Raw genomic sequence first — 288,358 nt, 5'->3', positions numbered from 1 at the left:
CCTCTTCATGCCCAGAGGGACGGGTAGTCCTTTAAGCCACCGGTCCCCATAGGTTTCCCCTTTTTGCCTCTCCTGACTGCTGAAGGATGACTTTTTGTTTTGTCAGACAAGGTATGATTTGTGAATCGGTCAAGAAGTTGCTGCAGAGGAGGAGCATGGGAGCTTTGGCAGGAAGCTTTGTGGCTTAATATAGGACTTCTTCATGAAGTACAGATGGATAGAATGCAACCATCATAGAGTCAATACTGTTTCAGATGTATTAAATGAAGACAAACACTGCATGCTAGTTCCAAGTAGTCATGTTGAACAAGTCAGGTTGGACAGGAAGTCCCACCCCCATCACAAGCAGCTACATCTATATAACTCACATGGCAACACTAGGTTAGATTAACATTACACAAACATCTTCCCTTATTTATTTTTTTTTGTATGCTGCAGATATAACATAACTAACAATGTCCTCCATTACTTTGTTTATTTTGAAACTATAAATCAAGTCTGTCAGGTGGCCGCGAATGACGGCCACTACGAGTAAAAACAGGACGTTGAGTCGGAGATGAATTTCGTTGGGCAGGAGTCTGTATAACTCTAGTGGGTGATAATGATGGACTGCCATCCGGAATGTCTGCATGTTCCATTTTCTCCATATTCAGGTATAACAATCTGTGGCCTTTCAAATTCCTGATTCACCATTGGCGCAACCGGCTCCATAATCAAGCCAGGAATGGAATGCCCAACATTCTCATGTAGTATTGTCCCTTCAGCTACTCGCAAATCCACACGATTGCGTCTGTACAAATTACCTTCCACATCCACAAGATATGAGCGTGGTGCAACCTTGCGCACACAGGTACCAAGTCTCCAACGGCCTGTGCGATCTCCAGGAAGGGCCTTCATGCGAATTGGCTCACCAATAGCAAGTTCAGGCAACTCCTTAGAAGATTTATCATACCCCAGCTTAGAAATCTGCTTCCTCTGCTATAGCAATTTAGGCACACCTTGGACTACACACGGATAGAGCAAAGTGCTGGCAACTGGTAAAGATGTCTTAAGTCTCCTTGACATCAGACGCTGTGCAGGACTAGTCCCAATGCCCTCGGTGGGTGTATTTCTCCAATGTAATATGGCCTTCCATTGGTCTGTATTATCACTGCTAGCTTTTATGCACAAATTATTTACTATCTTAACTGCAGACTCCGCTTTACCATTCGATTTTGGATAACGTGGGGATGAAGTAACATGCTCAAACTCCCATTCAGAGGCAAATCGTCTAAATTGTTCACATGCAAACTGCGGTCCATTGTCCGAGATCACTCTTTCAGGCTGGCCATAACGTGCAAATTGTGCCTTGCAGTGCTTTATTGTAGTCTCAGATGATAAGTCTGGGAGAAGCTCAATTTCCCAAAAATCAGAATAATGGTCCACTATTAACAGAAAGTCTTTGCCAGCATAAGTAAATAAATCCATGCTGACAATCTGCCATGGATGCACTGGTATCTCATGTGACATCATAGGTTCTTTCTGTTGTGCATGAGCATATTCATTGCATGCCGAGCAGTTACCAACATAGTTCTTAATCTCACTTTGCATGTTAGGCCAGTACAATGTATCTCTTGCTTGTCTGTAGCATGCATCACCTCCAAGATGGCTGGAATGTATGCGTGCCAGCATCTCGGATCTCAAAGATTTTGGTATGATGACTCTTGGCCCCTTGTACAAAATGCCATTCTGTACGCTGATCTCATCTCTAAATGACCAATAGTCCCTCACTATGATTGGTGTCTCTTCTTTTGAGTCCGGCCATCCAGCCAGTACAATAGACTTCAAAATCTGCAGGCTCTCATCAGTCATGGTGTGCTGCTGAACCTGCTGCAGTCGCTGATCAGTGACATTCAGATAATCTGCCTGGTTAATCTGTGCAAAGTCAGTCATTACCGGATGCATGGTGCACACTGTGTGATAACTCTGAGCTGCTCCAGAACCCCCATCCATAGCTATTGCTCTACTTAAGGGGGGTACTCACGGGAGAGATGTGTGCTGAGCGATCTTAACACAGACCGCTCAGCACACATCTCTCACCCCGCTCAGCACAGCGCGATGTGCTGAGCGAGGGGGAAAGCCGACGGGGGGCCGCTCACTTCACACAACGGTGAAGTGAGCGACTCGCTAGATTGAGCCTGCATGCAGGCTCAATCTAGCATCGGCGATAGCGATGTGCGGGGCCGCGCATCGCTATCGCTGGAGGGCAAACACACGGCAGATCCGTGCTTAAAATCTAAGCAATCTAGCAAGATTGCTTAGATTTTAAGCACGGATCTCTCCGTGTGTACCCCCCTTAAGAGTGTCACTGATATACATCTCAGGGCCTGGCTTGTAGGTGACACAGAGATTGTAATGCTGTAATGTTAACATCATACTCTGAAGTCTTTTAGGTGCACACAGAAGAGGCTTTTTAAAGATGGCAATTAGCGGTTTATGATCAGTCTCCACTGTGATCACGTCCCGGCCGTATAGAAAATAATGAAAACGGGAACAAGCAAAGACAATGCTCAAGCACTCCTTTTCAATTTGTGCATAATTCTGCTCAGTTGGAGTCAATGCTCTTGAAGCAAATGCAACTGGTTGTCCTTCTTGCATCAAGCAACATCCCAGTCCGGTTTTACTCAAATCACTTTGTACAGTGACTGGCTTGGTAACATCATAATACTTCAGCACAGGTGTAACTGTGACCAAATGCTTTATTTCCTCCACAGCCTTATCATGCTTTGGAAGCCAGTGCCATATCGAATCTCTGTCCAGAATTCTCCGCACTGGTTCACATACCTCTGAGAGGCGAGGCATAAATTTGGCCAAATATGTCACAAACCCAATCAAACGTTGCACGGACTTTACATCAGTGGGCTTTGGCATTTCCAAGATAGCTCTAACTTTTTCAGGGTCAACTTTCAAACCTTCAGAGGACAGGATATGACCATGAAAATGAACCTCTTTCAACTTAAATTGCAGTTTCTTCACACTAAGTCTTAATTTCACTGTCTGCAACGATCCAATAGCGCTAGCAACTTGCGGTCATGATCAGCCTCTGCTTCCTTTACTGTCTCGCCACAGCCAACCACAAGAATATCATCTGCTATCGGCTCAATGCCGCTAAATCCAATCAGCAATTCGTGTTGTTTTTGCTGGTAAACCTCAGTGTTACGTTCTTGATGCTCAGAACTAGAAAGATGTTGCGAAGTGAGTCCAGAGCACCAGGAGGTGACGCTGAAATAGGGAGGGAACGGGAATAGTCCCTAGCACCCTACCTCCGTTGTTTTACCCGTGTGGTCAGTTCACGCCTGAGTGACTATGGTTTCTTGGGCCCACGGCAGCCGCGTTTGAAGGGCGGATTAGGTCTGCCCAACTCCGATGCCCCCAGGTCTTAAAGTGAGACAAAGCGTGAACCGAGACAGGATAATAACAAGGGGACCTCTAACTAAAGCAAACAGAAGCTAGGGGCTGCTAACTACCCTAAAACTAAATATATGTGCGGCACGCCGCCAAAGGAAAAGAACAACAAAAGATATCACTGTCCACTCCCCCACACGGCACCGCCGAGTTCCGGGGAGGACAGTGAAAAGCGGAAACCTCCGCAAAAACCACCAATACAAAAAGTACCAAAAGGACTAAGCGGCCTAGGCCGCAACACGCGGCAGAAGCCGCTACTCACGAAACCGGGAGAGAACCCCAACAAACGAGAACCCCCAGATGACTGCAACAGGTTCACTTGAACAGGAAGGATTCCCAGGACCGGCTTCAGAACTCCAGGACTCAGGAGCACAGGGAGCAGGATCGACCAGATACAGCTGACCAGGAACAGACGTTACAAGGCAGGAACATCATACAGGAAGCTATCACCGGCGTCTGTACCAGGTAGTGAGGGAGAATATAACAGGGAGCCCTCCAATAGCTGCAGCGAAGCTTAATTAGTAATGTCGTGCAGCTGCCCTGCTGCACGACCAGAGCTAACAGGTGTATTGATTGATAGGAAGCAACGGGTGAACGCGGTTCGTCTGTGGCATCCCCGTTGCTAAGGGTCCGGCGGCTACGCACGCACGGCGTCCCAGCGTTGCCAGGGACCCGGCGGCTCAGCGCGCACGGCGTCCTGACGTTGCCAGGGACCCGGCGGCTCAGCGTGCATGGCGTCCTGGCATTGCTAGGCGCCGGGCGGGCAGGAAGGGAGGTGCGGCGGCCGTGAGCGTCGCTCGGAAGCAGACCGAGTGGCACCGTGGACCGCGGCACCTAACAGTACCCCCCCTTGAGGAGGGGTTAAAGAACCCCTAAAGCCGGGTTTTTGAGGAAATTCCTGAAAGAATAATCTCTTAAATTTAGGGGCATGTAGATCCTTATCCAGGACCCAAGACCTTTCTTCCGGGCCATAGCCTTTCCAGTGAACCAAAAAATAAAGCCGGCCCCGAGAAACTTTGGAATCTAAAACCTTCTCCACCAAGAACTCTTGTTGCCCTTGAACATCCACCGGAGGCCTACCCTGGGAAGTCTTCCGAGGGAATCTCTTGGAAGAAAAATACTGCTTCAGAAGGGAACAGTGAAAAGTATTGCCAATTTTGAGTGATTTAGGCAAGCGTAGCCGAAAAGCAACTGGGTTGACCTTCTTAATGATAAGGAATGGTCCAATAAATTTGGGTCCCAATCTAGCCGAGGGTTGTTGGAGCTTGATGTTGCGGGTTGACAACCACACCTTATCTCCCACCTTAAAAGTGCATGGGCGTCGGAACCTATCAGAATTTTTTTTTTCTCGGAAGGCAGCCTTCTTAAGGGCATGGTGCACCTTTTTCCAAATCATTCTGAGACGGGAAGTTAAGGTCAACGAGGAGACTGGAAAATGAGGGTAAAAAGAATTGGCTCTAGGATGAAAGCCCAAGACCGAAAAGAATGGGGACTCCTTGGTGGAAGAATGACAAGAGTTATTATAGGCAAACTCGGCCAAAGGAAGAAATTCAGACCAATCATTCTGAAGTTTGGCTGAATATAGCCGTAAATACTGTTTTAACGACTGATTAACACGTTCAGTTTGTCCGTTAGACTGTGGATGGTACCCAGATGTTAAAGAGAGTTTCATATTTAATGAGGCACAAAAATGTTTCCAGAAACGGGCGATGAATTGCGGTCCCCGATCAGAGACAATATCCCTGGGTTAAACCATGGAGCCTGAACACATGGCGGAGAAATAAAACTGTACATACACAAGGAGAGAAAGAAAGCTCTGGTGTGGGCGCACTCTTGAAAGAAAGAATCGAAGAAATTCTTCGAATATGAGTTGAAAAAATGTAAAAACAATGTTTATTGAAAAATTGATTAAAAGCTATTGATATCCCACTATGATCCAAGCGTTTCTTTGTGTTAGTTAATGAATGATTTGATTATTATATTATATTATTCTTTATTGGAAACAAACAATAAAGGTATAAGACAAAAGGAAAAGAAAGGAAATGTTCTGGTCTCGGTAATCACATAAAATAAATTAGAAAGGTTACAGACACTTGATAGTCTAGCAACCGTTTCTCCTGACCAGCACAGAAATTCTGTGTTACTGACAACAGAGAGATCCAATATTATGTCTTTGAAAGACCAATAAGATGGTCAATGTCGGACAAATTACTGATCACCAGGTATACCATAGGTCACAAATTAAGATTTAGAGACATATATGAGACATTTTTTGAGCATACTGCAGACATAGCCATGCTTGGTAGGAAGGAAAAGGGTAAAAAAATGTTGAAGAGGAAAAATGAACAATGGGAAGGGACGGGGGAGGAGGTAAAGGAAGTGAAAAAGTGGTGATCCTGCTGTTGGTGTCCACCCTTCTGTTGAAGGGGAATAGTGTCTTTCTCTACAACACCAGGTATTCCCAAAAAGTCTCCTTTGAGGTACTGACCCGGCCCAACGCTGCTTAGCTTCCAAGATCGGACGAGATCGGGCATTAACAGCGTGGTATGATAGTAGAGAGGCTATCTACCAATGAGAGTGCACCTATGTAAGAAAGGTGAGAAAGAATGTGGGAAAGAGGAGGAGTGCAAAAATTGTGTGGATCTGCTTTCCACGTTAGGCGGGGGGACTCATCTGCCCATTGGCCAGCGATACACCCTGGATCGCGGATGAGAGTCCACAGAAAAAGGGCTGGGTCAGTGAAGAATGTCAGGGAGGAGTGGGAGAATAGGAGAGTGATGTTGCTGAAATAGATTGTGTTAATGGTCACAGATAGATTGACCAAAGAAAGAGGAAGGAGCGCCTGATGTCTCTATATATGAAGAAATTGGCATGTCATGCAAAAGCACAAAAGTAGATGGGCGGTTCCTATGAAAACTGGAACCAGATATGTCCTGTGCATAGGCACTTAGTAGTGCAGTGGTATGAATTCACTGTTTTTGCACAGGGTTAGCATATTATCTGAAGCATATAAAGATAGATTTCTAAATTATATAGACTGATATCAGATATGCTGAGTGTGAGAGAACCTGTGAAGAGATAACACAGATTCACTGTTGATGAAAAAGTAGTGCAAAGCACACCTTATTGAACCCAACTAGAGTACTATATTATTTATCCTTTACATAAAGCAAATGATAGACTATGCGGTAGGTGGAAAATCCACCAGGTTGAGATTACTACGTCTCTATAGCATGGTTGAGATTAACATTTATAAGGTAAAAAATAACCAAGTTTGATACTCATGATATGTGGATATCACATTCCTGGAGCCTCTGGTAATCAGTGAACATCCATGAAAGAATCTCCTGCTTGGATCCTGTGAACAAGCCCAGCGGGTGAAACGCGTTTTCACAGGATCCAAGCAGGAGATTCTTTCATGGATGTTCACTGATTACCAGAGGCTCCAGGAATGTGATATCCACATATCATGAGTATCAAACTTGGTTATTTTTTACCTTATAAATGTTAATCTCAACCATGCTATAGAGACGTAGTAATCTCAACCTGGTGGATTTTCCACCTACCGCATAGTCTATCATTTGCTTTATGTAAAGGATAAATAATATAGTACTCTAGTTGGGTTCAATAAGGTGTGCTTTGCACTACTTTTTCATCAACAGTGAATCTGTGTTATCTCTTCACAGGTTCTCTCACACTGAGCATATCTGATATCAGTCTATATAATTTAGAAATCTATCTTTATATGCTTCAGATAATATGCTAACCCTGTGCAAAAACAGTGAATTCATACCACTGCACTACTAAGTGCCTATGCACAGGACATATCTGGTTCCAGTTTTCATAGGAACCGCCCATCTACTTTTGTGCTTTTGCATGACATGCCAATTTCTTCATATATAGAGACATCAGGCGCTCCTTCCTCTTTCTTTGGTCAATCTATCTGTGACCATTAACACAATCTATTTCAGCAACATCACTCTCCTATTCTCCCACTCCTCCCTGACATTCTTCACTGACCCAGCCCTTTTTCTGTGGACTCTCATCCGCGATCCAGGGTGTATCGCTGGCCAATGGGCAGATGAGTCCCCCCGCCTAACGTGGAAAGCAGATCCACACAATTTTTGCACTCCTCCTCTTTCCCACATTCTTTCTCACCTTTCTTACATAGGTGCACTCTCATTGGTAGATAGCCTCTCTACTATCATACCACGCTGTTAATGCCCGATCTCGTCCGATCTTGGAAGCTAAGCAGCGTTGGGCCGGGTCAGTACCTCAAAGGAGACTTTTTGGGAATACCTGGTGTTGTAGAGAAAGACACTATTCCCCTTCAACAGAAGGGTGGACACCAACAGCAGGATCACCACTTTTTCACTTCCTTTACCTCCTCCCACGTCCCTTCCCATTGTTCATTTTTCCTCTTCAACATTTTTTTACCCTTTTCCTTCCTACCAAGCATGGCTATGTCTGCAGTATGCTCAAAAAATGTCTCATATATGTCTCTAAATCTTAATTTGTGACCTATGGTATACCTGGTGATCAGTAATTTGTCCGACATTGACCATCTTATTGGTCTTTCAAAGACATAATATTGGATCTCTCTGTTGTCAGTAACACAGAATTTCTGTGCTGGTCAGGAGAAACGGTTGCTAGACTATCAAGTGTCTGTAACCTTTCTAATTTATTTTATGTGATTACCGAGACCAGAACATTTCCTTTCTTTTCCTTTTGTCTTATACCTTTATTGTTTGTTTCCAATAAAGAATAATATAATATAATAATCAAATCATTCATTAACTAACACAAAGAAACGCTTGGATCATAGTGGGATATCAATAGCTTTTAATCAATTTTTCAATAAACATTGTTTTTACATTTTTTCAACTCATATTCGAAGAATTTCTTCGATTCTTTCTTTCAAGAGTGCGCCCACACCAGAGCTTTCTTTCTCTCCTTGTGTATGTACAGATACCTCCTAGCTCTGGGCGCACCGCCAATAAGGACTATATTTGAAAAGTCGTTTTCTTTTCCAATACCTGTCCATTTTGGCCCCTTTCTCTATCCTATTATAAATTACACCGGTGCCAGGTCCCTCTTTCTCTTGCTGCGGAGAAATAAAACTGCCAACCCTTGAGCAGAGGGTAATCGGGGGAGAGCAATGAAGTGGGCCATCTTACTAAAACGGTCTACTACCACCCAAATGACTCGAAATCCAGCTGAAAGAGGAAGGTCCACCACGAAATCCATGGATATATGTGACCATGGCCTGAGAGGAATGGCTAAAGGTATGAGTTGCCCGACCGGCAACGATCGAGATACCTTGTACTGAGCACAAATCTGACAGGAACGGACAAATTCCCTTACATCTTTAGAAAGATTAGGCCACCACACTGAGCGAGAGATTAACTCCAAGGTCTTAGTGATACCCGGATGACCAGAAACCTTATTATCATGAAACTCAGCTAGAACAGTGCCTCTCAGAAATTCAGGGACGAAAAGACTATCTGCAGGAGTGACTTTGGGAGCCTGCTGCTGAAGCTGGACTAGCTGTGTAAATGAATCCTGTGTGAGGCCAGCCCGGATGACAGACGATGGAACTATGGGGGTAGTAGCCGGGTGGTTGTTGTGAACCGGAAGAAAACAACGTGACAGGGCATCGGCTTTTGTATTCTTGGAACCGGGCCTGAAGGTGATAATAAACCTGAAACGAGTAAAAAAACAACACCCAACGTGCCTGTCGAGCATTAAGCCGTTTAGCTGACTCAATATACTGCAGGTTCTTGTGGTCAGTAAACACCGTAATGGTATGCCTAGCTCCTTCCAGCCAATGCCTCCACTCCTCGAAAGCCCATTTAACTGCCAACAATTATCGATTACCAACATCATAGTTGGATTCTGCGGGGGAGAATTTCCTGGACATGAAGGCACATGGGTGTAATTCCTGAGACTCCGGGTCTTCCTGAAAAAGGATAGCCCCCACTCCAACCTCTGAGGCATCTACCTCGACAATAAAGGGGAGCTCCGGGTTAGGGTGTCTGAGCACTGGAGCTGAGACAAAGGCCTGCTTTAAGGCCAGAAAGGCAGACTTGGCTTCAGGCGACCAATTGGAAGGGTCCGCTCCTTTTTTAGTCAATGCTACTATAGGAGCAACCAAATCAGAGAAGGTATGAATAAAACGCCTATAGTAATTTGCAAACCCTAAAAAGCACTGAATTGCTTTTAAGTTCGTGGGTTGTGCCCAATTTAGGATGGCCTGGAGTTTTTTTGGTTCCATGAAAAACCCCTTAGGAGAAATAATATACCCCAGGAAGGACACTTCTGTGATGTGGAAATCACATTTCTCCAGTTTGGCGTATAAATGATTTTCCCGTAACTTCTGAAGGACCAGTCGCACATGGGTAATATGGTTTCGAGGGCCTAATGATGCCTTTTTTTAGGCTCTCCTGTACATAATCATTCATTGCCGTAGTTTCTGGCCCAGACAGGGCATATAGTCCCCCCTTAGGTAAAGAGGCACCGGGAACTAAGTCAATAGCGCAGTCATAGGACCGATGAGGAGGCAGAATATCCGCATTACCCTTGGAGAAAACGTCGGCAAAGTCCTGATATTCCAAAGGAATAAGTTCTAGGGTGACTGCCGCAACCCGGACTGGACGGGAAATACATTCCTTAACACAAAAGGGACCCCATCGGGAAATCTCCCCAGACTGCCAATCTATGGTGGGATTATGAAAGGCAAGCCAGGGGTGACCCAGAACTACGGGGACAGCCGGACAATGGGTAAGGTAAAATTAGATTTTCTCTGAATGTAGGGCCCCCACTGTCAGTTGTACTGGAGGTGTGCGGTGAGTGATTACCCCGTTAGAAAGCGGACCACCATCCAAGCCGTGCATGGTGATACGTTTATCCATAGGTATCTGTGGAACGCCCAAAGCCTGAGCCCAACCAAGATCCATGAAATTTCCCACAGCTCCACTGTCGACGAAGGCCGACACCAACCAACTGAGGCTACCAAAGGAAATTTTTACAGGAACTAATAAGGAATCATTTGTCAAAGTCGGAAAAATATCATGCTACACGTTGCCATATATTCACCCCATGCGCTTGCCCGCTGCACGTGCACATTCTCTCCCGTGCGTGCGCATATTCGCAGCTGCGTGACGGCGCCTCCACGGCCATGCGCATTGGCGCGTGCTATGCGCATTTACGGTAGAGTTTGTGTGCGTCTAGCGGGCGACTCAATCGTTACATAATAAAACCAAATAGTATGTTTTATAGGCAATGTTCCCCTTAACAATAACAGTAAGTTTGTTTAATGTAACTGGTCGCTGGACAGAGGAATTCCTCTTTGCATGGTACGAAGGGTCAGACAGGGTTTGAGCAGTTGTGTTTGGTACCTAACTAAAGAACATTTTATTAGGAACAATCCGGTGCTGGTTAGGTAAAGATTAATCGCTCCTGCGTATAGTTATGTCTATTAGTAGTTTCTGGACATTTACTATATTTGCGGTTCATTATCCATGCGGCGGGAATTCTGAGATTCCCTCCCACCTGAGCAGTTTGATATAGTCACAGCCCACCTGTTCAAACTAACCTATGGCCTTTTGTTATGATGCGAGGAGACATTCCTGTGTCCAATGAACAATGAGATTGTAGGTCCCTTTGTAGTATACTGTACGCAGTGTATATAAGGACAGCCAGCCTGGCCAGCTCAGTCTTCTCTCCACAAACGGTTTTCATCTTGACTAACTCGGAGCTGGTACCAGGACTGCGCAGCGAATCATTCCCCAGTGTGTGTAAGTTATTCTCTGTGACCATTCTAAATCTCTGACTGTATTCTGCCACGATCTCTCTTTCTCTCTCTCTCATTGTATGTTATTGTTTGCGACTGTGCCGCTATTGTATATTTATGTGTAGTTATTCTGCTTAGATATTGATGTTAGCCTGTAGTGTATGAACTGTTAACTGTTTTTCTTTTTTTACATAGCTAGATATTGTTAGTAAAGGTGTTGGAACCTTAGCAAGGTATTGTGTATTTATTACATTGCAGAGGGTAATCGGAGCGTCTCAATCGCTCAAGCAGCTTTAGTATTAACAAGGTTAAGCAGCGTTATATCGCTACAGTATTTCAGTAGTAAGGTTTACAGTACAAACTCAATCTTTCACTGTGTTGCATACAAGGTTTACTGAGTGTCATCCCGTGAGCATCTGCGCCGCTCGTGTTCCCCTCGTGGTCACGAGCGTACGCTACGCTAGTAGCGTAGCATTACGGTAGTCGGCCGCCTATAGCGTGCTCGACACCACGCGTTAAGCTGTGAGCGAGCGTGTCGCATGTGCGTCTCGACCACGGATAAGCGTCTGCTACGCTAAGTGCGTACCCTTATGGTACCCCATACGCCAATTGCGTACTGAGTCTCTTACCCATTTATAGTGAATGTTATAAGATAAATATTTAGCTTTAACAATTGGCGGCTCGTCCGTCCTCCACATATCCGCACTAGCGAACACAAACTTTATCTGTCAGCAAGGGCGGGAAGGCAGTATCCCTTCGTATCCGTATTGGTGGTGAGGGATACAGTAGTGCTGACTAGATAAGCGTCTGCATCGCTACGTTGTAGGAGTGCTGGTGGAATCCGGAACCGGAAGGTAAGAACAGTACGCTATTGTCTTTTAAAAAAACCTGTTTATTTCTGTTTTGCGTACGCACGCACACACCTGTATTTCTTTTTTTTCATTTGTGTAATTTCACACCTCACTTTCCTGTTTGCCATTTCACAATTGATAACGTGCTGAGAAAGATTTGTTGCTATTAATAGTTAAAAGTAATATTAATACGTTAAGGAGTAATTTGTAAAACACGCACACGGCTTTGCCTAAAGATACAAGGAAAGATCTGTGTGGTGCTCGGTAGATGATTACAGTTAAAGACCATCTACATTGATAAACGTGTTAGTTGTATTTCTGTGGATATACCCGGTTGGCGTACACGTGTCTCTAACAAAGGGTGAGACTAGCGTACGCGACGCAAGGGCCGACGCACGAAGCGTATATTACGCAACGGAGCGTCTGGGTACGCCCACATAATACAAATCACACGATAGTATTGTTTTAGTAGGCGATACCGAGGCAACGCGATAATAGCGCAAATCAATCTCAGTGTCCAAAATTTTAAGCTAATAGATCCTTCTCTAGTTGCAACTCCTCGGGATTAGCCTGCGATACTGAATGAAAGGGATTTCTGCGCAGAAATGAAAGTAAAGAGTATATGAGGTGAAAGAGTGTGTATACATATATATATAAGTTTCTAATTTTGGGGTAGAACCACAGGAAATCATCAAGTTCTCGTGAGGTACATACGTGTAAGTGACGGCACGGTGGCTTGGGAGGCATTCCTTGTTAAACATATTAAAATAAGAGCATTAGAGTATAGCAGACCAGGAGGTCTACTGTAGCACAGACCAGGAGGTCACGGACCAGGAGGTCCAGACAGACCAGGAGGTCTAGGTACAGCAGACTAGGAAGTCCGCTATAGATAAAGAGTAAAGGAGCACAACACCAGGAAGGGTTGGTGCGGTACCCATATAGGCCATTAAGCTCTGGCTGAAGGAATTCGCAGCCACAATTTTCGATTCCACTGGTCGCTCCGCACATAAGAGTAGTTGCTTATGTGCAGAACGATTGTACCGCACGTAATTGTGTGCATTAGTTAGTAACTTGACCCAGTACCATTTGCGTACGTTAGAGGGGTCATAAACGCTATTTGTACATTCTAACGTGATTTGTGTAATTTTTTTATTTTAAGGGAGATTCGCTGGTCACTCGGGAATTCTCTAACAACCAATAGTTACTGGGAAGGGTTAAGTGCTCTTCGGATCACACCCACATGTTCCAGTAAATAGAGGTTCAGGTCGCAGGGGCCCTAGGTTGAGTACGCCAGTGCTAAGGCAGTGTGTGGGCGTATTGGTCGACGTGAGCGAGTGAGTGGAGGTACTCGGTAAACTTCCGCCGCCGGCCTACCCCGGACATCTTTTTTTTTGTAAGGGTTCGCTGAAGACCCTGATTTGAAGGTCAGAGGTAGTGAAAGCAACACCTGCAAAGATGGGGGCCAGTTGTTCAGGTTCGGGTTGACTTAGTAAACCGGCCAATAGAGTCGGCAAGGATAACAGGTGATACAGACCGGGAAGTCCGAAATGGATCACACGCAAAGGTCAATGAATGGGAAAGAATGACTGTGCATGAAGGGGAAAAGTTCCCACAAGTAGGCAGTTTTGGTCCCGAGGTGTTACAAAATCTAAGGAGAAGGATATGTCTCATTAAATCTGCAAAGAGACGGATCAAACATTATGATTATTTACAGTTATGGCAACAGGAAGGTGAAATACAAGGAGAATTAGCTTACACAGCTGACTCTCACTGTGGTAAGAAAAATATGGCAACAAGAGAGAAGGTGGTTACAGAGAGTGGCACACTGGTGTATGATAAAAATGCACTTAGCAACTGTATTATAGATGATAAGGATAAGTGTAACAAATGTAACAATGATAAAAGTGAAACTGTTAAATGGACAACTGTTAACCCGTGCAAGTTGCACTCCATGTTAAACTTCCCTCAGGATTACCAGCAAGAAAGTGAGCCCAGCACGATGTCGGCACCTTTTCCAGCAGCCATCACACAAGACATCCAGGTGGACGCGACCAATTCGGTAAAGGCAATAATCAAACCCCCTAACGGAGGGTCAGGTGAGGTCGTGTCCACAGGTACGTACAGTGTTATATATCACGCACAAACAAATGTACCTCATATTGTAGAACCAACACAAGATGATGTAGTTGAATTTAATCCTGTCAGGGTGATCACAGTCCCCAATGGGAAGACTGATGCTCATGGAGCCATTCCCGTCAGGGACAGTGCAATGCGCCGTCCCTGGTCCCGGATGGAATTGAGGTCAATTATGTCTGAATTTCCTGATCCTAGGAAAGATCTAGTTGCATGTCAAAGGTTCATTAAAGAACTAGGAAACTCCACAGAACCCACCAACAAAGATTGGCGGACAGTGCTGAGGGCATGTTTGCCCTCCAGTGTTGACCCTGCGAAATTTATTACTGATTGTCAATTAGACACGGAAGGACCTCAAACGGAGGAACACAATCAGGAATGTATTAAGCAGATCAACCGACAGTTAGGAGTATATTTCCCAGCCGTTGTCGAGTGGAACGAAATCTTCTCCATAAGACAAAACGAAGGGGAAAGTACTTCTAATTATTTCCATCGGGCATTGCAGGACATGACTAGGTATACAGGTATAGAAAACATCGAAACAAGTGCACCGCATAGAGAAGTAGCAGTATTTGTGTTAATGAATGGTTTAAAGGAAGTATTGAGAACAAGGGTACAGACCACCAACCCAAACTGGAGAAATATCTCGGTGGCTGCATTAAGAAAGTCCGCTGTTGGGCATGAGCAAAACATCAGCAAGCACAGGGAAACACAGAGAAGTAAGAAGCCCCAGATCCCTGTGGGTAAGTCAAACGTGATAAGGTGTTATAATTGCCAGAAGGAAGGTCATTATGCAAGAGATTGTAGATCAAGAAATAGACAAAGGTTATATAAACCCCCTAGACAAGAACACGAGCAGAGTTATGACACACAAAATTGTAATCAGGAATCACCTAGGAAGAAGTTTGGGCCGCACCTGTAATATGCAATCAGGAAAGGTGATCATTAGGACTGATAGTAAACCTGAGGTTACAGTTAATGATATTGGGAGGTCAGTTCCTTGTAGGCACAGGAACCGCCGGGTAAACATTGTAAAATTTATTTGTAAATGTTTCTTTTTCCCCATCTCTGACGTTCATCGGCAGAACTCAAACATCACATAGCTACTTGGTCTTTGCAGAAGTCTACCTAACCCCAGTGTGACCTACCGACATCGTTGTGTCCTGGCCAGGCACAAAAGGGTGCAGTGTGGAAACAGTGGTGGGGAGAGGACTGCGCAAAGATATCGGTGGATGTGTTGGTGTGACAGCCTGATGGTGAACGGAAGATCTGACAATGTTTTTTTGTTTGTTGTTTAATGCAAAATGTGATGAATTGTTCTCTCTCTCATTTTTTTTTTTTTTCCCTCTTCTCTCTCATGTTCTCATGCTTTACAGATGGTATGTCACACATCAGTTAGACAAATGGTAATGCAAGATTTTTGTTCCTTACAGAAAGATCGCAGATTTGGAAGGAATATTGTATCACCGGAATGTTCGTTTGGAAGACTGAGAGACAGCACCTTTTGAGATGACAGCAGAGCAAGAAGAAAAACAAGACTAGAGGACAAAAGCATCATAACATTTTTTCTTTCCCCTCAAAGTATTTTTTTTGTGTGCCCCCATTACAAATTTCTCTTTCTCCTCCTGTAAGATGGACTCGCCCCAAGAGACTGCAGTCCGTGTTTTCTTGTTGACCATGATGTTGACCAGAGCAGTCTGTTCCGGTGAGAGTACCAGTGAGGTCGAGAAAGGATCCGGAATGGGTTTCTGATGACCAGGATGGAGGCGTAGTTTTCCAAGAGCAACATAATCACCGAGTAAAGGCGAGTATCAGAAAACGATCTGGTAGCATTGACAATAGAAGGAATTGTGAAGGATTGTTAGCTGAAGAGAACTGCATCTGTAGGCATTGTGACAATATAGTTGAGGATGGGTGCATAAAGAAATGTCAGTCCAGTTTTAATGTCCACATGGACCGGCATCCATTGAGTGACTATCACTCCTTAGTGGGTAAAGTGTTAAACCAGACAGACTGTTGGGTATGCTCTCAAGTACCTCAAGGTCATAGCAAATCAGGACTAGTACCATTCCCTTTAACTGTAGGAGAGGTACTTGAGCTAAGTGGTGGGAGGCCGGTGGACAAGAGGTTTAATATCTCTAGTCCTCCTAGTTTGAAGCTCCACCAATATCATGTGGATAGGTCCTTAGTGTGCTTTAACATTTCCAATCCCCGAAAGCCGGGAAATTGGGAAGTGTCATGGAGTAATCAAACCATGACCTTTTTATACAGACCCAACAAAATGCCCATAGACACAGAACTTATACGCCAGATAGCCGACCATGGAAGATTTTTCCGGTATAGGTACACTCTAGGAAGTAGGACCATGCGAGTTGGAGAAGTATCACCAGGATACTGTGCATATATCGTACAACCTGATACATGTACTAGGCAGATGGGAGAGCTAGGGTTAGGAGATTTCACATGGAAAATTTGTAACATGGTAATGTCATACTCTGTCCCATATGTTCTCCCCGATGATGCATATTTCATATGCGGGAGGAAGGCGTATAAGTGGCTTGCCCCAAACTCAGAGGGATTATGTTATATTGGAAAAGTACTGCCTGAAGTAATGACTGTATCCCATAACAAAATGAAAGATATTCACCGCAGTGCCCAAGCTCCTTATACCCATACTCATTACGAGCACATTGTTAAACGGCACCTGATAGAGAGGATAGAGCATCCAGCCTCTGATCTGATCCATGAATCCACCGGGATTCAATTCCTACTCGCGTTAGATATCACTCGTACCGCCAGAGGAGTGATAAATTATAGATATATATCTGCGCTTGCAAATTTATTAGACAATATCACCGAAATGTATGACGACACATTCAGGTACACTGGGAAAGAGTTACAAGCCTACAAAACAGAACTGGTTCAGCATAGAATGATTCTTAATTACCTCACAGCTGTGACAGGCGGGTATTGTGTTACCCTAGCAACTCAATATGGAATAAAATGCTGCACGTATATCACAAACAGCACGGAGGACCCAGCCGAGGTCATAGACCAAAAGATGGATGACATTCTACAATTAAAGTGGGAGTTTCGAAGGAAACACAATCTCACACTCGCTGCTGTGGGTAATGAGCTGACCAGTTGGGTGTCATGGATGAACCCACGAAATTGGTTCTCGGGTTTAGGAGAATGGGCCCAAGATATTATTATGGATGTAGGGAAATTTCTTTTGTGTATTTTGGGAGTCGTCATATTGGTTGGACTGATATTTAGATGCGTTCGGGCTTTAACGAAGTGTAAAGGTAATACCAGAGTGATGAGTTTAAGGAGCGAAGACACTATAATAACAACAACAAATTTGAGTTATGACCCAACGATAGAGACAATGTTGTGATGAAAATGTGATACCACGGTCCGTTTCTTTCACCCGTTTCTCCTTTGTTTTCCTCCAAGGTACAAAGACGTCCGCTTGGAAGAAGAATTTGACAACCTCTTTTATACAGACCATTGATGAACTATGCTACAAGCCCCAATTACCCTAGTGACTTTAACTTTTACGATAGCCCAATACTTTAGAGACTGTAACTTTATGGATAATGGAACAAATTTTGCTCGTTATTTATAACAAAAGCACCGAGAGACATCAGACAACATGTACATCAAGACAAGACTTCAGACAAGACCTCAATCAGCAAATGCATATTAAACTCACATAGTTTACGACTGCATTTATAATAATTGCTTCTTATCTTCATTTCTACAACCTCCAGGTAATGACACACATAGTCGATAGGGAATATAGACACAGATATCAGCACTCACATACCCCCCCATTCATGTATCATCAACTAAATGTGCTCCCCATTTGTTGCAATCAAAAGCCGAAAAGAGCTTGGTAAAGTTTGACAGCCCATCCACAGACCCTTGATACGGGATAAGAAGGAACTCAAATGTATACTTCGCAATACCTCGAAGCTTGATTTAAAACACGTACGGCACGATGATACATGACCCCTCAAACATGGATTCATACATACATGCTTCTACTATCTCACTAGGTCATACTTTTTCCCACCTGCTCCTCTCCTCCCTTTACCCAATCATAAAATGGTATTTTCAGGATGACATATATTTTTCTTTTTTGAACTGTTTTAGGAAGTGGCAGTTATTGATGACTGCCAAAGGGTGGACTGTCAAAGTCGGAAAAATATAATGCTACACGTTGCCATATATTCACCCCATGCGCTTGCCCGCTGCACGTGCACATTCTCTCCCGTGCGTGCGCATATTCGCAGCTGCGTGACGGCGCCTCCACGGCCGTGCGCATTGGCGCGTGCTATGCGCATTTACGGTAGAGTTTGTGTGCGTCTAGCGGGCGACTCAATTGTTACATAATAAAACCAAATAGTATGTTTTATAGGCAATGTTCCCCTTAATAATAACAGTAAGTTTGTTTAATGTAACTGGTCGCTGGACAAAGGAATTCCTCTTTGCATGGTACGAAGGGTCAGACAGGGTTTGAGCAGTTGTGTTTGGTACCTAACTAAAGAACATTTTATTAGGAACAATCCGGTGCTGGTTAGGTAAAGATTAATCGCTCCTGCGTATAGTTATGTCTATTAGTAGTTTCTGGACATTTACTATATTTGCGGTTCATTATCCATGCGGCGGGAATTCTGATATTCCCTCCCACCTGAGCAGTTTGATATAGTCACAGCCCACCTGTTCAAACTAACCTATGGCCTTTTGTTATGATGCGAGGAGACATTCCTGTGTCAAATGAACAATGAGATTGTAGGTCCCTTTGTAGTATACTGTACGCAGTGTATATAAGGACAGCCAGCCTGGCCAGCTCAGTCTTCTCTCCACAAACGGTTTTCATCTTGACTAACTCGGAGCTGGTACCAGGACTGCGTAGCGAATCATTCCCCAGTGTGTGTAAGTTATTCTCTGTGACCATTCTAAATCTCTGACTGTATTCTGCCACGATCTCTCTCTCTCATTGTATATTATTGTTTGCGATTGTGCCGCTATTGTATATTTATGTGTAGTTATTCTGCTTAGATATTGATGTTAGCCTGTAGTGTATGAACTGTTAACTGTTTTTCCTTTTTTACATAGCTAGATATTGTTAGTAAAGGTGTTGGAACCTTAGCAAGGTATTGTGTGTTTATTACATTGCAGAGGGTAATCGGAGCGTCTCAATCGCTCAAGCAGCTTTAGTATTAACAAGGTTAAGCAGCATTATATCGCTACAGTATTTCAGTAGTAAGGTTTACAGTACAAACTCAATCTTTCACTGTGTTGTATACAAGGTTTACTGAGTGTCATCCCGTGAGCGTCTGCGCCGCTCGTGTTCCCCTCGTGGTCACGAGCGTATGCTACGCTAGTAGCGTAGCATTATGGTAGTCGGCCGCCTATAGCGTGCTCGACATCACGCGTTAAGCTGTGAGCGAGCGTGTCGCATGTGCGTCTCGACCACGGATAAGCGTCTGCTACGCTAAGTGCGTACCCTTACGGTACCCCATACGCCAATTGCGTACTGAGTCTCTTACCCATTTATAGTGAATGTTATAAGATACATATTTAGCTTTAACACATTAGAGGAGATTAACTGCAGACCCAAGTGAACCCCCTCACTATTCACTTGGTCAGAGCGTTTCCCTGCTTATTCGGGCAATTACGTGCGATATGTCCCTTGCCACCACAATACAAGCAAAGACCAGAATTTAGCCTTCTGGTTCTTTCCTCTGGGGACAGCCGGGAGAGACCCATTTGCATGGGATCCTCGACGTCCTCAAGGAAAGGATACACACATGGACTAGGCCTGAAACTAGCTCCTCTTTCAGCCCTCCGCTCCCAGAGACGATGATCAATTTTAATAGCAAGCTCCATGAGTTTGTCTAGAGTCTCTGGAGCGGGGTACTGAAGGAGACTTTCTTTAATAACTTCAGACAAACCGAGATGAAACTGACTGCGCAGGGCCGGGTCATTTCAGCCACAGTCGTTCAACCAACGGCGAAACTCTGTACAATACGCCTCTGCTGGATTTTTCCCTTGCTTAAGTGCACGCAGGTGGCTCTCAGCCGACGCTTCTCTATCAGGGTCATCATACAAAAGGCCTAAGGACTTAAAAAAGGCATCTACAGATAGCAAGGCAACATCATCGGCTTTTAGCCCAAAAGCCCAGGTTTGTGGATCGCCTTGTAGTAATGACATCACAATCCCGACCCGTTGAGACTCAGTACCAGAGGATCGGGGCCTTAAACGAAAATAAAGCTTACAAGCTTCCTTGAAATTAAAAAAATCCTTTCGGTTACCCGAAAAACGGTCAGGTAGATGCATCTTTGGTTCTGGAATCATACTCGGGGAGGCTCGCAAAAGATCTTCCTGCGATCTCACCCGAAGAGTAAAATCCTGAACCATCTGAGTTAGTTCCTGAATCTGGTTGGCCAAAAGCTGGCTGGGATTCGGTCCTAATACTGCCGGATTCATGAGGCCGAATTTCAAAGCCCACCAAATACAAATAACTTTTTTTTTTGTGTGTGTTTTTGGGCCGGTGATAATGTTACGTTCCTGATGCTCAGAACTAGAAAGATGTTGCGAAGTGAGTCCAGAGCACCAGGACGTGACGCTGAAATAGGGAGGGAATGGGAATAGCCCCTAGCACCCTACCTCCGTTGTTTTACCCGTGTGGTCAGTTCACGCCTGAGTGACTATGGTTTCTTGGGCCCACGGCAGCCGTGTTTGAAGGGCGGATTAGGTCTGCCCAACTCCGATGCCACCAGGTCTTAGAGTGAGACAAAGCGTGAACCGAGACAGGATAATAACAAGGGGACCTCTAACTAAAGCAAACAAAAGCTAGTGGCTACTAACTACCCTAAAACTAAATATATGTGCGGCACGCCGCCAAAGGAAAAGAACAACAAAAGATATCACTGTCCACTCCCCCACACGGCACCGCCGAGTTCCGGGGAGGACAGTGAAAAGCGGAAACCTCCGCAAAAACCACCAATACAAAAAGTACCAAAAGGACTAAGCGGCCTAGGCCGCAACACGCGGCAGAAGCCGCTACTCACAAAACCGGGAGAGAACCCCAACAAACGAGAACCCCCAGATGACTGCAACAGGTTCACTTGAACAGGAAGGATTCCCAGGACCGGCTTCAGAACTCCAGGACTCAGGAGCACAGGGAGCAGGATCGACCAGATACAGCTGACCAGGAACAGACGTTACAAGGCAGGAACAGCATACAGGAAGCTATCACCGGCGTCTGTGCCAGGTAGTGAGGAAGAATATAACAGGGAGCCCTCCAATAGCTGCAGCGAAGCTTAATTAGTAATGTCGTGCAGCTGCCCTGCTGCACGACCAGAGCTAACAGGTGTATTGATTGATAGGAAGCAACGGGTGAACACGGTTCGTCTGTGGCGTCCCCGTTGCTAAGGGTCCGGCGGCTCAGCGCGCACGGCATCCTGGCGTTGCCAGGGACCCGGCGGCTCAGCGCGCACGGCGTCCTGGCGTTGCTAGGCGCCGGGCGGGCAGGAAGGGAGGTGCGGCGGAAGCAGACCGAGCGGCGCCGCGGACCGCGGCACCTAACACTCAGGTGCTACGGAAACTCCAAAAGGAAGTTCAAGCCATCTTTTCCTACCCCAAGGGGTCCAAAAGGTTGTCGTATAGCTGCTTTTTTCATCCAGCTTACATTGCAGAAATGCATCACGTGCATCAACCAGTATAAAGACTTTTGCTTTGGGCAGCTTATGTAAAACATCCTCCAATGTCGGCATAATATAATGAGATCTTCGCAGTGCTTGATTTAAAAATTTAGGATCAATACAGATTCTTAACTTGTCAGGCTTTGCCACAATGACCATATTGCTAATCCAGTCAGTTGGTTCAGTCACAGGTGCAATATGCCCATCTGCTTCATACTGATCAAGCAAAGCTTTCACTTTCGGCTTGAGGGCTATAGGCACATTGCGTGGAGCACACTGGAATGGCGAAACACTTGGATCAAGTTCAAAATGTACTTCCCCTGGAACAGACTTCACTGGCCACTTGAACACATCATCATAGGCCTCTATTATTTGCTCTTTCCTCAATGGTCCAGACAAATCATGTTCCATCTTATGTAGCTCAGAAGGAATAGAAAATTGCATCAACCCCAAACGCTCACATGTGGAACCTGACAATAATGGTTTCTGGTGGGCCTCTACAATTTCAAAAGTAAGCACATGGGTATGTCCACTAACAACGCATTCTGTTCTGAACCGTCCCAATGATTTCATCAGCTCTCCAGAATACAGCTTCAGTTTAGTGTCACTTGGCAGTAATGGAACTCTAGGAGACAATTTCATCTTATCTTCCAGACTCATAACATCACATGTTGCCCCTGAGTCTAATTGACATGGTTGCCTCTTATTATTCAAAGTCAGATGTGCAAACCACTTTTGGCCTTCTGATCTTATAGTACCAATACATTCTGTTGAATAAATCACCTCAGCGCTATGGGTATCAGCTCCAGGTGTTTCATCTACTATGTGTACTTTCCCTGCTTTATTCCAACTCTTGTTTGATAAGCACATTTTAGCAAAGTGATTGGTAATACCACATGATCTACAGGTTTTCCCAAATGCTGGGCACTGCTCTTTCCCTAGCCTGTGCCTATTACCACAGTATTTACAGGCCATATATTTGGCTGCTGGTGAGTTCTGCTGCCGATTTGTACACTTTGGGCTATCCAGTAAATCACTCGTGCTGGGCTGTTGTCTGTCTGTAACATTGACATTATCAATCTGTCTGTCTATTGTTCTGATTCTCTGGTCAGTGAGCTCTGCTGTGCGACACATTTCAATAGCTGCTGACAGATCTAAATTCCACTCTCTTAGGTGACGGCGGCGTGTGTTTTCACAATTTATGCCCAATACTAATTTATCTCGTATAAGTTCATCTTTCAATGTGCCATACTCACAGGATGCTGCCTTTTCTCTCAGCCGGGTAATAAATTTATCAATGGATTCACCTTCCTCTTGTTTACTGCAGCCAAAAATATACCTTTCATAAATGACGTTTTTTGCAGGCTTAAAGTATGCCTCCAATGCATCCAGGATTGCTTTTACATCTGTTTGTTGCTGCGCAGAAAGACTCAGGTTGTGCTTATAAACATGACGACATTCACTGCCCATCACTCTCCTCAGTGTGGCTGCTTGCACCTCAGCTGATTTATCATTCAGGCCTGTAGCTAAAGAAAAATCTTCAAACTCAGCTCTAAAGTTCTCCCAGTTGATGCACAAATTGCCACTCATCTGCCTCCCATCAAGTGGAGGAATATTGTTGCTAGTTGCCATGTTGGTGTACTCCCACTCCAGAGAAGGCAGACAAGTTTAACACAATGGTGATTCAATCCACTTGATATCTATGCAATCCTTATTCTTTTCTTGTCACTGCAGGACTTCTCATAAGCTTGAGCTGCTGCTCTGAAAACTTATATATACCTACAGCTAGAGATAAATCTCAAACTGTATATATATCTGGCGCTAAAATAATGTATGGTAGTAATTTACCAGATGGTAATCAGTGAAAATTGTGATCTCTGACGCCCCTTTCTACGAGTGCAGTGCAGTGGATATCAGTTACTCCACAGACGGGCTCCTACCATCTCGGTCCTGCTATTCCGGTTCCGTCCACATCCAAGCCAAGTGACCTACAGTAATTATACCTCCGCAGTGAGGTTAAAGGGAGTCCAGCTGCTAACGGCACTTCTACATCAGAATCCCGCTGCGACAAGCTGGATATAGACGGATCTCCGCTGTGACACCAGTGCGGCGCCAGCCATCAGCGGTTTTGCCGTTCCATGCTGTTACCGATAGCCATACGGATCAGGTCCCTTGCTGGGAAACTCCCTACATGTCATCATCTGACGGTCAACTGACGGCTATTATTACGGAGAATAAATATTCCAACAAGTCTGTCTTTTAATTACCATTGTGGCAGCAACTACCAATCTTTACATTCTCCCCGTGCAAATGCATACAGGACTCTGCATTACATCTCAGGAATCAGCACGAGGGTAACTATTATTACTTGCTTTGCTTCTAATAATTTTATTGTGGAGCCATCTGTGGACATTTTATTTGATTCCACACTGGGACGCCAGTGTTAGAATCGATTGTTGCTCTTTGTATAGAGCCTCTTTCACTTAAGATATCCGATCTGCATTTTAGATACAGTGTATGCTGTTTAAACAGCACGTTTATAAAAGTTAGATACAGTGTTTCTATTTACACTTGCAAGAGGTGAAATACCTCCGGTTTTTATACTTCTATATATATATATATATGTATTGTTTGTCTTATTTACTTTGTTTTGTTTTGTGTCATTAACTGTTTTATAAAATATTTTTCACTATAAAAAAGGTCAAGTTTCATTGAGTCAATCATTCTCCTTGCTAGACTGCACTTAATTAATCAATCAATCAATTCAAAGTGATTTTTGGTGCGCAGAGCATTTCTTTCTCCTTTGTATTTCAATGAGCTGCTGCTCTGCCAATAATCAGCATCATTTGTGGGCTCAGGAACTTCTGACACCATGTTTCAGATGTATTAAATGAAGACAAACACTGCATGCTAGGTCCAAGTAGTCATGTTGAACAAGTCAGGTTGGACAGGAAGTCCCACCCCCATCACAAGCAGCTACATCTATATAACTCACATGGCAACACTAGGTTAGATTAACATTACACAAACAAATACTGCAGGATTTTCAGGATAGCTGGAGTGCAGCTGTAGTATTTGAACTCTGGACTGCAGAGTAGGATTGATTTGCAGAACAGCCAGGGCACGTCTGAAATACTTGAGCTCTGGACTGTAGAGCAGGGCAGGTTTGCAGAACAGCTGGGACACAGCTAGAATACTTGAGCTCTGGACTGTAGAGCAGGGCAGGTTTGCAGAACAGCTGGGACACAGCTAGAATACTTGAGCTCTGGACTGTAGAGCAGGGCAGGTTTGCAGAACAGCTGGGACACAGCTAGAATACTTGAGCTCTGGACTGTAGAGCAGGGCAGGTTTGCAGAACAGCTGGGACAAGGCTGGAATACTTGAGCTCTGGACTGTAGAGCTAGATAGGTTTGGAGAACAGCCAGGACACAACTGAAATACTTCACACCAGACTGTGGAGCAGGTCTGTATTGCAAGAAAGCCGGGACATGGCTACAGGACTTGATTCCAGACTGTGGAACAGGTCTGGATTGCAGGAAAGCCGGGACATGGCTACAGGACCTGATTCCAGACTGCGGAGCAGGTCTGGATTGCAGGAAAGCTTGGACACGGCTAGAGTAGTCAGTGAGTGTCAGATGATCCCTGGTTGATCACTGTTACTATAAAGCATGAGGAAAGACACACAAATTGATGATAAAAATAAGGATGTTAATGGACAAATGATGACAATGGATGGATGCTTCTATGTGGCCAAGAATTGGTAAAGAAACATTTTATTTGAATGTAAGTAAGAGATACATGCACAGCAATAATAATGACATCATAACTGGGTGATAAACACTTAAGTAAATCTGTTGCTACATCATCAAGTATATGGGTCTTACTCCATCCTTGCTGCTATCCACATTTCTAATACAGGAATTCATGATTTCGCTGGATCTCAAGAATGCGTACTTACACATTCCAATTTGGCCACCACATCAAGCGTACTTAAAGTTTGCAGTACAACAAAACCATTATCAATTTCAGGCTCTACCGTTTGGCATCTCATCAGCACCTCGGGTAGTCACAAAAGTGATGTCTGTGATGATAGCTCATTTCAGATCCCTGGCAGTGATAATAGTTCCGTACTTAGACGACCTTCTCATCAAGGCTTAGTCTCAACAAATACTCCTGTGCAATGCATTACTGATGTACAATGTACTAGTTCAGCACAGTTGGATTGTCAACTTCACAAAATTAAGCCTGGCCCACTCTCAAAGAATACAATTTCCAGGACTGATTCTGGATAGGGTGGTTCAACGCTTTCACCTACCAGACGAGAAAGCATGCGGTATTCGTCATCTGGTACAGTTAGTGCTCATACCAAGGGCAGTCTCGCTGCACATGTGCATTCAACTATTAGGAAAGATAGTGGCGTCGGGTGTGGTATTGAAGGTCGACAGTAACTAGGTCGACAATGTCTAGGTCAACCACTATTGGTCGACAGTAACTAGGTCAACAGGGTGTCTAGGTCGACAGGGTCTTTAGGTCGACATGTTCTAGGTCGACAGGTCAAAAGGTCGACATGAGTTTTTTATGTTATTTTGGTGTCGTTTTCTTCATAGAGTGACCGGGAACCCCAATTAGTGCACCGCGTCCCCTCGCATGGTGCCTTCGCTCCGCTACCGCTTCGCTCGGCACAGATTACCGTTCCAATCGTAGTCCACGTGGATCGTTAAGTATGAAAAGGTTCAAAAAAAGAAAAAGATTGTGAAAAACTCATGTCGACCTTTTGCCCTGACGACCTAGAACATGTCGACCTAAAGACCCTGTCGACCTAGTTACTGTCGACCAATAGTAGTCAACCTAGACATTGTCGACCTAGTTACTGTCGACTTAGAGACCGGATCCCAGTGGCGTCTTTCCATGCACTCCAGTTCGGAATATGTCAGTCACAGCCTTTTCAGCTAGATCTTCTAGCACAGTAGTCAGGCTCTCAGTTACAAATTCATCAGATGGTGCAGTTGTCTCCAGGGGCCAGTGTATCGCTCCTCTGGTGGCTCCACGTACATCTCACCGCAGGACAACGGTTCGGAGTCTGAAAGTGGATAATTCTGACAACAAACGCAAGTCTCCGATTGCAGTCCTCTGTTGGTATATACATTTCTCATACGTCCTAGAGGATGCTGGGGTCACCATAGAACCATGGGGTATAGACGGGATCCGCAGGAGTCATGGGCACTTTAAGACTTTGAAAGGGTGTGAACTGGCTCCTCCCTCTATGCCCCTCCTCCAGACTCCAGTTTTAGAATTGTGCCCAGTGAGACTGGACGCACAACAGGGAGCTCTACTGAGTTTCTCTGAAAAATACTTTGGTTAGGTTTTTTATGTTCAGGGAGGCTGCTGGCAACAGTCTCCCTGCTTCGTGGGACTTAGGGGAGAGAAGTATGACCCACTTCCAGTGAGTTCAAGGGCTCTGCTTCTGGCTACAGGACACCATTAGCTCCTGAGGGTGCTGATCGCTGGGTACGCCTAGATGCTCACTCCCGCAGCCGGCCGTCACCCCCTTACAGAGCCAGAAGTCAGAAGACAGGTGAGTAACAGAAGAAAAGAAGACTTCTTCTTCAGTGACGGCATTTTCTGAGGTACCGCGCAGCGGGCATACGCTGCACGCCAAGCTCCCACACACAGCACTACAGGCTACAGGGTGCAGGGCGCGCGCGGGAAGGGGGGGAAAGGGGGCGCGGGCAGCTAAAAAACATCCTCATTATTCCACTGGCAAGAGGGGACATTAGTGCCACGGCACTGTCCTAACCCCGCCAGGATAAATATCAGAAAGCGGGAAATTAAGGGGGTGGGGCTTCTTCCTCACTGCTCACGGCGCCATTTCCTCTCCGCAAGCTGCAGAGACGCTGGTCCTCCTCACACTGACAAGTACCAGGGGTACAAATCGGGGGGGAGGCATGTAAATTGGTGCAATATATGTAATAGTAAAAGCGCTATATGTCTGAGGCAATTTCTGGGTGATTTCAGACCCGTTGATTTAGCGCTGGGTTATGAGCTGGCAAATCCCCTCTGTGTCTCTCTGACAGACTTTACTGTGGGTCTGTCCCCTATATGCCCGGTGTATCTGTGGGTGTTTGGTGCACGTGTGTGGACATGTCTGAGGCTGAAGGCTCTTCCCAGGAGGAGGTTGTATTAGGGACACAAACGGCTGCGGGGGTGACCATGTCAGCACCGTCGACGCCTGACTGGGTAAATGTGTTGTACGCCTTGAATGCTAATGTGGCTCTTATTAGTAAGAGGCTAGATAAGTCTGAGTCTCAGACCCAGGCATGGAAAAAATCTGTGGAAGATATGTTATTGCAAAGTCAGGTTCCGTCAGGGTCACAAAAACGAACGTTGGCCCAGTTGGCAGACACTGCTACCGACATGGACTCTGATTCCAGTGTCGACTATAGCGATTCTAGATTAGATCCAAAATTAGCAAAAAGCATTCAGTACATCATTGTGGCGGTTAAAGAGGTATTACATATCACTGAGGACCCGGCTGTCCCTGATAAAAGGGTCTGTATGTATAAGGAAGGGAAACCTGAAATAACGTTTCCTCCCTCTCATGAACTGAACACGCTATTTGAAAAAGTCTGGGAAGGTCCTAACAGAAAGTTTCAGATTCCCAAAAGAATTACGGTAGCTTATCTGTTTCCCTTGGCAGATAGGGGAAAGTGGGAGTCACCCCCCCCCCCCACTGTGGACAAGGCCCTGTCATGTTTGTCTAAAAAGGTGTCTCTCCAGTCACCTGACACGGTGGCCCTTAAGGATCTTGCGGATCGTAAACAAGAAGGTACGTTAAAGTCCATTTATGCGACCACAGGTACGCTACTCAGACCTGTCATTGCGTCTGCGTGGGTTAGTAGTGCTATCGAAAAGTGGGCAGACAACTTGTCTTCTGAAATAGATACCCTAGATAGGGATAGCATCCTCTTAATGCTGGGTTATATTAAGGATGCTGCAGCATATCTTAAGGAAGCTGCGAGAGATATTGGTCTTTTGGGATCAAAGGCCAATGCCATGGCAGTCTCAGCTAGGCGAGCGTTGTGGATTCACCAATGGAATGCTGATGCTGATTCCAAGAAAAGTATGGAATCTCTACCATATAAAGGTAAGGCCTTATTTGGCGACGGCCTTGATGATTTGGTATCTACAGCTACCGCGGGTAAGTCATCCTTTTTGCCTTATGTTCCTCCACAACAAAAGAAAACGCACCACTATCAGATGCAGTCCTTTCGACCCAATAAATACAGAAAGGGCCGAGGTTCTTCCTTCCTTGCTACTAGAGGAAGGGAAAGAGGTAAACAATCACCAGCCTTGTCAGGCTCCCAGGAGCAGAAGTCCTCCCAGGCTTCTGCCAATTCCACCGTATGACGTTGGGGCTCCTATGCGGGAAGTCCGCACCGGTGGGGGCACGTCTCAAACTCTTCAGTCAGTTTTAGGTTCGTTCGGACCTAGACCCATGGGTTTTACAAATAGTATCCCAAGGGTACAAGCTGGAGTTTCAAGACATTCCCCCTCGCCGTTTTTTCAAATCAGCCTTACCAGCTTATCTTCCGGACAGAGAGGTAGTTTGCGACGCAATACAAAAGTTGTGTCAAAATCAAGTTATCGTCAGGGTTCCCCAGTCACAACAGGGAGAAGGTTTTTATTCGAGTCTGTTTGTGGTCCCGAAGCCGGACGGCTCAGTCAGACCAATCCTAAACCTGAAATCCCTAAATTTCTTCCTAAAGAAATGCAAATTCAAGATGGAGTCTCTCCGAGCAGTGATCTCCAGTCTGGAGGAAGGGGATTTTATGGTGTCGGTGGACATAAAGGATGCCTACTAACATGTTCCCATTTATCCTCCACAGCAGGCTTACCTGAGGCTTGCAATTCAGGATTGTCATTACCAATTTCAAACGTTGCTGTTTGGTCTGTCCACGGCTCCGAGGATTTTCACCAAGGTGATGGCGGAGATGATGGTTCTCCTTCGCAAGCAAGGAGTCACGATTATCCCGTAATTGGATGATCTCCTGATAAAGGCGAGATCCAGGGACCAGTTGGTGCAAAACATTGCACTCTCCCTGACAGTTCTTCAGCAACATGGTTGGCTCCTAAACTTACCAAAATCACAGTTGATTCCGACGACACGGTTGTCGTTTTTGGGAATGATATTGGACACAGAACTACAGAGAGTCTTTCTTCCAGTGGAAAAGGCTCTGGAACTTCAGAGTCTGGTCAAACAAATTCTGAAACCAGCAAGAGTGTCAATCCATCAATGCATTCGGTTGCTGGGGAAGATGGTTGCGGCCTACAAGGCCATTCAGTTTGGCAGGTTCCATGCCAGAGTATTCCAGTGGGACCTGTTGGACAAGTGATCTGAGGATAATCCTGTCTTCCAAGACCAGGGTATCACTCCTGTGGTGGCTGCACAGTTCTCACCTCCTAGAGGGGCGCAGTTTCGGGATACAGGACTGGATCCTAGTGACCATGGATGCAGGCCTCCGAGGCTGGGGGGCAGTCACAATGGGAGAAAACTTCCAAGGAAGATGGTCAAGTCAGGAAACTTGTCTCCACATAAATGTTCTGGAGTTGAGAGCCATTTACAACGGCCTTCTGCAAGTGGAACATCTTCGAAATCTGCGGACAATGTAACAGCAGTAGCATACATAAACCATCAGGGTGGAACGAAAAGCAGAGCAGCAATGGCAGAAGCCACAAGGATTTTCCATTGGGCAGAAAAGCATACAAGTGCTCTGTCAGCGATCTTCATTCCAGGAGTGGACAACTGGGAAGCCGACTTCCTCAGCAGACACGATCTCCATCCAGGAGAGTAGGGCCTCCACCAAGAAGTCTTCGCAGTGGTGACAGGTCGTTGGGGAGTTCCTCAAGTAGACATGATGGCATCTCGTCTCAACAAAAAGCTTCAGAGATATTGTTCCAGGTCAAGGGACCCTCAAGCAATTGCAGTGGATGCTCTGGTGACACCGTGGGTGTTTCAGTTGGTGTATGTATTCCCTCCACTTCCTCTCATTCCAAAAGTTCTAAAGGTCATAAGAAGAACAAGGATCCGGGCGATCCTCATTGTCCCAGACTGGCCAAGGAGGGCTTGGTATCCAGATCTTCAGGAATTACTCATAGGAGATCCCTGGCCTCTTCCTCTGCGTGAGGATCTGTTACAACAGGGGCCGTGCGTGTATCAGGACTTACTGCGGCTACGTTTGACGGCATGGCAGTTGAGTGCAAAATCCTAGCCCGTAAGGGTATTCCCAGGGAAGTCATCCCCACACTTATTCAGGCCAGAAAAGGGGTAACGTCTAAACATTACCACCGTATTTGGAGGAAATATGTTTCTTGGTGTGAATCCAAGGGGGCTCAATTAAGGTACAGATTTCAGCCTTATCGGTTTTCTTTCAGAAACAATTGGCCTCCGTTCCAGAAGTTCAGACTTTCGTGAAAGGCGTGTTGCACATCCAACCTCCATTTGTGCCTCCAGTGGCACCATGGGATCTTAATGTGGTGTTGCAGTTCCTTCAATCACATTGGTTTGAACCTTTACGGAAGGTGGAGTTGAAATGCCTCACTTGGAAAGTGGTCATCCTGTTGGCCTTGGCATCTGCAAGGCGGGTGTCTGAGTTGGCAGATAGAGCTGAATTGAGGACACATCAACAATTTCTACCGAAGGTGGTTTCCTCTTTCCACATGAACCAACCTATTGTGGTGCCTGTGGCTACTGACGCCTTCGCTGAGTCAAAATCTCTGGATGTGGTCAGAGCTTTGAAGATTTATGTCGCCAGAACGGATCAGATTAGGAAAACAGAGGCTCTGTTTGTCCTGTATGCTCCCAACAAGGTTGGGTGTCCTGCTTCCAAGCAGACCATTGCACTCGGGATCTGTAACACGATTCAGCAGGCTCATTCCACGGCTGGATTGCCGTTACCGGAATCGGTGAAGGCCCATTCCACTAGAAAGGTGGGCTCATCCTGGGCGGCTGCCCAGGGGGTCTCAGCATTGCAACTTTGTCGGGGTCAAACACATTTGCAAAGTTCTACAAGTTTGACACCTTGGCCGATGAAGACCTTAAGTTCGGTCAATCGGTGCTGCACAGTCATCCGCACTCTCCCGCCCATTCTAGAGCTTTGGTATAACCCCATGGTTCTATGGTGACCCCAGCATCCTCTAGGACGTATGAGAAAATAGGATTTTAATACCTACCGGTAAATCCTTTTCTCTTAGTCCGTAGAGGATGCTGGACGCATGTCCCAGTGCGTACTGTATCTGCAGTTATTAGTTGTGGTTACACACATGTTGTGTAACGTTTCTTGTCAGCATGTTGCTGCAATTGTTCATGCCGTTGGCTTGTGTTCTGTTGAATGCCACGTTGTGCGGCATGCTTGAGGTGTGAGCTGGTGTGAATCTCACCTTAGTTTAACAATAAATCCTTTCCTCGAAATGTCCGTCTCCCTGGGCACAGTTCCTATAACTGGAGTCTGGAGGAGGGGCATAGAGGGAGGAGCCAGTTCACACCCTTTCAAAGTCTTAAAGTGCCCATGTCTCCTGCGGATCCCGTCTATACCCCATGGTTCTATGGTGACCCCAGCATCCTCTACGGACTAAGAGAAAAGGATTTACCGGTAGGTATTAAAATCCTATTTTTCAGCTGCAGGGTCTAGGGTCAGACCAAGAAAGATTACTGTCAATAAATGTCTTGGAACTCAGGGCAATCTACAACGCTCTGCGTCAGGTAGTTCAAATGCTCCAGTCTTAGACTGTTCAGGTTCAGTCAGACAACGTGACGGCAGTCGCATACATCAACAAACCAAGAGGCACTAAAAGTTGCATGGCCATGCGATCAGTTACTCGACTTCTGAATGAGGCCGAGCATCACCAAATGATATTGTCGGCAGTATTCATTCCAGGAGTGGACAACTGGGAAGCAGATTATCTCAGCCTTCAGGATTTTTATACAGATCAATGGGCTTTCAAACCAGAAGTGTTCCAGATGTTGGTCCAGCGGTGGGGTTACCCACAGGTGGATATAAGGGCATCTCGCCAAAATCAATAAACACCCCAGTATGTGTCCAGAACAAGAGATCCAAAGGCAGTGGATGCTCTCACAATCAAGTTGCCAAACAGCCTTGTGTATCTATTTCCACCTTTTCCGCTGCTTCCTCGGTTGCTAAAGCCACGACCTTCATACTAGTGGCTCCTCATTGGCTTCTGAGAGAGTGGTTCTTGGATCTCCGCGGTCTACTCGCAGACGATCCGTGGCTGCTTCCGCTACGTCCAGACCTACTACAACAGGGTCCGTTCCTTTACCCCGATTTAGCGCGGCTGCGTTTGATGGGGTAGCTGTTGAAGCCGCTCTCTTAAGACGAGAGGGCATTCCAGAGTTGGTTATACCAACCATGTTACATGCTAGGAAGCCTGTTACAGCAGCTCATTATCACGGGACTTGGCGAGCTTATATAGGTTGGTGGGAAGCTCTGAAGTTTTCAACATCTTCTTTCAAGTTATCCCGTCTTTTGTTATTTTTACAGGCGGGGTTAGATGGAGGACTACGGTTAGCTACACTAAAGGTGTAGGTCTCTGCCTTGTCAATTTTCTTTCAAAGGTGTTTGGCCCTTTTGCCAACAGTACACACTTTCCTGTAAGGTGTTGTTAGAGTTCAACCTCCATTTATACCACCTACAGCTCCATGGGACTTGAATCTGGTTTTATTTTATTTTTTTGCAGTCTTCAATTTTTGAACCCTTACAACACGGGGATGTTACGTTTCTAACTTGTGATAAAGCTAAATATTTATCTTACTTAAAACCCTTTAAGAGGTCAAAGAACACAGTACGCTATTGGCGTATGAATTACCGTAAGGGTACGCACGTTGCGTAACAATCGCTCAGCCGTAGTCGAGACGCTCAAGCGTCACGTTCGCTTACGGCCAAGAGATCACAGGCAGGCACGCTATTGGCTGCCGACTAACGTAATGGATCGCTATTAGCGTAGCGGACGCTCGGGACCACGAGGAGATCACCAGCGGCGCAGACGCTCACAAAGTTAAACCTTTATAACTATACCATAAACAATGTATTGTGCAGTAAACCTTGGTGTAGTGGTAGAGAGTAAATACAACACAGTGTAACCTTATTAACTTTAAAGCTGTTCGAGCGTCTCCGACGCTCTGAGTATACTTAGAAATATAAGAAATACACAGATACCGATCTTAGGGTCTAACGCCTTATATGAATGTTATTTGCAAAAGAATAAAACAATACTAGTCATACACTACCAATATAACATAGACTAACTAACCAGATAACTACACATGAAATACAATAATGGTACAATAATACTTTAAGAGGAAAAGAGAGAGAAAAGGGGAGAAGAGAGAGAGAGAGAGAGAGAGAGAGAGAGAGAGAGAGAGATGGCTCACAATAACAATAAAGACAATATGATTGCAGAGAAGCTTACACATGTGAGGAACAATCGCTGCGCATGTTAGTCAATGCTGAGAATCTTTGTGGAGAAAATACTTGAGCTTACCCATACTGGCTGTCCCTATATACACAACCCTACAATACCGCATGGGACAGAAGCTAGACTCCATTTTGGGAAACCTCCCATGATTCCAAAGACTGCAACACATGGTTGAAAGGGGGAGGGGAAAACACCCAGCAGCAGCCATTTTACTCAAACCAACTAATCTTATTCCACATTCCAATCCAACTTCCTAGAACCATCTTATTCAATTTCACATTCCAAACAATCTTCCTAGAACCATCTTATTCAATTTCACATTCCAAACAAACTCAGTATCTCAATAACCAGAGCATATGGTATGCTGGCTATGCGATATGAATCATCACAAGACCAGATCACAATGTAACCACACATATCAGCCTGCCATTGCTACAAGCACATGACTACAGTAACAAAAGGAAGTATGTTTTGACTTCAAACCTTCAGCAAGATGCATCATGTAAAACTACTAATAATCTGTTATAAATCACCATCCATAAATGTAAACCAGGAATGCTATGCTACAGATTGTCTACTGTTCCAATTCATTACAGATTTCATAGAGTATTATCACCAACACATAACAATCCCACAACTGCACAAGCCTCCTTAACCTTAAGCCATTTGTATCTCCAAACCAAACCACTCTATACCAATCTCTTCACAACTACTCTACCTCAAACACATATCTAAACTATTCTATGCCAATCAGCCATGTGATATTGAGATTATGATACTTAGCCTTTGTAAGGTGCCTGGTGATGATCCAGCCATGCTTCTGAGAGCTTTGTTCTGAGTGTAGCTACATTACATCTGTTCTCTGAGGCCACAAGCAACTGAACACCTCTCTCTCTAGCCAGCAACAACTTTTCTGTTTTTCCTAGTTCCTGGGGGAGGGGTCTCTCTTGCTTTGTATATGCTGATCAGGTTCAGCCCTGAAATCTGGCAAAAGGGTTGGCTTGATCATTCATTGTTCTAACAAAATGATCTTAGCTTTTATACATATAATCATATCTATCCGCTGCAATGTCCCACAACTTCACAACAAGTATCAAATTAATCTACACATCAATCTGCTTGTTTCAATATTGAACATGACGGGTTTATCTGGTTCGGTTCAAATAATACACATTCATGACATTAATTCATTAGCTAATTTTAAATCTCCATGATGTCTGGTGCTTAATATTATTATAATTATGTACTGTATGAAATAAGTGTCGAATCCATCTCTGTGCCATGTCCGAGTAAATGCGTGTGTTACCATATATTGCTGTGCTCGCTGCGCATATTTGCAAGTATAGCGACTTAAATGTGTGCAGTTTGTATGTTCTCTCTATGTAATATTTTTGACTTTGACACTTGGAAAACAGTATTTCTCCTAGCCTTAGCTTCGGCAAGGCGTGTTTCAGAATTGGGTTCCTTGCCATGCAAGCCACCGTATCTGGTATTTCATGACAGAGCGGAACTTCGGACGAATTCCGCTTTTCTACCTAAGGTAGTATCCTCTTTTCACATCAATCAACCAATCGTAGTTCCTGTTTTTTCTGATTATTCAGGAACTCTAGCTACTTTTGATGTGGTACACGCACTCCGCGTTTATGTAGCCCGAGCATCAACAGTACGTAAAACGTATACATTGTTTGTTCTCTATGATGCAGTCAAGATAGGTTGGCCAGCTTCCGTGGAGCTTTTACGACGCAGCTTTGTCGTGCAGCTACGTGGTCATCAGTGCACACGTTTGTGCACTTTTACAAGTTTGATACGTTTGCGGCATCAGCATCTAGCTTTGGCTGTCTTGTGTTACAGGTGCCAACCAGCTCTCCCGCCCAAGAGGGAAACTTTGGTACGTCCCGAGAGTACTCCAGTGACCCCTAGTGGATGAAAAATGGATGGTTTGGGATTTTTATTCCTTTTTTTGCTGCTGGTGGGAATAAATTTGCGAGTATTCTTAACTAGCAGTGATTTTAATACATCCCATTTCTCTGTAGTATTTTTTTTCCTGAAACAGAATTTCCCATTCAGTGTCCCTTAACGCTTCCTTCATCATGTCAAAGTTGGCTTTGCTGAAGTTTAGAGTTCTAGATGAGCCAGTATAGGATTGCTTATTAAAATTGATATTGACTATGACCATATTGTGGTCGCTGCTTCCTATGGGCTTCCCTACTATAATATTTGATACCAATTCCCCATTGTTAGTTAATACCAGGTCTAAGAGTGCATTGTACCTAGTTGGTTCCTCGATTAATTGAACTAAGTAGTTATCATTTAGCGTGTTTAAAAACATATTGCCCCTAGCAGTATCACATGAATTGTTATTCCAGTTTATCTCAGGATAGCTGAAGTCTCGTTATGGCTCTTAGGATATACTCACATAATGTTAAAGGTTTGAACAGCCCGACCAAATGCACCAAGCTCTTTCTCTCCCTCAAGCAGGCCAAGGGTGATATAGTTTTTTTTACAGGAAAGCCACTTTAAGAAATCCCTTCATCCTGATTTAAAGTCCTACCCCCATACATTTCATGCCTGTGACGCTACACAAAAAAAGAGAGGGGTCTCCATCTCGTTAGCCGCCCACCTAACGTTCGAGTTTTTGGACAGTCATGTAGATAAATTGGGTAGATGGATCATTCTTATAGGGAAACTAAATAATATCTTATGTACTCTTGTTAATGTCTATGCTCCGAACCAGAAACAGGCCACCTTCTTTAGACGCTTGACTTCACATCTGACTAGATTTTGTAGGGGTGAGGTCATTGTAGCAGGAGACTTTAATGAGGTTCTTGACGCCTCGTTGGATAGATCCTCCCCTCCTTCTCCTCTCCCCTCCGCCCCTAAACGCTCGACCCCAGCTTTTCTCGTACTGTCCGAACTTTTGAAACTTCACTTACTTTTTGACTCATATAGGTTGACAGATCCGCTAACTAGGGACTATACTTTCTATTCCCCTGTTCACAAGTCCTATTCCAGGATAGACATGATCCTACTCAGCCGGGATCTATCTGCTAAACTTAAATCTACTCGTGTACATCCTATGATATGGTCCAACCATTGTCCGATCTCTGTCGATCTCCATTTCATTGCCCCCCGCCCTCCCCCTGCCTCTTGGCGGTTGAATGATTCCCTATTGCTTAGCCCGGAAGTTACTGACCAGATTAAAAATTGCCTCACGGACTATTTTCTTCATAATGACCTTGCGGAGACTTCGCCTATTATCTTATGGGAAGCACATAAGGCCGTCCTACTCAGACATTTGATTAGCCAGGCATCTAGGTTCAAAAAGTCAAGGGAAGCTAGTTTCCTTTCACTTTCTACTAAACTCCAGACTCTTGAGAGACAACATAAGCTTTCCCCTACCCCCACCAACTTAGAGGCTTTGCTGGAAGCGAGGTCTGCAATCTCGCTCTCCCTATCAGAGCGCACGGTGAAGACTCTCCAGAAGCTTAACCAGTCCTTCTATGAGAAGGGAGACAAAGACGATAGAATCTTGGCATCCCGCCTAAGAGCGCAGCGATCACGGAATAATATTCTGGCGGTACATACCGAATCTGGCGAGGATACGCATGCCCTGGATGCCATAAATAGGGTGTTCCGGGACTATTATGCTAAAATCTATAATTTAGACTTGGCTACCTCGGGTCCTGGTCCCCCGGATGTTTTAATATCAGAATTCCTACGTAGGGCCGATCTCCCTCGGCTGTCTGAATTCGACTCCTCGGAGCTGAATAAGGATATAACCGACGAGGAGATTGCTGCCGTCCTGAAGAATTTCAAATACTCTAAAGCTCCAGGCCCTGATGGCTTCTCGGCTTCATATTACAAAAAATTTGGCTCCATTTTGATCCCCCACCTTCGAGTTTTGTTTAACGCTGTTCTGCATGGCGCTCCGTTCCCAAGCACTATGCTGGATGCCAGGGTGATAGTTATCCACAAGGAGGGCAGGGACCCGCGGAACTGCGCTAATTATCGGCCAATATCCCTATTGAATTTGGACATTAAACTCTATGCCAAAATTTTAGCTTCTCGTCTCAACGGTGTGCTCCCAAGTTTGATACATTATGACCAGGTGGGATTTATCCCGGGTCGTCAGGCCAGGGACAATACTAGGAAAGCGATTGATCTTATACATTTGCTGAACTGCAGACAATCTCCATCTATTATCCTCTCACTCACGCCAAAAAGGCGTTCGATCGCATTTCGTGGCCTTTCCTATTTCAGACTCTGCAGGCGTTTGGGATATCGGCTGAATTCTTAACAGGGGTCTCTGCCCTCTACTCCTCCCCCATAGCTAAGGTTCTCACTAACGGAATATTAACCCCTCCCTTCCCATTATCAAACGGCACGAGCCAGGGGTGTCCTCTCTTCCCCCTAGTGTTTGCCATGGTCATAGAACCCCTGGCCGCTATGGTTAGAAACTCTGACAGAATTCGGGGAGTGAAGGTGGGCTCACAGGAGTTTAAGATTTCGCTTTTTGCAGACGATGTACTGTTGTCTCTTACTCAGCCGCACTCTTCTCTCCCCGCCTTGTATCAGATCATGGAGGAATATGGCTCCCTGTCGGGCTATAAAATCAATTTTACTAAATCCGAAGCTATGTTACTACATGTCCCTGGAGATCTCAAATGCTCCTTACAGTCCTCCTATGACCTGCGTTGGCAGACCAATAAGATTAAGTATTTGGGTGTTTATATTACTTCCCATTATAACTCTCTGTACTCGGAAATCTTCCCGCGACTACTTACTAAGATTAAATCTGACTTGGCTAAATGGAGATCCCATATCATATCCAGGCTGAGTAGGATTATTGCCCTTAAAATGACAGTGATGCCACAACTTCTCTACCTTTTTCAAACCTTGCCTGTGAGGGTTCCAAAGGGGGTTCTTAGGGATGCCCAGACCTCATTTGTGAAGTTTGTTTGGAACGATAAACCTCCACGGATAGCTTTTACTGTGCTTCGGCTCCCTCGCTCTGAGGGAGGTCGGGGATTCCCCGTTGTTAAACTATATTATCTGGCTAGCCATCTGAGTCAAATGGTGGCTTCCTTTGTACACCGAGGCTCTATTGCCTGGGTAGATCTAGCAGCCCTTTCACTGGGGCTTCGTTCACTGGCTTCGCTGTGGGGTCTGGGCAAACCGTATCAGCTTACTCTAACGAACTCTTCTCCCTCTCTAAAATTCCATCTTTCTATATGGCATAAATCTCTCATGAAATACAATGTCTTCCTCCCACTCCCACCTCACCCCCCTCTGGGACAACCCTGCCTTCCCCGAAGGGGTTTCCTCTTTTCGATTCACATCCTGGTTTAGCACTGGGGTACACGTGGTATATGATCTCTCTCTCCAAGATCATTGGATGTCGATTGACGATATTAAATGTAAGTTTTCCTCTTTATCCCCTCCCTTCTTTGAATACTTTCAGATCCGACACTTCCTTCTCTCCCTGCCTCAAGCGGACGTATTGCTGGAACTTACCCCTTTTGAATCCCTATGTACTAAAAAACCAGTAAGCGGGGGGCTAATCTCGCTGATATATACTATGTTGGTTGGAGCTTCCTCGGGATCGCAGACTCGCCATGAACGGGAGTGGGAGAGGGTCCTGGGTCCCCCACCAGACGATGCCTGTTGGGAGGAGGTACGGGAGGGCATAGCTAAAAGTTCTATCTCCACCCGACTCAAGGAGACATCTTATAAATGATATTATCGGTGGTATTACACCCTGGATAAATTGTCTAGGATGTTCCCTTCTGCTACCCCTGTTTGTTGGCGAGGCTGCGGTCAGCGGGGAACTCTTTTCCATATTTGGTGGACTTGTCCACATATAGTCCGGTTCTGGAATAGTGTACTCGATATACTGAAATCCCTCTCTGGTTTAGCGCTTGTACTGGACCCGTGGTTTTTTTTTATTGGCTTGACCGTTTCCAGATCTTGACCCTCTTAAATAAATTGTTCTCCCATATATTTGTGGCTGCTAAATCTTTAATCGCTAAAAATTGGAAGGCCTCCGCCGCTCCTACTATCCCTGCCCTGAATAATTATATTTGGTTCGTGGCTAATATGGAGAAGATTACTTATTATCTGCATGACTGTCCCCATAAATTTGAACTCGTATGGGGCCCCTGGTTGCTTATGATGTCTCCCCCATATTGATGTTCGACTTATTCCTTTGTTCATGCCATCTGTATACCTAGCCATGCTGTACCTGGATCCTCCCTCTGGACACCGCCCACCTCTTTTTAGACATATCTAGTTATTGACCAATGCCTGACCCGTATGCCTTTATCTATATTGTTATGTCTATGCATTATATAATGTTATATTTTGCGTACTTGCCTCCTCATGGCCTAGAAGGGCCCTGTCCTTTTCTTTTGTTCTTGTCCTTTTCTACTTTTCCCCCCGCTCCCCCCCCCCTTTTCTCTTTTTTCCCCCTCCCCTCTGAACCTCTTTGTTTCTCTTTCCTTCGTAACGGGTCCCCTCTTGCGGGACTTCTTTGTTTGTTTGTCTGTACTCTGAAAAAATTCTTGAACAATTCCAAGGAGACTGGGTTTCACCTTTTATTGTACAATTGAATCTGTTTTGTATACTTTTTTTTTTTTTTGTCTCTCCTGGTACAAATAAAGAGTTTAAAAAAAAAAAGAACACTTAAACAACACAATGTAAATCCAAGTCAATCACACTTCTGTTAAATCAAACTGTCCACTTAGGAAGCAACACTGATTGACAATCAATTTCACATGCTGTTGTGCAAATGGAATAGACAACAGGTGTGAATTATAGGCAATTAGCAAGACACCCCCAATAAAGGAGTTGTTCTGCAGGTGGTTACCACAGACCACTTCTCAGCTCCTATGCTTTCTGGCTGATGTTTTGGTCACTTTTGAAAGCTGGCGGTGCTTTCACTCTAGTGGTAGCATGAGACGGAGTCTACAACCCACACAAGTGGCTCAGGTAGTGCAGCTCATCCAGGATGGCACATCAATGCGAGCTGTGGCAAGAAGGTTTGCTGTGTCTGTCAGCGTAGTGTCCAGAGCATGAAGGCGCTACCAGGAGACAGGCCAGTACATCAGGAGACGTGGAGGAGGCCGTAGGAGGGCAACAACCCAGCAGCAGGACCGCTACCTCTGCCTTCGTGCAAGGAGGAACAGGAGGAGCACTGACAGAGCCCTGCAAAATGACCTCCAGCAAGCCACAAATGTGCATGTGTCTACTCAAACGATCAGAAACAGACTCCATGAGGGTGGTATGAGGGCCCGACGTCCACAGGTGGGGGTTGTGCAACACCATGCAGGACGTTTGGCATTTGCCAGAGAACACCAAGATTGGCAAATTCGCCACTGGCACCCTGTGCTCTTCACAGATGAAAGCAGGTTCTCACTGAGCACATGTGACAGACGTGACAGAGTCTGGAGACGCCAAGGAGAACGTTCTGCTGCCTGCAACATCCTCCAGCATGACCGGTTTGGCAGTGGGTCAGTAATAGTGTGGGGTGGCATTTCTTTGGGGGTCCGCACAGCCCTCCATGTGCTCGCCAGAGGTAGCCTGACTGCCATTAGGTACCGAGATGAGATCCTCAGACCCCTTGTGAGACCATATGCTGGTTCGGTTGGCTCTTGGTTCCTCCTAATGCAAGACAATGCTAGACCTCATGTGGCTGGAGTGTGTCAGCAGTTCCTGCAAGACGAAGGCATTGATGCTATGGACTGACCCGCCCGTTCCCCAGACCTGAATCCAATTGAGCACATCTGGGACATCATGTCTCGCTCCATCCACCAACGCCACGTTGCACCACAGACTGTCCAGGAGTTGGCGGATGCTTTAGTCCAGGTCTGGGAGGAGATCCCTCAGGAGACCATCCGCCACCTCATCAGGAGCATGCCCAGGCATTGTACGGAGGTCATACAGGCACGTGGAGGCCACACACACTACTGAGCCTCATTTTGACTTGTTTTAAGGACATAACATCAAAGTTGGATCAGCCTGTAGTGTGTTTTTCCACTTTAATTTTGAGTGTGACTCCAAATCCAGACCTCCATGGGTTAATAAATTTGATTTCCATTGATCATTTTTGTGTTATTTTGTTGTCAGCACATTCAACTATGTAAAGAACAAAGTATTTAATAAGAATATTTCATTCATTCAGATCTAGGATGTGTTATTTTAGTGTTCCCTTTATTTTTTGAGCAGTATATATATATATATATATATATATATACATACATATATATATATATATATATATATACCCACGATGCATGCACCTTATGTCCCTATTGGTAAAATGGAGGGGGGCGCCTATTCTCTCTCTGGTACAGGGCACCAAAATGTCTAGTTACGGCTCTAACAACCATTGGTCGAGATTTTGGCAGCATCGGTCATCTGAGTAAGCTGAAGGTTACTCAGAATGACCACCGGAACTGCTTAGCCGGAGCCAGGATACTTGTGTCAGACAATGCAGACCCTGGCTTTGTCAATCCCATGGATGTGACATGCCCCCATTTTCAGGAATGCTGGACAGCTCTGCTTACCCTTTACCCCAAAACACCAGAAGCCTCTTAATCAAGCTGTGGCTCGGGGGCAGGGACGTCTTTTCATATGGACTCAATGAGCAGTTGAGCCCCAGAACCATAAGGGACCACGGCTGATAGCTGAGGGTCCCCTTTTTCCAGGTGTACCAGATTTTTAAAAATCGGCCCTGGGGAACCGTTGATATCCGACGTCAAAGTAGTGGTCCCCATCCAAACCTGTTAATTGCTCTTCGCAGCCAGATATCTTGGGTTCTGGCTGACTAAGAGTTTGTCTGAGGGTAATACTCCAAAAGCTGGGACTCTTCCCTTTTGGTGGTTACTGACAGCTTGACTCTGCTATGCCCAGAACCAGATATCAGCCTTCCAGCAGCTAGATCCTGCTCCAGCTCCACACACCTGGCATGCAGTTTTATATTTTCGTTGGTGGATTGCTCTGGCTTCTGAACTCTAAACCCCAAGTGCCAAGTACCTCTGGAAAGGAGGGACTCCCTAGCTTTTTATCCCATTGCAAGCTAAGAAAATAGGATTTTGGTACTTACCAGGTAAATCCTTTTCTTTGAATCCATAGGGGGCACTGGAGTACTCTTGGGATATGGACGGCTTAGCAGAAACAAAGGCACTGAATATTTAAATTTAGAACTCTCCACCCCTCCATATGCCAGAGTACCTCAGTGTACGACCTCAGTGTTTTTTACTGAGCGAACAGGAACTATAGAGAGGTTGACAATGGAGAATTCCTATAACATAACGGACAACAACAAAGTTGACACATAACGTTACTGTCAACTAAACAGTTGACACAATAACCGATAGACCCTTATAATTTGAACCAATCGGTGAAAATGTGGTACCATAAGCTCCTCTGAGCTTAATACAACCCAGGTAAAACTGCTCTGGGTGGGCGTCCAGTGCCCCCTATGGATTCAAAGAAAAGGATTTACCTGGTAAGTACCAAAATCCTATTTTCTTTTTCATCCACTAGGGGTCACTGGAGTACTCTTGGGACGTACCAAAGTTTCCCTCGTGGGCGGGAGAGCTGTTTGACACCTGTAACAGTAGGCGGCCAAAGCTAGATGCTGATGCCGCAAACGTTTCAAAACTTGTAAACGCGCACAAACGTGTGCACTGAAGACTATGTAGCCGCGTCGTAGAAGCTCCACGACCAGCTGGTCATGACATTCCCACAGAACCTGTGGGATGAGCTATTACTGACGTAGGCGACTGTAACTTAGCCTTAAGGTAAGCCTGACGTGTAGTCAGTTTTATCCAACTGGATAATGTCTGCTGAGAAACTGGCTAACCCCAGTTGGCAGCATCCTAGAGAACAAACAACGTATCCGTATTACGAACTGTAGACGTTCGGGACATATAAACGCGTAATGCGCGTACCACATTCAGAATTCTAGAATGTGCTGTCAACACAGGAAACACTATTGGTTTATTGATGTGAAAAATAAGAAATCGGAATTCGCCCGAAGTTCCGCTCTGTCATGAGGAAACCCAAATACGGTGGCTTGGAATACAAGGCACCCAAATTTGAAAACGAAACCCTTGGCGAAGCTAAGGCTAGAAGAAAAAACGTTTTCCAAGTGAGAAACTTAATCCCCATTTGTTGTAAGGGTTCAAAATATGAAACCTGTAAGAAATCTGAACCCAGCTTCAAGTCGCATGGCTCTGTAGGTGGGATAAATGGAGGCTGCACTCTGATGACACCTTGTAGAAAGGTGTGTACCGACGCAATAGAGTCAAACGTCTTTGAAAATAAATTGACAACACAGATACCTGCACCCTCAGTGTAGATAAACGCAGTTCTCCATCCCACCCCGTCTGTAAAATAACAGAATACGGGTAACTTGAAAGATGATGTCGGAAACTTCCGAGCTTCACACCAACCTATATAGGCACACCAAATTCTGTAATAATGAGCTGCCGTAACCGGCTTCCTAGCTCGTAACATGGTTGGTATAACCGATACTGTAATGCCCTATCTCTTCTCTTAAGAGGGCAGTCTGAACCACCACCCCGTCAACCGCAGCCGCGGTACATAGGTAAATAGGGGTAAAAGAACGGTCCCTGTTGTAACAGGTTGGACGTATTATGAGCGGGCCAGGATCGTGTGCGAGTATTCCTTAGAGATTCGAGAAGCAAGCTCTCCGAAACCCATGAGATATCACTAGTATGACTGTGACGAACTGTCTTATGATCCGTTTTAGCAACGGAGAGAGCAGCGGAAAACGGTGTACCCAGATACACGAGGCTGTACGACCACGCGAATGTGAGAGCCTCCCCCGCCACTGCCCTTGTGATCTGTCGTTCTGTACACATACTGAGCGTTTGTAATTGTGGCGAGATGCCATCATGTACACCTGAGGGTAACCCCACCTGTGGATCCACATGTGAAACACCTCTGGATTTAATGCCCAGTTTTCTGGATGAAAATCCCGACGGCTAAGATAATCTGTCTAACAGATGTCCACTCCCAGAATGAACCCCGTCGACAATATCACCTTGTGGTATTCTGGGCAATTGAGGATTCGAGCTACCTCCCGCATTGCCATGCGGCTTCTCGGTCCTCCCTGGTTGTTGTGTATGCAACTCCCGTTGCATTGTCTGACTGCACTTGGACAGACTGAAAGCGAAGCATGTAGTGCATTGTAAATTGCACGGAGTTCCAGGACATTTATAGACAGCAATCTGTCGTGATCCATTTTAGAACCCCTGTCGCTGACCTTTTTAACTACAACTCCTCAACCTCTGAGACTCTCGCCCAGAGTATAGACACCCTCGCCCCCCTGTGGGAAATGCGAGTGAAACCCGGCGAACTAAAGCGCTTCGAAAACACATCATTGTTCCTAATAGGCGAATACACCAATGTACCGCTAGTGTGCGTGGCTTTTGCACTAATTGTACTAGATGGTATAATCTGTTCTTTCTGGTGTAGTAGGTAAATCTCTTTGATTTACCGTATCTATACGCATACCTAGGAATTGAAGTCGTTCAGACGGTATTAGATGCGATTGTTTTTGAACTTGACACTGCAACCGTGGTGTACGTTAGTAGCGCAAGTAAGAGGAACCTCTGTTGAGACAGAGTTCTTATGAGCAGATCGTCTAAGTATGGAACGATTGTCACTGCCAGGGCTCTGAGATGAGCTATCATCACCAACATCACTTTGGTGAATACCCGAGGCGCTGACAAGAGGCCAAACGGTAGAACCTGAAACGGTTAATGGTTGTGGCGTATTGCAAAACGCAAGAACCTGTGATGCGGTGACCAAACCGGAATGGGTAAATACGCATTCTGAAGATCAAGCGCAATCATGCAATCTTGTGGCTCCAAATATGCAAATACTAACCGCAGAAATCCATTTTCAAACTGTAGTAAGTGACTTGCTGATTGAGACTGCGACGGAGCCCTCCGGCTTCGGTACCCCAAACAGAGGGAATAAGTAACCCTGACTCTGTTGGTGTACCAGGCCTGGAAATAAAAACAGCTGAAACCAGCAGAGACTGAATGGCAACCTGCCAAAAACGCCTAATTTCGTCCGACAGAGGCAGTCTTGTCTTTTAACCTTTAAATAGCGGATACATCCATGAGTGGATGTCTGGAAACCCGGCAAATGTAACGTGTAAAGGCGCGCTTCCACAATTGGAAATTCGAGATGGCCTAAGAGGCCGTCAAGCCACTGGCTTGTTGACTTTAGCGCCCTGGCGTTACAAGTCGTGACTGTTTTTGTACCACAGCCTTGAAAAGACTGAAGTCTAAAGACTTTAAACGCCGGACCAAAGTATTTCCGTTTTGATACCGGAGGAGGCAATGGCTAGACTTTACCCCCCCCCCCCCCCCGCCTTGGCCTGAATATCAAATTTAGTACCAAACAACTTCTGGCCTTGTCGTGCTGAAACTAGCGACGATAAAAAGCGATAATCGAGGTAACAGGCGTCAGCAGAAGCTTTACAGAGATACTCTGCAGCTTCTTATTAATGATAAGTCTAACGTGATCGTCATTGTTTCCATACATAGAGCGCCTAGTGACCCACATGTATCTTGGGTCTTTATAATGTTTGACACAGACGAATTCACCAATGGTGGATTCTCCCATTTAGATGTGGAAACGGGTATATAGACTTAAATCTTAGTTAGATATTCTAAATAAGAAACTGATTGAAGATCTGTCGTTTATTAAATTCGACGGATTAGATGTTAGAGTCTCCTTAGTCTCTGTAAATTTGAGACATTGACTCACTGGTCATTAGCAATGTATGGTTGTCAAAACCCCGCACTATCTGACTGCTGGTCTAATGTACCCTTCTCACTCGTAGTTATCGCTGTGAGGTTTGACATAGAATTGTCAGACTGCATTAAATTATAAGACCAGTTAAATTAACACCCTGGTACCCAAAGGGAAATTGGACCTTTGGAAAGACTGAGACTCCTTCGTTAGAGCTGGCGGAGTAACTTCCGAGACTCCGCTCTTACCGCTCCTGTCGAGCGGAGTCAATTTGAATTGCCAATGCTTAACATAGGATCTGGGACTGACCCGGCTTCCGGAGTGGAAACCTACAAACCAACTGAATCTGTGGTAGATTTATGCCACAATAGCCAAAGGACAGACACTTGCACGACTCAGTAAAATCTTTACTTAAGGTGCGTAATATATATATATATATATATATATATATATATATTTATGGCTAAATACAGTTTACATGGGCAGCCTATGTGAAACCTGAACCAAAATTCCCACTAACACCCCTGCGCCTCCGGTGGCGTAGAGATGTAGGGCAGGAATGTTCTGGAATTACCACTGGAAGAAACAGGAAACATGATTAAAATGGCCCCCATGCCATGCTTACACTGAGACTCACAGGACAAGTTACAATACCTGCTGCAGTTAATATAGGCTCAATAGATTATTATACAGTGATAATCACAGTCTAGTATACACTGATAATCACAGTCTAGTATACACTGATAATGACATGCAGGTTACAATACAATCACAGGCAGGTCACATTTAATATAAGCTCTGCCTGCAGTTATTTTGTATTAATATCTTCTATAGATATGTTAATATTAATATCTTCTATAGATATGGCAGCTATATATATAGGCTCAACAGCCTATTATACCGTGATTTTCCCCTTGCAGCCTCTGGCAGCTGCAGCCACGCAGTAATCAGCCAGGTCCCCCACTCCCCCCCCCCCTTCCCTGTACTCCCTGTAGCGCTGTGTCTCAGCGGGGAGCCGGGAAGCTCATTGCAGGGAGGCGAGGGACACATAGTCCAGAGCAGCTGAGGTCGGCTGGCCGGAGCGCGGCGTTGCTAGGCAAGCTGCGCGGGTCTCTCTCTGTGAGCACCGCTGACGGAGCGAAGCTGCGGCGGGTCTCCCTCTGTGAGCACCGCTGACGGAGCGAAGCTGCGGCGGGTCTCCCTCTGTGAGCGGTGTACCGCTGACAGAGCGCCTGGCGGGAGGACGGAGCGCCTGGCGGGAGGACGGAGCGTGGGGCGGGCGGTCGGTGTGGCAGACGGAGCGCTGGGGCGGCTATCACGGTAGTGAGCGGTCGGCTTTACCCACGGACCCCACACAGCGGGGCGGCAGCCTGCGCTGACCGCCCCGTTTCCCCAGCATAGCTTTTGTAGGGAGGTCTGCGACGCTTTCCGGTCATGGCTGCGACGGGGCTTCTATCTGTAAGCTCCGTCCAGCTTCTCAGGTCATGGCTGCGACGGGGCTTCTATGTGTAAGCTCCGTCCAGCTGTTGCAGGAGACAGTGGGCTGCCTGTGGCTGTGAGGGTGCTCTTTGTGAGGACCGACACGCCATGCGCTGTCCTTGCAGCGGCACCATCCCGGACCCATGTTTTTCCAGAAACTGGGAAGGGATGTGCTAAGTGTAAAAATTAAAAAGTAAAAATGAAAAATTAATAAAATCTTCCACCAAGTGTGGGAAGTCCCCACAAGCCTTGTTATTGCTGTGAGCACGGAAAAAACACTGAGGTCGTACACTGAGGTACTCTGGGATATGGAGGGGTGGAGAGTTCTAAATTTAAATATTCAGTGCCTTTGTTTCTGCTAAGCCGTCCATATCCCAAGAGTACTCCAGTGACCCCTAGTGGACGAAAAAGAAATCTAATTCCAGGGACTGGAGATATCTGCAATCAAGCAAGATGCCCTCCCACCGGAAAATGATGAATATTAAGCCCACTCCACTATCCACTCCTCCCCAGCTAGTAAACACCCTCTACCACCCTGGAAGTCATGTACTGGGGCTCATTTATTCAGTCCAATGCCTCTTCTACAGCAGAGCCGTAACTAGACATTTTGGTGCCCTGTGCCGGAAAGGGAATTTGTGTGCCCCCCCCCCCCCCCCCCATATTCAATATAGGGACAGTGTGCGACTGTGGCAAAAATTTAGGGGCGTGGCTTTATGGGGAAAAGGCATGGCCACTTAATTGTACTAATTCACATTACACCACACACCAGTGTCTGTTATTCAGAATACACCACACAGTAGAGCCACTGCAACACATTGCGCAAGGTAGAGCCCCTTCGGCACACTGCACCAGGTAGAGCCCCCTAGGCACTTTGCGCCAGGTAGAACCCCTTAGACACATTGCTCCAGGTTGAGTCCCTTAGACACACTGCACCAGGTAGAGAGTGAGAGAGGAATGAAGGGGTGTGGTGTGTGTATGTGTGTAATTACCTTGCGGGGGAGAGCCCATAGCACAGGAGAGCCGCCACTTGTCAGGGGAGCCGCCATACTTCACAATGCAGCAGCCCGGCTCCTCAGCGAGAGAACACACTGACGGTGTAGCAGCCCGTTGTCTCAGTGGGGAAGCACACCAGGGCAGCAATCAGGGTGGAACTGTCGGGACTGGTGTCCCGGGCCCTTACAGAGAGGGGGGACCCGGGGGGGGGGGGGGGGCACCCCTGACTCCTACCACCAATACCTGTAGAGATGCAGAGTGATGACTTCTTAAAACAAGCCTTCAACTGCGCCTCAGCTCTCTGTGAACCGTTCCTGTAGGTCTACATCACTCTACCTATATGTGATATCACAATATATGACGTCACATAGGTGTGGAGTGGTGTGGCAGAATCTTATTTTTTTGGGGTGAGGGGCCCTGTCTCTTTTGTTAGCCCCGGGCCCCACAACTTCTGATGGCAGCCCTGGAGCACACTGACAGAGCAGCAGCACGGCACCTCAGCGGGGGAGCACACTGACGAAGCAGCAGCCCGCTGCCTCAGTGGGAGAGCACACTGACGAAGCAGCAGCCCGGTGCCTCTGCGCGGGAGCACACTGACGAAGCAGCAGCCCGGTGCCTCAGCGGGGGAGCACACTGACGAAGCAGCAGCCCGCTGCCTCAGTGGGAGAGCACACTGACGAAGCAGCAGCCCGGTGCCTCAGCAGGGAAGCACGCTGACTGAGCAGCAGCCCGACACCTCGGCGGGGGAGACCAGCTACCACTGAGCATCCAACAACCAATCTACTATATGTGACATGCCACTAATACTTGTGTGGTGCAGCCCTATGTCACATGCGTGTTCTTAGTTTATGTTCTCCCTCCCATCCCATCTCATACCATCTGTGCAGAAAAGGAATAATTAGTGGAAATTACTCTCCAGTCCAGTGTGTTCGTGTACATCTGACAGAGGCCTCTGCTGTTACTCTACATGTGCGTATTAGGTATTGTTTCTGAGATATGCAAACTGCATATTAGGGGCAGAGGTGTATCTAGGGGTCCGAGCGCCCCTGACAAAATAAGCCCCCCCCCCACCCACACACACACACACACCCTACACACATTTGAAATAAGGAGTGAGTATTTGAAATAGGGCATGGTCTTGTGGGGGAATGGTGTGGTCACAATAGTACTTCCAATTCAAATTATGCCACACAGTAGTATCCCTTATTCACATTACACCGCACAGTAGTGTCTCGTAATCATGTTACATCATCCCTCCCACCTAACCCTAACCCACCTTTCCCACAGACTGACCCTAACCCGCCCCCCACCCCCCCCAGCCTCTTCAGTGGTGCCTAACCCTAACCCACCATTCCTAATCTCCCCCCCTGCAGCCTAAATCTAACCCTCCCACCCTCGCAGCCTAACCCTCCCACCCTCGCAGCCTAACCCTCCCACCCCCGCAGCCTAACCCTAACCCTCCCACGTGGCTTGCCAGTGGAGACTTTAGCACCAACTCGATCTGGATTTTGGCATTCTGCATCGCTATTTATGTTGGGATGCCAGCATCATTCTGAGCAGTTTCGGGATGATGGCGTCAGCTTTCCGACCGCCGGGATGCCAAACACCGGCATCTTGACCGCATCCCGAATGAAATGCTAATGAGATGCTGTGAGATGAGCCTCAAATGGACCCAGCCATTAACCAAACACCATTACTTGGACGGTAGAAGTGCTGCTGGGAGCTGTAGTTTATTTTGAGTCTGATTACAAAGTGTGGTGCTGCTGGACACTAGTCTGATCACTAGTGCAGTGCGGTGCTGACAGACACCGGGACCACTGCGGCATTAACAGACTCTGACCAGTCACAGTCTGACAGTACTACTTTTCTACCCTTTGGCCACGGGTGGCACTGACAGGCAGCGCCCCCTCCTTGCCTGGCACCCCTGGCGAGTGCCATCCTGGCCAATGGGTATATACACCCCTGATTGGGGGTTATACAGTAAGGATTGCAGAGCAGAATCTGCAATCCTTTCTTTCACCTGCTGGGGGCTGTCCATTGCCGCCCAGCATGCTGAATGGCCTGTCAGTGGCTGCGACAGCAAATTAATTGCTGTCGCAGCACCTGTGGACAACCCCTTACAGCTAATCTTTATGCAGGCAGTCTGCCACCATTTTTACCATAAAGTCACGCAGCTGCCCTACCCGTTTTCCCTGCGCCGCCTCTGTAATGGTCCATCGCCGCCCTCCGCACTTCTCTGCCTGTCAATCAGACAGAGGCGTTCGCAGCCATGCGATCCAATCGCATTGGCCTAGGTGCAAACGCGCAGGATGGGATCTGTGCATGCGCACTGATGTTACCAGAGGGGAAACAGTGACCTGAGGGGCAGATTTATTAAGCTCGGTGAAGTGATAAATTGGAAGGTGATAAAGGACCAGCTAGTCAGCTCCTGTCATTTTTCAAACCCAGCCTGTGACATGGAAGTTAGGATCTGATTGGCTGGTCCTTTATCACCTTCCAATTTATCACTTCACCGAGCTTAATAAATCTGCCCCTGAATAACCCCAAATATTTGTTCTCACATGCAAGGGTGTTTCACTTATTTTCTAATTTTCTAGACTGCCATGAAACCCAAATTAGCAGGACAATTTTTCACTGGTTTCTATAACTTTTTTGCTTTATGTGATCTCAGAGAAGGTTTATACATTTCAAAATCATGAAAGCCATATATGTTATTGCAGCTTCTACTTTTGATACATTATGTAGATGCTACAAATATTTTTCCCCTTTATTTAGAGCCCATAATTGTTGCAATTTGTGGACAAGTCACAAACACTTTTAGTAATTGTAAAAGTATGTGATTTTTTAATTGTGATAAATTAATCCATACTGTATTTAACCCTTTGGAGAGAATACAGTGCAAGAGGAGACACTACCAATGGTAACGTGCATGTGTACATGACCAAATATAAGCCTTGACCCAAATCAGCATTTTGACTATATCTGACATTGCAATGATTACCTATTGGTAACACAGATACATTAGGTCTAGGCCGTAAGTAGAGTGGTATGGATGGTGCTGCCGCACAGAGTGTGCCCTCTCCCTGGTAGCGGATCCGGTCACTTTAATGTCCATATGCCAGCTGCCAGCTGTAATGATTTTATCTGAAGTGCACCTTGTTCATTGTTGAGTGGCGCCTTACAGCTCCCACAGAGTCTGGCATCTCTCTCACAGTGCTGAGTAGCAACAGCAGTATCAGTGAGGAAGCAACTGACTGAGTGGTGAGCGCATCGACCAGGTGATTCACCCTATGGGAGCGAGGTGGAGCACTGCAGTGCTGCTAGTTTACCACTCTGTAGTGGAACACAAGACTAATGGTAAAGACTACTGGTAGAGAATGAGCTGCAAAAACACTCCATTACACAGCCTCTATGGCACTGTGCCCGCTGGCCCTAGTGAAAAGGCAGATGCAATAGATCCTGCAGGGCAAAAAGCCAGAGTAAAAACAATGACTTCTGGCTCATCATCATGCACTTTCACTCACTCACTACTTTTGCCCAATAACACAAATTGAAACAAAATGTTTATAGTCAAATTCCATATTCCTGAAGCCAGTAATTCTAGCAAGGGGTTTAAGCATAATATTGTGTGTAAGGGGTACTACTATGTGGCATACTGTCTATAACCATAGCTCCCAACATCTGGAGCTGATAAAGTGGGATTCCCTTGTGACCGAAAATGGGTGTGGCCTCTGGAATGGGGGCGTGGTTTCACTGGAGTGCCCACAATCGTGAGCCAGTTCCCTGTTTTCATCATTGAGGGGGTATGACCAGCATTCCATGAGCTGCTGGATGCCCCCAGTCCCTCTGTCCTCTGTGAATGGAGGCTGTTCGCGTGCACACAGTGTCTATTCACCGCTGCAGACCAGCAAGTTACAGAAGTCTCCTAACTGTGGCCTGCGGGTGGGACAGCAGGACAGTCCCAAAAAAACAGGAATGTCCAGCGAAAATCGGGACAGTTGAGATGTATGCTATAACTGGTACTACTGAGTGGCATGCTGTGTATTAGGGTTAGTATCATGTAGCATACTGAGTATAATGGTTACTACTGTATGGCGTAACGTGTATAAGGGGTACTACTGTGTAATGCAGGGGTGGGGAACCTCCGGCCCGTGGGCCGTATATGGCCCGCGAAGCCGTTTGGTCCGGCCCACCAGCTTGTGTCAGTGAGACACGCTGCCGCTCAGTCCGGCGGCAGCGTGTCTCAGCTGTCAGAAGTTGAACAGGGAGGAGAGCGCAGCTGTCGGGTGAGAGCGGCGGCGTGTAGTACTTCAAACCAGCCGCCGGTCCGTGAGCCAATCAGAGCTCGCGGACCGGCAGCCAATCAGGAGCCGCAGCTGCCGGTCCACGAGCTCTGTGGGGGGCATTTGTATACCTGGCACTGTGGGGGCATCTGTATAACTGGCACTGTGAGGGGCATTTGTATACCTGGTACTGTGGAGACATCTGTATACCTGGCACTGTGGGGGAATCTGTATACCTGGCACTGTGGGGACATCTGTATATCTGGCACTGTGGGGACATCTGTATACCTGGCACTGTGGGGGCATCTGTATACCTGGCACTGTGGGGACATCTGTATACCTGGCACTGTGAGGGGCATTTGTATACCTGGCACTGTGGGGGCATCTGTATACCTGGCACTGTGGGGACATCTGTATACCTGGCACTGTGAGGGGCATTTGTATACCTGGCACTGTGAGGGGCATTTGTATACCTGGCACTGTGAGGGGCATTTGTATACCTGGCACTGTGGGGGCAATTGTGGATCTAGCACCGCACTATTGGGGGCATATGTGTATCACGTCCCATTTTAACTGGCCACACCCATTTTTTTGGCGCATGCGCGCCTCCGGCGCGCACACACAGTACCTCTAAGGGGCAGACCTACTGGGCGGCAGGGTAATTTTTTAAGTTGAGAATTTTTGTATGGCCCCCGAAGGACTTTATAAATATCCAAATGGCCCTCGGTAGAAAAAAGGTTCCCCACCCCTGGTGTAATGTAACGTTAATAAGAGATACTACTGTGTAGTGTAATGTGAATAAAGCACTGCTGTATAGTTCAAATTGAATTGGGGAAACTTGTGTGACCACGCCCCTTTCCTGAAAGACCACACTGCTTTTTCAGCGGCACATGCTAGCCCTAGAGCAGGCATTCCCAACAACGGTCCTCAAGGCACACTAACAGTGCATGTTTTAGTGATATCCAGGCTGCAGCATAGGTGACTTAATTAGTAGCTCAGTTATTTTGATTTAACCATCTGTACTGCAGTCTGGATATCACTAAAACCTGCACTGTTGGTGTGCCTTGAGGACCGTGGTTGGGAATGTCAGCCCTAGAGCCTATTCAGAATATGAGGAGAGGCAGTAGCACCTGCACTCTTTCTAGCACAGCGCACCAAAATGGCTAGTTAGCTCTGAATTAGGTGTTCTGTTAACATGTTGTAAATACGAAGATTGTTAAATTTTAGAGCGTATTTTTCCTCAACATAAAGCTTTACTAAATGTAGTGCAGATTAACAAGATATATAGAAACTAATATAAATTACAATAAGGCTTTAAATATCTGGGGAATGTGTACATTTCTATATATATATATATATATATATATATATATATATATATATATATATATATATATATATATATATATACATACCCTCCAACTGTACCTTTTTAATAGGTACAGTACCTTTTTTTTATGGTCTGTACCTATTTTTGGCTCTCCAAACTTCCATTGAAAGTATAGGAAAAGGGGCGTGACCACGCCCCCTTTACCAGTGACCACGCCCCTTTTTCTAATTTGTACCGATTTCTGTGTGTAAAATGTTGGAGGGTATATATATATATATATATATAAATATATATATATATATATATATATATATATATATAATAAGAATTTACTTACCGATAATTCTATTTCTCGTAGTCCGTAGTGGATGCTGGGAACTCCGTAAGGACCATGGGGAATAGCGGCTCCGCAGGAGACTGGGCACAAAAAGAAAGCTTTAGGACTACCTGGTGTGCACTGGCTCCTCCCCCTATGACCCTCCTCCAAGCCTCAGTTAGGATACTGTGCCCGGACGAGCGTACACAATAAGGAAGGATTTTGAATCCCGGGTAAGACTCATACCAGCCACACCAATCACACCGTACAACTTGTGATATGAAACCCAGTTAACAGCATGATAACAGAGGAGCCTCTGAATAGATGGCTCACAACAAGAACCCGATTAGTTAACAATAACTATGTACAAGTATTGCAGACAATCCGCACTTGGGATGGGCGCCCAGCATCCACTACGGACTACGAGAAATAGAATTATCGGTAAGTAAATTCTTATTTTCTCTGACGTCCTAGTGGATGCTGGGAACTCCGTAAGGACCATGGGGATTATACCAAAGCTCCCAAACGGGCGGGAGAGTGCGGATGACTCTGCAGCACCGAATGAGAGAACTCCAGGTCCTCCTCAGCCAGGGTATCAAATTCAAAGAATTTTGCAAACGTGTTTGCCCCTGCCCAAGTAGCTGCTCGGCAAAGTTGTAAAGCCGAGACCCCTCGGGCAGCCGCCCAAGATGAGCCCACCTTCCTTGTGGAATGGGCTTTTATTGATTTAGGCTGCGGTCATCCTACCGCAGAATGCGCCAGCTGAATAGTGCTACAAATCCAGTGCGCAATAGACTGCTTAGAAGCAAGAGCACCCAGCTTGTTGGGTGCCATCAGGATAAACAGCGAGTCAGTTTTCCTGACTCCAGCCGTCCTGGAAAAATAAAATTTTCAGGGCCCTGACTACGTCCAGCAACTTGGAATCCTCCAAGTCCCTAGTAGCCGCAGGCACCACAATAGGTTGGTTCAAGTGAAAACCTGAGACCACCTTTGGGAGAAACTGAGGACGAGTCCTCAACTCTGCCCTATCCATATAGAAAATCAGATAAGGCTTTTACATGACAAAGCCGCCAATTCTGACACACGCCTGGCCAAGGCCAAGGCCAACAGCATGACCACTTTCCACGCGAGATACTTTAGCTCCATGGTTTTAAGTGGCTCAACCAATGCGACTTTAGGAAATCCAACACCACGTTGAGATCCAAAAAGTGCCACAGGAGGCACAAAAGGAGGCTGAATATGTAGTACTCCTTTAACCAAAGTCTGAACTTCAGGCAGTGAAGCCAGTTCTTTCTGGAAGAAAATCGACAGAGCCGAAATCTGGACCTTGATGGACCCCAATTTGAGGCCCAAACGTCACCCCTGCTTGCAGGAATCGACATAGTTGAAATTCCTCCGTCGGGGCCTTCATGGCCTCCCACCAAGCAATAAATTTTCGCCAAACGCGGCGATAATGTCTTGCGGTGACATCCTTCCTGGCTATGATCAGGGTAGGGATGACTTCCTTCGGAATACCCTTTTCCTTTAGGATCCGGTGTTCTACCGCCATGCCGTCAAACGCAGCCGCGGTAAGTCTTGGAACAGACAGGGTCCCTGCTGCAGCAGGTCTTGTCTAAGCGGCAGAGGCCAAGGGTCCTCTGCCAGCATCTCTTGAAGTTCCGGGTACCAAGCTCTTCATGGCCAATCCGGAACCCCGAGTATGGTTTTCACTCCTCGCCTTCTTATTATTCTCAGTACCTTGGGTATGAGAGGTAGAGGAGGAGACACATAAACCGACTGGTACACCCACGGTGTCACTAGAGCGTCCCCAGCGATCGCCTGAGGGTCCCTTGACCTGGCGCAATATCTTTTCAACTTCTTGTTGAGGCGGGACGCCATCATGTCCACCCGTGGTCATTCCCAACGGTTTACCCGCATTTGGAAAACTTCTGAATGAAGTCCCCATTCTCCTGGGTGTAGGTCGCCCATCGGAGAATCCTTGTGGCTTCTGCCATCGCCATCCTGCTTCTTGTGTCGCCCTGTCTGTTTACATGGGCGACCGCCGTGATGTCGTCTGATTGGATCAGTACCGGCTGGTTCTGAAGCAGGGGCCTTGCTTGGCTTAGGGCATTGTAAATGGCCCTTCGCTGCAGAATATTTATGTGAAGCGAAATCTCCTTGGAAATTTCTTCCCTGTGTGACTGCACCCCAGCCCCGAAGGCTGGCATCCGTGGTCACCAGGACCCAGTCCTGTATTCCGAATCTGCGGCCCTCTAGTAGATGAGCCCTCTGCAGCCACCACAGCAGCGAGACCCTGTTTCTTGCTGACAGGGTTATCCGCTGTTGTATCTGTAGATGGGACCCGGACCATTAGTCCCACAGGTCCCACTGGAACGTCCTTGCATGGAGTCTTCCGAATGGAATTATGCTTCGTACGAAGCTACCATTTTTCCCAGGACTCGTGTGCATTGATGTACCGACACCTGTCCTGGTTATAGGATGTCTCTGACTAGAGATGACAACTCCCCGGCTTTTTCCACTGGAAGAAACACTCTTTTCTGGACTGCGTTCAGAAACATTTCCAGGAACAGAAGACGTGTCGTCGGGACCAGCTGTGACTTTGGAATATTGAGAATCCAGTCGTGCTGTTGTAGCACTTCCCGAGAGAGTGCTACCCCCACTACCAACTGTTCTTTGGACTTTGCCTTTATCAGGAGATCGTCCAAGTACGGGATAATAAAAACTTCCTTCTTGCGAAGGAGTATCATCACTTCTGCCATTACCTAGGTAAAGACCTTCGGTGCCGTGGACAACTCCCCCGGCCGCGTCTGGAACTGATAGTGACAGTCCTGTACCACATATCTGAGGTACTCCTGGTGAGGAGGGTAAATGGGGACATGCAGGTACGCATCCTTGATGTCCAGGGAGACCCTGTAATCCCCCTCGTCCGGGCTCGTAATGTCCGCCCTGAGCGATTCCATCTTGAACTTGAATCTTCTGATATAAAAGTTCAAGTATTTTAATTTCAAGATGGGTCTCACCGAAACGTTTCGGTACCACAACCACTGTGGAATAGTAACCCCTTCCTTGCTGAAGGAGGGGCACCTTGACAATCACTTGTTGTGATTATAGTGTTGAATATCCACCAACACCGTCTCCCTGGCAGAGGGAGGTGCCGGTAAGGCAGATTTTAGGAAACGGCGGGGGGGAGAACGTCTCGAACTCCAGCCTGTACCCCTGAGATACTACTTGAAGGACCCAGGGATCCATGTGAGAGAGCCCACTGTCCGCTGAAATTTCTGAGACGGGCCCCCACCGTACCCGGGTCCGCCTGAGCAGCCACCGCACCATGCTGTGGACCTACCGGACGCAGGGAGGATTTCTGCTCTTGGGAACTAGCTGTGTGTTGCAGCTTTTTCCTCTACCTTTGCCTCTCGGCAGAAAGGATGAGCCTCTAGCCCTCTTGCTTTTCTGGGGCCGAAAGGACTGTACTTGATGATACGGTGCTTTCTTTTGTTGTGGGGTAGCCTGTGGCAAAAAAATCGATTTCCCAACAGTAGCTGTGGAAACGAGGTCTGAAAAACCATCCCCAAACAGTTTTACCCCCTTATAGGGCAACTTCCATGTGCCGATTCGAGTCGGCATCGCCTGACCATTGTCAAGTCCATAACCCCTGTCTGGCGGCAATGGACCTAGCGCTTATATTTGATGCCAGCCGGCAAATATCCCTCTGTGCATCACGTATGTATAAGACCACGTCTTTTATATGCTCTATTTTCAGCAAAATATTGTCCCTATCCATAGTTATTTTCCGACAGGGAATCTGACCACGCAGCGGGAGCACTGCACATCCATGCCGAAGCAACGGCTGGTCGCAATATAATGCCCTAGTGTGTGACTATATCTTATAGGGTAACCTCCTGCTTTCTATCAGCAGGTCCCTTCAGGGTGGCCGTATCCGGAGACGGTAGTGCCACCTTTTCTGATAAGCGTGTAAGCGCTGTATCTACCCTATGGGGTGTTTCCCCGCGTGACCTATCCTCTGGCGGGAAAGGGTACGCTGCCAATAACCGTTTTAGAAATTATCAATTTCTTACCGGGGGAAGACCACTCTTCCTCACACACCTCATTTAATTTCTCAGATGCAGGAAAAACTACTAATAGTTTTCTCTCACCAACACAATACCCGTTTATGTGGTACCTGGGGTATAATCATAAATGTGTAATACATTTTTCATTGCCTCAATCCTGTAACGGGTGGACCTATTTGGAGGGTACACCAGTCTCATCGACGTCGACACTGGAGTCAGTATCCGTGTCGACATCTGTGTCTGTTATCTGAGGTAGCGGGCGATTTTAGAGCCCCCCATGACATTTGAGACGCTGGAACAGGCACAAGCTGAGTAGCCGGCTGTTCTGTGTCGTCGACCTTTTATGTAAGGAGTTGACACTTTCACGTAATCTTTCCATAAGTTCAACCACACCGGTGTCGACCCCGCAGGGGGTGACAACATATTTACAGGCATTCGCTCCGCCTCCACCTCATTATCCTCCACATACCTGTCGACACAGCCGTACGGACACACAGCACACACACAGGGAATGCTCTGATAGAGGACAGGACCCCACAAAGCCCTTTGGGGAGACAGAGGGAGAGTATGCCAGCACACACCAGGGCGCTATATATCACAGGGATAGCACCTATAAAAAAGTGTTTTCCCTTATAGCTGCATATATATATGTATACTGCACCTAAATTGTGCCCCCCCCTCTCTTTTTAACCCTTTCTGTAGTGTATTAACTGCAGGGGAGAGCCAGGGAGCTTCCCTCCAACGGAGCTGTGAGGGAAAAATGGCGCCAGTGTGCTGAGGAGATAGCTCCGCCCCTTTTTCGCTGACTTTTCTCCCGCATTTTTATGGATTCTGGCAGGGGTTAATGTACATCCATATAGCCCTGGGGGTTATATGTGATGTATTTTTGCCAGCCAAGGTGTTAATATTGCTGCTCAGGGCGCCCCCCCCCCCAGCGCCCTGCACCCATCAGTGACCGCAGTGTGAGGTGTGCATGAGGAGCAATGGCGCACAGCTGCAGTGCTGTGCGCTACCTTGATGAAGACTGATGTCTTCTGCCGACGATTTTCCGGACCTCTTCTTGCTTCTGGCTCTGTAAGGGGGCCGGCGGCGCGGCTCTGGGACCGGACTCCGAGGCTGGGCCTGTGTTCGATCCCTCTGGAGCTAATGGTGTCCAGTAGCCTAAGAAGCCCAAGCTGGCTGCAAGCAGGCAGGTTCGCTTCTTCTCCCCTTAGTCCCTCGATGCAGTGAGCCTGTTGCCAGCAGGTCTCACTGAAAATAAAAAACCTAAAACTAACTTTTATCTAAGAAGCTCAGGAGAGCCCCCTAGATTGCACCCTGCTCGGTCGGGCACAAAAATCTAACTGAGGCTTGGAGGAGGGTCATAGGGGGAGGAGCCAGTGCACACCAGGTAGTCCTAAAGTTTTTTTTTGTGCCCAGTCTCCTGCGGAGCCGCTATTCCCCATGGTCCTTACGGAGTTCCCAGCATCCACTAGGACGTCAGAGAAATATATATATATATTTCCCCAATTTATGGATATTACATTTTAACAAGTTCATAATTTTAATAGAAATAATAAGGAAGCCTGCATCTGGCAGTACGTGCTGCTATATAATCCCTTTCCATGGCATAGAAGGCCGTTTACGTGCACATTAATGTTTTCTGACGAATCTGCAGTCTCCCATACTTACATTAAAAAAAGGGAAAAAATGCATTAACTATGTCCGTACCAATATATGTTGGACTATGAACCACGTGCTTATAGCAACAGCAATATTTTTTTTTAAGCCTTTAAAATGTATGATACTATTGTAACGAATCTACGGTCTTCCCAGCCTAGGGCCTACTCCATGTTCCTTTTCTCTGTCAAACATGACCTCTCAATCGCACTTGCTATCGCTCCTGCAGCCGCGCTACCTACCTACATCTCGTCGCAGCAAATTATCTCCGAGAGTGATGTTTTGAATAATCCAATCATCACTCTGCTCGCCCTGTACCGCCCAATGGGTGTGCGAGGCATACACACAGCGAGATAGGCTGCTTCCTTGGCTCAGGGGCTTGAGGCGGCGGTTGGGGAGGGGGGGATACGCGAAGTGAAGCGGCGTTACATTGCAGTTTAATTCGGATTAGGCAGTTTGGAGCTGTTACGGAGTGGGAAGGGTGAAAGTTGCGGGGGTCGGGCGCTGTGCAGGAGCTACTTGATACGGTCGGGAGATTTACCGCGATACATTCGGCTGTCTGCTCCGCCTCCCCCGGTTTTCCCGCCTCTTTTTACTCCTTGGTGAGACGGCCATTAATGCGATCTTTTCCCGGGGAAGGAGGGAGATCTGGGATTTTACCCCCCTGCTTGTAGTAACAGCACGGATACGCCTGGGCCTCTTTGCCTACAGCCCCCCTCCTTCAGAAGCCCCCACTCTCCATAAAACGGTCTCTCTGGGGTTTCTTACAAAGCAAGCAGCTCGTCCCCCCCAGCTCCCACCTCCTCCGTCTCCAGTCGCTGTTTGCTGTCCGCAGGAACCATGTCCAGGCCGGTCAGGTGAGTACAGTGGGCCCTGTGCAAGCGTTTCTCACTCACTCCTGCCCCCGACCACACGTGTGCTTCCATCTAGCAGCGCACACGGGGTGTGCGTGTGTGTCTATAGCAGGGCCATGCAGGCTCCATATATGTGCAAAGTATAGTGTCGGCAGCATCCAGATGTGGCAGAGTACTGGTGCCCTATAATGGCCTCCCAGGCTGCACACATCCATTATCTACCCCATTCCCAGTAGCAAGACCCCGGGCTGCATGTAGTAGACGGAGGGATCATGGCCTTTAGTTTTCTATCACTGTAAGTAGCTGGCATCTCTGGTACAGCTCCTACTCCATTGTCTCCCCGGTGCGTTGGCTGAGGCGCACAGAGTGTAGGAAGGCACTAGTGTTAGTAGTCCTGAATTGCCAGTCTCCGTCTTATAGGTGTTGAAAGATGTTGGCTGCAGATGCCCGTGATAATGGTTATTTAAGATCTTTATTGATTGAAGTTGTGTGACTTAGACCTTGTTTAAAGTGAAAAGATGAGTTCTGGTCTGCCTCTGTGTGCAATATGCATAAGTCTATATGCAAGGTTACAGTGGGCTGGGCTAGCAGCTGGTTCTGGGGGAAGGGCACAGATTTGTGTACACCGTCTGCAACACATTGCTCTGTGCATGCCTGCTCGAACAAAGGCTTAGCTGGGCGCACATCTTTCTGCCGCCGTGATTTTGTGTGGTGTTTGATTGCTTCTCTGGGAACTGTGTTGCAGAATTGTCCTAGAAGCACAACTTTGTTTTATATATCTCCTAATTTAACACCCTTCCACTCCCTCCACCTTACGGAGATCTTTCCGGATTATTGCACTCATTTGCGAAATGTGTGTATGTATGTATTTTTGTGTGAATATTTATAAAACTTGGTGTAGTGTAGATAATATGTATATGCATTTAGTGTGTTGAGAATAGATCTTAATATTATGTTAGCAGTCTTTACTGAAGTCAGTTATAGGGGAGAATTTTAAAAAACAAAATTGTGTACATGCAACTATTTTGCTGATGGGACACATCTGCATTATTCCTGCTTGCATCCTCCTGAGGTTGCGAATAGGTATCCATGGGGTCGATTCAATTCGGCAATTTAAGAATAGCGCCGGGAATTAGCTCCCGACGCTATTTAATTCAGCTAAAGTTAAGTTGGCGAAAGCCCGTTCTCGCCGACTTAACAGGTAGTTTTGTCGGGAGAACGGGCATTCTCCGACTGAACTACCCGCGGCGATGCTGATTCCCGACAGAATCAGCCTCGCGCCGGCCGCGCAGCAGCACTTTTGTCGGTTTTCTTCTCTCACCCCCCGGGGATGAGAGAATTCCCGACAATTGCGGGTAACTAGCAGCTGAATTGAATAGCGTCGGGAGCTAATTCCCGGCGCTATTCTTAAGTTGCCGAATTGAATCGACCCCCATGTGAAGTCTGCTGTTTAGACTTGCTACCCAGTGCTTTACAGGTTTTTTAGCAGCTTTGTGCATCGTAACCTAGTGCAATTGGGCGTGATAAGTAATGCAGTTGTGCCTGATGGGGACAATATTGGAATAGGCAAAAAACTAATTCCTCTAATAGTCCATTTTAGTCAATGTTACTGTAGATGCGTGTTGTAAGAATTAACTGTCCTAACTCCCCCACACCTCATTATTTTTTATTTTTTTTATTTTTTTTGTATATTAATATCCCCCATTTAAGATAACTTGGAAACATTTGAGAGTTGTTAATACAATTGGTGAAACCATGATCTTAAGTTTCTGGCCACCGCCAAAGCTGACCTCACAAACTGATACCTCAACATCATTGTGGCTTAACTTGTATGAATGCGAAAGTTAGTATGGACTATAGGGATTCATTTTTTCAGATACATCAATGTTGCAACAACAAATTTTTTTTATTTTATTTTTTTATTTATAGATATGGCTACTTTATTCTAGGAAATGTCCTGGTAGTATATGAATTTACAGGTCCGCTGCAAATTTCCATCTAAAGGTTACAAATAACTTGTGTTTTTCTACCAGAAGGCAGCATAAAAGTTAACTGTTTTGCAAATCCCTTTTACTATCTGTTGGGAGCATCAACTTAAGGCTGGGTACACACTTGCCGATGTCACATTAGATGTGACATCGTGCAGGATGACGACGACCCCCCCCCCCCCGCAAACTATAGTTCATACACACTGAATGACATCGTTTGCGTCTTGTCAGTGACCGCATGCACCCACATGCAGGTGCATGCCGTCTTTTACAATATCTTTTCTCTAACGTCCTAGTGGATGCTGGGGACTCCGTCAGGACCATGGGGAATAGCGGGCTCCGCAGGAGACAGGGCACATCTAAAAAGCTTTTTAGGTCACATGGTGTGTACTGGCTCCTCCCCCTATGACCCTCCTCCAAGCCTCAGTTAGGTTTTTGTGGTTTTTGTTAGGTTGAAAACGGAAAATACTATACATTGTTAACTATATAGGCAATACACACTTGCCGATGTATATGGTATATCGTCTGATATACATCGGGTGTGAACGGAGCCTAATGCTAGGTACACACTGGCCGATATATCACTGATCAGTAGGCCAGTGTGTACCAGCGATGTGTTTGTGAACGGACAGTAGATATATTGGTCATCGTTGTGCAGTCAGCGGAAAGCCTGTACATGTGCTGTAGTAGCTAGCAATGATTGACTCTTGAACTGGGCAGGTGCATGCAAGTCAGTCAACGGATCAGGCAGTGTGTATGCACAACACACTTCCCGATCCAGCTATAGATATATCTGCAGGTCATTTGATCTGCAGATATGCTTTGTACATATCTGTACTTATAGATATAAGTCAATGTCAAGTTATCTTGTAACAATTGGCTTCTACACTTTGTTATATCTGCTAAAATGTTTCAATTGGCTAAAGTCAGAATTCTAATACAGGTTGAGTATCACTTATCCAAAATGCTTGGGACCAGAAGTATTTTGGATATTGGAATTTTCCGTATTTTGGAATAATTGCATACCATAATGAGAGATCATGGTGATGTGACCTAAGTCATATACATCTTATACGTACAGCCTGAAGGTCATTTTAGCCAATATTTTTATTAACTTTGTGCATTAAAGTGTGTACATTCACACAATTCACTTGTTTCATATACACCTCATACACAGCTTGAAGGTCATTTAATACTGTACAATATTTTTCATAACTTTGTGTATTAAACAAAGTTTGTGTACATTAAGCCATCAGAAAACAAAAGGTTTGACTCTCTCACTCAAATAATTCCGTGTTTCGTAATATTTGGATTTGGGATACTCAACCTGTATCTCCTCACTAATTTAAAAATTAAATTTTTAGGTTTTAGAAAGCCTTTCTGTGGCCTCATCAAGCCTAACCTTGCGCCAAATTGGACAATGTTGTGTTGATGTGATTAAACAGTAGGGGCTAGGCTGAGACCACTAAAGTAACAGAATTAAAACTTTTTAACTCCAAAAGACTTGCCTTTCAATTTGTTTTTGTGTTTTTGTACGTTTTTAAGAAAAGGTGTAGGAAGAATGGAACTCCAATTTTATCAAAATATTTTCCTGGTTTTAATAAAAAAAAAAAAAATCCTAGTTGTGTTTTGTGTACGAGTCATTGTCAAATGTCAGTGTTCACAAAGTAGTACTAATTTGTGTTGTCTTTCCAACAGGAACAGAAAAGTGGTTGATTATTCACAGTTTCAGGACTCCGATGGTATGTATGTGTGGATGGGCATTAAAGTTGTGAGATGTTATTTTGGTTGTATAAAATGTTGCAGATTGCATATTGAGTTCATTATGATATGCAGAATGTCTTAACCCATTTTGGCCCGGGTGGGTAGTTTTCTACCCAGCATTTCAATATTTCTATTTCGTCCTAGAGGATGTTGGTCACTCTCAAAAGACCATGGGGTATAGACTGGATCCGCAGGAGACATGGGCACTTTAAGACTTTCAAAGGGGCGTGACCTGGCTCCTCCCTCTATATCCCTCCCCAGACTCTGTTTTAGAAATGTGCCCGGACGAGACACAGGGCACTCGGGGAGCTCTTAGAGTTTCTCTGAAAACACTTAATGTTAGGTTTTTTATTTTGGGGAGATCTGCTGGCTACAGACTCCCTGCTTCGTGGGAAAGAGGGGAGAGCAGTCTAGACCCACTTCTAATGAGTTTCAGGGCTCTGCTGCTGCTGACAGAATACCTTCTGCTCCTAAGGGGAGATGAACGCCGGGCTCTCCTGGATGCTCCCTCCCACAGCTTGCCGTCCCCCCTCTTCAGCCAGAAGTCAGACAGGTGAGTATTGAGGAAAAGACATCTTCAAAAAGACGGAATATAAGAGGTACCGCACAGCGGCTTGCTCAGTGCGCGCCAGGCTCCCGTGCAGGGCCCTGGGGAGCTTGTTACCTCTGTAAACTGGCTGGCAATGATATTCAGTGCCCAGGCACTGTCCGCAATACCCCCGCCAGGATAAATATATAAAATTAAGCGGGACGAAGCGCGGCATGTTGGGGGCGGGGCTTCTTCCTCACTGCTCACTGGCGCCATTTTCCTCAGTGTAGTCGCTGGTCCTTCCTCACCCGCAGCAAGTACCAGGGGGCTCAAAACAGAAGGGGGGGGGCATATTTATTTATTATAAGTAAAGCGCAGCAGCTCTGGGACATTTATTTGTGTGGTCAGACCTGCTTATTTGGCGCTGGGGTGTGAGCTGGCTATTTCCCTTTGTGTTCCCTCACAGGCTTGGTGTGTGTGCTGTCTCTGGGTAGTCGACATGTCGGAGGCAGATTATTCCCCTTCGGGGGATAATTTATCAGGGACACCGAATGTTTTGGGGGTGGCCCTGTCGGCACCGCCGACTGCAGATTGGTTAACTACATTGAATGCCTTACATGCTAGTGTCACGTCATTAAATCAAAAATTTGATCAGTTTGAATCTCAATCCCAGGTGTGGAAAAGATCAGTGGAGGACGCTTTATTACAAATGCAAGACCCTGCGGGGTCGCACAAGCGTAGTTTTGACCAGTACACGGGTACAGACACGTACTCGGAGGCCGATGACGATTATGCTGATTCTAGGTTGGACCCTAAATTGGCTAAGAGTATTCAGTATATGATTGTTGCTGTCAAAGATATCTTGAATATTAATGAGGACCCTATTACACCTGAAACCAGGGTCCTTATTTACAAGGAAAAGAAGCGATCGGTTACCTTTCCTTCTTGTTTCGAACTGAACGCTCTTTGATAGCATTAGGAACAGCCCTGATAAAAAAAATTTCTGATTCCTAAAAGGATCAGGGTGGCATACCCCTTTCCCGAGTCTGATAGGGATATGTGGGAAAATCCCCCCCACAGTAGACAAAGCCCTGGCGCGTTTGTCAAAACAGGTAGCCCTCCCTGCAGCCCAATCGACGGCCCTTAAGGAGACGGCGGACCGTAAGCAGGAGGCTACCCTAAAGGCTATTTTCACTACTACAGGGACGCTGCTCAGGCCTCTTATTGCATCTGCGTGGGTCAGTAGTGCTATTGAAAAGTGGGCTGACACTTTGTCTTCTGATTGGGATACTCTGGATAGAGATAACATCCAGGTAACGCTTGGTTATATCAGAGATGCAGCTGCATACTTGAAAGAGGCTGCAAGGGATGCTGGCCTGCTAGGTGCTAAGGCGAATACTATGTCCGTTGCGGCTAGGCGAGAACTATGGACTCACTAGTGGAATGCTGATTCCAAGAGAAATATGGAGTCTCTTCCTTTTAAGGGAGGTGAACTTTTCGGTGACTGTCTTACTGATTTCGTATCGGCAGCTACCGCGGGTAAATCTACCTTTCTCTGACGTCCTAAGTGGATGCTGGGACTCCGTAAGGACCATGGGGGATAGCGGCTCCGCAGGAGACAGGGCACAACTAAAGAAAGCTTTAGGACTACCTGGTGTGCAATGGCTCCTCCCACTATGACCCTCCTCCAGACCTCAGTTAGAATCTTGTGCCCGGCTGAGCTGGATGCACACTAGGGGCTCTCCTGAGCTCCTAGAAAGAAAGTATATTTTAGGTTTTTTATTTTACAGTGAGATCTGCTGGCAACAGACTCACTGCTACGAGGGACTAAGGGGAGAAGAAGCGAACCTACCTAACTGGTGGTAGCTTGGGCTTCTTAGGCTACCGGACACCATTAGCTCCAGAGGGATCGAACACAGGACCCGACCTCGATGTTCGGTCCCGGAGCCGCGCTGCCGGCCCCCTTACAGAGCCAGAAGCAAGAAGTGTTCCGGAAAATCGGCGGCAGAAGACTTCTGTCTTCAACAAGGTAGCGCACAGCACTGCAGCTGTGCGCCATTGCTCCTCATGCACACCTCACACTCCGGTCACTGATGGGTGCAGGGCGCTGGGGGGGGCGCCCTGAGGGCAATATAAGACACCTCGGCTGGCAAATCATCACAATATATAGTCCCAGGGCTATATATGTGATAAATTACCCCTGCCAGAATCCATGAAAAAAGCGGGAGAAAAGTCTGCCGAAAAAGGGGCGGGGCTATCTCCCTCAATACACTGGCGCCATGTTTTCTTCACAGTGCAGCTGGAAGACAGCTCCCCAGGCTCTCCCCTGTAGTTTTCAGGCTCAAAGGGTTAAAAAGAGAGGGGGGGGGGCACTAAATTTAGGCGAAATATGTGTATACAAGCAGCTATTGGGGGGAAAAATCACTCAGTTATAGTGTTAATCCCTGCATTATATAGCGCTCTGGTGTGTGCTGGCATACTCTCTCTCTGTCTCCCCAAAGGACTTTGTGGGGTCCTGTCCTCAGTCAGAGCATTCCCTGTGTGTGTCGGTACGGCTGTGTCGACATGTTGGATGAGGAAGGTTACGTGGAGGCGGAGCAGATGCCGATAAATGGGATGTCGCCCCCTGTGGGGCCGACAGCAGAGTGGATGGATAGGTGGAAGGTATTAACCGACAATGTCAACTCCTTACATAAAAGGCTGGATGACGTAACAGCTGTGGGACAGCCGGCTTCTCAGCCCGCGCCTGCCCAGGCGTCTCAAAGGCCATCAGGGGCTCAAAAAACGCCCGTTACCTCAGATGGCAGACACAGATGTCGGCACGGAGTCTGACTCCAGTGTCGACGAGGTTGAGACATATACACAATCCACTAGGAACATCCGTTGCATGATCTCGGCAATGAAAAATGTGTTACACATTTCTGACATGAACCCAAGTACCACATAAAAGGGGTTTTATGTTTGGGGAGAAAAAGCAGCCAGTGTTTTGTTCCCCCATCAGATGAGTGAATGAAGTGTGTAAAGAGCGTGGGTTCCCCCGATAAGAAAATGGTAATTTCTAAAAAGTTACTGCTGGCGTACCCTTTCCCGTCAGAGGATAGGTCACGTTGGGAGATATCCCCTAGGGTGGATAAGGCGCTCACACGTTTGTCAAAAAAGGTGGCACTGCCGTCTTGGGATACGGCCACTTTGAAGGAGCCTGCTGATAAAAAGCAGGAGACTATCCTGAAGTCTGTATATACACCCTCAGGTACTATACTGAGACCTGCATTTGCCTCAGCAAAAATAGTGCTGCTGCAGCGTGGTCTGATACCCTGTCAGATAATATTAATACCCTAGACAGGGATAATATTTTGCTAACATAGAGCATATTAAAGACGTCGTCTTATATATGAAGGATGCACAGAGGGATATTTGCCGGCTGGCATCCAGAATTAATGCAATGTCCATTCTGCCAGGAGGGTATTAGAGACCCGGCAGTGGACAGGTGATGCTGCCTTTAAAAGGCACATGGAGATTCTGCCTTATAAGGGTGAGGAATTGTTTGGGGATGGTCCCTGGGACCTCGTATCCACAGCAACAGCTGGGAAGAAATTTTTTTACCTCAGGTTTCCTCACAGCCTAAGAAAGCACCGTATTTTCAGGTACAGTCCTTTCGGCTTCAGAAAAGCAAGCGGGTCAAAGGCGCTTCCTTTCTGCACAGAGACAAGGGAAGAAGGAAAAAGCTGCACCAGAGAGCCAGTTCCAAGGATCAAAAATCTTCCCCCGCTTCCTCTGAGTCCACCGCATGACGCTGGGGCTCCACAGGTGGAGACAGGTGCGGTGGGGGCGCGTCTCGGGAACTTCAGGGACCAGTGGGCTTGCCCACAGGTGGATCCCTAGGTTCTGCAAGTAGTATCACAGGGATACAGGCAGGAGTTCGAGGCGACTCCCCCTCGCCGTTACCTCACATCAGCCTTGCCTGCTGCCCTCGGAGAAAGGGAGGTAGTACTGGCGGCAATTCACAAGCTGTACTTCCAGCAGGTGAAATCAAGGTACCCCTCCTTCAACAAGGCCGGGGTTACTATTCCAAAATGTTGTGGTACCGAAACCAGACGGTTCGGTGAGACCCATTCTAAAATTGAAATCCTTGAACACTTATATACGAAGGTTCAAGTTCAAAATGGAATCGCTCAGGGCGATTATTGCAAGCCTGGAGAATTTCATGGTATCACTGGACATCAAGGATGCTTACCTGCATGTCAATATTTACCCTCTTCACCAGGAGTACCTCAAAATTGTGGTACAGGATGGTCATTACCAATTCCAGACGTTGCCGTTGGTCTGTCCCCGGCACCGAGGGTATTTACCAAGGTAATGGCCGAAATAATTATCCCGTGCTTGGACGATCTCCTTATAAAGGCGAGGTCCAGGGAGCAGTTGTTCGTCGGAGTAGCACTATCTCGGGAAGTGCTACAACAGCACGGCTGGATTCTGAATATTCCAAAGTCGCAGCTGGTTCCTACGACGCGTCTACTGTTCCTGGCTATGGTTCTGGACACAGAACAGGATAAAAAGGGTTTCTCCCGGAGGAGAAGTCCTAGGAGTTGTCGTCTCTAGACAGAGACCTCCTAATACAAATACAGGTGTCGGTGCATCAATGCACGCGAGCCCTGGGAAAGATGGTAGCTTCTTACGAAGAAATTCCATTCGCCAGGTCCCATGCAAGGATCTTCCAGTGGGATCTGTTGGACAAGTGGTCCGGGTCGCATCTTCAGATGCATCGGCGGATAACCCTGTCTCCAAGGGCCAGGGTGTCGCTGTTGTGGTGGCTGCAGAGTGCTCATCTTCTAGGGGGCCCGCAGATTCGGCATACAGGACTGGGTCCTGGTGACCACGGATGCCAACCTTCGAGGCTGGGGGGCAGTCACACAGGGAAGAAACTTCCAAGGACTATGGAAAAGTCAGGAGACTTCCCTACACATAAATATTCTGGAACTAAGGGCCATTTACAATGCCCTAAGTCAGGCTAGACCCCTGCTTCAACACCGGCCGGTGCTGATCTAGTCAGACAACATCACGGCGGTCGCTCATGTAAACCGACAGGGCGGCACAAGAAGCAGGATGGCGATGGCAGAAGCCACAAGGATTCTCCGATGGGCGGAAAATCATGTGTTAGCACTGTCAGCAGTGTTCATTCCCGGAGTGGACAACTGGGAAGCAGACTTTCTCAGCAGACACGACCTCCACCCGGGAGAGTGAGGACTTCATCCAGAAGTCTTCCAAATGATTGTACACCGTTGGGAAAGGCCACAGGTGGACATGATGGCGTCCCCCCTCAACAAAAAGCTTCAAAGATATTGCGCCAGGTCAAGGGACCCTCAGGCGATAGCTGTGGACGCTCTGGTAACACCGTGGGTGTACCAGTCGGTGTATGTGTTCCCTTCTCTTCCTCTCTTACCCAGGGTAATGAGAATAATAAGAAGGAGAGGAGTAAGAACTATACTCATTGTTCCGGATTGGCCAAGAAGAGCTTGGTACCCAGAACTCCAAGAAATGATCTCAGAGGACCCATGGCCTCTGCCGCTCAGACAGGACCTGCTTCAGCAGGGGGCCTGTCTGTTCCAAGACGTACCGCGGCTGCGTTTGACGGCATGGCGGTTGAACGCCGGATCCTGAAGGAAAGTGGCATTTCGGAGGAAGTTTATCCCTACGCGAATTAAAGCTAGGAAAGAAGTGAACGCAAACCTTTATCACCGCATATGGCGGAAATATGTTGCGTGCTGTGAGGCCAGGAAGGCCCCAAAGGAGGAATTTCAGCTAGGTCTATTTCTGCACTTCCTACAGTCAGGGTGACTATGGGCCTAAAATTGGGTTCCATTAAGGTCCAGATTTCGGCTCTATCGATTTTCTTCCAAAATAGAAAGTTCAGACTTTTGTTAAGGGAGTGCTGCATAGTCAGCCCCCGTTTGTGCCTCCAGTGGCACCGTGGGATCTCAACGTGGTGTTGGATTTCCTGAAGTCGCATTGGGTTGAGCCACTTAAATCCGTGGAGCTACGATATCTCACGTGGAAAGTGGTCATGCTGTTGGCCTTGGCGTCGGCCAGGCGTGTATCAGAATTGGCGGCTTTGTCATGCAAAAGCCCTTATCTGTATTTTATATGGATAAGGCGGAATTGAGGACTCGTTCCCAATTCCTTCCTAAGGTGGTATCAGTTTTTCATGTGAACCAACCTATTGTGCCTGCGGCTACTTGGGACTTGGAGGATTCCAAGTTACTGGACGTAGTTAGGGCCCTGAAAAGTATGTTTCCAGGACGGCTGGAGTCAGGAAAACTGACTCGCTATTTATCCTGTATGCACCCAACAAGCTGGGTGCTCCTGCTTTTAAGCAGACTATTGCTCGCTGGATTTGTAGCACGATTCAACTTGCACATTCTGCGGCTGGACTGCCGCACCCTAGATCTGTACAAGCCCGTTCCACGAGGAAAGTGGGCTCTTCTTGGGCGGCCGCCCGAGGGGTCTCGGCTTTACAAATTTGCCGAGCTGTTACTTGGTCGGGTTCAAACATTTTTGCAAGAGTCTACAAGTTTGATACCCTGGCTGAGGAGGACTTAGAGTTTGCTCATTCGGTGCTGTAGAGTCATCCGCGCACTCCCGCCCGTTTGGGAGCTTTGGTATAATCCCCATGGTCCTTACGGAGTCCCAGCATCCACTTAGGACGTCAGAGAAAATAAGATTTTACTCACCGGTAAATCTATTTCTCGTATTGGATGCTGGTCGCCCATCCCAAGTGTGGATTGTCTGCAATACTTGTTTATAGTTATTGCCTAACTAAAGGGTTATTGTTGAGCCATCGGTTGAGAGGCTCAGTTATATTTCATACTGTTAACTGGGTATAGTATCACGAGTTATACGGTGTGATTGGTGTGGCTGGTATGAGTCTTACCCGGGATTCAAAATCCTTCCTTATTGTGTCAGCTCTTCCGGGCACAGTATCCTAACTGAGGTCTGGAGGAGGGTCATAGTGGGAGGAGCCAGTGCACACCAGGTAGTCCTAAAGCTTTCTTTAGTTGTGCCCAGTCTCCTGCGGAGCCGCTATCCCCCATGGTCCTTACGGAGTCCCAGCATCCACTACGGACTACGAGAAATAGATTTACCGGTGAGTAAAATCTTATTTCTCTGACGTCCTAGTGGATGCTGGGGACTCCGTCAGGACCATGGGGATTAGCGGCTCCGCAGGAGGCAGGGCACAAAAATAAAGCTTTAGGATCAGGTGGTGTGCACTGGCTCCTCCCCCTATGACCCTCCTCCAAGCCTCAGTTAGGTTTTTGTGCCCGTCCGAGCAGGGTGCAATCTAGGTGGCTCTCCTAAAGAGCTGCTTAGAAAAAGTTTTTAGGTTTTTTATTTTACAGTGAGTCCTGCTGGCAACAGGCTCACTGCAACGAGGGACTTAGGGGAGAAGAAGTGAACTCACCTGCGTGCAGGATGGATTGGCTTCTTAGGCTACTGGACACCATTAGCTCCAGAGGGATCGAACACAGGCCCAGCCATGGAGTCCGGTCCCGGAGCCGCGCCGCCGACCCCCTTGCAGATGCCGAAAAGTGAAGAGGTCCAGAAACCGGCGGCAGAAGACTTTTCAGTCTTCATGAGGTAGTGCACAGCACTGCAGCTGTGCGCCATTGTTGTCACACACTTCACACCAGCGGTCACGGAGGGTGCAGGGCGCTGCGGGGGGCGCCCTGGGCAGCAATGAGAATACCTTGTTCTGGCTAAAAAATACATCACATATAGCCCCTGGGGCTATATGGATGTATTAACCCCTGCCAGGTCTCACAAACACCGGAGAAGAGCCCGCCGAAATAGGGGGCGGGGCCTATCTCCTCAGCACACAGTGCCATTTTCCTGCTCGGCTCCGCTGCGAGGAAGGCTCCCAGGACTCTCCCCTGCACTGCACTACAGAAACAGGGTAAAACAGAGAGGGGGGGGGCACTTTTTTGGCGTTTTTTGATATATTAAGCTGCTATAAGGGAGACAACACTTCTATAGGGTTGTTCCTATATATTTATAGCGCTTGGGTGTGTGCTGGCAAACTCTCCCTCTGTCTCCCCAAAGGGCTAGTGGGGTCCTGTCTTCGATAAGAGCATTCCCTGTGTGTCTGCTGTGTCGGTACGTGTGTGTCGACATGTATGAGGACGATGTTGGTGTGGAGGCGGAGCAATTGCCGGTAATGGTGATGTCACCCCCTAGGGAGTCGACACCGGAATGGATGGCTTTGTTTATGGAATTACGTGATAATGTCAGCACATTACAAAAATCAGTTGACATGAGACGGCCGGCAAACCAGTTAGTACCTGTACAGGCGTCTCAGACACCGTCAGGGGCTGTAAAACGCCCTTTACCTCAGTCGGTCGACACAGACCCAGACACGGACACCGAATCTAGTGTCGACGGTGAAGAAACAAACGTATTTTCCAGTAGGGCCACACGTTATATGATCACGGCAATGAAGGAGGCTTTGCATATCTCTGATACTGCATGTACCACAAAAAGGGGTATTATGTGGGGTCTGAAAAAACTACCTGTAGTTTCTCTGACGTCCTAAGTGGATGCTGGGGACTCCGTCAGGACCATGGGGATTAGCGGCTCCGCAGGAGACAGGGCACAAAACTAAAGCTTTAGGATCAGGTGGTGTGTACTGGCTCCTCCCCCTATGACCCCCCTCCAAGCCTCAGTTAGGTTTTTGTGCCCGTCCGAGCAGGGTGCAATCTAGGTGGCTCTCTTAAGGAGCTGCTTAGAAAAAGTTTTTAGGTTTCTTATTTTCAGTGAGTCCTGCTGGCAACAGGCTCACTGCATCGAGGGACTTAGGGGAGAGAAGTTCAACTCACCTGCGTGCAGGATGGATTGGCTTCTTAGGCTACTGGACACCATTAGCTCCAGAGGGAGTCGGAACACAGGTCTCACCCTGGGGTTCGTCCCGGAGCCGCGCCGCCGACCCCCCTTGCAGATGCTGAAGATTGAAGGTCCAGAAACCGGCGGCAGAAGGCTTTTCAGTCTTCATGAAGGTAGCGCACAGCACTGCAGCTGTGCGCCATTGTTGTCACACACTTCACACCAACGGTCACGGAGGGTGCAGGGCGTTGCTGGGGGCGCCCTGGGCAGCAATGTATAATACCTTATTCTGGCTAAAAATACATCACATATAGCCCCTGGAGGCTATATGGATGTATTTAACCCCTGCCAGGTCTCAGAAAAACGGGAGAAGAAGCCCACCGAAAAGGGGGCGGGGCCTATTCTCCTCAGCACACAGCGCCATTTTCCCTCACAGAAATGCTGGTGGGAAGGCTCCCAGGCTCTCCCCTGCACTGCACTACAGAAACAGGGTTAAAACAGAGAGGGGGGGCACTTATTTGGCGATGTATGTATGTGTATATATATATATATATTAAAATGCTATAAGGGAAAAACACTTATATAAAGGTTGTCCCTGTATAATATAGCGTTTTTGGTGTGTGCTGGCAAACTCTCCCTCTGTCTCCCCAAGGGGCTAGTGGGGTCCTGTCCTCTATCAGAGCATTCCCTGTGTGTGTGCTGTGTCGGTACTTGTGTGTCGACATGTATGAGGACGATGTTGGTGAGGAGGCGGAGCAATTGCCGGTAATAGTGATGTCACTCTCTAGGGAGTCGACACCGGAATGGATGGCTTATTTAAGGAATTACGTGATAATGTCAACACGCTGCAAGGTCGGTTGACGACATGAGACGGCCGGCAAACCAATTAGTACCTGTCCAGGCGTCTAAAACACCGTCAGGGGCGTTAAAACGTCCTTTTACCTCAGCCGACACAGACACGGACACTGACTCCAGTGTCGACGGTGAAGAAACAAACGTATTTTCCTTTAGGGCCACACGTTACTTGTTAAGGGCAATGAAGGAGATGTTACATATTTCTGATACTACAAGTACCACAAAAAAGGGTATTATGTGGAGTGTGAAAAAACTACATGTGGTTTTTCCTGAATCGGATAAATTAAATGAAGTGTGTGATGATGCGTGGGTTTCCCCCGATAGAAAATTATTGGCGGTATACCCTTTTTTGCCAGAAGTTATGGCGCGTTGGGAAACGCACCTTAGGGTGGATAAGGCGCTCACACGCTTATAAAAACAAGTGGCGTTACCGTCTCCAGATACGGACGCCCTCAAGGAGCCAACTGATAGGAGGTTGGAAAATATCCTAAAAAGTATATACACACATACTGGTGTTATACTGCGACCAGCGATCGCCTCAGCCTGGATGGGCAGCGCTGGGGTGGCTTGGTCGGATTCCCTGACTGGAAATATTGATACCCTTGACAGGGACAGTATTTTATTGACTATAGAGCATTTAAAAGATGCATTTCTATATATGCGAAACTCTGGCATCAAGAGTAAGTGCGATGTCCATATCTGCCAGACGATGTTTATGGACACGACAGTGGTCAGGTGATGCAGATTCCAAACGGCACATGGAAGTATTGCCGTATAAAGGGGAGGAGTTATTTGGGGTCGGTCCATCGGACCTGGTGGCCACGGCAACAGCTAGAAAATCCACCTTTTTTACCCCAAGTCATATCTCAGCAGAAAAAGACAGTCTTTTCAGCCTCAGTCCTTTCGTCCCCATAATATCTGCCCAGGGATAGAGGTAAGGGAAGAAGACTGCAGCAGGCAGCCCATTCCCAGGAACAGAAGCCTTCCACCGCTTCTGCCAAGTCCTCAGCATGACGCTGGGGCCGTACAAACAGGTGCGGTGGGGGGTCGTCTCAAGAGTTTCAGCACGCAGTGGGCTCACTCGCAAGTGGACCCCTGGATCCTACAAGTAGTATCCCAGGGGTACAGATTGGAAATTCGAGACGTCTCCCCCTCGCAGGTTCCTGAAGTTTGCTTTACCAACGTCTACCTCCGACAGGGAGGCAGTATTGGAAACAATTCACAAGCTGTATTCCCAGCAGGTGATAATCAAAGTACCCCTCCTACAACAAGTAAAGGGGTATTATTCCACACTATATTGTGGTACTGAAGCCAGACGGCTAGGTGAGACCTATTCTAAATGGAGTCACTCAGAGCAGTGATAGCGAACCAGGAAGAAGGGGACTATATGGTGTCCCTGGACATCAAGGATGCTTATCTCCATGTCCAAATTTGCCCTTCTCACAAAGGGTACCTCAGTGACAGTTTTGTACCATGAACCTATCAGTTTCAGACGCTGCCGTTTGGATTGTCCACGGCACCCCGGGTCTTTACCAAGGTAATGGCCGAAATGATGATTCTTCTTCAAAGAAAAGGCGTCTTAATTATCCCTTACTTGGACGATCTCCTGATAAGGGCAAGGTCCAGAGAACAGTTGGAGGTCTGAGTAGCACTATCTCAAGTAGTTCTACGACAGCACGGGTGGATTCTAAATATTCCAAAATCGCAGCTGTCTCCGACGACACGTCTGCTGTCCCTAGGGATGATTCTGGACACAGTCCAGAAAAAGGTGTTTCTCCCGGAGGAGAAAGCCAGGGAGTTATCCGAGCTAGTCAGGAACCTCCAAAAACCAGGAAAAGTGTCAGTGCATCATTGCACAAGGGTCCTGGGAAAAATGGTGGCTTCTTACGAAGCGATTCCATTCGGCAGATTTCACGCAAGAACTTTTCAGTGGGATCTGCTGGACAAATGGTCCGGATCGCATCTTCAGATGCATCAGCGGATAACCCTGTCTCCAAGGACAAGGGTGTCTCTTCTGTGGTGGCTGCAGAGTGCTCATCTACTAAAGGGCCACAGTTATGCATTCAGGACTGGGTCCTGGTGACCACGGATTCCAGCTTGAAAGGCTGGGGAGCTGTCACACAGGGAAAAAATTTCCAGGGAGTGTGATCAAGTCTGGGGACTTCTCTCCGCATAAATATACTGGAGCTAAGAGCAATTTACAATGCTCTAAGCTTAGCAAGACCTCTGCTTCAAGGTCAGCCGGTATTGATCCAGTGGGACAACATCACGGCAGTCGCCCACGTAAACAGACAGGGCGGCACAAGAAGCAGGAGGACAATGGCAGAAACTGCAAGGATTCTTCGCTGGGTGGAAAATCATGTGATAGCACTGTCAGCAGTTTTCATTCCGGGAGTGGACAACTGGGAAGCAGACTTCCTCAGCACCACCTCCACCCGGGAGAGTGGGGACTTCATCGAGAAGTTTTTTCCACATGATTGTGCACCGTTGGGAAAGACCAAAGGTGGACATGATGGCGTCCCGCCTGAACAAAAAACTGGACAGGTATTGCGCCAGGTCAAGAGACCCTCAGGCAATAGCTGTGGACGGTCTGGTAACACCATGGGTGTACCAGTCGGTGTATGTGTTCCCTCCTCTGCTTCTCATACCAAAGGTACTGAGAATTATAAGACGTAGAGGAGTAAGAACTATACTTGTTTCTCCGGATGGGCCAAGAAGGACTTGGTACCCGGAACTTCAAGAGATGCTCACAGAGGACTCCGGGCCTCTGCCGATAAGAAGGGACTTGCTTCAGCAAGTACCATGTCTGTTCCAAGACTTACCGCGGCTGCGTTTGACGGCATGGCGGTTGAACGCCGGATCCTAAGGGAAAAAGGCATTCCGGAAGAGGTCATTCCTACCCTGGTCAAAGCCAGGAAGGAGGTGACCGCACAACATTATCACCACATGTGGCGAAAATATGTTGCGTGGTGTGAGGCCAGGAAGGCCCCACGAAGAAATTTCAACTCGGTCGATTCCTGCATTTCCTGCAAACAGGAGTGTCTATGGGCCTCAAATTGGGGTCCATTAAGGTTCAAATTTCGGCCCTGTCGATTTTCTTCCAGAAAGAATTGGCTTCAGTTCCTGAAGTCCAGAAATTTGACAAGGGAGTACTGCATATACAACCCCCTTTTGTGCCTCCAGTGGCACTGTGGGATCTCAACGTAGTCCTGGGATTCCTCAAATCACGTTGGTTTAAACCGCTCAAATCTGTGGATTTGAAATATCTCACATGGAAAGTGACCATGATGTTGGCCCTGGCCTCGGCCAGGCGAGTGTCAGAATTGGCGGCTTTGTCTCACAAAAGCCCATATCTGATTGTCCATTCGGACAGGGCAGAGCTGCGGACTCGTCCCCAGTTTCTCCCTAAGGTGGTGTCAGCGTTTCATCTGAACCAGCTTATTGTGGTACCTGCGGCTACTAGAGACTTGGAGGACTCCAAGTTGCTAGATGTTGTCAGGGCCCTGAAAATATAGATTTCCAGGACGGCTGGAGTCAGGAAAACTGACTTGCTGTTATCCTGTATGCACCCAAAAAACTGGGTGCTCTTGCTTCTAAGCAGACGATTGCTAGTTGAATGTGTAGTACAATTCAGCTTGCACATTCTGTGGCAGGACTGCCACAGCCAAAATATATAAATGCCCATTCCACAAGGAAGGTGGGCTCATCTTGGGCGACTGCCCGAGGGGTCTCGGCTTTACAACTTTGCCTAGCTGCTACTTGGTCAGGGGCACACCCTGGCTGAGGAGGACCTGGAGTTCTCTCTCGGTGCTGCAGAGTCATCCGCACTCTCCCGCCCGTTTGGGAGCTTTGGTATAATCCCCAGCTTCCACTTAGGACGTCAGAGAAAATAAGATTTTACTTACCGATAAATCTATTTCTCGTAGTCCGTAGTGGATGCTGGGCGCCCATCCCAAGTGCGGATTGTCTGCAATACTTGTACATAGTTATTGTTACAAAAAAATCGGGTTGTTATTGTTGTGAGCCGTCTGTTCAGAGGCTCCTACGTTTGTCATACTGTTAACTGGGTTTAGATCACAAGTTATACGGTGTGATTGGTGTGGCTGGTATGAGTCTTACCCGGGATTCAATATCCTTCCTTATTGTGTACGCTCGTCCGGGCACAGTATCCTAACTGAGGCTTGGAGGGGGGTCATAGGGGGAGGAGCCAGTACACACCACCTGATCCTAAAGCTTTAGTTTTGTGCCCTGTCTCCTGCGGAGCCGCTAATCCCCATGGTCCTGACTGAGTCCCCAGCATCCACTACGGACTACGAGAAATAGATTTATCGGTAAGTAAAATCTTATTTTTTCCTGAATCAGACGAATTGAATGAAGTGTGTGATGAAGCGTGGGTTAACCCCGATAGAAAACTGCTAATTTCAAAGAAGTTATTGGCATTATATCCTTTCCCGCCAGAGGTTAGGGCGCGCTGGGAAACACCCCCTAGGGTGGATAAGGCGCTCACACGCTTATCAAAACAAGTGGCGTTACCGTCTCCTGAAACGGCCGCCCTCAAGGATCCAGCGGATAGGAGGCTGGAAACTACCCTGAAAAGTATATGCACTCATACTGGTGTTATACTGCGACCAGCCATCGCCTCTGCATGGATGTGCAGTGCTGGGGTGGTTTGGTCGGATTCCCTGACTGAAAATATTGATACCCTAGATAGGGACAGTATTTTATTGACTTTAGAGCAATTAAAGGATGCTTTTCTTTATATGCGAGATGCTCAGAGGGATATTTGCACTCTGGCATCGAGAGTGAGTGCGATGTCCATATCTGCCAGAAGAAGTTTATGGACGCGACAATGGTCAGGTGATGCGGATTCCAAACGGCATATGGAAGTATTGCCGTATAAGGGGGAGGAATTATTTGGGGTCGGTCTATCGGATTTGGTGGCCACGGCAACAGCCGGGAAATCAACCTTTTTACCTCAGGTCCCCTCCCAACAGAAAAAGACACCGTCTTTTCAGCCGCAGTCCTTTCGTTCCTATAGGAACAAGCGGGCGAAAGGACAGTCATATTTGCCCCGAGGCAAAGGAAAGGGTAAGAGTGCACCAAGCAGCTTCTTCCCAGGAGCAGAAGCCCCCCCCGGCTTCTGCAAAGCCCTCAGCATGACGTTGGGGCTTTACAAGCGGACTCAGGGGCGGTGGGGGGTCGACTCAAGAATTTCAGCGCACAGTGGGCTCACTCACAGGTGGACCCCTGGATCCTGCAGATAGTATCTCAGGGTTACAGGTTGGAATTCGAGAAGTCTCCCCCTCGCCGGTTCCTAAAGTCTGCTCTGCCAACGTCTCCCTCAGACAGGGCGACGGTATTGGAAGCCATTCACAAGCTGTATTCTCAGCAGGTGATAGTCAAGGTACCCCTCCTACAACAGGGAAAGGGGTATTATTCCACACTATTTGTGGTACCGAAGCCGGACGGCTCGGTAAGACCTATTCTAAATCTGAAATCTTTGAACCTGTACATACAAAAATTCAAGTTCAAGATGGAGTCACTCAGAGCAGTGATAGCGAATCTGGAAGAAGGGGACTTATGGTGTCCCTGGACATCAAGGATGCTTACCTGCATGTCCCAATTTGCCCTTCACATCAAGGGTACCTCAGGTTCGTGGTGCAAAACTGTCATTATCAGTTTCAGACGCTGCCGTTTGGATTGTCCACGGCACCTCGGGTCTTTACCAAGGTAATGGCCGAAATGATGTTTCTTCTGCGAAGAAAAGGCGTATTAATTATCCCTTACTTGGACGATCTCCTGATAAGGGCAAGGTCCAGGGAACAGCTGGGGGACGTAGTAGCACTAACCCAAGTAGTGCTGCAACAGCACGGGTGGATTCGGAATTTTCCAAAATCTCAATTGACCCCGACGACACGTCTGCTGTTCCTGGGAATGATTCTGGACACGGTTCAGAAAAAGGTGTTTCTTCCGGAGGAGAAAGCCAGGGAGTTATCCGAACTTGTCAGGAACCTCCTAAAACCAGGGAAAGTGTCTGTGCATCAATGCACAAGAGTCCTGGGAAAGATGGTGGCTTCTTACGAAGCGATTCCATTCGGCAGATTCCACGCACAAACTTTTCAGTGGGATCTGCTGGACAAATGGTCCGGATCGTATCTGCAGATGCATCAGCGGATAACCTTATCGCCACGGACAAGGGTGTCTCTTCTGTGGTGGTTGCAGAGTGCTCATCTGTTAGAGGGCCGCAGATTCGGCATACAGGACTGGGTCCTGGTGACCACGGATGCCAGTCTGAGAGGCTGGGGAGCGGTCACACAGGGAAGAAACTTCCAGGGAGTATGGTCAAGCCTGGAGATGTCTCTTCACATAAATATACTGGAGCTAAGAGCGATTTACAATGCTCTAAGCCTGGCAAAACCCCTGCTTCAGGGTCAGCCGGTGTTGATCCAGTCGGACAACATCACGGCAGTCGCCCACGTAAACAGACAGGGCGGCACAAGAAGCAGGAGAGCAATGGCAGAAGCTGCAAGGATTCTTCGCTGGGCGGAAGATCATGTGATAGCACTGTCAGCAGTGTTCATTCCGGGAGTGGACAACTGGGAAGCAGACTTCCTCAGCAGACACGATCTACACCCAGGAGAGTGGGGACTTCATCCAGAAGTCTTCCACATGATTGTGAACCGTTGGGAAAAACCAAAGGTGGATATGATGGCGTCTCGCCTCAACAAAAAACTGGACAGGTATTGCGCCAGGTCAAGAGACCCTCAGGCAATAGCTGTGGACGCTCTGGTAACACCGTGGGTGTTCCAGTCAGTGTATGTGTTTCCTCCTCTGCCTCTCATACCAAAAGTACTGAGAATTATACGGCAAAGGGGAGTAAGAACGATACTCGTGGCTCCGGATTGGCCAAGAAGAACTTGGTACCCGGAACTTCAGGAGATGCTCACGGAAGATCCGTGGCCTCTACCTCTAAGACGGGACCTGCTTCAGCAGGGACTGTGTCTATTCCAAGACTTACCGCGGCTGCGTTTGACGGCATGGCGGTTGAACGCCGAATTCTAAGGGAAAAAGGCATTCCGGAAGAGGTCATTCCTACACTGGTAAAAGCCAGGAAGGAGGTGACTGCACAACATTATCACCGCATTTGGAGAAAATATGTTGCGTGGTGTGAGGCCAGGAAGGCCCCCACGGAGGAATTTCAATTGGGTCGATTCCTACATTTCCTGCAAACATGATTGTCTATGGGCCTCAAATTGGGGTCCATTAAGGTTCAAATTTCGGCCCTGTCGATTTTCTTCCAGAAAGAATTGGCTTCAGTTCCTGAAGTCCAGACTTTTGTAAAAGGAGTACTACATATACAGCCCCCGGTTGTGCCCCCAGTGGCTCCGTGGGACCTTAATGTAGTTTTGGATTTCTCAAATCCCATTGGTTTGAGCCACTCAAATCGGTGGATTTGAAATGAAAGTAACCATGCTACTGGCCCTGGCTTCAGCCAGGAGAGTGTCAGAATTGGCGGCTTTATCGTATAAAAGCCCATATCTGATTTTCCATTCGGACAGGGCAGAACTGCGGACGCGTCCTCAGTTTCTGCCTAAGGTGGTGTCAGCGTTTCACCTGAACCAGCCTATTGTGGTGCCTGCGGCTACTAGCGATTTGGAGGATTCTAAGTTGCTGGACGTTGTCAGGGCATTGAAAATATATATTTCAAGGACGGCTGGAGTCAGAAAATCTGACTCTCTGTTTATACTGTATGCACCCAACAAGTTGGGTGCTCCTGCTTCTAAGCAGACGATTGCTCGTTGGATTTGTAGCACAATTCAACTTGCACATTCTGTGGCAGGCCTGCCACAGCCTAAATCTGTCAAGGCCCATTCCACAAGGAAGGTGGGCTCATCCTGGGCGGCTGCCCGAGGGGTCTCGGCATTACAACTCTGCCGAGCAGCTACGTGGTCGGGGGAGAACACGTTTGTAAAATTCTACAAATTTGATACCCTGGCTAAAGAGGACCTGGAGTTCTCTCAATTGGTGCTGCAGAGTCATCCGCACTCTCCCGCCCGTTTGGGAGCTTTGGTATAATCCCCATGGTCCTGACGGAGTCCCAGCATCCACTAGGACGTCAGAGAAAATAAGATTTTACTTACCGATAAATCTATTTCTCGTAGTCCGTAGTGGATGCTGGGCGCCCATCCCAAGTGCGGATTGTCTGCAATACTTGTACATAGTTATTGTTACAAAAAAATCGGGTTGTTATTGTTGTGAGCCGTCTGTTCAGAGGCTCCTACGTTTGTCATACTGTTAACTGGGTTCAGATCACAAGTTGTACGGTGTGATTGGTGTGGCTGGTATGAGTCTTAACCGGGATTCAAAATCCTTCCTTATTGTGTACGCTCGTCCGGGCACAGTATCCTAACTGAGGCTTGGAGGAGGGTCATAGGGGGAGGAGCCAGTGCACACCACCTGATCCTAAAGCTTTATTTTTGTGCCCTGTCTCCTGCGGAGCCGCTAATCCCCATGGTCCTGACTGAGTCCCCAGCATCCACTACGGACTACGAGAAATAGATTTATCGGTAAGTAAAATCTAATTTTTTTGCCTTCTGTTCCTATGACACAGAAGAAACTGCCACATTATCAAATGCAGTCCTTTCGGCCCAACAAGTATAGAAGAGGCCGAGGAAACTTCTTCCTGGCTTCCAGAGGTAGAGGAAGAGGCAAGAGGGTACCCGCATCCTCGGGTTCCCAGGAGCAGAAGTCCTCCCCGGCTTCTGCCAAATCCTCAGCATGACGCCAGGTCTCCCTTACAGGGGCCTGCACCGGTGGGGGCACGCCTAAAGCTTTTCAGTCGGGTCTGGGTTTGCTCGGGTCTAGACCCTTGGGCATTGACTATTGTGTCCCAAGGGTACAAACTGGAGGTTCAAGACGTTCCCCTCACCGTTTTTTCAGATCAGCCTTACCAGCTTCGCTTCCGGACAGGGCTCTGGTCTGCGGTGCAGTACAAAACTTGTGTCAAAATCAGGTTGTGGTCCCGGTACCCCTGGTACAGCAGGGGCAGGGGTTTTATTCAAGACTGTTTGTGGTGCCGAAGCCGGATGGCTCGGTAAGACCAATCCTCAACCTGAAATCTCTCAATTTCTTCCTGGTGAAATTCAAGATGGAGTCTCTCAGAGCGGTGATCTCCAGTCTGGAGGAGAGAGAATTCATGGTCTCATTGGACATCAAGGACGCCTACCTTCATGTCCCAATTTATCCTCCTCATCAAAGTTTCCTGAGGTTTGCTATCCAGGATACGCACTACCAGTTTCAGACGTTGCCGTTTGGTCTATCCACGGCTCCGAGTATTTTCACCAAAGTAATGGTAGAAATGATGGTTCTCCTGCGCAAGCAAGTGGTTACAATTATCCCGTACTTGGACGATCTCCTGATAAAGGCGAGGTCCAAGGACAAATTGTTGCAGGACATTGCACTGTCCCTGTCAATTCTACAACAGCACGGCTAGCTCCTGAACTTGCCGAAATCACAGTTAATCCCGACAACCCGGTTGGCGATTTTGGGCATGATACTGGACACGGTCCAACAGAGTGTTCCTCCCCTTGGAGAAATCTCAGGAAATTCAGAGTCTGGTAAAACTCTTGCTAAAACCGAAAACTGTCTCCATTCATCAATGCATTCAATTGCTGGGAAAAATGGTGGCGGCATACGAGGCCCTCAAGTTTGGGAGGTTCCATGCCAGAGTGTTCCAGTGGGACCTGTTGGACAAATGGTCCGGATCCCACCTTCATATGCACCGGAGGATAATTCTATCTCCCACCACCAGAGTCTCACTTCTGTGGTGGTTCCACAGCTCTCACCTCCTTGCGGGATGCCGGTTTGGGATCCAGGACTGGATCCTGGTAACCACAGATGCAAGTCTCCGAGGTTGGGGGGCAGTCACTCTGGGGGTGAGCTTCCAAGGAAGATGGTCAAGTCTGGAAACGCATCTTCACATAAACGTTCTGGAACTGAGAGCCATTTACAACGGCCTCCTACAAGCGGAACATCATCTTCGGAACCTGCCGGTTCGATCCAATCGGACAATGTCACGGCAGTGGCTTACATCAACCGCCAAGGCGGCACGAGAAGCAGAGCAGCAATGGCAGAAGCCACGAAAATTCTTCGTTGGGCGGAAAAACCTACAAGCGCTCTGTCGGCAATATTCATTCCGGGAGTGGACAACTGGGAAGCAGACTTCCTCAGCAGACACTACCTTCATCCAGGAGAGTGGAGCCTCCATCAGGAGGTCTTCGCACTGATAACAGTTCGATGGGGGGTTCCCCATATAGACATTGATGGCGTCTCGCCTCAACATAAAACTTCAGAGGTATTGTTCCAGGTGCAGGGACCCTCAGGCGGAGGCAGTGGATGCGCTGACAACACCCTGGGTGTTTCCGTCTGTGTACATTTTCCCTCCGCTTCCTCTCATCCCAAAGGTGTTGAGACTTCTAAAAAGAACAAACATTCCAGCGCTCCTTGTAGCCCCAGATTGGCCAAGGAGAACGTGGTACCCGGATCTTCAGACGTTACTAGTCGACGATCCCTGGCCTCTTCCTCTTCGCGAGGACCTGCTGCGGCAGGGGCCGTTAGTCCACCAAGACTTACACCGGCTACGTTTGACGGCATGGCGGTTGAACGCCAGATTTTAGCCCGGAAGGGTATTCCCAGTGAAGTCATACCTACTCTTATTCTTGCCAGGAAGGCTGTGACGTCAAAGCACTATCACCGTATTTGGAGGAAATATATTTCCTGGTGCGAGTCCAAGAGAGCTCCAGTGGAGAAATTTGACCTTGGATGTTTTCTCCATTTTCTACAGAATGGAGTGGATGCGGGCCTTAAATTAGGCTCCATTAAAGTGCAGATTTCTGCCTTGTCCATTTTCTTTCAGAAACAATTGGCCTCACTTCCTGAAGTGCAGACCTTTGTGAAAGGGGTGTTGCACATCCAACCTCCTTTTGCGCCCCCTATGGCACCTTGGGACCTTAACGTCGTATTATCGTTCCTTCAGTTACATTGGTTTGATCCTTTGCGTAAAGTGGAGTTAAAATTCCTCACTTGGAAAGTTTTAATTTTGTTGGCATCCGCAAGGCGGGTGTCGGAATTGGCGGCCTTGTCTCACATGAGCCCTTATTTAGTTTTCCATGAAGATAGAGCAGAGTTGCGAACTCTGCAACAATTTCTTCCAAAGGTGGTTTCCTCTTTTCATATCAACCAACCTATTGTGGTGCCAGTGGCTACTGGCGCTTTGGCTGAGAATAAGTCTCTGGATGTGGTCAGAGCTTTAAAGATTTAAGTAGCCAGGACGGCTCCATTGAGGAAAACAGAGTCTCTGTTTATTTTGTATGCTCCCAATAAGATTGGGGTTCCTGCTTCCAAGCAGACCATTGCCCACTGGATATGTCAGACGATTCAGCAGGCTCATTAAACGGCAGGCTTGCCGTTGCTGAAATCAGTGAAGGCCCATTCCACTAGGAAGGTGGGTTCGTCCTGGGCGGCTGCCCCGGGTGTTTCGGCATTGCAACTTTGCCGAACTGCTACTTGGTCGGAGTCTAACACGTTTGCTAAATTCTACAAGTTTGATACCTTGGCCGATGAAGACCTTAAATTTGGTCAATCGGTGCTGCAGAGTCATCCGCACTCTCCCGTCCGCTATTGAGCTTTGGTATAAACCCCATGGTCTTTTGAGAGTGCCCAACATCCTCTAGGACGAAATAGAAAATAGGATTTCTCTGACGTCCTAGTGGATGCTGGGACTCCGTAAGGACCATGGGGAATAGCGGCTCCGCAGGAGACAGGGCACAAGAATAAAAGCTTTAGGATCAGGTGGTGTGCACTGGCTCCTCCCCCTATGACCCTCCTCCAAGCCTCAGTTAGATTTTTGTGCCCGAACGAGTAAGAAGGAGAGGAGTAAGAACTATACTCGTGGTTCCGGATTGGCCAAGAAGGACTTGGTACCCGGAACTTCAAGAGATGCTCACGGACGAACCGTGGCCTCTACCTCTAAGAAAGGACCTGCTCCAGCAGGGGCCTTGTATGTTCCAAGACTTACCGCGGCTGCGTTTGACGGCATGGCGGTTGAACGCCGGATCCTGAAGGAAAAAGGCATTCCAGATGAAGTCATCCCTACCCTGGTCAAGGCCAGGAAGGACGTAACCGCAAAACATTATCACCGCATTTGGCGAAAATATGTTGCGTGGTGTGAGGCCAAGAAGGCCCCTACAGAGGAATTTCAACTGGGTCGTTTCCTCCATTTCCTGCAAACAGGACTATTTATGGGCCTAAAATTAGGGTCCATTAAGGTTCAAATTTCGGCCCTGTCGATTTTCTTCCAGAAAGAACTGGCTTCAGTGCCTGAAGTTCAGACATTTGTAAAAGGGGTACTGCATATACAGCCTCCTTTTGTGCCTCCAGTGGCACCTTGGGATCTCAATGTTGTGTTGAGTTTCCTAAAGTCACATTGGTTTGAACCACTCACCACTGTGGACTTAAAATATCTCACATGGAAGGTGACGATGCTGTTAGCCCTGGCTTCAGCCAGGCGTGTGTCAGAATTGGCGGCTTTATCATATAAAAGCCCTTAATTTTTCATTCTGACAGGGCAGAATTGAGGACTCGTCCTCAATTTCTACCTAAGGTGGTTTCTGCATTTCACATGAACCAACCTATTGTGGTACCTGCGGCTACTGGGGACTTGGAGGACTCTAAGTTGCTTGACGTTGTCAGGGCCCTAAAAATGTTTCCAGGACGGCTGGAGTCAGAAAATCTGACTCACTGTTTATCCTGTATGCACCCAAAAAACTGGGTGCTCCTGCTTCTAAGCAGACGATTGCTCGTTGGATTTGTAGTACAATTCAGCTTGCACATTCTGTGGCAGGCCTGCCACAGCCAAAATCGGTAAAAGCCCATTCCACAAGGAAGGTGGGCTCATCTTGGGCGGCTGCCCGAGGGGTCTCGGCTTTACAACTTTGCCGAGCAGCTACTTGGTCAGGGGCAAACACGTTTGCTAAATTCTACAAATTTGATACCCTGGCTGAGGAGGACCTGGAGTTCTCTCATTCGGTGCTGCAGTCATCCGCACTCTCCCGCCCGTTTGGGAGCTTTGGTATAATCCCCGTGGTCCTTACGGAGTCCCAGCATCCACTAGGACGTTAGAGAAAATAAGATTTTACTTACCGATAAATCTATTTCTCGTAGTCCGTAGTGGATGCTGGGCGCCCATCCCAAGTGCGGATTGTCTGCAATACTTGTATATAGTTATTGTTACAAAAATTCGGGTTATTATTGTTGTGAGCCATCTTTTCAGAGGCTCCCTTTCGTTTTATCATACTGTCAACTGGGTTCAGATCACGAGTTGTACGGTGTGATTGGTGTGGCTGGTATGAGTCTTACCCGGGATTCAATATCCTTCCTTATTATGTACGCTCGTCCGGGCACAGTATCCTAACTGAGGCTTGGAGGAGGGTCATAGGGGGAGGAGCCAGTGCACACCACCTGATCCTAAAGCTTTTATTCTTGTGCCCTATCTCCTGCGGAGCCGCTATTCCCCATGGTCCTTACGGAGTCCCAGCATCCACTACGGACTACGAGAAATAGATTTATCGGTAAGTAAAATCTTATTTTTAAATACCTACCGGTAAATCCTTTTCTCCTTCATCCACTAGGGGGAGCGTAGTTACAATGGGGAAATAGTAGGCAGTAATTGGGAGCTGGCACTTTAAAATTCTCACACTGTGGCTAGCTCCTCCCCTACTATCTCCCCTCCAAGCCAGTCTTAGTGCCCGAGGGAGCTGGTTCACTTGGGTTTAGCTGAATTTTTTCTTTATTTTATTTTTCTTTCACTCACACACACACACACACACACACACACACACACACACACACACACACACACACACAGCTATGCCACTGCCAGTCTGCACCGCGGGAGCTGCCGGCGGGGTCCCATCGCAGCTGCGTGCGGCTCGGGATGGGCCCCGGCTGAGGGAGACACTGAGCTCTCCTGAGTTGGCCGGACACCGCTGCGTGCGGTGCGTGTCGGGGCCGCTCCACCAGCAGAGGATTATGGCAGCGGTAAGTCTCAAAAGTGGCCGGACACCGCAGCTGGTTCCTACGACGCGTCTGCTGTTCCTGGGTATGATTCTGGACACAGAACAGAAGGTGGTGTTTCTCCCGGAGGAGAAGGCCAAGGAGTTGTCCTCTCTGGTCAGAGACCTCCTAAAACCAAACCAGGTGTCTGTGCATCACTGCACGCGAGTCCTGGGAAAGATGGTAGCTTCTTACGAGGCAATTCCATTCGGCAGATTCCATGCACGGATCTTTTAGTGGGATCTGTTAGACAAGTGGTCCGGATCGCATCTTCAGATGCATCGGCTGAACACCCTGTCCCCGAGGGCCAGGGTGTCTCTGCTGTGGTGGCTGCAGAGTGCTCATCTACTCGAGGGCCGCAGATTCGGCATACAGGACTGGGTCCTGGTGACCACGGATGCAAGCCTCCGAGGTTGGGGGGCAGTCACTCAGGGAAGAAACTTCCAAGGACAATGGTCGAGTCAGGAAGCTTCCCTACACATAAATATTCTGGAACTAAGGGCCATTTACAATGCCCTAAGTCAGGCAAGACCCCTGCTTCAAAACCAGCCGGTGCTGATTCAGTCAGACAAAATCACGGCGGTCGCCCATGTAAACCGACAGGGCGGCACAAGAAGCAGGATGGCGATGGCAGAAGCCACAAGGATTCTCCGATGGGCGGAAAATCACGTGATAGCACTGTCAGCAGTGTTCATTCCGGGAGTGGAGAACTGGGAAGCAGACTTCCTCAGCAGGCACGACCTCCACCCGGGAGAGTGGGGACTTCATCCAGAAGTCTTCCAGCTGATTGTAAACCGTTGGGAAAGGCCACAGGTGGACATGATGGCGTCCCGCCTCAACAAAAAGCTACAAAGATATTGCGTCAGGTCAAGGGACCCTCAGGCGATAGCTGTGGACGCTCTAGTGACACCGTGGGTGTACCAGTCGGTTTATGTGTTCCCTCCTCTTCCTCTCATACCAAAGGTACTGAGGATAATAAGAAAGAGAGGAGTAAGAACTATTCTCGTCGTTCCGGATTGGCCAAGAAGGACTTGGTACCCGGAACTACAAGAAATGATCTGAGGACCCTTGGCCTCTGCCTCTCAGACAGGACCTGCTACAGCAGGGGCCCTGTCTGTTCCAAGACTTACCGCGGCTGCGTTTGATGGCATGGTGGTTGAACGCCGGATCCTGAAGGAAAAGGGCATTCCGGTTGAAGTCATTCCTACGCTGATAAAAGCTAGGAAGGATGTGACAGCAAAACATTATCACCGCATATGGCGAAAATATGTTGCTTGGTGTGAGGCTATGAAGGCCCCAACAGAAGAATTTCAGCTGGGTCGATTTCTGCACTTCCTACAGTCAGGAGTGACTATGGGCCTAAAATTGGGATCTATTAAAGTCCAGATTTCGGCCCTGTCTATTTTCTTTCAGAAAGAACTGGCTTCACTGCCTGAAGTTCAGACGTTTGTTAAGGGAGTGCTACATATTCAGCCCCCTTTTGTGCCCCCAGTGGCACCTTGGGATCTCAACGTGTTGGATTTCCTAAAATCACATTGGTTTGAGCCACTTCAGACCGTGGAGTTGAAATATCTCACGTGGAAAGTGGTCATGCTTTTGGCCTTGGCTTCGGCTAGGCGTGTGTCAGAATTGGCGTCTTTGTCATGTAAAAGCCCCTATCTGATATTCCATATGGACAGGGCAGAATTGAGGACTCGTCCCCAATTTCTCCCTAAGGTGGTATCAGCGTTTCATTTGAACCAACCTATTGTGGTGCCTGCGGCTACTCGGGACTTGGAGGCTTCCAAGTTGCTGGACGTAGTCCGGGCCCTGAAAATCTATGTTTCCATGACGGCTAGAGTCAGAAAAACTGACTCGCTGTTTATCCTGCATGCACCCAACAAGCAGGGTGCTCCTGCTTCTAAGCAGACTATTGCTCGCTGGATCTGTTGCACGATTCAACTTGCACATTCTGCGGCTGGACTGCCGCATCCTAAATCAGTCAAAGCCCATTCCACGAGGAAGGTGGGCTCTTCTTGGGCGGCTGCCCGAGGGGTCTTGGCTTTACAACTTTGCCGAGCTGCTACCTGGTCGGGATCAAACACGTTTGCAAAATTCTACAAGTTTGATACCCTGGCTGAGGAGGACCTTTGAGTTTGCTCAATCGGTGCTGCAGAGTCATCCGCACTCTTCCGCCCGTTTGGGAGCTTTGGTATAATCCCCATGGTCCTTACGGAGTACCCAGCATCCACTAGGACGTCAGAGAAAATAAGAATTTACTCACCGGTAATTATATTTCTCGTAGTCCGTAGTGGATGCTGGGAGCCCGTCCCAAGTGCGGATTGTCTGCAATACTTGTATATAGTTATTGCTTAACTAAAGGGTTATTGTTATGAGCCATCTGTTCAGTGAGGCTCAGTTGTTATTCATGCTGTTAACTGGGTATAGTTATCACGAGTTGTACGGTGTGATTGGTGTGGCTGGTATGAGTCTTACCCTGGATTCCAAATCCTTTACTTGTAGTGTCAGCTCTTCCGGGCACAGTTTCCCTAACTGAGGTCTGGAGGAGGGGCATAGAGGTAGGAGCCAGTGCACACCAGATAGTACCTAATCTTTCTTTTAGAGTGCCCAGTCTCCTGCGGAGCCCGTCTATTCCCCATGGTCCTTACGGAGTACCCAGCATCCACTACGGACTACGAGAAATAGAATTAGCGGTGAGTAAATTCTTATTTCTCTAACGTCCTAGTGGATGCTGGGACTCCGTCAGGACCATGGGGAATAGCGGGCTCCGCAGGAGACAGGGCACATCTAAATAAAGCTTTTAGGATCACATGGTGCGTACTGGCTCCTCCCCCTATGACCCTCCTCCAAGCCTCAGTTAGGTTTTTGTGCCCGTCCGAGAAGGGTGCAATCTAGGTGGCTCTCCTAAAGAGCTGCTTAGAAAAAGTTTTTTTAGGTTTAAATCTCAGTGAATCCTGCTGGCAACAGGATCACTGCATCGAGGGACTTAGGGGAGAGATTTCCAACTCACCTGCGTGCAGGATGGATTGGAGTCTTAGGCTACTGGACACTTAGCTCCAGAGGGAGTCGGAACACAGGTCCTCCTGGGGTTCGTCCCGGAGCCGCGCCGCCGATCCCCCTTACAGACGCTGAAGACGGAGGTCCGGAAAGCAGGCGGCAGAAGACTCCTCAGTCTTCATGAAGGTAGCGCACAGCACTGCAGCTGTGCGCCATTGTTGCTACACGTCTCACTGATTCAGTCACGGAGGGTGCAGGGCGCTGCTGGGGGCGCCCTGGGCAGCAATATTAAATACCTTTAGTGGCAAAATAAATACATCACATATAGCCATTAAGGCTATATGTATGTATTTAACCCAGGCCAGTTTTCTTAAAACCCGGGAGAAAAGCCCACCGTAAAAGGGGCGGAGCTTATTCTCCTCAGCACTCAGCGCCATTTTCCTGCTCAGCTCCGCTGGTGAGGAAGGCTCCCAGGACTCTCCCCTGCACTGCACTACAGAAACAGGGTAACAAAGAGAAGGGGGGCATAATTTGGCGATATTGATATATTAAAAGCGCTTATATCAAAAACAACACCACCTAGGGTTGTTTATATACATTTATAGCGTTTTTGGTGTGTGCTGGCAAACTCTCCCTCTGTCTCCCCAAAGGGCTAAGAGGGTCCTGTCTTCGATTAGAGCATTCCCTGTGTGGCTGCTGTGTGTCGGTACGTGTGTGTCGACATGTATGAGGACGATGTTGGTGTGGAGGCAGAGCAATTGCCGGTAATGGTGATGTCACCCCCTAGGGAGTCGACACCGGAATGGATGGCTTTAGTTATGGAATTACGTGATAATGTTAGCACATTACAAAAGTCAGTTGACGAAATGAGACGGCCGGAAAACCAGTTAGTACCGGCTCAGGCGTCTCAGACACCGTCAGGGGCTGTAAAACGTCCCTTACCTCAGTCAGTCGACACGGGTACCGACACAGATGAATCTAGTGTCGACGGTGAAGAAACAAACGTATTTTCCAATAGGGCCACACGTTATATGATCACGGCAATGAAGGAGGCTTTGCAGATCTCTGATACTGCTGGTACCTCAAAAAGGGGTATTATGTGGGGGGTGAAAAAACTACCTGTAGCTTTTCCAGAATCAGAGGAATTGAATGACGTGTGTGACGAAGCGTGGGTTAACCCAGATAGAAAACTGCTAATTTCCAAGAAGTTATTGGCATTATACCCTTTCCCACCAGAGGTTAGGGCGCGCTGGGAAACACCCCCTAGGGTGGATAAGGCGCTCACACGTTTATCAAAGCAAGTGGCGTTGCCGTCTCCTGATACGGCCGCCCTCAAGGATCCAGCAGATAGGAGGCTGGAAACTACACTGAAGAGTATATACACACATACTGGTGTTATACTGCGACCGGCAGTAGCCTCAGCCTGGATGTGCAGTGCTGGGGTAGTGTGGTTGGATTCTCTGACTGAAAATATTGATACCCTGGATAGGGACAGTATTTTATTGACTCTAGAGCAATTAAAGGATGCTTTTCTTTATATGCGAGATGCTCAGAGGGATATTTGTACTCTAGCATCAAGAGTAAGCGCGATGTCCATATCTGCCAGAAGAAGTTTATGGACGCGACAGTGGTCAGGTGATGCGGATTCCAAAAGGCATATGGAAGTATTGCCATATAAAGGAGAGGAATTATTTGGGGTCGGTCTTTCGGACCTGGTGGCCACGGCAACTGCCGGCAAATCCACTTTTTTACCTCAGACCCCCTCCCAACAGAAAGACACCGTCTTTTCAGCCGCAGTCCTTTCGCTCCTATAAAAACAAGCGACCAAAAGGACAGTCTTATCTGCCGCGAGGCAGAGGAAAGGGTAAGAGAGGGCAGCAAGCAGCCCCTGCCCAGGACCAGAAGCCCGCCCCGGGTTCTACAAAGCCATCAGCATGACGCTGGGGCTTTACAAGCGGACTCAGGAGCGGTGGGGGGTCGACTCAAGATTTTCAGCAATCAGTGGGCTCGCTCACAAGTGGACCCGTGGATCCTGCAGATAATATCTCAGGGTTACATGTTGGAGTTCGAAAGGTCTCCCCCTCGCCGGTTCCTAAAGTCTGCTTTACCAACGTCTCCCTCAGAAAGGACGTCGGTTTTGGAAGCCATTCACAAGCTGTATTCTCAGCAGGTGATAGTCAAGGTACCCCTCCTACAACAGGGAAAGGGGTATTATTCCACACTATTTGTGGTACCGAAGCCGGACGGTTCGGTAAGACCTATTCTAAACCTGAAATCCTTGAACCTGTACATACAGAAATTCAAGTTCAAGATGGAGTCACTCAGAGCAGTGATAGCGAATCTGGAAGAAGGGGACTTCATGGTGTCCCTGGACATAAAAGATGCTTATCTGCATGTCCCAATTTACCCCTCACACCAAGGGTATCTCAGGTTCGTGATACAAGACTGTCATTATCAGTTTCAAACGCTGCCGTTTGGTTTGTCCACGGCCCCTCGGGTCTTTACCAAGGTAATGACCGAAATGATGGTTCTTCTACGAAGAAAAGGCGTATTAATTATCCCTTACTTGGACGATCTCCTGATAAGGGCAAAGTCCAGAGAACAGCTGGAAGTCGGTGTAGCACTAACCCAGGTAGTGCTTCAGCAACACGGGTGGATTCTGAATCTTCCAAAATCTCAATTGACCCCGACAACTCGTCTGCTGTTCCTGGGAATGATTCTGGACACGGTTCAGAAAAAGGTGTTTCTCCCGGAGGAGAAAGCAAGGGAGTTATCCGAACTTGTCAGGAACCTCCTAAAACCAGGAACTGTGTCAGTACATCAATGCACAAGAGTCCTGGGAAAGATGGTGGCTTCTTACAAAGCGATTCCATTCGGCAGATTCCATGCACGGACATTTCAGTGGGATCTGCTGGACAAATGGTCCGGATCGCATCTGCACATGCATCAGCGGATAACACTGTCACCAAGAACAAGGTTGTCTCTCCTGTGGTGGTTGCAGAGTGCCCATCTGTTAGAGGGCCGCAGATTCGGCATACAGGACTGGGTCCTGGTGACTACAGATGCCAGCCTACGAGGCTGGGGAGCAGTCACACAGGGAAGAAACTTCCAGGGCGTGTGGTCAAACCTGGAGACGTCCCTTCACATAAATATACTGGAGCTAAGAGCGATCTACAATGCTCTAAGCCTGGCAAAATCGCTGCTTCAGGGTCAGCCGGTGTTGATCCAGTCGGACAACATCACGGCAGTCGCCCACGTAAACCGACAAGGCGGCACGAGAAGCAGAAGAGCAATGACAGAAGCTGCAAGGATTCTGCGCTGGGCGGAGAATCATGTCATAGCACTGTCAGCAGTGTTCATCCCGGGAGTGGACAACTGGGAAGCAGACTTCCTCAGCAGACACGACCTTCACCCGGGAGAGTGGGGACTTCATCCAGAAGTCTTCCACATGATTGTGAACCGTTGGGAAAGACCAAAGGTGGACATGATGGCGTCTCGCCTCAACAAAAAATTGGACAGATATTGCGCCAGGTCAAGAGACCCTCAGGCAATAGCTGTGGCCGCTCTGGTAACACCGTGGGTGTACCAGTCAGTGTATGTGTTCCCTCCTCTGCCTCTCATACCAAAGGTACTGAGAATTATACGGAAAAGAGTAGTAAGAACAATACTGGTGGCTCCGGACTGGCCAAGAAGAACTTGGTATCCGGAACTTCAAGAGATGCTCACGGAGGATCCATGGCCTCTACCTCTAAGAAGGGATCTGCTTCAGCAGGGACCTTGTATGTTCCAAGACTTACCGCGTCTGCGTTTGACGGCATGGCGGTTGAACGCCGGATTCTAAAAGAAAAGGGCATTCCAGAGGAAGTTATTCCTACCTTGATTAAGGCTAGAAAGGAAGTGACTGTACAACATTATCACCGCATTTGGCGAAAATATGTTGCGTGGTGTGAGGTCAAGAAGGCTCCAACGGAAGAATTTCAATTGGGTCGATTCTTACATTTCCTGCAAGCAGGATTGTCTATGGGCCTAAAATTGGGGTCCATTAAAGTTCAAATTTCGGCCTTATCAATCTTCTTCCAGAAGGAATTGGCATCAGTGCCTGAAGTACAAACTTTTGTCAAAGGTGTACTACATATACAACCCCCAATAGTGCCTCCAGTGGCACCGTGGGATTTGAACGTAGTTTTGAATTTTCTCAAATCTCATTGGTTTGAGCCTCTAAAATCGGTAGATTTAAAATACCTTACATGGAAGGTAACCATGCTATTGGCCCTGGCTTCAGCCAGGAGAGTTTCAGAGTTGGCGGCTTTATCATACAAAAGCCCATATCTGATTTTCCATTCGGACAGGGCAGAACTGCGGACACGTCCTCATTTTCTCCCTAAGGTGGTTTCGGCTTTTCACTTGAACCAGCCTATTGTGGTGCCTGCGGCTACTAGCGACTTGGAGGACTCCAAGTTACTGGACGTTGTCAGAGCATTAAAAATATATATTTCAAGGACAGCTGGAGTCAGAAAATCTGACTCGTTGTTTATATTGTATGCACCCAACAAGATGGGTGCTCCTGCGTCTAAACAGACGATTGCACGTTGGATCTGTAGCACAATCCAACTTGCACATTCTGTGGCAGGCCTGCCACAGCCTAAATCTGTAAAGGCCCACTCCACAAGGAAAGTGGGCTCATCTTGGGCGGCTGCCCGAGGGGTCTCGGCATTACAACTTTGCCGAGCAGCTACGTGGTCAGGGGAGAACACGTTTGTAAAATTTTACAAATTTGATACTCTGGCTAAGGAGGACCTGGAGTTCTCTCATTCGGTGCTGCAGAGTCATCCGCACTCTCCCGCCCGTTTGGGAGCTTTGGTATAATCCCCATGGTCCTGACGGAGTCCCAGCATCCACTAGGACGTTAGAGAAAATAAGAATTTACTTACCGATAATTCTATTTCTCATAGTCCGTAGTGGATGCTGGGCGCCCATCCCAAGTGCGGATTGTCTGCAATACTTGTACATAGTTATTGTTACAAAGATCGGGTTATTACTATTGTTGTGAGCCATCTTTTCAGAGGCTACTTCGTTTTTTGTTATCGTACTGTTAACTGGATTCAGATCACAAGTTGTACGGTGTGATTGGTGTGGCTGGTATGAGTCTTACCCGGGATTCAAGATCCTTCCTTATTGTGTACGCTCGTCCGGGCACAGTACCTAACTGAGGCTTGGAGGAGGGTCATAGGGGGAGGAGCCAGTACGCACCATGTGATCCTAAAAGCTTTATTTAGATGTGCCCTGTCTCCTGCGGAGCCCGCTATTCCCCATGGTCCTGACGGAGTCCCAGCATCCACTACGGACTATGAGAAATAGAATTATCGGTAAGTAAATTCTTATTTTCTCGCTGGATCAGGTTCACTATCCAGCACGCTTTTTCTACGGCAGGACTGCCGTGTCCAAAATCTGTTAAGGTCCACTCTACTCATGATGTGGGGTCTTCCTGCGCAGCTGCCCAGGTTATCTCGGCAGTGCAACTTTGCCGAGCTGCAACTTGGTCTGGGTCGAACACGTTTGCAAAGTTTTACAAGTTCGATACTTTGAATGAACTTCAGATAATCAGAGGCCAATCAGTTCTGCAGGAGCCTTCACGCTCTCCCTCCTGTTCTGGGAGCTTTGGTACATCCCCATGGTACTAATGTGGACCCCAGCATCCTCTAGGACGTAAGAGAAAATAGGATTTTGGTTACCTACCTGTAAATCCTTTTCTCGTAGTTTGTAGAGGATGCTGGGCGCCCGCCCAGCGCTTCGTTTTCCTGCTATTGTTTGGTTCAGTACAACTTTTTACACAACGTTTTAGTTGTGTACTGCATTGTTACTTGGTAAGTAATATTTCAGCTGTTGCTGAGTGGTCAAGCTAGTTGTCTTGACGTGCCTTGTATGTGTGAGCTGGTGTGAATATCACCACTATCTGTGTAAGTCCTTCTTTCGAAATATGTCGTCTCCTCAGGCACAGTTTCTAGACCAGGCATTCCCAACCACGGTCCTCAAGGCACACTAACTGCAGGTTTTAGTGATATCCAGCCTTCAGCATAGGTGACTTAATTAGTAGCTGAGCTATTTTGATTTAACCATCTGTGCTGCAGCCTGGATATCACTAAAACCTGCACTGTTGGTGTGCCTTGAGGACCGTGGTTGGAAATGCCTGTTCTAGACTGAGTCTGGTAGGAGGGGCATAGAGGGAGGAGCCAGCCCACACTCTCAAACTAAAGTGCCAATGGCTCCTGGTGGACCCGTCCAGTGATGGATAACCTTGACACTCCAGCTGTTGTTGAACTACACATCCCAGCATGCCCTGCATAAGTTTTAGCAAGGCCAAATAGCAAAACTGATGCAGGGCATGCTGGGATGTGTAGTTCAACAACAGCTGGAGTGTCAAGGTTAGCAATCACTGGACCCATATATACCCCATGGTACTAATGTGGACCCCAGCATCCTCTACAGACTACGAGAAAAGTATTTACCGGTAGGTAACCAAAATCCTATTTTCTAATGTTTTTATCATCCTTTTTTTTGCTACGTGTTTTAAGGAATAGCGTCTTCTACTGGCACAGCAACATTTGTATGTTTGTGATAACTGCCATCTTGTGCATGTGATTTAACATAACAATCATTTGCCAAATAGGGAACTAAAAATATTTTCTTTAAGATAAAAAAAAACCCCCCAAAGTAACACAAGAAGATAAATAAAACTATACATTTATCAAGAGCTATTATACCACATTCAGATAGAAATGCGCTGGGTAGTTTTACCAGTCCCTGCCTTACCCTCCCTTTCTGCAGCGGGATACACTGTTTCACAGGGAATACATCGGGGTGTAGAGTTGGATCTTGATATGAGGCACCAACAGGCTAAAGCTTTGTTCCCTGGATGCCTTGCACTGCTTCCTCTATAACCCCACCTACGGATACTGGAGCTCAGTTTGTATGTTGGTGCACGTAACGGGGGCTGCGCTAGGCAGCCCTGAAAAGAGCTTTTTTTTTTTTTTTTTCTCGAAGACTTCAAGGACTGCAGCACTTTCTATGTCATTCTGACATGCTGTGCTGCATGCTCCCGCGGCCGGTTCCCGGGTACTTGCAGCGGAGGCGCACCGGTTCATAGGCACACCGCCGCTGACGCTCTCCAGAATTGGCATGGCTGCACATCGGGTAAGAGGGTCCCCCAGGCAGGACCCGCTGGTAAATCGTGTCACGGTCCCAGGAGACTTACTGTGACGCTGGCGTGGACACTGTACTGCACAGGGACCCCACTATATCCACCAGGGCAGGGAGCACAGGTAGGATTATAAGAAATCCTTATTACATAGGCTCCACAGTACCTGGTGGTGAGGACCAGCAGAGGGGATAAGGCGCTGACCTGTAGCCTCTCCTCCCCGCTCCAGGCGCCATCTACTGCTGGTGTTCCCGCTCTGAAGCTGCATTTCACTCTCCCTCACTCCTTGACTGAGATTTCGGCACCATTTTCTCAGATAGCTGCGTCTGGTCTTGGGGACTGCTGGGCTAAGTCTCCTCTGTAAATCCGCCTGACAAATCAGCGCTGTGATTTTAGTCACTTAAGTATTTTACATGTCATTTTAGACAGTGTTAGTTAAGAACAAGTGTGCTACTGCCTGAACATTTAGTACAAGTGTTCTGAGATATACATCCAGTATCTACTGTGCATTGTTTTTTCTGATGTGGGGTACGCTGGGCTCCACAGGGAATGACATTGGGTGTAGAGTAGGATTTTGATCTGAGGCACCAACAGTCTAAAAGCTATGACTGTTCCCAGAATGCATAGCACCGCCTCCTCTATAACCCCGCCTCCGTGCACAGGAGCTCAGTTTTGTAGTTGGTGACATTTATTATATATCCCACAGTACCTGGTGGTGAAGTCCAGCAGGGGGATAAGGCTTTGACCTGTAGCCTCTCCCCCAGCCCCAGGGCGCCATTTAGAGTAAATGTGACCACCCTGGAGCTGCATATATCTCTCTCTCCCTCACTCCCAGTCAGCGTTTGGGTGCCATTAGGAAGGCTATCAGGCTTTTTCTTAAAATTTACTGATGACCCGGAGCCTGATGCTGCCCCTAAGAAACCGGACAGATTTAAACGTCATTCTGACCCTTTAGTTGACATACGTCAGGAGTCCTGGGATAATCCAGGAATTAAATTCACGCTTCATAAGAAGATGCTGGCTCGCTATCCCCTCACTGCAGAACGAAGTAAAAATTGGGAGACAACCCCCGCCAGTGTATTCGCAGGTGGCGCGTCTGGTGGTATCCTCAGCTCTGCCAGTAACTACCGTCACGTCTCTAAAAGAACCGATGGATAAGCGTGAGGAGGGTTGTTAAAAAGCGATTTACACCCTAGTGGGTGCTGCGCATCGGCCCACCATTGCCGTGACATGGGCTGCAGAGGCGATTTGAAGCGTATTTTCAGGAGTTGGAAGCTGAAATGTCTTCCAACGCTTCTGATCATGCTAGACAATGCTTATTGTTTGTCACAGCTTCTCATTACATTAAAGAGGCGGCTTCTGATGCCGGTATTCTGGCGGCCAAGGCTTCTACTATGTCCATACTGGCTCGCCGGATTCTATGGTTGCGGTCCTGATCCGTGGATCTGGACTCTAAGAATACCCTTGAGGTACTCCCTTTAAGACCTCAACAAGATTGTGGCTGACTTAGCTTCTGCTAAAACAGCTTGTCTACCTAGTACTGCTCCTTTGGTACCGAAGGCTAAGAGTAGTGCTTTGCTTTCCCTGAAGGACTGAAGGATCGAAAAGGGTCAGGCGTACCCGAAACAGGCTCGCACTTCCAAACCCAATAAGCTGCCCGTCAGCCTGCTTCCAAGACTGACCTGCCTGCCGCATGACAGGGTGGGGGTCCGACTTCTAGGGTATACCCAGGAATGGTTGAAGACCACATCCGGTGCCTTGGTACGGGAAGTCGTCACTCGAAGTTACGCCGTCTCCTTCAAATATCGTCCCCCTCATCGCTTTTGCCTGACAGACGTCCCTTCGGATTAGGTGAAGGCAAAAACTCTTCATTCGGTGGTAGTCCCTCCTGGACACAGGAGTGGTAGTACAGGTGCCTCTGGCTCATAGAGGCAAGGGGTACTATTCACCACTGTTCCTAGTCCCGAAACCGAATGGGTCCTACCAGCCCATCCTCAACCTCAAGTCCTTGAACAAATTTGTGAGGGTCTTCAAGTTTCGTATGGAAACTCTTCGCTCTATTGTTCTGGCCTTTGAACCTAGGGATTATATGGTCTCCCTGGACATATATGATGTTTACCTGCATATTCCCATTGCAATGTCGCATCAGCAATACCTGAGGTTTGCGGTTGGCAACCTCTATTACCAATTTCGGGCGTTACCTTTTTGGTTTGACCACGGCTCCGTGAGTTTTCACCAAGGTCATGGCGGTAATGACTGCTGTACTCCGCCGTCAAGGGGTCAGGATCCTACCGTACCTGGACGACTTGTTGATCTTGGCAAATTCCCCAGAAATTCTCCTACGCCATCTGGATCTGACTATCCAGTTTCTGCAAGCCCACGGGTGACTCAAGTGGATGAAGTCTTCCCTGGTCCCTGCTTAGAGCATGGTGCACCTGGGGGCATTGTTGGACACTCGCATCCAGCGGTTGTTCTGGTCTCAGGAGAAAGTTCTGAAACTTCAGGACAGGATTTGATGCTTCCTATATTGTCCGCAAGTGTCGATACATTTGGCAATGCAAGTGCTAGGTCTCATGGTGTCTGCTTCGACATGGTGGAGTACGCTCAATTCCATTCCCGTCCTCTGCAGAAGCTGATTCTTGCCAAGTGGGACGGCCTGCCTCACCGGATCAGGTCTCAAATGATCTCCTGGTCTCCGGAGCTCCGTCTGTTACTGAGCTGGTGGCTACAGTACCAACTATTGAGCAGGGGTCATCCCTTCTGGATCTCCAACTGGGTCCTCCTGACGACAGATGCCAGTCTGAGAGGTTGGGGCGCGTGTTGGAGCAACACTCCCTTCAGGGTCGGTGGACCAGGGAGGAGTCTCTCTCCTCCCGATAAACATTCTGGAATTGCGGGCGGTGTACAACCCACTGAACTTGACCCAGCATTCAATACTGAACAGACCTGTTCAAGTACAGTCGGACAACGCCACCACAGTGGCATACATCAATCATCAAGGCGGCACTCGAAGCCGCATGGCAATGAGGGAAGTATCACAGATTCTTCAGTAGGTGGAACGCCATCTGCCAGCCATATCGTCCCTATTCATTCCGGGGGTCCTCAACTGGGAAGCGGACTTCCTCAGTCGTCAAGACGTGCACGCCGGAGAGTGGAGCCTCCATCCAGAAGTGTTTCAACTCCTCGGACAGGTGGTGCCTTCCAGATGTGGACCTGATGGCATCTCGACACAATCACAAGGTTCCGGTCTTCGGAGCAAGGACAAGGGATTCTCAAGCAGCGTTCGTGGACGCACTGGCAATTCCATGGAACTTTCAGCTGCCATATGTGTTCCCTTCTGTGTCACTCCTGCCCAGGGTAATAAGGAAGTTCAAGCAGGAAGGAGGATTACTACTTCTAATCGCTCCAGCGTGGCCCAGACAGCATTGGTTCTCAGACCTGCAGTGTCTCTTGATAGAGCATCCTCTTCTACTAACGTAATGCCCATACCACCTCGTTCAGGGCCCTTGTGTCTGCCAGGATCTGGCCCGTCTGGCTTTGACGGCATGGCTCTTGAAGCTTCAGTTCTGAGGGCCAAGGGATTTTCTGAGGCGGTCATTCAAACGATGTTGAAAGCCCGTAAACCGGCTTCGGCTCTGATTTATTATAGGGTCTGGAATTCTTACTTCACCTGGTGTGCGGCTAAGAATTATGATGCGTACAAGTTCAGTACTGCCAAACTGTTGGCTTTTTTGCAACAGGGCCTGGACTTAAGCCTTCGTGTGGCCTCCCTCAAGGTTCATATTTCGGCCTTGTCGGTGTGGTTTCGGAGAAATTGCGACTCTGCCTGATGTTCATACTTTCACTCAGGGTGTTTTACAGATTCAACCTCCCTATGTTCCTCCTGTGGCTCCTTGGGATTGTCTGTTCTGGATGCCCTACAGGAGTCTCCATTTGAACCTCTTGAGTCTGTGGACCTTTTAAGTGGCTTACTCTTAAGGTCTTGTTTTTGCTGGCTATTACCTCTGCTAGACTGGTTTCAGACTTGGGTGCTTTGTCCTGTCGGTCACCCTTTCTGATTTTTCACAGTGACAGAAAACAGAGATTGTGGTTCTGGCCTTTACCTCTCCTGGTTTATCCTCCAAAGAGCGGTCTTTGGATGTGGTATGGTCTCTCCGTATTTGTGTAGAGAACAGCTTCGCTTAGAAGATCTGATTCTCTGATCTTTTTGGTTTTCACATAAGTGGCTGGCCTGCTAAGCAGACCTTGGCCAGATGGATTTGAATCCTGCTACCATCAAAGCCCATTCTACTCGGTCTGTTGGACCTTCTTGGACTGCCCGCCGTGGTGCGACACTTGAACAATTGTGCAAGGCGGTTACGTGTTCCTCAGTGTACACGTTCATAAGGTTCTTTGCCTTCGATACTTCCGTCTCCTAGGATGCCTCCTTTGGACACCGGGTTCTTGTGCCCGCTACAGTGCGTCCCCTCCCATGAGGAACTGCTTTAGGACATCCCCAATGTTATCCCTGTGGAACCCAGTGTACCCCGCTGCAGAAAAGGAGATTTATGGGAAGAACTTACCGTTGTTAAATCTTTCTGCGAGGTACACTGGGCTCCACAAGGCGCCCACCCTGATGCACTTTGCTTTTTTGGGTTGGTATTGGTATAGCTGCTGGCACCCTCTCCTGCGGTGAGTGTGTGGTGTAATTGGCTACGATCTGTTGTCTCTGGTACCTGCTACTGCATTGGGCTGGTTAACTAAACTGAGCTCACTGGCATGGAGGCAGGGTTATAGAGGAGGTGGCGCTGTGCATCTTGGGAACAGTCTAAAGCTTTGAGCATGTTGGTGCCTCGGATCAAGATCCAACTCTACACCCCGATGTAAGTCCCTGTAGAATCCAGTGTACCTCGCTGACAGATTTAACAAAGGTAAGTTCTTCATATAAATCTCCCCCCCCCCCCCCCCCCCTTGATATTTCGTGTTAAATTACTGCAAGCACAGGCATCGTTTGGCTAACACTGTGTCGGTAGGCAAGCGTCGAAAAAAACGCTTCTTTGATCTTATTTCTGTAAAACAGTTGAAAAATGGAGTTCCTGTCAGATTTATGATATAACAATAACAGTTCATATTATATTAAAGCATTTTATCTTGTGACGTCCTTGCATAAATTAAATATGCATATTGACATCACCCCATGTTCTGTATAAGATAGCATTTATCACATACTGATGCTATCCCTGTGGTTATTACTTTAAACACATAGGGGTTGATTCAATTGTTTTTTATGGGATTCAGATTTTCCAGTCAAAACAGGAATGTTAAGCTGTCCAAACAATTGTCACAATTTAATTGTTTAGGTACCTATGCATGTCGCGCACAGCGTTTAGCCACGTACAACGGCTAAACCCATCTAAAGTCCAGCTTTGGGGGATATCCAAATAGCCCCAGTAATTTACCGGGGCTAATTGTCGCGCCGGGGGCTATCTAGCCCCGATAAGCTGGCACGTGCCGCGGTTTGTCAGGCATTTTGTTTCACCTGCCTCCGGCAGGCGAAGCAGAATCCCCAGTACGCCCCGGAAACGCTGGCCCCGGTTCGCAGAACCTGTGTTTTTGGGTTAAAGGGGGTGGTTTTTTTTTTGGGTTGTGCGTTTTTTGTTTTTACGCGCAAAAACGCCAGTTTTTCAAACCCGATGTTTTAACTGGGATAATTGGATATCCCCCTTGAGAGAATTTTAATGCCTATAGTGCTAACTTAGCACACACGCTACTTCTCGCACCACAGGAGGCTAAATGGAGCAACCATTGAATTGCTCCGTTTTGCTCTGGGGTATAGGAAGTGTTGGAGCCTGGCACTAAACAATTCTGAACTGGCTCCTCCCCCCTCAATACCTCCGCATGCATAGTGAGCTCGGTTTAGAGCCAATTGAAATTAATTTGGCTTTGTATTTGACCAAAATTGTATTTGATATGTAAATGATCTTTTAAGCTCAATGTTCTTATTGTTTCTGTATAAAATTGGAAGCCAAGTTTATAGCGCACAATTTGTTAGGTTTTAATAGTTCTAACGTATTGCTAAAACTTACTGCTTACTGCAGGCTTCTTTAATGCCGCAAACTTGAAAATCCCTGTCAGTTTAGTGTAGATATAATTTAATTCTCTTCACTCCCTTCCTAGATGAAGACTTTGGAAGAGAATCTGCGCCACCCAAAAAAGCCAGGGCATCTCCAAGAGAAGTGAAAGAGAAAAGACGCTCTGGAAAAAATTCACAGGAAGACAGGTAACAGCATTTCTCATTGTGCATTCTCTGAAACCTAAACAGTGATGCCCTAAATAGTCTTCATTTATCCTTTTACATTTACTGTGTACAATCTGGAGTGTGCGAGTATTGCCATCATGCAGGGCCTGGGGACTGCACCGTCACTGCCCCATGGCACCTAGTGTTCCCGGTAGTGAGCTTGCATGCGCGGTCCTGAAAAGGGGTGTGACCGGCCGATCGAGTGTGGCCCCATTGGCATCACTCTTGGGGGCGTGACCAGAACTTACAAAGTACTGGGTTTTCCCCAAGTTCTCCTCAATGCGAGCAGATGCGTGTGTTTGAACGGAAACAGGATCTTTTCCCACCTGTGGGTCACTGTGGCTCACAGATGGGGAAGGCATCGGGCAGGCTGTCTTTGTATGACACCATAATTAGGGCACGGCGTATTTTGCCACTTTAAAATCGGGCAGAACGCAGGCCCTTCTAAAAGAGCGTAGTATGAACACTAAGGCACCTGCATTTGGCTTGCAGTGTGCCTGGGGTGGCACTCTCTGACTGGTGGTGCTACTGTAGAGATGCTGCTCTGGGGTTTATCCATGTGGAATGGTCCAGTCCTGGTTGCTTGACTTTTTTTTTTTTTTTTGTGTGATATCCCCTGTAAGTTAGTAGTCGGAAACAACCATTACTTTATTTTTATTTACCTTCATATGAATATAGCGGCCATTTTTCTATTATGGCGTATGACCTTTTTCACTGCTGTGGACGTTTGGGGTAAATGCAGTCTCATAGAAAGCTGGAATAAAAACCATTTTCAGCACATTTCAAGCTACAGTTTAAGCTACATTGTCATATAACGATTTCTCTACCTGACGTCCTTCTGACTAAAATTTAAGCCCAACTTGAATTGTCAGAATGAAGTCTCTATTTTTGGGTTGTATTTCAGTGGGAAGAAACAATTTCAGTGCTATAATTTGTTTGGGGGGAATAGCTATATAGTCAATTTGCCAAACAACAAATTGTAAATTATCTATCTTGCCTACTTTATTTTTATTAGAGCACCTTGAAATTGCTTGTTTCTCCTTCATCCACTAGGGGCCACTGGAGCGTAGTTACAATGGGGAAATAGTAGGCAGTAATTGGGAGCTGGCACTTTAAAAACTCTAACCCTGTGGCTAGCTACTCCCCTATCTCCCCTCCAAGCCAGTCTTAGTTTAGTGCCCAAGGAAGCTGGTTCACTTGGGTTTAGCTGAAGAATTTTTTTATTTTTTTCTTATTATTTTATTTTTCTCACACACACACACTGGCAGCTCTGCCACTGCCAGTCTGCACCGCGGGAGCTGCCGGCGGGGTCCCATTGCAGCTGCGTGCGGCTCGGGATGGGCCCCGGCTGAGGGAGACACTGAGCTCTCCTGAGCTGGCCGGACACCGCTGCGTGCGGCGCGTGTCGGGGCCACTCCATCCAGCAGAAGATTCCGGCAGCATGGCAGCGGTGAGTATCAGCGGCCGGACACCGCGGCGTGTCGGGGCCACCCTCCACCACTGAAAGGCGAGTGTGTGCATTCCCCCCTCTTCCCCCCAGAGTGTTGGGATGACAGGGTGGCAGGGGGGTTTGAATAGAATTCATTTTCTTAATTTTAATGATGACCAAAGATAGAGAGCCTCTGACTTCCAATCAGTCGTCCTGGGACTCTGTCCTTAATATAGACTTTCATTTTGAAGGGGGGCGCTAACAGGGGGACAGTGACGGTATGCACCCCTCCAGATCCCCCCCTTTAACTCCCACATCGGATTTTTATTTAAAAAAAAAAAAAAGATGCAGCGCTCCCGCCCGCCGCCCCCCTCCCTGCTCGGATCCCCGCCAGCGCGGCTCACAGAGCCGCTACGGGGATCCGGCATAAGGGTGCATAGCATTTTTAAATTTGGCGCCATAGAGGGGGGCGGGGCTTAGTCCCGCTCTGCGCGCCCGGAAGTAGCGCGCACTGGGGACCCGTCCTTTTCCCTTCAGCAGCAGCGCGGGACGGAGGCCATGCGACCACAGTGAGCAGTTACAGTGGGGAAGGGGGGCACTGCAAGGCACATATATTTAGCTTGCTTCAGCCTGTCACTGCACAGAGTATCGTGCAGGACAGATCAGGCTGCTGTGGCTGGGTTTTTTTCCCTGCTCCCCCCCCCCCCCCTCCCTCCCTCCCATTCTGCCTATTACTGTTTTGCCTGTGGGGGGAAGGGTCTCAAGTTTAGGTGCTGCCATGGCCAGCAAAGGCTCCAAGGCAACACAAAAGCAGGGTCAGGTTTCAGGTGAGGAGTCACAGCCATTGGCTCAGCCCTCCTCAGAACCCCAGAGCGCCCCGACATGGACGACACAACTCACAGAGGTGATGTCCCTGCTGACTGGGGAACTTAAAGCCTCTCGGGAAGATAGGGAGGCGGCCCGGTTCCGACAGCTTGTCCCGGTACCGGCGCCAGAACCTGCATGGGCAGTCTCATTGGCAAAGTCAGTGGAGGGACTTTCCAGGGCTGTAATCCCTTCCCAAGCCCCGTCCTTTAGCCCCCCTCAACAGGCTTCAAAAAAGAGATTGCTAGCCTCTGTGTTACAGGACTTTGACGATGATATGCCTCAATTAGATGAGGCGGGGTTAGATGTACAGGATAGACAGGATGTGGATATCCAGGATACTGAGGACGATCAGGTATATGAGGACTCTGAACCAGTAGCTCAGGGTATAGAGGCTCTTATTACTGCTATTCGCTCAGTGTTACAGGTGGAGGAGACTGCCAAACCTTACGCCCCTCAAGGTTTGGCACCGACCAATACCTGCCGGTGACTTTTCCAGTTTCGGAGGAGCTGGATGCGCTCATAACGACAGCCTGGAAGCATCCAGACGCAAAATTTCAGGTATCAAGAAAACTGTTGTCTTCCTATCCTTTTCCCGCAGATAGCAGAACGCGTTATGAGACCTCTCAGATTGTGGATCCTTCGGTGTCTCATCTGTCCAAAAAGACTGTCCTGCCTGTTCCGGGGGCAACTTCACTTAAGGAGGCGTCAGATAGGAAGTTGGAATCTACCTTAAAGAATATTTACTCTGCGGCAGGGGTATTACATCGCCCGGCGCAGGTAGGTTGTTGGGTCAACAAGGCGATCGAAGCATGGGCGGAACATTTGTCCTCTGGAATTCGTGATGAATTACCGGCGGATTAATTGATAGAGTTGGCGGAACACATCTGTGAATCAGCCCTTTATCTTTGCGAAGCGTACAAGGACATAGGTGTTCTCGGAGCTAGAATTTCCGCTTTAGCAATTGCGGCCCGCAGAGCTCTATGGCTCCGGCATTGGCATGCGGATACGGAATCCAAAAGGGCGGCAGAGGCGTTGCCTTTTACAGGTGAGTTTCTGTTTGGTAAGGATCTGGATGCCTGGATCTCTACAACCACCGGGGGTAGGTCGGCGTATCTTCCTTCTGCTGCTCCAGCCGCTCGCAGGCCATGTAGGGGTCCCTCTTTTCGATCCTTTCGTGCCCCTTCCAGGTTTCGAGGACAGGCCAGGGGTGGAGCTTCTACCTTCCGTGGCCGTAGAGGTAGAGGCGGCGGCAGGGGTAGAGGTTCCACAGCCTCAGCCCAGTCAGACGCTAAGTCTTCTACCACTGCCACCACATGACGGGCCTCCCTCCCACCTGGGAGATCACAGGGTGGGAGCTCGTCTGTGGGATTTCAAGGAGGTCTGGATACAGTCCTGCCCAGATGCTTGGGTCCGGGATCTAATCACTTGCGGTTACAAGCTCGTTTTTCAGGAGCAACCGCCCCAGCGGTTCTTTACCGCGGGTTTGCCAGTTTCCGACAACCGGGGAGTTGCCTTACAAGCCGCGGTCCAGAAGCTTCTATCCGCAAGGGTAGTGATCCCTGTTCCCTCGCATCATCGGAAACGGGGCTATTACTCAAGCCTGTTTCTAGTACCGAAGCCGGACGGCTCGGTCAGACCAATCCTGAACTTGAAAGATCTCAATCCGTATTTGAAGGTATTCAAGTTCAAGATGGAGTCCCTCCAGTCTGTTATTGCGGGGTTGGAAAAAGACTCGTTTCTGGCATCCTTAGACATCAAGGATGCATACTTACATGTTCCCATTTGGCCTCCTCATCAGGCTTTTCTCCGGTTCGCAATACAGGACGCTTATTTACAGTTCCAGGCCCTTCCCTTCGGTCTCTCTTCTGCTCCCAGAGTGTTCACAAAGGTCATGGCGGTCATGATGGCCCTACTTCGGAAGCAGGGTGTGACAATTGTTCCGTATCTGGACGATCTGCTAATAAAAGCAAGCTCAGCAGAATGGTTACTTCAGAATATCCGGATGACACAGGACCTTCTGATTCGTCACGGGTGGATCCTGAATTTCCCGAAGTCTCACTTATGCCCCTCAACGGCTGTTGTTTCTGGGAATGATTCTCGACACAGTCCATCAGAGGGTTTTCCTTCCGCAGGACAAGATACTGTCTCTGCAGACACTGGTAAGATTGGTCCTTCAACACCGTCGGGTGTCAGTGTATCTGTGCATTCGCCTGCTGGGAAAGATGGTAGCAGCGTTCGAAGCTCTTCCGTACTGTCGCTTCCACTCTCGACCGTTTCAGCTGTGTCTTCTAAATCAGTGGTCAGGATCTCATCTGTTCCTTCATCAGCGGGTGACGTTATCTCCAAAGGCACGGTCGTCGCTGCTCTGGTGGCTCCAGTCGACCCATCTGTTGGAAGGAAGACTGTTCGGGATATGGGATTGGGCTCTCCTCACCACGGACGCCAGTCTGCGAGGCTGGGGGGCAGTGACCCTGGGACATCGGTTTCAGGGGCGCTGGTCAATCCACGAATCCTCTCTCCCAATAAACATTCTCGAACTAAGGGCGGTGTACAACGCCCTGCTTCAGGCACATCACCTCCTACGCGGTCGAGCGGTCAAAGTTCAGTCCGACAACGCCAGGACGGTAGCGTACATCAACCGTCGGGGCGGCACTCGCAGCCACGCGGCGATAAGGGAGGTCACCAACATCCTTTCTCTGGGCAGAGAAGTATGCTCTGTCCTTTTCGGCGATATTCATTCCAGGAGTGGACAATTGGGAAGCCGACTATCTAAGCCGACAGGACATGCACCCAGGAGAGTGGTCGCTACATCCCCAGGTGTTTTGGCAACTGGTACGTCGGTGGGGGAAACCACAGATCGACCTCATGGCGTCCCGCCAGAACCACCAGTTGCCTCTTTATTACTCTCGGACAAGGGACGCGGCGGCGGGCGTGGATGCCCTCACGGCTCCTTGGAATTTACGGTTCGTTTACCTCTTTCCTCCCTTCCCGCTGTTGCCGAAGGTTCTGCAACGCATCAAGAGGGAAGACACTCTGGTCCTCCTGGTGGCTCCGGATTGGCCACGCAGGGTTTGGTACTCCACCCTGCACCTGTTGTCGGTGGCCGAGCCTTTGCCCCTGCCACTACGAGACGACCTTCTACAACAGGGTCCTTTTCTTTATCCAGACTTACGCAGGCTACGTTTGACGGCGTGGCTGTTGAGAAAGCCATCTTGACAAGGAAGGGGATTCCTCGTACAGTTATACCAACTATGCTTCGGGCTAGAAAGTCAGTTACATCTTCTCACTACTACCGCATTTGGAAGGCTTATGTAGCATGGTGTGAACGTCGAGAATTTTCTCCTTCCGTGTATAGCTTAGCCCGTCTTCTCCGTTTTTTGCAGGCGGGTTTTTCAGCAGGCCTAAGACTGGGTTCGCTAAAGGTGCAGGTATCTGCTCTTTCGGTTTTCTTCCAGAAAAAGTTAGCCTTGCTACCTGAGGTTCAGACCTTCTTTCAAGGGGTTCTTCGCATACAGCCTCCCTTCCGTCCTCCGACAGAGCCATGGGACCTCAGTCTGGTCCTGTCTTTTCTGCAGTCTTCATTGTTTGATCCCCTGGAATCAGTAGAGATAAAATATCTCACCTGGAAGGTGGTTCTTCTCCTGGCGCTGGCTTCAGCTAGACGGGTGTCGGAACTTGGGGCTCTCTCTTGTAGGTCTCTTTACCTGGTGTTTCATGCGGATAGGGCCGAGCTTCGTACTCGTATGTCCTTTCTACCTAAGGTGGTGTCTGATTTTCACATCAATCAGCCGCTTGTGGTCCCGGCCCTCTCGGGGGACTCTCCGGATACGAGATCATTGGACGTTGTAAGGGCGCTCAAGATCTATGTGGATAGGACTTCAGCTATTCGGAAGTCAGATTCCTTATTTGTTCTGTACGATGCTGCCTGCCGTAGTTGGCCGGACTCTAAGCAAACCTTGTTTCGATGGATTCGACTGACCATCAGACAAGCTTATTTGGCAGCTTCTTGGGAACCTCCATCTTCCATTTCAGCACACTCCACGCGCTCTGTGGTACCTTCGTGGGCGGCTGCCCGGGGGGGTCTCTGACTACTTTGTCGGGCGGCTACTTGGTCCGGCCGTCATACGTTTGTCAAATTCTACAAGTTTGACACTTTTGCGTTCTCTGCATCTGTTTGGCCGAGCGGTTTTACAGGGGACTCAGCGCTCTCCCACCCGTTCTGGGAGCTCTGGGACGTCCCCATTGTAACTACGCTCCAGTGGCCCCTAGTGGATGAAGGAGAAATCAGGATTTTGGTACTTACCGATAAATCCCTTTCTCCGATTCCACAGGGGCCACTGGACGCCCGCCCAGCGCTGTTCCTCCTTGTATTTTGCTTAATGGTTTGTGGTTCAATAAATGACCGCTTGTTGAGTTCAGGTTAGCCTGTTTGTTAGGTTCTATTCCAGGTTTAGTTTGGGTTATCCTGGTTGACTGGACGTCATTAACCTCCTCTACCTTAAGGTTGTATTCATTACAGCTCTCCTTGGGCACAGTTTTACGTAGACTGGCTTGAGGGGAGATAGTAGGGGAGGAGCTAGCCACAGGGTTAGAGTTTTTAAAGTGCCAGCTCCCAATTACTGCCTACTATTTCCCCATTGTAACTATGCTCCAGTGGCCCCTGTGGAATCGGAGAAAGGGATTTATCGGTAAGGACCAAAATCCTGATTTTCCGTTTTCACCTTAATTGACCTCTAATGTCTCTGATGGGGGACCTGATAAAAATGTCAAATTCACAGCATACACAATACTGCATGAGGGGTAACTAGAAGATGAAAAAAAAATTGGTGTTTGGTATTCCATGCTCTTTTGTAGTGTAGCTTTGTTCCACATGAAATATCAAACTCCAAATTGAAAAACAAGCAATTTCAAAGTGCTCTGAAATTTTATTCCTTCCCACTGAAATACAATCCAATAATAGACTTAATTTCTGCAGCGGGGTACACTGGGTTCCACAGGAATAACATTGGGGTATAGAGTAGAATCTTGATCCGAGGCACCAACAGGCTAAAAGCTTTGACTGTTCCCAGGATGCTCAGCGCTGCCGCCTCTATAACCCCGCCTCCGTGCACAGGAGCTCATTTTGTAAGTTAGTGTCAGGCACTGCAGGCACCAACAGGCTGGGCTGCTCCAGCAGCCCTGAAAAGAGCTTTTTAAAAGAAGATAGAAGACTTCAAGGGCTGCAGCAGAGGCACTCTGAGTGCTAGATGTCATTCTGCAGATCCATCACCTCCCCCGGCGGTGCTGTATACTACCGCGCCCTGGTTGCTGGGTACTTACAGCAGAGGGCTTCGGTTCTTCAGGACAGGCACACGCACTCACCGCAGCTCTCCGGGATCGCGTGGCAGCATCTAGGGAGGAGGTAAAAGTCCCGCAGGCGGGACCAGCTGTAAATCTCGATCCGGCGCGGCCATTAGGAGGTGGGCTGCACGCGCTGGCGTAGACATTTCTCATATTTCCTAATTGGTGAAAAAAAAAAAAAAAAAAAAAAAAAAATATAAATATATATATATATATATATATATATATATATATATATATATATATATATATATATATATATATATATATAATTAAAAAAAATTTTTTTTTTTTTATAAAAGCGCCAGCAGGTCTAACCAGTATCATTGCTGACTTTAGAACCTGTGATAGCTGCTGGGTGTGAGCTGGCAGAACTCTGTCTCTAACAGGATCTGCTGTGGGTCTGTCCCCTATAGCCCAGTGTGTTTGTGGCTGTCGGTACGTGTGTGTCGACATGTCTGAGGCTGAATGCTCTTCCTAGGAGGAGGCTGGCGTGGGGACTGACAGTTCTGTGAGAGTGACCGTGTCTGCACCGCCGACGGATGATTGGGTCAATATGCTGAGTGTTTAAAATACGAATGTGACTAAGTTGGCTAAGAGATTTGATAAATCTGAGTCTAAGAACCAGTCATGGAGGAAATCCATGGAGGATGCTTTGTCACAGGTCCAGACCCCTTTGGCTACGCAGAAACGTGCATTTGCCCAAATAGCAGATACGGATACAGACACGGACTCTGATTCCAGTGTCGACTATAGTGATGCCAGGTTACATCCAAAACTGGCTAAGAGTATTCTGTACATGATTGTGGCAATAAAAGACGTTTTACATATCACTGAGGACCCTGCTGTTCCTGATACGAGGGTCTGTATGTTTAAAGGCAAGAAACCTATGGTAACGTTTCCTCCCTCTCATGAACTGAATGCACTTTCTGAAAAAGGTTGGGAAAATCCCGACAAAAAGGTACATGTTCCCAAAAGAATTCCAATGTCTTATCCGTTTCCCTCTGGGGACAGGGACAGCTGGGAGTCCATCCCCACTGTAGATAAAGCTTTGTCGTGTTTATCCAAAAAGGTGGCGCTTTCGTCCCCTGACACGGCAGCCCTGAAGTATCCTGCGGATCGTAAGCCCGAAAATACCTTGAAGTCCATTTGTCACTACAGGGTCGTTACTCAGACCCGCTGTTGCTGCGGCATGGGCGAGTAGCGCTATATAAAAGTGGGCGGATAACTTGTCATCGGAGGTAGATTCCCTAGACAGGGATAGTGTGCTTTTGACGTTGGGTCATATCAAGGACGCTGCAGCGTATTTAAAAGAAGCCGTAAAGGATATCGGCCTTTTGGGATCAAGGGCCAATGCCATGGCAGTCTCTGCTAGGAGAGTATTGTGGATTCATCAATGGAATGCTGATGCAGATTCTAAGAAGGTGATGGAGTCTCTACCGTTTAACGGTAAGGTCTTGTTTGGTGACTGACTCACTGACCTGGTCTCTACGGCGGGGTAAGTCGTTTTTTTTTACCTTATGTTCCTGCATAGCAGAAGGAATCGCCTCACTATCAGATGCAGTCCTTTCTGCCCAACAAATTCAAAAAAGGACTAGGGTCCTCCTTCCTTGCTGCGAGGGGGAGAGGAAAAAGGTCACAGGCTGTGGCAAGTTCCCAGGAGCAGAAGTCCTCTCCAGCTTCTACCAAATCCACCGCATGACGCTGGGGCTCCGTTGTGGGAGTCCGCACCAGTGGGGGTACGTCTCAAGCTCTTCAGTCAGGTCTGGGTTCGCTCGGACCTGGATCCTTGGATAGTAGACATAGTATCACAAGGGTACAAGTTAGTTTCAAGACGTGCCCCCTCACCGATTTTTCAAATCAGCCTTGCCAGCTTCTCTTCTAGAAAGGGAGTTAGTAAGCGCTGCGATACTAAAATTGTGTCAAAATCAAGTAATTGTCACGGTACCCCCGTCTCAGCAGGGGGAAGGGTTTTATTCAAGCCTGTTTGTGGTCCCGAAGCCAGATGGCTCTGTCAGACCGATTCTAAACCTAAAATCCCTCAATTTCTTTCTAAAGAAATTCAAGTTCAAGATGGAGTCCCTACGAGCAGTGATCTCCAGTCTAGAGGGGGATTTTATGGTGTCAGTCGACATAAAAGATGCCTACTTACATATCCCCATATATCCTCCACATCAGGCTTACCTGAGATTTGCTGTGCAGGATTGTCATTACCAATTTCAGACGTTGCCGTTTGGTCTTTTCACGGCTCTGAGGATTTTCACCAAAGTAATGGCAGAAATGATGGTTCTCCTGCGCAAGCAGGGAATCACAATTATCCTGTACTTGGACGATCTCATAAAGGCGAGGTCCAAGGAGCAATTGTTGAAGAATGTTGCCCTTTCACTGACGATTCTGCAACAACACGGTTTGCTCCTAAATCTGCCAAAATCACAGTTGGATCCAACGACACGGTTGTCGTTCCTGGGTATGATTCTGGATACAGAACTAGTTTTTCTTCCAGTGGAAAAAGCTTTGGAAATACATAACATCGTAAAACAGATTCTGAAACCGGCAAGGGTGTCCGTTCTTCACTGCACTCTGTTGCTGGGGAAGATGGTTACGGCCTACGAGGCCATTCCGTATGGCAGGTTCCATGCCAGGGTGTTTCAGTGGAACCTGCTGGACCAGTGGTCCGGGTCTTACCTGGCCATGCACCGGAAAATAATTCCATCTCCCAGGACCAGAATTTCCCTCCTGTGGTGGCTGCACAGTTCTCACCTTCTGGAGGGACGCAGGTCGGTGTTCAGGATTGGATCCTGGTGACCACGGATGCAACCTCCGAGGCTGGGGAGCAGTCACACAGGGAAGAAACTTTTAGGGAAAGTGGTCGTCAGGAAGCTTGTCTACACATAAACATTCTGGAATTAAGAGCCATCCACAACGGCATACTGCAATCAGAACATCTTCTTTGAGGTCTGCCGGTCTTGATTCAATCAGACCACGTTACAGCAGTGGCGTACACAAACCGCCAAGGCGGAACAAAGAGCAGAGCGGCGATGGCCGAGGCCACGAAGATTCTTTGCTGGGCGGAAAGACATGCCAGCGCTCTGGCAGCGGTCTTCATTCCAGGAGTGGACAACTGGGAAGCAGACTTCCTCAGCAGCCACGATCTCCATCCAGGAGAGTGGGGTCTTCATCAAGAGGTCTTTGCAGAAGTGACAAGTCGTTGGGGAGTTCCTCAAGTGGACATGATGGCGTCCCGCCTCAACAAGAAACTTCAGGCGATAGCGGTGGACGCCCTAGTGACACCGTGGGTGTTTCAGTCGGTCTGTGTTCCCTCCACTTCCACTCATTCCAAAGGTGATAAAAATTATAAGAACAAGGGTTCAGGCGATCTTCATTGTTCCAGATTGGCCAAAAAGGGCCTGGTATCCAGATCTTCAGGAGTTGCTCATAAAAGATCCCTGGCCTCTTCCTCTTCGCAGGGGCCGTGCGTGTACCAGGACTTACCGCGGCTGCGTTTGAAGGTGTGGCGGTTGAACGCCAAATCCTAGCCCGAAAGGGTATTCCCAGTGAAGTCATTCCTACACTGCTTCAGGCTAGAAAAGAGGTAACTGCAAAGCATTACCACCGTATTTGGAGAAAATGTGTCTTGGTGTGAATCCAAGAAGGCTCCTACTGAAGAATTTCACCTGGGGCGTTTGCTCCATTTCCTACAAGCAGGTGTGGATGCGGGTCTAAAGTTGGTCTCTATTAAAGTGCATGTCGATCTTTTTTTCAAAAATAATTGGCCTCCCTTTCGGAAGTTCAGACCTTTTGTAAAAGGCGTGCTGCACATCCAACCTCCCTTTGTGCCCCGAGTGGCACCATGGGACCTTAATGTGGTGGTGCAATTCTTGAAATCACATTGGTTTGAACCTTTGCGCAAGTTTGAGTTAAAATTCCTTACTTGGAAAGTGGTCATGTTGTTGGCCTTGGCGTCTGCAAGGCGAGTGTCTGAGTTGGCGGATTTGTCTCACAAAAGCCCATATTTAATTTTTCCATGCTGATAGTGGAGTTGAGAACTCGTCAGCAATTTCTGCCAAAGGTGGTTTCTTCATTTCATGTGAACCAGCCAATTGTGGTGCCAGTGGCTACTGACGCCTTGGCGGAGTCAGTCTCTCGATATGGTCAGAGCTTTGAAGATCTATGTCGCCAGTACGGCGCAGATTAGGAAAACAGAGGCTCTGTTTGTCCTGTGAGCTCAACAAAATTGGGACTCCTGTTTCTAAGCAGACAATTGCGCGCTGGATTTGCAATACGATTCAGCAGGCTCATTCTACGGCAGGATTGCCGTTACCAAAATTTGTGAAAGCCCATTCTACCAGAAAGGTGGGCTTATCCTTGGCGGCTGCCCGGGGAGTCTCGGCGTTACAACTTTGCCGAGCTGCTACTTGGTCGGGTTCAAACACCTTTGCGAAGTTTTATAAGTTTGATACCCTGGCTGAGGAGGACCTCTTGTTTGGTCAATCGGTGCTGCACAGTCATCCGCACTCTCCTACCCGTTCTAGAGCTTTGGTATAAACCCCATGGTTCTTGATGTGACCCCATCATCCTCTAGGACGTATGAGAAAATAGGATTTTAATACCTACCGGTAAATCCTTTTCTTAGTCCGTAGAGGATGCTGGGCGCCCCTCCCAGTGTGGGCTGTATCTGCAGTTTGGTTATTGTTACGCTCATGTTGAGTTCAGTCAATCTGTGACCTGGTTGGTCATGCCGTTGCATGCGTTGTTTAATGGCGTGTTTGAGGTGTGAGCTGGTATGTATCTCACCTTAGTTTAAAATAATTAAATCCTTTTCCTCGAAATATCCGTCTCCCTGGGCACAGTTCCTATAACTGGAGTCTAGAGGAGGGGCATAGAGGGAGGAGCCAGTTCACACCCATTCAATGTCTTATAGTGTGCCCATGTCTCCTGCGGATCCCGTCTATACCCCATGGTTCTTGATGTGACCCCAGCATCCTATATGGACTGAGAGAAAAGGATTTACCAGTAGGTGTTAAAATCCTATTTTTGTTGGTACTGGGACCCCACTAGACCACCAGGGCAAGGGCACCGGTCGGTTTTCTGCATAAACCACTTTATTATTGCCCACAGTACTCGGTGGTGAAGTGCAGCAAGGGGATAAGGCTCTGACCTGTAGCCCCTCCCCTAGCCCCAGGGCACCATTTAGAGTAAATGTTCCCGCCCTGGAGCTGCCTCTGTCTCCCTCACTCCCTGTCGGTGTTTGGGCACCATTACACATGCTGAGCTGATTCTGGGACTGCATGGGCAAAGTCCTCCTCTGTAAAGCCGCCTGTATTATCAGCGCTGTGCATTTTACAGGACACTTAAGTATTCTACATGTCTTTTGATAGTGTTGGTTAACCCTGAAGCAATGCACTGTGTCTTATGTAGTACAAGTACCCTGTGATATACATCCAGTCTTTACTGTGCATTGATACATCTATAAGTCTCTCCAGCTTTACTTCGTATTACTTAGTATTGCTAGTCTAGTGTAGTTTTATTGTTTGTCATAATTTCTGTATTGTACATGTGACTGTGCATATACAGTAGCTGCTGTGTGATTTCTACTTTGTGTATCTCGCTCAGATTGCTATCCCTATATTCTGTACCCTGAGGTAGGCTAAGTGCATCAGGGTTATTATTTGATATAGGTATTTCACAGGATATACTTATTGTGTATTTTTCTCTGATTTTCAGTCGCTATATACCTCTTGAATCCTTTCTCTGTGCTATCACACTGTACAGGCGGTTCTTGGTCAGGTATTATACTGCTGATATTGTACTGTGGTGCCCGTGCTTTACGCTTTCATATGTCAGCTTCAAGGGGCGATGGCTCTGTGACTGATCCTGCATTACGCGGTGATGTCACAGATACATTAGAGGAAAACATAGCAGCGCAGGGTTCAGGCTCCGGGGGTTCCCTGCCCCCCAGTAGGTCTGTAGTAACGGGGGTACGTAACGATTCGCCTTGGGCTACTTTTTCTACCTTACTAAATACTCTGGTAACCAGACTTATGCCCCCTATGGGACCTTGCGTGCCGGTAGAGCCACATATTGTCCCTGCGGTTAATCTGCCATGGGCAAATCTCCTGTCCACTCAGTTATAGCAATTGAATCACTCATTGAACAAACAGAAAACTAACCCTCGCCTGCCTAAGACCAAGGGATCCTCTAAGCGGGCCATTACTTCCTCACAATCCACCCATGTTTCAGACACTTCATCTAATGAGGATGGCGTGTATACTGACCCTTCAGACACTGATCCAGATGCTTCTGATGGGGAATCTTTCACAGGTGGAGGTTCCTGACTTATTAGAGGTTATCAGGCTGATTCTTCAAATTGATGATGACCCAGAACCTATTGCCTCTAAGAAACCTGATTAGATTCAAATGTCAGAAGGTTACTAAATTGGTTTTAGCTCATTCTAACCACTTGGTTGACATACGTCAGGAATCCTGGGAAAACCCAGGGAAGAAATTCACACCTCACAAGAAGATGCTGGCTCGCTATCCCTTGGCTGCGGAGTTAAGTAAAAATTGGGAAACTCCACCGCTGGTGGATTCGCAAAGTAGCTCGGCTGGTGGTGTCCTCTGCTCTGCCTGTAACTAACTACAGTCGCCTCTCTGAAGGAACCAACTGATAAGCCTGTGAAGGGTTGTTTAAAGGCTCTTTATACCCTTTTGGAAGCTGTGCATCAGCCTACTATTGCGACAGCTTGGGCTGCAGAAGCTATTGAAGCGTGGGCCCAGGAGGTGAAAGCAGAGCTGCCATCCAATTTTTTCTGATAATGCTAGACAATGTCTTTCGTAGCTTTCACAGCTTCTCATTACATTAAGGAGGCCTGCTTCCAAATCAGACAAGCCTGCTGCATGATGGAGCGGGCCTCCCCCTGGGGGACCCCCGGGTGGGAGGCCGACTTCTAAGGTTTACCCAGGTATGGTTGAAGACCACTTCCGACGCCTGGGTAATGGAGTCGTCACTCACGGATATGCCATATCCTTCAAGAATCGTCCCCCCTCATCAATTTTGCCTGACAAACATACCTTTTGGATCAGGTGAAGGCAAAACCTCTTCAGTTGGTGGTACACCACCTGGACACAGGAGTGGTAGTGCCGGTGCCGAGGCAAGGGGTACTATTCGCTGCTATTCCTAGTCCCGAAACCGAATGGTTTCTCCTGGCCCATTCTCAACCTCAAAGTCCTTGAACAAATTTGTGAGGGTGTCCAAGTTTCGTATGGAAACTCTATTCGCTCTATTCTGGCTTTGGAGCCCGTGGACTAATATGGTCTCCCTGGACATACAGGATGCTTACCTCCATATTCCTATTGCCATGTCACATCAGCAATACCTGCGGTTTGCTATTGGCAACCTCTACATCACAAAACATACCCAGAAACACTAAGAAATCTCAATATGTATAGTTTGGAGCAGAGAAGGGAAAGGGGGGACATGATAGAAACTTTAAAATATATCAAGGGTTTCAACAAAGTCTAGGAGGGAAACATTCTCCAAATGAAGAGAAGCAAAAGGACACGAGGACATGCACTGAGACTGGAGGGGGGGAGGTTCAGGGGAAATTTGCGGAAAAATTATTTCACAGAAAGGGTAGTGGACAAGTGGAATAGCCTCCCATCAGAGGTGGTAGAGGCTAAGACAGTAGAGCAATTTAAACATGCATGGGATAGACATAAGGATATCCTTACAAAGAAATAAGGATCAAATAAGGTTAGAGATAAAAAATAATATAAAAAAAAAAAAGGGGCAGACTAGATGGGCCAAGTGGTTCTTATCTGCCGACAAATGTTTCTATGTAATTTCAGACCTTGCCCTTTGGATTGACCACAGCTCCGAATATTCACAAAGGTCATGGCGGTAATGACTGCCCTACCCCGCCGTCAGTGTCAGGATCCTACCTTATCTGGACGACTTGCTGATCCTGGCGAACTCCCCAGAAATTCTCCTCAGTCATCTGGATCTGACAGTCCAGTTTCTGCAAGCCCACTGGTGGCTCATCAACTGGAAGAAATCTTCCCTGGTCCCTGTATCAGGAGAAGGTCCTGAGCCATCAGGACAGAATTCAATGTTTCCCCTCTCGCCTGCGAGTGTCGATGCATCGCCGAGTGTAAGTACTAGGCCTCATGGGGTCTGCTTTTGACATGGTAGAGTACGCTTCATTTCATTTCCGCCCTCTGCAGAAGCTGATTCTTACCAAATGGGACGGCCTACCTCACCAGATCAGGTCTCTCATGATCATCTGGTCTCCGGAGGTTTGTCAGTCACTGAGCTGGTGGCTACAGGACCATTGATTTGAGCAGGGGTTGTCCCTTCTGGATCTCCAACTGGGTCCCTCTGACCATGGATGCCAGTCTGCGGGGTTGGGGAGCTGTGTTGGCGCAACACTCTCTTCAGGGTAGGTGGACCAGGGAGGAGTCTCTCCTCCCGATAAACATTCTAGAATTGCGGGTGGTGTTCAATGCTCTAAACCTGGCCCAGCATCACATACAGAACAGGCCTGTTAAAGTACAGTAGACAACGCCACCACGGTGGCATACTTAAATCATCAAGGCGGCACTTGAAGCCGCTTGGCAATGATGGAAGTGTCCAGGATTCTTCAGTGGGTGGAACGCCATCTGCCAGCCATATCGGCAGTGTTCATTCCGGGGGTCCTCAACTGGGAAGTGGACTTCGTCAGGACGTACACGCCGGAGAGTGGAGCTTCCATCCAGAAGTCTTTCAACTCCTCGTGGACAAGTGGGGCCTACCAGATGTAGACCTGATGGCGTCTCGACACAGTCACAAGGTTCCGGTCTTCGGAGCAAGGACAAGGGATCCTCAAGCAGCATTCGTGGACGCACTGGCAATTCCATGGAGCTTTCGGCTGCTGTACGTGTTCCCTCTGGTGTCCCTTCTGCCCAGGGTAATAAGAGTTCAAGCAAGGAAGAATCCTACTTCTGATCGCTCCAGCGTGGCCCAGATGGCATTGGTTCTCAGACCTACAGGGTCTCTCGACAGAGCACCCTCTTCTACTACGCCCAGACCACCTCGTTCAGGGCCCTTGTGTATACCAGAAATTGGCCCGGCTGGCTTTGACGGCATGGCTCTTGAAGCTTCCGTACTGAGGGCCAAAGGCCCGTAAGCCAGCTTCGTCTCGGATTTATCATAGGGTCTGGAATTCTTACTTTGCTTGGGACGCATCTAACAATCATGATGCTTACAAGTTTAGTACGGCCAAACTTTTGGCTTTCCTGCAACGGGGCCTGGACTTCGGCCTTCGTCTGGCCTCCATCAAGGCTCATATTTCTGCCTTGTCGGTATGGTTTCAGAGAAATTGCGACTCTGCCTGATGGTCATACATTCACTCAGGGTGTATTACGGATTCAGCCTCCCCGTGTCCCGCCTGTGGCTCTCTGGGATTTGTCGGAGGCCTTGCAAGAGTCTCCGGTTGAACCTCTTGAATCTGCGGACCTTAAGTGGCTTACTCTTAAGGTTTTGTTTCTGCTGGCTATTGCCTCTGCTAGACCAGTTTCAGATTTGGGTGCCTTATGTTGGTCACCTTTTCTGATTTTTCACTGTGGCCGTTCGGTTCTTCGGACACGCCCTGGTTATCTACCTAAGGAGGTGTCTTTCCACCTTAATCAAGAGATTGTGTTTCTGGCCTTTATCTATCTTAATTTGTCCTCCAAAGAACGATCTTTGGATTTGGTGCAAACGTGGCTGGCCTGCGAATAAGCAGACCCTGGCCAGATGGATTAGAATGGTTATTGCACAAGCTTATGTACAGGCTAGTCTTCCAGCTCCTGCTACCATCAAAGCCCATTCTACTCGGTCGGTTGGACCTTCTTGGGCGGCCCGCCGTGGTACGACCGTTGAACAATTGTGCAAGGCGGCTACGTGGTCCTCGGTGAACACTTTCATAAGGTTCGATACTTACGCCTCCCAGGATGCTTCCTCTGGATGCAGGGTTCTTGTGCCCACTACAGTGCTTCCCCTCACATGAGGAACTGCTTTAGGACATCCCCGATGTTATCCCTGTGGAACCCAGTGTACCCCGCTGCAGAAAAGGAGATTTATGGTAAGAAGTTGAACTTACCGTTGTTAAATCTTTCTGCGAGGTACACTGGCTTCCACAGGGTGCCCACCCTGACGCACTTAGCTTCTCTTTGGGTTTGTACGGCATTAGCCGCTGATACCTTCTCCCGTCGTGAGAATGTGGTGTATGTGCCTGCTAACTGTTCTAGTCTTTTACCTGTTGCTGCATTGGACTGGTTAACAAAACTGAGCTGCTATGCACAGAGGCGGGGTTATATAGGAGGCGGCGCTGAGCTTCTTGGGAGCAGTCAAAGCTTTTAGCCTGTTGGTGACTCTGCTCAAGATCCTATTCTACACCCCGATGTTATCCCTGTGGAACCCAGTGTACCTCGCAGAAAGATTTTAACAAAGGTAAGTTCTTACCATAAATCTCCCTTTTTAAAAAAATAAATAAAAATCACACAATTAACTTTTGGGCTTAAATTTCATTCAGAAGGAAGTCAGGCAAATAGTTACATGAAAAATTGTAGCTTGAAATGTGCTTTAAAATGTGTTTTATCCAAGCTTTCAGTGACTCTTCAGATCTGAGATATTGCATTTACACATTTCGTTCAACAGTGAAAAATAGTATACGTCATGATACAAAAATGGCCGCTATCTTCATATGAAGGTACTGTAAATAAAAAATAAAGTAATGGTTTCTGACTACTAATGGGTTAAGTTATCGCATACAAAAAGACAACTTGAACAAAATGATCAAGGAACCAATTTAATTCTGTACCATTTCATATGGATTGATACTCTGGGCTTCTAATATGGAACGTCTTAAGCAGTGCTCCGCTTCCTGGGGACAGCTGCCTTGCCCCCTCAGCATGATGTGACTTGTTTAGAGTGTAGACCAGCACTGGGTGGCACGGAGCCCAGCTACAGCATGTTGTACAGTTGTGCAGTCACACTATTTTCTCTAACGTCCTAGTGGATGCTGGGGACTCCGAAAGGACCATGGGGAATAGCGGCTCCGCAGGAGACTGGGCACAAAGTAAAAGCTTTAGGACTAGCTGGTGTGCACTGGCTCCTCCCCCTATGACCCTCCTCCAAGCCTCAGTTAAGATTTTGTGCCCGAACGAGAAGGGTGCAATCTAGGTGGCTCTCCTGAGCTGCTTAGAGTAAAAGTTTAAATAGGTTTTTTTATTTTCAGTGAGACCTGCTGGCAACAGGCTCACTGCATCGAGGGACTAAGGGGAGAAGAAGCGAACTCACCTGCATGCAGAGTGGATTGGGCTTCTTAGGCTACTGGACATTAGCTCCAGAGGGACGATCACAGGCCCAGCCATGGATGGGTCCCGGAGCCGCGCCGCCGGGCCCCTTACAGATGCTGAAGCAAGAAGAGGTCCATAAATCGGCGGCAGAAGACTTTCCTGTCTTCATAAGGTAGCGCACAGCACTGCAGCTGTGCGCCATTGCTCTCAGCACACTTCGGTCACTGAGGGTGCAGGGCGCTGGGGGGGGGCGCCCTGGGAAGCAATGAATTTACCTTATTTGGCAAAAAAATACATCACATATAGCTCCTGGGCTATATGGATGTATTTAACCCCTGCCAGTTTTCCAGAAAAAAGCGGGAGAAGAGCCCGCCGTGAAGGGGGCGGGGCCTATCTCCTCAGCACACAGCGCCTTTTTTCCCATACAGCTCCGCTGGTAGGAAGGCTCCCAGAATCTCCCCTGCATCCTGCAACTACAGAAACAGGGTAAAAAAGAGAGGGGGGCACTTATTTGGCAAAATAACAGATATAAGCAGCTATAAGGGATAGACACTTATTGTAAGGTTGTCCCTATACATATATAGCGCTCTGGTGTGTGCTGGCAAACTCTCCCTCTGTCTCCCCAAGGGGCTAAGTGGGTCCTGTCCTCTATCAGAGCATTCCCTGTGCGTGTGCTGGGTGTCGGTACGTGTGTGTCGACATGTATGAGGAGGAAAATGATGTGGAGGCGGAGCAATTGCCTATAATGGTGATGTCACCCCCTAGGGAGTCGACACCTGAATGGATGGCCGTAATTAAGGAATCACGTGACAGTGTCGGCACGTTACAGAAAACTGTTGATGACATGAGACAGCCGGCAGCTCAGTGCCTGTCCAGGCGTCTCAAACACCGTCAGGGGCTATTAAACGCCCGTTACCTCAGTGGGTCGACACGGACACAGACACTGACTCCAGTGTCGACGGTGAAGAAACAAACGTATTTTCCAGTAGGGCCACACGTTACATGATCACGGCAATGAAGGAGGTTTTGCACATCTCTGATACTGCAAGTACCACAAAAAGGGGTATTATGTGGGGTGTGAAAAAACTACCCGTAGTTTTTCCTGAATCAGAGGAATTGAATGAAGTGTGTGATGAAGCGTGGGTTACCCCCGACAAAAAACTGCTAATTTCTAAAAAATTATTGGCACTATATCCCTTCCCACCAGAGGTTAGGGCTCGTTGGGAAACACCCCCTAGGGTGGATAAGGCGCTCACACGCTTATCAAAACAAGTGGCGTTACCGTCTCCAGAAACGGCCGCCCTTAAGGAGCCAGCAGATAGGAGGCTGGAAAATATCCTTAAAAGTATATACACTCATACTGGTGTTTATACTGCGACCAGCAATCGCCTCAGCCTGGATGTGCAGTGCTGGGGTGGCTTGGTCGGATTCCCTGACTGAAAATATTGATACCCTGGACAGGGACAATATATTATTGACTATAGAGCATTTAAAGGATGCATTCCTATATATGCGAGATGCACAGAGAGACATTTGCACTCTGGCATCAAGAGTAAGTGCGATGTCCATTTCTGCCAGAAGAGGATTATGGACGCGACAGTGGTCAGGGGATGCGGATTCCAAACGGCATATGGAAGTATTGCCGTATAAAGGGGAGGAGTTATTTGGGGGCGGTCTATCGGACCTGGTGGCCACGGCAACGGCTGGGAAATCCACCTTTTTACCCCAAGTCACCTCGCAGCAGAAAAAGATACCGTCTTTTCAGGCTCAGTCCTTTCGTCCCCATAAGGGCAAGCGGGCAAAAGGCCACTCATATCTGCCCCGGGGCAGAGGAAGGGGAAAAGGACTGCAACAGACAGCTTCTTCCCACGAACAGAAGCCCTCCCCCGCTTCTGCCAAGTCCTCAGCATGACGCTGGGGCCTTACAAGCGGACTCAGGCACGGTGGGGGCCCGTCTCAAGAATTTCAGCGCGCAGTGGGCTCACTCGCAAGTGGACCCCTGGATCCTGCAGGTAGTATCTCAGGGGTACAAATTGGAATTCGAGACGTCTCCCCCTCGCCGGTTCCTGAAGTCTGCTTTACCAACGTCTACCCCCGACAGGGAGGCGGTATTGGAAGCCATTCACAAGCTGTATTCCCAGCAAGTGATAATCAAGGTACCCCTCCTACAACAGGGAAAGGGGTATTACTCCACGCTGTTTGTGGTACCGAAGCCGGACGGCTCGGTGAGACCCATTTTAAATCTGAAAGCCTTGAACACTTACATAAAAAGGTTCAAGTTCAAGATGGAGTCACTCAGAGCAGTGATAGCGAACCTGGAAGAAGGGGACTACATGGTGTCTCTGGACATCAAGGATGCTTACCTCCATGTCCCAATTTGCCCTTCTCATCAAGGGTACCTCAGGTTTGTGGTACAGAACTGTCACTATAAGTTTCAGACGCTGCCGTTTGGATTGTCCACGGCACCCCGGGTCTTTACCAAGGTAATGGCCGAAATGATGATTCTTCTTCGAAGAAAAGGCGTCTTAATTATCCCTTACTTGGACGATCTGATAAGGGCACGGTCCAGAGAACAGTTAGAGGTCGGAGTAGCACTATCTCAAATAGTACTACGACAGCACGGATGGATTCTAAATATTCCAAAATCGCAGCTGATTCCGACGACACGTCTGCTGTTCCTAGGGATGATTCTGGACACAGTACAGAAAAAGGTGTTTCTCCCGGAAGAGAAAGCCAGGGAGTTATCCGACCTAGTCAGGAAACTCCTAAGACCAGGCCAGGTGTCAGTGCATCAGTGCACAAGGGTCCTGGGAAAGATGGTGGCTTCTTACGAAGCGATTCCATTCGGCAGATTCCACGCAAGAACTTTTCAGTTGGATCTGCTAGACAAATGGTCCGGATCGCATCTTCAAATGCATCAGCGGATAACCCTGTCTCCAAGGACAAGGGTGTCTCTCCTGTGGTGGTTACAGAGTGCTCATCTCCTAGAGGGCCGCAGATTCGGCATTCAGGATTGGGTCCTGGTGACCACGGATGCCAGCCTGAGAGGCTGGGGAGCAGTCACACAGGGAAAAAATTTCCAGGGCTTGTGGTCAAGCATGGAAACGTCACTTCACATAAATATCCTGGAACTAAGGGCCATTTACAATGCCCTAAGTCAGGCAAGGCCTCTGCTTCAGGGTCAGCCAGTATTGATCCAGTCGGACAACATCACGGCAGTCGCCCACGTAAACAGACAGGGCGGCACAAGAAGCAGGAGGGCAATGACGGAAGTGGCAAGGATTCTTCGCTGGGCGGAAAATCATGTGATGGCACTGTCAGCAGTGTTCATTCCGGGAGTGGACAACTGGGAAGCAGACTTCCTCAGCAGACACGATCTTCACCCGGGGGAGTGGGGACTTCACCCAGAAGTCTTCCACATGATTGTAAACCGTTGGAAAAACCAAAGGTGGACATGATGGCGTCTCGCCTCAACAAAAAACTGGACAGATATTGCTCCAGGTCAAGGGACCCTCAGGCAATAGCTGTGGACGCTCTGGTAACACCGTGGGTGTACCGGTCAGTGTATGTGTTCCCTCCTCTTCCTCTCGTACCAAAAGTACTGAGAATCATAAGAAGGAGAGGAGTAAAGACTATACTCGTGGCTCCGGATTGGCCAAGAAGGACTTGGTACCCGGAAATTCAAGAGATGCTCACGGAAGACCCGTGGCCTCTACCTCTAAGACAGGACCTGCTCCAGCAGGGACCATGTTTGTTCCAAGACTTACCGCGGCTGCGTTTGACGGCATGGCGGTTGAACGCCGGATCTTGAAGGAAAAAGGCATTCCGGATGAAGTCATCCCTACCCTGATCAAAGCCAGGAAGGATGTAACCGTACAACATTATCACCGTATTTGGCGTAAATATGTTGCGTGGTGCGAGGCCAGGAAGGCCCCTACGGAGGAATTTCAGCTGGGTCGATTCCTGCATTTCCTGCAAACAGGACTGTCTATGGGCCTCAAATTAGGGTCCATTAAGGTTCATATTTCGGCCCTGTCTATATTCTTCCAAAAAGAACTAGCTTCTGTTCCTGAAGTTCAGACGTTTGTCAAGGGAGTACTGCATATACAGCCTCCTTTTGTGCCTCCAGTGGCACCTTGGGATCTCAATGTAGTGTTGGGATTCCTAAAATCACATTGATTGGTTTGAACCACTCACCACTGTGGACTTGAAATATCTCACATGGAAAGTGGTAATGCTGTTAGCCCTGGCTTCAGCCAGGCGTGTATCAGAATTGGCGGCTTTATCCTATAAAAGCCCTTACCTAATTTTTCATACGGACAGGGCAGAATTGAGGACTCGTCCTCAATTTCTCCCTAAGGTGGTTTCAGCATTTCACTTAAACCAACCTATTGTGGTGCCTGCGGCTACTAGGGACTTGGAGGATTCCAAGTTGCTGGACGTAGTCAGGGCCCTGAAAATATATGTTTCCAGGACGGCTGGAGTCAGAAAATCTGACTCGCTGTTTATTCTGTATGCACCCAACAAGCTGGGTGCTCCTGCTTCTAAGCAGACGATTGCTCGTTGGATTTGTAGTACAATTCAGCTTGCACATTCTGTGGCAGGCCTGCCACAGCCAAAATCTGTAAAAGCCCATTCCATACGGAAAGTGGGCTCATCTTGGGCGGCTGCCCGAGGGGTCTCGGCTTTACAACTTTGCCGAGCAGCTACTTGGTCAGGGGCAAACACGTTTGCTAAATTCTACAAATTTGATACCCTGGCTGAGGAGGACCTGGAGTTCTCTCATTCGGTGCTGCAGAGTCATCCGCACTCTCCCGCCCGTTTGGGAGCTTTGGTATAATCCCCATGGTCCTTTCGGAGTCCCCAGCATCCACTAGGACGTTAGAGAAAATAAGAATTTACTTACCGATAATTCTATTTCTCATAGTCCGTAGTGGATGCTGGGCGCCCATCCCAAGTGCGGATTGTCTGCATTACTTGTACATAGTTATTGTTACAAAAATCGGGTTATTGTTGTTGTGAGCCATCTTTTCAGAGGCTCCTTCTGTTATCATGCTGTTAACTGGGTTCAGATCACAGGTTGTACGGTGTGATTGGTGTGGCTGGTATGAGTCTTACCCGGGATTCAAAATCCTTCCTTATTGTGTACGCTCGTCCGGGCACAGTATCCTAACTGAGGCTTGGAGGAGGGTCATAGGGGGAGGAGCCAGTGCACACCAGCTAGTCCTAAAGCTTTTACTTTGTGCCCAGTCTCCTGCGGAGCCGCTATTCCCCATGGTCCTTTCGGAGTCCCCAGCATCCACTACGGACTATGAGAAATAGAATTATCGGTAAGTAAATTCTTATTTTTTTTTTTTTTTTTTTTGTTGTCTGTCAAAAATATTTAATGGATACATGGTCTTTTCTATTAAAAACAGTGAAGATTCGGATGAGAAAGAGGTCAAGAAAACCAAAAAAGAGCGTGACTCAGCAGGTAAATAACATACGACTAAATCTGTTTCCTCTAAAGGAGGAAGCCCTTTCTATCACCCATTGCTTCACACATTTCTATGTACAGTATCTTAAACCTGCTAGCTTGCAAAAGTTATGGAACTTCCATCTTGCTTTTCTTATTGATCTCTAAAAATATTAGTGTTCAGTTTTCTTGTTTCTGGTTTTTTTTTTTTTTAAAGACCTGTTTGGCTAGAACATCTTTCAAAAGTAGCTGACTTTACATGCATTGCTATTAACTGCGACTGAACAAGTGATAGTGAAAGGTTTATCTTTTTACAGTGGTAATTGAGAATTTCTTCATTGTAAGATGAGCAAAACTTCAAAAATGTCAACCTTATTGCAAGCAGTTATTTTTTTTTCTCTTACGTCCTAGAGGATGCTGGGGACTCTGTAAGGACCATGGGGGTATAGACGGGCTCCGCAGGAGACATGGGCACTCTAAAGACTTTAGGATAGAATGGGTGTGCACTGGCTCCTTCCTCTATGCCCCTCCTCCAGACCTCAGTTAGATCCTGTGCCCAGAGGAGACTGGGTGCATTACAGGGGAGCTCTCCTGAGTTTCTCTGAAAATGACTTTTGTTAGGTTTTTTTATTTTCAGGGAGCACTTCTGGCAACAGGCTCCCTGCATCGTGGGACTGAGGAGAGAGAAGCAGACCTATTTAAATGATAGCCTCTGCTTCTTAGGCTACTGGACACCATTAGCTCTAGAGGGTCGGAACGCAGGTCTCCCCTAGCCGTTCGTCCCAGAGCCGCGCCGCTGTCCTCACAGAGCCGAAAGATGGAAGCCGGGTGAGTATTAAGAAGAAAAGAAGACTTCAAAGGCGGCAGAAGACTTAAGATCTTCACTGAGGTAACGCGCAGCGGTAACGCTGCGCGCCATTGCTCTCACACATACACACACAGCGGGCACTGTAAGGGTGCAGGGCGCAAGGGGGGCACCCTGGGCAGCAGCAAAAACCTCTAGGGACACTGGCATATGTAGGAGGTATATTAATAAACCCCGCCAGTATAAATAATTTGAGCGGGTCCGAAGCCCGCCGGTGAGGGGGCGGGGCTTGGTCTTCCAGCACTAACCAGCGCCATTTTCTCCACAGCACTGCAGAGAAGCTGGCTCCCCGGACTCTCCCCTGCTGAACAAGATTAGAGGGCAAAAAAGAGGGGGGGCACATTTTATTGGCACAGTGAGTGTAATTATATATATATGTGTGTGTGTGTGTGTGTATGTATGTATGTATCTATGTATGTATCTATGTATGCATGTATCTATGTATGTATGTATCTATCTATGTATGTATGTATCTATCTATCTATGTATGTATCTATGTATGTATGTATGTGTATGTATCTCTATCTATGTATGTATGTATCTATCGTATGTATCTATCTAAGGAGGAGGTGGAGCAGATGATTGTGTCTCCGTCGGCAACGCCGACACCTGATTGGTTGAATATGTGGAATGTTTTAAATGCAAATGTGACTTTCTTACATAAGAGATTGGACAAAGCAGAGTCCAGAGATAAAACAGGGAGTCAATCTATGGCTTTGACTGTGTCACAGGGCCCTTCAGGGTCTCAAAAACGTCCCCTGTCCCAGATAGCAGACACTGATACCGACACGGATTCTGATTCGTGTCGACTATGATGATGCGAGATAACACCCAAGGGTGGCCAAAAGTATTCATTATATGATTATTGCAATAAAAGATGTTTTGCATATCACAGATGACCCCTCTGTCCCTGACACGAGGGTATGCATGTTTAAGGAAAAGAAACCTGAGGTAACCTTTCCCCCATCTCTTGAGCTGAACGCGTTATTTGAAAAAGCTTGGGAAACTCCAGACAAAAAGCTGCAAGAGGATTCTTATGGCATATCCTTTCCCTGCACAGGACAGGGTACGGTGGGAATCCACGCCCAGGGTGGACAAGGCTTTAACGTGCTTGTCCAAGAAGGTGGCGCTACAGTCTCCAGACACGGCAGCCCTCAAGGTTCCTGCTGATCGCAGACAGGAAACTACCTTAAAATCAATTTATACACATACGGTTGCTTTGCTCAGACCGGCAATAGCATCGGCTTGGGTTTGTAGCGCTGTAGCAGCGTTGACATATGCCTTGTCAGCTGACATTGATACCCTAGATAGGGATACCATTTTATTGACCTTAGGTCACATTAAAGACGCAGTCTTATATATGAGAGACACTCGGAGACGTTGGGCTGCTAGGTTCGAGAGCCACCGCCATGGCGATTTGTGCTAGGCAAGCACTGTGGACCCGCCAATGTACGAGTGATGCCGACTCAAAGAGGCATATGGAAGTTTTGCCTTACAAGGGTGAGGTTTTATTCGGGGGAAGGTTTCGCGGACCTGGTTTCCACAGCTACCGTGGGCAAATCTACTTTTTTGCCTTTTGTTCCCCCACAGCAAAAGAAAACTCCACAGTATCGGATGCAGTCCTTTTCGGTCGCATAAGTCCAGAAGTGGTCGGGGCTCTTCCTTCCTCGCCAGAGGTAAGGGTAGAGGGAAAAGAATGCCTGCTACGGCTAGTTCCCAGGAGCAGAAGTCCTCCCCGGCTACTACTAAATCCACCGCATGACGCTGGGGTTCCACTGAGGGAGTCTGCGCTGGTGGGGGCACGCCTTCGACTCTTCAGCCACGTCTGGGTTCAGTCGGACGTGGATCCTTGGGCGATGGAAATTGTATCCCATGGCTACGAGCTGAAATTCGAAGACGTGCCTCCTCGCCGATTTTTCAAATCTGCTTTACCAGCTTCTCCCCCAGAGAGGGAGATAGTTTTAGCTGCAATTCAAAAGCTGTGTCAACAGCAAGTGATTATCAAGGTTCGCCTAATATAACAGGGAAAAGGTATTATTTAACCCTATTTGTGGTCCCGAAACCGGATGGCTTGGTCAGACCCATTCTAAATTTAAAATCCCTGAACCTGTACTTGAAAAAGTTCAAGATGGAATCGCTCAGGGCAGTTATCTCCAGCCTGGACGGGGGGGATTTTATGGTGTCATTAGACATATAGGATGCATACCTTTATGTCCCCATATATCCTCCTCATCAGGCATACCTGAGATTCGCTGTACAGGGCTGTCATTACCAGTTTCAGACGTTGCCGTTTGGGCTTTCCACGGCCCCGAGGATTTTCACCAAGGTAATGGCGGAAATAATGGTGCTCCTGCGCAGGCAAGGAGTCACAATTATCCCGTACTGGGACGATCTCCTGATAAAAGTGAGATCAAAGGAACAGTTGCAGAAAAGCGTGTCGCTCTCCCTGAGAGTGCTGCAGCAGCATGGCTGGATTCTAAATCTACCAAAGTCACCGTTGGTTCCAACGACTGCTATCTTTCTTAGGCATGATTCTGGACACGGAACAAAAGAGGGTTTTTCGCCTGGTGGAAAGCCCAGGAACTCCAGAATATGGTCAGAGACCTGTTAAAACCGAAGAGTGTCAGTCCATCAATGCACTCGAGTACTGGGGAAAATGGTGGCGACCTACGAGGCCATCCCCTTTGGCAGGTTTCATGCAAGGACTTTTCAGTGGGACCTTCTGGGCAAATGGTCCGGGTCCCATCTTCAAATACATCAGAAAATAAGCCTGTCCCCCAGGGCCAGGGTGTCTCTCCTGTGGTGGCTGCAGAGTGCTCACCTTCTAGAGGGTCGCAGGTTCGGGTGACCACGGACGCGAGCCTCCGAGGATGGGGAGCAGTCACACAAGGAAGAAACTTTCAGGGGATATGGTCAAGCCAGGAGGCTTGTCTACACATCAACATACTGGAATTAAGCGCCATATACAACCTACGACAAGCGGAGAATCTTCTTTGCGACCTACCGGTTCTGATTTAATCAGACAACGTCACAGCCATGGCTCATGTAAACCGCCATGGCGGGTAAAGGAGCAGAGTGGCAATGGCGGAAGCCACCAGGATTCTATGCTGGGCAGAAAATCACGTAAGTGCTCTGTCAGCAGTATTCATTCCGGGAGTGGACAACTGGGAAGCGGACTTCCTCAGCATATTGTGCCAGGTCAAGGGACCCTCAGTCAGTAGCGGTGGACGCCCTGGTGACACCATGGGTGTTTCAGTCGGTCTATGTGTTCCCTCCTCTTCCTCTCATCTCAAAAATATTGAGAATTATAAGACGAAAAAGAGTGCAGACAATACTCATTGTTTCAGATTGGCCACGAAGGGCCTGGTATTCAGATCTTCAGGAGATGCTCACAGAAGATCCATGGCCTCTTCCTCTCAGGGAGGACCAGTTGCAGCAGGGGCCCTGCGTGTTCCAAGACTTACTGCGGTTACGTTTGACGGCATGGCGCTTGAACGCTGAATCCTAGCTGGGAAAGGTATTCCGGAGGAAGTCATCCCTACTCTGATAAAGGCTAGGAAGGAGGTGACGGCGAAACATTATCACCGTATCTGGAGGATGTATGTATCTTGGTGTGAAGCCAAGAATGCTCCTACGGAAGATTTCCACGTGGGCCGTTTTCTCCACTTTCTTCAAACAGGAGTGGATATGGGCCTGAAGTTAGGGCCGAAATCTGTACCTTAATGGAGCCTATCTATATTCTTTCAGAAGGAATTGGCTTTTCTCCCAGAAGTCCAGACTTTTGTAAAGGGAGTGCTACACATCCAGCCTCCTTTTGTGCCCCCAGTGGCACCATGGGACCTTAATGTGGTGTTACGGTTCATAAAATCTCACTGGTTTGAGCCTCTTCAAACGTTGAATTAAAATTTCTCACTTGGAAGGTGGTCATGTTGTTGGCCTTGGCATCTGCGAGGCGGGTGTCCGAATTGGCGGCTTTGTCTCATAAGAGCCCCTATCTGTTTTTCCATGTGGATAGAGCAGAGTTGAGGTCTCGTCCTCAATTTTTGCCTAAAGTGGTTTCATCGTTTCATATGAACCAACCTATTGTGGTGCCTGTGGCTACGGGAGACTTGGAGGATTCCAAGTCCCTTGATGTAGTCAGGGCCTTAAAGATTTATGTAGCCAGGACGGCTCGGGTTAGGAAAACAGAGGCACTGTTTGTCCTGTATACAGCCAACAAGGTTGGCGCTTCTGCTTCTAAGCAGACTATTGCTCGCTGGATCTGTAACACGATTCAGCAGGCTCATTCTACGGCTGGATTGCCGTTACCAAATTTGGTAAGGGCCCATTCCACTAGGAAGGTGGGCTCTTCTTGGACGGCTGCCCAAGGCGTCTCTGATTTTACAGCTTGGCCGAGCAGCTACTTGGTCGGGTTCAAACACTTTTGCAAAATTCTACAAGTTTGATACCCTGGCTGATGAGGACCTCATGTTTGCTCAATCGGTGCTGCAGAGTCATCCGCACTCTCCCGCCCGGTCTGGAGCTTTGGTATAATCCCAATGGTCCTTACAGAGTCCCCAGCATCCTCTAGGACTTAAAAGAAAACAAGAATTTAAACCTACCGGTAAATCTTTCTCCTAGTCCGTAGAGGATGCTGGGCGCCCGTCCCAGTGCGGACATATTTCTGCATGACTTGTATATAGTTGTTGCTTACATAAGGGTTATGTTACAGTTAAGATCAGTCGTTTGCTGATACTGTGTTGTTCATACTATTAACTGGTTGCGTATATTCCAGGTTATACGGTGTGGATGGTGTGGGCTGGTATGAATCTTGCCCTTAGCTTAACAAAAATCCTTTCCTCGTACTGTCTGTCTCCTCTGGGCACAGTTTCTCTGAGGTCTGTTTGAGGGGCATAGAGGGAGGAGCCAGTGCACACCCATTCTATCCTAAAGTCTTTAGAGTGCCCATGTCTCCTGTGGAGCCCGTCTATACCCCTGTGGTCCTTACGGAGTCCCCAGCATCCTCAACGGGCTAGGAGAAAAAGATTTACCGGTAGGTTTAAAATCTTGTTTGTTTCCCTTCGGTATGGTTGTGGGCTTTATTTTTTTTTTATTTCTCTAACGTCCTAGTGGATGCTGGGAACTCCGTAATGACCATGGGGAATAGCGGGCTCCGAAGGAGGCTGGGCACTCTAGAAAGATCTTAGACTACCTGGTGTGCACTGGCTCCTCCCACTATGACCCTCCTCCAAGCCCCAGTTAGATTTCGTGCCCGGCCGAGGTTGGATGCACACTAGGGGCTCTCCTGAGCTCTTAGAAAGTTATAGTCTTAGAATTTGTTTTTTTCAGTGAGACCTGCGGGCAACAGGCTCACTGCAGCGAGGGACTAAGGGGAGAAGAAGCGAACTCGCCTGCTTGCAGCCGGATTGGGCTTCTTAGGCTACTGGACACCATTAGCTCCAGAGGGATCGACCGCAGGCCCAGCCTTGATGTTCGGTCCCGGAGCCGCGCCGCCGTCCCCCTTACAGAGCCAGAAGCAGGAAGATGGTCCGGAAAATCGGCGGCATGAAGACATCCTGTCTTCACCAAGGTAGCGCACAGCACTGCAGCTGTGCGCCATTGCTCCTCATACACACTTCACACTCCGGTCACTGAGGGTGCAGGGCGCTGGGGGGGGGGCGCCCTGAGGCAGCAATAAAAACACCTTGGCTGGCTAAAATACCTCAATATATAGCCCCTGGGGCTATATATGAGGTAAATACCCCTGCCAGAATCCAAAAAAAAAAAAAGCGGGAGAATAGGCCGCGAAAAAGGGGCGGAGCCTATCTCCTCAGCACACTGGCGCCATTTTTCCCTCACAGCTCGGCTGGAAGGAAGCTCCCTGGCTCTTCCCTGCATTTCTACAGTACAGTAAGAGGGAAAAGAGAGGGGGGGGCACTAAATTGGCACTGTATACAGTATAAGCAGCTATTAGGGACATAACTCAGTTAGTCCCTGTATATATATAGCGCTCTGGTGTGTGCTGGCATACTCTTACTCTGTCCCCCCAAAGGGCTTTTGTGGGTCCTGTCCTCTATTTGAGCATTCCCTGTGTGTGTGGAGTGTGTCGGTACGGCTGTGTCGACATGTTTGAGGAGGATAATGATGTGGAGGGGGAGCAGATGCCTTTAGCAGAGATGTCACCCCCTGCGGGGCAGACACCTGAGTGGATGGTATTATGGCAAGAAATGAGTGCACGTATAGACTCCTTACATAAAAAATTTGACGACATGCCGACTGTGGGACAGCCGAGTCTTCAGCTCGTGCCTGTCCAAGGGTCTCAAAAGTCATCAGGGGCTCTAAAACGCCCGTTATCTCAGGTGGCACAAGTAGATGTCGACACGGATACTGACGCCAGTGTCGACGACGATGAGTCAAATTTAATGCCCGTTAAGGCCATTCGCTGCATGATTGAGGCAATGAAAGAGGTGTTAAATATTTCTGATTTACATCCAGGTACCACAAAAAAGGGTATTATGTTTGGGGAGATAAAACTACCTGTAGTTTTTCCCCCGTCAGATGAATTAAATGAAGTGTGTGAAGAAGCGTGGGCTTCCCCTGATAAGAAATTGGTGATTCCTAAGAAATTACTAATGGCGTTCCCTTTCCCGCCAGAGGATAGGTTACGTTGGGAAACACCCCCGAGGGTGGATAAAGCGCTCACACGTTTGTCAAAAAAGGTGGCACTACTGTCCCAGGATACGGCCGCCCTTAAGGAACCTGCTGATAGAAGGCAGGAGGCGATCCTGAAGTCTGTATATACACACTCAGGCATTATACTCAGACCAGCAATTGCGTCAGCTTGGATGTGCAGTGCTGCCGCTGCATGGTCAGATAACCTGTCAGAAAATATTGACACACTAGACAGAGACACGATCCTGTTAATAATTGACCATATAAAAGACTCAGTCTTATACATGAGAGATGCACAGAGGGAAATCTGCCGGCTGGCATCTAAAGTAAGTGCACTATCTATCTCTGCTAGGAGATGCTTATGGACTCGCCAGTGGACTGGAGATGCAGATTCCAAAAGGCACATGGAAGTTTTGCCTTATAAAGGGGAGGAATTATTTGGGGATGGTCTCTCCGACCTAGTTTCCACAGCAACGTCTGGGAAGTCAGCATTTTTACCCCATGTCCCCTCACAGCCTAAGAAGGCGCCATTTTATCAGGTTCAGTCCTTTCGATCCCAGAAAAATAAGCGGGGAAAAGGAGGGTCTTTTCTGTCAAGAGGCAGAGGCAGGGGAAAAAGGCTGCAGCAAACAGCAGGTTCCCAGGAACAAAAGTCCTCCCCCGCTTCCTCTTCCAAGTCCGCCGCATGACGGTGGGGCTTCACAAGCGGAGCCAGGTACGGTGGGGGCCCGCCTCAGGAATTTCAGCGATCAGTGGGTTCGCTCACAGGTGGATCCCTGGATCCTTCAAATAGTATCTCAGGGATACAGGCTGGAATTCGAGACGATTCCACCCCGCCGTTTCCTAAAATCCGCCTTGCCGATTGCTCCCTCAGACAGGGAGGCAGTGCTAGCGGCAATTCACAAGCTGTATTCCCAGCAGGTGATAATCAAGGTACCCCTACTTCAACAAGGCCGGGGTTACTATTCCACACTTTGTGGTACCGAAACCGGACGGTTCGGTGAGACCCATTCTAAATTTGAAGTCCTTGAACACATACATAAAAAAATTCAAGTTCAAGATGGAATCGCTCAGGGCGGTTATTGCAAGCCTGGACGAGGGGGATTACATGGTATCCCTGGACATCAAGGATGCTTACCTGCATGTCCCCATTTACAATTCTCACCAGGAGTACCTCAGATTTGTGGTACAGGATTGCCATTACCAATTCCAGACGCTGCCGTTTGGACTCTCCACGGCACCGAGGGTATTTACCAAGGTTATGGCGGAAATGATGATACTCCTTCGAAAAAAAGGAGTTTTAATTATCCCATACTTGGACGATCTCCTAATAAAGGCACGATCCAAGGAACAGTTGTTAGTGGGAGTAGCACTATCTCAGGAAGTGCTGAGCCAGCACGGTTGGATTCTGAATATCCCAAAGTCACAGCTGGTCCCCACGACACGTCTAATGTTCCTGGGAATGATTCTGGACACGGCCCAGAAAAAGTGTTTCTCCCGGAGGAGAAAGCCAGGGAGTTGTCTTCTCTAGTCAGAGACCACCTAAAACCAAAACCGGTATCGGTGCATCACTGCACGCGGGTCCTGGGAAAGATGGTAGCTTCTTACGAAGCAATTCCATTCGGCAGGTTCCATGCCAGAATCTTTCAGTGGAACCTGTTGGACAAGTGGTCCGGATCGCATCTTCAGATGCATCGTTTAATAACCCTGTCTCCACGAACCAGGGTGTCTCTTCTGTGGTGGCTGAACAGTGCTCATCTTCTGGAGGGCCGCAGATTCGGCATACAGGACTGGGTCCTGGTGACCACGGATGCCAGCCTACGAGGCTGGGGGGGCAGTCACAAAGGGAAGAAATTTCCAGGGACTATGGTCAAGTCAGGAGACTGCCCTTCACATAAATATTCTGGAACTAAGGGCCATTTACAATGCCCTAAGTCAAGCAAAATCCCTGCTCCTTCACCAGCCGGTGCTGATCCAGTCAGACAACATCACGGCAGTCGCCCATGTGAATCGACAGGGCGGCACAAGAAGCAGGACGGCGATGGCAGAAGCCACAAAAATTCTCCGATGGGCGGAGAATCATGTACTAGCACTGTCAGCAGTGTTCATCCCGGGAGTGGACAACTGGGAAGCAGACTTTCTCAGCAGGCACGACCTCCACCCGGGAGAGTGGGGACTTCATCCAGAAGTCTTCCAAATGATTGTAAATCAATGGGGTCGTCCACAGGTGGACATGATGGCGTCCCGCATAAACAAAAAACTAGAGAAGTATTGCGCCAGGTCAAGAGACCCTCAGGCGATAGCGGTGGACGCCCTAGTGACACCGTGGGTGTACCGGTCAGTGTATGTGTTCCCTCCTCTACCTCTCATACCAAAGGTACTGAGAATAATAAGAAAGCGAGGAGTAAACACAATTCTCGTGGTTCCGGATTGGCCAAGAAGAGCGTGGTACCCGGAACTTCAAGAGATGATCTCAGAGGACCCTTGGTCCCTGCCGCTCAGACAGGACCTGCTACAGCAGGGCCCCTGTCTGTTCCAAGACTTACCGCGGCTGCGTTTGACGGCATGGCGGTTGAACGCCGGATCCTGAAGGAAAAGGGCATTCCGGAGGAAGTCATTCCTACGCTTATTAAAGCCAGGAAAGATGTTACGGCAAAACATTATCACCGCATATGGCGGAAATATGTTGCATGGTGCGAGGCCAAAAAGACCCCAACAGAGGAATTTCAACTGGGTCGATTTCTGCATTTCCTGCAAGCAGTAGTGAATATGGGCCTAAAACTAGGCTCCATTAAAGTACAGATCTCGGCTCTGTCGATTTTCTTTCAAAAGGAACTAGCTTCAGTACCTGAAGTTCAGACATTTGTGAAAGGAGTGCTGCATATTCAGCCCCCATTTGTGCCTCCTGTGGCACCGTGGGATCTCAACGTGATGTTGAATTTCTTGAAATCACATTGGTTTGAGCCACTAAAAACCGTGGATCTGAAATATCTCACGTGGAAAGTGGTCATGTTATTGGCCCTGGCATCAGCCAGGCGAGTGTCAGAATTGGCGGCTTTATCATGTAAAAGCCCTTATCTGATTTTTCATATGGATAGGGCAGAATTGAGGACTCGTCCCCAGTTTCTCCCTAAGGTGGTGTCAGCGTTTCACCTGAACCAGCCTATTGTGGTGCCTGCGGCTACTAAGGATTTGGAGGACTCCAAGTTGCTAGACGTTGTCAGGGCCCTGAAAATATATGTTTCCAGGACGGCTGGAGTCAGAAAATCTGACTCGCTGTTTATCCTATATGCACCCAACAAGCTGGGTGCTCCTGCTTCTAAGCAGACTATTGCTCGTTGGATTTGTAGTACAATTCAGCTTGCACATACTGTGGCAGGCCTGCCACAGCCTAAATCTGTCAATGCCCATTCCACAAGGAAGGTGGGCTCATCTTGGGCGGCTGCCCGAGGGGTCTCGGCTTTACAACTTTGCCGAGCAGCTACTTGGTCAGGGGCAAACACGTTTGCTAAATTCTATAAATTTGATACCCTGGCTGAGGAGGACCTGGAGTTCTCTCATTCGGTGCTGCAGAGTCATCCGCACTCTCCCGCCCGTTTGGGAGCTTTGGTATAATCCCCATGGTCCTTACGGAGTTCCCAGCATCCACTAGGACGTTAGAGAAAATAAGAATTTACTCACCGGTAATTGTTTCTCGTAGTCCGTAGTGGATGCTGGGCGCCCATCCCAAGTGCGGTCTATCTGCAATACTTGTACATAGTTATTGTTAACTAAATCGGGTTATTGTTGAGCCATCTGTTGAGAGGCTCTATCGTTTCATACTGTTAACTGTGTTTCATATCACGAGTTGTTCGGTGGGATTGGTGTGGCTGGTATGAGTCTTACCCGGGATTCGAAATCCTTCCTTATTGTGTACGCTCGTCCGGGCACAGTACCTAACTGAGGCTTGGAGGAGGGTCATAGTGGGAGGAGCCAGTGCACACCAGGTAGTCTAAGATCTTTCTAGAGTGCCCAGCCTCCTTCGGAGCCCGCTATTCCCCATGGTCCTTACGGAGTTCCCAGCATCCACTACGGACTACGAGAAACAGAATTACCGGTGAGTAAATTCTTATTTTTTTTTTTTTGTTCAGTAAGTTTGCTACATGATTTTTTTCCCTCCACTATGAAACAGAGTACCATGCTAATTTTTTGTGTGGTAATGTATGCCTTCAGTAAGTACCAAAAAAAATAAATATGGGATATCTAATGTTGATTTCTCTTTCGTCCTAGAGGATGCTGGGGTCCACATTAGTACCATGGGGTATAGACTAGTCCACCAGGAGCTATTGGCACTTTGAGTTTGAGTGTGGGCTGGCTCCTCCCTCTATGCCCCTCCTACCAGACTCAGTTTAGAAAATGTGCCCGGAGGAGCCGGTCATAGCTAGAGGAGCTCTCCTGAGCTTTTCTAGTAAAAGTTGTTTTTAGGGTTTATATTTTTACAGGAGGCTGTTGGCAACTGCCTGCAGTGAGGGACTAAAGGAGGGGGGGAGAAGTGTCTGCCCCACTGTCTCTGCTGACTGGACACTGAGCTCCAGAGGGGTCGGATCATCCTCTCTGCCACAGGGGACCGCTCTCCCCAGCAGCATGCCGCCTACCCCTTACAGAGCTGAAGTGGTGAGTGAGACACAGACCCCCCTAGCAAGCGGGGGGCAGGTGTGAAGATGGCAGCAACGGGGAGGGAGCACAGTGTTAACTGCGCTCCTGTGAAGGTTCAGAGTCACATGGTGCGGCGCTGTGAGAGGCGCCCTGGGCCAGCGCTTACCCCCACACTGGTCCACAAGTCTGTCGGGGTCCGTGGATCTCAGCCAGCAAGTTTTACCTCAGGCCAGTATAATCTTTGACGAGCGGGAAGACAGCTCCATTAAGGGGGCGGAGCTTCTCAGAGTGGACCCAGCAGCGTTCCAGCGCCATTTTCCTGCCTGCACAGCGCTGGATCGAAGAACAGGTCCCTCCACAGCAACTCCAGCTATCAGTACACTGTACCAGCGGGTTGTAGAAGGGAGGGGAGGCTGTAAAATGACTGAGTCCTATTAAGGGACACAGTCAGCGCTGACGAGGGGTCTCCCATTGCTGTAAGCGCTGTGCGGGGGTTGGCTCCGATCTGTCTTGCCATTCTTGGGGGGGGGGGGGGGGGGGGTGAAACTGTCTGTCCCCACCTGTGTGTGTGTGTGGAGAGTTTGGTGGTCTCCTTTTAGTTATGTCCAGGGACACTGTCATATACTGCAGAGGTTTTCTCTTCCCAGGATAATCCCATTCCATGTAATCAGGATAGCACTGGTTTTAGCACAGATACCAGCAAGGGGACCAGAGTGGTTTTCCTGTATCAAATCTTGGATTTCTCAGATTTCTGACAGGGTTGCTAGTAATGAATCTGCAACCCAGGTATCGCAGAGCTCCATGACAGCATGGCCCAGTTCTGGTAGCTCAGGACGCCCCGCTATATACCCCCACAAACGTGCACTTGTGCATGTCACAAGATTACACGGATACTGATTCTGACACTACAGATTGTGATGGGGATGTGTTGCGGGGGTCAATTGTTGATGGAGGCTATCAGGGATGTGTTAAATGTTAATGATGCCACACCTGAGCAGGTTGAGGAGGCTTTTTTCACTGAAAATCAAAAAAGCCTCGCTAACCTTCCCTGCGTCAAAGGAATTGAATGCTATATTTGAAAAAGCATGGGAAAACCCAGAGAAGAATTCCAGGTCCCTAAAAGGGTACAGGTGGCATTTCCTTTCCCTGAGGAGGATAGGAAAAAAATGGGAAAACCTGCTGATTGAGAGTCTGGACACAGATGCGTCAACAAAGAAGGTGGTTTTGCCTGTTCCATTATCTTCCGCCTTAAAGGAGCCAGCAGATAGAAAAATTGATAACACGTTTAAATCAATGTACACTGCTTCTGGGGCCATATTACGTCCCACTATTGCTACTGCGTGGATTGCAAAGGCAATAGTAAAGTGATCGGCTACCTTACTTGAGGATTTGGATACGATGGATAGGATTAACGTTGCTTTGTATTTACGCAGCATACATGATTCTGCAGGTTTTATGGTAGAATCCATGAAAGGCCTGGGTTCCTTGGCTGCGGGAATATCTTCCATGTCTGTTTCAGCTCGTCAGGGACTGTGGCTGCGCCAGTGGTCGGCCGACGCGGAATCCAGAAGTGTGGAGTCCCTACCCTATACAGGTCAGGCTCTCTTTGGGGAAGCTCTAGACGCGTGGATATCCACCGCTACAGCGGGCAAGTCTCCGTTTCTTCCCTCAGCAGCACCTGCTCTGAAGAAATCCTTCTCTTCTGCTGGAACGCAGTCCTTTCGGCCTAACCAGCCTAGAAAGGCCAGACCGTCCAATACCTTCTTTAGGGGAGGTTGGGTTAAGTCCAAGAAACCTGCCGCTGCAGGTTCCCAGGAACAAAATCCTACTTCGGGTACGCCAAAGTCCTCCGCATGACGGTGGACTGCACGTCCCGGTGGTGGGGCCAGTGGGAGCGAGACTCGGACACTTCAGTCATGTCTGGGTATCGTCCGGCCTGGATCCCTGGGTGATAGATATTGTGTCTCAGGGATACAGGCTGGAATTTCAAAGTCTCCCCCCTCATCGCTTTTTCAAGTCGGGCTTACCAACTCTGTTGGAGGACAGCACTGTACTACAGGACGCTGTCCAAAAGCTGGTAGAGGCACAGGTCATTGTGCCAGTACCACCTCACATGCTACACCAAGGGTTACTATTTGAACCTTTTTTGTCGTACCGAAACCGGATGGTTTGGTCAGGCCCATTCTGAACCTAAAATCATTGAACTCTTTTCTAAAGGTGTTCAAGATGGAGTCTCTCAGGGCGGTGATATCAGATCTGGAAAAAGGGGAATTCCTGGTATCCCTGGATATCAAGGATGCATACCTCCGCATTCCGATCTGGCTGCCGCATCAGGCTTATCTCCGCTTCGCATTGCTGGACTGTCATTTTCAGTTGCAGGCCCTGCCATTTGGCCTCTCCACAGCACTGAGGGTGTTTACCAAGGTGATGGCAGAATTGATTCTCCTCCACAAGCAAGGTGTGAACATCATTCCATATCTGGTCGATCTGCTGATAAAGGCATCGTCCAAAGAGAAGCTTCTGCAGTCCATTGTTCTCGCAACACAACTGCTCCAGAGTCACAGTTGGATTCTGGACCTTCCAAAGTCACATTTGGAACCCACCCAGATGTTATTCCTGGGAATGATCCGGGATATGTAAGTGCAGAGGGTGTTTCTTCCGCATGAAAAGGCGTTGGTGATACAAGCTATGGTCCGAGTGTCTGTTCATCAATACGTTCGCCTATTAGGAAAGATGGTAGCCTCTTACGAGGCTCTCCAGTACGGGAGGTTCCACGCTCGGACCTTCCAACTGGATATCCTAGACAAGTGGTCATCATCTCTCCTCCACATGCACGAGAGAATTCGTCTGTCACCAAAGGCCAGGATTTCACTCCTCTGGTGGCTCCAATTGCCTCACCTTCTGGAGGGACGCAGGTTCGGGATTCAGGACTGGGTCCTTCTAACCACGGATGCAAGTCTCCGGGGATGGGGAGCAGTCACTCAAGGAGTAACCTTCCAAGGATGGTGGTCAAGCCTGGATGCCGGCCTGCCCACCAACATCCTGAAACTAAGAGCCGTCTACAACGGTGGTCTTAAGGCGGCCCCTCTTCTGAGAAATCGGGCCATTCAAGTGCAGTCGGACAACGTAACAGTGGCTTACATAAACAAGGCGGAACATAGAGCAGAGCGACCATGTCAGAGGTGGCAAGGATGATACTCTGAACAGAAAAACATCCGTTAGCGCTGTCAGCCATCTTCTTTCCTGAAGTAGACAACTGGGAAGCAGACTTCCTCAACAGACACTGTCCATCCAGGAGAGTGGGGACTCTGGATCTTTGGGGTTTACCCCAAATAGACATGATGGCCTCTCGTTTCAACAAGAATCTTCGGCGTGATTATTCCAGGCCGAGAGACCCACAGGCAGTGACAGTGGACGCCCTGGTATCTCCGTGGGTGTTCCAGTCAGTGTACATGTTTCCACCACTCCCACTCATCCCAAGAATCCTAAAGCTCATAAGGAGAACAAAGGTACAAGCGATCCTCATTGCCCCAGACTGGCCGAGAGGGGCTTGGTACGCGGACCTTCTGAATCTACTGCAAGAATAGCCGAGGCCTCTTCCTCTTCGGGAGGACCTGCTGCAGCAGGGGCCGTTCGCCTATCAAGACAGCTACATTTGACGGCATGGAAGTTGAGCACCTGATTCTTGCTCAAAGGGCATTCCGAAGGTTTTTCCTACCCTCATACGGGCTAGGAAAGGGGTAACGTCTAAACATTGCCGTTGTATTTGGAAGAAATGTTTCTTGGTGTGAGTCCAAAAAGTTTCCTACGGTGGAGTTTCAACTGGGACGTTTCCTCCTCTTCCTGCAAGCAGGAGTGGATATGGGTCTGAGGTTGGGATCTGTGAAGGTCCAGATTTCAGCCCTATCCATTTTCTTTCAGAAACAATTGGCTGCCCTCCCTGAGGATCAGACTTTTTAGAAGGGAGTTCTACATATCCAACTTCCTGTTGTACCGCCTATGGCGCCTTGGGACCTTAACATGGTGTTGCAGTTCCTCCAGTTGGATTGGTTTGAGCCTCTATAGAAGGTAGAGGTCAAATTTCTTACATGGAAAGCGGTCACTTTGTTGGCCTTCTAGACGTGTGTCCGAGCTGGGGGCTTTATCCTGTAAAAGCCCTTACTTGATCATCCACGAAGACAGAGCTGAGCTCTGGACTCGTCAGCAGTTTCTTCCAAAGGTTGTGTCGGCATTTCATATCAACCAACCTATTGTGGTGCCAGTGGCTACTGACTCCTCTATTAAATCAAAGTCCTTGGATGTCGTAAGGGCTCTGAAGATCTATGTGAAGAGGACCGCTCGTCACAGAAAGTCGGACTCTGTTTGTCCTATATGATCCCAATAATATTGGGTGTTCTACTTCTAAGCAGACTATCTCTTGCTGGATCAGGTTCACTATCCAGCACTCTTATTCTACGGCAGGACTGCCGTGTCCTTAATCCGTCAAGGCCCACTTTACTCGCAAGGTGGGTTCTTCCCGTGCGGCTGCCTGGGGTGTTTCGGCAGTGCAACTTTGCTGAGCTGCAACTTGGTCTGGGTCGAACACGTTTGCAAAGTTTTACAAGTTCGATACTTTGGCCTCTGATGATCTGAAGTTGTCAATGAGTTCTGCAGGAGCCTCAGTGCTCTCCCTCCTGTTCTGGGAGCTTTGGTACATCCCCATGGTACTAATGTGGACCCCAGCATCCTCTAGGACTTAAGAGTAAATAGGATTTTGGTACCTACCGGTAAATCCTTTTCTCGTAGTCCGTAGAGGATGCTGGGCGCCCGCCCAGTGCTTCATTTTCCTGGAAATGTTATTAGGTACAGTACAACTTCGTTATAGTTAAGTACTGCATTTTTACTTGGTAATTAATGTGTCAGCTGTTGCTGAGTAGTTCAAGCTAGTTGGCTTGACGTGCCTTGTATGTGTGAGCTGGTATGAATCTCACCACTGTGTATAATCCTTCTCTCGAAGTATGTTGTCTCCTCGGGCACAGTTTCTAGACTGAGTCTGGTAGGAGGGGCATAGAGGGAGGAGCCAGCCCACACTCTAAAACTCTTAAAGTGCCAATGGCTCCTGGTGGACCTGTCTATACCCCATGGTACTAATGTGGACCCCAGCATCCTCTACGGACTACGAGAAAAGGATTTACCGGTAGGTACCAAAATCCTATTTAAACCTAGCGTTTAAGTAATTTGGTGTGGATTCGGATGGAAGAGTTACCTTAGGGGTGCAAATTTTGTGGTGATTCCTTAATAAACACCAGTAATACTTCAGTTAAACTGGATAAAGAGACCACGATTCGTAAATAATTTAACAAATTGGAAAAATCTATTTAATGAATGAATTGTCAGTCGAGTTATTTGGCATAAAGTTGTATTTTGTTTTCTTTTTCATCCACTAGGGGTCACTGGAGTACTCTTGGGATATGGACGGCTTCCGTAGGAACAGCACTGAATATTTAAATTTAGAACACTCCACCCCTCCATATCCCCGAGTACCTCAGTGTTTTTTCTGTGCTCGATAGCAACAGTTAGTTTGTGGCTGGGTCCACAATTACTTTGAATATTTCATTTTTATTTTTATATTTTTATATTTTATACACATCCCTTTCCCCCTTCCAACAGGCAGGGTCAGGGATAGTGCAAGCTGCTGATAGCAGCAGGGGCGTGTCGGTCCTCTCTAAAAGAGCACCCTCACAGCCACACACACAGATCTCCTGCAGGCTGGCCGGCGCTTACTGAGAAGCCCCGTCGGAGCCTCATCACAAGAAGTGCAGGTATGTGAGCGGGGCGGTCAGCTTCCGCTGCCGCCCCGAGGTGTGGGGAAGGCGCTGGGTTCCCTCTGCTGACGGAGCCGCCGCTGCTCCGGCCGCCGTGTCTAATAGCCTGCCCGCTGCTCCGGCCGCCGTGTCTAATAGCCCGCCCACTGCTGCTCCGGCCGCCGCTTCTCATGGCCCCACTGCTGCTCCGGCCCCGCGTCTCAGAAGCCGCCCGCTGTTCTACCCGCCGCTTCTCAGAGCCCGCCCAGCTCCGGCCGCCGCTTCTCAGAGCCGGCCGCCGCTTGTTCAAGCCACCGCTGCTCTGCCCGGTAATCATAGCGCTTCACAGCGCGCTCCCAGTCCCGCTTCCAGGTCCCGCACTGCATCCGCAACGGAGCAGACGCGGGGGGGGGGGGGGGGAGAGAAGGGACAGCAGCAACATCAGCAGTATGACATATATATACATACATACATACATACATACATACATACATACATACATACATACATACATACATACATACATGTTGAGTATCCCTTATCCAAAATGCTTGGGACCAGAGGTATTTTGGATATCTGATTTTTCCGGATTTTGGAATAATTAGATACCATAATGAGATCTTATGATGATGGGACCTAAATCTAAGCACAGAATGCATTTATGTTACATATACACGCTAAACACACAGCCTGAAGGTAATTTTAGCCAATATTTTTTATAACTTTGTGCATTAAACAAAGTGTGTGTACATTCACACAATTCATTTATGTTTCATATACACCTTATATACACAGCCTGAAGGTCATTTAATACAATATTATTAATAACTTTGTATATTAAACAAAGTTTGTGTACATTGAGCCATCAAAAAACAAAGGTTTCACTTTCTCACTCACTCAAAAAAGTCCGTATTTTGGAATATTCTGTATTTCGGAATATTTGGATATGGGATACTCAACCTGTATATAATGCTGTTTTATACTGGCAGGGATTTTATACAGGCTGTTTATAATATCAGTATGAATAGAACCTGCACTGTGATTATAAGTGTATGCATGGCAGCCATTTTAACCATGCTTCCTGTGTCTTCCTGCTGTGATTCCAGAACGTTCCAGTACTACATCGCTACTCCACCGGAGGCGCAGGGGTGTTAGTGGGAATTTGGAATCACATTTCATAGTACTGGCCACGTGTACTGCACTTGGCCAGATAGATATATATATATATATCGCAATTCGCGTCACAAAACCGGACTTTAGTAAACAAAAAGTATTTCTGCATTTAACATGATTTCTGGACACATTTTCTTAGCGCAATTAAGGCGCTTTACATGCTGCCATTATCACTATATGCTGACACTATGTATATTGCACTTCTTAAAATAATAACGGTTTTTATATCCTGAACATCCTGTCACAGGAAATGAGGTCACTAATCATTTCCTGACCCATAGGGGTATAAATAACTGACATGTCCCACTGTGCTCACTACCCCTTGATGAAGTCAAACAAGACGAAACGCGTTGGGTGATTCCTGCTATTACTGAAAATCCAAAGATAAGCTGCTCATTCTATTCATTACTTCTCTTGTTCTAATTAATTTTAGATATATTTATACTTTGCACAATACCTTTATTATTACCATGAGGGCCCGTTTTTAGCACTCATTTATGTTTTTTTATGTCCTTTTTATGCCTTTTTCTCTGAATATATGTTTTACTGTTCACTTTTAAACAGAAAACTTTGTTGGAAAAAATAACCCCCTTTTTTTATATGTTGACATGTGTGTCAAAAAATTTTTTTTTAACTGATTACGTTTGTTTTGAATAAATCCCGCCTGTGCTTTTAAATATATATCTCTAGTTTTATACTTTTTTACCACCGGTGGTCGCTCTGATCTTATCCGCTTTTTCTATATATATATATATATATATATATATATATATATATATATATATATATATATATATATATATATATATATTTCTCTATCGTCCTAGTGGATGCTGGGGTTCCTGAAAGGACCATGGGGAATAGCGGCTCCGCAGGAGACAGGGCACAAAAAGTAAAGCTTTTCCAGATCAGGTGGTGTGCACTGGCTCCTCCCCCTATGACCCTCCTCCAGACTCCAGTTAGATTTTTGTGCCCGGCCGAGAAGGGTGCAATCTAGGTGGCTCTCCTAAAGAGCTGCTTAGAAAAAGTTTAGCTTAGGTTTTTTATTTTACAGTGAGTCCTGCTGGCAACAGGATCACTGCAACGAGGGACTGAGGGGAGAAGAAGTGAACTCACCTGCGTGCAGGATGGATTGGCTTCTTGGCTACTGGACATCAGCTCCAGAGGGACGATCACAGGTACAGCCTGGATGGTCACCGGAGCCGCGCCGCCGGCCCCCTTGCAGATGCTGAAGTCAGAAGAGGTCCAGAATCGGCGGCTGAAGACTCCTGCAGTCTTCTAAAGGTAGCGCACAGCACTGCAGCTGTGCGCCATTTTCCTCTCAGCACACTTCACACGCAGTCACTGAGGGTGCAGGGCGCTGGGGGGGGGCGCCCTGGGAGGCAAATGTAACCTATATAAAGGCTAAAAATACCTCACATATAGCCCCCAGAGGCTATATGGAGATATTTAACCCCTGCCTGGATTCACTAAATAGCGGGAGACGAGCCCGCCGGAAAAGGGGCGGGGCCTATCTCCTCAGCACACGGCGCCATTTCCTCTCACAGCTCCGCTGGTCAGGACGGCTCCCAGGTCTCTCCACTGCACTACAGAAACAGGGTAAAACAGAGAGGGGGGGCAAATTTATGGCGATATTTTGATATATATAAAGCAGCTATAAGGGAGCACTTATTTTCTCTATCGTCCTAAGTGGATGCTGGGGTTCCTGAAAGGACCATGGGGAATAGCGGCTCCGCAGGAGACAGGGCACAAAAGTAAAGCTTTTACAGGTCAGGTGGTGTGTACTGGCTCCTCCCCCTATGACCCTCCTCCAGACTCCAGTTAGATTTTTGTGCCCGGCCGAGAAGGGTGCAATTCTAGGTGGCTCTCATAAAGAGCTGCTTAGAGAGTTTAGCTTAGGTTTTTTATTTTACAGTGATTCCTGCTGGCAACAGGATCACTGCAACGAGGGACAGAGGGGAGAAGAAGTGAACTCACCTGCGTGCAGGATGGATTGGCTTCTTGGCTACTGGACATGAAGCTCCAGAGGGACGATCACAGGTACAGCCTGGATGGTCACCGGAGCCACGCCGCCGGCCCCCTCACAGATGCTGAAGCAAGAAGAGGTCCAGAATCGGCGGCTGAAGACTCCTGCAGTCTTCTTAAGGTAGCGCACAGCACTGCAGCTGTGCGCCATTTTCCTCTCAGCACACTTCACACGGCAGTCACTGAGGGTGCAGGGCGCTGGGGGGGGGCGCCCTGGGAGGCAAATGTAAACCTTTAAAAAGGCTAAAAATACCTCACATATAGCCCCAGAGGCTATATGGAGATATTTACCCCTGCCTAAATGTACTAAATAGCGGGAGACGAGCCCGCCGAAAAAGGGGCGGGGCCTATCTCCTCAGCACACGGCGCCATTTTCTGTCACAGCTCCGCTGGTCAGGAAGGCTCCCAGGTCTCTCCCCTGCACTGCACTACAGAAACAGGGTATAACAGAGAGGGGGGGCAGAATAAATGGCAATATATTAATATAAAAGCAGCTATAAGGGAGCACTTAATCATAAGGCTATCCCTGTCATATATAGCGCTTTTTGGTGTGTGCTGGCAGACTCTCCCTCTGTCTCCCCAAAGGGCTAGTGGGTCCTGTCTTCGTATAGAGCATTCCCTGTGTGTCTGCTGTGTGTCGACATGTATGAGGACGTTATTGGTGTGGAGGCGGAGCAATTGCCAAATATGAGGATGTCACCTCCTAGGGGGTCGACACCAGAATGGATGCCTTTATTTGTGGAATTACGGGATAGCGTCAACTCGCTTAAGCAGTCGTTTGCCGACATGAGGCGGCCGGACACTCAATTAGTGTCTGTCCAGGCGCCTCAAACACCGTCAGGGGCTGTAAAACGTCCCTTGCCTCAGTCGGTCGACACAGACCCAGACACAGGCACTGATTCCGGTGGTGAAGGTGACGAATCAACCGTATTTTCCAGTAGGGCCACACGTTATATGATTTTGGCAATAAAGGAGATGTTACATTTAGCTGATACTACAGGTACCACTAAACAGGGTATTATGTGGGGTGTGAAAAAACTACCAGTAGTTTTTACCGAATCAGAAGAATTAAATGACGTGTGTGATGAAGCGTGGGGTGCCCCGATAAAAAACTGCTAATTTCAAAGAAGTTATTGGCTTTATACCCTTTCCCGCCAGAGGTTAGGGAGCGCTGGGAAACACCACCTAGGGTGGACAAAGCGCTAACACGCTTATCAAAACAAGTGGCGTTACCCTCTCCTGAGACGGACGCACTTAAAGATCCATCGGATAGGAGGATGGAAAATATCCAAAAAGGTATATACACACATGCAGGTGTTATACTACGACCAGCTATTGCGACTGCCTGGATGTGCAGTGCTGGGGTAGTTTGGTCAGAGTCCCTGATCGAAAATATTGATACCCTGGACAGGGACAATATTTTACTGTCGTTAGAACAAATAAAGGATGCATTTCTTTATATGCGTGATGCACAGAGAGATATCTGCACACTGGCATCACGGGTAAGTGCTATGTCCATTTCGGCCAGAAGAGCTTTATGGACACGACAGTGGACAGGCGATGCGTAGAGGAGTTATTTGAGGTCGGTCTATCGGATTTGGTGGCCACGGCTACGGCCGGGAAATCCACCTTTCTACCTCAAGTCACTCCCCAACAGAAAAAGGCACCGACCTTTCAACCGCAGCCCTTTCGTTCCTTTAAAAATAAGAGAGCAAAGGGCTATTCATATCTGCCACGAGGCAGAGGACGAGGGAAGAGACAGCAACAGGCAGCTCCTTCCCAGGAACAGAAGCCCTCCCCGGCTTCTACAAAAGCCTCAGCATGACGCTGGGGCTTCGCAAGCGGACTCGGGGGCGGTAGGCGGTCGTCTCAAAAATTACAGCGCGCAGTGGGCTCACTCGCAGGTAAATCCCTGGATCCTGCAGATAATATCTCAGGGGTACAGGTTGAAATTAGAGACAGAGCCACCTCGCCGTTTCCTGAAGTCTGCTTTACCAACGTCCCCCTCAGAAAGGGAGACGGTTTTGGAAGCCATTCACAAGCTGTATTCTCAGCAGGTGATAGTCAAGGTACCTCTTCTACAACAAGGGAAGGGGTATTATTCCACTCTATTTGTGGTACCGAAGCCGGATGGCTCGGTAAGGCCTATTCTAAATCTGAAGTCCTTGAACCTATACAAAAAGAAGTTCAAGTTCAAGATGGAGTCACTCAGAGCAGTGATAGCGAACCTGGAAGAAGGGGACTTTATGGTATCCTTGGACATCAAGGATGCGTATCTCCACGTTCCAATTACCCCTCACACCAGGGGTACCTCAGGTTCGTTGTACAAAACTGTCACTATCAGTTTCAGACGCTGCCGTTTGGTTTGTCCACGGCACCTCGGGTCTTTACAAAGGTAATGGCCGAGATAATATTTCTTCTTCGAAGAAAAGGCGTATTAATTATCCCATACTTGGACGATCTCCTAATAAGGGCAAGGTCCAGAGAACAGCTAGAGATGGGTTTAGCACTATCTCAAGAGGTGCTAAAGCAGCACGGATGGATTCTGAATATTCCAAAATCCCAATTAATGCCGACAACTCGTCTGCTGTTCCTGGGGATGATTCTGGACACAGTTCAGAAAAAGGTTTTTCTTCCCGAAGAAAAAGCCAAGGAGTTATCTGACCTGGTCAGGAACCTCCTAAAACCAGGAAAGGTGTCTGTACATCAATGCACAAGAGTCCTGGGAAAAAATGGTAGCTTCTTACGAAGCAATCCCTTTCGGCAGATTCCATGCAAAGGGATCTGTTGGACAAATGGTCAGGGTCGCATCTTCAGATGCACCTGCGGATAACCCTGTCGCCGAGGACAAGGGTATCCCTTCTGTGGTGGTTGCAGGAGGCTCATCTATTGGAGGGCCGCAGATTCGGCATACAGGATTGGATCCTGGTGACCACGGATGCCAGCCTGAGAGGCTGGGGAGCAGTCACACAGGGAAGAAATTTCCAGGGAGTGTGGTCGAGCCTGAAAAAGTCTCTTCACATAAGCATTCTGGAACTAAGAGCAATCTACAATGCTCTAAGCCAGGCGGAACCTCTGCTTCAAGGAAGACCGGTGTTGATCCAGTCGGACAACATCACGGCAGTCGCCCATGTAAACAGACAGGGCGGCACAAGAAGCAGGAGGGCAATGGCAGAAGCTGCCAGGATCCTTCGCTGGGCGGAGAATCACGTGATAGCACTGTCAGCAGTATTCATCCCGGGCGTGGACAACTGGGAAGCAGACTTCCTCAGCAGACACGACCTTCACCCGGGAGAGTGGGGACTTCATCCAGAAGTTTTCCACATGCTATTAAACCGTTGGGTAAAACCAATGGTGGACATGATGGCGTCTCGCCTCAACAAAACACTGGACAGGTATTGCGCCAGGTCAAGAGATCCGCAGGCAATAGCTGTGGACGCGCTGGTAACACCTTGGGTGTACCAGTCGGTATATGTGTTTCCTCCTCTGCCTCTCATACCAAAGGTATTGAGGATTATACGGCAAAGAGGAGTAAGACTAGTGGCTCCGGATTGGCCAAGAAGGACTTGGTACCCGGAACTTCAAGAGATGGTCACGGACGATCCGTGGCCTCTACTTCTGAGAAGGGACCTGCTTCAGCAGGGTCCTTGTCTTTTTCAAGACTTACCGCGGCTGCGTTTGACGGCATGGCGTTGAATGCCAGATCCTAAAAGGAAAAGGCATTCCAGAAGAAGTCATTCCTACCTTGATAAAGGCAAGGAAGGAAGTCACCGCGAAGCATTATCGCCGTATTTGGCGAAAATATGTTGCGTGGTGCGAGCAGCGGAGTGCTCCGATGGAGGAATTTCAACTGGGTCGTTTTCCTACATTTCCTGCAATCAGGATTGTCTATGGGTCTCAAATTGGGATCTATTAAGGTTCAAATTTCGGCCCTATCAATATTCTTCCACAAAGAATTGGCCTCAGTCCCTGAGGTCCAGATTTTTATCAAAGGAGTACTGCATATACAGCCTCCTGTGGTGCCTAAGGTGGCACCGTGGGATCTAAATGTAGTTTTAGATTTCCTCAAATCCAATTGGTTTGAACCACTAAAGAATGTGGATTTGAAATATCTCACATGGAAAGTGACTATGTTACTGGCCCTCGCTTCGGCCGGGAGAGTATCTGAACTGGCGGCTTTGTCTTATAAAAGCCCTTATTTAATTTTCCATTCGACATAGGGCAGAGCTGCGGACGCGTCCGCATTTTCTCCCTAAGGTGGTATCAGCGTTTCACCTGAACCAGCCTATTGTAGTGCCTGCGGCTACAGACGACTTGAAGGACTCCAAGTTGTTGGACGTTGTCAGAGCCTTAAAAATATACATTTAAAGGACGGCTGGAGTCAGAAAATCTGACTCGCTGTTTATACTGTATGCACCCAACAAGTTGGGTGCATCTGCTTCTAAGCAGTCGATTGCTCGTTGGTTTTGTAACAAAATTCAACTTGTACATTCTGTGGCAGGCCTGCCACAGCCTAAATCTGTTAAGGCCCATTCCGCAAGGAAGGTGGGCTCATCTTGGGCGGCTGCCCGAGGGGTCTCGGCATTACAACTCTGCCGAGCAGCTACGTGGTCAGGGGAGAACACGTTTGTAAATTTTTACAAATTTGATACCCTGGCAAAGGAGGACCTGGAGTTCTCTCATTCGGTGCTGCAGAGTCATCCGCACTCTCCCGCCCGTTTGGGAGCTTTGGTATAATCCCCATGGTCCTTTCAGGAACCCCAGCATCCACTTAGGACGATAGAGAAAATAAGAATTTACTTACCGATAATTCTATTTCTCGGAGTCCGTAGTGGATGCTGGGCGCCCATCCCAAGTGCGGATTATCTGCAATACTTGTACATAGTTATTGTTAACTAATTCGGGTTATTGTTTAGGAAGCCATCTTTCAGAGGCTCCTCTGTTATCATACTGTTAACTGGGTTTAGATCACAAGTTGTACGGTGTGATTGGTGTGGCTGGTATGAGTCTTACCCGGGATTCAAAATCCTCCCTTATTGTGTACGCTCGTCCGGGCACAGTACCTAACTGGAGTCTGGAGGAGGGTCATAGGGGGAGGAGCCAGTACACACCACCTGACCTGTAAAAGCTTTACTTTTGTGCCCTGTCTCCTGCGGAGCCGCTATTCCCCATGGTCCTTTCAGGAACCCCAGCATCCACTACGGACTCCGAGAAATAGAATTATCGGTAAGTAAATTCTTATTATAAGGCTATCCCTGTTATATATAGCGCTTTTGGTGTGTGCTGGCAAACTCTCCCTCTGTCTCCCCAAAGGGCTAGTGGGTCCTGTCTTCGTTAGGAGCATTCCCTGTGTGTCTGCTGTGTGTCGGTACGTGTGTGTCGACATGTATGAGGACGATATTGGTGTGGAGGCGGAGCAATTGCCAAATATGAGGATGTCACCCCCTAGGGAGTCGACACCAGAATGGATGCCTTTATTTATGGAACTACGGGATAGTGTCAACACGCTAAAGCAGTCGTTTGACGACATGAGACGGCCGGACAATCAATTAGTGCCTGTCCAGGCGACTCAAACACCGTCAGGGGCTGTGAAACGCCCTTTGCCTCAGTCGGTCGACACAGACCCAGACACAGGCACTGACTCCAGTGGTGACGGTGACGAATCAACCGTATTTTCCAGTAGGGCCACACGTTATATGATTTTGGCAATGAAGGAGGCGTTACATTTAGCTGATACTACAGGTACCACTAAACAGGGTATTATGTGGGGTGTGAAAAAACTACCTATAGTTTTTCCTGAATCAGAAGAATTAAATGACGTGTGTAATGAAGCATGGGTTGCCCCTGATAAAAAGCTGATAATTTCAAAGAAATTATTGGCATTATACCCTTTCCCGCCAGAGGTTAGGGAGCGCTGGGAAACACCTCCTAGGGTGGACAAGGCGCTAACACGCTTATCTAAACAAGTGGCGTTACCCTCTCCTGAGACGGCCGCACTTAAAGATCCATCAGATAGGAGGATGGGAAATATCCAAAAAAGTATATACACACATGCAGGTGTTATACTACGACCAGCTATAGCGACTGCCTGGATGTGCAGTGCTGGGGTAGTTTGGTCAGAGTCCCTGATTGAAAATATTGATACCCTGGACAGGGACAATATTTTACTGTCGTTAGAACAAATAAAGGATGCATTTCTTTATATGCGTGATGCACAGAGGGATATCTGCACACTGGCATCACGGGTAAGTGCTATGTCCATTTCGGCCAGAAGAGCTTTATGGACGCGACAGTGGACAGGCGATGCGGATTCAAAACGACAGCACCGACTTTTCAACCGCAGCCCTTTCGTTCCTTTAAAAATAAGAGAGCAAAGGGCTATTCATATCTGCCACGAGGCAGAGGTCGAGGGAAGAGACAGCAACAGGCAGCTCCTTCCCAGGAACAGAAGCCTTCCCCGGCTTCTACAAAAGCCTCAGCATGACGCTGGGGCTTCTCAAGCGGACTCGGGGACGGTGGGTGGTCGTCTCAAAAATTACAGCGCGCAGTGGGCTCACTCGCAGGTAGATCCCTGGATCCTGCAGATAATATCTCAGGGGTACAGGTTGGAATTAGAGACAGATCCACCTCGCCGTTTCCTGAAGTCTGCTTTACCAACGTCCCCCTCCGAAAGGGAGACTGTTTTGGAAGCCATTCACAAGCTGTACTCTCAGCAGGTGATAGTCAAGGTACCTCTTCTACAACAAGGGAAGGGGTATTATTCCACTCTTTTTGTGGTACCGAAGCCGGATGGCTCGGTAAGGCCTATTCTAAATCTGAAGTCCTTGAACCTGTACATAAAGAAGTTCAAGTTCAAGATGGAGTCACTCAGAGCAGTGATAGCGAACCTGGAAGAGGGGGACTTTATGGTATCCTTGGACATCAAGGATGCGTATCTCCACGTTCCAATTTACCCCTCACACCAGGGGTACCTCAGGTTCGTTGTACAAAACTGTCACTATCAGTTTCAGACGCTGCCGTTCGGATTGTCCACGGCACCTCGGGTCTTTACAAAGGTAATGGCCGAGATGATGATTCTTCTTCGAAGAAAAGGCATATTAATTATCCCATACTTGGACGATCTCCTAATAAGGGCAAGGTCCAGAGAACAGCTAGAGATGGGATTAGCACTGTCTCAAGAAGTGCTAAAACAGCACGGGTGGATTCTGAATATTCCAAAATCCCAGTTAATGCCGACAACTCGTCTGCTGTTCCTAGGAATGATTCTGGACACGGTTCAGAAAAAGGTTTTTCTCCCGGAGGAAAAAGCCAAGGAGTTATCCGAGCTTGTCAGGAACCTCCTAAAACCAGGAAAGGTGTCTGTACATCAATGCACAAGAGTCCTGGGAAAAATGGTGGCTTCTTACGAAGCAATTCCATTCGGCAGATTCCACGCAAGAATTTTCCAAAGGGATCTATCTGTTGGACAAATGGTCAGGGTCGCATCTTCAGATGCACCTGCGGATAACCCTGTCTCCAAGGACAAGGGTGTCTCTTCTGTGGTGGTTGCAGAGTGCTCATCTATTGGAGGGCCGCAGATTCGGCATACAGGATTGGATCCTGGTGACCACGGACGCCAGCCTGAGAGGCTGGGGAGCAGTCACACAAGGAAGAAACTTCCAGGGAGTATGGACGAGCCTGGAAACGTCTCTTCACATAAACATTCTGGAACTAAGAGCAATATACAATGCTCTAAGCCAGGCAGAACCTCTGCTTCAGGGAAAACCGGTGTTGATCCAGTCGGACAACATCACGGCAGTCGCCCATGTGAACAGACAGGGCGGCACAAGAAGCAGGAGTGCAATGGCAGAAGCTGCAAGGATTCTTCGCTGGGCAGAGAATCATGTGATAGCACTGTCAGCAGTGTTCATCCCGGGAGTGGACAACTGGGAAGCAGACTTCCTCAGCAGACACGATCTTCACCCGGGAGAGTGGGGACTTCATCCAGAAGTCTTCCACTTGCTGGTAACCCGTTGGGAAAGACCAATGGTGGACATGATGGCGTCTCGCCTCAACAAAAAACTGGACAGGTATTGCGCCAGGTCAAGAGATCCGCAGGCAATAGCTGTGGACGCGCTGGTAACGCCTTGGGTGTACCAGTCGGTGTATGTGTTTCCTCCTCTGCCTCTCATACCAAAAGTATTGAGAATTATACGGCAAAGAGGCGTAAGGACGATACTAGTGGTTCCGGATTGGCCAAGAAGGACTTGGTACCCGGAACTTCAAGAGATGATCACGGAAGATCCGTGGCCTCTACCTCTAAGGAGGGACTTGCTTCAGCAGGGTCCCTGTCTGTTTCAAGACTTACCGCGGCTGCGTTTGACGGCATGGCGGTTGAACGCCGGATCCTAAAGGAAAAAGGCATGCCGGAAGAAGTCATTCCTACTTTGATTAAAGCAAGGAAGGAAGTAACCGTGCAACATTATCACCGAATTTGGCGAAAATATGTTGCGTGGTGCGAAGATCGGAGTGCTCCGACGGAGGAATTTCAACTGGGTCGATTCCTACATTTCCTGCAATCAGGATTGTCTATGGGTCTCAAATTGGGATCTATTAAGGTTCAAATTTCGGCCCTGTCGATTTTCTTTCAAAAAGAATTGGCTTCAGTCCCTGAAGTCCAGACCTTTGTTAAGGGAGTGCTACATATACAGCCTCCTGTGGTGCCTCCAGTGGCACCGTGGGATCTCAATGTGGTTTTGGACTTTCTAAAATCTCATTGGTTTGAACCACTAAAGAAGGTGGATTTGAAATATCTCACATGGAAAGTGACCATGCTTCTAGCCCTGGCTTCGGCCAGGAGAGTGTCAGAACTGGCAGCTTTATCTTACAAAAGCCCATATCTGATTTTCCATTCGGACAGGGCAGAACTGCGGACTCGTCCGCATTTTCTCCCTAAGGTGGTGTCAGCATTTCATCTGAACCAGCCTATTGTAGTGCCTGCGGCTACAAGTGACTTGGAGGACTCCAAGTTACTGGACGTTGTCAGAGCATTAAAAATATATATTGTAAGGACAGCTGGAGTCAGAAAATCTGACTCGTTGTTTATATTGTATGCACCCAACAAGATGGGTGCTCCTGCGTCTAAGCAGACGATTGCTCGTTGGATCTGTAGCACAATCCAACTTGCACATTCTGTGGCAGGCCTGCCACAGCCTAAATCTGTAAAGGCCCACTCCACAAGGAAGGTGGGCTCATCTTGGGCGGCTGCCCGAGGGGTCTCGGCATTACAACTTTGCCGAGCAGCTACGTGGTCAGGGGAGAACACGTTTGTAAAATTTTACAAATTTGATACTCTGGCTAAGGAGGACCTGGAGTTCTCTCATTCGGTGCTGCAGAGTCATCCGCACTCTCCCGCCCGTTTGGGAGCTTTGGTATAATCCCCATGGTCCTTTCAGGAACCCCAGCATCCACTAGGACGATAGAGAAAATAAGATTTTACTTACCGATAAATCTATTTCTCGGAGTCCGTAGTGGATGCTGGGCGCCCATCCCAAGTGCGGATTATCTGCAATAATTGTACATAGTTATTGTTAACTAATTCGGGTTATTGTTGAAGGAAGCCATCTTTCAGAGGCTCCGCTGTTATCATACTGTTAACTGGGTTTAGATCACAAGTTGTACGGTGTGATTGGTGTGGCTGGTATGAGTCTTACCCGGGATTCAAAATCCTCCCTTATTGTGTACGCTCGTCCGGGCACAGTACCTAACTGGAGTCTGGAGGAGGGTCATAGGGGGAGGAGCCAGTGCACACCACCTGATCTGGAAAAGCTTTACTTTTTGTGCCCTGTCTCCTGCGGAGCCGCTATTCCCCATGGTCCTTTCAGGAACCCCAGCATCCACTACGGACTCCGAGAAATAGATTTATCGGTAAGTAAAATCTTATTATATATATATATATATATATATATATATATATATATATATATATATATATATATATATATATATATATATATATATATGCATATGTATATATGCATATATGCATACATGCATACATACATGCATACATACACACACTGAGACACCTTACTACTATTTTACTGAGTCGTGCAAGTGTCTGTTTTTGTGTATTGTCTGTCGCCATAATGAGTAAGGCACCAGCAAAAACTAAAAAGCATAATTGTAAAGTCTGTTGCAGTGTGTTACCGGATGGATCTACCACATGTACAGTATGTTTTGTGGATTCGGTTCAGAATACGATTTCTGCTCCAGTTTTACAGCCAATTTCCTCACCGAACCCTCCGTGGGAAATGTTAGTAAATGTACTGGATAGGTTACAATCAGAATTGACCGCCGCTCGACAGGAGCGGGAAACGGCAAGATCTGAGTCTAGGGTGAGACCGCCAGAACTACCGGAGGCCTCTCAGCCTTGCGTAAGGTCCAAATCCATTTTGGGTAAACGGGATAAATTTCATATGTCTTATGATTTTCCAGTTTCTGCTATGTTGCATTCTGACGATTCCATGCCAGATCTCACGGAACAAGATGAGGGTGAGGAGGGCGAAGTGGAGTCAGATAGTGAGGATTTTAACAGTTCCGGCATTGATGATCTCATCAGAGCGGTACGTCAGTCTCTGAAGTTTACTGAAACTGAGGAGCCTCTCACAAATGATCAGGTCGTATTTACTAAACGACAAAAAAAAAACTCCAGTAAGTTTTCCTGTCTCGGAATCTCTTAATCAGATGTTAGTAGAAACACGACAGAATCCAGATAAACTGTTTTCTATACCTCGCAGATTTAAGTCTAGTTACCCGTTTCCAGACTCGGTAACATGTACATGGGAGAATCCACCAATAGTTTATTCGTCAGTGTCGAAGCTTACCAAGAAATTAACCATACCAGTGCCAGCAGCTACTACGCTTAAAGACCCTTCAGATCGTAAGATAGAAACTATGCTAAAGTCCATGTATGTAGCAGCAGGTGTGATGCTGAGACCTGGATTGGTTGGCATCTGGGTCACTAAGGCGCTCATAATATGGATTACAGAACTCAAATCTGCTTTACATGACGAAAACCTGATACTTCTTGCAAATCAAATGAGTGAGGCTGTAGAGTATCTCTGTACAGCGTCTACTGACGTCTGTCAGCTCACTTCTCGTATTTCATCGTCGCTAGTTACGGCACGAAGAGCACTCTGGCTGCGTGCTTATCATGGGGAGGCAGAGGTCAAACGAGGTATAGAGGCGTTGCCTTACGATGGCAAGAAGTTGTTTGGTCCTGAATTGGACGCATGGATTGCTGAGGCTACGGGAGGTAAGTCTGTTTTCTTACCATTGCCTCCACCGGTATCAAGAAGGAGGTACGCTGGACCTTCGTTCAAATCCTTTAGACCTCAGTCCTTTCGAGGACGTGGCAGAGGAACAGCCACGCCTGCTAGACGTGGACGTGGTGTCCAACAAACCAACACAAGTCGCCAGGACGCTAAGGTTACCGACAAACCAGTGGCATGACGGACTACCAGCCCATCTCGGTTCTCCGATTGTGGGAGCACGCCTTCAGACGTTCCATTTGGCGTGGTTCCACACATCCGCGGATGGGTGGATCCGCAATTTAGTGTTAAAAGATTACAAAATAGAGTTCGACTGTCTTCTGCCTCTGCTGTTTTTCAAGACAGGATTGCCTCTGTCGGACGACAAGAGTGCGGTTCTGCAAATTGCCATTCAGTCCCTACTGGATTCAGCTGTTTTGATTCCGGTCCCTGTACATCAGCAGGGTCAGGGTTATTATTCCAGTCTGTTTGTGGTACCGAAGCCGGATGGCTCAGTCAGACCAATATTGAACTTAAAGGGTCTCAATCAGTACGTAACTTACTACAGATTCAAGATGGAGTCTCTGCGTTCGGTGATTGCGGGTTTAGAGCCAAAGGAATTTATGATTGCGCTAGATCTCAAGGATGCGTACTTACACATTCCAATTTGGCAGCTTCATCAGAAATTCTTACGGTTTGCAATACGCCAGAACCATTACCAGTTTCAGGCTCTACCGTTTGGCCTGTCGTCAGCGCCTCGGGTATTCACCAAAGTGATGTCTGTGATGATAGCTCATCTCAGATCCCTGGGAGTGACAATAGTTCCGTATTTAGACGATCTGCTCATCAAAGCTCCGTCTCAACAGATGCTTCTCCAACATGCGCTACTAACGTACGAGGTACTGGTTCGCCACGGTTGGATTGTCAATTTCAAGAAATCACATCTAATTCCGTCTCAACGCCTTCAATTCCTAGGTATGATTCTCGATACGGTCAATCAAAGAATTTACCTACCACAACAAAGTACAGATTCTACGCCATCTAGTACAATTAGTGCTCCAGCCACGCACAGTGTCTGTACACTTGTGCATTCGCCTCTTAGGCACAATGGTGGCAGCTTTCGAAGCGCTTCAGGTCGGAAGATTTCACTCGCGTCCATTTCAACTGAATGTGCTCGCCCAGTGGTCGGGCTCGCATCTGCAGATTCACCACAGGGTGAGGTTGTCGCCAAGGGCAAGAGTGTGTCTGCTCTGGTGGCTCAAGGAACACAATTTAACCGCAGGAAGACGGTTCGGAGGCTGGAATTGGATAATTCTAACTACGGACGCCAGTCTCAGAGGTTGGGGAGCGGTAATTCAAAATTGTCAGCTCCAGGGTCTCTGGGCGGATCACGAAAGATTACTGTCTATAAATGTCCTGGAACTCCGCGCAATTTACAATGCGCTACGACAAGCAGTGCACATGCTTCGCTCTCAGCCTGTCCAAGTGCTGTCAGACAATGCGACGGCGGTCGCATACATCAACAAACAAGGAGGAACGAGAAGCCGCATGGCAATGCGGGAAGTAGCTCGAATCCTCAATTGGGCGGAATGCCACCAGGTGATATTGTCGGCCGTGTTCATTCCGGGAGTGGACAACTGGGAAGCGGATTATCTCAGTCGTCGGGATTTTCATCCAGGCGAATGGGCATTAAATCCAGAAGTGTTTCACATGTTGGTCCAGCGATGGGGTTATCCTCAGGTGGACCTGATGGCGTCTCGACACAATCACCAAACGTTCCAGTATGTGTCCAGAACAAGAGATCCAAAGGCAGTTGCGGTGGATGCTCTCACTGTCGCGTGGCCGTACAGTCTTGTGTATCTGTTTCCACCGTTTCCGTTGCTCCCTCTGGTGCTAAAACGGATCAAAAGAGAGTCTGTCACAGTCATACTAGTGGCGCCTCATTGGCCTCGGAGAGCTTGGTTCTCGGATCTCCAAGGACTACTCGCAGACGATCCTTGGCCGCTCCCACTACGTCCAGACCTGTTACAACAGGGTCCGTTCCTTTACCCCGATTTAGCGCGGCTGCGTTTGACGGGGTGGCTGTTGAGACCGCCCTCTTAAGAGAGGGCATTCCAGAATCGGTTATACCAACCATGTTACGAGCTAGGAAGCCGGTTACGGCAGCTCATTATTACAGAATATGGCGTGCCTATATAGGTTGGTGTGAAGCTCGGAAGTTTCCGACATCATCTTTCAAGTTATCCCGCCTTTTGTTGTTTCTACAAACAGGGTTAGATGGAGGACTGCGTTTATCTACACTAAAGGTGCAGGTATCTGCTTTGTCAATTTACTTTCAAAGACGATTGGCTCTATTGCCGTCTATACGCACTTTTCTCCAAGGTGTCCTCAGAGCACAACTTCCATTCATTCCACCTACAGCGCCATGGGACTTGAATCTGGTTTTAGATTTCTTACAGTCTTCATATTTTGAACCCTTACAGCAAGTGGATATAAAGTTTCTCACTTGGAAAAAATTTTTCTTCTAGCCTTAGCTTCGGCAAGGCGTGTTTCGGATTTGGGTGCCTTGTCATGCAAGTCACCGTATTTGGTGTTTCATGATGACAGAGCGGAACTTCGGACGAATCCCGCTTTCTTACCAAAGGTAGTGTCCTCTTTTCACATCAATCAACCAATAGTAGTTCCTGTGTTGACAGCACATTCTGGAACTCTGGATGTGGTACGCGCATTACGCGTTTATGTATCCCGAACGTCTTCAGTTCGTAAGACGGATACGTTGTTTGTTCTCTATGATGCTGCCAAGATGGGTTGGCCAGCGTCTAAACAAACCTTATCCAGATGGATAAAACTGACCATACGTCAGGCTTACCTTCATGCTAGGTTACAGCCGCCTACATCAGTAACCGCTCATTCCACACGTTCTGTGGGAACTTCATGGGCAGCTGGTCGGGGAGCTTCTACGACGCAGCTTTGCCGTGCGGCTACATGGTCTTCAGTGCACACGTTTGTGCGCTTTTACAAGTTTGATACATTTGCGGCATCAGCATCTAGCTTTGGCCGCCTAGTGTTACAGGTGCCAAACCGCTCTCCTGCCCACGGGGGAAGCTTTGGTACGTCCCAAGAGTACTCCAGTGACCCCTAGTGGATGAAAAAGAAAATAGGATTTTGGTACTTACCAGGTAAATCCTTTTCTTTGAATCCATAGGGGGCACTGGACGCCCACCCAGAGCAGTTTTACCTAGTTGTGGTGAGTTCTGAGGATCTTATGGTAACACACTTTCACCGACTGGTTCAAATTATCACGTGCTGGTTAGGGTGTCAACTGTTTAGTTGTCAGTAACGTTATGTGTCAACTTCGTTATTGTCCGTTATGTTATATGTAATACTCAATTGTCAACCTCTCTATAGTTCCTGTTCGGCTCAGTAAAAAACACTGAGGTACTCGGGGATATGGATGGGTGGAGTGTTCTAAATTTAAATATTCAGTGCTGTTCCTACGGAAGCCGTCCATATCCCAAGAGTACTCCAGTGCCCCCTATGGATTCAAAGAAAAGGATTTACCTGGTAAGTACCAAAATCCTATTTTTACACCAACTACAAAATTTTAATAAAAATCTGAGATGGGTGGATAAGCCTGGTTGAACTGACATGGAATGACCCTATACTTTGTAAGAAGTGTAGATATAATGTATTTATATTAAGATCTGATTTTTGTGTTTTTGCTTCAGAAGAGGATTTTGGCAGTGATGAGGAATTGGCTGCAGGGGATGGCAAAGCAGATAAGGATTTCGAAAGTGCAAAAAAGAGTAAAAAGGGCAAAAAGCCTGTACCTGAGAAGAGGCGTGGTTCCAAATCAAGAAAAAGGGCAGCTCCAGGTAGCAAAGTTTTTGATTTCTCTTCTAATTTGCAAGTTCAGGAGCATCTCCATCTTGGAGTAGTGTATATTAAATATCCCTGACGTTCTATAGTGCTGCAGTATACAGTTAAGCCGGCTGTGGAATAAGATGGTTATGCACTTGAGGCAAAAATTCCAAACCACTGATCATTAAAAGTATCTGCGTAGCACTATTTGATTGTTTTACATTATTTTGTCAAATTGTGTGGGCCTGAAGCCTTTGCTTAAGACAGCTGCCTCTTTCTAGCTCTTGTTCTAACCCTTATTCAGTATATAAGGTTTATGATATTTGGATATTCCAGTGCATAGCTTTTCTCTTATCTTGTACATTAGATTGTTTTTTGTTTATCGCCTTAAAACTTTTTTTTTTTTTTTTTTAATATGGGGTTTACATTAGATGACAGTGATGATGAAAAGGAACAACGTAAAAATGTCCGCCAACAAAGGCAAGCTGCATCCAAGGCAGTCTCCAAACAGAGAGAAATGTTAATGGGAGATGCTGGCAGTGAGGACGAGGAGCAAGAGGAGGAAGACGAAGCACAATTTCTGGAGAGTGAGTTAAATTGCACTGGCATGTTCTCTACTGTTAAAACTCCCATACTGATGAGTTAACCCCTCCATTGCTTTCACCCCTGTACTGAGCTAATCAATTTATTTCCTTTTATTTACACCACTGTTTAAAGGCTGGAACTTCCAAACGAAGGTATCCTATACAGATAGCCACCTCCCCCGAAACGCTTAACTAATTTGCTGTAGTGTAGTGGCTTTACCATTTAACGGTCTAAACAAGTGATCATGTTTATTGGTTCATATAAGTGTTAGGTGTCCTTACAGATTGAAGTAGTACTTTAGATGCAAGGCTGAGATTTGGCACCAATTGATATACTTAATTTCTTCTTTCTATGTGTTGGATATGTACAGGAATACATGCTGAAAGTAGTTCTAGGAACTATCTATGTAGCCTATACCCACTTAAGCAATTTCAAATGCAACCACTAAGTGCTTGAAGAGTGCTCTCATACTGTAAAGAAAAAAACTAGGTGTTTTTAAAACTGCCAATTTCTTTTTCATCCACTAGGGGTCACTGGAGTACTCTTCGGATATGGACGGCCTCCGCAGGAACAGGGCACTGAATATTCAAATTCAGTAACACTCCTCCCCTCCATACTCCCAGAGTACCTCAGTGTTTTTTCTGTGCTCGTCGGAGCAACAGGGCTGGTGTGGCGCTGCCACACTTAGTGAATTTTTTTATTTTTTATTTTTACACCTTAAGACACATCCCTTCCCAGTTTCTACTAAAAACATGGGTCCGGGATTGTGCCGCTGCACGGAGCAGCGCATGGCGTGTCGGTCCTCACAAAGAGCACCCTCACAGCCACACGCAGCTCACTACCTGCTGCAGGACGGAGCTTACAGATAGAAGCCCCGTCACAGCCATGAACTGCTGCAAGAGCTGGACGGAGCTTGCAGGAAGCAGCCCCGTCGCAGCCCTCCCTACAGGACAAGGTATGCTGGGGGGACGGGGCGGTCAGCGCACGCTGCCGCCCCGCTGTGTGGGGTCCGTGTTGTAACGCCGCCCGCACCCGCCGCTACTCCCGGCCGCCCGCCCCAGCCGCGCTGTCCGGGCTCAGCGCCCGCTGCTGCACAGCCCTGCCGCCAAGAGCCGCTCCGGGCCGCCGCACTCCGTGCACACCCGCTCCGCCTAGCGCCGCGCCGGCCCGCCGCACTCCGTGCACACCCGCCGGCCACACTTCCATGGCCGCTCTCCTTATATCGCGCTACCTGCCTCCCTGCACTTCCTCCGGACAGGATCGGCTACCCACAGCGCTACACGGAGCACAGGGGGAGGGGGAGAGGTCTGCACAGGCAGCGCAGCTGCAAGGAGTAAGCATAGGCTGCATGGCTGCCTGCATATTACATAATGCTATGCTGCATGGGGTATAGTGTGCTGCATGGGGTATATTATGCTGCATGGGTTATATTAATAGGCTGTTAAGCCTATCTTAAAGGCAATGTCAGGTACAGGTTCTAAAGTCATGTATTGTAACCTGCCCTGTGATTCTAACTGTAAGCATGGAATGTGGGCCTTTTTTAACATGTTTCCTGTGTTTTCCTATGATTCCAGAACGTTCCTGTACTACATCTCTACTCCACCGGAGGCGCAGGGGTATAAGGGGGAATTTCATATCAGGTTTCAAATAGTACTGGCCACGTGCACTGCACTGCGGAGATAGATATATATATATATCTATATATATCTATATCTATATATATCTATATCTATCTATATCTATATCTATCTATATCTATATCTATATCTATATCTATATCTATATATATATATCTATATATCTATATATCTATATATCTATATATCTATATATCTATATATATATATCTATATCACACCTTAGTAACGATTTTACTGAGTCGTGGAAGTGTCTGTCTTTGTTTATTGTGTTGTCTGTCTGCTTAATGAGTACGGCATCAGCAAAGGCTAAAATGAAGTTTTACTGCAATGTCTGTACATGAATCTACCACATGTTCAGTATGTTTTGTAGGTTTCCACTCCGGAACCCGGTGTCATTCCTCTGTTACGTGGCCGCCGCTCGACACGAGCAGCAAGATCGGAGTCTCGGATGAGACCGCCAAATCTAACAGAGGAGTCTCAGCCGTTGCAAAGGTCCAACTTCACTTTGGGTAACAGGTATTAATTTACTTGGTCTTATAATTTAACCGTTTCTGCTATGTTGCAGTCTGACAATTTTATGCCAAACCTCACGGCGCTAAATAAAGGTGAGGAGGGCACATTAGACCAGCAGTCAGTGCAGTTTTTGACACATTGATAATGACCAGTGCGTCAGTCTCTGAAGTTTAGAGACTAAGGAGCCTCTAACATATAATAAGTCGTATTTACTAAACGACAGATCTCCAATGGGGTTCTTATTTAGGATATCTTAAGATGTTAGTAGAAACGCAAACTAACCGAATAACCGGTTCTCTACCTTCTACTTACCCGTTTCCACACAGTGACATCTACATTGGAGAATCCGCAATTGGTGGATTCGTCTGTGTCAAACCTTATAAAGACCCTTCAGACGTAAGATAGATTTGGGTCACTGAGGCGCTCTTTGTATGGGAACAATGACGATCACGTTATACTTATCGTTAATCAAATCTGAGAAGCTGCTGAGTATCTATGTACAGCTTCGGCTGCCGGCTGTTAGCTCGCTTCTCGCTTTTCATCGTCGCTCGTTACAGCACGACAAGTACTCTAGCTGCGTTCTTGGCAAGCGGAGTCAGAGGTCAACAGACCGGTGGCACAGAAGTTGTTTGGTCCTAAATTGGACAAATGCATTTCTCAGGCGGGGGGGGGGGGGGGGGGGGTAGAGTCTAGTTTTCCTGCCATTGTCTCCACCGGTACCAAGACGGTAATACTCTGGTCCGGCGTTCAAAGCCTTTCGACTTCAGTCCTTTCAAGGCTGTGGTAGAGAAACAGCCACACCTTGTAACGCCAGGGCGCTAAAGTCACCAACAAGCCAGTGGCTTGCGGGCTCCCAGGCCATCTCGGATTTCCAATTGTGGGAGCGCGGCTTCAGACGTTACAATTGCCGGGATTCCAGGCATCCACTGATGGAGGTATCCGCAATTTAGTGTTAAAAGAAAGCTGTCTCCCGCCACTGCGCTTTTTCAAGACAGGCCTGCCTCTGTCGGACGACAAGAAGGCGTTTTGGCAGATTGCCATTCAGTCTCTGCTGGATTCAGCAGTTTTTAATTCCGGCCCTGGTACACCAACAAGGTCAGGGTTATTATTCCCGTCTGTTTGGGGTACCGAAGCTGGAGGGCTCCGTCACAGTCTCAATCAGTAAGTCACTTTCTACTGATTGAAGATGGAATTTCTGCGGTCAGTAATTGCAGATTTGTAGCCACAAGATTGCATGATTGCGCTTGATCTCACGGTTGCGTACTTACACGTTTCGATTGGTCGCCTCATCAGAGGTTCTTGAGTTTTTCAATACGCCTCAACCATTAACAGGCTCTGCCGTTTGGCCTCTCGTCAGCGCCTCGGGTATTTACCAAAGTGATGTCTGTGCTGATATCCCATCTCAGGTCCCTGGCAGTGACAATCGTTCCGTACTTAAACGATCTGCTCATAAAAGCTCCGTCTCCACAGATGCTCCTCCAACTTGCGCTGCTAACGTACACCACGGTTGGAGTGTCAACTTCAAGAAATCGCATCTAATTCCGTCTCAACGACTTCAATTCCTAGGTATGATTCTCGATACGGTAAATCAAGACTTTACCTACTACATCAGAAAGTACAGATTCTTCACATCTGGTACAATTAGTGCTCAAGCCACGCACAGTCTCTGTACATTTGTGCATTCGCCTATTAGGAGCAATGGTGGTAGCTTTCAAAGCGCTTCAGTTCGGAAGATTTCACTCGCGTCCATTTCAACAGCATGTGCTCGCACAGTGGTCGGCCTCGCATCTGCAGGTTTACCACAGGGTGCGGTTGTCGGCGAGGGTGTCTCTACTCTGGGGCTCAAGGTACACAATACCTGCAGGCGGCGGCTGGAATTGAATAATTCTAACGGCGAACGTGAGTTTGAGGTTGGGGAGCTGTGGTTCAACGACAGGGTCTCTGGGCGGATCACGACAGATTGCTGTCTATAAAGGTCCTGGAACTCTGCGCAATTTACAATGCACTACGAGTACACATGCTTCCCTCTCGGACTGTCCAAGTGCAGTCAGACAACGCGACGGCAGTCGCATACATCAACAACCAAGGAGGAACGAGAAGCCGCATGGCAATGCGGGACGTAGCTCCAATCCTCCATTGGCCAGACTACCACCAGGTGGTGTCGGCAGGGTTCATTTCGGGAGTGGACAACTGGGAGGCGGATTATCTCACCCGTCGGGATTTTCATCCGGGAGAATGGGCATTAAATCCAGAGGTGTTTCAAATGTTGGTCCACAGGTGGGGTTATCCTCAGGTGGACCTGATGGCATCTCGCCACAATTACCAAACGCCCCAGTATGTGTCCAGAACGAGAGATCCAAGGGCAGTGGCGGTGGATGCTCTCACAATGCGTGGCCGTACAGCCTCGTGTATCTGGTTTCACCGTTTCCGCTGCTCTCTCTGTTGCTAAAACGGATCAAAAGAGTCCGTCACAGTCATACTAGTGGTGCCTCATTGGTCTCGGAGAGCTTGGTTCTCGATCTCCGCGGTCTATTCTTGGCCGCTCCTACTACGTCCAGACCTGTTCCAACAGGGTCCGTTCTTTTACCCCGATTTAGTGCGGCTGCGTTTGACGGGGTGGCTGTTGAGACCGCCCTCTTAAGAAGAGAGGGCGTTACAGTATCTGTTATACCAACCATGTTACGAGCTAGGAAGCCGGTTACGGCAGCTCATTATTACAGAATTTGGCGTGCCTATATAGGTTGGTGTGAAGCTCGGAAGTTTCCGACATCTTTCAAGTTATCCCGTCTTTTGTTATTTCTACGGACGGGGTTAGATGGAGGACTGCGTTTATCTATACTGACGGTGCAGGTATCTGCGTTGTCAATTTATTTTCAAAGACGATTGGCTCTTTTGCCGTCGGTACATTCTTTTCTACAAGGTGTCCTCAGAGTACAGCCTCCATTCATTCCACCTGCGGCGCCATGGGACTTGAATCTGATTTTAGATTTCTTCCAGTCTTTATATCCACTTGCTGTAAGGGTTCAAAATATGAAGTTTCTCACTTGGAAAACAATTTTTCTTCTAGCCTTAGCTTCGGCAAGGCGTGTTTCAGATTTGGGTTCCTTGTCATGCAAGCCACCGTATTTGGTGTTTCATGATGACGGAGCGGATCTTCGGACGAATCCCGCTTTCTTACCACAGGTAGTGTCATCCTTTCACATCAACCAATAGTAGTTCCTGTGTTAACAGCACATTCTGGAACTCTGGATGTGGTACGCGCATTACGCGTTTATGTATCCCGAACGTCTACAGCCTGATATGTTGTTTGTTCTCTGTGATGCTGCCAAGATGGGTTGGCCAGCTTTTAAGCAGACATTATCCAGATGGATAACACGGACTATACGTCAGGCGTACCTTAATGCTAGGTTACAGCCGCATACATCAGTGACAGCTCATTCCACGCGTTCTGTGGGAACTTCATGGGCAGCTGGTCGTGGAGCTTCTACGACGCAGTTTTGCCGTTGGGCTACATGGTCTTCAGTGCACACGTTTGTACGCTTTTCAAGTTTGATACGTTTTGCGGCATCAGCATCTAGCTTTGGCCGCCTGGTGTTACAGGTGTCAAACAGCTCTCCCGCCCACGGGGGAAGCTTTGGTACGTCCCAAGAGTACTCCAGTGACCCCTAGTGGATGAAAAAGAAAATAGGATTTTGGTACTTACCAGGTAAATCCTTTTCTTTGAATCCATAGGGGGCACTGGACGCTCACCCAGAGCAGTTTTACCTGGTTTGTAGTAAGCTCAGGGGATTTTATGGTAACACATTTTCACCGACTGGTTCAAATTTTCTAGTTCTATCGGTTATGGTTTCAACTGTTTCGTTGTCCGTTACGTTATGTGTCAACTTTATAATTGTCCGTTATGTTATAGGTAATTCTCCATTGTCAACCTCTCTATCGCTCCTGCTCGGCTCAGTAAAAAACACTGAGGTACTCTGGGAGTATGGAGGGGAGGAGTTACTGAATTTGAATATTCAGTGCCCTGTTCCTGCGGAGGCCGTCCATATCCCAAGAGTACTCCAGTGCCCCCTATGGATTCAAAGAAAAGGATTTACCTGGTAAGTACCAAAATCCTATTTTGGCATGTTAGCACTTGATCGCTGTCCATTGTCATTCTACATAGCTGCGGTTCCCACGGTGTCAGTGGAAGACCATAGAATTGATTGCTTCAGTCTGGCCTCACAATTACCTATACATTTGGCACTCTCATGTCCGTGATTCAGCAAGGGGAGCTCATGAAGATAATATGACTTTTATCAGACTGAATGGCAATTCTTTTGTTTCCAGAGGATTCTGGCAGTGATGAAGATTTCATGGTGGAAGATGATGATGACAGTGATTATGGGCGATCAAAGAAGAAGAAGAAAATTGTGAAAAAACCTTTGCCAGAAAAGAAACAGAAGAAAGTACCCAAGCCCAGGCTAAAAGCTACAGGTGAGGTCTAAGACTGGTCTTTTGCTTTTGTAATGTGATCACTTAACCTAAAGGGGAGATGTATCAACCCTTCAAAAGAACAATGATGGAATAGTTGGCATTTATCTAACAGTGTCTATATAATGAGTTTGAAGCTTATTGGTTGCGATGGGCAACATCTCCCCTTTATCGAAGGTTCGCTACATCTCATCCTACATGTCTTTCCCCGCAATGAGACTGCAATACGTTTTCTCAAAACAATTCCTTTACTAAACTAGTATTTAGGTGTATACACATTGTCCATGTTCTACAATATTTTGTACTGTAAAGGATAGATAGATAGTGATAGATATAGATGGATGGGAAGAGAGATGGATAGAGAGATTCATATTCACAATTTGTTTCATAGATCCTGTGACTGTTCTCTCTACCCCATTTCTCCGCCCCCGTTATCTGCATGAAAACCTGCTTACATTTTCTAAACTCTGGTGTCCCCCTGGATTACTTTTGAGGTTCACAATCGTGATCTATGGTTTACAACTGCACGCAGCTCCTGCTAACAGGTTTCCACCCTTCTCTTCCTTTCTCCCTTACCAACACGTTCCTGACTTCCCTTCCTCTCCAACTCCCCTAGTTTAGATTACTTGGATATTTCATATTTCTCTAACGTCCTAGTGGATGCTGGGGACTCCGAAAGGACCATGGGGAATAGCGGCTCCGCAGGAGACTGGGCACAAAGTAAAAGCTTTAGGACTAGCTGGTGTGCACTGGCTCCTCCCCCTATGACCCTCCTCCAAGCCTCAGTTAAGATTTTGTGCCCGAACGAGAAGGGTGCAATCTAGGTGGCTCTCCTGAGCTGCTTAGAGTAAAAGTTTAAATAGGTTTTTTTATTTTCAGTGAGACCTGCTGGCAACAGGCTCACTGCATCGAGGGACTAAGGGGAGAAGAAGCGAACTCACCTGCGTGCAGAGTGGATTGGGCTTCTTAGGCTACTGGACATTAGCTCCAGAGGGACGATCACAGGCCCAGCCATGGATGGGTCCCGGAGCCGCGCCGCCGGCCCCCTTACAGAGCCAGAAGAGTGAAGAGGTCCGGAAAATCGGCGGCAGAAGACGTCCTGTCTTCAATAAGGTAGCGCACAGCACCGCAGCTGTGCGCCATTGCTCTCAGCACACTTCACACTCCGGTCACTGAGGGTGCAGGGCGCTGGGGGGGGGGGGGGCGCCCTGGGACGCAATGAAAATACCTTAAATGGCTAAAAATACATCACATATAGCTCCTGGGCTATATGGATGTATTTAACCCCTGCCAGTTTTCCACAAAAAAGCGGGAGAAAGGCCGCCGAAAAAGGGGCGGAGCCTATCTCCTCAGCACACAAGCGCCATTTTTTCCTCACCGCTCCGTTGGAGGAAGGCTCCCTGACTCTCTCCTGCAGTCCTGCACTACAGAAACAGGGTAAAACAAGAGAGGGGGGGCACTAAATTGGCATATTAATATATACAGCAGCTATATTAGGGAAAAACACTTATATAAGGTTATCCCTGTGTATATATATGTGTGTGTGTGTGTGTGTATGTATATATATATATATATATATATATATATATATATATATATATATATATATATATATATATATTATATAGCGCTCTGGTGTGTGCTGGCAAACTCTCCCTCTGTCTCCCCAAAGGGCTAGTGGGGTCCTGTCCTCTATCAGAGCATTCCCTGTGTGTGTGCTGTGTGTCGGTACGCTGTGTCGACATGTATGAGGAGGAAAATGGTGTGGAGGCGGAGCAATTGCCTGTGTTAGTGATGTCACCCCCTAGGGAGTCGACACCTGACTGGATGGTCTTATGGAAAGAATTACGTGATAGTGTCGGCACTTTACAAAAGACTGTTGACGACATGAGACAGCCGGCAAATCAGTTAATACCTGTACAGGCGTCTCAAACACCGTCAGGGGCTATAAAACGCCCGTTACCTCAGGTCGATACAGACACTGACACGGACACTGACTCCAGTGTCGACGGTGAGGAAACAAACGTATTTTCCAGTAGGGCCACACGTTACATGATCACGGCAATGAAGGAGGTTTTGAACATTTCTGATACTACAAGTACCACAAAAAAGGGTATTATGTGGGGTGTGAAAAAACTACCCGTAGTTTTTCCTGAATCAGATGAATTAAATGAGGTGTGTGATGAAGCGTGGGTTTCCCCCGATAAAAAAACTGCTAATTTCTAAAAAATTATTGGCATTATACCCTTTCCCGCCAGAGGTTAGGGCGCGTTGGGAAACACCCCCTAGCGTAGATAAGGCGCTCACACGCTTATCAAAACAAGTGGCGTTACCGTCTCCTGATACGGCCGCCCTCAAGGAACCAGCTGATAGGAAGCTGGAAAATATCCTTAAAAGTATATACACACATACTGGTATTATACTGCGACCAGCAATCGCCTCAGCCTGGATGTGCAGTGCTGGGGTGGCTTGGTCGGATTCCCTGACTGAAAATATTGATACCCTGGACAGGGACAATATATTATTGACTATAGAGCATTTAAAGGATGCATTTCTATATATGCGAGATGCACAGAGGGATATTTGCACTCTGGCATCAAGAGTAAGTGCGATGTCCATTTCTGCCAGAAGAGGATTATGGACGCGACAGTGGTCAGGGGATGCGGATTCCAAACGGCATATGGAAGTATTGCCGTATAAAGGGGAGGAGTTATTTGGGGTCGGTCTATCGGACCTGGTGGCCACGGCTGGAAAATCCACCTTTTTACCCCAAGTCACCTCGCAGCAGAAAAAGATACCGTCTTTTCAGGCTCAGTCCTTTCGTCCCCATAAGGGCAAGCGGGCAAAAGGCCACTCACATCTGCCCCGGGGCAGAGGAAGGGGAAAAAGACTGCAGCAAACAGCCTCTTCCCACGAACAGAAGCCCTCCCCCACTTCTGCCAAGTCCTCAGCATGACGCTGGGGCCTTACAAGCGGACTCAGGCACGGTGGGGGCCCGTCTCAAGAATTTCAGCGCGCAGTGGGCTCACTCGCAAGTGGACCCCTGGATCCTGCAGGTAGTATCTCAGGGGTACAAATTGGAATTCGAGACGTCTCCCCCTCGCCGGTTCCTGAAGTCTGCTTTACCAACGTCTCCCCCCGACAGGGAGGTGGTATTGGAAGCCATTCACAAGCTGTATTCCCAGCAGGTGATAATCAAGGTACCCCTCCTACAACAGGGAAAGGGGTATTATTCCACGCTGTTTGTGGTACCGAAGCCAGACGGCTCGGTGAGACCCATTTTAAATCTAAAATCCTTGAACACTTACATAAAAAGGTTCAAGTTCAAGATGGAGTCACTCAGAGCAGTGATAGCGAACCTGGAAGAAGGGGACTATATGGTGTCTCTGGACATCAAGGATGCTTACCTCCATGTCCCAATTTGCCCTTCTCACCAAGGGTACCTCAGGTTTGTGGTACAGAACTGTCACTATCAGTTTCAGACGCTGCCGTTTGGATTGTCCACGGCACCCCGGGTCTTTACCAAGGTAATGGCCGAAATGATTCTTCTTCGAAGAAAAGGCGTCTTAATTATCCCTTACTTGGACGATCTCCTGATAAGGGCAAGATCCAGAGAACAGTTAGAGGTCGGAGTAGCACTATCTCAAGTAGTACTACGACAGCACGGATGGATTCTAAATATTCCAAAATCGCAGCTGATTCCGACGACACGTCTGCTGTTCCTAGGGATGATTCTGGACACAGTACAGAAAAAGGTGTTTCTCCCGGAGGAGAAAGCCAAGGAGTTATCCGACCTAGTCAGGAACCTCCTAAGACCAGGCCAAGTGTCAGTACATCAATGCACAAGGGTCCTGGGAAAGATGGTGGCTTCTTACGAAGCGATTCCATTCGGCAGATTCCACGCAAGAACTTTTCAGTGGGATCTGCTGGACAAATGGTCCGGATCGCATCTTCAAATGCATCAGCGGATAACCCTGTCTCCAAGGACAAGGGTGTCTCTCCTGTGGTGGTTACAGAGTGCTCATCTCCTAGAGGGCCGCAGATTCGGCATTCAGGATTGGATCCTGGTGACCACGGATGCCAGCCTGAGAGGCTGGGGAGCAGTCACACAGGGAAGAAATTTCCAGGGCTTGTGGTCAAGCATGGAAACGTCACTTCACATAAATATCCTGGAACTAAGGGCCATTTACAATGCCCTAAGTCAGGCAAGACCTCTGCTTCAGGGTCAGCCGGTGTTGATCCAGTCGGACAACATCACGGCAGTCGCCCACGTAAACAGACAGGGCGGCACAAGAAGCAGGAGGGCAATGATGGAAGTGGCAAGGATTCTTCGCTGGGCGGAGAATCATGTGATAGCACTGTCAGCAGTGTTCATTCCGGGAGTGGACAACTGGGAAGCAGACTTCCTCGGCAGACACGATCTTCACCCGGGGGAGTGGGGACTTCACCCAGAAGTCTTCCACATGATTGTGAACCGTTGGGAAAAACCAAAGGTGGACATGATGGCGTCCCGCCTCAACAAAAAACTGGACAGATATTGCGCCAGGTCAAGGGACCCTCAGGCAATAGCTGTGGACGCTCTGGTAACACCGTGGGTGTACCAGTCAGTGTATGTGTTCCCTCCTCTTCCTCTCATACCAAAAGTACTGAGAATCATAAGAAGGAGAGGAGTAAAGACTATACTCGTGGCTCCAGATTGGCCAAGAAGGACTTGGTACCCGGAAATTCAAGAGATGCTCACGGAAGACCCGTGGCCTCTACCTCTAAGAAAGGACCTGCTCCAGCAGGGACCATGTCTGTTCCAAGACTTACCGCGGCTGCGTTTGACGGCATGGCGGTTGAACGCCGGATCCTGAAGGAAAAAGGCATTCCGGATGAAGTCATCCCTACCCTGATCAAAGCCAGGAAGGATGTAACCATACAACATTATCACCGTATTTGGCGTAAATATGTTGCGTGGTGCGAGGCCAGGAAGGCCCCTACAGAGGAATTTCAACTGGGTCGTTTCCTGCATTTCCTGCAAACAGGACTGTCTATGGGCCTCAAATTAGGGTCCATTAAGGTTCAAATTTCGGCCCTGTCAATATTCTTCCAAAAAGCACTGGCTTCTGTTCCTGAAGTTCAGACGTTTGTCAAGGGAGTACTGCATATACAGCCTCCTTTTTGTGCCTCCAGTGGCACCTTGGGATCTCAATGTAGTTTTGGGATTCCTAAAATCACATTGGTTTGAACCACTCACCACTGTGGACTTAAAATATCTCACATGGAAAGTGGTAATGCTGTTAGCCCTGGCTTCAGCCAGGCGTGTCTCAGAATTGGCGGCTTTATCCTATAAAAGCCCTTACCTAATTTTTCATACGGACAGGGCAGAATTGAGGACTCGTCCTCAATTTCTTCCGAAGGTGGTTTCAGCATTTCACTTAAACCAGCCTATTGTGGTGCCTGCGGCTACTAGGGACTTGGAGGATTCCAAGTTGCTGGACGTAGTCAGGGCCCTGAAAATATATGTTTCCAGGACGGCTGGAGTCAGAAAATCTGATTCGCTGTTTATCCTGTATGCACCCAACAAGCTGGGTGCTCCTGCTTCTAAGCAGACGATTGCTCGTTGGATTTGTAGTACAATTCAGCTTGCACATTCTGTGGCAGGCCTGCCACAGCCAAAATCTGTAAAAGCCCATTCCACACGGAAAGTGGGCTCATCTTGGGCGGCTGCCCGAGGGGTCTCGGCTTTACAACTTTGCCGAGCAGCTACTTGGTCAGGGGCAAACACGTTTGCTAAATTCTACAAATTTGATACCCTGGCTGAGGAGGACCTGGAGTTCTCTCATTCGGTGCTGCAGAGTCATCCGCACTCTCCCGCCCGTTTGGGAGCTTTGGTATAATCCCCATGGTCCTTTCGGAGTCCCCAGCATCCACTAGGACGTTAGAGAAAATAAGAATTTACTTACCGATAATTCTATTTCTCATAGTCCGTAGTGGATGCTGGGCGCCCATCCCAAGTGCGGTTTGTCTGCATTACTTGTACATAGTTATTGTTACAAAAATCGGGTTGTTGTTGTGAGCCATCTTTTCAGAGGCTCCTTCTGTTATCATGCTGTTAACTGGGTTCAGATCACAAGTTGTACGGTGTGATTGGTGTGGCTGGTATGAGTCTTACCTGGGATTCAAAATCCTTCCTTATTGTGTACGCTCGTCTGGGCACAGTATCCTAACTGAGGCTTGGAGGAGGGTCATAGGGGGAGGAGCCAGTGCACACCAGCTAGTCCTAAAGCTTTCTTTATCATCCACTAGGGGTCACTGGAGTACTCTTGGGATATGGACGGGCGTAGCCGAACAAAGGCACTGAATATTCAAATTTAGGACTCTCCCCCCCCCTCCATATCCGCAAGTACCTCAGTGTACTTTGCCAGTGTTTTTTCGGTGCTCACAGATGAACATCGGCTTGTGGCAATGGCCACTTTTCAGATTTTTATTTTTATTTTTAATTTTTACACTTCCCGTCTCAGTTTATGGAAAAACATGGGTCCGGGATGGTGCCGCTGCAAGGCAGCGGATGGCGTGTCGGTCCTCACAAAGAGCACCCTCACAGCCACAGGCGCTATAGGCAAGCGCATGGCGTGTCGGTCCTCACAAAGAGCACCCTCACAGCCACAGGCAGCCACTGTCTCCTGCAAACTGAACGGAGCTTACAGAAAGAAGCTCCGTCACAGCCAGGATAAGACAAAGAGCTGGAAGGATCTACAGCTGCAAGGAGCTTACAGAAGCTCCGTCACAGCCAAGATGAGGCTGAAACGGAGCTTGCAGAGAGAAGAGAAGGCGGCACAAGGTATGAGTGTCAGGGCGGTCAGCTCACGCTGCCGCCCTGCTGTGTGTGAGTGTTATACTGTAGAAATGCCATAGCCGCTGAGCACGTGAGTGTTATACTGTAGAAAGAGCACGCCGCTGAAGGTCTTGCTGAACGATGCGCAGAGCGGCCGCACGTCACTCAGACGTTGGCCGCTCTCACTGCGCTGATGGCCCGGTACGAGAATCTCCGTGCGCTGTACTAAGCAGAGCGGCCGCACGTCACTCAGACGCCGGCCGCTCTCACTGCTCTGAGGGCACGGCACCGCTACACGCCACCGACGTTCTCCTGGGCTGAACTAAGCAGAGCGGCCGCACGTCACTCAGACGCCGGCCGCTCTCACTGCTCTGATGCGGCACCGTTACACGCCGCCGACATTCTCCGGGCGCTCAACTAAGCAGAGCGGCCGCACGTCATTCAGACGCCGGCCGCTCTCACTGCTCTGATGGCCCGGCACCGCTACACGCCGCCGAGACGCTCCTCTACTAAAGAGAGCGGCCGCACGTCACTAAAGGACGCAGGCCACTCTTCCAGAGAGACACCGCAGACACAGGGAGACTGTGTACTGCTGTAGGAAGCAGCTGCCGGACGGCTCCCCGGCGCTAGATTCAGGCTCTCCTGCTCTCCCTGCTCCCGATCTCCGTACGCTGCAGGTAAGGGATGCAGGGGGGGGGGGGGGGGAATAATACCCATAGCAGCAGCAAAGGCTGCAGGGGTTCAAAATACACAAGCAGCGCAGCACGTTAAACAATGTACACTGTGTACTGTGATGTTTCAGCACGTTTTATATATATATACATATAATGAAGCTTTTGCTGGCGAAACTGTCTATAATATCAGTATGAACTGTGATTATATGTGTAAACACTTTGTATATATATATATAATATATATATGAGGCTTTGGCTGGCAATAGGTTATCAGTGGCATAACCTATTGCACGTTTAACCATGTTTTCTGTTATTTTTGGTTAGTTGCAAGATAAATACACTGCAGGCAGTGCTCATATTATTTGAATAAATGCATATATTTTACTGTATCCTACACCTGGGCAAAGTAACTGTATAATAGGCTATTAAGCCTATATTAAAACTGCAGCAGGTAACCTGTACTGTGATTTTCTGGGAAAGCATGGCATGACGGCCATTTTAATCATTGCTGGTTTTCCAGTTATAATTCCAGACCATACACCTCTACTCCACAAGGAGGCGCAGGGGTGTTAGTGGGAATTTTTTAGTTCAAGATAATTCTAGAACATTCCTGCCCTACATCTTTAAGCCACCAGAAGGCGCAGGGGTGTTAGTAGGAATTTGGTTCGGGTTTCATGCCCATGTGAACTGCTTTTCACATAAAGACTTTAGTTTCCTAATAAATATGCTGTTCAGCAATAACATATATATATAGATATATATGCCATATAATAATGTTATTAAGTCGTGCAAGTGTCTGTCTGTTGCCTATTATGATGTCTGTCTACATAGCGAATAAGGCTCTAGTGCAGACTAAAAATGTTAACATTGGCAATTCAAATTAAAACAGCGGTAATCGGAGTCTCAGAATAACTCCGCCAGCGCTAACAAAAGACAATCTTTCCAAAGTGACAATTTTCCTTTGGGTACCAGAGTGTTTATTTCACTAGTCTTATAATTTAATGCACGATTCTATGTCAAATCTCACACCGATAACTACAAGTGAGAAGGGTACATTAGTCCAGCATTCAGATAGTGCGGGGTTTTGGACAACCATACATAATCGTTTCCAAAAGGACGCGATCCGCCATTGGTATATGCGTTTCTGTCAAACATTATAAAAACCACAGATACATTTGGGTCACTAGAATCTATGTATGAAACCATGCCGATCACGGTTAAAAGAAGCTGCAGAGTATATCTGTAAAGCTTTTGCTAACGCCGGTTATTTTCAATGTCGCTAGTTAAGCGCGACAAGGCCAGAGCTTGTTTGCTCCTAAATTGGATATATGTGTAACGACATTTTATCCCTTTACGATATTCTGCCATTAGCGCATACAATATACTTGTAACGGCGTTTTATTCCTTTATAAAAATCACTCACGCCTTGTAACGACAGGACGTTACAGTCAGCAAGCCAGTGGTTTGATGACCTCTTTTACAATTGTGGAAGTGCGTCTTTTCAGGTTACATTTGCGAGGTTTCATGACTTCAACTCATATATGTCTCAGCTATTTACAGCTTAGAGTACAAAACTGCTTCTGGCGAACGGTTTGGCAGGTTGTCATTTAGTCTTTGCTGGTTTATAAACCAGGCAATAGTACGCCAACAGAGTCAAAATTACTTATTCCCGTCTGTTTGAGCAAAATCAAACAGCTCCGTTGCAATATCAATCAGCAAGTCATTTACTACAGTTAGAAAATGGATTTTCTGCAGTTAGTTTTTGCTTATTGCAGCCACAAAATTGTATAATTGCATTTGATCTTCACAATGCGTATTTACCCAGTCCGGTTTCTTCATCACAGGTTCTAGCGTTTGCAAATCGCCACAACCATTAACCATTTCATTTATACCGTTGCTTATCGCTTCCGGTATTTACCAAAGTGATGTTGGAATAATCGCTCATCTCACATAAGAACTATGTATCAACAAAGTTCCTCTATCTTGCGCTACTAAGGTATACTGCGGTAGCAGATTAAGTTCGAAAACAATCACATCTAAGTCGGTCTAAACGATGTCAATTCCTAGGTAAGATTATAAATAAGGTAAATCAAAGACTTTTACCTACTACACCAGCAAGAACAAAGGTACACGCACAGCGGTACATTGGTGTATTCACTTATTAAGAATAAAGATGTGTTTTCAACGCAAAGGTTCTAAAACACGACAGATTGCTGTCAATAAATGTCCTAGAACTCTGTGCATTTTACAATGCAATAGATAAATGTCCTAGAACTCTGTGCATTTTACAATGCAATAAATGATTCGTTTTCAGTCTGACCAGGGATAGACTCTGGGTTCTCTTCAGAACGAATAAATCTTTCGCTTTTTACTAAAGATTTCTGTGGACAGGAACAACCGTGAGTTTCATGTAATTTTGTTTTTTCATGCCTGGCTCACGCTGCCCTTAAGCAGTCAAACAAAGCAACGGCAGTTGCATACACAACAACCAGTGAAAACCAAGAAGCCGCATGGCAATGCGGCAGGTAACTCAAATCTTCAATGGCTCAGAACGCCATTATGTGAAAATGTCAAGACATCAATCCGTGAGTGGACATTTGTTAGACAAAAGATCTCACCCGTCAGGGTTTGGATCTTGAAAACTGGACATTAAATCCAGAGGTGTTTCATATGTGAGTCCACAGAAGGCGGTTACCCCAAGTATACATAATGGCATCTCGCCACAATTACAAAAGCTCAGTATGTGTACATCACATTCATGGGGTCATTCAGCATCGTGTATCTGGCTCCACCATTTTCCGCTTCTCTCTTCGTTGCCAAAACGGATCAGAAGACAGTTCGTCACAGTCATACTGGTGGTATCTCATGGGTTTCGGAGAAGTTTGCTTCTCGAATTTTCAAGTAATACTTGCACACGATCTTGGCCCGCTCATAATACGGCCAACCTGTTACATCACGGAACGTTCTTTTACCCATAGTTACCTATGTACCTATTATCTATGTACCGCAGCTGCGGTTGACGGGGTGAGAGTTCAGACCGCTCTCTTAAAAAATAGAGAATTACAGTATCGGTTATACCAACCATGTTACGAAATAGTAAGCCGCTTAAGGCAGCTCATAATTAAAAAAATTTCGTGTGCTTACATAGGTTATAAACCTCGGAAGTTTCCAACATCATACTTCAAGTACCCGTATTCTGTTAAACGGGATGGGATGGAAAACTGCGTTCATCTGCACTAAGAGTGCAGGTATCTGTGTGGTAAACTTATTTTCAAAGCGTTTGCCTCTATTTACGTCTGTAAACATCTTTCTACAAGGTGTCACCAAAGTTCAGACTCTATTTATCCCACCTACAGCGCCAGGCGATTTGAGGTTGGGTTCAGATTTCTTAGTTTTCATATTTTGGAATCCTTTCAACAAATGGGAATTAAGTTTCATATTTTTGAACCCTTACAACAAATGGGTATTAAGTTCTCACTTTGGAAAACATTTTTCTTCTAGCCTTGGCTTCGCCAAGGGTGCTTCGGCAAGGATTTTGTTTTCATATTTGGGTGCCTTGTATTCCAAGCCACCGTATTTGAGTTTTCTCATTACAAAGCAGATCTTCCGACGAAATCCGCTTTCGTATTCTTCACATCAATATACCAATAGTGGTTCCTGTGGGGACAGCACATTCTAAAATTCTGAATGTGGTACACGCGTTACGCGTTTATATATGTAGTACGTGATATGAATACGTTGTTTGTTCTATATGATACTGCAAACTGGGGTTAGCCAGTTTCTCAGCAGATTTTATCCGGTTGGATAATAATGACTACAAGTCAGGCTTACTTTAAGGCTAAGTTACAATCGCCTACGTCAGTATTAGCATCCCACAGGTTCTGTGGGAATGTCACACCCAGCGGGTCGTGGAGCGTCTACGACGCGGCTACATAGCCTTTAGTGCACCACGTTTGTGCACGTTTACACGTTATGAATGGTGGCGCCATCAGCATTTAGCTTTGGCTGCCTACTGTTACAAGTATCAAACAGCTCTCCCGCCCACGAGGGAAGCTTTGGTACGTCCCAAGAGTACTCCAGTGACCCCTAGTGGATGATAAAGAAAATAGGATTTTGGTACTTACCAGGTAAATCCTTTTCTTTGAATCCATAGGGGGCACTGGACGCCCACCCAGAGCAGTTTTACCTGGGTTGTTGTAAGCTCAAGGGAGCTTAGTGAACAAATTTAACTTGGATGGTATTAAGCTCGAAGGAGCTTAGGGTAACACATTTTCACCAATTGGCTCAAATTATAAAGTTCTATCGGTTAAGGTGTCAACTGTTTAGTTGACAATAAGGTTATGGATCAACTTTGTGGTTGTCCGTTATGTTATAGGGATTCTCCATTGTCAACCTCTCTATATCCTGTTCGCTCAGTAAAAAACACTGGCAAAGTACACTGAGGTACTTGGGGATATGGAGGGGGGGGAGAGTCCTAAATTTGAATATTCAGTGCCTTTGTTCGGCTACGCCCGTCCATATCCCAAGAGTACTCCAGTGCCCCCTATGGATTCAAAGAAAAGGATTTACCTGGTAAGTACCAAAATCCTATTTTTACTTTGTGCCCAGTCTCCTGCGGGGCCGCTATTCCCCATGGTCCTTTCGGAGTCCCCAGCATCCACTACGGACTATGAGAAATAGAATTATCGGTAAGTAAATTCTTATTTTCTCTAACGTCCTAGTGGATGCTGGCGACTCCGTAAGGACCATGGGGATAGACGGGCTCCGCAGGAGACATGGGCACTTTAAGAAAGAATTTAGGTTCTGGTGTGCACTGGCTCCTCCCTCTATGCCCCTCCTCCAGACCTCGGTTTGATACTGTGCCAAGACGAGCTGGGTGCTTTTCAGTGAGCTCTCCTGAGTTCGCTGAGAGAAAGTATTTCTTTATCATCCACTAGGGGTCACTGGAGTACTCTTGGGATATGGACGGGCGGAGCCGAACAAAGGCACTGAATATTCAAATTTAGGACTCTCCCCCCCCTCCATATCCCCAAGTACCTCAGTGTACTTTGCCAGTGTTTTTTCGGTGCTCACAGATGAACATCGGCTTGTGGCAATGGCCACTTTTCAGATTTTTATTTTTATTTTTATTTTTAATTTTTACACTGCCCGTCTCAGTTTATGGAAAAACATGGGTCCGGGATGGTGTCGCTGCAAGGCAGCGGATGGCGTGTCGGTCCTCACAAAGAGCACCCTCACAGCCACAGGCGCTATAGACAAGCGCATGGCGTGTCGGTCCTCACAAAGAGCACCCTCACAGCCACAGGCAGCCATTGTCTCCTTTAAACTGAACGGAGCTTACAGAAAGAAGATCCGTTACAGCCAGGATAAGACAAAGAGCTGGAAGGAGCTTACACTTACAGAAGCTCCGTCACAGCCAAGATGAGGCTGAAACGGAGCTTGCAGAGAGAAGAGAAGGCGGCACAAGGTATGAGTGTCAGGGCGGTCAGCTCACGCTGCCGCCCTGCTGTGTGTGTGTTATGCTGTAGAAATGACATAGCCGCTGAGCATACACGCCGCTGAAGGTCTTGCTGAACGATGCGCAGAGCGGCCGCACGTCACTCAGACGTTGGCCGCTCTCACTGCGCTGATGGCCCGGTACGAGAATCTCCGTGCGCTGTACTAAGAGAGCGGCCGCACGTCACTCAGACGCCGGCCGCTCTCACTGCTCTGAGGGCACGGCACCGCTAGACGCTACCGCCATTCTCCTGGGCTGAACTAAGTAGAGCGGCCGCACGTCACTCAGACGCCGGCCGCTCTCACTGCTCTGCTGCGGCACCGTTACACGCCGCCGACATTCTCCGGGAGCTCAACTAAGAGAGCGGCCGCACGTCACTCAGACGCCGGCCGCTCTCACTGCTTTCATGGCCCGGCACCGCTACACGCCGCCGAGACAGTGGCCGCACGTCACTAAAGGACGCAGGCCACTTTTCCAAACACCGCAGACACAGGGAGACTGTGTACTGCTGTAGGAAGCAGCTGCCGGACGGCTCCCCGGCGCTAGATCAGGCTCTCCTGCTCTCCCTGCTCCCGATCTCCGTACGCTGCAGGTAAGGGATGCAGGGGGGGGGGGGGAATAATACCCATAGCAGCAGCAAAGGCTGCATGGGTTCAAAATACACACACGTTTAACCATGTTGTCTGTTATTTTTGGTTACAGTTGCATAAATACACTGCAGGCAGTGCTCATATTATTTGAATACATATATTTTACTGTATCCTATGTATAATAGGCTATTAAGCATAATAACTGTATAATAGGCTATTAAGCCTATATTAAAACTGCAGCAGGTACCCTGTACTATGATTTTCTGGGAAAGCATGGCATGACGGCCATTTTAATCATTGCTGGTTTTCCAGTTATAATTCCAGACCATACACCTCTACTCCACAAGGAGGCGCAGGGGTGTTAGTGGGAATTTTTTTTTTTTTAGTTCAAGATAATTCTGGAACATTCCTGCCCTACATCTTTAAGCCACCAGAAGGCGCAGGGGTGTTAGTAGGAATTTGGTTCGGGTTTCATGCCCATGTGAACTGCTTTTCACATAAAGACTTTGGTTTCCTAATAAATATGCTGTTCAGCAATAACATATATATATAGATATATATGCCATATAATAATCGTGCAAGTGTCTGTCTGTTGCCTATTATGATGTCTGTCTACATAGCGAATAAGGCTCTAGTGCAGACTAAAAATGTTAACATTGGCAATTCAAATTAAAACAGCGGTAATCGGAGTCTCAGAATAACTCCGCCAGCGCTAACAAAAGACAATCTTTCCAAAGTGACAATTTTCCTTTGGGTACCAGAGTGTTTATTTCACTAGTCTTATTTAATGCACGATTCTATGTCAAATCTCACACCGATAACTACAAGTGAGCAGGGTACATTAGTCCAGCACTCAGATAGTGCGGGGTTTTAGACAACCATACATAATAGTTTCCAAAAGGACGCGATCCGCCATTGGTATATGCGTTTCTGTCAAACATTATAAAAACCACAGATACATTTGGGTCACTAGAATCTATCTATGGAACCATGCCGATCACGGTTAAAAGAAGCTGCAGAGTATATCTGTAAAGCTTTTGCTAACGCCGGTTATTTTCAAATTGTCGCTAGTTAAGCGCGACAAGCCCAGAGCTTGTTTGCTCCTAAATTGGATATATGTGTAACGACATTTTATCCCTTTACGGTATTCTGCCATTAGCGCATACAATATACTTGTAACAGCGTTTTATTCTTTTATAAACATCAGTCACGTCTTGTAACGACAGGACGTTACAGTCAGCAAGCCAGTGGTTTGATGACCTCTTTTACATTTGTGGAAGTGCGTCTTTTCAGGTTACATTTGCGAGGTTTCATGACTTCAACTCATATATGTCTCAGCTATTTACAGCTTAGAGTACAAAACTGCTTCTGGCGAACGGTTTGGCAGGTTGTCATTTAGTCTTTGCTGGGTTATAAACCAGTCAATAGTACGCCAACAGAGTCAAAATGACTTATTCCCGTCTGTTTGAGCAAAATCAAACAGCTCCGTTGCAATATCAATCAGCAAGTCATTTACTACAGTTAGAAAATGAAAATGGATTTTCTGCAGTTAGTTTTTGCTTATTGCAGCCACAAAATTGTATAATTGCATTTCTCTATCGTCCTAAGTGGATGCTGGGGTTCCTGAAAGGACCATGGGGAATAGCGGCTCCGCAGGAGACAGGGCACAAAAAGTAAAGCTTTTACAGGTCAGGTGGTGTGCACTGGCTCCTCCCCCTATGACCCTCCTCCAGACTCCAGTTAGATTTTTGTGCCCGGCCGAGAAGGGTGCAATTCTAGGTGGCTCTCATAAAGAGCTGCTTAGAGAAGTTTAGCTTAGGTTTTTTATTTTACAGTGATTCCTGCTGGCAACAGGATCACTGCAACGAGGGACAGAGGGGAGAAGAAGTGAACTCACCTGCGTGCAGGATGGATTGGCTTCTTGGCTACTGGACATGAAGCTCCAGAGGGACGATCACAGGTACAGCCTGGATGGTCACCGGAGCCTCGCCGCCGGCCCCCTCGCAGATGCTGAAGCAAGAAGAGGTCCAGAATCGGCGGCTGAAGACTCCTGCAGTCTTCTAAAGGTAGCGCACAGCACTGCAGCTGTGCGCCATTTTCCTCTCAGCACACTTCACACGGCAGTCACTGAGGGTGCAGGGCGCTGGGGGGGGGCGCCCTGGGAGGCAAATGTAAACCTATATAAGGCTAAAAATACCTCACATATAGCCCCCAGAGGCTATATGGAGATATTTAACCCCTGCCTAAATACAATAAATAGCGGGAGACGAGCCCGCCGAAAAAGGGGCGGGGCCTATCTCCTCAGCACACAGCGCCATTTTCTCTCACAGAAAGGCTGGAGAGAAGGCTCCCAGGCTCTCCCCTGCACTGCACTACAGAAACAGGGTTTAAACAGAGAGGGGGGGCACTAAATTGGCGACATAAATATATTAAAGATGCTATAAGGGAGAAACACTTATATAAGGTTGTCCCTATGTAATTATAGCGTTTTTTTGGTGTGTGCCTGCAAACTCTCCCTCTGTCTCTCCAAAGGGCTAGTGGGGTCCTGTCCTCTGTCAGAGCATTCCCGGTGTGTGTGCTGTGTGTCGGTACGTGTGTGTCGACATGTATGAGGACGATGTTGGAGGAGGCGGAGCAATTGCCTATGATGGTGATGTCACTCTCTAGGGAGTCGACACCGGTATGGATGGCTTATTTAGGGAATTACGTGAGAATGTCAACACGCTGCAAGGTCGGTTGACGACATGAGACGGCCGACAAACAATTAGTACCGGTCCAGGCGTCTCAGAAACACCGTCAGGGGTTTTTAATAACGCCCATTTACCTCAGTCGGTCGACACAGACACCGACACTGAATCCAGTGTCGACGGTGAATAAACAAACGTATTCCTTATTAGGGCCACACGTTAAGGGCAATGAAGGAGGTGTTACATATTTCTGATACTACAAGTACCACAAAAAAGGGTATTATGTGGGAGTGAAAAAACTACCTGTAGTTTTTCCTGAATCAGATAAAATAAAATAAAGTGTGTGATGATGCGTGGGTGTACCCCGATAGCAAATATTGGCGTTATACCCTTTCCCGCCAGAAGTTAGGGCGCGTTGGGAATGAATAAGGCGCTCACACGCTTATCAAGTGGCGTTACCGTCGCCAGATACGGCCGCCCTCAAGGAGCCAGCTGATAGGCAGCTGGAAAAATATCCTAAAAAGTATATACACACATAAGGTGGTTATACTGCGACCAGCGATCGCCATCAGCCTGGAGATGCAGTGCTGGGTTGGCTTGGTCGGTTTCCCTGACTGAAAATATTTGATTGATATAGAGCATTTAATAGGATGCATTATATATTTATGTATGCGAGATGCACAGAGGGATATGTGCACTCTGGCATCAAAATAAGTGCGTGATCCATATCTCCCAGAAGATGTCATGGACACGACAGTGGTCAGGTGATACATATCCCATACGACACATGGAAGTATGGCCGTATAAAGGGAAAGAGTTATTTGGGGTCGGTCCAACGGACCTGGGGGTCTCGGCAACAGCTGGAAATCCAACCTTTTTACCCCAAGTTACATCTCAGCAGAAACAGACACCGTCTTTTCAGCCTCAATCCTTCCGTTCCCATGAGGGCAAGCGGGCAAAAGGCCAGTCATATCTGCCCAGACATAGAGGAAAGGGAAGTAGACTGCAGCAGACAGCTCCTTCCCAGGAAAGGAAGCATTCCACCGCGTCTGCCAAGTCCCCAGCATGACGCTGGGGCCGTGTAAGCGGACTCAGGTTAGGTGGGGGTGTAGTTTCAAGAGTCTCAACGCGCAGTGGGATCACTCGCAAGTTGACCCCTGGATCGTACTAGTATTATCCCAGGGGTACAGATTGGAGAGTCGAGACATCTTTTCCTCGCAGGTTCCTGAAGTCTGCGTTACCAACGGCTCCCTCCAACAGGGAGGCAGTATTGGGAAAAATTCACAAGCTGTATTTCCAGCAGGTGATAATCAAAGTACCCCTCCTACAACAAGGAAAAGGGTATTAGTCTTCCACACTATATGGTGGTACTGAAGCCAGACGGCTTGGTGAGACATAGTCTAAATCTGAAATCTTTGAACACTTACATAAAGGTTCAAATCAAGATGGAGTCACTCAGAGCAGTGATAGCGAACCGGAAAGAAGGGGACTATATGGTGTCCCTGGACATCAAGGATTACCTCCATGTCCAAATTTGCCCTTCTCAACAAGGGTACATCGGGTTCGTGATACAGAACTGTCAATATCAGTTTCAAAAGTTGCCGTTGAATTATCCACGGCACCCCGGGCCTTTACCAAGGTAATGGCCGAAAAGATGACTCTCTTCAAAGAAAAGGGCATCTTAATTATCCCTTACTTGGACGATATCCTGAAAGGGGCAAGTTCCAGAGAACAGTTGGAGGTCGGAAAAGAACTATCTAAAGTAGTTCTACGATAGCACGAGTGGATTCTAAATATTCCAAAAATCGCAGCTGTGTTTTCCGATGATACGTCTGCTGTTCCCAGGAATGATTCTGGGCATAGTCCAGAAAAAGGTATTTCTCCTGGAGGGGAAAGCCAGGGAGTTATCCGACCTAGTCAGAAACCTCCTAAAACCAGGCCAAGTATCAGTGCATTAATGCACAGGAGGCCTGGGAAAAATGGTGGCTTCTTACGAAGCGATTCCATTCGGCAGATCTCACGCAAAACATTTTCAGGGAGATTTGCTGGACGAATGGTCCGGATCGCATCTTCAGATGCATCAGCGGATAACCCTGTCTCCAAGGACAAGGGTATCTCTTCTGTGGGGGCCGCAGATTCGGCATACAGGATTGGATCCTGGTGACCACGGACGCCAGCCTGAGAGGCTGGGGAGCAGTCACACAGGGAAGAAACTTCCAGGGAGTGTGGACGAGCCTGGAAAAGTCTCTTCACATAAACATTCTGGAACTAAGAGCAATCTACAATGCTCTAAACCAGGCGGAACCTCTGCTTCAAGGAAGACCGGTGTTGATCCAGTCGGACAACATCACGGCAGTCGCTCATGTAAACAGACAGGGCGGCACAAGAAGCAGGAGTGCAATGGCAGAAGCTGCCAGGATCCTTCGCTGGGCGGAGAATCACGTGATAGCATTGTCAGCAGTATTCATCCCGGACGTGGACAACTGGGAAGCAGACTTCCTCAGCAGACACGATCTTCACCCGGGAGAGTGGGGACTTCATTCAGAAGTTTTCCTCATGATAATAAACCGTTGGGAAAAACCAATGGTGGACATGATGGCGTCTCGCCTCAACAAAAAACTGGACAGGTATTGCGCCAGGTCAAGAGATCCGCAGGCAATAGCTGTGGATGCGCTGGTAACACCTTGGGTGTACCAGTCGGTATATGTGTTTCCTCCTCTGCCTCTCATACCAAAGGTATTGAGGATTATACGGCAAAGAGGAGTAAGAACGATACTAGTGGCTCCGGATTGGCCAAGAAGGACTTGGTACCCGGAACTTCAAGAGATGGTCACGGACGATCCGTGGCCTCTACCTCTGAGAAGGGACCTGCCTCAGCAGGGTCCTTGTCTTTTTCAAGACTTACCGCGGCTGCGTTTGACGGCATGGCGGTTGAACGCCAGATTCTAAAAGAAAAAGGCATTCCTGAAGAAGTCATTCCTACCTTGATTAAGGCAAGGAAAGAAGTCACCGAAAAGCATTATCACCGCATTTGGCGGAAATATGTGGCATGGTGCGAGGGTCGGAATGCTCCGACGGAGGAATTTCAACTGGGTCGTTTCCTACATTTCCTGCAATCAGGATTGTCTATGGGTCTCAAATTGGGATCTATTAAGGTTCAAATTTCGGCCCTGTCTATATTCTTCCAAAAAGAATTGGCCTCAGTTCCTGAGGTCCAGACTTTTGTCAAAGGAGTACTGCATATACAGCCTCCTGTGGTGCCTCCGGTGGCACCGTGGGATCTAAATGTAGTTTTAGATTTCCTCAAATCCCATTGGTTTGAACCACTTAAGAAGGTGGATTTGAAATATCTCACATGGAAAGTGACTATGTTACTGGCCCTGGCTTCGGCCAGGAGAGTATCAGAACTGGCGGCTTTATCTTATAAAAGTCCTTATTTAATTTTCCATTCAGATAGGGCAGAGCTGCGGACGCGTCCGCATTTTCTCCCGAAGGTGGTGTCAGCGTTTCACCTGAACCAGCCTATTGTAGTGCCTGCGGCTACAAACGACTTGGAAGACTCCAAGTTGTTGGACGTTGTCAGAGCTTAAAGATATACATTTCAAGGACGGCTGGAGTCAGAAAATCTGACTCGCTGTTTATACTGTATGCACCCAACAAGTTGGGTGCACCTGCTTCTAAGCAGTCGATTGCTCGTTGGATTTGTAACACGATTCAACTTGCACATTCTGTGGCAGGCCTACCACAGCCTAATTCTGTTAAGGCCCATTCCACAAGGAAGGTGGGCTCATCCTGGGCGGCTGCCCGAGGGGTCTCGGCATTACAACTCTGCCGAGCAGCTACGTGGTCTGGGGAGAACACGTTTGTAAAATTTTACAAATTTGATACCCTGGCAAAAGAGGACCTGGAGTTCTCTCATTCGGTGCTGCAGAGTCATCCGCACTCTCCCGCCCGTTTGGGAGCTTTGGTATAATCCCCATGGTCCTTTCAGGAACCCCAGCATCCACTTAGGACGATAGAGAAAATAAGAATTTACTTACCGATAATTCTATTTCTCGGAGTCCGTAGTGGATGCTGGGCGCCCATCCCAAGTGCGGATTATCTGCAAGACTTGTACATAGTTATTGTTAACTATTTCGGGTTATTTTGTTTAGGGAGCCATCTTTCAGAGGCTCCTCTGTTATCATACTGTTAACTGGGTTTAGATCACAAGTTGTACGGTGTGATTGGTGTGGCTGGTATGAGTCTTACCCGGGATTCAAAATCCTCCCTTATTGTGTACGCTCGTCCGGGCACAGTACCTAACTGGAGTCTGGAGGAGGGTCATAGGGGGAGGAGCCAGTGCACACCACCTGACCTGTAAAAGCTTTACTTTTTGTGCCCTGTCTCCTGCGGAGCCGCTATTCCCCATGGTCCTTTCAGGAACCCCAGCATCCACTACGGACTCCGAGAAATAGAATTATCGGTAAGTAAATTCTTATTTTGATCTTCACAATGCGTATTTACCCAGTCCGGTTTCTTCATCACAGGTTCTAGCGTTTGCAAATCGCCACAACCATTAACCATTTCATTTATACCGTTGCTTATCGCTGCCGGTATTTACCAAAGTGATGTTGGAATAATCGCTCATCTCACATAAGAACTATGTATCAACAAAGTTCCTCTATCTTGCGCTACTAAGGTATACTGCGGTAGCAGATTAAGTTCGAAAACAATCACATCTAAGTCGGTCTAAACGATGTCAATTCCTAGGTAAGATTATAAATACGGTAAATCAAAGACTTTTACCTACTACACCAGCAAGAACAAAGGTACACGCACATTAGCGGTACATTGGTGTATTCACTTATTAAGAATAAAGATGTGTTTTCAATCGCGTTTCTCACAGAGGGACAAGGGTGCGTATACTCTGGACGACAGTCACAGAGAGTCAGGATTTGTAGTTAAAATCAACGCAAAGGTTCTAAAACACGACAGATTGCTGTCAATAAATGTCCTAGAACTCTGTGCATTTTACAATGCAATAGATAAATGTCCTAGAACTCTGTGCATTTTACAATGCAATAAATAATTCGTTTTCAGTCTGTCCAGGGATAGACTCTGGGTTCTCTTCAGAACGAATAAATCTTTCGCTTTTTACTAAAGATTTCTGTAGACAGGAACAACCGTGAGTTTCATGTAATTTTGTTTTTTCATGCCTAGCTCACGCTGCCCTTAAGCAGTCAAACAAAGCAACGGCAGTTGCATACACAACAACCAGTGAAAACCAAGAAGCCGCATGGCAATGCGGCAGGTAACTCAAATCTTCAATGGCTCAGAACGCCATTATGTGAAAATGTCAAGACATCAATCCGTGAGTGGACATTTGTTAGACAAAAGATCTCACCCGTCAGGGTTTGGATCTTGAAAACTGGACATTAAATCCAGAGGTGTTTCATATGTGAGTCCACAGAAGGCGGTTACCCCAAGTATACATAATGGCATCTCGCCACAATTACAAAAGCTCAGTATATGTACATCACATTCATGGGGTCATTCAGCATCGTGTATCTGGCTCCACCATTTTCCGCTTCTCTCTTCGTTGCCAAAACGGATCAGAAGACAGTTCGTCACAGTCATACTGGTGGTATCTCATGGGTTTCGGAGAAGTTTGCTTCTCGAATTTTCAAGTAATACTTGCACACGATCTTGCCCCGCTCATAATACGGCCAACCTGTTACATCACGGAACGTTCTTTTACCCATAGTTACCTATGTACCTATTATCTATGTACCGCAGCTGCGGTTGACGGGGTGAGAGTTCAGACCTCTCTCTTAAAAAATAGAGAATTACAGTATCGGTTATACCAACCATGTTACGAAATAGTAAGCCGCTTAAGGCAGCTCATAATTAAAAAATTTCGTGTGCTTACATAGGTTGTAAACCTCGGAAGTTTCCAACATCATACTTCAAGTACCCGTATTCTGTTAAACGGGATGGGATGGAAAACTGCGTTCATCTGCACTAAGAGTGCAGGTATCTGTGTGGTAAACTTATTTTCAAAGCGTTTGCCTCTATTTACGTCTGTAAACATCTTTCTACAAGGTGTCACCAAAGTTCAGACTCTATTTATCCCACCTACAGCGCCAGGCGATTTGAGGTTGGGTTCAGATTTCTTAGTTTTCATATTTTGGAATCCTTTCAACAAATGGGAATTAAGTTTCATATTTTTGAACCCGTACAACAAATGGGTATTAAGTTCTCACTTTGGAAAACATTTTTCTTCTAGCCTTGGCTTCGCCAAGGGTGCTTCGGCAAGGATTTTGTTTTCATATTTGGGTGCCTTGTATTCCAAGCCACCGTATTTGAGTTTTCTCATTACAAAGCAGATCTTCCGACAAAATCCGCTTTCGTATTCTTCACATCAATATACCAATAGTGGTTCCTGTGGGGACAGCACATTCTAAAATTCTGAATGTGGTACACGCGTTACGCGTTTATATATGTAGTACGTGATATGAATACGTTGTTTGTTCTATATGATACTGCAAACTGGGGTTAGCCAGTTTCTCAGCAGATTTTATCCAGTTGGATAATAATGACTACAAGTCAGGCTTACTTAAGGCTAAGTTACAATCGCCTACGTCAGTAATAGCATCCCACAGGTTCTGTGGGAATGTCACACCCAGCGGGTCGTGGAGCGTCTACGACGCGGCTACATAGCCTTTAGTGCACCACGTTTGTGCACGTTTACACGTTATGAATGGTGGCGCCATCAGCATTTAGCTTTGGCTGCCTACTGTTACAAGTATCAAACAGCTCTCCCGCCCACGAGGGAAGCTTTGGTACGTCCCAAGAGTACTCCAGTGACCCCTAGTGGATGATAAAGAAAATAGGATTTTGGTACTTACCAGGTAAATCCTTTTCTTTGAATCCATAGGGGGCACTGGACGCCCACCCAGAGCAGTTTTACCTGGGTTGTTGTAAGCTCAAGGGAGCTTAGTGAACAAATTTAACTTGGATGGTATTAAGCTCGAAGGAGCTTAGGGTAACACATTTTCACCAATTGGCTCAAATTATAAAGTTCTATCGGTTAAGGTGTCAACTGTTTAGTTGACAATAAGGTTACGGATCAACTTTGTGGTTGTCCGTTATGTTATAGGGATTCTCCATTGTCAACCTCTCTATATCCTGTTCGCTCAGTAAAAAACACTGGCAAAGTACACTGAGGTACTTGGGGATATGGAGGGGGGGGAGAGTCCTAAATTTGAATATTCAGTGCCTTTGTTCGGCTCCGCCCGTCCATATCCCAAGAGTACTCCAGTGCCCCCTATGGATTCAAAGAAAAGGATTTACCTGGTAAGTACCAAAATCCTATTTTTGTTAGGTTTTTTATTTTCAGGGAGCTCTGCTGGCAACAGACTCCCTGCATCGTCGGACAGAGGGGAGAGAAGCAGCCCTACTCTCTGAAGCTAGGTCCTGCTTCTTAGGCTACTGGACACCATTGGCTCCAGAGGGATCATACGCAGGATCTCACCCTCGCCGTCCGATCCCAGAGCCGCGCCGCCGTCCCCCTCGCAGAGCCGGAAGACAGAAGCCGGGTGAGTATGAGAAGCAAGAAGACTTCAAATCGGCGGCAGAAGACTCCGTTCTTCACTGAGGTAACGCACTGCAGCTGTGCGCCATTGCTCCCACACACCTCACATACTCCGGTCACTGTAAGGGTGCAGGGGGGGGGCGCCCTGGGCAGCATTTGGAACCTCTTTTTGGCAAAAGTAAACATATATACAGTTGGGCACTGTATATATGTATGAGCCCCCGCCAAGAAAATGTATATTTAAGCGGGACAGAAGCCCGCCGTCGAGGGGGCGGGGCTTCTTCCTCAACACTCACCAGCGCCATTTTTTCTCCACAGCTCCGCTGAGAGGAAGCTCCCCAGGCTCTCCCCTGCAGATTCACGGTAGAAGAGGGTAAAAAGAGGGGGGGCACATAAATTAGGCGCAAAAAACACAATATAAACAGCAGCTACTTGGTTAACATTAAGTTACTGTGTTATTCCTGGGTTATAGCGCTGGGGTGTGTGCTGGCATTCTCTCTCTCTGTCTCTCTCTCTCTCTCTCTCCAAAGGGCCTTGTGGGGGAACTGTCTTCAAAAAGGGCATTCCCTGTGTGTGTGGTGTCTACGCTTGTGTCGACATGTCTGATGAGGAAGGCTATGTGGAAGCAGAGCGGGAGCAAATGAATGTGGTGTCTCCGCCGACGGCGCCGACACTTGATTGGATGGATATGTGGAAGGTTTTAAATGATAATGTTAATTCCTTACATAAAAGGTTAGAAAAAGCTGAAGCCCCAGGACAGTCAGGGTCCCAACCCATGCCTGATCCTATGTCGCAGAGGCCGACAGGGTCTCTGAAGCGCCCACTATCCCAAATTGTTGACACGGATACCGACATGGATTCTGACTCCAGTGTCGATTACGATGATGCAAAACTACAGCCAAAATTGACTAAATCAATCCGTTATATGATTATAGCAATTAAGGATGTGCTGCACATCACAGAGGAAACCCAAGTCCCTGACGGGAGGGTACATATGTACGGGGAAAAGAAGCCACAGGTAAACTCCCCCCCCCCCCCCCCCCCCCCTCACACGAGCTAAATGAGTTATGTGAAAAGGCTTGGGAATCTCCAGATAAAAAACTGCAGATTTCCAAAAGTATTCTTATGGCGTATCCTTTCCCGCCAAAGGACAGGTTACGCTGGGAATCCTCCCCTAGGGTGGACAAAGCTTTAACACGCTTGTCCAAGAAGGTAGCCCTGCCGTCACAGGATACGGCTACCCTCAAAGATGCTGCGGATAGAAAACAGGAGGGTACTCTGAAGTCCATTTATACACATTCAGGTACCTTACTGAGGCCGGCGATCGCGTCGGCCTGGGTGTGTAGTGCTGTAGCAGCATGGACGGACACCCTGTCTGAGGAACTTGATACCTTAGACAAGGATACTATATTATTGACCCTGGGGCATATTAAAGATGCTGTCCTATATATGAAAGATGCTCAAAGAGACATTAGTCTACTGGGTTCTAGAATAAATGCTGTGTCGATTTCTGCCAGAAGGGTCCTGTGGACTCGACAATGGACAGGTGATGCCGTCTCAAAAAGGCATATGGAGGTTTTACCTTACAAGGGTGAGGAATTGTTTGGGGAGGGTCTCTCGGAACTGGTCTCCACAGCTACGGCTGGAAAGTCAAATTTTTTGCAATATGTTTACTCACAGCCTAAGAGCACCGTATTATCAAATGCAGTCCTTTCGATCACAGAAAATCAAAGTCCGAGGTGCGTCCTTTCTTGCCAGAGGCAGGGGCAGAGGAAAGAAGCTGCACAACACAGCTAGTTCCCAGGAACAGAAGTCCTCCCCGGCCTCTACAAAATCCACCGCATGACGCTGGGGCTCCACAAGCGGAGCTAGGCCCGGTGGTGGCACGTCTTCGAAATTTCAGCCACAAGTGGGTTCACTCCCAGTTGGATCCCTGGGCAATAGATATTGTCTCAGGGATACAAGCTGGAATTCGAGGAGATGCCCCCGCACCGATACCTCAAATCGGCCCTGCCCCACGAGAGGGAAATTGTGTTAACTGCAATTCACAAATTGTATCTTCAACAAGTGGTGGTCAAAGTTCCCCTCCTTCAACAAGGAAGGGGTTATTATTCGACCATGTTTGTAGTCCCGAAACCGGACGGTTCGGTTAGACCCATATTGAATTTAAAATCCCTGAACATATACCTGAAACGGTTCAAGTTCAAGATGGAATCGCTGAGAGCGGTCATCGCAAGCCTGGAAGTGGGGGATTTTATGGTGTCTCTGGACATAAAGGATGCATACCTTCATGTCCCCATTTATCCACCTCATCAGGCGTACCTCAGATTTGTGGTACATGATTGTCATTACCAATTTCAGACGTTGCCGTTTGGTCTCTCCACGGCACCGAGAATATTTACCAAGGTAATGGCGGAGATGATGGTACTCCTGCGGAAGCAAGGAGTCGCAATTATCCCATACTTGGACGATCTCCTCATAAAAGCGAGATCAAGAGAGCAGTTGCTGATCAGCGTAGAACTTTCAAAGTTCTCTGGAAGTATTACGGCAACACGGCTGGATTCTAAATATTCCAAAGTCGCAGTTGGTTCCTACGACTCGTCTGCCTTTCCTGGGCATGGTTCTAGACACAGACCAGAAAAGGGTTTGTCTCCCGAGGGAGAATGCCCAGGAACTCATGACACTAGTCAGGAACCTATTAAAACCAAAACAGGTGTCTGTGCTTCACTGCACTCGTGTCCTGGGAAAGATGGTGGCATCATACGAGGCCATTCCCTTCGGCAGGTTCCATGCGAGGACTTTTCAATGGGACTTACTGGACAAGTGGTCCGGATCACATCTTCAGATGCATCGGTTAATCACCCTATCCCCCAGGGCCAGGGTATCACTCCTGTGGTGGCTGCAGAGCGCTCACCTTCTCGAGGGCCGCAGATTCGGCATTCAGGACTGGGTCCTGGTGACCACGGATGCAAGCCTCAGGAGGTTGGGGTGCAGTCACACAGGGAAGAAATTTCCAAGGTCTGTGGTCAAGATACTTGCCTTCACATCAACATCCTGGAACTAAGGGCCATATACAACGCCCTACGTCAAGCGGAGACCCTGCTTCGCGACCAATCGCTTCTGATTCAGTCAGACAACATCACCGCAGTGGCTCTTGTAAACTGCCAAGGCGGCACAAGGAGCAGAGTGGCGATGGTGGAAGCCACCAGAATTCTTCGCTGGGCGGAGAATCACGTAAGCGCACTGTCAGCAGTGTTCATCCCGGGAGTGGACAACTGGGAAGCAGACTTCCTCAGCAGACACTACCTCCACCCGGAAGAGTGGGGACTTCATCAGGAAGTCTTCGCACAGATTACAAGTCGGTGGGAACTGCCACAGGTGGACATGATGGCATCCCGCCTCAACAAAAAACTACGGAGGTATTGCGCCAGGTCAAGAGACCCTCAGGCGATAGCTGTAGACGCCCTGGTGACACCGTGGGTGTTCCAGTCGGTCTATGTATTTCCTCCTCTTCATCTCATACCCAAGGTGCTGAGGATAATAAGAAAAAGAGCAGTGAGAACAATACTCATTGTTCCAGATTGGCCAAGAAGGACTTGGTATCCAGATCTGCAAGAAATGCTCACAGAGGACCCGTGGCCTCTTCCTCTAAGACAGGACTTGTTGCAACATGGGCCCTGTCTGTTACAAGACTTACCGCGGCTGCGTTTGACGGCATGGCGGTTGAACGCCGGATCCTAGCAGAGAAAGGCATTCCGGATGAGGTCATTCCTATGCTGATAAAGGCTAGGAAGGACGTGACAGCTCAACATTATCACCGTATATGGCGAAAATATGTTGCTTGGTGTGAGGCCAGAAATGCTCCTACGGAGGAATTCCAGCTGGGCAGTTTCCTTCACTTCCTACAGTCCGGAGTGAATTTGGGCCTAAAATTGGGTTCCATTAAGGTCCAGATTTCGGCCCTATCCATTTTCTTTCAAAAAGAGTTGGCTTCTCTACCTGAAGTTCAGACGTTTGTAAAGGGAGTGCTGCATATTCAGCCCCCTTTTGTGCCTCCAGTGGCACCTTGGGATCTTAACGTGGTGTTAAGTTTCCTGAAATCCCACTGGTTTGAACCACTCAAAACGGTGGAGTTGAAATATCTCACGTGGAAGGTGGTCATGCTATTAGCCTTGACTTCGGCTAGGCGTGTCAGAGTTGGCGGCTTTGTCACATAAAAGCCCCTATCTGGTTTTCCATGTGGATAGAGCAGAATTGCGGACCCGTCCACAATTTCTGCTGAAAGTGGTTTCATCTTTTCATATAAACCAACCTATTGTGGTGCCTGTGGCTACTACTGACTTGGAGGATTCAGAGTTACTTGATGTGGTCAGGGCTTTGAAGGTTTATGTAGCCAGAACGGCTAGGGTCAGGAAAACAGTCGTTGTTTATCCTGTATGCTTCCAAGAAGCTTGGTGCTACTGCTTCAAATCAAACTATTGCACGCTGGATCTGTAACACGATACAGCAGGCTCATTCTGCGTCTGGATTGGCGCTGCCAAAATCAGTTAAGGCCCATTCCACTAGGAAGATGGGCTCTTCTTGGGCGGCTGCCCGAGGCGTCTCGGATTTACAGCTTGGCCGAGCAGCTACTTGGTCAGGTTCAAACACTTTTTTGCAAAGTTCTACAAGTTTGATACCCTGGCTGAGGAGGACCTTGTGTTTGCTCAATCGGTGCTGCAGAGTCATCCGCACTCTCCCGCCCGTTTGGGAGCTTTGGTATAATCCCCATGGTCCTTACGGAGTCCCCAGCATCCACTAGGACGTTAGAGAAAATAAGATTTTACTTACCGGTAAATCTATTTCTCGTAGTCCGTAGTGGATGCTGGGCGCCCGTCCCAAGTGCGGAATTCTTCTGCAATACTTGTATATAGTTATTGCTTCAATAAGGGTTATGTTATGGTTGCATCAGGGTTGACCTGATGCTCTGTTGTTTATCATACTGTTAACTGGTTGTTTTCACTTGTTATATGGTGTGGCTGGTATGAATCTTGCCCTGGATTACCAAAATCCTTTCCTTGTACTGTCAGTTCTTCTGGGCACAGTTTCTCTAACTGAGGTCTGGAGGAGGGGCATAGAGGGAGGAGCCAGTGCCCACCAGAACCTAAATTCTTTCTTAAAGTGCCCATGTCTCCTGCGGAGCACGTGAGTCCCCAGCATCCACTACGTACTACGAGAAATAGATTTACCGGTAAGTAAAATCTTATTTTTATTGTCCTGTATGACAGTCTGTTTTAATTTTTATATTCAAACTATTGAATGTTACTGCTTTCTCACTGCTGTTCGTTCATTTGTCTATGATGTGTAAACCCCATCACCTTCCTAACTAGTTAGTAAAGGCAAGGGATTCCTGGGGAAGTTGTGTTTCTTCCCCATGCAGGGTACCCCTGGGCTGAAGCCTACGACGATGCACCGATGGGTGGTGAGTGCGATTATTCTACAGTCCAACTCTCCAACACCGCTGCCATCGGACTGCCTGCCCCCTGTCTATAGCTGGCTAATGGGTGGTCTTCAGTATGCCGACTGTCGGGATCCCGGCGCACAGTATACTGGCGCCGGAATCCCGACAGTCGGCATACCGACACTTTTTCTCCCTCGTGGGGGTCCACGACCCCCCTGGATGGAGAATAAAATAGCGTGGTGCGCGCCACCATGCCCGCAGCGTGGCGAGCGCAGCGAACCCGCAAGGGGCTTATTTGCGCTCGCCATATTGTCTGTATGCCGCCGGTCGGGCGTATGCTGGTCGCCGGGAGCCCGGTCGCCGGCATACCATATTACACCCCTGGCTAATTGCAACTGGGCAGACATGAGCAGTGCCTTCCTGGGATTTAGGAGCGGAACACCTATTGCAGATGTATGGGTACTTGTCTTTTATTCATACGGTCTGTGCTCTGTAAGGCACTAAAGACCCCTTTGTGGTGTGTTCTAAATGATCAAATCTGCAGCACTGTGAATAAAACATTACAGGAGGAAACCTTAGATGAAAGGTAATAGTTACGTGACCAGCATAATGCAGCAAGGAATGCTTACAGGAAACAGCAGCTGCCTTACTGTTTATAGGGGATTGTATAAATACAGTAATTAAGCCTATGTTGTAGACAGTATATCCCTCATACTCTTAACGGACTTATGCATAAAATGACTGTATGCAGTTTATTTTCTAAAGGTCTGATTGACCATATTAAGATTAGGTACTTGTACATGTGTGTTAAATGAAATATGCAGCATTTGTTCATCTAAAGTTCTTCCTTCAGTAACGCCCAGTCCAGTTAAGGCCAAAGGAAAAAGTCGCACTGCAGCCTCAAAAGCATCCAAGGAAAAATCTCCGTCGCCCAAAGCTGAGGAGGAAGAGGAAGATGATGAGCCAGAAACGCCACCACCAGAGAAAAAACCAGCCAGCCCCCCGCAAGAGAAGTCTGGTGAAGAGGCATCTGATGAAGAAGCTCAGTCCACAGAAGACTAAACCTTGTGTTTGGGGTGGGTTGGGGGGTTTAGGGTGTGAGGGTGATTGTTTGGGGAGATTTTATTAAAAAACAAACAAAAGTTTAAAAAAAAAACACCAAAAAAAACAACGGATGGACAGTTTGGTTATAGAACATGAAAGGCTATTGCTTGACTTATTCATCTCCAACTGTCTTTAATTTCTGTTTTAAGAGTTACATATGCATCTTTGTGTTTTTTTTTTTTTATTTTTTTTTTTTTATCCAGCAAAAGGCGATTCCTTTTGCCATTTGAGTTTAATGGTTGGTTGCTCCCATCGCCAGTTTCAAATAAAGCCATGCACATTTTTTTAAATAAGTTTGCATTGTGAAAATTTTTGTCTCCCCCCTTATCCTTTCTAATGTGTCTTTTTATTTTTTTTTATTTTTTCTTCTTCTTGTTTTTACATTATTGGATACATCTTTAGTGATAGGCGTTTTGGTAATCTGGAGAGTAGAATGCTGTTTAGTAGTAATATTGGGTTATTTTCCTCCCTTTTCCACTAATGGAAAGTTTGCCAACCCTTTTTTTATTTTATTCAAATCCCCCCCCCCCCCCTCCCCATCTATCTTGGCCTAAAACAGTGACACTAATGTCCCATATATTGGCATGTTCTTAATGGTTTGTATTTTTCCTGTTATTTTCAGACACTGCTGACTTTTTTTTTTTTAAAGGCGTTGAATTTTTTATTTCAGTTCCTTTAAGAAATTAATAAAAAATCAAAATTTAAGTACAACAAAGCTTCTACATTTTTAACAGTTGTAATCTATAAGGTGCTGTGCCACGCAACAATGTATTGCAGGCCTTTGCTGAGGTTTCTATTACCCTGACCTTTTCTGCACACCTAGGTGTTCTCTAGTCACATGCTTTTACATTTGAATTGACTGCTTTGAAGGTATTGACTAAAAGATATGTATATAAAGTCTGAAAATTGTTGAAATACATAATGTAAGCAAACATGTAATTTTAATTGTTGGAAGCCATCTGATAAAAGCTGAAAGTGAACTGTTATCATGAGTCGTTCATTTGTTTTCATGAACATTGTTATATGTGGTATAAATGTTGACGCTGCAGATCCATTGGATTTACTAATTGAGTTAAACTAAATAATGGAGTGTACATGTATTGGTAAATTGTGCCTGTGTGAGTATTTCTTTTTCATCCACTAGGGGTCACTGGAGTACTCTTGGGATATGGACGGCTTAGCAGTAACAAAGGCACTGAATATTTAAATTTAGAACTCTCCACCCCTCCATATCCCTGAGTACCTCAGTGTACGACCTCAGTGTTTTTTCTGTGCTCACAGCACTAACAACGGCTTGTGGGAGTTCCCACACTTTGTGGAAGATTTTATTAATTTTTCATTTTTACTTTTTACTTTTTTCAATAGCACATCCCTTCCCAGTTTCTGGAAAAACATGGGTCCGGGATAGTGCCGCTGCACGGGCAGCGCATGGCGTGTCGGTCCTCACAAAGAGCACCCTCACAGCCACAGGCAGCCCACTGCTCCTGCAACAGCTGTACGGAGCTTACACATAGAAGCCCCGTCGCAGCCATGACTGGAGAGCTGGACGGAGCTTACACATAGAAGCCCCGTCGCAGCCATGACTGGAGAGCTGGACGGAGCTTACACACAGAAGCCCCGTCGCAGCCATGACTGGAGAGCTGGACGGAGCTTACACATAGAAGCCCCGTCGCAGCCATGATCGGAAGATACAGAGCGCAGCCTCTCTACAACAAGGTAGGCTGGGGAACGGGGCGGTCAGCGCAGGCTGCCGCCCTGCTATGTGGGTAAGTATTGTAATGCCGCTCCCGCCGCTCATACATCCGCCCGCCACAGCGCTCCGTCCGGCCGCCCCAGCCGCTACGTCTGGCCGCCCCAGCCGCTCCGTGCCGGCCGCCCCAGCTGCTCCGTCCGGCCGCCCAGCATCGTCCACCCGCAGACGCTCCGTCAGTTGCCAGCGCTAAGAGGGTGACAACCGGGCCGCCGCTCCGTCCGGCCGCCCAGCACAGTCCACCCGCAGACGCTCCGTCAGTTGCCAGCGCTAACCGGGCGCTCCTGGCGACATCCGCTGCTCGGCAAGACGGCCTCCCTGCAAGTCTTCCCGGGCTCCCCGCTGAGACACAGCGTTACAGGGAGTACGGGGGGAAGGGGGCCGGTGGAATCTGGCGGATTACAGCGGCAAGGGTATGTAAAATACCTAAATAGACAGCAGCCACAGTTTATGTATATGGAGCTATATATTAATATTGCATGGCCTGTCAGTGATTATGACCTGGCCTGTGACATGTATTCAAATAGGCTATTGAGCCTATATTAATAACGGGGATTTTCACTGTATAATAGGCTATTGAGCTTATATTAACAATGGAGGCATGTATTGTACCCTGTCCTGTGAGTTTCACTGTATAATAGGCTATTGAGCCTATATTAATGTCTGTGATTATCACTGTATAATAGGCTATTGAGCCTATATTAATGTCTGTGAATAGGCTATTGAGCCTATATATATTCACACTAGAGCATGTGTTGTACCCTGCCTGTGATTATCACTGTATAATAGGCTATATTAACATTGAAGCAATTGTAACTTGTTCTGTGATTATCAGGGTCAGCATGGCATGGGGGCCATTTTAACCATGCTTCCTGTTGTTTTCCAGTTTGTAATTCCGGAACATTCCTGCCCTACATCTCTACGCCACCAGAGGCGCAGGGGTGTTAGTGGGAATTTTGGTTCGGGTTTCACATAGGCTGCCCATGTGAACTGCATTTCAGCCATAAATAAATAGATATATATTACACACCTTCAGATAATAATTTTACTGAGTCGTGCAAGTGTCTCTCCGTGCCTTTTGTGTTGTCTGTCTGCATAAGGAGTAAGGCTCCAGTGCAGACTAAAAATACTTTTAAACAATGTCTAGACCTAAATCTACCACATGTTCACTATGTTTTGTAGGTTTTCAGGATCCCAGATCCTATGTTAAGCATTGGCAATTCAAATTGACTCTGCTTGACACGAGCGGTAAGATCAGAGTCTCAAAAGTTATTCCGCTAATTTTTACGGAGGGTGTTAATTTAACTGATCTTATAATTTACACATTTCTTCTATGTTGCAGACCTGACAATTCTATGTCAAACCTCACAGCGCTAAATACGAGTGAGGAGGGCACATTAGACAGTCAGATAGGGAAGTTTTGACAACCATACATTGCTAATGACCAGTGAGTCAGTCTCTGTAATTTACAGAGAATAAGGAGCCTCTAACATCTCATCCGACGTATTTGCTAAACGAAGGATCGTTAATGGGTTTCTTACTTAGTATATATTACTAAGATTTCTCTATCGTCCTAAGTGGATGCTGGGGTTCCTGAAAGGACCATGGGGAATAGCGGCTCCGCAGGAGACAGGGCACAAAAGTAAAGCTTTTACAGGTCAGGTGGTGTGTACTGGCTCCTCCCCCTATGACCCTCCTCCAGACTCCAGTTAGATTTTTGTGCCCGGCCGAGAAGGGTGCAATTCTAGGTGGCTCTCATAAAGAGCTGCTTAGAGAGTTTAGCTTAGGTTTTTTATTTTACAATGATTCCTGCTGGCAACAGGATCACTGCAACGAGGGACAGAGGGGAGAAGAAGTGAACTCACCTGCGTGCAGGATGGATTGGCTTCTTGGCTACTGGACATGAAGCTCCAGAGGGACGATCACAGGTACAGCCTGGATGGTCACCGGAGCCACGCCGCCGGCCCCCTCACAGATGCTGAAGCAAGAAGAGGTCCAGAATCGGCGGCTGAAGACTCCTGCAGTCTTCTTAAGGTAGCGCACAGCACTGCAGCTGTGCGCCATTTTCCTCTCAGCACACTTCACACGGCAGTCACTGAGGGTGCAGGGCGCTGGGGGGGGGGCGCCCTGGGAGGCAAATGTAAACCTTTAAAAAGGCTAAAAATACCTCACATATAGCCCCAGAGGCTATATGGAGATATTTACCCCTGCCTAAATGTACTAAATAGCGGGAGACGAGCCCGCCGGAAAAGGGGCGGGGCCTATCTCCTCAGCACACGGCGCCATTTTCTGTCACAGCTCCGCTGGTCAGGAAGGCTCCCAGGTCTCTCCCCTGCACTGCACTACAGAAACAGGGTATAACAGAGAGGGGGGGCAAAATAAATGGCAATATATTAATATAAAAGCAGCTATAAGGGAGCACTTAATCATAAGGCTATCCCTGTCATATATAGCGCTTTTTGGTGTGTGCTGGCAGACTCTCCCTCTGTCTCCCCAAAGGGCTAGTGGGTCCTGTCTTCGTATAGAGCATTCCCTGTGTGTCTGCTGTGTGTCGGTACGTGTGTGTCGACATGTATGAGGACGTTATTGGTGTGGAGGCGGAGCAATTGCCAAATATGAGGATGTCACCTTCTAGGGGGTCGACACCAGAATGGATGCCTTTATTTGTGGAATTACGGGATAGCGTCAACTCGCTTAAGCAGTCGTTTGCCGACATGAGGCGGCCGGACACTCACTTAGTGCCTGTCCAGGCGCCTCAAACACCGTCAGGGGCTGTAAAACGCCCCTTGCCTCAGTCGGTCGACACAGACCCAGACACAGGCACTGATTCCGGTAGTGAAGGTGACGAATCAACCGTATTTTCCAAAAGGGCCACACGTTATATGATTTTGGCAATAAAGGAGATGTTACATTTAGCTGATACTACAGGTACCACTAAACAGGGTATTATGTGGGGTGTGAAAAAACTACCAGTAGTTTTTACCGAATCAGAAGAATTAAATGACGTGTGTGATGAAGCGTGGGGTGCCCCGATAAAAAACTGCTAATTTCAAAGAAGTTATTGGCTTTATACCCTTTCCCGCCAGAGGTTAGGGAGCGCTGGGAAACACCTCCTAGGGTGGACAAAGCGCTAACACGCTTATCAAAACAAGTGGCGTTACCCTCTCCTGAGACGGCCGCACTTAAAGATCCATCAGATAGGAGGATGGAAAATATCCAAAAAGGTATATACACACATGCAGGTGTTATACTACGACCAGCTATTGCGACTGCCTGGATGTGCAGTGCTGGGGTAGTTTGGTCAGAGTCCCTGATCGAAAATATTGATACCCTGGACAGGGACAATATTTTACTGTCGTTAGAACAAATAAAGGATGCATTTCTTTATATGCGTGATGCACAGAGAGATATCTGCACACTGGCATCACGGGTAAGTGCTATGTCCATTTCGGCCAGAAGAGCTTTATGGACACGACAGTGGACAGGCGATGCGTAGAGGAGTTATTTGGGGTCGGTCTATCGGATTTGGTGGCCACGGCTACGGCCGGGAAATCCACCTTTCTACCTCAAGTCACTCCCCAACAGAAAAAGGCACCGACCTTTCAATCGCAGCCTTTTCGTTCCTTTAAAAATAAGAGAGCAAAGGGCTATTCATATCTGCCACGAGGCAGAGGACGAGGGAAGAGACAGCAACAGGCAGCTCCTTCCCAGGAACAGAAGCCCTCCCCGGCTTCTACAAAAGCCTCAGCATGACGCTTGGGCTTCGCAAGCGGACTCGGGGGCGGTAGGCGGTCGTCTCAAGAATTACAGCGCGCAGTGGGCTCACTCGCAGGTAAATCCCTGGATCCTGCAGATAATATCTCAGGGGTACAGGTTGAAATTAGAGACAGAGCCACCTCGCCGTTTCCTGAAGTCTGCTTTACCAACGTCCCCCTCAGAAAGGGAGACGGTTTTGGAAGCCATTCACAAGCTGTATTCTCAGCAGGTGATAGTCAAGGTACCTCTTCTACAACAAGGGAAGGGGTATTATTCCACTCTTTTTGTGGTACCGAAGCCGGATGGCTCGGTAAGGCCTATTCTAAATCTGAAGTCCTTGAACCTGTACATAAAGAAGTTCAAGTTCAAGATGGAGTCACTCAGAGCAGTGATAGCGAACCTGGAAGAAGGGGACTTTATGGTATCCTTGGACATCAAGGATGCGTATCTCCACGTTCCAATTACCCCTCACACCAGGGGTACCTCAGGTTCGTTGTACAAAACTGTCACTATCAGTTTCAGACGCTGCCGTTTGGTTTGTCCACGGCACCTCGGGTCTTTACAAAGGTAATGGCCGAGATAATATTTCTTCTTCGAAGAAAAGGCGTATTAATTATCCCATACTTGGACGATCTCCTAATAAGGGCAAGGTCCAGAGAACAGCTAGAGATGGGTTTAGCACTATCTCAAGAGGTGCTAAAGCAGCACGGATGGATTCTGAATATTCCAAAATCCCAATTAATGCCGACAACTCGTCTGCTGTTCCTGGGGATGATTCTGGACACAGTTCAGAAAAGGTTTTTCTTCCCGAAGAAAAAGCCAAGGAGTTATCTGACCTGGTCAGGAACCTCCTAAAACCAGGAAAGGTGTCTGTACATCAATGCACAAGAGTCCTGGGAAAAAATGGTAGCTTCTTACGAAGCAATCCCTTTCGGCAGATTCCATGCAAAGGGATCTGTTGGACAAATGGTCAGGGTCGCATCTTCAGATGCACCTGCGGATAACCCTGTCGCCGAGGACAAGGGTATCCCTTCTGTGGTGGTTGCAGGAGGCTCATCTATTGGAGGGCCGCAGATTCGGCATGCAGGATTGGATCCTGGTGACCACGGGTGCCAGCCAGAGAGGCTGGGGAGCAGTCACACAGGGAAGAAATTTCCAGGGAGTGTGGTCGAGCCTGAAAAAGTCTCTTCACATAAGCATTCTGGAACGAAGAGCAATCTACAATGCTCTAAGCCAGGCGGAACCTCTGCTTCAAGGAAGACCGGTGTTGATCCAGTCGGACAACATCACGGCAGTCGCCCATGTAAACAGACAGGGCGGCACAAGAAGCAGGAGGGCAATGGCAGAAGCTGCCAGGATCCTTCGCTGGGCGGAGAATCACGTGATAGCACTGTCAGCAGTATTCATCCCGGGCGTGGACAACTGGGAAGCAGACTTCCTCAGCAGACACGACCTTCACCCGGGAGAGTGGAGACTTCATCCAGAAGTTTTCCACATGCTATTAAACCGTTGGGTAAAACCAATGGTGGACATGATGGCGTCTCGCCTCAACAAAACACTGGACAGGTATTGCGCCAGGTCAAGAGATCCGCAGGCAATAGCTGTGGACGCGCTGGTAACACCTTGGGTGTACCAGTCGGTATATGTGTTTCCTCCTCTGCCTCTCATACCAAAGGTATTGAGGATTATACGGCAAAGTGGAGTAAGACTAGTGGCTCCGGATTGGCCAAGAAGGACTTGGTACCCGGAACTTCAAGAGATGGTCACGGACGATCCGTGGCCTCTACTTCTGAGAAGGGACCTGCTTCAGCAGGGTACTTGTCTTTTTCAAGACTTACCGCGGCTGCGTTTGACGGCATGGCGTTTTGAATGCCAGATCCTAAAAGGAAAAGGCATTCCAGAAGAAGTCATTCCTACCTTGATAAAGGCAAGGAAGGAAGTCACCGCGAAGCATTATCGCCGTATTTGGCGAAAATATGTTGCGTGGTGCGAGCAGCGGAGTGCTCCGATGGAGGAATTTCAACTGGGTCGTTTTCCTACATTTCCTGCAATCAGGATTGTCTATGGGTCTCAAATTGGGATCTATTAAGGTTCAAATTTCGGCCCTATCAATATTCTTCCAAAAAGAATTGGCCTCAGTCCCTGAGGTCCAGATTTTTATCAAAGGAGTACTGCATATACAGCCTCCTGTGGTGCCTAAGGTGGCACCGTGGGATCTAAATGTAGTTTTAGATTTCCTCAAATCAAATTGGTTTGAACCACTAAAGAAGGTGGATTTGAAATATCTCACATGGAAAGTGACTATGTTACTGGCCCTGGCTTCGGCCGGGAGAGTATCTGAACTGGCGGCTTTGTTTTATAAAAGCCCTTATTTAATTTTCCATTCGACATAGGGCAGAGCTGCGGACGCGTCCGCATTTTCTCCCTAAGGTGGTATCAGCGTTTCACCTGAACCAGCCTATTGTAGTGCCTGCGGCTACAGACGACTTGAAGGACTCCAAGTTGTTGGACGTTGTCAGAGCCTTAAAAATATACATTTAAAGGACGGCTGGAGTCAGAAAATCTGACTCGCTGTTTATACTGTATGCACCCAACAAGTTGGGTGCACCTGCTTCTAAGCAGTCGATTGCTCGTTGGATTTGTAACAAAATTCAACTTGTACATTCTGTGGCAGGCCTGCCACAGCCTAAATCTGTTAAGGCCCATTCCGCAAGGAAGGTGGGCTCATCTTGGGCGGCTGCCCGAGGGGTCTCGGCATTACTACTCTGCCGAGCAGCTACGTGGTCAGGGGAGAACACGTTTGTAAATTTTTACAAATTTGATACCCTGGCAAAGGAGGACCTGGAGTTCTCTCATTCGGTGCTGCAGAGTCATCCGCACTCTCCCGCCCGTTTGGGAGCTTTGGTATAATCCCCATGGTCCTTTCAGGAACCCCAGCATCCACTTAGGACGATAGAGAAAATAAGAATTTACTTACCGATAATTCTATTTCTCGGAGTCCGTAGTGGATGCTGGGCGCCCATCCCAAGTGCGGATTATCTGCAATACTTGTACATAGTTATTGTTAACTAATTCGGGTTATTGTTTAGGAAGCCATCTTTCAGAGGCTCCTCTGTTATCATACTGTTAACTGGGTTTAGATCACAAGTTGTACGGTGTGATTGGTGTGGCTGGTATGAGTCTTACCCGGGATTCAAAATCCTCCCTTATTGTGTACGCTCGTCCGGGCACAGTACCTAACTGGAGTCTGGAGGAGGGTCATAGGGGGAGGAGCCAGTACACACCACCTGACCTGTAAAAGCTTTACTTTTGTGCCCTGTCTCCTGCGGAGCCGCTATTCCCCATGGTCCTTTCAGGAACCCCAGCATCCACTACGGACTCCGAGAAATAGAATTATCGGTAAGTATCTTATTTTAAGACTATTCACCAGTTTACACAGTGACATCTCCATTGGGGAATTCGTCTGTGCCAAACCTTATAAAGACCCAAGATACATTTCGGTCACTAGGGCGCTCTGTGTATGGAAACAATGACGATCACTTTATACTTATCATTAATGAGAAGCTGCTGAGTATCTCGGTACAGCGTCTGCTGCCGCCTGTTACATTGCTTCTCGTTTCTCGTCGTCGCTAGTTTTCAGCATTACAAGGCCAGAAGTTGTTTGGTCATAAATTTGACAAAATTGCCTCCTCCGATATTAGAAATACTCTGGTCCGGCGGTTAAAGTCTTTAGACTTCAGTCTTTTCAAGGCTGTGGTACAAAAACAGTCACGTCTTGTAACGCCAGGGCGCTAAAGTCACAACAAGCCAGTGGCTTGACGGCCTCTCAGCCTATCTCGAATTTCCAATTGTGGAAACGCGCCTTTACACGTTACATTGGCCGGGTTTCCAGCCATCCACTCAAAATAAGGCATTTTCTCTGACGTCCTTAGTGGATGCTGGGGACTCCGTCAGGACCATGGGGAATAGCGGCTCCGCAGGAGACAGGGCACAAAATTAAGTTTGACCACTAGGTGGTGTGCACTGGCTCCTCCCCCTATGACCCTCCTCCAAGCCTCAGTTAGGTTTTTGTGCCCGGCCGAGAAGGGTGCAATCTAGGTGGCTCTCCTAAAGAGCTGCTTAGAATAAAAGTTTGTTAGGTTTTTTATTTTCAGTGAGTCCTGCTGGCAACAGGCTCACTGCAACGTGGGACTAAGGGGAGAAGAAGCGAACTCACCTGCGTGCAGGATGGATTGGCTTCTTAGGCTACTGGACATTAGCTCCAGAGGGACGATCACAGGTACAGCCTGGATGGGTCACCGGAGCCGCGCCGCCGGCCCCCTTACAGATGCTGAAGAGAGAAGAGGTCCAGAAATCGGCGGCTGAAGACGTCCCAGTCTTCTTAAGGTAGCGCACAGCACTGCAGCTGTGCGCCATTGCTCTCAGCACACTTCACACCGCGGTCACTGAGGGTGCAGGGCGCTGGGGGGGGGGGGCGCCCTGGGCAGCAATGTAATTACCTTTACTGGCTAAAAATACATCACATATAGCCCCTGGGCTATATGGATGTATTTAACCCCTGCCAGGATTACAGAAAAAAACGGGAGAAGAGCCCGCCGTGAAGGGGGCGGGGCCTATCTCCTCAGCACACAGCGCCATTTTTCCCACACAGATCCGCTGGTGGGAAGGCTCCCAGGCTCTCCCCTGCACTGCACTACAGAAACAGGGTTAAAACAGAGAGGGGGGGCATATTTTGGCGATATTAATATATATTAAGCTGCTATAAGGGAAAACACTTACTATAAGGTTGTCCCTGTATAATTATAGCGCCTTGGTGTGTGCTGGCAAACTCTCCCTCTGTCTCCCCAAAGGGCTAGTGGGGTCCTGTCCTCTATCAGAGCATTCCCTGTGTGTGTGCTGTGTGTCGGTACGTGTGTGTCGACAGGTATGAGGACGATGTTAGTGGAGGCGGAGCAATTGCCTGTAATGGGATGTCACCCCCTAGGGAGTCGACACCGGAATGGATGGCTTTATTTATGGAATTACGTGATAGTGTCAACACGCTACAAGGTCGGTTGACGATACGAGACGGCCGGCAAACCAATTAGTACCTGTCCAGGCGTCTCAAACACCGTCAGGGGCTTTAAAACGCCCATTACCTCAGTCGGTCGACATAGACACAGACACGGACACTGACTCCAGTGTCGACGGTGAAGAAACAAACGTATTTTCCAGTAGGGCCACACGTTACATAATCACGGCAATGAAGGAGGCGTTACATATTTCTGATACTACAAGTACCACAAAAATGGGTATTATGTGGGTTGTGAAAAAAAAACTACCTGTAGTTTTTCCTGAATCAGATAAATTGATTGAAGTGTGTGATGAAGCGTGGGTTACCCCCGATAGGAAGTTGCTAATTTCAAAGAAGTTATTGGCATTATACCCTTTCCCGCCAGAGGTTAGGGCGCGCTGGGAAACACCCCCTAGGGTAGATAAGGCGCTCACACGCTTATCAAAACAAGTGGCGTTACCGTCTCCTGATACGGCCGCCCTCAAAGATCCAGCTGATAGGAGGCTGGAAAATACTCTAAAAAGTATATACACACATACTGATGTTATACTGCGACCAGCAATCGCCCCAGCATGGATGTGCAGTGCTGGGGGGGTTTGGTCGGAATCTCTGACTGGAAATATTGATACCCTGAATAGCGACAATATTTTATTGACTATAGAGCATTTAAAGGATGCATTTTCTTTATATGCGAGATGCACAGAGGGATATTGGCACTCTGGCATCAAGGGTAAGTGCGCTGTCCATTTCTGCCAGAAGAAGTTTATGGACGCGACAGTGGTCAGGTGATGCGGATTCCAAGCGGCATATGGAAGTTTGCCGTATAAAGGGGAGGAATTATTTGGGGTCGGTCTATCGGACTTGGTGGCCACGGCAACAGCCGGAAAATCCACCTTTTTTACCTCAGGTCACCTCCCAACAGAAAAAGACAGTCTTTTCAGCCTCAGTCCTTTCGTTCTCATAAGAACAAGCGGGCAAAAGGCCATTCATATCTGCCTGAGGCAAATGAAAGGGTAAGAGACTGCAGCAAGCAGCTCCTTCCCAGGAGCAGAAGCCTTCCCCCGCTTCTGAAAAGTCCTCAGCATGTCGCTGGGGCCCTACAAGCTGACTCGGGTCCGGTGGGGGGGTCGTCTCAAGAATTTCAGCGCGCAGTGGGCTCACTCGCAAGTCGACCCCTGGATCCTGCAGGTAGTATCACAGGGGTACAGATTGGAATTCGAGACGTCTCTTCCTCGCAGATTCCTGAAGTCTGCTTTACCAACATCTCCCTCCGACAGGGAGACGGTGTTGGAAGCTATTCACAAGCTGTATTCCCAGCAAGTAATAGTCAAGGTACCCCTACTACAACAAGGAAAGGGGTATTATTCCACGCTGTTTGTGGTACCGAAGCCGGACGGCTCGGTGAGACCTATTCTAAGTCTGAAATCTTTTGAACACTTACATACAAAGGTTCAAGTTCAAGATGAAATCACTCAGAGCAGTGATAGCGAATCTGGAAGAAGGGGACTTTATGGTGTCCTGGGACATCAAGGATGCTTACCTCCATGTCCCAATTTGCCCTTCACACCAAGGGTACCTCAGGTTCGTGGTACAAAACTGTCACTATCCGTTTCAGACGTTGCCGTTTGGATTGTCCACGGCACCCCGGGTCTTTACCAAGGTAAAGGCTGAAATGATGATTCTACTTCAAAGAAAAGGCGTATTAATTATCCCTTACTTGAACGTTCTCCTGATAAGGGCAAGATCCAGAGAACAGTTAGAGGTCGCAGTAGCACTATACCAAGTAGTGCTACAACAGCACGGGTGGATTCTAAATATTCCAAAATCCCAGCTGATCCCGACAACACGTCTGCTGTTCCTAGGGATGATTCTGGACACAGTTCAGAAAAAGGTTTTTCTCCCGGAGGAGAAAGCCAGGGAGTTATCCGAGCTAGTCAGGAACCTCCTAAAACCAAGAAAAGTGTCTGTGCATCAATGCACAAGAGTCCTGGGTAAATGATGGCTTCTTACGAAGCGATTCCATTCGGCAGATTCCACGCAAGAACCTTTCAGTGGGATCTGCTGGACAAATGGTCCGGATCGCATCTTCAGATGCATCAGCGGATAGCCCCGTCTCCAAGGACAAGGGGGTCTCTTCTGTGGTGGTTGCAGAGTGCTCACCTTTTTGGAGGGCCGCAGATTCGGCATTCAGGACTGGGTCCTGGTGACCACGAATGCCAGCCTGAGAGTCTGGGGAGCAGTCACACAGGGAAGAAATTTCCAGGGAGTGTGGTCAAGCCTGGAGACTTCACTTCACATAAATATACTGGAGCTAAGGGCAATTTACAATGCTCTAAGCCTGGCAAGACCTCTGCTTCAGGGTCAGCCGGTGTTGATCCAGTAGGACAACACCACGGCAGTCGCCCACGTAAACAGACAGGGCGACACAAGAAGCAGGAGGGCAATGGCAGAAGCTGCAAGGATTTTTCGCTGGGCAGAAAATCATGTGATAGCACTGTCAGCAGTGTTCATTCCGGGAGTGGACAACTGGGAAGCAGATTTCCTCAGCAGACACGATCTTCACCCGGGAGAGTGGGGACTTCACCCAGAAGTCTTCCACATGATTGTGAACCGTTGGGAAAAACCAAAGGTGGACATGATGGCGTCCCGCCTCAACAAAAAACTGGACAGGTATTGCGCCGGGTCAAGAGACCCTCAGGCAATAGCTGGGGACGCATTGGTAACACCATGTGTGTACCAGTCAATGTATGTGTTCCCCCCTCTGCCTCTCATACCCAAGGTACTTAGAATTATAAGGCGAAGGGGAGTAAGAACGATACTCGTGGCTCCGGATTGGCCAAGAAGGACTTGGTACCCGGAACTTAAAGAGATGCGCACGGAGGATCTGTGCACTCTACCTCTAGACTTACCGCGGCTGCGTTTGACGGCATGGCGGTTGAACGCCGGATCCTGAAGGAGAGGGCTCCGACGGAGGAATTTCAACTGGGTCGATTCCTACATTTCCTGCAAACAGGATTGTCTATGGGCCTCAAATCGGGGTCCATTAAGGTTCAATTTCGGCCCTGTCGATTTTCTTCCAGAAAGAATTGGCTTCAGTTCCTGAAGTCCAAGCTTTTGTCAAAGGAGTACTACATATACAGCCCGGTTGTGCCTCCAGTGGCACCGTGGGATCTCAATGTAGTTTTGGGATTTCTCAAATCCCATTGGTTTGAGCCACTCAAATCGGTGGATTTGAAATATCTTACATGGAAAGTGACCATGCTACTGGCCCTGGCTTCGGCCAGGAGAGTGTAAGAATTGGCGGCTTTATCGTACAAAAGCCCATATCTGATTTTCCATTGGGACAGGGCAGAACTGCGGACGAGTCCTCAGTTTCTCCCTAAGGTGGTATCAGCGTTTTCACCTGAACCAACCTATTGTGGTGCCTGCGGCTTCTAGCGACTTGGAGGACTCCAAGTTGTTCGACGTTGTCAGAGCCTTAAAAAAAAAAAAATATATATATATATATATAATTTAAAGGACGGCTGGAGTCAGAAAGGCTGACTCGCTGTTTATACTGTATGCACCCAACAAGCTGGGTGTTCCTGCGTCTAAGCAGACGATTGCTCGTTGGATTTGTAGCACAATTCAACTTGCGCATTCTGTGGCAGGCCTGCCACAGCCAAAATCTGTAAATGCCCACTCCACAAGGAAGGTGGGCTCACCTTGGGCGGCTGCTCGAGGGGTCTCGGCATTACAACGCTGCCGAGCAGCTAAGTGGTCAGGGGAGAACACGTTTGTAAAATTCTACAAATTTGATACCCTGGCTAAGGAGGACCTGGAGTTCTCTCATTCGGTGCTGCAGAGTCATCCGCACTCTCCCGCCCGTTTGGGAGCTTTGGTATAATCCCCATGGTCCTGACGGAGTCCCCAGCATCCACTTAGGACGTCAGAGAAAATAAGAATTTACTTACCGATAATTCTATTTCTCGTAGTCCGTAGTGGATGCTGGGCGCCCATCCCAAGTGCGGATTGTCTGCAATACTTGTACATAGTTATTGTTACAAAAATCGGGTTATTATTGTTGGAAGCCATCTTTTCAGAGGCTCCTCTGTTATCATGCTGTTAACTGGGTTCAGATCTCAAGTTGTACAGTGTGATTGGTGTGGCTGGTATGAGTCTTACCCGGGATTCAAAATCTTTCCTTATTGTGTACGCTCGTCCGGGCACAGTATCCTAACTGAGGCTTGGAGGAGGGTCATAGGGGGAGGAGCCAGTGCACACCACCTAGTGGTCAAACTTTTAATTTTGTGCCCTGTCTCCTGCGGAGCCGCTATTCCCCATGGTCCTGACTGAGTCCCCAGCATCCACTACGGACTACGAGAAATAGAATTATCGGTAAGTAAATTCTTATTTTTGGCAGGTTGCCATTCAGTCTCTGCTGGTTTCAGCAGGTTTTATTTCCTGAAAAGACAAAACTGCCTCTGTCGCTTGATCTCCAGAATGCGTATTTACCCATTCCGGTTTGGTCACATCACAGGTTGTTGCGGTTTGCAATAAGCCACTACCATTAACCGTTTCAGGTTCTACCGGTTGCCCTCTTGTCAGTGCCTCCGGTATTCACCAAAGTGATGTTTGTGATAATACCTCATCTCAGATCCCTGGCAGTGACAATCGTTCCATTCTAAGACGATCTACTCATAAGAGCTCTGTTTCAACAAATGCTCCTCCTACTTGCGCTGCTAACATACACCACGGTTGCAGTGTCAAGTTCAACGATTTCAATTCCATCTCAACGATTTCAATTCCTAGGTATGATTACACATACGGTAACTCAAAGATTTACCTACTACACCAGGAAGTACAAATTATACGCCATCTGGTACAAATTAGTGCTCAAGAACACTATCGGTACATTGGTGTATTCGTCTATTAGAAACAATGATGGCCTTTCGAGGCGCTTCAGGTTGGAGGTTTTCACTCGCGGTTCCCACAGGGGGGTGAGGGTGTCTCTACTCTGGGCGAGAGTCTCAAAGGTTGGGGAATTGTAGTTTCAAACAGGGTTTCTAAACGGATCACGACTGATTGCTGTCTATAATGTCCTGGAACTCCGTGCAATTTACTATGCACTACATGCTTCGAACTCACACTGTCCAAGTGCAGTCACACAACGCGACGGCAGTCGCAGGCCCAACAAACAGGGAGGAACGAGAAGACGCATGGCAATGCGGGAAGTAGCTCGATTCCTTGATTGCCCAGGATACCACAAGGTGATATTGTTGACTGGGTTCATTCCGGGAGTGGACATCTGTTAGACAGATGATCTCAGCCGTTGGGGTTTTTCATCCAGGAGACTGGGCAATAAATCCAGAGGTGTTTCACATGTTGGTCCACAGGTGGGGTTACCCTCAGGTGGACAGGAGGGCATCTCGCCACAATTACAATCGCTCAGTATGTGTACAGAACGACAGATCACAAGTGCAGTGGCGGCTCTCACATTCGCGTGGTCGTACAGCCTCGTGTATCTGGGTCCACCGTTTTCCGCTGCTCTCTCCGTTGCTAAAACTGATCATAAGACAGTTCGTCACAGTCATACTAGTGATATCTCATGGGTTTCGGAGAGCTTGCTTCTCGCATCTCCAAGGAATACTTGCACACGATCCTTGGCCGCTCATACTACGTCCAACCTGTTACAACAGGGACTGTTTTTTTACCGCGGCTGCGGTTGACGGGGTGGTTGTTGAGACCGTCCTCTTAAGGAAAGAAAGAGGGCATTACAGTATCGGTTATACCAACCATGTTACGAGCTAGGAAGCCGGTTACGGCAGCTCATTATTACAGAATTTGGCGTGCCTATATAGGTTGGTGTGAAGCTCGGAAGTTTCCGACATCATCTTTTAAGTTACCCGTATTCTGTTATTTTGCAGACGGTGTGGGATGGAGAACTGCGTTTATCTACACTGAGGGTGCAGGTATCTGTGTTGTCAATTTATTTTAAACGACGATTGGCTCTATTGCCGTCGGTACACACCTTTCTACGGGGTGTCTTCAGAGTGCAGCCTCCATTTATCCCACCTACAGCGCCATGCGACTTGAAGCTGGGTTCAGATTTCTTACAGTTTTCATGTTTTGAACCCTTACAACAAGTGGGAATTAAGTTTCTCACTTGGAAAACGTTTTTTCTTCTAGCCTTAGCTTCGGCAAGGCGTTTTTCAAATTTGGGGGCCTTGTATTGCAAGTCACCTTATTTAGGTTTCCTGATGACAGAGCGGAACTTCGGACGAATTCCGATTTCTTACCAAAGCTAGTGTCATTTTTCACATCAATAAACCAATAGTGGTTCCTGTGTTGACAGCACAGTCTAGAATTCTGAATGTGGTACGCGCATTACGCGTTTATATGTCCCGAACGTCTACAGTTCGTAATACGGATACGTTGTTTGTTCTCTATGATGCTGCCAAGTGGGGTTAGCCAGCTTCTCAGCAGACATTATCCAATTGGATAAAACTGACTCCACGTCAGGCTTACATTAAGGCTAAGTTACAGTCGCCTACGTCAGTAATAGCTCATTCCACAGGTTCTGTGGGAACGTCATGACCAGCTGGTCGTGGAGCTTCTATGACGTGGCTACATGGTCTTCAGTGCACATGTTTGTGCGCGTTTACAAGTTTGAAACGTTTGCGGCATCAGCATCTAGCTTTTGCCGCCTACTGTTACAGGTGTCAAACAGCTCTCCCGCCCACGAGGGAAGCTTTGGTACGTCCCAAGAGTACTCCAGTGACCCCTAGTGGATGAAAAAGAAAATAGGATTTTGGTACTTACCAGGTAAATCCTTTTCTTTGAATCCATAGGGGGCACTGGACGCCCACCCAGAGCAGTTTTACCTGGGTTGTATTAGGCTCAGAGGAGCTTATGGTAACACATTTTCACCGATTGGTTCAAATTATAAAGTTCTATCGGTTATGGTGTCAACTGTTTAGTTGTCAGTAACGTTGTGTCAACTTTGTTGTTGTCCGTTATGTTATAGGAATTCTCCATTGTCAACCTCTCTATAGTTCCTGTTCGCTCAGTAAAAAACACTGAGGTCGTACACTGAGGTACTCAAGGATATGGAGGGGTGGAGAGTTCTAAATTTAAATATTTAGTGCCTTTGTTACTGCTAAGCCGTCCATATCCCAAGAGTACTCCAGTGCCCCCTATGGATTCAAAGAAAAGGATTTACCTGGTAAGTACCAAAATCCTATTTTTTCTCTAACGTCCTAAGTGGATGCTGGGGACTCCGTAAGGACCATGGGGATTAGCGGCTCCGCAGGAGACTGGGCACAACTATAAAGAGAGCTTTTAGACTACTGGTGTGCACTGGCTCCTCCCACTAAGACCCTCCTCCAGACCTCAGTTAGATTCTTGTGCCCGGCTGAGCTGGATGCACACTAGGGGCTCTCCAGAGCACCTAGAAAGAAAGTATATTTAGGTTTTTTTATTTTCAGTGAGATCTGCTGGCAACAGACTCACTGCAGCGAGGGACTAAGGGGAGAAGAAACGAACCTACCTAACAGGTGGTAGTTTGGGCTTCTTAGGCTACTGGACACCATTAGCTCCAGAGGGATCGACCGCAGGACCCGACCTTGGTGTTCGTTCCCGGAGCCGCGCCGCCGTCCCCCTTACAGAGCCAGAAGCACGAAGAAGGTCCGGAAAATCGGCGGCAGAAGACTTCGGTCTTCACCAAGGTAGCGCACAGCACTGCAGCTGTGCGCCATTGCTCCTCATGTACACCTCACACTTCGGTCACTGATGGGTGCAGGGCGCTGGGGGGGGGGGTGCCCTGAGGGCAATAAATAACACCTTGGCTGGCAAATATACATTATATATAGCCCTAGAGGCTATATAGATGTAAAATTACCCCTGCCAGTATTACAGAAAAAGCGGGAGAAAGTCTGCCGAAAAGGGGGCGGGGCTTCTCCCTCAGCACACTGGCACCATTTTTCCCCCACACAGTTCCGCTGGAAGGAAGCTCCCTGGCTCTCCCCTGCAGTCTGAATACGACAGAAGGGTAAAACAGAGAGGGGGGGGCACTAAATTTAGGCGCAGTATAGATAAGATATATATGTAATATATATAAAAAGCAGCTATAGGGAAAACATTCATTGATAGTGGGATCCCAGTGTTATATAGCGCTCTGGTGTGTGCTGGCATACTCTCTCTCTGTCTCTCCAAAGGGCTTTGTGGGGTCCTGTCCTCTGTCAGAGCATTCCCTGTGTGTTTGCGGTGTGTCTGTACGGCTGTGTCGACATGTTTGATGAGGAGACTTATGTGGAGGCGGAGCAGATGCCTGTAAATGTGATGTCACCCCCTGCGGGGTCGACACCTGCGTGGATGGTGCTGTGGAAGGAATTACGTGATAGTGTCGACTCCTTACATAAAAGGTTTGACGACATACCAAATGTGGGACAGCCGGCTTCTCAGCCTGTGTCTGCCCAGGCGTCTCAAAAACCATCAGGGGCTCTAAAACGCCCGCTACCTCAGATGGTTGACACAGATGTCGACACGTATACTGACTCCAGTGTCGACGACGATGAGACTAATGTAACTTCCAGTAGGGCCACACGTTACATGATTGAGGCAATGAAAAATGTGTTGCACATTTCTGATGTTACCCCCGGTACCACAAAAAAGGGTATAATGTTTGGAGAGAAAAAACTACCAGTAGCTTTTCCTCCATCTGAAGAGTTAAATGAAGTGTGTGAAGAAGCGTGGGCTTCCCCTGATAAAAAGCTGGTAATTTCTAAGAGGTTACTAATGGCGTACCCTTTCCCGCCAGAGGATAGGTCACGCTGGGAAACATCCCCTAGGGTGGATAAAGCGCTCACACGCTTGTCAAAAAAGGTGGCACTACCATCTCCGGATACGGCCGCCCTGAAGGAATCTGCTGATAGAAAGCAGGAGGCTATCCTGAAATCTATATATACACACACAGGTGTTATACTGAGACCGGCTATAGCTTCAGCCTGGATGTGCAGTGCTGCTGCAGCGTGGTCAGATTCCCTGTCAGATAATATAGATACCCTAGACAGGGACACTATATTGCTAAACGTAGAGCATATAAAAGACACACTTTTATACATGAGGGATGCACAGAGGGATATTTGCCGGCTGGCATCCAAAATTAGTGCAATGTCCATTTCTGCCAGGAGAGGGTTATGGACTCGGCAGTGTACAGGTGATGCAGATTCCAAACGACATATGGAAGATCTGCCTTATAAGGGTGAGGAATTGTTCGGGGATGGTCTCTCGGACATCGTTTTCACAGCAACAGCTGGGAAATCTACATTTTTACCCCATGTTCCCTCACAACCAAAGAAAGCACCGTATTATCAGGTACAGTCCTTTCGGCCCAATAGGGGCAAGCGGGTTAAAGGCGCGTCCTTTCTGCCCAGAGGCAGAGGTAGGGGAAAAAAGCTGCAGCATACAGCAAGTTCCCAGGAGCAAAAGTCCTCCCGCGCTTCCTCTAAGTCCACCGCATGACGCTGGGGCTCCACAGGCGGAGCCAAGTACGGTGGGGGCCCGTCTCAAAAATTTCAGCAATCAGTGGGCTCGCTCACGGGTGGATCCCTGGATCCTTCAAGTAGTATCTCAGGGGTACAAACTGGAATTCGAGACATCTTCCCCCGCCGTTTCCTCAAATCTGCCTTGCCAACCACTCCCTCAGACAGGGAGGCAGTGTTGCAGGCAATTCAAAAGCTGTATTCACAACAAGTGATAGTAAAGGTGCCCCTACTTCAACAAGGAAGGGGTTACTATTCCACAATGTTTGTGGTACCGAAACCGGACGGTTCGGTGAGACCCATTTTAAATTTGAAATCCTTGAACACATATATAAAAAAATTCAAGTTCAAGATGGAATCGCTCAGGGCGGTTATTGCAAGCCTGGACGAGGGAGATTACATGGTATCGCTGGACATCAAGGATGCTTACCTACATGTCCCCATTTACCATCCTCACCAGGAGTACCTCAGGTTTGTGGTACAAGATTGTCATTACCAATTCCAGACGTTGCCGTTCGGTCTCTCCACGGCTCAGAGGGTCTTTACCAAGGTAATGGCGGAAATGATGATACTCCTTCGAAGGAAGGGAGTTTTAATTATCCCGTACTTGGACGATCTCCTGATAAAGGCGAGGTCCAGAGAGCAGTTGTAGGTAGGGGTAGCACTATCTCAGGAAGTGCTACAACAGCACGGCTGGATTCTAAACATTCCAAAGTCACAGCTGGTCCCTACGACACGCCTGCTGTTCCTAGGGATGGTTCTGGACACAGAACAGAGAAAAGTGTTTCTCCCGGAGGAGAAGGCCAAGGAGCTGTCATCTCTAGTCAGAGGCCTCCTAAAACCAAAACAGGTGTCGGTGCATCATTGCACGCGGATCCTGGGAAAAATGGTAGCTTCCTACGAAGCGATTCCATTCGGCAGGTTTCATGCAAGAACCTTTCAGTGGGACCTGTTGGACAAGTGGTCCGGATCGCATCTTCAGATGCATCGGCTGATAACCCTGTCTCCAAGGACCAGGGTGTCTCTGCTGTGGTGGCTGCAAAGTGCTCATCTTCAAGAGGGCCGCAGATTCGGCATACAGGACTGGGTCCTGGTGACCACGGATGCCAGCCTTCGAGGCTGGGGAGCAGTCACACAGGGAAGAAACTTCCAAGGACTATGGTCAAGTCAGGAGACTTCCCTGCACATAAATATTCTGGAACTAAGGGCCATTTACAATGCCCTAAGTCAGGCAAAACCCCTGCTTCAAAACCAGCCGGTACTGATCCAGTCAGACAACATCACGGCGGTCGCCCATGTAAATCGACAGGGCGGCACGAGAAGCAGGACGGCGATGGCAGAAGCCACAAGGATTCTCCGATGGGCGGAAAATCACGTGTTAGCACTGTCAGCAGTGTTCATTCCGGGAGTGGACAACTGGGAAGCAGACTTCCTCAGCAGGCACGACCTCCACCCGGGAGAGTGGGGACTTCATCCAGAAGTCTTCCAACTGATTGTAAACCGTTGGGAAAGGCCACAGGTGGACATGATGGCGTCCTGCCTAAACAAAAAGCTAGAAAGATATTGCGCCAGGTCAAGAGACCCTCAGGCGATAGCTGTGGACGCTCTAGTGACACCGTCGGTGTACCGGTCGGTTTATGTGTTCCCTCCTCTTCCTCTCATACCAAAGGTACTGAGGATAATAAGGAGAAGAGGAGTAAGAACTATACTCATTGTTCCGGATTGGCCAAGAAGAGCTTGGTACCCGGAACTTCAAGAAATGATCTCAGAGGACCCATGGCCTCTGCCGCTCAGACAGGACCTGCTGCAGCAGGGGCCCTGCCTGTTCCAAGACTTACCGCGGCTGCGTTTGACGGCATGGCGGTTGAACACCGGATCCTGAAGGAAAAGGGCATTCCGGAGGAAGTCATTCCTACGCTGATTAAAGCTAGGAAAGAAGTAACCGCAAACCATTTTCTCTATCGTCCTAGTGGATGCTGGGGTTCCTGAAAGGACCATGGGGAATAGCGGCTCCGCAGGAGACAGGGCACAAAAAGTAAAGCTTTTTCAGATCAGGTGGTGTACACTGGCTCCTCCCCCTATGACCCTCCTCCAGACTCCAGTTAGATTTTTGTGCCCGGCCGAGAAGGGTGCAATCTAGGTGGCTCTCCTAAAGAGCTGCTTAGAAAAAGTTTAGCTAGGTTTTTTATTTTACAGTGATTCCTGCTGGCAACAGGATCACTGCAGCGAGGGACTGAGGGGAGAAGGAGTCAACTCACCTGCGTGCAGGATGGATTGGCTTCTTGGCTACTGGACATCAAGCTCCAGAGGGACGATCACAGGTACAGCCTGGATGGTCACCGGAGCCGCGCCGCCGGCCCCCTTGCAGATGCTGAAGTCAGAAGAGGTCCAGAATCGGCGGCTGAAGACTCCTGCAGTCTTCTAAAGGTAGCGCACAGCACTGCAGCTGTGCGCCATTTTCCTCTCAGCACACTTCACACGGCAGTCACTGAGGGTGCAGGGCGCTGGGAGGGGGGCGCCCTGGGAGGCAAATGAATACCTATAAAGGCTAAAAATACCTCACATATAGCCCCTAGAGGCTATATGGAGATATTTAACCCCTGCCTGATTTTTCTAAATAGCGGGAGACGAGCCCGCCAGAAAAGGGGCGGGGCCTATCTCCTCAGCACACGGCGCCATTTCCTCTCACAGCTCCGCTGGTCAGGACGGCTCCCAAGTCTCTCCCCTGCACTGCACTACAGAAACAGGGTAAAACAGAGAGGGGGGGGCAAATTTATGGCGATATTTTGATATAACAAAGCAGCTATAAGGGAGCACTTATTATAAGGCTATCCCTGATATATATATAGTGCTTTTGGTGTGTGCTGGCAAACTCTCCCTCTGTCTCCCCAAAGGGCTAGTGGGTCCTGTCTTCGTTAGGAGCATTCCCTGTGTGTCTGCTGGGTGTCGGTACGTGTGTGTCGACATGTATGAGGACGATATTGGTGTGGAGGCGGAGCAATTGCCAAATATGAGGATGTCACCCCCTAGGGAGTCGACACCAGAATGGATGCCTTTATTTATGGAACTACGGGATAGTGTCAACACGCTAAAGCAGTCGTTTGACGACATGAGGCGGCCGGACAATCAATTAGTGCCTGTCCAGGCGACTCAAACACCGTCAGGGGCTGTGAAACGCCCTTTGCCTCAGTCGGTCGACACAGACCCAGACGCAGGCACTGACTCCAGTGGTGACGGTGACGATTCAACCGTATTTTCCAGTAGGGCCACACGTTATATGATTTTGGCAATGAAGGAGGCGTTACATTTAGCTGATACTACAGGTACCACTAAACAGGGTATTATGTGGGGTATGAAAAAACTACCTATAGTTTTTCCTGAATCAGAAGAATTAAATGACGTGTGTAATGAAGCGTGGGTTGCCCCTGATAAAAAGCTGATAATTTCAAAGAAATTATTGGCATTATACCCTTTCCCGCCAGAGGTTAGGGAGCGCTGGGAAACACCTCCTAGGGTGGACAAGGCGCTAACACGCTTATCTAAACAAGTGGCGTTACCCTCTCCTGAGACGGCCGCACTTAAAGATCCATCAGATAGGAGGATGGAAAATATCCAAAAAAGTATATACACACATGCAGGTGTTATACTACGACCAGCTGTAGCGACTGCCTGGATGGGCAGTGCTGGGGTAGTTTGGTCAGAGTCCCTGATTGAAAATATTGATACCCTGGACAGGGACAATATTTTACTGTCGTTAGAACAAATAAAGGATGCATTTCTTTATATGCGTGATGCACAGAGGGATATCTGCACACTGGCATCACGGGTAAGTGCTATGTCCATTTCGGCCAGAAGAGCTTTATGGACGCGACAGTGGACAGGCGATGCGGATTCAAAACGGCATATGGAAGTTTTGCCGTATAAAGGGGAGGAGTTATTTGGAGTCGGTCTATCAGATTTGGTGGCCACGGCTACAGCCGGGAAATCCACCTTTCTACCTCAAGTCACTCCCCAACAGAAAAAGGCACCGACTTTTCAACCGCAGCCCTTTCGTTCCTTTAAAAATAAGAGAGCAAAGGGCTATTCATATCTGCCACGAGGCAGAGGTCGAGGGAAGAGACAGCAACACGCAGCTCCTTCCCAGGAACAGAAGCCCTCCCCGGCTTCTACAAAAGCCTCAGCATGACGCTGGGGCTTCTCAAGCGGACTCGGGGACGGTGGGCGGTCGTCTCAAAAATTACAGCGCGCAGTGGGCTCACTCGCAGGTAGATCCCTGGATCCTGCAGATAATATCTCAAGGGTACAGGTTGGAATTAGAGACAGATCCACCTCGCCGTTTCCTGAAGTCTGCTTTACCAACGTCCCTCTCCGAAAGGGAGACGGTTTTGGAAGCCATTCACAAGCTGTACTCTCAGCAGGTGATAGTCAAGGTACCTCTTCTACAACAAGGGAAGGGGTATTATTCCACTCTTTTTGTGGTACCGAAGCCGGATGGCTCGGTAAGGCCTATTCTAAATCTGAAGTCCTTGAACCTGTACATAAAGAAGTTCAAGTTCAAGATGGAGTCACTCAGAGCAGTGATAGCGAACCTGGAAGAGGGGGACTTTATGGTATCCTTGGACATCAAGGATGCGTATCTCCACGTTCCAATTTACCCCTCACACCAGGGGTACCTCAGGTTCGTTGTACAAAACTGTCACTATCAGTTTCAGACGCTGCCGTTCGGATTGTCCACGGCACCTCGGATCTTTACAAAGGTAATGGCCGAGATGATGATTCTTCTTCGAAGAAAAGGCATATTAATTATCCCATACTTGGACGATCTCCTAATAAGGGCGAGGTCCAGAGAACAGCTAGAGATGGGATTAGCACTGTCTCAAGAAGTGCTAAAACAGCACGGGTGGATTCTGAATATTCCAAAATCCCAGTTAATGCCGACAACTCGTCTGCTGTTCCTAGGGATGATTCTGGACACGGTTCAGAAAAAGGTTTTTCTCCCGGAGGAAAAAGCCAAGGAGTTATCCGAGCTTGTCAGGAACCTCCTAAAACCAGGAAAGGTGTCTGTACATCAATGCACAAGAGTCCTGGGAAAAATGGTGGCTTCTTACGAAGCAATTCCATTCGGCAGATTCCACGCAAGAATTTTCCAAAGGGATCTGTTGGACAAATGGTCAGGGTCGCATCTTCAGATGCACCTACGGATAACCCTGTCTCCAAGGACAAGGGTGTCTCTTCTGTGGTGGTTGCAGAGTCCTCATCTATTGGAGGGCCGCAGATTCGGCATACAGGATTGGATCCTGGTGACCACGGACGTCAGCCTGAGAGGCTGGGGAGCAGTCACACAAGGAAGAAACTTCCAGGGAGTATGGACGAGCCTGGAAACGTCTCTTCACATAAACATTCTGGAACTAAGAGCAATATACAATGCTCTAAGCCAGGCAGAACCTCTGCTTCAGGGAAAACCGGTGTTGATCCAGTCGGACAACATCACGGCAGTCGCCCATGTGAACAGACAGGGCGGCACAAGAAGCAGGAGTGCAATGGCAGAAGCTGCAAGGATTCTTCGCTGGGCAGAGAATCATGTGATAGCACTGTCAGCAGTGTTCATCCCGGGAGTGGACAACTGGGAAGCAGACTTCCTCAGCAGACACGATCTTCACCCGGGAGAGTGGGGACTTCATCCAGAAGTCTTCCACATGCTGGTAACCCGTTGGGAAAGACCAATGGTGGACATGATGGCGTCTCGCCTCAACAAAAAACTGGACAGGTATTGCGCCAGGTCAAGAGATCCGCAGGCAATAGCTGTGGACGCGCTGGTAACGCCTTGGGTGTACCAGTCGGTGTATGTGTTTCCTCCTCTGCCTCTCATACCAAAAGTATTGAGAATTATACGGCAAAGAGGCGTAAGAACGATACTAGTGGTTCCGGATTGGCCAAGAAGGACTTGGTACCCGGAACTTCAAGAGATGATCACGGAAGATCCGTGGCCTCTACCTCTAAGGAGGGACTTGCTTCAGCAGGGTCCCTGTCTGTTTCAAGACTTACCGCGGCTGCGTTTGACGGCATGGCGGTTGAACGCCGGATCCTAAAGGAAAAAGGCATGCCGGAAGAAGTCATTCCTACTTTGATTAAAGCAAGGAAGGAAGTAACCGTGCAACATTATCACCGAATTTGGCGAAAATATGTTGCGTGGTGCGAAGATCGGAGTGCTCCGACGGAGGAATTTCAACTGGGTCGATTCCTACATTTCCTGCAATCAGGATTGTCTATGGGTCTCAAATTGGGATCTATTAAGGTTCAAATTTCGGCCCTGTCGATTTTCTTTCAAAAAGAATTGGCTTCAGTCCCTGAAGTCCAGACCTTTGTTAAGGGAGTGCTGCATATACAGCCTCCTGTGGTGCCTCCAGTGGCACCGTGGGATCTCAATGTGGTTTTGGACTTTCTAAAATCTCATTGGTTTGAACCACTAAATAAGGTGGATTTGAAATATCTCACTTGGAAAGTGACCACGCTTCTAGCCCTGGCTTCTGCCAGGAGAGTATCAGAATTGGCAGCTTTATCTTACAAAAGCCCATATCTGATTTTCCATTCGGACAGGGCAGAACTGCGGACTCGTCCGCATTTTCTCCCTAAGGTGGTGTCAGCATTTCATCTGAACCAGCCTATTGTAGTGCCTGCGGCTACAAGTGACTTGGAGGACTCCAAGTTACTGGACGTTGTCAGAGCATTAAAAATATATATTGCAAGGACAGCTGGAGTCAGAAAATCTGACTCGTTGTTTATATTGTATGCACCCAACAAGATGGGTGCTCCTGCGTCTAAGCAGACGATTGCTCGTTGGATCTGTAGCACAATCCAACTTGCACATTCTGTGGCAGGCCTGCCACAGCCTAAATCTGTAAAGGCCCACTCCACAAGGAAGGTGGGCTCATCTTGGGCGGCTGCCCGAGGGGTCTCGGCATTACAACTTTGCCGAGCAGCTACGTGGTCAGGGGAGAACACGTTTGTAAAATTTTACAAATTTGATACTCTGGCTAAGGAGGACCTGGAGTTCTCTCATTCGGTGCTGCAGAGTCATCCGCACTCTCCCGCCCGTTTGGGAGCTTTGGTATAATCCCCATGGTCCTTTCAGGAACCCCAGCATCCACTAGGACGATAGAGAAAATAAGATTTTACTTACCGATAAATCTATTTCTCGGAGTCCGTAGTGGATGCTGGGCGCCCATCCCAAGTGCGGATTATCTGCATAAATTGTACATAGTTATTGTTAACTAATTCGGGTTATTGTTGAAGGAAGCCATCTTTCAGAGGCTCCGCTGTTATCATACTGTTAACTGGGTTTAGATCACAGGTTGTACGGTGTGATTGGTGTGGCTGGTATGAGTCTTACCCGGGATTCAAAATCCTCCCTTATTGTGTACGCTCGTCCGGGCACAGTACCTAACTGGAGTCTGGAGGAGGGTCATAGGGGGAGGAGCCAGTGCACACCACCTGATCTGAAAAAGCTTTACTTTTTGTGCCCTGTCTCCTGCGGAGCCGCTATTCCCCATGGTCCTTTCAGGAACCCCAGCATCCACTACGGACTCCGAGAAATAGATTTATCGGTAAGTAAAATCTTATTATCACCGCATATGGCGAAAATATGTTGCGTGGTGTGAGGCCAGGAAGGCCCCAACGGAAGAATTTCAGCTGGGCCGGTTCCTGCACTTCCTACAGTCAGGGGTGACTATGGGCCTAAAATTGGGTTCCATTAAGGTCCAGATTTCTGCTCTATCGATTTTCTTCCAGAGAGAATTGGCTTCACTACCTGAAGTTCAGACTTTTGTTAAGGGAGTGCTACATATTCAGCCCCCTTTTGTGCCTCCAGTGGCACCTTGGGATCTCAACGTGGTGTTGGATTTCCTAAAGTCACATTGGTTTGAGCCACAGAAAACCGTGGATTTTAAATATCTCACGTGGAAAGTGGTCATGTTATTGGCTTTGGCTTCGGCCAGGCGTGTTTCAGAATTGGCTGCTTTGTCATGTAAAAGCCCTTATCTGATATTCCATATGGATAGGGCAGAATTGAGGACTCGTCCCCAGTTTCTCCCCAAAGTGGTATCATCTTTTCATCTGAACCAACCTATCGTGGTGCCTGCGGCTACAAATGACTTGGAGGCTTCCAAGTTGTTGGATGTAATCAGGGCCCTGAAAATGTATGTTTCCAGGACAGCTGGAGTCAGAAAGACTGACTCGCTCTTTATCCTGTATGCGCCCAACAAGTTGGGTGCACCTGCTTCAAAGCAGACTATTGCTCGCTGGATCTGTAGTACGATTCAGCTTGCACATTCTGCGGCTGGACTGCCGCATCCTAAATCAGTAAAAGCACATTCCACGAGGAAAGTGGGCTCTTGGGCGGCTGCCCGAGGGGTCTCGGCTCTTCAACTTTGCCGAGCTGCAACTTGGTCAGGGGCAAACACGTTTGCAAAATTCTACAAATTTGATACCCTGGCTGAGGAGGACCTTGAGTTCTCTCATTCGGTGCTGCAGAGTCATCCGCACTCTCCCACCCGTTTGGGAGCTTTGGTATTATACCCATGGTCCTTACGGAGTCCCCAGCATCCACTTAGGACGTTAGAGAAAATAAGAATTTACTCACCGGTAATTCTATTTCTCATAGTCCGTAGTGGATGCTGGGCGCCCATCCCAAGTGCGGATTGTCTGCAATACTTGTATATAGTTATTGCATAACTAAAGGGTTATTATTGAGTTATCTGTTGAGAGGCTCAGTTGTTATCATGCTGTTAACTGGGTATTGTATCACGAGTTATACGGTGTGATTGGTGTGGCTGGTATGAGTCTTACCCAGGATTCAAAATCCTTCCTAATTGTGTCAGCTCTTCCGGGCACAGTATCCTAACTGAGGTCTGGAGGAGGGTCTTAGTGGGAGGAGCCAGTGCACACCAGTAGTCTAAAAGCTTTCTTTATAGTTGTGCCCAGTCTCCTGCGGAGCCGCTAATCCCCATGGTCCTTACGGAGTCCCCAGCATCCACTACGGACTATGAGAAATAGAATTACCGGTGAGTAAATTCTTATTTTCTCTGACGTCCTAGTGGATGCTGGGACTCCGTCAGGACCATGGGGATTAGCGGCTCCGCAGGAGACAGGGCACAACAATAAAAGCTTTAGGACTAGGTGGTGTGCACTGGCTCCTCCCCCTATGACCCTCCTCCAAGCCTCAGTTAGGTTTTTGTGCCCGTCCGAGCAGGGTGCAATCTAGGTGGCTCTCCTAAAGAGCTGCTTAGAAAAAGTTATTAGGTTTTTTATTTTCAGTGAGTCCTGCTGGCAACAGGCTCACTGCAACGAGGGACTTAGGGGAGAAGAGGTGAACTCACCTGCGTGCAGGATGGATTGGCTTCTTAGGCTACTGGACACCATTAGCTCCAGAGGGATCGAACACAGGCCCAGCCATGGAGTCCGGTCCCGGAGCCGCGCCGCCGACCCCCTTGCAGATGCCGAAAAGTGAAGAGGTCCAGAAACCGGCGGCAGAAGACTTTTCAGTCTTCATGAGGTAGCGCACAGCACTGCAGCTGTGCGCCATTGTTGTCAGCACACTTCACACCAGCGGTCACTGAGGGTGCAGGGCGCTGGGGGGGGGCGCCCTGGGCAGCAATGATAATACCTTGTTCTAGCTAAAAATACATCACATATAGCCCCTGGGGCTATATGGATGTATTTAACCCCTGCCAGGTCTCACAAACACCGGGAGAAGAGCCCGCCGAAATAGGGGGCGGGGCCTATCTCCTCAGCACACAGCGCCATTTTTCTGCACAGCTCCGCTGCGAGGAAGGCTCCCAGGACTCTCCCCTGCACTGCACTACAGAAACAGGGTAAAAAAACAGAGAGGGGGGGCACTTTTTTGGCGATATTGATATATTAAGCTGCTATAAAGGAAACAACACAAATGTGGGACTTCCCACAAGCCGATGTTAGTGCTGTGAGCACCGAAAAAACACTGAGGTCGTACACTGAGGTACTCTGGGATATGGAGGGGTGGAGAGTTCTAAATTTAAATATTCAGTGCCTTTGTTCTGCTACGCCGTCCATATCCCAAGAGTACTCCAAAATCCTATTATTTATAGCGCTTGGGTGTGTGCTGGCAAACTCTCCCTCTGTCTCCCCAAAGGGCTAGTGGGGTCCTGTCTTCGATAAGAGCATTCCCTGTGTGTCTGCTGTGTGTCGGTACGTGTGTGTCGACATGTATGAGGACGATGTTGGTGTGGAGGCGGAGCAATTGCCGGTAATGGTGATGTCACCCCCTAGGGAGTCGACACCGGAATGGATGGCTTTGTTTATGGAATTACGTGATAATGTCAGCACGTTACAAAAATCAGTTGACGACATGAGACAGCCGGCAAACCAGTTAGTACCTGTCCAGGCGTCTCGGACACCGTCAGGGGCTGTAAAACGCCCTTTACCTCAGTCGGTCGACACAGACCCAGACACGGACACCGAATCTAGTGTCGACGGTGAAGAAACAAACGTATTTTCCAGTAGGGCCACACGTTATATGATCACGGCAATGAAGGAGGCTTTGCATATCTCTGATACTGCAAGTACCACAAAAAGGGGTATTATGTGGGGTCTGAAAAAACTACCTGTAGTTTTTCCTGAATCAGAGGAATTGAATGAAGTGTGTGATGAAGCGTGGGTTAACCCCGATAGAAAACTGCTAATTTCAAAGAAGTTATTGGCATTATATCCTTTCCCGCCAGAGGTTAGGGCGCGCTGGGAAACACCCCCTAGGGTGGATAAGGCACTCACACGCTTATCAAAACAAGTGGCGTTACCGTCTCCTGAAACGGCCGCCCTCAAGGATCCAGCTGATAGGAGGCTGGAAACTACCCTGAAAAGTATATACACTCATACTGGTGTTATACTGCGACCAGCCATCGCATCAGCATGGATGTGCAGTGCTGGGGTGGTTTGGTCGGATTCCCTGACTGAAAATATTGATACCCTGATTAGGGACAGTATTTTATTGACTATAGAGCAATTAAAGGATGCTTTTCTTTATATGCGAGATGCTCAGAGGGATATTTGCACTCTGGCATCGAGAGTAAGTGCGATGTCCATATCTGCCAGAAGAAGTTTATGGACGCGACAGTGGTCAGGTGATGCGGATTCCAAACGGCATATGGAAGTATTGCCGTATAAAGGGGAGGAATTATTTGGGGTCGGTCTATCGGATTTGGTGGCCACGGCAACAGCCGGGAAATCCACCTTTTTACCTCAGGTCCCCTCCCAACAGAAAAAGACACCGTCTTTTCAGCCGCAGTCCTTTCGTTCCTATAAGAACAAGCGTGCAAAAGGACAGTCATATCTGCCCCGAGGCAAAGGAAAGGGTAAGAGAGTGCACCAAGCAGCTCCCTCCCAGGAGCAGAAGCCCTCCCCGGCTTCTGCAAAGCCCTCAGCATGACGTTGGGGCTTTACAAGCGGACTCAGGGGCGGTGGGGGGTCGACTCAAGAATTTCAGCGCACAGTGGGCTCACTCACAGGTGGACCCCTGGATCCTGCAGGTAGTATCTCAGGGTTACAGGTTGGAATTCGAGAAGTCTCCCCCTCGCCGGTTCCTAAAGTCTGCTCTGCCAACGTCTCCCTCAGACAGGGCGACGGTATTGGAAGCCATTCACAAGCTGTATTCTCAGCAGGTGATAGTCAAGGTACCCCTCCTACAACAGGGAAAGGGGTATTATTCCACACTATTTGTGGTACCGAAGCCGGACGGCTCGGTAAGACCTATTCTAAATCTGAAATCTTTGAACCTGTACATACAAAAATTCAAGTTCAAGATGGAGTCACTCAGAGCAGTGATAGCGAATCTGGAAGAAGGGGACTTTATGGTGTCCCTGGACATCAAGGATGCTTACCTGCATGTCCCAATTTGCCCTTCACATCAAGGGTACCTCAGGTTCGTGGTGCAAAACTGTCATTATCAGTTTCAGACACTGCCGTTTGGATTGTCCACGGCACCTCGGGTCTTTACCAAGGTAATGGCCGAAATGATGTTTCTTCTGCGAAGAAAAGGCGTATTAATTATCCCTTACTTGGACGATCTCCTGATAAGGGCAAGGTCCAGAGAACAGCTGGAGGACGTAGTAGCACTAACCCAAGTAGTGCTGCAACAGCACGGGTGGATTCTGAATTTTCCAAAATCTCAATTGACCCCGACGACACGTCTGCTGTTCCTGGGAATGATTCTGGACACGGTTCAGAAAAAGGTGTTTCTTCCGGAGGAGAAAGCCAGGGAGTTATCCGAACTTGTCAGGAACCTCCTAAAACCAGGAAAAGTGTCTGTGCATCAATGCACAAGAGTCCTGGGAAAAATGGTGGCTTCTTACGAAGCGATTCCATTCGGCAGATTCCACGCACGAACTTTTCAGTGGGATCTGCTGGACAAATGGTCCGGATCGCAACTGCAGATGCATCAGCGGATAATTTTGTCTCCACGGACAAGGGTGTCTCTTCTGTGGTGGTTGCAGAGTGCTCATCTGTTAGAGGGCCGCAGATTCGGCATACAGGACTGGGTCCTGGTGACCACGGATGCCAGTCTGAGAGGCTGGGGAGCGGTCACACAGGGAAGAAACTTCCAGGGAGTGTGGTCAAGCCTGGAGATGTCTCTTCACATAAATATACTGGAGCTAAGAGCGATTTACAATGCTCTAAGCCTGGCAAAACCGCTGCTTCAGGGTCAGCCGGTGTTGATCCAGTCGGACAACATCACGGCAGTCGCCCACGTAAGCAGACAGGGCGGCACAAGAAGCAGGAGGGCAATGGCAGAAGCTGCAAGGATTCTTCGCTGGGCGGAAGATCATGTGATAGCACTGTCAGCAGTGTTCATTCCGGGAGTGGACAACTGGGAAGCGGACTTCCTCAGCAGACACGATCTACACCCGGGAGAGTGGGGACTTCATCCAGAAGTCTTCCACATGATTGTGAACCGTTGGGAAAGGCCAAAGGTGGATATGATGGCGTCCCGCCTCAACAAAAAACTGGACAGGTATTGCGCCAGGTCAAGAGACCCTCAGGCAATAGCTGTGGATGCTCTGGTAACACCGTGGGTGTTCCAGTCAGTGTATGTGTTTCCTCCTCTGCCTCTCATGCCAAAAGTACTGAGAATTATACGGCAAAGGGGAGTAAGAACGATACTCGTGGCTCCGGATTGGCCAAGAAGAACTTGGTACCCGGAACTTCAGGAGATGCTCACGGAAGATCCGTGGCCTCTACCTCTAAGACGGGACCTGCTTCAGCAGGGACCGTGTCTATTCCAAGACTTACCGCGGCTGCGTTTGACTGCATGGCGATTGAACGCCGAATTCTAAGGGAAAAAGGCATTCCGGAAGAGGTCATCCCTACCCTGGTAAAAGCCAGGAAGGAGGTGACTGCACAACATTATCACCGCATTTGGAGAAAATATGTTGCGTGGTGTGAGGCCAGGAAGGCCCCGACGGAGGAATTTCAACTGGGTCGATTCCTACATTTCCTGCAAACAGGATTGTCTATGGGCCTCAAATTAGGGTCCATTAAGGTTCAAATTTCGGCCCTGTCGATTTTCTTCCAGAAAGAATTGGCTTCAGTTCCTGAAGTCCAGACTTTTGTAAAAGGAGTACTACATATACAGCCCCCGGTTGTGCCCCCAGTGGCTCCGTGGGATCTTAATGTAGTTTTGGATTTTCTCAAATCCCATTGGTTTGAGCCACTCAAATCGGTGGATTTGAAATATCTTACATGGAAAGTAACCATGCTACTGGCCCTGGCTTCAGCCAGGAGAGTGTCAGAATTGGCGGCTTTATCGTATAAAAGCCCATATCTGATTTTCCATTCGGACAGGGCAGAACTGCGGACGCGTCCTCAGTTTCTGCCTAAGGTGTTTTCAGCGTTTCACCTGAACCAGCCTATTGTGGTGCCTGCGGCTACTAGCGATTTGGAGGATTCCAAGTTGCTGGACGTTGTCAGGGCATTGAAAATATATATTTCAAGGACGGCTGGAGTCAGAAAATCTGACTCGCTGTTTATACTGTATGCACCCAACAAGCTGGGTGCTCCTGCTTCTAAGCAGACGATTGCTCGTTGGATTTGTAGCACAATTCAACTTGCACATTCTGTGGCAGGCCTGCCACAGCCTAAATCTATCAAGGCCCATTCCACAAGGAAGGTGGGCTCATCTTGGGCGGCTGCCCGAGGGGTCTCGGCATTACAACTCTGCCGAGCAGCTACGTGGTCGGGGGAGAACACGTTTGTAAAATTCTACAAATTTGATACCCTGGCTAAAGAGGACCTGGAGTTCTCTCATTCGGTGCTGCAGAGTCATCCGCACTCTCCCGCCCGTTTGGGAGCTTTGGTATAATCCCCATGGTCCTGACGGAGTCCCAGCATCCACTAGGACGTCAGAGAAAATAAGATTTTACTTACCGATAAATCTATTTCTCGTAGTCCGTAGTGGATGCTGGGCGCCCATCCCAAGTGCGGATTGTCTGCAATACTTGTACATAGTTATTGTTACAAAAAAAATCGGGTTATTGTTGTGAGCCGTCTGTTCAGAGGCTCCTACGTTTGTCATACTGTTAACTGGGTTCAGATCACAGGTTATACGGTGTGATTGGTGTGGCTGGTATGAGTCTTACCCGGGATTCAAAATCCTTCCTTATTGTGTACGCTCGTCCGGGCACAGTATCCTAACTGAGGCTTGGAGGAGGGTCATAGGGGGAGGAGCCAGTGCACACCACCTAGTCCTAAAGCTTTTATTTTTGTGCCCTGTCTCCTGCGGAGCCGCTAATCCCCATGGTCCTGACGGAGTCCCAGCATCCACTACGGACTACGAGAAATAGATTTATCGGTAAGTAAAATCTTATTTTTTTATTCCCTCCCATTGGGAATAGTGTAGTAGTTTCTTAGTCATATCTCTTTAAAACTTCATAGGGAATTTTCCATGTTCTAACATGCAGTATTTCTGAAATTGCCTTGCCATGGTGTTAAAATTTACGTCTCATGATTCAGAAGGGCCTGATACCAGGAGGGAATTGTAAACTTGTAGAATACATAATCCAATTTGCTGCACTCTGAGCCTTACTCAAGATGCATCTTTTTAGGTAATGTTTATTCTGGCATCTTATGCTTCCTTTATAATCAAGTGGAGCAAAATATGAAGCGACACATGGTAGCATACTTTGCACCTAGGTTAATAGGGGCCTTGAATACATATAGTGTAATGGGACACATACATCAGGCCAGTATTGGGAAATTCCCCGTTCTGCTGACGCCTGGATCCGGAAAATACAACATGTTTGAAATCTTTCTGACCAGAAACTGGTTTTGTTGAGTTGGGTATTTCTCATACGTCCTAGAGGATGCTGGGGACGACATCAAGACCATGGGGTATAGACTGGATCTGCAGGAGACATGGGTACTCTAAAGACTTTTCATTGGGTGTGAACTGGCTCCTCCCTCTAAGCCCCTCCTCCAGACCTCCGTTTTAGAAATGTGCTAAGGCTGACTGGATGCACTCTGAGGAGCTCTACTGAGTTTCTCTGAAAAGACTTGTTAGGTTCTTTTTCTCTGACGTCCTAAGTGGATGCTGGGACTCCGTAAGGACCATGGGGAATAGCGGCTCCGCAGGAGACTGGGCACAACTAAAAGAAAGCTTTTGGTCTAACTGGTGTGCACTGGCTCCTCCCTCTATGACCCTCCTCCAGACTTCAGTTAGAATCTTGTGCCCGGCTGAGCTGGATGCACACTAGGGGCTCTCCTAAGCCCCTAGAAAAGAAAGTATATTTTAGGTTTTTTATTTTCAGTGAGATCTGCTGGCAACAGACTCACTGCTACGAGGGACTAAGGGGAGAAGAAGCGAACCTACCTGCTTGCGGCTAGCTTGGGCTTCTTAGTCTACCGGACACCATTAGCTCCAGAGGGATCGAACACAGGGCCCGACCTCGATCGTCCGGTCCCGGAGCTGCGCCGCCGTCCCCCTTTCAGAGCCAGAAGCATGAAGATGGTCCTGAAAATCGGCGGCAGAAGACTTCGGTCTTCAACAAGGTAGCGCACAGCACTGCAGCTGTGCGCCATTGCTCCTCATGCACACCTCACACTCCGGTCACTGATGGGTGCAGGGCGCTGGGGGGGGGGGGGGCGCCCGCCCGCCCGCCCTGAGCAGCAATATTAATACCTTGGCTGGCAAATAATCACAATATATAGTCCCAGAGGCTATATATGTGAAAAATACCCCTGCCAGAATCCATAAAAAAGCGGGAGAAAAGTCAGCCGAAAAAGGGGCGGGGCTATCTCCCTCGGCACACTGGCGCCATTTTTCCCTCACAGCTCCGCTGGAAGGATCGCTCCCAGGCTCTCCCCTGCAGTTTTCAAGCTACAAAGGGTAAAAAAGAGAGGGGGGGGGCACTAAATTTAGGCGCAGATATATATATTTAAGCAGCTAGAAGGGAAAATCACTCAGTTATAGTGTTCATCCCTGTTATATAGCGCTCTGGTGTGTTGGCATACTCTCTCTCTGTCTCCCCAAAGGGCTTTGTGGGGTCCTGTCCTCTGTCAGAGCATTCCCTGTGTGTGTGCGGTGTGTCGGTACGGCTGTGTCGACATGTTTGAGGCTTATGTGGAGGCGGAGCAGATGCCGATAAATGTGATGTCACCCCCTGCGGGGCCGACACCAGAGTGGATGGTTATGTGGAAGGAATTACGTGACAGTGTCGACTCCTTACATAAAAGGTTTGACGACATACCAAATATGGGACAGCCGGCTTCTCAGCCTGTGCCTGCCCAGGCGTCTCAAAAGCCATCAGGGGCTCTAAAACGCCCGCTACCTCAGATGGCAGACACAGATGTCGACACGGATACTGACTCCAGTGTCGACGACGATGAGACTAATGTAACTTCCAATAGGGCCACACGTTACATGATTGAGGCAATGAAAAATGTGTTGCACATTTCTGATGTTACCCCAGGTACCACAAAAATGGGTATTATGTTTGGAGAGAAAAAACTACCAGTAGTTTTTCCTCCATCTGAGGAATTAAATGAAGTGTGTGAAGAAGCGTGGGCTTCCCCCGATAAGAAACTGGTAATTTCTAAAAGGTTACTAATGACGTACCCTTTCCCGCCAGAGGATAGGTCACGTTGGGAAACATCCCCTAGGGTGGATAAAGCGCTCACACGCTTGTCAAAGAAGGTGGCACTACCGTCTCCGGATACGGCCGCCCTAAAGGAACCTGCTGATAGGAAGCAGGAGGCTATCCTGAAGTCTGTATATACACATACAGGAATTATACTGAGACCGGCTATTGCTTTAGCATGGATGTGCAGTGCTGCAGCTGCGTGGTCAGATTCCCTGTCGGAAAATATTGATACCCTAGACAGGGACACTATATTGCTAACCGTAGAGCATATTAAAGACGCAGTCTTATACATGAGAGCTGCACAGAGGGATATTTGCCGGCTGGCATCTAAAATAAGTGCAATGTCCATTTCTGCCAGGAGAAGGTTATGGACTCGGCAGTGGACAGGTGATGCAGATTCTAAAAGGCACATGGAAGTTTTGCCTTATAAGGGTGAGGAGTTGTTCGGGGATGGTCTCTCGGACCTCGTTTCCACAGCAACAGCTGGGAAGTCTGCATTTTTACCCCATGTTTCCTCACAGCCAAAGAAAGCACCGTATTATCGGGTACAGTCCTTTCGGCCCCATAAGGGCAAGCGGGTTAAAGGCGCGTCCTTTCTGCCCAGAGGCAGAGGTAGAGGGAAAAAGCTGCAGCATACAGCCAGTTCCCAGGAGCAAAAGTCCTCCCCCGCTTCCTCCAAGTCCACCGCATGACGCTGGGGCTCCACAGGCGGAGCCAGGTACGGTGGGGGCCCGTCTCAAAAACTTCAGCAATCAGTGGGCTCGCTCACGGGTGGATCCCTAGATCCTTCAAGTAGTATCTCAGGGGTACAAGCTGGAATTCGAGACGTCTCCCCCCCGCCGTTTCCTCAAATCTGCCTTGCCAACAACTCCCTCAGGCAGGGAGGCAGTGCTAGAGGCAATTCACAAGCTGTATTCCCAGCAGGTGATAGTCAAGGTGCCCCTACTTCAACAAGGACGGGGTTACTGTTCCACAATGTTTGTGGTACCGAAACCGGACGGTTCGGTGAGACCCATTTTAAATTTAAAATCCTTGAACACTTATATAAGAAGGTTCAAGTTCAAGATGGAATCGCTCAGGGCGGTTATTGCAAGCCTGGACGAGGGGGATTACATGGTATCACTGGACATCAAGGATGCTTACCTGCATGTCCCCATTTACCATCCTCACCAGGAGTACCTCAGATTTGTGGTACAGGATTGTCATTACCAATTCCAGACGTTGCCGTTTGGTCTATCCACGGCTCCGAGGGTCTTTACCAAGGTAATGGCCGAAATGATGATACTCCTTCGAAAGAAGGGAGTTTTAATTATCCCGTACTTGGACGATCTCCTGATAAAGGCGAGGTCCAGGGAGCAGTTGTTGGTCGGGGTAGCACTATCTCGGGAGGTGCTACAACAGCACGGCTGGATTCTAAATATTCCAAAGTCACAGCTGGTCCCTACGACACGTCTACTGTTCCTGGGGATGGTTCTGGACACAGAACAGAAAAAAGTGTTTCTCCCGGAGGAGAAGGCCAAGGAGCTGTCATCTCTAGTCAGAGGCCTCCTAAAACCAAAACAGGTGTCGGTGCATCACTGCACGCGGATCCTGGGAAAGATGGTAGCTTCCTACGAAGCAATTCCATTCGGCAGGTTCCATGCTAGAACCTTTCAGTGGGACCTATTGGACAAGTGGTCCGGATCGCATCTTCAGATGCATCGGCTGATAACCCTGTCTCCAAGGACAAGGGTGTCTCTGCTGTGGTGGCTGCAAAGTGCTCATCTTCAAGAGGGCCGCAGATTCGGCATACAGGACTGGGTCCTGGTGACCACGGATGCCAGCCTTCGAGGCTGGGGGGGCAGTCGCACAGGGAAGAAACTTCCAAGGACTATGGTCAAGTCAGGAGACTTCCCTACACATAAATATTCTGGAACTGAGGGCCATTTTCAATGCCCTAAGTCAGGCAAAACCCCTGCTTCAAAACCAGCCGGTACTGATCCAGTCAGACAACATCACGGCAGTCGCCCATGTAAACCGACAGGGCGGCACGAGAAGCAGGACGGCGATGGCAGAAGCCACAAGGATTCTCCGATGGGCGGAAAATCACGTGTTAGCACTGTCAGCAGTGTTCATTCCGGGAGTGGACAACTGGGAAGCAGACTTCCTCAGCAGGCACGACCTCCACCCGGGAGAGTGGGGACTTCATCCAGAAGTCTTCCAACTGATTGTAAACCGTTGGGAAAGGCCACAGGTGGACATGATGGCGTCCCGCCTAAACAAAAAGCTAGAAAGATATTGCGCCAGGTCAAGAGACCCTCAGGCGATAGCTGTGGACGCTCTAGTGACACCGTCGGTGTACCGGTCGGTTTATGTGTTCCCTCCTCTTCCTCTCATACCAAAGGTACTGAGGATAATAAGGAGAAGAGGAGTAAGAACTATACTCATTGTTTCGGATTGGCCAAGAAGAGCTTGGTACCCGGAACTTCAAGAAATGATCTCAGAGGACCCATGGCCTCTGCCGCTCAGACAGGACCTGCTGCAGCAGGGGCCCTGCCTGTTCCAAGACTTACCGCGGCTGCGTTTGACGGCATGGCGGTTGAACACCGGATCCTGAAGGAAAAGGGCATTCCGGAGGAAGTCATTCCTACGCTGATTAAAGCTAGGAACGAAGTGACCGCAAACCATTATCACCGCATTTGGCGAATATATGTTGCGTGGTGTGAGGCCAGGAAGGCCCCAACGGAGGAATTTCAGCTGGGACGTTTTCTGCACTTCCTACAGTCAGGGGTGACTATGGGCCTCAAATTGGGTTCCATTAAGGTCCAGATTTCGGCTCTATCGATTTTCTTCCAGAGAGAACTGGCTTCACTACCTGAAGTTCAGACTTTTGTTAGAGTGCTGCATATTCAGCCCCCTTTTGTGCCTCCAGTGGCACCTTGGGATATCAACGTGGTGTTGGATTTCCTAAAGTCACATTGGTTTGAACCACTTAAAACTGTGGAATTGAAATATCTCATGTGGAAAGTGGTCATGTTGTTGGCCTTGGCTTCGGCCAGGCGTGTATCAGAATTGGCGGCTTTGTCATGTAAAAGCCCTTATCTGATTTTCCATATGGATAGGGCAGAATTGAGGACTCGTCCCCAATTTCTCCCTAAGGTGGTATCAGCCTTTCATCTGAACCAACCTATCGTGGTGCCTGCGGCTACTAAAGACTTGGAGGCTTCCAAGTTGTTGGACGTAGTCAGGGCCCTGAAAATTTATGTTTCCAGGACAGCTGGAGTCAAAAAGACTAACTCGCTATTTATCCTGTATGCGCCCAACAAGTTGGGTGCACCTGCTTCAAAGCAGACTATTGGTCGCTGGATCTGTAGTACGATTCAGTTTGCACATTCTGCGGCTGGACTGCCGCATCCTAAATCAGTGAAAGCCCATTCCACGAGGAAGGTGGGCTCTTCTTGGGCGGCTGCCCGAGGGGTCTCGGCTCTTCAACTTTGCCGAGCAGCTACTTGGTCGGGGTCAAACACATTTGCTAAATTCTACAAGTTTGACACCCTGGCTGAGGAGGACCTTGAGTTTGCCCATTCGGTGCTGCAGAGTCATCCGCACTCTCCCGCCCGTTTGGGAGCTTTGGTATAATCCCCATGGTCCTTACGGAGTCCCAGCATCCACTTAGGACGTCAGAGAAAATAAGAATTTACTCACCGGTAATTCTATTTCTCGTAGTCCGTAGTGGATGCTGGGCGCCCATCCCAAGTGCGGATTGTCTGCAATACTTGTATATAGTTATTGTTGAGCCAAAGGGTTATTGTTGAGCCATCTGTTGAGAGGCTCAGTTGTTGTCATACTGTTAACTGGGTATTGTATCACGAGTTATACGGTGTGATTGGTGTGGCTGGTATGAGTCTTACCCGGGATTCAAAATCCTTCCTTATTGTGTCAGCTCTTCCGGGCACAGTATCCTAACTGAAGTCTGGAGGAGGGTCATAGAGGGAGGAGCCAGTGCACACCAGTTAGACCAAAAGCTTTCTTTTAGTTGTGCCCAGTCTCCTGCGGAGCCGCTATTCCCCATGGTCCTTACGGAGTCGCAGCATCCACTACGGACTACGAGAAATAGAATTACCGGTGAGTAAATTCTTATTATTTTCATCAGACTCCCTGCTTCGTGGGACTGAGGGGGCAGAAGCAGAACCAACTTCCTAAAGAGTTTCATGACTCTGCTTCTGGCTGACCAGGACACCCTGAAGGGTACTGAACGCTAGCAGTGTCTAGATGCTCACTCCCACAGTACGCCGTCACCCCCCTCGCAGAGCCAGAAGACAGGTGAGTATGAGAAGAATGATCTTCTATCAAGTAAGTGACGGCTGAGGCGTGGCTGGTCGGAGCGCAGCGCGCCATTGCTGCCCACACACGGGCAGTGCGGGGGGGCGCCCTGGGCAGCAAGAAATATACCTCAAACTGGCTAAAAGGGGGCATAAGATGCTGCTGGCACTGCCCTACCCCTGCCAGTATAAATATTGTCATGGATACTGAGTGTAAGGACGTGCCATTGTGGAGGTGGAGCTTCTTCCTCAGGCAGCCAGCACACTGCTCAGTGCCATTTTCTCTCTCAGGCTGCAGAGAACACGCTGGTCCTCTCCTCCACTTCTGACAAGTAAGGGGGGGGGCAAAAAGCGATTGTGGTGCATTTTAAATGTGTGAATTACTGTTTAAAAGCGCTGTTGGGCTATGGGCATACTGTGTTCACAGGCAATACTGGCGCTGGGATTGTGAACTGGCTGCTCCTATCCTGTGTCCCTCTGACAGATTTTACTGTGGGTCTGTCCCCAAATAAGTCCCAGTGTGTCTGAGTGTGCTGTACACGTGTGAGGCATGTCTGAGGCAGGGAGTTCCTCTCCGGAGGAAGCCATTTTAGGGACACAGACTTGTAATGTGGTGGCGCTGCCGGCACACCAAGAGCCTGCATGGGTGAAAGAGCTACGTGACAGTATGCATCTGATTAACCGAAGATTAGATGAGTCTGAATCTAAGGCTGCATGCTGGAGAAAATCTGTGGAAGATGTGATTTCTTTTTCATCCACTAGGGGTCACTGGAGTACTCTTGGGATATGGACGGTGTTAGCAAGGACAGGGCACTGAATATTCAAATTTTAGTAACTCTCCTCCCTTCCATACTCCCAGAAAACCTCAGTGTTTTTTTCGGTGCTCACACGGATAGGAAGCACAGGTGTGGACCTCCAGAGGGGGACATACATTTTTTTTTTTTTTTTACTTTTAGATTTTTTTTATACTTTTCTCTAACGTCCTAGTGGATGCTGGGGACTCCGTAAGGACCATGGGGAATTGACGGGCTCCGCAGGATACAGGGCACTTGAAGAATTAGGAATACTGGTGTGCACTGGCTCCTCCCTCTATGTTCCCCCTCCAAACATCAGTTAGAATCCTTGCCCGGACGAGCTGGGTGCACTTTAGTGAGCTCTCCTAAGCTTGCTGATAAAGTATTTTGTTAGGATTTTTTATTTTCAGAGAGATCTGCTGGCAACAGACTCTCTACGCTACGTGGGACTGAGGGGAGAGAAGCAGTCCTACTAACTGCGGATAGGTTATGCTTCTTAGGCTACTGGACACCATTAGCTCCAGAGGGATCGAACACAGGAACGCACCCTTGGTCGTCCGATCCCAGCACCGCGCCGCCACCCCCCTCGCAGAGCCAGAAGCAAGAAGCCGGCGTGAGAAGCAAGAAGACTTCGAAAGCGGCGGCAGAAGACTCCAGTCTTCATATGAGGTAGCGCACAGCACTGCAGCTGTGCGCCATTGCTCCCACATTAAACCCGCTCACGCAGGGCGCAGGGGGGGGGGGGGGTGCCCTGGGCAGCAATTAAGTACCTCTTGGCATAAAAGAGCATATATACAGTTGGGCACTGTATATATGCATGAGCCCCCGCCATTATTTTACACAAAATCGCGGGACAGAAGCCCGCTGCTGAGGGGTCGGGGCTTCTTCCTCAGCACTCACCAGCGCCATTTTCTCTCCACAGCTCCGCTGAGAGGAATCTCCCCAGGCTCTCCCCTGCAGAATCACGGTAGAAAGAGGGTAAAAAGAGAGGGGGGGGGCACATAAATTTAGCACAAAATCAGTGTATACAGCAGCTACTGGGTAAACACTAAGTTACTGTGTAATTCCTGGGTCATATAGCGCTGGGGTGTGTGCTGGCATACTCTCTCTGTCTCTCCAAAGGGCCTTGTGGGGGTTCTGTCCTCAAATAGAGCATCCCCTGTGTGTGTGGTGTGTCGGTACGCTTGTGTCGACATGTTTGACGAAGAAGTCTATGTGGAAGCAGAGCAGGTGCAGATGAATGTGGTGTGTCTGCCGACGGCGCCGACACCTGATTGGGTGGATATGTGGAAGGTGTTAAATGATAATGTAAACTCCTTGCATAAAAGGTTGGATAAAGCTGAAGCCTTGGGACAGTCAGGATCTCAACCCATGCCTGATCCTACAGCGCAGAGGCCGTCAGGGTCTCGGAAGCGCCCACTATCCCAAATTGTTGACACAGATATCGACACGGATTCGGACTCCAGTGTCGATGGCGATGATGCAAAGTTGCAGCCTAAAATGGCTAAAGCCATCCGCTACATGATTATAGCAATGAAGGATGTATTGCACATCTCAGAGGAAAACCCTGTCCCTGACAAGAGGGTTTATATGTTTGGGGAAAAAAGGCAAGAGGTGACTTTTCCCCCTTCACATGAGTTAAATGAGTTATGTGAAAAAGCTTGGGATTCTCCTGATAGGAAAATGCAGATTTCCAAACGGTTACTTATGGCGTATCCTTTCCCGCCAACGGACAGGTTACGCTGGGAGTCATCCCCTAGGGTAGACAAAGCTTTGACACGCTTATCTAAGAAGGTAGCCCTGCCGTCACAGGATACGGCCACCTTAAAAGATCCTGCGGATAGAAAGCAGGAAGGTATCCTGAAGTCCGTTTATACACATTCAGGTACCCTACTAGGGCCGGCAATTGCGTCGGCCTGGATGTGTAGTGCTGTATCAGCATGGACAGATACTCTGTCTGAGGAACTTGATACCTTGGACAAGGATACTATATTACTGACCCTGGGGCATATAAAAGACGCTGTCCTATATATGAGGGATGCCCAGAGAGACTTTTGTCTACTGGGCTCTAGAATAAATGCAATGTCCATTTCTGCCAGAAGAGTCCTGTGGACTCGGCAATGGACAGGTGATGCCGACTCAAAAAAAGCACATGGAGGTTTTACCTTATAAGGGTGAGGAATTGTTTGGGGACGGTCTCTCGGACCTAGTTTCCACAGCTACGGCTGGGAAGTCAAAAATTTTGCCATATATTCCCTCACAACCTAAGAAAGCACCGTATTACCAAATGCAGTCCTTTCGATCACAAAGAGGCAAGAAAGTCTGAGGTGCGTCTTTTCTTGCCAGAGGCAGGGGTAGAGGAAAGAAGCTGCACAATACAACTAGTTCCCAGGAACAGAAGTCCTCCCCGGCTTCCACTAAATCCACCGCATGACGCTGGGGCTCCACAGGTGGAGCCAGGAGCGGTGGGGGCGCGTCTCCGAAATTTCAGCCACCAGTGGGTTCGCTCACGGGTGGATCCCTGGGCTATACAGATTGTGTCTCAGGGATACAAGCTGGAACTCGAAGTGATGCCCCCTCACCGTTACCTCAAATCGGCCCTGCCAGCTTCCCCTATAGAAAGGGAAGTAGTGTTAGCGGCAATTCACAAATTATATCTCCAGCAGGTGGTGGTAAAGGTTCCCCTCCCTCAACAGGGAAGGGGTTACTATTCCACAATGTTTGTGGTACCGAAACCGGACGGTTTGGTCAGACCCATATTGAATTTAAAATCCCTGAACATTTACCTGAAAAGTTTCAAGTTCAAGATGTAATCGCTCAGGGCGGTCATTGCAAGCCTGGAAGAGGGGGATTTTATGGTGTCTGGACATAAAGGATGCTTACCTGCATGTCCCCATTTATCCACCTCATCAGGAGTACCTCAGATTTGTGGTACAGGACTGTCATTACCAATTCCAGACGTTGCCGTTTGGTCTGTCCACGGCACCGAGAATATTTACCAAGGTAAGTGCAGAAATGATGGTGCTTCTGCGAAAGCAAGGAGTTACAATTATCCCATACTTGGACGATCTCCTCATAAAGGCGAGGTCCAGAGAGCAGTTGCTGATCAGCGTAGCACACTCTCGGGAGGTGTTGCAACAGCACGGCTGGATTCTGAATTTTCCAAAGTCGCAGCTGATTCCTACGCGTCTGCCCTTCCTGGGCATGATTCTGGACACAGACCAGAAGAAGGTGTTTCTCCCGGCAGAGAAGGCCCAGGAGCTCGTGACTCTGGTCAGAGACCTCTTAAAACCAAAACAGGTGTCGGTGCATCAATGCACGCGAGTCCTGGGAAAGATGGTGGCGTCATACGAAGCCATTCCCTTCGGCAGGTTCCATGCGAGGACCTTTCAGTGGGATCTGTTGGACAAGTAGTCCGGATCGCATCTTCAGATGCATCGGCTGATCACCCTATCCCCCAGGGCCAGGGTGTCTCTTCTGTGGTGGCTGCAGAGTGCTCACCTTCTCGAGGGCCGCAGGTTCGGCATACAGGACTGGGTCCTGGTGATCACGGATGCAAGCCTCCGAGGGTGGGGGGCAGTCGCTCAGGGAAGAAATTTCCAGGGGCTGTGGTCAAGTCAGGAGACTTGTCTGCACATCAATATCTTGGAACTAAGGCCCATAATCAACGCCCTGAGTCAAGCGGAGCCTCTGCTTCGCGACCAACCGGTGCTGATTCAGTCAGACAACATCACTGCAGTGGCTCATGTAAACCGCCAGGGCGGCACAAGAAGCAGGGTGGCGATGGCAGAAGCCACCAGAATTCTTCGCTGGGCGGAGAATCACGTGCAAGCACTGTCAGCAGTGTTCATTCCGGGAGTGGACAACTGGGAAGCAGACTTCCTCAGCAGGCGCGACCTCCACCCGGGAGAGTGGGGGACTTCATCAAGAAGTCTTCACACAGATTACAAATCGATAGGAACTGCCACAGGTGGACATGATGGCATCCCGCCTCAACAAAAAGCTACAAAGGTATTGCGCCAGGTCAAGAGACCCTCAGGCGATAGCTGTGGACGCACTAGTGACACCGTGGGTGTTCCAGTCGGTTTATGTGTTTCCTCCTCTTCCTCTCATTCCCAAGGTGCTGAGAATCGTAAGAAAAAGAGGAGTGAGAACAATACTCATTGTTCCGGATTGGCCAAGAAGGACTTGGTATCCGGAACTGCAAGAAATGCTCACAGAGGACCCATGGCCTCTGCCTCTCAGACAGGATCTGTTGCAACAGGGGCCCTGTCTGTTCCAAGACTTACCGCGGCTGCGTTTGACGGCATGGCGGTTGAACGCCGGATCCTAGCGGAGAAAGGCATTCCGGATGAGGTTATTCCTACGCTGATAAAGGCTAGGAAGGACGTGACAGCAAAACATTATCACCGTATATGGCGAAAATATGTTGCTTGGTGTGAGGCCAGGAAGGCCCCTACAGAGGAATTCCAGCTGGGCCGTTTCCTTCACTTCCTACAGTCGGGAGTGACTATGGGCTTAAAATTAGGGTCCATTAAGGTCCAGATTTCGGCCCTATCCATTTTCTTTCAAAAGGAACTGGCTTCTCTTCCTGAAGTTCAGACGTTTGTAAAGGGAGTGCTGTATATTCAGCCCCCTTTTGTGCCACCAGTGGCACCTTGGGATCTTAACGTGGTGTTGAGTTTCCTGAAATCTCACTGGTTTGAGCCACTTAAGACCGTGGAGTTAAAATATATCACGTGGAAGGTGGTCATGCTATTGGCCTTAGCTTCGGCTAGGCGTGTGTCAGAATTGGCGGCTTTGTCATGTAAAAGCCCCTATCTGGTTTTCCATATGGACAGGGCAGAATTATGGACTCGTCCGCAATTCCTGCCGATGATGGTGTCATCTTTTCATTTGAACCAACCTATTGTGGTGCCTGCGGCTACTCGTGACTTGGAGGATTCCAAGTTACTAGATGTAGTCAGGGCTTTGAAGATTTATGTAGCCAGAACGGCTGGAGTCAGGAAAACTGACTCTCTGTTTCTCTAACGTCCTAGTGGATGCTGGGAACTCCGTAAGGACCATGGGGAATAGCGGGCTCAGAAGGAGGCTGGGCACTCTAGAAAGATCTTAGACTACCTGGTGTGCACTGGCTCCTCCCACTATGACCCTCCTCCAAGCCTCAGTTAGATTTCGTGCCCGGCCGAGGTTGGATGCACACTAGGGGCTCTCCTGAGCTCTTAGAAAGTTATAGTCTTAGAATTTGTTATTTTCAGTGAGACCTGCTGGCAACAGGCTCACTGCAGCGAGGGACTAAGGGGAGAAGAAGCGAACTCGCCTGCTTGCAGCCGGATTGGGCTTCTTAGGCTACTGGACACCATTAGCTCCAGAGGGATCGACCGCAGGCCCAGCCTTGATGTTCGGTCCCGGAGCCGCGCCGCCGTCCCCCTTACAGAGCCAGAAGCAAGAAGATGGTCCGGAAAATCGGCGGCATGAAGACTGTCTTCACCAAGGTAGCGCACAGCACTGCAGCTGTGCGCCATTGCTCCTCTCACACACTTCACACTCCGGTCACTGAGGGTGCAGGGCGCTGGGGGGGGCGCCCTGAGGCAGCAATAAAAACACCTTGGCTGGCTAAAATACCTCAATATATGGCCCCAGGGGCTATATATGAGGTAAATACCCCTGCCAGAATTCCATAAAAAACGGGAGAATAGGCCGCGAAAAAGGGGCGGAGCCTATCTCCTCAGCACACTGGCGCCATTTTTCCCTCACAGCTCGGCTGGAGGGAAGCTCCCTGGCTCTTCCCTGCAATTCTACAGTACAGTAAGAGGGAAAAGAGAGGGGGGGCATTAAAATTGGCACTGTATACAGTATATTATATAAAAGCTATTAGGGACATAACTCAGTTAGTCCCTGTATATATATATAGCGCTCTGGTGTGTGCTGGCATACTCTTACTCTGTCCCCCCAAAGGGCTTTTGTGGGTCCTGTCCTCGTTTAGAGCATTCCCTGTGTGTCTGCGGTGTGTCGGTACGGCTGTGTCGACATGTTGAATGAGGAGGCTTATATGGTGACAGAACAGAGGCCGATATATGTGATGTCGCCCCCTGTGGGGCCGACACCAGAGTGGATAACCGAGAGTGTCAACTCCTTACATAAAAGGGTGGATGACGTAACAGCTGTGGGACAGCCGGCTTCGCAGCCCGCGCCTGCCCAGGCGTCTCAAAGGCCATCAGGGGCTCAAAAACGCCCGCTCTCTCAGATGGCAGACACAGATGTCGACACGGAGTCTGACTCCAGTGTCGACAAGGTGGAGACATATACACAATCCACTAGGAACATCCGTGACGTGATCCCGGCAATAAAAAATGTGTTATACATTTCTGACTTTAACCCAAGCACCTCTAAAAATGGGTTTTAGGTTTGGGGAGAAAAAACAGGCAGTGTTTTGTTCCCCCATCAGATGAATAAATGAAGTGTGTGAAAGCGTGGGTTCCCCCGTTAAGAAACTGGTAATTTATAAAAAGTTACTGATGGCGTACCCTTTCCCGCCAGGTGGATAAGTTATGCTGGGAGATATCCCCTAGGGTGGATAAGGCGCTCACACGTTTGTCAAAAAAGGTGGCACTGCCGTCTTAGGATACGGCCACTTTAATAGGTACCTGTTGATAAAAAACAGGAGGCTATCCTGAAGTCTGTATTTACACACTCAGGTACTAGACTGAGACCTGCAGATAGTGATGCTGCAGCGTGGTCGGTGACCCTGTCAAACAGGGATACTAGTTGGCAAACATAAAAACATATTAAAGACGTCGTCTTATATATGGGGGATGCACAGAGGGATATTTTGCCGGCTGGCATCCAAAATAAATGTAATGTCCATTCTGTCAGGAGGGTATTAGAGACCTGTCACTGGACAGGTGATGCTGACTTAAAAAGCGCATAGAGAGCCTTATAAGGGTGAGGAATTATTTGGGGATGGTCTCTGGGACCTCGTATCCACAGCAACTGCTGGGAAGAAATAATTTTACCTCAGGTTTCCTCACAGACAAAGGTACAGTCCTTTCGGCTTCAGAAAAGCAAGCGGGTCAAATGGCGCTTCCTTTCTGTACAGAGACAAGGGTAGAGGGAAAAAAGCTGCACCAGTCAGCCTGTTCCCAGAATCAAGATTCTTCCCCCGCCTCCTGTGAGGCCACACCATGACGCGGGTGCTCCACAGGTGTAGCCAGGTACGGTGGGGGGCCGTCTCAAAAATTTCAGCAATTAGTGGGCTCGCTCACAGGTGGATCCCTGTTTCTTTCAAGTAGTATTTCAGGGGTACAAGCTGGAATTCGAGATGTCTCCCCCCAGCCGTTTCCTAAAATATGCCTTGCTGACAACTCCCTCAGGCAGGGAGGCTGTGCTAGAGGCAATTAATAAGCGGTATTCCCAGCAGGTAATACTCAAGGTGCCCCTACTTCAACAAGGACGGGGTTACTATTCCACACGGGTTGGGGTACCGAAACCGCATGGTTCGGTGTGACCCATTTTATATTTAAAATCCTTGAACACAAAAATTCAAGTTCAAGATGGAATCGCTCAGGGCGGTTATTCCAAGCCTGGACGAGGGGGATTACATGGTATCCTGGGACATCAAGGATGCTTACCTGCATGTCCCCATTTACCATCCTCGCCAGGAGTACCTCAGATTTGTGGTACAGGATTACCATTACCAAGTCCAGACACTGCCGTTTGGACTGTACATGGCACCGAGGGTGTTTTATCAAGGTAATTGCCGAAATGTTGATACTCCTTCAAAAAAAAAGGGAGTTGTAATTATCCCGTACTTGGACAATCTCGTTATAAGGGCGAGGTCCAAGGAGCAGTTGGTAGTCGGGGTAGCACTATTTTGGAAAGTGCTACAACAGCATGGTTGGATTCTAAACAGTCCAAAGTCACAGCTGGTTCCTATGACACGTCTACTGTTCCTGGGGATGGTTCTGGACATAAACCAGAAATAGTGTTTCTCCCGGAGGAGAAAGCCAAGGAGTTGTCATCTCTAGTCAGAGACCTCCTGAAGCCAAAATAGGTAGCGGTGCATCATTGCACGCGAGTCCTGGGAAAAATGGTAGCTTCCTACGAAGCAATCCCATTAGGCAGGTTCCATACAAGAACTTTTCAGAGGGACCTGTTGGACAAGTGGTCCGGATCGCATCTTCCGATGCATAGGCTGATAACCCTGTCTCCAAGGACCAGGGTATCTCTACTGTGGTGGCTGCAGAGTGCCCATCTTCAAGAGGGCCGCAGGTTCGGCATACAGGACTAGGTCCTAGTGACCATGGATTCCAGCCTTTGAGGCTGGGAGGCAGTCACACAGGGAAGAAATTTCCAGGGACTTTGGTCAAGTCAGGTTATTTCCCTACACATAAATATTCTGGACCTGAGGGCCATTTACAATGCCCTGAGGCCGGCAAGGCCTTTGCTTCAAAACCAGCCGGTACTGATCCAATCAGACAACATCACGGCAGTCGCCCATGTAAACCAACAGGGCGGCACAAGAAGCAGGATGGCGATGGCAGAAGCCACAAGGATTCTCCGATAGGCGGAAAATCATGTGTTAGCACTGTCAGCAGTGTTCATTCCCGGAGTGGACAACTGGGAAGCAGATCTTCTCAACAGACACGACCTCCACCCGGGAGAATGGGGACTTCATCCAGAAGTCTTCCAATAGGATTGTACACCATTGGGAAAGGCCACAGGTGGACATGATGGCGTCCCGCCTCAACAAAAAGCTATAAAAGATATTGCACCGGGTCAAGGGACCCTCAGGCGATAGCTATGGACGCTCTGGTAACACCGTGGGTGTACCAGTCGGTTTATGTGTTCTCCCCTCTGCCTCTCATACCAAAGGTACTGAGAATAATAAGAAGGCGAGGAGTAAGAACGATACTCGTGGATGGCCAAGAAGAGCTTGGTACCCAGAACTTCAAGAATTTATATCAGAGGACCCATGGCCTCTGCCACTCAGACAGGACCTGCGGCAGCAGGGGCCCTGTCTGTTCCAAGACTTACCGCGGCTGCGTTTGTCAGCATGGCGGTTGAACGCCGGATCCTGAAGGAAAAGGACATTCCGGAGGAAGTCATTCCTACGCTTACTAAAGCCAGGAAAGAGGTTACAGCAACTCATTATCACCGCATATGGCGAAAATATGTTGCATGGTGTGAGGCCGAAAGGGCCCCAACAGAGGAATTTCAACTAGGTCGATTTCTGCATTTCCTGCAAGCAGGAGTGACTATGGGCCTTAAATTGGGTTCCATTAAGGTACAGATCTCGGCTCTGTCGATTTTCTTTCAAAAAGAACTAGCTTCAGTACCTGAAGTTCAGACATTTATAAAAGGAGTGCTGCAGAGTCAGCCCCCGTTTGTGCCTCCTGTGGCACCTTGGGATCTCAACGTGGTGTTGAGTTTCTTAAAATCACATTGGTTTGAACCACTAAAAACCGTGGATCTGAAATATCTCACGTGGAAGGTGGTTATGTTATTGGCCTTGGCTTCTGCCAGGCGAGTATCAAAGTTGGCGGCTTTGTCTTGTAAAAGCCCTTATTTGATTTTCCATATGGATAGGGCAGAATTGAGGACTCGTCCCCAGTTTCTCCCAAAGGTGGTGTCAGCGTTTCACCTGAACCAGCCTATTGTGGTGCCTAGGCTACTAGGGACTTGGAGGACTCCAAGTTGCTAGACGTTGTCAGGGCACTGAAAATATATGTTTCCAGAACGGCTAGAGTCAGAAAATCTGACTCGCTGTTTATCCTATATGCACCTAACAAGCTGGGTGCTCCTGCTTCTAAGCAGACTATTGCTCGTTGGATTTGTAGTACAATTCAGCTTGCACATACTGTGGCAGGCCTGCCACAGCCAAAATCTGTCAATGCCCATTCCACAAGGAAGGTGGGCTCATCTTGGGCGGCTGCCCGAGAGGTCTCGGCTTTACAACTTTGCCGAGCAGCTACTTGGTCAGGGGCAAACACGTTTGCAAAATTCTACAAATTTGATACCCTGGCTGAGGAGGACCTGGAGTTCTCTCATTCAGTGCTGCAGAGTCATCCGCACTCTCCCGCCCGTTTGGGAGCTTTGGTATAATCCCCATGGTCCTTACGGAGTTCCCAGCATCCACTAGGACGTTAGAGAAAATAAGAATTTACTCACCGGTAATTCTATTTCTCGTAGTCCGTAGTGGATGCTGGGCGCCCATCCCAAGTGCGGTTTATCTGCAATACTTGTACATAGTTATTGTTAACTAAATCGGGTTATTGTTGAGCCATCTGTTGAGAGGCTCTATTGTTTCATACTGTTAACTGTGTTTCATATCACGAGTTGTACGGTGTGATTGGTGTGGCTGGTATGAGTCTTACCCGGGATTCAAAATCCTTCCTTATTGTGTACGCTCGTCCGGGCACAGTACCTAACTGAGGCTTGGAGGAGGGTCATAGTGGGAGGAGCCAGTGCACACCAGGTAGTCTAAGATCTTTCTAGAGTGCCCAGCCTCCTTCGGAGCCCGCTATTCCCCATGGTCCTTACGGAGTTCCCAGCATCCACTACGGACTACGAGAAATAGAATTACCGGTGAGTAAATTCTTATTTTATCCTGTATGCATCCAACAAGCTGGGTGCTCCTGCTTCAAAGCAGACTATTGCTTGCTGGATCTGTAACACGATTCAGCAGGCTCATTCTGCGGCTGGATTGCCGCCTCCAAAATCAGTAAAAGCCCATTCCACAAGGAAGGTGGGCTCTTCTTGGGCGGCTGCCCGAGGGGTCTCGGCATTACAGCTTTGCCGAGCAGCTACTTGGTCAGGTTCAAACACTTTTGCAAAATTCTACAAGTTTGATACCCTGGCTGAGGAGGACCTTGTGTTTGCTCATTCGGTGCTGCAGAGTCATCCGCACTCTCCCGCCCGTTTGGGAGCTTTGGTATAATCCCCATGGTCCTTACGGAGTCCCCAGCATCCACTAGGACGTTAGAGAAAATAAGATCTTACTTACCGGTAAATCTATTTCTCGTAGTCCGTAGTGGATGCTGGGTGCCCGTCCCAAGTGCGGACGACTTCTGCAATTCTTGTATATAGTTATTGCTTAAATAAGGGTTATGTTGGTTGCATCAGGTTGGTCTGATGCTCTGTTGTAGTTCATACTGTTAACTGGGTAAGTTTATCACGAGTTATACGGTGTGGCTGGTATGAGTCTTACCCTGGATTCCAAAATCCTTTCCTTGTACTGTCAGCTCTTCCGGGCACAGTTTCCTTAACTGAGGTCTGGAGGAGGGACATAGAGGGAGGAGCCAGTGCACACCAGTATTCCTAATTCTTTTTTAAAGTGCCATGTCTCCTGCGGAGCCCGTCTATTCCCCATGGTCCTTACGGAGTCCCCAGCATCCACTACGGACTACGAGAAATAGATTTACCGGTAAGTAAAATCTTATTTTTTTTCTGATTACAATTAGTGATGAGCGGATTCGGTTTTACTCGGTTTTACTCGGTTCTCAAAACCGAATCTTATTGGCTCACTGATGTCACGTGTTTTGGATAGCCAATAAGATTCGGTTTTGAGAACCGAGTAAAACCGAGTAAAACCGAATCCGCTCATCACTAATTACAATCCCTTTCCAGCTTACACAAAAGCTATGGGTCCGGGATTATAGAAGCTGCTGCGTGCAGCTCTTGGCGTGTCGGGCCTCAAAAAGGAGCCCCCTCACAGCCACAAGCAGCTCAGCTAACAACAGCTGAGGCTGCAGAAAGGACTGGACGGAACTTGTTGGAGAAGCCCCGTCAGAGTCCAGGAGCACTGGATCGCAGGTATTTATGACAGGGGCGATCAGATGCCGCCCCGCCGTGTGTGGGACTGCGCGCCGCCAATTCTGTTACCGCCGCCGCCCGTTACTTCCCTGCAGCCTCTTGTCACAGGCTCCCTAGCGCCCGCACTAGCCGCCGCTCCTGACCCGCCGGCCAGTGTAAGAATCCGGCGCAGAGGGAAGCCAGAGACGCCGCCGCCCGCTCATACCCGCAGTACGGGAGCTCACGCTTGGCGGGGGGGGGGGGGGGGGATTGCGGCGGCTCAGCCCTCACTCAGACCGCGGACAGCGCTCAGGGCTGCCGCGGTCTGTCCCCTCTACATGCAGCGCAGCTGAAGGGGGGAGGGGACAAAATGCCAACAACAGCAGTACTAGTCAGGCTGTTAAGCCAAGATAAGATATAAGTATTACATAGGTACAATGTTGCATTGTATTGAAAGGCTGCATTATATTGTGCACTGCTGCTTGATATGAGAGAGGCTGCATTATATTGTGCACTGCTGCTTGATATGAGAGGCTGCATTATATTGTGCACTGCTGCTTGATATGAGAGAGGCTGCATTATATTGTGCACTGCTGCTTGATATGAGAGGGAAAGTTAAGGCCATGGTTTTAAGAACACGTCTTTATAACCTAGTATGCTATGTTATACAATGTAAGCACATGGCTGGAAGCCATTTTAACATGCTTCCTGTTTCTTCTTCCAGGAAGAGGCTGTTCAACAATACTCCACCGGATGGCGTAGGGGTGTTGGTATGACTTTTGGATTAAGTTTCCTATAGTCTGGCCACGTGCACTGCCTTCAGCAGTACAACATAATGAATAAGGCATCAGCAAACACAAAATGCAGTGTAACTGCAATGTCTGTCAGTGTGTGTTGTCTCACAAAATGGGCGCTGCTTGACAACAGGTGCCCCTATGGAGTCAAAGAAAAGGATGTACCTGGTAAGTACCAAAATCCTATTTTTGCTGTGAGGTGGATTAATGCAGAAACAAGAACCACAAAGTATTTATTGGCTGTGGTTACAAAAAAAAACCAGGAAATAGCCACATTTTGTTTTTTTGTTCACTTTTCTGCAATTTTATTTAAAACGAAACACAGCAAGAATTGAGGCTCGGGTGAGACCGCAAAAGATACCAAAGGGTCTCAGGATGGGTCTCAGTCTTTGCACAGGTCCCAGTCTAGTTCGGGTCACAAAGTTCTCATTTGTCTTATAATTTCCCAGTTTCTGCTATATTGCATCCTGACGACTGCGCAGGGTGAGCATCAGGAAGGAAATTGGACCACCAGTCAGATAGTGAGGATATTGACAGCCGCCATTGATTCTCTCATCAGGGTGGTACGTCAGTCTCTGATTTTTACGGACACTGAAGAACCGCTGACAAATAATAAGGTGGTATTTACTAAACGACAGATCTTTTTAGTGTGTTTTCAGACTCTCTTAATGAGCGGTTAATAGAGGCTTGGCAGAATCCACATAAATGGGTTTCTATACCTCGCCGGTTTAAGTTTAGTTACCCGTTTCCACAGTCTGTGACATCTACATGGGAGAATCCGTCAATGGTGGATTCGTCTGTGTCAAAACTTACACACGCAAAAAAATTAACCAGTACCAACTGCTACTACGCTTCAAGACCCGTCAGAGCGTAAGCTAAAACTCCATGTATACAGCAGCAGGGGTGCTACTTAGATCTAGTTTGGTTGGAATTTGGGTACATAAGGCGGTGATTATATTGATAACATACGCCTGCAAGCCGACCACTTTATACTTCTTGCTGATCACATCGGTGAAGCTGCTGAGTATTTATGTGCAGCTTCTACGGACGTCTGTCAAGTCAGTTCTCGCTTTTCAGAGTCACTAGTTTCGGCACGACGGGCTCTCTGAAAGCATTACCTTCCGCTGACAGGAAGTTGTTTAATTCTAAATTAGAGATCTCAGCCTCTTCGAGGCTGTGGTACAGGAACAACCACACCTAATAGATGTGGTAGAGAACGTGGTTTTCAACGCTAGGGCCACCAAGAAGCCTGGGACATGGTGTAGTATGGGTGACCGGCGGTCTCCTGACCGACGCCGGGATCCTGGCAGCATACCGACGCCGGGATCCCGGCGGGGAGGGGCGAGTGCAGCAAGCCCCTTGCGGGCTCGCTGCGCTCGCCACGCTGCGTGCTCGGTGGCGACCTGCGGTCGCCACGGGTTCTATTCCCACTCTATGGGTGTCGTGGACACCCACGAGTGGAAATAGTCCCTGTTGGTCGGCATGCCGACCATCGGGCTCACGGAGGAGGTCATGTGACTGTCGGTCAGCCGACCGGCGGTCACATGACTACCACCCGGGACATGAAGTGCTCCCAGCCCATGTCTAAGTTCTGGAAATCGCAATTCAGTCTCTGCTAGATTCAGCAGTTGTTTCCAGTCCCTGTTCACTAACAAGATCAGGGTTATTACTCCAGTTTTTGTAGGACCAAAGCCGGATAGCTCGGTCAGACCAATATTGAACTTAAACAGTCTCAATCAGTACGTCACTTACTACAGATTCAAACTGGAATCCCTGCGGTCTGTATTTGCATGTTTACAGCTACAGGATTACAGTTTGGCCGCATCGTCAGTGGTTCTTGCGTTTGCGCTACGGCGAAACCATTACCAGTTTCAGACTACTGTTGGCCTCTCGTCAGCAACTCGGGTAGTCACCAAACTGATGTTTGTGATGATAGCTCATCTCAGATCACTGGAAGTGATAATAGTTCCGTACTTGGACGATCTACTCATCAAAGTTCCGTCTCAACAGATGATCCTCCAACATGCGTTGCTAACGTACAATGGGCTAGTTCAGCACGGTTGGATTGTCAACTTCAGGAAATCACATTCAATTCCTAGGAATGATTCTCGATACGGTAGATCAACTAATTTACCTACCAGAACACAAAGTACAGAGTATTCGTCATCTGGTACAATTAGTGCTCAAGCACGCACAGTCTCTGTACATTTGTGCATTCGATTGTTAGGAAATATGGTGGCAGCTTTCGAAGCGCTTCAGTTCGGAAGATTTCACTCACGTCCTTTTCGCCTGGAGGTGCTCGCACAGTGGTCGGCCTCACATCGGCAAATTCACCAGATGGTGGTGATGTCTCCACGGGCCAGAGTATCTACTCTGGTGGCTCAAAGTACACACGCTAACCGCAGGAAAACGGTTCGGCGTCTGCAATTGGATAATTCTAACGACGGACGCGAGTCTCAGAGGTTGGGGAGCTGTGGTTCAAAATTGTCAGCTCCAGGGTCTCTGGGCGGATCACGAAAGATTGCCGTCTATAAATGTCCTGGAACTCGGGGCAATTTACAATGCGCTACGACAAGCAGTGCACAGGCTTCGGTCTCAGACTGTCCAGGTGCAGTCAGACAACGCGACGGCGGTCGAATACATCAACAAAGAAACGAGAAGCCGCATGGCCATGCGGGAAGTAGCTCGAATCTTCAATTGGGCCGAGCATCACCAAGTGATATTGTCGGCAGTGTTCATTCCGGGAGTGGACTACTAACAGGCGGATTATCTAAGCAATCGGGATTTTCATCCAGGAGAATGGGCATTAAATCCAGAAGTGTTTCACATGTTAATCCAGAGGTGGGGTTACCCTCAAGTGGATCTGATGCCATCTCGCCACAATCACCAAACGCCCCAGTATGTGTCCAGAACGCGAGATCCAAAGGCAGTGGCTATGGATGCTCTCACAATCGTGTGGCCGTACAGCCTAGTGTATCTGTTTCCACCGTTTCCGCTGCTTCCTCTGTTGCTACAACTGATCAAAAGACAGTCCGCCACAGTCATACTAGTGGCGCCTCATTGGCCTCGAAGAGCTTGGTTCTCGGATCTCCGCGGACTACTTGCAGACGATCCTTGGCCGCTCCCACTACGTCCGGATCTGTTACAACAGGGTCCGTTCCTTTACCGCAATTTACCGCTGCTGCGGTTGACGGGGTGGTTGTTGAGACCGCCCTCTTAAGAAAAGAGGGCATTTCAGAATCTGTTATACCAACCAGGTTACGAGCTAGGAAGCCAGTTACGGCAGCTCATTATTACAGAATTTGGCGTGCCTATATAGGTTGGTGTGAAGCTCGGAAGTTTCCGACATCATCATTCAAGTTATCCCGTCTTTTGTTATTTCTACAGACGGGGTTAGATGGAGGACTGCGTTTATCTACGCTAAAGGTGCAGGTCTCTGCTTTGTCAATTTACTTTCAAAAACGTTTGGCTCTATTGCCGTCTGTACACACCTTTCTGCAAAGTGTCCTCAGAGTACAGCCTCCATTCATTCCACCTACAGCGTCATGGGACTTGAATCTGATTTTAGATTTCTTACAGTTTTCATATTTTGAACCCTTACAACAAGTGGATATTAAGTTTCTCACTTGGAAAACAATTATCTTCTAGCCTTAGCTTCGGCAAGGCGTGTTTCAGATTTGGGTGCCTTGTCATGCAAGCCACCGTTTTTGGTGTTTCATGATGACACAGCGGAACTTCGGACGAATTCCGCTTTCTTGCCAAGGGTAGTGTCATTTTTTCACATCAATCAACCAATGGTAGTTCCTGTGTGAACAGGTAATTCGGGAACTCTGGATATGGTACGCGCATTACGCGTTTAGGTATCCCGAACGTCTACCGTTCGTAAGACGGATACGTTGTTTGTTCTCTATGATGCTGCCAAGATAGGTTGGCCAGCGTCTAAGCAGACCATATCCAGATGGATTAAACTGACCATACGTCCGGCTTACCTTCATGCTAAGGTTACAGCCGCCTACGTCAGTAACAGCTCATTCCACACGTTCTGTGGGAACTTCATGGGCAGCTGGTCGTGGGGCTTCTACGACGCAGCTTTGCCGTGCGGCTACATAGTCATCAGTGCACACGTTTGTGCGCTTTTACAAGTATGATACGTTTGCGGCATCAGCATCTAGCTTTGGCCGCCTAGTGTTACAGGTGCCAAACAGCTCTCCCGCCCACGAGGGAAGCTTTGGTATGTCCCAAGAGTACTCCAGTGACCCCTAGTGGATGAAAAAGAAAATAGGATTTTGGTACTTACCAGGTAAATCCTTTTCTTTGAATCCATAGGGGGCACTGGACGCCCACCCAGAGCAGTTTTACCTGGTTGTGGTAAGTTCAGTGGATCTTATGGTAACACATTCTCACCGATTTATCGGTTATGGTGTCAACTGTTTAGTTGTCAGTTACGTTATGTGTCAACTTTATTGTTGTCCGTTATGTTATAATGTTATAGGTAATTCTCTATTGTTCATCCTTTCTTTCGCTCCTGTTTGCCTCAGGAAAAAACACTGAGGTATTCTGGGAGTATGGAAGGGAGGGGAGTTACTGAAATTTGAATATTCAGTGCCCTGTCCTTGCTAACACCGTCCATATCCCAAGAGTACTCCAGTGCCCCCTATGGATTCAAAGAAAAGGATTTACCTGGTAAGTACCAAAATCCTATTTTTTCAGGATTCTGTTATTCCTTATGCGGGCTGCTCCTCTGGGTTACGTAAGAGACTGTGTGCGAATGTTGTAAATACGGATACTGACACGGACTCAGATTCTTGTGTCGACGATAGTGACACCAGAGAGAGAGATCATAAATTGGCAAAAAGTATACAATATATGATTGTGGCTATAAGGGATGTGTTGGAGGTTACAGAAAGCACTCCTGTACCTCAAATTTTGTATTCCCGAAAGGATTCAGATAGCTTACCCTTTCCCGGCTGAGGACAGGAAAAAATGGGTGTCACCCCCTGTGTTAGACAGTGCGCTTTCCAGGTTGACAAAGAAGGTAATTCTCCCTGCTCCTGGCACGGCTTCTCTTACAGAGCCGGCAGACCGCAAAATGGAAATGACATTGAAATCCATTTGTTACCAATGGTACACTACTCAGGCCCACTATTGCCTGCGCAGGGGTGAGTCGCGCTGTTGAAAAATGGTCAGAAAGCGTGTCATCAGAAATTGACACGATTGATAAAGATGAGATACTTCTTAAGTTAGGGAATATCAAGGACGCTGCCACCTACATGCTGGAAGCAATGAAGGATATTGGACTCTTGAATTCACAAGCCGCTACCATGGCAGTATCGGCTAGGCGTCCGCTGTGGATTCACCAGTGGAACGCGGATGCAGATTCCAAAAGAAACATGGAGGCGCTCCCATATAAAGGTGAGGCCTTATTTGGCGATGGCCTGAATGCGTTAGTCTCGGCTGCTACCGCAGGTAAGTTGACATTTAAACCCTATGCGCCTGCACCGGCAAAAGACCTATAACCCGCATATACAGTCCTTTCGGCCCAATAAATACAAAAAGACAAGAGGTTCCCCCTTCTTTGCAGGTAGGGGAAGGGGAAAGAAGCCCACAGCGGCACCAGGTTCCCAAGAGCAGAAGTCTACCCGTGCTTCTGAAAAATCCTCAGCATGACGCTGGAGCTCCCTTGCAGGAGGCCGCTCGGGTGGGGGCACGTCTCACTCTTCAGCCAAGGTTTGATTTTCTCTGGCCTGGATCTCTGGGTGTTGCAAATAGTATCCCAGGGATACAAACTGGAGTTTCAAGACGTTCCCCATGCCGATTTTTCAAATCGACCTTGCCAGTTTCTCAGCCAGAAAGAGAAGCAGTAACAGCGGCAATTCAAAAGTTATGTCAAGACCAGGTCATAGTCCTGGTACCGTTGTCACAACAAGGGCGGGGTTTTTATTCAAGCCTCTTTGTTGTTCCGAAGCCGGACGGCTCGGTCAGACCGATCCTAAATCTAAAGGATCTGAATTGTTATCTGAAAAGGTTCAAGTTCAAGATGGAATCACTTCGAGTGCCAGTCTGGAGGAGGGGGACTACTTGGTGTCGGTAGACATAAAGAATGTGGTTAGAGCTTTGAAAATCTATGTTGCTAGAACGGCTCGTATACGGAAAACAGAGGCCCTGTTTGTCCTGTATGCTCACAACAAGATTGGCTGTCCTGCTTCCAAGCAGACTATTGCACGGTGGATCAGAAATACGATTCAGCAAGCTCATACTACGGCCGGATTGCCGTTACCGACGTCGGTGAAGGCCCATTCCACTAGGAAGGTGGGCTCATCCTGGGCGGCTGCCCGGGGGGGGTCTCGGCATTACAACTGTGCCGAGCAGCTATTTGGTCAGGGTCAAACACATTTGCTAAGTTCTACAAGTTTGACACCTTGGCCGAGGCGGACCTAAAGTTTGGTCAATCGGTGCTGCAGGGTCATCCGCACTCCTGCCCGTACTGGTGCTTTGGTATAGACCCCATGGTCTTGATGTCGTCCCCAGCATCCTCTAGGACGTATGAGAAAACAGGATTTTGATACCTACCGGTAAATCCTTTTCTCTGACGTCCTAGTGGATGCTGGGAACTCCGTAAGGACCATGGGGAATAGCGGGTCCGCAGGAGACTGGGCACAACTAAGAAAGATTTAGGACTACCTGGTGTGCACTGGCTCCTCCCTCTATGCCCCTCCTCCAGACCTCAGTTAGAATTTTGTGCCCGGCCGAGCTGGATGCACACTAGGGGCTCTCCTGAGCTCCTAGAAAAGAAAGTATATTTTAGGTTTTTTATTTTCAGTGAGCTCTCCTTCTGATGAATTAAATGAAGTATGTGAAGAAGCGTGGGCTTCCCCCGATAAGAAACTGGTAATTTCTAAAAAGTTACTAATGGCGTACCCTTTCCCGCCAGAGGATAGGTCACGTTGGGAGACATCCCCTAGGGTGGATAAAGCGCTCACACGCCTGTCAAAGAAGGTGGCACTACCATCTCCGGACACGGCCGCCCTAAAGGAACCTGCTGATAGGAAGCAGGTTGCTATCCTGAAGTCTGTATATACACACTCAGGAATTATACTGAGACCGGCTATTGCTTCAGCATGGATGTGCAGTGCTGCAGCTGCGTGGTCAGATTCCCTGTCGGAAAACATTGATACCCTAGACAGGGACACTATATTGCTAACCGTAGAGCATATTAAAGACGCTGTCTTATACATGAGAGATGCACAGAGGGATATTTGCCGGCTGCCATCTAAAATAAACGCAATGTCCATTTCTGCCAGGAGAAGATTGTGGACTCGGCAGTGGACAGGAGATGCAGATTCTAAAAGGCACATGGAAGTTTTGCCTTACAAGGGTGAGGAGTTGTTTGGGGATGGTCTCTCGGACTTCGTTTCCACAGCAACAGCTGGGAAGTCAGCATTTTTACCCCATGTTCCCTCACAGCCAAAGAAAGCACCGTATTATCAGGTACAGTCCTTTTGGCCCCAAAAAGGTAAGCGGGTTAGAGGCGCGTCCTTTCTGCCCAGAGGTAGAGGGAAAAAGCTGCAACATACAGCCAGTTCCCAGGAACAAAAGTCCTCCCCCGCTTCCTCTAAGTCCACCGCATGACGCTGGGGCTCCACAGGCAGAGCCAGGTACGGTGGGGGCCCGTCTTAAGAACTTCAGCAACCAGTGGGCTCGTTCACGGGTGGATCCCTGGATTCTACAGGTAGTATCTCAGGGGTACAAGCTGGAATTCGAGACGTCTCCCCCTCGCCGTTTCCTCAAATCTGCCTTGCCGACAGCTCCCCCGGACAGGGAGGCAGTGCTGGAGGCGATTCACAAGCTGTATTCTCAGCAGGTGATAATCAAGGTACCCCTCCTTCAACAAGGACGGGGTTAATATTTCACAATGTTTGTGGTACCGAAACCGGACGGTTCGGTGAGACCCATTTTAAATTTAAAATCTTTGAACACTTATATAAGAAGGTTCAAGTTCAAGATGGAATCGCTCAGAGCGGTGATTGCAAGCCTGGACGAGGGGGATTACATGGTGTCACTGGACATCAAGGATGCTTACCTGCATGTCCCCATTTACCCTCCTCACCAGGAGTACCTCAGATTTGTGGTACAGGACTGTCATTACCAATTCCAGACGTTGCCGTTTGGTCTGTCCACGGCACCGAGGGTATTTACCAAGGTAATGGCCGAAATGATGATACTCCTTCGGAAAAAGGGAGTTTTAATTATCCCGTACTTGGACGATCTCCTTATAAAGGCGAGGTCCAGGGAACAGTTGTTGATCGGAGTAGCACTAGCTCGGGAAGTGCTACAACAGCACGGCTGGATCCTGAATATTCCAAAGTCGCAGCTGCTTCCTACAACGCGTCTACTGTTCCTGGGGATGGTTCTGGACACAGAACAGAAAAAAAAGTGTTTCTTCCGGAGGAGAAGGCCAAGGAGTTATCGTCTCTAGTCAGAGACCTCCTAAAACCAAAACAGGTGTCGGTGCACCACTGCACGCGAGTCCTGGGAAAGATGGTGGCTTCTTACGAAGCAATTCCATTCGGCAGGTTCCATGCAAGGATCTTTCAGTGGGATCTGTTGGACAAGTGGTCCGGATCGCATCTTCAGATGCATCGGCTGATAACCCTGTCTCCGAGGACCAGGGTGTCGCTGCTGTGGTGGCTGCAGAGTGCTCATCTTCTAGAGGGCCGCAGATTCGGCATACAGGACTGGATCCTGGTGACCACGGATGCCAGCCTTCGAGGTTGGGGGGCAGTCACACAGGTAAGAAACTTCCAAGGACTATGGACAAGTCAGGAGACTTCCCTACACACAAATATTCTGAACTAAGGGCCATTTACAATGCCCTAAGTCAGGCAAGACCCCTGCTTCAACACCAGCCGGTGCTGATACAGTCAGACAACATCACGGCGGTCGCCCATGTAAATCGTCAGGGCGGCACAAGAAGCAGGATGGCGATGGCAGAAGCCACAAGGATTCTCCGATGGGCGGAAAATCATGTGTTAGCACTGTCATCAGTGTTCATTCCGGGAGTGGACAACTGGGAAGCAGACTTCCTCAGCAGGCACGACCTCCACCCGGGAGAGTGGGGACTTCATCCAGAAGTCTTCCAACTGATTGTACACCGTTGGGAAAGGCCACAGGTGGACATGATGGCGTCCCGCCTCAACAAAAAGCTAAAAAGATATTGCGCCAGGTCAAGGGACCCTCAGGCGATAGCTGTGGACGCTCTAGTGACACCGTGGGTGTACCAGTCGGTTTATGTGTTCCCTCCTCTGCCTCTCATACCCAAGGTACTGAGAATAATAAGAAGGAGAGGAGTAAGGACTATAATTGTGGTTCCGGATTGGCCAAGAAGAGCTTGGTACCCAGAACTTCAATAAATGATCTCAGAGGACCCATGGCCTCTGCCGCTCAGACAGGACCTGCTGCAGCAGGGACCCTGTCTGTTCCAAGACTTACCGCGACTGCGTTTGACGGCATGGCGGTTGAACGCCGGATCCTGAAGGAAAAAGGCATTCCGGAGGAGGTCATCCCTACGCTGATTAAAGCTAGGAAGGAGGTGACCGCAAACCATTATCACCGCATATGGCGAAAATATGTTGCGTGGTGTGAGGCCAGAAGGGCCCCAACGGAGGAATTTCAGCTGGGTCGATTTCTGCACTTCCTACAGTCAGGGGTGACTATGGGCCTCAAATTAGGTTCCATTAAGGTCCAGATTTCGGCTCTGTCGATTTTCTTCCAAAAAGAATTGGCTTCACTGCCTGAAGTTCAGACGTTTGTTAAAGGAGCGCTGCATATTCAGCCCCCTTTTGTGCCTCCAGTGGCACCTTGGGATCTCAACGTGGTGTTGGATTTCCTTAAGTCACATTGGTTTGAGCCACTTAAAACCGTGGAACTAAAATATCTCACGTGGAAAGTGGTCATGCTGTTGGCCTTGGCTTCGGCCAGGCGTGTGTCAGAATTGGCGGCTTTGTCATGTAAAAGCCCTTATCTGATTTTCCCTATGGATAGGGCAGAATTGAGGACTCGTCCCCAATTTCTTCCTAAGGTGGTATCTGCTTTTCATTTGGACCATGTATACTTAATGTTCTATAAAAAACATTTAAGGAGCGCTAATATCCAATAAAAAACTTTTATTATTAGAGATAGTGGAAAACCACTTATGATGATTAGTTTATAAGTTAAAAACATAAGCAGTGCGGGGCGTGGCCTGAGCGTTAACCTGGAGAGTTGTGCTGTGGCTGAGCTCAAGCTAATTGGGTGTTAAACCTGCTTATTGCTGCTGGCCCCTGCAGCTAATCAGCCCTACTCAGCTTTACTCACGACTGTGGCCAGTAACCTTTGCTCAGGGACACCATCGGGTGGCCCCTCCGGCGTGTTTTACGGCTGAGGCCTACCGCTTGTCCGGAAGCCGGGGCCTCAATTTTGGAGCCTTCCCGGCGCCGAGCTCCGGGACCGGAGCGCGGCCGAAACGGGACCCGTGGCTGCCCACCCTCTCGCCTGGGAGCCCCCTCATACCTCCTCCAGCCTGCCTTAGACCCTCGGGCACAATTGGGGCAGGGAAGACTCACTGCCTGTCCCCTGGAACCGCAGATGCTGTGTGAGATCTTCAGCCTGTGTATATGACGGCGGCCATCTTGGATCCCACAGCTAAAATGTAAGTGGAACTGTTCTACATCCACTCCTGGTGCGCAGCTCACGATCCTCATCTCCTCCACATACCTCTCCCCTCATCCCCCCAGAGTGACTGTGAACTTGCCCTGCTAAGGCCCTACACGGCTGGGAGTACATCCTGCGGGCTGTCATCGGGAAACGGCTACACAGGCGCTCGCGACCTTTAGCCGGGTCACGCACGGTTCAGCCGAGTCGTGGATTCTGTGACCCCCGTCCTCCAACTAACTGCTGCGACCCCCAGCGGACCCCCGGCCACCCTGAATCCCTCTATTACCTCCTGAGGACCTCCCCCAAAGCCGCGACCTATTTGAAAAGCCTAGCTGAAGCACATTATATGAACTGCCTCGCTTGCTACTCTGCGGCGGTCATCTTCTTAACGGCCGCTGGTGCCAACGCGGCCTTCCCACCGAGGCTATGTGAACACCAAAAGTGGAACGTGACCAACTGGGTTCTATATGCTGCCACACTGCTGATTCCAATGCTTACAGGCGTTCGCCTGGCGTATACTATGCTATAATATGACCAAGCCACGCAGAGGGGATAGCGGGTTATACTTCTAATTGGGATATGTCCTAATGTTTTCTTCCTCGAGGCCCTGTTCTGGACTCTGTTCTCTTCACTCAGACAAATGACAAGACGGCGCCGATCTGGTAACGCATCAAAAGCCAAGTCCGCAACCACACAAGCTGCAGCATTTCATACTCTATTTGGCACCCTCGTTCCTGACCCCACCACCTCCACCCCTCTCACTGACTCCTTGCCGTCAACCATCATGGAGGATACCGAGGCCCCGCCCTCTCCAAAACATCGCCAAGCTGGGTCTATCAGTAAAGACTCTGCCGATATGGCGGCGGTCCCCGTACAGCTACGCTCTCTTCCGACTCGCCAAGACATTCAACAAGATTTGTCCAACATGGAAAAAAGAATTCATGATTCCCTACAAGCGAGTCTCTCCACCATCCAGTCTGATCTCACGCAAGTAGCAAACAGAGTGGTCGACCTGGAAGATCACAGAGATGAGACGGACTCTAAACTCGCCGACCTCCACGATCTTGTATCTCGATACTCACGTACCACCACTGAAATGAGACGTAGACTGGACGATATAGATAACAGAGGTAAGCGGAATAACTTGAGGGTCAAAGGTCTACCCGAAGATGTGCAGCCCCAGGGCTTGGTTGCGGCGTTGACTACAATATTCAACGGCCTTCTTGGTGCCGATCCTAGCTCTCAAATAGTGTTTGACAGAGCACATCGGGCACTACGACCGAGAGGAGCGCCCACGGAGCGACCTAGAGATGTCATCTGCCGACTACATTACTTTCAGGTGAAAGAGAATATTCTACAGAAATCCAGACAGGCCTCGACCATAGATTTTAAAGGCCACCACATACAGGTTTACCAGGACCTTTCCTGGGTGACCCTACAACAGAGGCGTCTTCTCCACCCCCTTACGGAAGCTCTTCGGAAAAAGGATATTAGATTCCGCTGGGGCTTTCCTTTAAGCGTCCAAGTCACCCGTGATGGGAACCGATATGTTCTCGAGGACTATGAAGGTGTCCCGTCATTCTGCACCGCATTGGGTTTACCGTTAATCTCACTGCCAAATTGGACGGACCCCCTGCAGCTTCCCACTACGGCACTTCCTCGCAGGGAACCTTGGAAAAGAGTGGGCCCCTCCAGACGACGCAATCGGACTGGCAGAACTGATGAAACATCTGAAATTTCATGACTGAGTTTGCCATCCTAAATTGTGATATCCTTTTTTTAGGTTACCTCACTGAAGGCTCACATAGATCTTTTTACTGGTTATTGAATATATGAGCTTCAACTGCCCAGAGACTGCCTACTATTGTCTTAATGTTAGAAGCTAATTACGTACCTAACCTGGGAGGTTTCTTGTGGACTGTGTGGGATTAGGTGGCGAGATGGGAGGAGGTGGTTGTTTGGTTTCCCTCCGCCCATTCTTACTTCCTGATCATGATGTATCCCTTTAAAATACCCTTTTACTTAACTATCTAAAATTGTTGAACCCGGTATCACCCTTTGGACCCCCCTCTCTGCTGTACATTTCTTAGACCATGGGATGCGTAATTTATACCCATGGCTATCAAAGCAGAGATTGCTATTATATGTTGTTGTCTATATTTCTTTTTTGGTTTCTCCATTTCTTTTTCTATGTTAAAATAGCTATGTCTTCCTTTCTTTCCTCATGTGTTTACCCACCTACCCCCCCCCCCCTCCCCTCCTCCCGTGCCACTACCAATTCCAGGTTATTTATGGTGCGGCAATGTGTCGGAATCGTAGTCAAGGTAAATCGTTCAGTCAGTTGATTCATGCTTTCTTTTCTATATGGCTAGCTTAAAAATTATTTCATACAATGTGAAAGGTTTAAATATCTCAGAAAAAAGATCAGGCCTACTACACACCTTACATACTGATGGAGCAGAGGTTGTTTTCTTACAGGAAACACATTTCAAGCAGGGGGCCTCCCCGGGTATTCGCTCTCGTCATTTTCCCAATGGTTACTTTAACGATTATTCTGGAGCGAAGGCTAGGGGTGTTGCCATTCTTTTTGCCAAGCATCTGAGACTGCTAGATGTTTCCGAAATGTTGATAGGTGATGGGAGGGGGATTCTGGTTAGAGCTTCCATAGCCCATCAGACATTCACCTTTGTAAATCTCTACCTTCCTAACCGAGGACAAACTCGGTTTCTTAGGGAATCATTAGAACTAATAGAGCAAAACCTGATGGGTACCTTGGTAGTGGGAGGAGATCTTAACTGGGTCCTTGAACCCCGCTTGGATTCCTCCTCTAGGTCCCCACGGAATACTCTTAGAGAGTCCAGACGATTTAGAGCTGTTCTACATGATTTTCAACTGGTTGACGCTTGGCGTCTTCTGCACCCTTCAGATAGAGACTTAACTTTTTACTCACCCCCACATAACTCATATTCACGAATAGATTGCCTCTGCGTGAGCCATGCCCATCTGGATCTATTGATTGCTGCAACTATCGGCCAAATAACAATATCAGACCATGCCCCAATTACACTCACACTTTCTCTCCGCCATCCCCCCCCCAAACACTGGCGCTGGCGGTTCAATGAACAACTCCTTCGAGACCCTGTTTGCCGAGCCCAAATTGAGACAGCAATAGACGACTACATCTCTTTGAATGCGACTGATGATGTATCCCCGGTTATATTATGGGAGGCACATGAATGTGTGATTAGAGGCCAGTGCATACAACTAGGCTCGCGCCTGAAAAAACATAAGGTTGAGTGTAGAAACGCCTTACAAGAGAAAATAAAAAAACTGGAACTGACTCATAAGTCCACGTTGGCGTCGGACACATTTGCCGAACTCCAAACAGCGAGGCAAGCTCTTGCTACTTTACTCAGCGACGGTACCCGCAGGGCGTTCCGTAAATGTCGACATAAATATCATAGATGGGGAAACAAACCCGGTAGACTTCTGGCACGTGCTCTTAGAGCTCAGAGATCTCTAACGTACATACCTAAACTCACGGGTGCTGACGGGGTATCCCGGACCTCTGATACAGAGATAGCGGAGATTTTCCATAACTATTATTCAGCCTTATACAACCTGACCTCTACGCGGACATTAACTGCACACAAAGATCACAAACATAACATACAGAAGTTTTTGGAGGAAGTCACTTTTCCGACTCTTCCAACGGACATTGGCCCTCATTCCGAGTTGATCGGTCGCAAGGCGAATTTAGCAGAGTTACACACGCTAAGCCGCCGCCTACTGGGAGTGAATCTTAGCTTCTTAAAATTGCGACCGATGTATTCGCAATAATGCGATTACTAACTACTTAGCAGTTTCAGAGTAGCTCCAGACTTACTCTGCCTGTGCGATCATTTCAGTGCTTGTCGTTCCTGGTTGACGTCACAAACACACCCAGCGTTCGCCCAGGCACTCCCACCGTTTCTCCGGCCACTCCTGCGTTTTTTCCGGAAACGGTAGCGTTTTCAGCCACACGCCCCTGAAACGCCGTGTTTCCGCCCAGTAACACCCATTTCCTGTCAATCACATTACGATCGCCGGAGCGAAGAAAAAGCCGTGAGTAAAAATACTTTCTTCATAGTAAAGTTACTTGGCGCAGTCGCAGTGCGAACATTGCGCATGCGTACTAAGCGGATTTTCACTGCGATGCGATGAAAAATACCGAGCGAACAACTCGGAATGAGGGCCATTGCTCGGGCCCTAGATGACCCTTTTACTGGGGAAGAACTGCAGGCTGCCCTAACGGTAAAAGCCCAGGGCCGGATGGTTTCCCAGTCACATATTATAAGGCCTTTCAGGATAAACTCGGTCCCCTTCTCCTGCAGGCCTGCAATGCCATATCATCAGCGGCTCCTTTATCGAGCCAGTCCTTGAGTGCCCATATTACTGTCATCCCAAAGGACTCTAAAGACCCGACGCTCCCTTCCAGTTATAGGCCGATATCGCTATTAAATGTAGATGTTAAATTATTTGCAAAAGTCATGGCTATTCGCCTTAAGCCATTACTGCCAGATATACTACACCCTGATCAGGTCGGCTTTGTTATGGGCAGAGAGGCAAGGGATAATACAATTAGAGTCATTGATCTGATAGCACACGCGCAGATAACTGATACTCCCCTCATGCTCCTTTCCACAGACGCAGAAAAGGCCTTTGATCGGGTGGATTGGGATTTTATGGAGGTAATGCTTCGGCGCTTGGGTCTGGGAGATGTTTTCCTACAGAGGATTCTCTCATTATATAGAGCCCCATCTGCTCGGGTTAGGGTGAATGGCGTCCTTTCTGAACCCATATCAATCTCCAACGGAACACGCCAGGGTTGCCCGCTGTCACCCCTAATTTTTGTTCTATGCATGGAGGCCCTGGCTCGTGCGATTAGATGCAACCCTAACATTGCGGGCCTGCAGGTGGGCAAAACTGACCATCGTCTGGCCCTCTTTGCGGATGACTTATTGGCGGTCATAACGAATCCTTTGATTTCACTACCCAACCTTATGAAAGAATTTGCGCGGTTCGGAGACATGTCGAACTTTAAAATTAATTATTCGAAATCCATGGCAATGAATGTCACCCTCCCACATGCCACGGCATCCCTCTTGTCGCAATCATTCCAATTCACATGGCAAAAATCCCATATCACATATTTAGGAATTCAAATCCCATCGGCACTCACCACTATAGCTAATATTAATCATACCCCTCTACTTCGCAAACTGAGACAGGAGATGAGGCACTGGCTCACGCAGAGGTTCTCATGGCTAGGCCGTATAAATATAGTGAAGATGAACGTTCTCCCCAGGTTGCTGTACCTTTTTCAAACCGTCCCTTTGAAACTTCCCCCTCAATTCTTAGCTGAAGCACACAAGGCGATAAGCCATTTCATTTGGGGCGGTCGGAAGCCTAGGTTCAAGCATAGTCATTTCTCTGACGTCCTAGTGGATGCTGGGAACTCCGTAAGGACCATGGGGAATAGCGGCTCCGCAGGAGACTGGGCACAAAAAGTAAAAGCTTTAGACTAGCTGGTTGCACTGGCTCCTCCCCCTATGACCCTCCTCCAAGCCTCAGTTTGATTTTTGTGCCCGAACGAGAAGGGTGCAAGCTAGGTGGCTCTCCTGAGCTGCTTAGAAGTAAAAGTTTAAATAGGTTTTTTATTTTCAGTGAGTCCTGCTGGCAACAGGCTCACTGCATCGTGGGACTAAGGGGAGAAGAAGCGAACTCACCTGACTGCAGAGTGGATTGGGCTTCTTGGCTACTGGACATTAGCTCCAGAGGGACGATCACAGGTTCAGCCTGGATGGGTCCCGGAGCCGCGCCGCCGGCCCCCTTACAGAGCCAGAAGAGCGAAGAGGTCCGGAGAAAGCGGCGGCAGAAGACGTTCCTGTCTTCAAATAAGGTAGCGCACAGCACTGCAGCTGTGCGCCATTGCTCTCAGCACACTTCACACTCCGATCACTGAGGGTGCAGGGCGCTGGGGGGGAGCGCCCTGAGACGCAATAAAAACGATATAAAAACCTTATATGGCTAAAAAAAATGCATCACATATAGCTCCTGGGCTATATGGATGCATTTATCCCCTGCCAGTTTTCCTAAAAAAAGCGGGAGAAAAGGCCGCCGTGAAGGGGGCGGAGCCTTTCTCCTCAGCACACAAGCGCCATTTTCTTTCACAGCTCCGCTGGAAGGACGGCTCCCTGACTCTCCCCTGCAGTCCTGCACTACAGAAACAGGGTAAAACAGAGAGGGGGGCACTATTGGCAGCTAATATATAAATACAGCAGCTATAACAGGGAGTAACACTTATATAAGGTTATCCCTGTATATATATAGCGCTCTGGTGTGTGCTGGCAAACTCTCCCTCTGTCTCCCCAAAGGGCTAGTGGGGTCCTGTCCTCTATCAGAGCATTCCCTGTGTGTGTGCTGGGTGTCGGTACGATTGTGTCGACATGTATGAGGAGGAAAATGATGTGGAAGCAGAGCAATTGCCTGTGTTAGTGATGTCACCCCCTAGGGAGTCGACACCTGACTGGATGGTAGTAATTAAAGAATTACGTGACAACGTCAGCACTTTGCAAAAAACTGTTGACGACATGAGACAGCCGACAAATCAATTAGTGCCTGTTCAGGCGTCTCAGACACCGTCAGGGGCGCTAAAACGCCCGTTACCTCAGATGGTCGACACAGACCCTGACACGGATACTGAATCCAGTGTCGACGGTGACGAGACAAACGTAATGTCCAGTAGGGCCACACGTTACATGATCACGGCAATGAAGGAGGCTTTGAACATTTCTGACACTACAAGTACCACAAAAAAGGGTATTATGTGGGGTGTGAAAAAACTACCAGTGGTTTTTCCTGAGTCAGATGAATTAAATGAGGTGTGTGATAAAGCGTGGGTTTCCCCCGATAAAAAACTGCTGATTTCTAATAAATTATTGGCACTATACCCTTTCTCGCCAGAGGTTAGGGCACGTTGGGAAACACCCCCTAGGGTAGATAAGGCGCTCACACGCTTATCAAAACAAGTGGCGTTACCGTCTCCTGATACGGCCGCTCTCAAGGAACCAGCTGATAGAAGGCTGGAAAATATCTTAAAAGGTATATACACACATACCGGTGTTATACTGCGACCAGCGATCGCCTCAGCCTGGATGTGCAGCGCTGGAGTGGCTTGGTCGGATTCCCTGACTGAAAATATTGATACCCTGGATAGGGACAGTATATTATTAACTATAGAGCATTTAAAGGATGCATTACTATATATGCGAGATGCACAGAGGGATATTTGCACCCTGGCATCTAGAGTAAGTGCGATGTCCATTTCTGCCAGAAGAACGTTATGGACGCGACAGTGGTCAGGTGATGCGGATTCCAAACGACATATGGAAGTATTGCCGTATAAAGGGGAGGAGTTATTTGGGGTCGGTCTATCGGACCTGGTGGCCACAGCAACGGCTGGAAAATCCACCTTTTTACCCCAGGTCACCTCTTAGCAGAAAAAGACACCGTCTTTTCAAACCCAGTCCTTTCGTCCCTATAAGGGCAAGAGGGAAAAAGGCCGCTCGTTCCTGCCCCGGGGCAGAGGAAGGGGAAAAAGACTGCACCATGCAGCCTCTTCCCAGGAGCAGAAGCCCTCCCCCGCTTCTGCCAAGTCCTCAGCATGACGCTGGGGCTCTGCAAGCAGACTCAGGCACGGTGGGGGGCCGTCTCAAGAATTTCAGCGCGCAGTGGGCTCACTCGCAAGTGGACCCCTGGATCCTGCAGGTAGTATCACAGGGGTACAAATTGGAATTCGAGACGTCTCCCCCTCGCCGGTTCCTGAAGTCTGCTCTACCAACGTCTCCCTCCGACAGGGAGGCAGTATTGGAAGCTATTCACAAGCTGTATTCCCAGCAGGTGATAATCAAGGTACCCCTCCTACAACAGGGAAAGGGGTTTTATTCCACGCTGTTTGTGGTACCGAAGCCGGACGGCTCGGTGAGACCAATTTTAAATCTAAAATCTTTGAACACTTACATAAAAAGGTTCAAATTCAAGATGGAGTCACTCAGAGCAGTGATAGCGAACCTGGAAGAAGGGGACTATATGGTATCTCTAGACATCAAGGATGCTTATCTCCATGTCCCAATCTACCCTTCTCACCAAGGGTACCTCAGGTTTGTGATACAAAACTGTCATTATCAGTTTCAGACGCTGCCGTTTGGATTGTCCACGGCACCACGGGTCTTTACCAAGGTAATGGCCGAAATGATGATTCTTCTTCGAAGAAAAGGCGTATTAATTATCCCTTACTTGGACGATCTCCTGATAAGGGCAAGGTCCAGGGAACAGTTAGAGGTCGGAGTAGCACTATCTCAGGTAGTGCTACGTCAGCACGGGTGGATTCTAAATATCCCAAAATCACAGCTGATTCCAACAACACGTCTACTGTTCCTAGGGATGATTCTGGACACAGTCCAGAAAAAGGTGTTTCTCCCGGAGGAGAAGGCCAGGGAGTTATCCGAGCTAGTCAGGAACCTCCTAAAACCAGGACAAGTGTCAGTGCACGAGAGTCCTGGGAAAAATGGTGGCTTCTTACGAAGCGATTCCATTCGGAAGATTCCATGCAAGAACTTTTCAGTGGGATCTGCTGGACAAATGGTCCGGATCGCATCTTCAGATGCATCAGCGGATAACACTATCTCCAAGGACAAGGGTATCTCTCCTGTGGTGGTTACAGAAGGCTCATCTTCTAGAGGGCCGCAGATTCGGCATTCAGGATTGGATGCTGGTAACCACGGATGCCAGCCTGAGAGGCTGGGGAGCAGTCACACAGGGAAGAAATTTCCAGGGCTTGTGGTCAAGCATGGAAACGTCTCTTCACATAAATATCCTAGAGCTAAGGGCCATTTACAATGCCCTAAGTCAAGCAAGGCCTCTGCTTCAGGGTCAACCGGTATTGATCCAGTCGGACAACATCACGGCTGTCGCCCACGTAAACAGACAGGGCGGCACAAGAAGCAGGAGGGCAATGGCAGAAGCTGCAAGGATTCTCCGCTGGGCGGAAAATCATGTGATAGCACTGTCAGCAGTGTTCATTCCGGGAGTGGACAACTGGGAAGCAGACTTCCTCAGCAGACACGACCTCCACCCGGGGGAGTGGGGACTTCATCCAGAAGTCTTCCAAGTGATTGTAAACCGTTGGGAAAAACCAAAGGTGGACATGATGGCGTCCCGTCTCAACAAGAAACTGGACAGATATTGCGCCAGGTCAAGGGACCCTTAGGCAATAGCGGTGGACGCTCTGGTAACTCCGTGGGTGTTCCAGTCGGTATATGTGTTCCCTCCTCTTCCTCTCATACCAAAAGTACTGAGAATCATAAGAAGGAGAGGAGTAAGAACGATACTCGTGGCTCCGGATTGGCCAAGAAGAACTTGGTACCCGGAGCTGCAAGAGATGCTCACGGAGGACCCGTGGCCTCTACCTCTAAGGAAGGACCTGCTCCAGCAGGGACCTTGTCTGTTCCAAGACTTACCGCGGCTGCGTTTGACGGCATGGCGGTTGAACGCCGGATCCTGAAGGAAAAAGGCATTCCAGATGAAGTCATCCCTACCCTGATCAAGGCCAGGAAGGATGTAACTGCAAAACATTATCATCGCATTTGGCGAAAATATGTTGCGTGGTGTGAGGCCAAGAAGGCCCCTACGGAGGAATTTCAACTGGGTCGTTTCCTACAGTTCCTCCAAGCAGGATTGTCTATGGGCCTAAAATTAGGATCCATTAAGGTTCAAATTTCGGCCCTGTCGATCTTCTTCCAGAAAGAACTGGCTTCAGTGCCTGAAGTTCAGACGTTTGTCAAAGGGGTACTGCATATACAGCCTCCTTTTGTGCCTCCAGTGGCACCTTGGGATCTCAATGTAGTTTTAGGGTTCCTAAAATCACATTGGTTTGAACCACTTGCCACAGTGGATTTGAAATATCTCACATGGAAAGTGGTAATGCTGTTGGCCCTGGCTTCAGCCAGGCGCGTATCAGAATTGGCGGCTTTATCCTATAAAAGCCCTTACCTGATATTTCATTCGGATAGGGCGGAATTGAGGACTCGTCCTCAATTTCTCCCTAAGGTGGTTTCAGCATTTCACATGAATCAACCTATTGTGGTACCTGTGGCTACTAGGGACTTGGAGGACTCCAAGTTGCTGGACGTAGTCAGGGCCCTGAAAATATATGTTTCCAGGACGGCTGGAGTCAGAAAATCTGACTCGCTGTTCATACTGTATGCACCCAACAAGCTGGGTGCTCCTGCTTCTAAGCAGACGATTGCTCGTTGGATTTGTAGTACAATTCAACTTGCACATTCTGTGGCAGGCCTGCCACAGCCAAAATCTGTAAAAGCCCATTCCACAAGGAAGGTGGGCTCTTCTTGGGCGGCTGCCCGAGGGGTCTCGGTTTTACAACTTTGCCGAGCAGCTACTTGGTCAGGGGCAAACACGTTTGCTAAATTCTACAAATTTGATACCCTGGCTGAGGAGGACCTGGAGTTCTCTCATTCGGTGCTGCAGAGTCATCCGCACTCTCCCGCCCGTTTGGGAGCTTTGGTATAATCCCCATGGTCCTTACGGAGTTCCCAGCATCCACTAGGACGTCAGAGAAAATAAGAATTTACTTACCGATAATTCTATTTCTCATAGTCCGTAGTGGATGCTGGGCGCCCATCCCAAGTGCGGATTGTCTGCAATACTTGTATATAGTTATTGTTACAAACAAATCGGGTTGTTTATTGTTGGAAGCCATCTTTTCAGAGGCTCCTACGGTTATCATACTGTTAACTGGGTTCAGATCACGAGTTGTACGGTGTGATTGGTGTGGCTGGTATGAGTTACCCGGGATTCAAGATCCTTCCTTATTATGTACGCTCGTCCGGGCACAGTATCTTAACTGAGGCTTGGAGGAGGGTCATAGTGGGAGGAGCCAGTGCACACCAGCTAGTCTAAAGCTTTTACTTTTTGTGCCCAGTCTCCTGCGGAGCCGCTACTCCCCATGGTCCTTACGGAGTTCCCAGCATCCACTACAGACTATGAGAAATAGAATTATCGGTAAGTAAATTCTTATTTTATCTAGGCTGAAATCTCAAGGCGGACAACAATTACCTATGATTACTACATACTACCATGCCACACTATTACATAGAGTTGTGGACTGGTCACGCCCCACTTCCCATAGGAAGCAGTGGGTTGACCTGGAGTCTTCTTCCACCAATCTTAACCTACAGGCAGTGCCCTGGTCCCCTAGAGTTGGTCGCTCATCACATCCCACTGTGGGGCCCACATTAGCTTTATGGCGGACGCTTCGCTACAAGATGGGAATCTCATCTAAACGAACATCCCTTATGCCTATTTTCGACAACCCGATATTCCCCCCGGGAAGGTCTAATAAGATTGCTTCTAGATGGGAGGAGGCGGGTGTAACTAGGGTAATTCACTTGCTTGCACATGGCAAACTCAAAACGTTCTCTGAAATACAGAAAACGGGCGATATACCCGCTAAAGATTATTGGTTCTACCTTCAGGTACACCACTTTGTTACCTCACAGCGAGAGGCGATAGACCTTTATAAGGCTCTCACTCCCTTTGAATCCATGTGCAGTCAAGAGATAGCCCCCTCACATGTAGTGTCGGGTATCTACAAGATTCTCCAACAGGGTTCCTTTCCTACGGCCCCTTCTTTTTGTGACGCCTGGGATAAAGATTTAATACATCGGGGAATCAAGATCCAATGGGACACACACTGCAGGGTTATGGCACAATGCTCCACTAGCCTAGACGTTGTGGAAACACAATACAAATTACTGACGAGATGGTATAGATGCCCGTCTCTTCTACATAAATTTTACCCCTCAGTTTCCCCTCTATGCTGGCGATGTAGTAGGAATACTGGTACACTGATCCACATATGGTGGGACTGCCCGTCAATTGCCCCATTTTGGAATACAATTATGGATCTATCAACAAAGATTTTGGGAGGCCCAGTTCCACCGGGTCCGGACTTTTGGCTATTATCACATTCAGATATACCCCTTTCCCGCTACAAGAAGTCCCTCCTTAAGCACTTAAATAACGCAGCAAGAGCTGTACTCCCGGTGCATTGGAGATCCACCAACCCACCGACAATATGGGAATGGTTCCAACGCATTGATTTTTACATGTATATGGAAGATGTTTATTGTGCCGCCTTAGATAAACACTCAGACTATATAGCTACCTGGTTTCTTTGGATTGACTTTAAAACCACTAAGACCTATGCTGACTATGCACCCTGAATACACACTAATGATGGAGGTTGTTGGGGCCCCTGCAGTGCCCTCTAAATGTTTTACGTTTGTGGCCTATATACTCTCCCCCCCCCCCCCCCCCCCCCCCCCCCCCCATTCCTCTTCTCCCTTTTCCCTTCTTCCCCTTGTCCTCCTCTCTTTGTTTGTTTCCAAATGTTTACTACCTCACACTTTGTTTGAATACTGTGTTACTAAGCGATACTGTTACGGGGGTTGCTCTTTATTTCAGATTCTGTGACTTCTGCTGAACGGTACACAGTTTGAGATAATATATATGAATCTGTTAATCTTTCCTTTTCGCAACCATTTACTGATGTTTTATAACTACAGTTGATAAGATACGAGACTGTTGTCTACGTTCTACTTTTGATATGTTTGTTGACATATTTGGAAAATGTTCTATATTGCAAAATGAAAATAAAGAATTAAAAAAAAAAAAAAAACATAAGCAGTGCAAGTGCATATACATGTATAAGAAATCACATTCACAGTAAAAATAGCTTTAAATTCACTGCAGTTGGCCTTTGTGCCAATTATTAGATATTTCAGTCCACAGTCATAGATAAGGCTGGTGGCATCCGTACTGATACAGGGGTAAGTAAATTGACTCCACAAGATAATTAGGATTTACTAATGGATTTATGCAAAGGGGTTGTTATATTTGTAGTATGCTGTTGCTCACCCCTGGCATTAGGATCCGGTTTCTCACTTGTAGTTGTAGACGCTGATTCCCGTCAATAGCAAGTAGCGGAGGTGATTCTCGGCAGCCGACAGCGTCTGTAACGGGTTACCCGGCAAGGGAATACCCGAGATGAGGCGGCACCTCAGCAGAACGGGGCTTTTCCAAGCACAGCAGCAAGAGTTGAGCAGGAATGGATCCAATAAACGTGATGGAAAGAGACCGTACTAATCCCTTAGTAACAGTAACGGATGATCCAAGGAAGTCTCCAGCAGTGGACAAGCAGTTAAAATGACCCTCTACGCGTTTCTCCGCCCACGATATCGGCGGTTTCCTCAGGAAGTGCGTATTCCCATTTTGGCAGGTGTGGATGTATTTAAGTAGGTATCAGCCAACCAGCTTTAGAGTCTGTTTATTCACACCTGGAGATTGTAATTGGGTTTCACACTATATTTGGTCATTTGCACAGGTTGAATTAATTAGTTTTGTTCAGGTGTAGACATTATATAGATTTCAGATAATATAAAGAAATATATATATAAACTAGAGCAACAAGAATAGAAATAATACAAATAAGAATAAGTATGAACATTATATTGTCGCTGTCGGCAAAGGGTGTCGAAAAATGTGTATAGATGGTCTAATGAATATATATATATATATATATGATTTGCTAAGTGTGAAATAAGCTTAGCACTCCCACATTATAGGTTGTAATGAATTTCATATGGGGGATCAAAGTACATTGACTCATTAATAATTTTAGTACATCATGATTGAATTTTGCTTTTTTACTTTATAATAATCAACATTATTTTCGTCACCCTTATATCGAAAAAACGACTGATAGTGTGGATATGGCATCCCAGAGTTTAGGCATATAAGAAACTCGTACAATTCTCATGGCTGCAATAGCCCAGTGGATAGAGAAATGGGCTACGGTCAAGAGGCCACCGGTTCAAGACTGAAGCCAGAGTTGATACCCTTACATTTTATTTTTTTATTTTTTATTATTATTACATATTTATACATGTGAGGTAGGTATCTATTGTAAAAGGCGGGGAAGAATTATTATGCCGACTTCTACTGATAGGGTAGAAAACGGCTCAAATTAAAACCAAGGGCGCACAGACTATGGAGAATGGTCATCTATAAAGAGAAGAGGCATATTGTTCATAAACAGCAACAGTTTACAGCTCGTGCCTTATTGTACACCATCATTTGGGCAGAAAAGAATTAATATGCCAACTTCTATTGATAGGGTAAAAAACGGCTCAATTTAAAACCAGAGCCGCACAAACTAAAGAAAAGGTCGTCTATAAAGAAGAGAAGCATGTTGTTCATAAATAGCAACAGTTTACAGCTCGTGCCCTATTATACGCTATCATTTAGCATAATTAGGAATCGGAAGTAAGGCTATAAGGATAATGATGAAAACAATGTTGGTAATGATAACAGTATAATATTAAATATTAAAGAAAATCGATAGAAAAGACATTTCATTGGAGAGGAAGATCGTACCTATCCTGATAGGGAAGAGTAAGTTAAATTATAGGGATCTAGAGCCAACCCACATAGTAGATGTGTGGGTATCGAAGGAGGGGAAAATCTATAGCTAATATGTGTATGGGCCCCAGAGGCATCAGATACATCCATATCATCACATGAATATCTAAGCCTATGTGTTCACACACATATATCTAGACCCACAGTGCTCCACAGGGGAAGTAGACTCAGATACCGTTAAGTTCAATATTTTCATTAAGGCCTATAGAATGTAAAGTTTCTAGATTATAAATCCAGTAAGCTTCTCTATTGCAGAGGTGATTGTATCTATCACCGCCTCGTGGGGTTTTATTGATATGTTCTATCCCCTTGTCAAAGTCAGAAAAATGTTTCTATACACATTGCCATATTTGCACCGCACACTGGTCTGCGCTGCGCATGCGTACGCTCTCCCGTGAAGGCGCATACCCGCAATAGCGTGCACCCGCGGACGCACGGTATGCGTATTTACGGTAGAGTTTATGTAACCGTAGCGTGCGACTCATTCGTTACATATTTTCACAATTAATGTAGTTTGTAGACCATGGTCCCTTTGATAGATTCTGAAAGTTTGGTTAATATAGAATGTCCCTGAACGGAGGAATCCCTCTTTGTATTGTGCGAAGGGTCTAACAGGAATCATACAGCAGTGTTTGGTACCCATCGGAAGAGTATTTAATTAACAATATTCCGGTGTTGGTTTGGAGCGTATTAATCGCTCGTGCGGATAGTTATGGACATAAGTTTATGTCCATTTCTATTATTTACTCATACTCAGGTATGCGGCGGGAAACCCAGTTTCCCACCCACCTGAGCTGTTGGAAATCGTCACAGCCCACCTGTATGAATCAACCTATGACCTTTTGTTATGATGCGGGGCCGAATTCCTTCGTCCAATGGACAATGAGATTGTAGGGACTATGAGATTGCATTGTGTGTGGGGCATAAATAGGCAGGCCGACCATATCCAACTTCACTCTCATCAACGGTTTTCTTGCTGATAATCGGGAGCTGGATATCGAGGCGCATGCGATCATACCCTTTGTGCGTAAGTTTCTCTCCGTAATCATATTGTCTTACTGTGAGCCAATCTCTCTCTCTCTCTCTCTCTCTCTCTGTCTCTCTCTCTCTCTCCGTCTCCGTCTCTCTCTCTCTCTTCTATTTCTCTTGTATCTCCCATTGACTATTATCGTATTGTATTAGATCAGCATAGTATTGTATTGTATTTCTTGTATAGTTATTTGGTTAGGAAGTCTCTGTTATATTGTAGTGTATCATTTGTACTGTGATTCTTTTTGCAAGCATAATAGTTATAATACAGATAATAGGCTTTGGACCCTAAACAGGTATCTGTGTATTTTTCTCATAGTGTTAAGTGTTCACTTGAGCGTCGGTGACGCTCAAGCAGCTTTGTAGTTAGTCAGGTTACACAAGGTTGCACTTACACCCTGTATTCACATTAAGGTATTCTGTGTATTACTTTGATAAAAGGTTTAGACATAAAGGTATAGCGTTGTGAGCGTCTGCGCCGCTGGTGATCTCCTCGTGGTCTCGAGCGTCCGCTACGCCGTAGCGAATCATTACTCTAGTCATAGCCAATAACGTGTTGTCCTGTGATCACTGGGCCGTGAGCGAACGTGACGCTTGAGCGCCTCGCCTTCGGCTGAGCGATCGTTACGCAACTAGCGTACCCTTACGGTACTTCTTAAAGTAAACAGCGTACAGTGTTCTTAGACTTCATTAAGGGTTGTTTATACGACAAAAGATTTTAGCATTGTCAATTGGAGGCTCGTCCTGTCCTTCTCATATCTGCACTAGGTAGATCAGCAGACATTATCCCCCAGCAAAGGGTGGGAGGTTGTCTCGCAGTGCTGACGGGATAAGCGTCTGCTTCACTTAGATAAAGAGTGCTGAAGGAATCCGGGAACCGGAAGTAAGAACAAAACGCTTGTGTCTTTTAAAACTGTTTATTTCTCTTCTGTCTTGCGTATACACGCACGCATACATATATATCTGCATTTCTTTTTCAATTTCGTATATCACTATTCCTGTTTGCCAATTTTTATAGTTGATAGAAAGTACTAAAAGAGATTTGCTGTTATTTCATAGTAGAGGTAATAGTTAAAGTATAGACCAACACACGGCTTGTCTGGGAGATAAGGCAGTCAGTGTGGTGTGCGGTAGATGATCAGGGATCATCTACATTGATAAAAGTAGAAATTGTGTTACGGTGGATCTTTTGTTTTGCGTACACGTGTCTCTAACAAAGACTAGCGTACGCAATCCAAAGGCAGACGCACGCAGCGTTCATTACGCAACGTAGCGTCCGGTTACGCCCACGTAGCTCAAGTTGTGAAAAGGCGATAAGTAACGCAAAGGCGATAAGTAACGCACAGCGGTAGATAACGCGACGCGGTAAATAACGCAAATCTATTTTTGGAAAATTTGAAATTTAGTTCAACAGATCCTGCTCCTAATTGGTAACACAGCTGGGCTAAAGAAAATTTCTGCGCAGAAATAGATATAGAAACGAAAGTGTACATGTGTTGAGTGAGTGTGTTTTTGTATACATAAGTTTATATAACTTAGAGGTTGAACCAAAAAAGAAATCGGGTACTCGTAAAGGACATACGTGTAAGTGACATATACGGTGGCTAGGGAGGCATCCCTGGTTAAATAATATTTGAGCATTAGAGTATAGCGGACCACAAGGTAACAAGACCAGGAGGTCACAAGGTAACAAGGCCAGGAGGTCACAAGGACAAGGCCAGGAGGTCACAAGGTACAAGAAGGTCCGCTATAAAGGTACAAGAAGCACAACCCCGGGGGTTGGTGCTAAAACCCATATAGGCCATTGGAAGCTCTGGCTGAAGGAATTCGCAGCCGCAATTTTCGATTCCATTGATCTCTCATGTACATAACAGGTAGTGCTTATGTACTGAACGATTGTACCGCACGTAATTGTGTGCAGTAGTTAGTAATCTGACCTAATACCATTAGAGTAAAGTGGTCACAAACGCTATTTGTACATTCTGACGTGATTTGTGTAATTTTTTATTTTTAAAGGGAAGTTCGCTGGTCACT

General features: G+C 48.0%; 1 protein-coding gene, 2 non-coding genes and 2 pseudogenes across 4 annotated transcripts; 4 read left to right on the top strand and 1 right to left on the bottom strand.

Annotated features, from left to right (window-relative positions):
* Positions 1-5,884: 5,884 nt before the first annotated feature.
* Positions 5,885-6,002, bottom strand: LOC135052584 (5S ribosomal RNA; annotated as a pseudogene).
* A 1,638-nt stretch (positions 6,003-7,640) lies between these two features.
* LOC135052571 (5S ribosomal RNA) lies at positions 7,641-7,758 on the top strand (annotated as a pseudogene).
* Positions 7,759-61,705: 53,947 nt separating this feature from the next.
* On the top strand, positions 61,706-206,064 carry NUCKS1 (nuclear casein kinase and cyclin dependent kinase substrate 1). Of its 2 annotated transcripts, none has more exons than XM_063955150.1 (8): positions 61,706-62,206; positions 65,890-65,933; positions 106,671-106,773; positions 131,161-131,216; positions 167,350-167,496; positions 167,914-168,069; positions 174,547-174,693; positions 204,816-206,064. In XM_063955150.1, the coding sequence occupies exons 1-8, from the start codon at positions 62,190-62,192 to the stop codon at positions 205,034-205,036; spliced, it is 891 nt and encodes a 296-aa protein (XP_063811220.1). In that variant the 5' UTR covers positions 61,706-62,189; the 3' UTR covers positions 205,037-206,064. The 2 variants fall into 2 exon arrangements, with proteins under 2 accessions (XP_063811220.1, XP_063811221.1); XM_063955151.1 differs by having other exon boundaries at positions 61,709-62,206; positions 204,828-206,064.
* On the top strand, positions 184,512-184,627 carry LOC135054155 (U5 spliceosomal RNA). Its single transcript, XR_010243394.1, has one exon. It is a non-coding gene; the product is annotated as a U5 spliceosomal RNA (small nuclear RNA).
* LOC135054166 (U5 spliceosomal RNA) lies at positions 196,054-196,169 on the top strand. Its single transcript, XR_010243403.1, has one exon. It is a non-coding gene; the product is annotated as a U5 spliceosomal RNA (small nuclear RNA).
* Positions 206,065-288,358: the final 82,294 nt, after the last annotated feature.

This window comes from Pseudophryne corroboree, chromosome 2, assembly GCF_028390025.1.
Source record: "Pseudophryne corroboree isolate aPseCor3 chromosome 2, aPseCor3.hap2, whole genome shotgun sequence".
NCBI classification, from domain to species: Eukaryota; Metazoa; Chordata; class Amphibia; order Anura; family Myobatrachidae; genus Pseudophryne; species Pseudophryne corroboree.
The sequence above is the reverse complement of the archived record's forward strand: the minus strand, read 5'-3'. Positions and strand labels throughout refer to the sequence as shown.

Bases quoted from the DNA above. Each gene is read 5' to 3' on its own strand.
- NUCKS1 (XM_063955150.1), top strand. The intron at 167,497-167,913 runs GTAGCAAAGTTT...GGTTTACATTAG, and splicing joins AAGAAAAAGGGCAGCTCCAG to ATGACAGTGATGATGAAAAG. The intron at 174,694-204,815 runs GTGAGGTCTAAG...GTTCATCTAAAG, and splicing joins GCCCAGGCTAAAAGCTACAG to TTCTTCCTTCAGTAACGCCC.